The sequence below is a fragment of the Eupeodes corollae genome, chromosome 3 (genome assembly GCF_945859685.1).
Source record: "Eupeodes corollae chromosome 3, idEupCoro1.1, whole genome shotgun sequence".
NCBI classification, from domain to species: Eukaryota; Metazoa; Arthropoda; class Insecta; order Diptera; family Syrphidae; genus Eupeodes; species Eupeodes corollae.
The window spans coordinates 68270624-68558981 of NC_079149.1; the positions used below are offsets into that span (position 1 = coordinate 68270624).

General features: G+C 33.0%; 8 protein-coding genes across 22 annotated transcripts; 3 read left to right on the forward strand and 5 right to left on the reverse strand.

Moving 5' to 3' along the window:
• The first annotated feature begins 1987 nt into the window (after positions 1-1987).
• Positions 1988-10646, forward strand: LOC129952188 (pickpocket protein 28). The gene is made up of 8 exons (XM_056064656.1): positions 1988-2253; positions 2345-2590; positions 2667-2930; positions 5657-5903; positions 6094-6233; positions 6321-6451; positions 6515-6761; positions 10249-10646. The coding sequence occupies exons 1-8, from the start codon at positions 2015-2017 to the stop codon at positions 10466-10468; spliced, it is 1734 nt and encodes a 577-aa protein (XP_055920631.1). The 5' UTR covers positions 1988-2014; the 3' UTR covers positions 10469-10646.
• A 7708-nt stretch (positions 10647-18354) lies between these two features.
• On the reverse strand, positions 18355-57206 carry LOC129952190 (V-type proton ATPase subunit C). Of its 8 annotated transcripts, none has more exons than XM_056064660.1 (11): positions 57021-57206; positions 40420-40562; positions 40189-40342; positions 35594-35870; positions 27598-27767; positions 25772-25958; positions 25604-25702; positions 25290-25545; positions 25128-25225; positions 24934-25072; positions 18355-19768 (listed from the first exon to the last, which is right to left on the reverse strand). In XM_056064660.1, the coding sequence occupies exons 2-11, from the start codon at positions 40549-40551 to the stop codon at positions 19670-19672; spliced, it is 1611 nt and encodes a 536-aa protein (XP_055920635.1). In that variant the 5' UTR covers positions 40552-40562; positions 57021-57206; the 3' UTR covers positions 18355-19669. The 8 variants fall into 8 exon arrangements, with proteins under 8 accessions (XP_055920635.1, XP_055920637.1, XP_055920634.1 ...); XM_056064662.1 differs by lacking the exon at positions 57021-57206 and adding an exon at positions 56658-56675; XM_056064659.1 differs by lacking the exon at positions 57021-57206 and adding an exon at positions 55860-56351 and having other exon boundaries at positions 35594-35867.
• Positions 57207-66524: 9318 nt separating this feature from the next.
• Positions 66525-143097, reverse strand: LOC129952196 (protein N-terminal asparagine amidohydrolase). Its single transcript, XM_056064671.1, has 7 exons — positions 142763-143097; positions 108715-108794; positions 70414-70687; positions 70088-70270; positions 67762-67970; positions 67536-67697; positions 66525-67472 (listed from the first exon to the last, which is right to left on the reverse strand). The coding sequence occupies exons 3-7, from the start codon at positions 70664-70666 to the stop codon at positions 67347-67349; spliced, it is 933 nt and encodes a 310-aa protein (XP_055920646.1). The 5' UTR covers positions 70667-70687; positions 108715-108794; positions 142763-143097; the 3' UTR covers positions 66525-67346.
• On the forward strand, positions 80087-85870 carry LOC129952187 (carboxylic ester hydrolase-like). The gene is made up of 6 exons (XM_056064655.1): positions 80087-80980; positions 84644-84854; positions 84911-85092; positions 85156-85300; positions 85372-85504; positions 85570-85870. Exons 1-6 carry the CDS (start codon positions 80090-80092, stop codon positions 85793-85795), a joined length of 1788 nt encoding a protein of 595 aa, XP_055920630.1. The 5' UTR covers positions 80087-80089; the 3' UTR covers positions 85796-85870.
• A 61288-nt stretch (positions 143098-204385) lies between the features above and the next one.
• Positions 204386-210793, reverse strand: LOC129952205 (uncharacterized). Its single transcript, XM_056064684.1, has 5 exons — positions 210650-210793; positions 210527-210580; positions 210344-210466; positions 204688-204841; positions 204386-204628 (listed from the first exon to the last, which is right to left on the reverse strand). The coding sequence occupies exons 1-5, from the start codon at positions 210722-210724 to the stop codon at positions 204432-204434; spliced, it is 603 nt and encodes a 200-aa protein (XP_055920659.1). The 5' UTR covers positions 210725-210793; the 3' UTR covers positions 204386-204431.
• Positions 210794-211552: 759 nt separating this feature from the next.
• LOC129951417 (cilia- and flagella-associated protein 61-like) lies at positions 211553-223347 on the reverse strand. Its single transcript, XM_056063545.1, has 18 exons — positions 223198-223347; positions 222875-223132; positions 222646-222791; positions 222273-222408; positions 222069-222201; positions 221777-221922; positions 221620-221715; positions 221445-221557; positions 221121-221365; positions 220803-221068; positions 220547-220742; positions 217648-217856; positions 217386-217589; positions 216766-217319; positions 215333-215502; positions 214999-215271; positions 214722-214943; positions 211553-211810 (listed from the first exon to the last, which is right to left on the reverse strand). The coding sequence occupies exons 1-18, from the start codon at positions 223215-223217 to the stop codon at positions 211673-211675; spliced, it is 3525 nt and encodes a 1174-aa protein (XP_055919520.1). The 5' UTR covers positions 223218-223347; the 3' UTR covers positions 211553-211672.
• A 19997-nt stretch (positions 223348-243344) lies between these two features.
• On the forward strand, positions 243345-259849 carry LOC129951017 (juvenile hormone esterase-like). 2 transcript variants are annotated; one of them, XM_056063006.1, is made up of 8 exons: positions 243345-243701; positions 251790-251991; positions 252052-252195; positions 252259-252412; positions 258416-258601; positions 258664-259211; positions 259271-259566; positions 259631-259849. In XM_056063006.1, the coding sequence occupies exons 2-8, from the start codon at positions 251803-251805 to the stop codon at positions 259818-259820; spliced, it is 1707 nt and encodes a 568-aa protein (XP_055918981.1). In that variant the 5' UTR covers positions 243345-243701; positions 251790-251802; the 3' UTR covers positions 259821-259849. The 2 variants fall into 2 exon arrangements, with proteins under 2 accessions (XP_055918981.1, XP_055918982.1); XM_056063007.1 differs by having other exon boundaries at positions 243345-243656.
• A 3356-nt stretch (positions 259850-263205) lies between these two features.
• On the reverse strand, positions 263206-286158 carry LOC129949097 (aspartyl/asparaginyl beta-hydroxylase). Of its 7 annotated transcripts, none has more exons than XM_056060338.1 (13): positions 285938-286151; positions 279755-279814; positions 279408-279599; positions 278769-279343; positions 278549-278708; positions 273222-273299; positions 272645-272740; positions 271757-272452; positions 265788-265882; positions 264734-264974; positions 264564-264669; positions 263760-264479; positions 263206-263689 (listed from the first exon to the last, which is right to left on the reverse strand). In XM_056060338.1, the coding sequence occupies exons 1-13, from the start codon at positions 285987-285989 to the stop codon at positions 263539-263541; spliced, it is 3222 nt and encodes a 1073-aa protein (XP_055916313.1). In that variant the 5' UTR covers positions 285990-286151; the 3' UTR covers positions 263206-263538. The 7 variants fall into 7 exon arrangements, with proteins under 7 accessions (XP_055916313.1, XP_055916314.1, XP_055916315.1 ...); XM_056060340.1 differs by lacking the exon at positions 263206-263689 and having other exon boundaries at positions 263974-264204; positions 264273-264479; positions 285938-286156; XM_056060339.1 differs by lacking the exon at positions 279755-279814.
• Between the last annotated feature and the right edge of the window lie 2200 nt (positions 286159-288358).

Consider the following 288358-nt stretch of genomic DNA (forward strand, 5'->3'; position numbering starts at 1 on the left):
CCAACTCCCATTGTTAGGGTCTACATAAAGCCTTGTTTCTGGACACTAAATAGACCAGGTCCCATATATTCGCAAATGTGTGAAATGCTCTTGATTTTTGCTTAATAAAATAAAATGTTTTGTTTTAGTTTTGGAACATGTTTCAGATTTATTTTTAGCAAGGAATTGTTGCAATAATATACATATATCCTATATTCAAGTATTTTTTTTAAAGAAACAATGATTTTAAAGTTTATTTAATTTATTAATTCATTTTAATTGTTTTCACATTATAATTTAATTTATAAATCCATTTTAATTGTTTTAACAATGAAATTTCATTTTATTGAACAGCTGACTGCCAAAAGCCAAAACAAATTCCATTTCGTTTTACTGTTATGTTTCAATTTTTAACTGTTCCGATCACATCATTAAAAATATTACTGATGAAAGCAACAGTAAAAAAATTGTCTGAGCGTCAGTTATAGCTATCATTGGTTATCATCATTCAATACAAACATTGGAATTTTCTTAACAGGTCGTTTATAGCTATAACTAAAAGTTTCTGTCATAGAAAAAAATTTCCTGATTGAAATCAACCGAAAAACTTTTACTGACAAAAATCTGTCATTGGAATTGTGTGAAATTGGAACACAAGTCAGTGGAACAATTCTTTCCACTTTTGAACATAAAAATATCAGCTGTTTAGGAAAATGAATTTCAGTCCGAAAAATAGGAAAATACATTTTTATTTATAATTATACTTTTTTCTTAACTTCAAACAAATTGTAAATTTAGCATACTAATTTGACTCCTCTTTTAATTTGATAAAATTTAAATCTGAACATAATAAGTATTGAAAATAAGACTATGTTTTAAAATGCTTTATGATAATAAATAAATACAAAATACAAAAATTCTTTGTGTGATATCCAACCGATAAGTATACATATAATTTTTATTTCTAATCAAAGGGAATCAATCAATCAATTTCAATAATAGTTATAACTGGCCCCTAACACAAGAAATAAATAATAAAATATCTTTTCTTTTAATTTCTCATTAAAATTTGTTTTTAAAAATCATTCAATTAACAAAAACCAAGTAAAAAACACCTTTTTTAAAATTTAAGTAATAAATATTGAAATTGGAAATTCCGCTTCTCTTTGACTTCTGGGAAGGTCATCTTAAAAACTCCAGAAGTGGGACAGTTCTGATAATTCCAAAAAAAAAAATGCTTAATATTGTTATAATAATTGATACATTATCGCAAGATGAAAAAATCAATGAATTAAATGAATAAAATAGCAATTCCGTAGATGGTGGAGATTAATTAAATTCCGGAAATAATGAAGAAGATCATTCAACGATTTAGGAAGAATTCCAAAACATTCCCATTTCAAAAAACACTTCTACGAACCTGCTTGCATCTTAAGCAGAAGAAGTAGAAGCTTATATTGATGCAACACTTAGGATTCTGGAAAAAAATCGCCTTGTGCGGCAATTATAAAATAAACTAGAATTCAATCGGAACGTTTTGTCTAGTGCAAAATTCCAAGATATAAAATATAACATTACTTTTTGCTTGTGATAAAGCTTATGATGCCCATAAGTGGATTAAAAATTCTGTGATTCGGTAAATGATTATGATATCAAGAACAAGAATGATTATTTTTAACTAACAAATATTGAAATTGGAAATCCCACTTGGTTTTGATTTCTGCAAAGGTTATCTTAACAACTTATAATGAAATAGTAAAATAAAATTATCAAATTATGACCAAACTTTTGAAATATATAAGCCCACTGTCACATTTTAGTAATTGACTAACTCAAAATACCATCAAAATGAACTTTACCTTACATTAATTAAAACAATTCTCAAAGGGATATCAACTTGAAGCCTACATCATACATCCATATGGAGAATGCAATTCAAAAGCTTATACATAACTTACCTAGGACTAGAAATAAGTCACAAATTCATTGTTCAGATAATATTAGACGCGAAAGCAAGTGTTTGTTAAAATTTGAAATGAAATCCTCGGAAGTCAGTGATATCGCACGGAGTACGGAATCGGTATTTTCTGAATTTGGTTCGAGCATTCCATCCGAAATTTTAAGTGATGTTCCAAGTGATGTGATTATTGAGTCACGAATAAAGTATGGAACAAAATGGCAAATGTTTGAGGGCTTTATGATGGAATACTCAAAGAAGTCCTCACTGCATGGTGTTCGTTATATTTTTCAAGGGAAGAGACCGTTGATTGAAAAGTAAAATCAAAATTATTTATAAATATTATTATTAATAATACAAACTGGAACGTTGAATTTAAAATACACACAAACTGTGTACTTTTTTCAGGCTGCTTTGGGCTATTATGTTTATAGCTTCGGTAGTTTTTAGCTGCGTGGTTATCAGGCAAATACATTCAAAATGGATTTCTTCTCCAGTGATTGTGAGCTTTGATGAAACATTAATTCCAATCAATAGAATACCCTTCCCAACAATCACAATTTGTCCAGAATCGAAAATGGAAACGGAAACATTCAATTTTTCCAATGTTTTTGAAAGGTTCAATATGAAAAACGAAAGTATAACAGAAGAAGAGTAAGTAAATATATTTTACAATAAGAATGTTGTCGATTCAACTAATAAAATATCAAAAAAAATTGAATATGATAAGAATGGAACAACTTTCCGCTGCACTTCACATTTGCGATTTAGAAGTAGTTGAAGCAATCACGGATCTTTTGCCAGCTGAATACAATAAACATATTGGCGAGACGTTAAGCGAAATAGCAGTTTCAAAAAATACAACGGCACCCATCTGTAAATGGGGTAATCGATTTTATTTATGTGAACACATTTTCTCGCTAGTTGCCACGGACGATGGAATATGTTATCAGTTTAATGGGATGCTAGCAGCTGACATATATCGAAATGAGAGGTAAGCTTTTATTAATCTGGTACGCCGCGCCTTGGAGTGTTCCAAAAACGAATACTTTCAAATATGTTTTTTAACAATCACAAAGAAAACAGTTTTCAGTTATACTGGGACTTAAATCTTAATTAATAGATACCTGTGTTAAGATATAACTAATTATGCTAACAAATAGAATATAAATTAGTGGGAGTTAACTTCCTAAAATATAACTCCCACTAGACAAAATTAACTGCCTCCCACCACTTTTTTTGTTAAGACTTATGGTGTTTATATTATTGCCACTCAACTGGGAAGCCAGGAAAATCAAGGTTAGACAGGGAATTTGGGTAGTGTTTAGGGAAAATTTAATGGAATGAGCACTCCTTTTTTTGTGGATAAGGTTGAAGATAAATCTTTTTGAACAAGTGTCTTCTTGGAACATAAGAATCGTTCGACAGTTTATATTATGTTACGGTTCGAAAAAAGCTGTTTTACAGAAGTTGAAATTATGATTGGCCCGACATTTCCTACTTTCAGAAGCAGGAGTTTCGAAATTTCAATAGTTTTGTTTTTAAGAATAAAAAGTACAACCTTCTGTATTTTAAGGAATTTTTAGGATTTTTTTTAAGACCAGTAAATAGATACAACTTTATTAAGTTTATAAACAATCATTTATTTACATAGTTCGACAGTATATGTAAATATAAAATTTGAATTAAAATAATGTAAAGAACACGAGTTACACCGGTTTGAACAACTCCACCTCGAAAAATGGGCTCGCACTTTCTCCACGATTCCGGCTGATTGGCTTTTCTAAAACAAAAAAAGTAAACGGCGTTTTAAACTGTGAGCCTCAATGCATGGAATGAACTATCATCAAATGAATATAAAAAAAATTGGACTTTTGGGAGACGTTTGAAAAAAAAGTCACGAATTTTGTTTTTTTTTTTTGCTATAAAAAAATCAAAATTTTTGGAATTTTTGCTTGTCGATAGTTCATTCCATGCCTTTACATGTGCTGAATCCAACCCATCAAATTTCAAGTCATTTGGTCAAGCCGGTATTCAAGATACGATGGAGGAAAGTTTGAAAAACACAGTTTTTAGAAAACTCGTTTAAGATTTCAAGACCTCTTAACTATGAAAATATCAACTTACCATTTAATCGGCGATGCTGGTCCATAGAGCATTTTTGAAACTCTAACAAATCAGATTGTTCAGCTCTTGAATCAATTCTGACTTGTTTAACAGCATCACTTACGCTCCATTCAGAACGTGAGATCGCCGATGTATGTAAGATACTTTACCCCATATTTTTCCATGGACCTGCTGTATCTGTAAAACGACTTCGAATTTTGCAAAATCCCTTTACTACCGTATTCTAGACATATTAAACTAGCAATTTATAAAAAAATATAGAGTTTTGAACCCATCATGGGATGAGCCCCTTAAATAAATATTAAGAAATAAATACCAAAAGCCCACACCATATATATGGTGTGTCTATGAATTAAACAATCATTACTAGCTGTCATTTTGACATATGTAACAAAAATTGGGCAGGTTTAGGCGACATAAAAGACTTGAAAATAAGGCAAGTTTCTAGTATTTGACTGGCCGGGTGTCAAAAATGTTCCTCCCAATTAAGATAACTTAGTTGTTCAACAAAAATTTCCTTTTCTATAGAGTAAAGTTTACTAACGTCACATTGTCAGCTGATAATATTTTCTTACTCAATCTGTGATTTATTTATTTAGTGCACAATTTAATTTTAAGTTTTGTGTAATAGGAATCCTTTTTAAGTAGAAGGAGTTAAGACTTTTTCCTTACAATACAAAATACAACTTATGATGGACTTCTAGCCTGTGTAGGGAGTTTTTTTTGTAGATAATAATGTTGTTGGGACTTTCTGCAAGTAGAAGATAATCAAGTTATGTATGTTCTAGGTTTGAAATATGTAAATGGCATTTGAAAAACTAACTAGTTGCCTTGGATTTATTTTGCGTTCAAAGAATGCAGTTCAATGCAAACAAAATCCCTTATGTAGTCTGAGCCTGTTCATTGATTTAATAGTTAAAGACGTTCTTCTTGACTATTTTTCCAATCTACTTTTCAATGAAGTTGCCTTAATTGAAAGACAATTTTTTAGCAGTCGGCCAATGGAGTACTAGAAACTTGCTTACTTTAAAGTCCCTTATGCCGTTGAAACTACCACTTAATTTGACAAGTCTTCGAACGCTTAATTTTCGCCACGAAAAGTGCTTCTCAGATTACCCGTACGGACTTGACATCAAAACTAAAGGTCCCCTATATCACTGTCATTACTGGTACATAGGAATGGTTAAAAGTTATGTCACTAAGCCAAGCTCTTTACGTCCTTTAGCTATGATATGTATAATTATATCTTTTTATTTAGGATGCAGAATTCTATTTTCTTCACGTGGGTAAGGTCATTTGGAAAAGATGATCGGGTTCCTTAGCGTTTCATCAGTCAAATTCGGCTACTTAGCTTAATCCATAATTAACTTCTCAAACTATAGATTTATTTACAAACATTTTGGTTTCAAAGCGCATTAAAGGACACTAGAGTTGAAACAATTATGGCTTAAAAGAGGCTCACAACTCAACTGCACTATATTTTGGATCGTATTCAAATTTAAACGATAAAAGAAATTTCTATTTTTGATTTTGCTAGCACTATTTTATGCAACTCATTAAAAATATATTATATTCATAAATTACTTTTTACAGCTATGCTACTAAAATACCAGATGATGTCCAAATAGATTTCAATAAGTACATTGATCGCCAACCCACGGATCCTCCCATAGAATACCAAGGTTCTTGGTCTTTAGAAGAAGGATATATTAATCAAACAGAAGAAGCCTACCCACTTAGGACAATCATTGCTAATGCAAGAACCGCATTTGTTGCTTTGCTTCAAGGCCTCGGACATAATTTAGACTATAAGTGTCGAAGCTTGAGACAAGGCTATAAAGTAAGATGCATATCTGAATAAATTTGTGAGTGCAAAAGATTGTTTTCTTTGTTTTGCAATTTAAAACAAAGTGTGTGATATTTCCCTGGGCAATTTATAAGTAATAAAATAAACAAATACTCGCCACTTTTGGACTCACAGACAAAAAGCCATACTGTCAGCAATAGTCTTATTATAGCATTTATTAAAGGTTTATTTAAACTCGCCTCAAAACGTTGTATGTTCGACCAGCAACTATTTTTTAGTTCGCCATAAACAGGAATTAATTGTTCAAATTTATCCTGTCTATACCACGACTTCGAAAGGTGTCCGAAAACTACATCCTGAATTGTAAGAACAAAATACATATACATATATTATATGTGTGGCAAAATTAAATAAAAAACTTTCGTGTTTTTATACGTACATTTATGAAAGGCGACAGTGTTTTTTCAACAACGAACGGTATTTAAGATTTTTCAAACACTATTCGGAGAGTAATTGCCAATTTGAATGCTTGACCAACTTAACTATAACGAAATGTGGATGCGTCAAATTTTCTATGCCTCGTAAGTAACTTGCTACACTAAAATTTTGAAAATACCTTAAAACAAATAAAATCTTTTCTATAGAAATCGATGGAATCAGAGTTTGTATTCACTCAGACATAGCATGTTATAACGAAGCTGAAGATGATCTCCTCAAGGAACAGCAAATGGAAATTCAAGAATCGTTAAAAGGGTCTTCAAAGCTCAAGAGTAGATGCAATTGTTTGCCGGGCTGTGTATCACTAAGTTATAATTTTGATACATCTCAGGCTCGCATGGAGGGCATGGGTACAATTGAAGCAAAGAACGATTCATATGATGAGCATCCAGAGTAAGTAACTGAGACGTGGTTGAAATACTGTTTTCCACATTCCTGGGTGATCAAATTTCTAAAATATTTTGGCCATAATGCTGAATGCCTTCAACATTTTGTATCTCCTAATTTCGTGTAACAAAATACTATTTCGTTGAGAATATTAATATCGATGATGATTTATATTGTCACGACGTTTCGTTCATGTCTATGAACATCATCAAGTGTGGCAATTAATTTACATTTGCATTAATAAATTGGTTACAATTTGATAACATTGAAAAACTATGAAAACTTCCACTTGTTACATGAATAATACTATATCCTTAAAAAGTGTTTTTTTGATAGTTACATATGTTTACTAACTGCCTGTAGAAATAAATCCAGTATTTTTTATTTAATGTATTATTTTTTCGAAATTCAGAATAAATGTAAATCACTATTTAACAATAATATGCAAAATTAAATGCACGTAACAAAGATCACACAAACTTCCAAAAACTCTATTTAAAAGAAAAGCAAAAAGTTAAAATATAGATATGTCCATGAAAAAAGTCACTTACAACTTAAAAAGTAACATTCTTTTTTGAAACACAAGGAATTCATGTTATTTCAAAGAATGTTATTATTATTATTGTGAACTAGGGCCTCAACCAACAAATTTCTCCATCTAGCTCGGTCCCTAGCTAGATCTCTCCAGTTTCGCGCACCAAGTTGGGTGAGATCACTTTCAACTTGTTTGCACCACCTGATCCGCGGTCTTCCTATGCTGCGCTGTCCTGTGGGTGTGGATTAGAAGACGTTCCGGCCGGAGCATTGGTTTTCATGCGCTCTATACGTGACCTAGCCATCTTAACCGTTTGACTTTTACCCTTCGGGCTAAGTCTACGTCGCGGTACAGCCCGTACAGCTCGTCGTTCCATCTCCTCCTCCACTCCCCTTCTATGCATACGGGACCGTAGATCACACGAAGAACTTTTCTCTCGAAACGACCCTAGGTGCTTTCATCCGCTTTTGTCATAGTCCATGCTTCTGCACCGTATAGCAGGACGGGATGATGAGGGTCTTATATAGCAACACTTTGGTCCCTCGAGAGAGGACTTTACCACTCAATTGCTTTCTTAGTCCAAAGAAACAGCGGGTAGCAGGAGTTATTCTGCGTTTGATCTGGTGTCGTTTTTTGCGTTTACAGCGGAGCCTAGGTAGACGAAGTCCTTGACTACCTCAAAGTTACGTCTGTCGATGGTGACGTTTTGACTAAGACGTTGGTGTTGTATGTCCTTTCTTGACGACAGCATGTACTTTGTTTTGCCCTCATTAACCGTTAAATATATTTTTGCCGCCTCTGCCTCAATACTCACAAAAGCCCCATTTACATCACGCTGAGTTCTTCCGATTATGTCAATGTCATCAGCATATGCCAGTAATTGGACAGACTTTTGAAGGATAGTGTTGACGTATGAGCTCTGCACTATTCTTATTCTTTCAACTAAGATGCTAAAAAAAATCGCATGACAGCGCATCGCCTTGTCTAAAACCTATTTTGACATCGAAAGGTTCTGTTAAGTTGTTTCCAACCTTTATGGAACAGCGTGAATTCTAAATGGTCATCCTGCACAAACGGACGAGTTTGGTAGGCATGCCAAAACTAGACATGGATCTATACAGCTCCTCCCTGTAGATGCTGTCACATGCGGCCTTGAAATCGATGAAAAGATGGTGGGTGTCGATTTGGTGTTTTTGGGGTTTGTCCAGGATTAATGTGAATATTTGACCGACTGTGGACTTTTCTGGTCTAAGACCACACTGATAAGGACCTATTAGGTTGTTGACGATGGGCTTTACATGACGTTTACATATTACGGCAGAGAAGATTTTATAGGCGATGTTAAGTAGACTGCTTCCTCTATAGTTGGTGCAGTTTAGAGAGTCTCCTTTTTTCAAAGAAGGAGGCGTCCCGAAGAAAGCTGGTCTCTTAATAATGTAGCCATTGAAGTTGTAAAAGAATTTAAGTACCTAGGAGTTTTAATTACGTATAACCTAAATTTTTCGAAACACGCAGAACAAAAAAAGTAGTGATGCTAAACTGGCTTTGAGCGTTATGTGGCCCAAGTTCTTCGCTAACCAGGAAATCGATCTGGTGGCAAAATACCGCGTCTCCCAGACAACCGTAAACACATGTATGTGCTTCGGTGTGCAGGTGATTGGATATTTATTCTTCGAGTCATTTGAAAAAATGCAAAGATATGTTTTTAAGTGCTTATTCATATTGCCACACTCAACCCCGAACTACTCCATCTATATAGAATCTGGTATAACTCCTCTATTCATTCAAAATCTTAAGGCCAACTATGAATATCTAATTAGAGTTATGAAAAGAAGTGGAAGAAATCTTCACAAATCTATTTTGATAAGATTATTACAAACCAATGCCTCCCCATTTAAGGATTGGAATAAGATGGCCCTATCAAATGAAGTTAATCTATATATAGAACAATTATAGGCAGTACCTAGGCAGAGCGGCTACAACAACTTCAAGGAATACATACAGGAATCTCGAGCACCAATTGACATCAGAAACAAACTATTTCAGCAACAAATGTTCGGTCGAAGCTATAAGCCATATATTTAAAGCACGTGTTGAGCTCCTTAACTTAAACTCTAGGCCTCATCGAGCTGACCCGATACAAATTTGTAGTTTATGCAATAGAAGAGAAAAGGAAGATGTCTACCGTTTCATCGCAATTTGCCCAATACTGCAGGAAATCCGGCGTTTACATTTCCAACAAAGTTTTCTTTCTTCAAGTCGGTTGTACGAAATTTTAAATGGAATTCTAGGATGGAATACTTTATATAATTATTGCAAACATGTCCTAGCTTTTCGAAACTCTTTTCTAACTTAAATTTTGTTCGTTTAACTAGCTTTTACAGTTTAAAGGGTCATTATTATTTATTTATATATTTTGGGTTTCAAGTAATTTGAAAACTGATATTTATTTATTTATGCTTCAAATCATTTCAAAATTGCTACATTTTTGTGTTTCAAATCATTTTAAAATTGGTATATTTTTGTGTTTCAAATCAATGTAAAATTGACATTCTTTTGATTGTTATGTTAAATCTCAACAAATATTGAAATTGTAGACTTTTGAATTTAATTAATATTTAAAAGTATTTGATTTAATATTGTACAAAACCAGTTACTTTTCTTTGTATTCTTTATTTATTTCAATTAATTACTAAAATGAAATGTTATTTCAGGCAAACGGCAGATAGCCAGGTCCTTATTCTTAAGCTTTTTTGTAAAGCATTTTTTAATAAAATAAAGTATTATAATAATAATAAATAACTCTTAACCTTGGTGCAATGTTATTCCTTGCAGGCTTTGCTCCAATATTCATTTTTTTAGTTTGATTGTAAATACAAATTTATCACTAGCTATTAATTTTTTTTACACGAACAAATATTTGATTTAAGAAATATAATTTTCTAATCTTTTTTTTAGTTTCATGTGGTCAAGACTGACAGTGTATTTTAAAGAGCAACAATTCACTGCTATGAAACGAAGTGAATTGTATGCTGTGACGACCCTTATTGCGAACTACGGAGGAGTCTTAAGCCTTTCTATTGGATTCTCTATATTAAGTATCGTTGAATTATTTTATTTTATTACTATACGTTTAATAAATAGCTTGAAAAAAAGATCTAACAAAAATAAAACATAAAAATTGTAAAATGTTTGTATCTATGGTAGAAGCATAAATTAATATTATTATATAATTTCTATTAATTTGTTAAAAATGTTTTCAATTTGTAAATCAAATTAACAAATAGACAAAGCAAGATTGCCGTCTGCCAGAAAATAAATTGCTCTCAACAAAATGGTCAAATAAATAATTGGTGGGTTTTATTTCGTATTTCATTACTTTCTACAAACAAAAATAAAAATGGTAGGTTAAAATTCTATATAAGAAACCTTAAACCTATATAAGAAACCTTTTTTTTTTTATTTGTTCGTTCTTTCATGAGGACTCTTTGTTGAAAATAAAGCCTTGGAATAGTTAAGAAATCGTAAAAATTTAATTACTTTATTACTTAACTAAATACTATTGGCATCACGGAACGGTTTTGTCTGTGCTGTAAAAATAATAAAGAATATGTAACGCAATTTAATAAAACTCACAATACATTGCAAACATTTTCTTATTAATCCATACAATACATTTCTTTTATCTCGAAAAATTTGAATGATTTTCAAACATTTATCAGATAAGTAAGTTGAAATTTTAATAGACAGTTAATCTTGACTTCAAAACTGACATGAAATGTAAAATCGTGTTTTGGCTGTTTTTGAAAAAAAAAATAATTGGAAATAATGGCGCCGGTTCTAAAAAAAAACTGTGAGGATATTGGCCGTATGAGGAGAATTCAACCGCTGTTGCGTGTCCCCGAGAAACTTCTTTGGGCTAGATGTCACCTTTGTTCAAGAGCAAGACACATAAACCACATTCGCCTGTGACTGTTGCGAAAGATGTTGGGAGCATTCACAAAACTAGTGGCTACGTAGTCAAAATTCAACTAGCTTTGTGAATGCAAAATTGCACTACAAAGCTAGTACATCCGAAACTGTCATATTAATGACAAATACAAATATATGAAATAAAAAAACATTTGTGTTTTCAGAACTTATTTTCTTTTCAAATTCAATACAACCAAATAGAAGATATAATATGATTGATTTATATTTCTTGATGTTCAAATGGTAGACATGTGCAAGAGGACACAAGCGTCCACAGGTTTTTCTTAAAACAAACCTCTGTCTATCAACTCCTACTCTCACCTCCCCGTGGTGAACATCGGGTGCCTAGTACCTCAACTGGAAATTGGGTTCCAACCCCAGTGGAAAATTGTTGGGGGCAGCAAACGAGAGAGGTGGGGGGAGGTGTTTCCACTAAGGCACCTCTCCTTATCCAGACGGCAGCGGAGGAATTCCCGAGGAATTCCCAGTAAGGTTGAACTACTTAGTGAACACCTTATAGGGCTTCTTCGACTTATTCGGAGCCCAGGCTTGTAAGGAGCGGTTTTATCCGGCTCCCCATCCTTGGAGTTATACTTAGGATCTGGCCCTCCAGGTTGGGGGTTGTGCGTCGGGGTGACTTCCTGGCCACGTAAAAGCTTTCATAGTTGCGAAGCACCAACAAGCCTCGGATACGGACGGATTTACTGTTGACAAACAACGCCAACGAATAAAGGACAACGAACTTCGGATATGCACGTGGAATGTTAGGTCTCTTAACAGACCACGTGCAGCCGATGAATTAGCGGAGGCCCTAGAACGATATAAAGCAGATATCACCGCCATACAGGAAATACGATGGGATGTACCGGGCAAAAAGAGGATGAAAAACTGCGATATTTACTATGGCGACTGCTACCACGAAAACCAACAGCGCTTATTTGGATGCGGCTTTGTCATTGGAGCCAGACTTAGGCAAGAAGTCTTGAGCTATAGGTGCATCAATGAGTGCCTCATGACCATACGCATCAAGGCTAAATTCGGCAACATTAGCCTGATATGCGCGCACGCCCCCACAGAAGAGAAAGACGACAACACCAAAGATATGTTCTTCGAGCTCCTAGACAAAACATAAGAGCAATGTCCTAGCTACGATATTAAAATAGTCCTGGGCGATTTTAATGCCAAGCTAGGAAGGGAAGACTTCTTTGGTGGAATAATCGGGAAGAACAGCCTGCACGATAACACTTCCGACAATGGATTCAGGCTCATAGATTTTGCTGCGGGGCGGAACGTCATGGTAGCCAATACGCGTTTTCCACACTTCAACATCCACGAAGGAACTTGGACCTCTCCAGATTAATCTACCGTCAACCAGATTGACCATATTACGATCGACGCCAGACACGCTTTTAGCATTATGGATATACGAACTTTCCGAGGACCTTACATCTACTCGGACCACTACCTCGTTGTAGCCAAGGCAGCACTTCGGATTTCCAGACCCAAGGCAAAACAGGGAGGTGCTGGGAGAAGGTACAACGTCGAACGGCTACAATCGCCAGAGATCGCCAAATCCTTTTCCGACCGAGTTACAAGTAACCTCTCTCGAAGTTCTCTGCCGCCAACACAATGTATCGAAAACCAGCGGCAACATTGCCAAGATGCAATCAGAGAAGCCGCCTCTGATGTGCTGGGTTTCAAACAGCCACCAACAAAGAACCCCTGGTTTGATGAGGAATGTCGGCAGGCAAATGCAGCCAAACAACAGGCACGCAAAGATGCGCTGCATAAAAGGACGAGAGCTGCTCGTGAGCTCTATGAGCAGAAGAGGCGAGAGGAACGCCGACTTCTCAGAAGGAAAAAGAGATTGCATGAGAAGCGTGCGGTCGAAGATGTTGAGAGGTATAAAAGCATGAATGAGGTTCGAAAGTTTTATGAACAGGTGAAACGAAATTCACAGGTACATAAACCTAGAACCGAGGGCTGCAAAGATGAAAGTGGAAACATCATAGTGGAACCGCAGTCAATGCTGAGCATATGGAAGGATCACTTCTGCAGACTGTATAACGGCGACGAAGAACTGAATTCCGCTGTCAGGTAGGATGATCCATTCAATATAGACGACGAAAGCCAACAATCCCGTCCTCCCGACTTAGACGAAGTAAAGATTGCCATATCTAAGCTGAAGTCTAATAAAGTAATATGTGAACGTCTAAAGCCCATCGTCAATAACCTGATAGGTCCTTATCAGTGTGGTTTTAGACCAGAAAAGTCCACAGTCGGTCAAATATTCACATTACGGCAGATCCTGGAAAAAAACCCAAAAACAGCAAATCGACACTCACCATCTTTTCATCGATTTCAAGGCCGCATGTGACAGCATCTGCAAGGACTATCTGTATAGAGCCATGTCTAGTTTTGACATGTTTTCCAAACTCGTCCGTTTGTGCAGGATGACCATGGAGAATTCACGCTGCTCCATAAAGGTTGGAAACAACTCAACAGAACCTTTCGATGTCAAAAAAGGGTTTAGACAAGGTGATGCGCTGTCATGCGATTTTTTTAACATCGTGCTTGAAAGAATAGTGCAGAGGTCACACGTCAACACTAGAGGCACTATCTTTCAAAAGTCTGTCCAATTACTGGCATATGCTGATGACATTGACATAATCGGAAGAACTCAGCGTGATGTCAATGGGGCTTTTGTGAGTATTGAGGCAGAGGCTGCAAAAATGGGTTTAACGGTTAATGAGAGCAAAACAAAGTACATGCTGTCGTCAAGAAAGGACATACAACACCGACGTCTTGGTCAAAACGTCACCATCGACAGACATAACTTTGAGGTAGTCAAGGACTTCGTCTACCTAGGCTCCGCTGTAAACGCAAAAAACGACACCAGCGCTGAGATCAAATGCAAAATAACTCCTGCTACCCGCTGTTTCTTTGGACTAAGAAAGCATTGAGTGGTAAAGTTCTCTCTCGAGGGACTAAAGTGTTGCTATATAAGACCCTTATCATCCCCGTCCTGCTATACGGTGCGGAAGCATGGACCATGACAAAAGCCGATGAAAGCACCTTGGGTCGCTTCGAGAGAAAAGTTCTTGGTGTGATCTACGGTCCCGTATACATCGAAGGAGAGTGGAGGAGAAGATGGAACGGCGAACTGTACGGGCTGTACAGTGACGTAGACTTACCCAGAAGAGTAAAAGTCCAACGACTAAGATGGCTGGGTCACGTAGAGCGCATGGAAACCAATGCTCCGGCCCGGAAAGTCTTCGAATCCGCACCTACAGGACAGCGCAGTAGAGGAAGACCGCGGATCAGGTGGCGCGCACAAGTGGAAGGTGACCTCACCCAACTTGGAGCGCGAAACTGGAGACATCTAGCTAGGGAACGAGCTAGATGGAGAAGTTTGTTGGGTGAGGCCCTAGTTCACACAGGACTGTAGCGCCACCTTAAGGAAGTAAGTAAGATTTATAATTTCATTTAAATTCCGAAAGATTTAGTTCATTTTGAATTCTTGAGTCCTTACCTAGCAACTGGTTGTAAAACTTCAAAACCAGTGTCTGAGGGGAAATTTCAACTACTTTTGTAATTAAATTTAGCCAATCAGAATCCCTTCACTACGTAGCCACTAGCTTTGTGAATGCGACCAATGCAATGGTCCAATTGTTACCATCGCTTCATAATTGTTGCTTTTCATAATCTTCACTCCTTTTTGCAAACTAACTATGTAGTCACATACCAGTGCTACAAAGTACGGTCCTTGACCTTTTATCTGCGTTGAATGATGACTGTTCAGCCGGTCCCGATGGTATTCCCCCGATAGTATTAAAAAAGTGTAGTAATGCCTTAGTTGAACCCCTTACCTTCTTATTTAAACTTTCTCTAAAAACAGGCAAGTTTTCTAACACCAATTTTTAAGAAAGGTAACAAGTCGGATATAAGCAACTACAGGCCCATTGCAAAGCTTTCTTGCAATCCTAAAGTATTTGAACAAGTTATTTCTGTAAGTGTAGTATTTTTTAGTAAGAATCTCATTTCCGAACAGCAACATGGTTTTGTGAAAAAGAGATCAACCGTTACAAATCTTCTTACATTCTCAAACATATGTTCCAACGCTATAGAACAGATTATGAAGTTGACTGTGTATACAATGACTTTTCTAAAGCTTTTGACCAACTAAGCCACGGAATTATTTTATTTAAACTTAAGGCTCATGGTTTTCCACCATTTTTCTTAGCTTGGACTAAATAATATCTTGAAAACAGATCCTATGAGGTAAAAATTAGAAATTGTCATTCTCAACCTTTTGTTGCTCAATATGGTGTTCCCCAAGGAAGCCATCTTGGCCCTTTTCTGTTCATCCCTTCTATTAACGATGTGTCGTCATGTCTACGCTCAATTGAACTACTCATTTTTGTTGACGACATGAAGATTTTCTTTTACAAGACGACATTAATAGTTTCACATTTTGGTGTAGGAAAAATAGCCTTTCACTGAACCCTTCAAAATGCCAGACGATAACTTTTACTAAAAAAACTAATGAGTAGCGTATGTGACTATGTCGCGTCTCTTCATTTAAAGATTAAGGTATTTATTTCGTATCCAACTTAAAATTTACAATTAACATTGTATTGTTAATAAAGCAAGTTCTATGCTTGGTTTTATAATTGCCATGTTCATCCTTATCTTGAATATGCTTCGCAGGTATGGATTCCCTATTACGAAATTCATAGAAAACGTTTTGAATCAATTCAACATAATTTCATTTGCTTTGCCCTAAAGGCTCTTCCTTGGGATGATCCTTATGATCTGCCTCAATATGAACATCGTATTCTGCTTCTTCAAATGCAATCTCTCCATCAAAGGGGTGTTAATATTGACTAAGTATTTTTTCATCAACTTATTAATAGTGAAATTTATGCACCTTATTTGCTATCTTGTGTACATTTGAATTACCGAGGCGGAACTCATCACCTGCGCACATTTGATTTTATACATATTGACTTCCATAGAACTAACTATGGGAAGAATGAAGCTTTAAGTGAGCATTTTATATAACTTAAACTGTTTATCGATTGATTTAAATTCAAATAAGGTGGGATTAAAATCATTGTGTAGAACCAGTGCTCCACTATCGTAGACGTTCTTATTTTATTTTTTGTTCTGTAATAGTTAAATGTTAATTATGTTTTGTATTTTGTGCGTGTGTTATTGTATAATTGTATTATTTTTACTAACAACTAACACATACACTTATGATGAGCCTCTGATCGTAGTTTGATGCTTGCTATAAGTTTCGGAAATTCTGAAGTGTAACAAAAAAAATTGAATTTCAAAAACAAACAAAAGCCTTGTATATATGTATATTTGAATAGTACTATCATGAAACACAAAATTTTGTTACGGAAGGAGGACCATGGGGGCGCTGCCTGTTCGAAAATTAAGTGTGGAATCTAAGAGCGACTGGAAGTATAAAAATATTGAAATTAATAAATAAAATCAATTACTCAAATTTAAACAAAAATCAGTCGTTGCCAACGTTACCTTCGATTTTTTTTTATTCATACCTATCAATGTATAGAAGGTATGCATATACAATACATTTAATTGTATGTGTCTAGATTTGTTAGCAGAAAATTGTATTCATTTGATTTAAGCTTTGTATATTAATTTGAATAGTACTATCATCGAACACAAAATTTTGAAAAGGTATTTGAGTTAAAAGTACATTTTTACCAAGTATTAGTATTTTTTTTTATTTGTCACAAAAACTATCAACTAAATTTTTCTCATAATTTTACCAGATGTCAAAAACGTAAACGATAAAACCATTTTTTGTTCGTATAATTTTCTAGGTGAACAATATTTTGTTTTTCAGTTTTTTTGATTTATTAAAAAACGTTAATTGGAATTTTTCAAACAAAATATATTTGTTATTCTCAAATTACTCAGCCCTATCATGAATTCCATTGTAATCGGAAATGTTTACTTCTTGAGCTATGGACGACGAAGACGCGAACGTACACACGCAAGCACAGAGAACTCTATAAAAATCTTTTATTTCGACTCTAAAGACCTTGAAACGTCGAAAAATGTCAACATTTTCAATTTGACAAATCGGACTCATTACAATAACTTCCTATATTAAGATAAAAATGTTCGCACCATTGACGTACTATACATATAGTATGTATATTATTAGCATGGGTTAAAAATATTTGGCTCATTTGAAAAAGATTCGAAAAAAATAGGAGAAACTTTAATTTTTCTAATTGGCAACCACAAAAAGTTTACATTTTAATTTTTCTTAATTTTTTGTCATGTGTGTTTTTTTAAAATGATTTCATTGCCAATCAACCAATCAAACTATCAAAAAAATAAATCATACAAAATATAAATAATAACAAAAATGTATTTTTATTGACTCTCTCGAACTTTCACTGAATTTGTATACATTCTTCTATATGAACGAATTGTTTATGAAGTCGTAAAAATGTGTCAGATCGAGCGTTCCCTCTTCATGATAGTACTATTCAAATATATGTATATACAAAGACAAAAGTTATGAGTTCTCCAACACGTTCTGGGGTAAATTTGAAAGGTTGGTTAATCCTTCCCTATTTTCCTAAAGGTCGCACTGTGTTTAAACATGTTAAGGGTATTAAAAACCCCTTAAGCCATAACGATGACCATCAGGTTACGCAAAACAAATATTAATACAAGAGCGAAGGAAAAAGAAGAAAGAAAGCATGACAAAAGCTCACGTTATAATATGCTCTCACTAATGATATTTCATATCTGTTAATTGCCTCTGTTGATACATATCTATAAGTTTTTGCAGTTGTATTATTTTTATCATGTATTGACATTTGTTAGAGTAGGAATAAAGAAGTGGATCGTTAGTTCGTTTATTTTATTCAAGTGCATCTTCTAAAAGATGTTCTTCATTCAATGATTGCTCAGGAGTTAATATGACATTCTAGCAACTATTTCGAAAATTTGAATTCAATTTTAAGTATTACTTACCTTAGTTCTTCAAAATTCAAAGGAAAGTTCCAAATTCATCACATAAAAAACAACAAAATGTGGAATGTCTTTTTTCATATAATTATTTACAAGGATGGATTTTTACATAGTATATATTCAATTATCCTTTGCATATTTTTTTTATATTCTCATGTAGAATTTTGTAATAATTATTATTGTTTCAATTTTTGTTCTCACTTTTACAAAATATGTAAGCATGCAAATTTATCTTATTGTTCTCTTTTTTCTTTTATGTTTGATTGATTAAATAATAAAATATCTTCTCTGAATTATTATTGCAGTTAAATCTAAACATTGAAAGTAAAAATTAAATAAAAACAATAATTGGCTAGTACAATTTAGTTAAAATTTGTATTAAACAAATAAATTTGTGCTTCGGGCGAAACAATAAACAAAATGGGAAAATTAAACAAATGAACAAAAACAAATAAAAATAAATTAATTTAAATTAACGATTACAACAGAGAAAATACTTTTTATCATCAAGATAATCTACATTACTTTTTGAGTCATATTTTAATTATTTTTTTCTTTTCAAAAGTTAACTCTCGGTTCATTTCATATACATGTATATAAATATATAATTAATTTCATTGTAACAGCGAACAACATCAATAGAAACGCTATAAACACTTGTTTTTGTAAGTTTGCTCACTGAACTATTTTAATAAGAAACTTTGTTTCGCGTAAATAAGCTAGAGTTTACTAACCAATATTTATATACACTGGTCTTTTAATGATTTTGAAAAAAAAGTGACCAGGGAAATTACTGAATTTACTGTTGCATGCGGCATAAACGATTCATTAATTAATTATTTTTGTATGTATTAATCTTAATTTATTGTAAAGTATGTATATTCTCGAAAAAAGACACAAAGAAAAAAAAACAATATTTGTAAAACGATAAAATACTGTATAACAACTTTATAGAAATATCATTAACAAAGCTTTGGATTGTTAGGATAAATCTTCACTTTTGTTTCGTTTACCTGGTCAACAGGTTGACGAAAACATTTAACAAATAAGAATTTTTTAAACGAAGGAAAATATTGTATTTCTGATGGTTTGGTGGAATTTCAAATTTAAACGGATGTTAGTAGGGGAAGTATGTTGTTTTTGTAATGGAATAAGAAATCAAATGTTAACAGCTTTAACTGGTTTGTAACGGGAGCTATGCAACGCACACACAATATTATTATTATTTTTGAGGAAATTCTTTAGTTGTTTGTTTTTTTCTGCTTCTGTTTGTTGTTATTGAAATTAAAATACCACTACGATAACAATTAAATTGGAGAACGCACACAAATGACTCGCGAATGGTGGGAAGGGAGAGTAGTAAGTGTGCTGTTTCCTTTTAGATCTTTGCTGTTTCCACCATGTCGATGTTCAGTTTATAGAACACATATGGATAGTATTCAGCTTGGCCAAATCCTAATCCGGGAATGTCAACATTCTATAAATAAAAAAAAAGATTATTAAAATATGGCTATTTTATAAAAACTTGCGATTATTTTAAAGCTATCATAAATAAATCAGTTTTAACTTTAATGCTGTATTTCAATTAATACCTGCATATGCAATGTCAACAATGCTGGATTCGTTAACCATTATTAAGGATTAACGAATCCAGCATTGCTATTTCCTTTTTCATAAACCAACCAACCCCATTCAACCGAAAGGTTTAAAAACAACCCCGAGCTCATTCCTCGAAGACGCTCAGAAATTCTTTGGGTGTGACTTTATCACACTTCTCTCGAAAATCAATGATTTCCTGCCTCTATACGAAGCAAACCCCAACGAGACCAGCAAGAAACTCACGTTTCTTGTCTTCTGCATTAAAATATGTACAAAACCATAAAACAGCTCAATGTTATTTCGTATAACTTTAGATCTCTCATCTCACATCCTAAACGGATAGCCTTTGAGAAATTCCTTGAGAAGAACAAACCCGACTACGTTTTGCACTCCGAGACTAGATTCGCCTCAAAACATCGGTCATTCTTCGAAAAATACTCTCTATTTTGAATGCATAGAGATATTTCGACTAAAACAGGCACTGCCAATTTAGTTAACTCGTCCTTCCATTTTCGTAAAGTCATTCTTCCCGGTGTATCCGCCTTTGAAGTGACTTGCGTAGTCCTCACTTTGGACAACAATGAGAATATTTTTTTTGTGCCCCTTTACAATAGATGTAACGCGTCCTAAACGGACATTAAACATGACCTTAATATACTCAACGCTTTCTGCCAAAACCATTCTAAATTTATAATCTGAGGTGATTTCAACGCCCGCCACTAATTATGGCTCGATTTCCTAAACAACAATCAAGGAGCAGCTATTTCAGAGTGGCTCATCTCTAACTCGCACACTCACTCCTTTGAAATAATATCTCAACCAACTCCAACATTCCCTAGTACGCCCTCGATCTTCGATTTCTTTATTTTTTCACCCAACATCATTTGTAGGATTCCCTCTTTTGAGAATTTCGCTTGCACAGCTATTGTTTCAGACTCTGATCATCTAGCTATTATCCGTCCCCTGTCCGAAATTAATATACTAGCTACCACAGCTCCAGATTTTCTTAATCTCAGCAGAATTAACTGGGATATTTTCCAAGGTTCCTTAACGGACAAATTGAAAAATCAAACCCCCAGTTCATCTTCCAATTTAGACAACCTAGAAATCGATTCTGGTATGAATTTCTTAGAAAATTCCATAACAGACACTCTTGCTGAACAAAAACAACGCCGAGTTTCCTACTCAAAATACAAAGACCTTCCCGAGCACATAATATCTAATATGTATAAATATCGGAAAAAACTTCTTCAAAGGATATTTCATCGTAGTACACATGGAAATGAATACCAAAGTGTTCTTTCTCAACTAAAATGCTTAACAAAAGACTCAACTTCATTAAACCAGGTCCCGATACGTTTAAGCAAATAAATAAAATATCCTCTAAATGGTGATCTACAACTCGATGGCAATTCCCTATCGTGTGGCAGAGAAAATGATTACTGCCTTTTCTAATAAATTTGAAAGCAATTTCACTCCTTACCTTCCCGTTCACCTGCCGACTTCCTGGTTAACGTCAATAGTGAGGTTTCGAGACTAACTTTTCAGTCCTCTGAGCCCCTCACAACATTCTCTGAGGACAACTCGTCAGTCTTTACGACTATCGACGATTCCTTTACCAATCCACTTGACCTCTTTGAGACAATCCAATGTGGAAGCGCCAAGAAATCGTCTGGACTTCATAAAATCTCCAATTTTGTTATAAAAAGACTTCGGTCCATTGCTCTTATTTTCCTCACAATAATCCTTAATAACTGTACCAACAGTTATTTCCCCGACAAATGGAAAATAGCAATAATATTACCAAACCCCAAAAATCCAGGAGCAAATAGTGTGAATCACTTTCGCCCTACATCCTTGCTTCCTAATCTCAGCAAATTTCTTGAACTGCTAACCCTCAGAAAACTTCGCTCACTAAGCCAGTCACTGGGTCTAATACAGCATAACCAGTTCGGCTTTAAAGCCAAACATTCCACGTTCAACGCATTGCTGAAGCTTCACGCTTACACAACTTTTGGTCTTAACAAAGACCAAACGACTATAGCTTGCCTGCTTGATATTAACAAAGCATTTGATTCCGTTTGGAAAGAAGGTCTGGTCTTTAAGCTGAAATCTTTTCAATTTTCTGCCCACCTTGTCCGAATTGTACACAGTTTCCTTTCAAACCGTAAGTTTTACGTTAGGAATGTCCTAGCGGTGGTTGCTCAACGATCGGTCATTGGACCTGACTTGTTCAATCTCTACACCTTTGATCGCCCATCAAAATCCCACAAACAACGACACTTCTATTTGCTGACGACTCAGTAACGTACAGTACCTCAAGGAGCTCTCAATTATCAACCTCTCCAAAACAGAACTAACGAGTCTCAGAACAGCCTCAAAGAATGGTTTAGCAAACAAAAGTAATCTATTATCCTTGACCCTCCCTGACAATACTATGGTAAGACCCAAACAAAGCGCGAAATATCTTGGAATCCATTTCTCTGAGAGATTTAAATTCAATCAACACGCTAAATATACCCTTCGAAGGCAAACGGTGCCTTCTCTCTCTTACGGGCAATTTAACGCAACGAGGCGGTCTCCAAACCCGGACGAAGCTCCTGATTTACAAGCAACTCATTCTTCCTATTCTAACCTACTGTTTCCCTACATGGGAAAAGTTTTTGAACGTAAGGTTCTCCGACCTTGCACTTCTCTCTATAGAAAACCAAATTACGTTCGCTTTTATAGCAATACGCGTTTTTATGAAGCAGCTGGCATTGTGCCAATTGATGCATACCTCTACCTCCTTAGCATTAACATGGTAATGAAAGCTTCGGAACCTTTTACGTAACTGCCGGCCCGCGGCACAACATAGGCTGAAGCAATCAGAGAAGCCCGGAATCCCTCCACGGATCCGTTCCCTAACCCTAGCCAACAACAACCGACAAGGATGGTACTGCTCACACCATCCGCTACTGATCATCATTAAACACTAATTAAACTTATAATGTTAGCCTCAGATATAATATTTCAAAAATATATACTTTAAAACTTAACTAAATACCCAAGCAGAGCCCCTTCTGTGCTCGAAAATTCTTATAAATGTCATAGCTCGTTTCTTCAAATTGTACAAAATAAACATAATTATCTTTGAGCTTATAATAAATTCCACGAGACGGATTTCTTTTTTTGTTTTAATTTTTTTGGAGGTATTTTATACCGAGGAATACCGAAATATGCTTTAAGTTTCCATTTGTTCAATTTAATTTAAACTTTTATTTGTAAATTCGGTTTTAAGTAAAACTTTTTACAAACTAAACACCTTTTTGGGCTGAACATTTAAGATTTATATAGAACTTTTTTACAGTTTAATGTATTTAGGGGACTATAAAGGTGACGAATAAGAATGCCCTTAGAAGAATTGAATTTTTTTGAATATTAGTTTCTTGTTTTCTTATGTTAAAGTCGGCAGATATTGGCAATCTAGTAGTAAACTATTTAAAATTGTGAAAGTCGTGGAATTTCATGAAGCAGTTAATCAGAAATACCTTTCTTTACGCCAACAAATTTGAATCTGTCATACAAACAAATATGTGTTGGGATGAGTTGCTCCAAGAGGATCTTCTTAGAAACAATTTAAGCTTTGAAAAACAAATACAAATCAGGGGATTCATAATGATGGTTGTTTCGCAAATTCGAAAGCTTTCTCTTTGACCTCATGGGCAATTTCGCTCTCTCTAATCGTGGGCGAAAGTAAAAGAAAAGGATTGTCTTAGGTTGGTTTCTTCGAATGAAAGGATGATTTATATTTAAATTAATTTAACTAAAGAAAATAATTTACAGCCCTATTATGGCTATCAGCTATCAATTATTTGATAACTAATAACTTCTATCAATTTATTGATTTGGTATTATGAATTGTGAATACTAATCAATATACGATTGTGAATAGTTTTTGTTTGGTTGTTCTTGTGTTTTGGCCTATAAATAATTTCGGGGGAATAATGTAAGTTGCTTTCATTTAGTAATATTTTGTTTATTTAGGAGTAGAATAGTTAGCAACAGAAAACATATAGAAAGGCTTGTGGAACTAATGGAGGAAAATGCTAACCAAAAAATGGGAAGACATCGCTCTGAAACTGAATAGCTTGGGGACTCCAAAACGGGACTCAGCTAAGTGGCAAAGAGTGATTTAATTTATTAATTTATAATTTGTCTAATTTTATTAATAACCTTTTAGGTATGGGCTGATCTAAAATGTAAAATTATTATACCTTATTTAAATATTTTGAGTTACTTTGTATTTATTTACCACGTTCATAAATGTCTGAGCGCTCAGTTGATGGTACATGTCTATTTATCAACAAAGATTTTGTGGCTGATAGAAAATTTGATGGATATCATAATTTTTGACAGCCGTAATACCAAGTTTAATTTGTTTATTTTAATTCATGAATTTATATATTATCCAGTGGGTTTGAAGCATCTCGTAATACTGTTTATTTTAGCTTGCACGATAAACCTTCGTTCCTCAGTACAATTGCCTTCAAACAACAATTGTGGTGAAGGCATTTCGTTCTTCAATTTATATATTCAATAAAAACTACAAAAAAAAAACTTTTATAAATCGTATTTAAATTACAATACTTTGCCATTTACGAATATTTGATACATTTGTCAACGAAGATTTTGTAGCTGATAGAATATTTGATGGGTATCAATATGTTTGATAGCCGTAATACCGAGTTTATCAATAAAGCTATTCACAATAGACCTTTTAATTCACTATTTATCAAAAATATTGATAATTGATCACCATAATACCGATTCAATAATTTTGTTGATAATTATCAACTATTATCAAATATCGTGTTGATAATTGTTAACCATAATAGTTTAGTTAGTTTGGTCACATAATTTGATAACAATATTTTCAATTTAACCTACGATCAACAAACACTACAAGAAATACTAAGACCCTTTTATGCAATGTATCTAACTGAAATTTTATCGACAGAATACCTTGTTGTGTTCATATCTTTATAATGTAATCATACTTACGTCAACACTTCCACCTGCTGGATTTGCAGCAGAGCCATCCAAATGACCGTAAAGTTGATTAAGGCAATCTCTTAGACGTTTAATACTTTTCTTGTTTGGCTGGATAAGAATAGCTTGGAAATTTACTGGTAATCCGTACCTTTAAAAGATAAATTTAAATTATTTCATATGCCAAGTATTAAATAAAACTGTACCTCAAAACGGATTCAACGAAGACACGGAGCGCCTTAACGTGAACTAAAGCGCAGAAAGATTCGCTGAAATTTACTTTCAACCATCTAACTAGGGGGCCCTGTAAAAATATTTACAATCATCACTCTAGGTAAAAAATATACATATATATGCATCAAGCTTACAAATTGCTTTTTCTTATCAGTGACCAGCTTAGTGATTTCATTTTTCCCAGCAGCCAATTCTTCTTCGTTGTATACAAAATCTCTCACCACAAACTTCTTCTCACGAGCGTGCAACTTAAATTCTTCAACAACTTTCTTAAATAAAGTCACATTGTACAAAGCATAGTCTTGATCCTGGGTTATCAATTGTGAGGAACGTGGAACGATCATATCTGTTATCTTTTCATAACCAACAACCCAATCATTAGCAAGGGGTCTAAGGACAAATTTTATGTAGAGTTATTTTATTACTTAAATCATTTTAAAAAACCTACTTTGGCACAATGACCAAAAGCGTAGTCAAATACTCAGAGTCCAGAATAAAGTGTTCCTTCTTCACTAAATCAGCCAAATTACGTGTCAGCAAACTTCCACTATTGGTAAAATTATCAATTAAAGTAGCGAACAAATTTGTTTCTTTATCAAGATTAATTTATTATTACGTTTGCTTCTTCTCCAAGTTTTGTAGACTTCCTTTAAGATTGTTGTAAGCGGTGGATTTCGTTTTTAAATCGGCATCGATTTGACCAACTTGTTTAGAAATAATATCAGCGATATTTCTAAGCGATTGCTTAATTGGATACTTGGCCATATCCCATTGAAATCGGGTAATGTACGATGGAAGATCGGCTGTTAATATAGGAAACATATATTGAGTCAAATAGAAATTATTTATAAAATTAAGGGATTGTGCTCTAAATGTCCTAAGCTGCATCGCATTGTAATCAAGTATGTATTTATATAATTCAAAATGGTGCACATTTTCAAATAAACATCTAATACTAGGAGGACTTTATTGTTACTAGAACTATATCTAAGACTGTTCATTCAACGTTGATATCGATAGGTTTTCATTTCGAATGAAATCATACGACATGGTCAAAATCTCTTTAAGAAGTTTTGCACAGCAAACAGTTAAGTTCGCTGGAAATATTCATGACCCTCGGTAGTCTAAAAAAAAAAGGGCAGAAAGGCTAGGCCGGTCACGTTTTGTGATGCATATCATTATAGTGGGAGAATATTCTAAGAAACTATTTTCCATGAATAGGACTCCATTCAAAATTCATATTACTAAGAACCATTTTAATTATATATTGAATCGAGTCTCAAACTATTATAAGAACTTTCAAACCATAGTAGTTAAAGTACGAATGTTAATTTAAACATATTAGCCCCTAAGCTAATAGTAAGTTGGACATCAAACATTAGATCGATACAAATCGAGAACCCATTATTGGTAAAGTTATTACCAAATGGACACTTATCCTTAACAGGCCCAGAAAAAATATTCTCATAAGATGTTGAAGAAAAGTTAAAAATCGAATGCAAAGTGTTGTGCCTTAATTTGCCGTTTGAAGGTGATATGCTTTATCTAACTTTCATCCTTTTATATTTAACTAACATTTTGAAACCTTTCTCATTACTTAAATGCAGCTTAAGATTTTTAAAACACTTTTCATTTTATATGAACAAAACTCAATTTTTATTAATTTTGTTTTACTTTTTTTTTGTAAATAAAAATCGTAAGCAATTAGGCAGTATTTGATGCAACATGTATGTATCAGTGTGTAAAAGAAGCTATTTAAACATAAATTATGCTAGCTAAGCGTACGCAAGCAGGAACAAATGTAGTGTATTAGAAGTGGTGTTAGACAAATCATCAGAAATATTTTAAACAAAATACCAACGTTAATCTAAATCGATACATACATACAAATAAAAAAATTATCAAATACACATATATTTGTAAAAATAAAATAGAAGATCGTTTTCATTGTTTTTCATGTTGTTGTTGTTGTTTTTTTTTATAAATTTTTGTGAGGAAAGATACACTATTCAGAAAGCATATTTACGCAGACAACAGTACCTGTAAAGTTTTTTAATCGCTCGGGACACATTTATGTTCAATTCTTTTGCACACATTGAGCACCTTTTGTATGGTTAACAATAAAATAAAAAATTGGTGTAAAAAAGGACACTGATACAAATTCTATGTTTTTTTTTGCTTTTTCAGAAATTTTAAAACTCAACTAAAAAATAATAATTATTATTGTAAGGAAAAAATAAAAATCGTGATCAGCAGCTTTTTTCTGATAGCAAGTTTGAAATCTTTATTAAATAAATAAAAAATTAAAAAAATATAAATTAAATAAAAAATTCTTAAAAAACACATCATAGATATATTTATAGAATATTATATAATAATTATGTATAAAAGAAACAGAATAGAAGTCTAGAGTATAGAGTGTTATAACAACCAGGGCCTAACCTGGACTTAGTGGCATTGCTGGCGGTTCTGCCCCCAATCCGTCGCCGTTAATGTCAGTGTCCGGACTTGATCGGCCTTGGCTACTACCACAACAACTACTCACTGGAGACGATCTATGAGTTGATGAATTAAATCCATTTGTTATATTTAATTGACTCGATGAACGACTTCTAGTTTATTTTTGATACAATGTAAAATTTTACGTGTTAAATTAGTCGCTTGTAATTTATTGTGAATTTTTCTTTTGTATTATGTTTTATTAATTTATGTGTTAATGGGATTATAATTCAAATAATAGTGGTGATACGTTCGATATTCATTTAAAAAATTTATTTGTTCATTAATGAAAATGAAATTGGTAAAGTCTTGTGTAAACGATTGTTAAAATGTAAATTCGGTATGTTTCAATGAACAAAATAATAATGATTTCCTTGAATCTCTGAGAGAAATTCGAAAATGTTTTTATGAAAAAATATATATTTTTTTTGATCCAAAACAATATAAAATCTCAAATCATTATTTAAAAGATGGAAAAGTTTAAATATCTATCAACTAATTAAGATACTTCGATGGGTTCGATCTGCAATATAAGTGAAGCTTTTTTATTTAACTAACATAAGTTATGTCAAAAACCAAAATGTTGATCCCATAGATTGCGTTACTTTTTGACGACTTTTTTTCACAGTTCCGACAAATTTTTTCGAATAGCCGTTTTAACAGCTGTGATGCGGTAAATTGAAGTATTTTAGGCATTTTGATAGCTGATATTTTCTAGAACGGAAGGAATACGATTCTGTGCGGGAAATACAAATTATTTTTTTATAGGATATTTTACGTGTATTGAACTTGTTTCTGTTTGTTGCTTGAATTGATATAGCCCCTCGTTTTTATCTTAGCATGTGGGATACTTAATTTTGTTTCACATCATCTATCATATCGAAGATAACATGGACTAAAACACTGAGCCTGACAGAAAATAACAATAAAGTAAAAGTTTTTTTTAAGTAAAATTTCATTAATTCTTAACTGAATTTCCGAGACTATCTATTTTTTCAGTACAAGATCAGTTTAAGAATTTTAAGGTAACTTTTTTGGAAAGTAAGCCATGCAAAATTTACCCTTTTATTTTTTATCAAGACAAGCCTACTTGTTTCAATATATCAGCTCATCACATTTTTTTTACTTAACAGAAATTTTGTACATTATAATGTTTCGGTAAGAGTCATTGAAATAAGTTTTAAAATTTGAAATTAATCACATCTGAAAAACTATCCATCTAATGTCCTAATTTTAATTTGCGTTCAAGGAATTCAGTTAATTGTCATCGAAATCAATATCGATTGATAATGGCATTCAACACTGCACATTTTTTCCCAAAATTGATGATTATTGTGAAATCTGTTGATGGTTTAGAAGATGATAAAATTGACCAAGTTTAAATAATTTTTATTCTTACTCACAAAAATATGTAGGGAAGGAAAAAAACCGTGTATTAACAAGTTTTAAGTTTGACAGTTTTAATAGTTATCAACAATTAGAAACTCAATCATTAAAAAATGTCTACATGATGAACGTCGGAAAGTTATGAGATTCGAATTTTTCAAAACTCCAATAAGCTGGAAATAGAATGGTATCACGTTGTTTTTTTCACAGGAAAAACGGTTAAATTTACGTGGCTCTGATAGATTCAATGTTAACTTTCACAACTATCAGAATATAAAAACGTTTCGAAAACTTCGTCATAGCCGTGAAGATTTGGTTGTAATAAGTATGTAAGTTATTATTGAACAGTTGAGCTTGAGGTAGTTACAAAGAAATTTTCCTGAATATCCTAACATTTTTGTACCCATATACTTAATTTCTGTAATTAAGTTAGAGTAGAGTGATATTTCGTTGAACTACATTAAAAGGCTGTATGAATGGCTATCATGCCACAACTAACTTACTTTATTTCATAACAATTTTTAATTTTTGCCCGTGGGCGAAAGGTTAAGTGGACTTCACTGGACCTAAGGCGCTCTAAAAAATTGTTATCTCAAAGCAGACTTCAAATAAGCTCCCTAATATGTGTCCTTACGGGACACTGTCTTATAGGCATACATGCAATACGACTTGGTGTAGCCTCAAATGGCTTCTGCAGGAGCTGTATGGACGAGGAAGAAGAGGAAACAATCTCTCACCTCCTCTGCACTTGCCCTGCTCTTTCAATAAGACGCAAACTTCATCTGGGAGAATACTCTTTTCATAATCCCAGTGAACTAGCTAAAAGGATATCAAATATCTTCTTCGCTTTATAAAAAGCTCAAAATGGTTCGACTAGTGGGAAGTAACTCTGTAGATTCATGTGGTATCACAATGGGCCTTTTCTTTTGGCCTAAGTGTGTGTATTATGAATTCGCAGCCACTTTAACCTGACATAACCTAATGCCGACATAATTCATGCAATGCAATTATGAACAGAAAAACTTCTGCAAGAATGCGGCAGATATACAATTTCAAAAACCAGTTCATAAATTTCACTCCACCAAAGCCACCACCACTACCAGTTCCACCATCGCCACAAGACTCCAGAATACAACACCAACGTCTTTAATTCCCAACTTTGAACAATTCAATGCATCCAAGGAAAGTTTCAAGATCTACATTCAAAGATTCAAGAACTACATTGAACCTCAAATCCGGATTACTGCAAAAAGCTCCTCTTAAATTCAATTGGGTCGAAACACTTCAATACAGTGACTGCACTTTCCGCACCAAAATCACTAACAGAAGTAAGCTATGATGAATTGCTTTCGCTGTTAGAATATTTTGTCGTTGCAGTTCCACATCCGAAGAAGAGGGATGTGAGTCTGAAAACGTATATGAAAAGCTAAGAGTACTATCGTCACCAAAACAATGTATTGGATTATATGTTGCAGACAGGAGATAATTAATAAAAATGAGAAAGAGTGCTGGAGATAGAACAGAGCCTTGGGGCACACCAGCCTTTATTTTATGGTTTTCAGATTTGAATCCACCCAATACTACTTGCATTGAACGATCCGAAAGGTAATTACTAATCCAATGAAGCAGGGATTCATGCAAACTGAAAGCACGCATTTTCGAAAAGAGAGCCTGATGCCAAAGACTATCAAATGCTTTTGATATATCAAGTGCAATAATCTTACTTTCTCCAAAGCGATGTACAAAATTTGACAGAAATAATTAAGTTTTATCTTTGAGTTACGCGGATTTTGGTGTTTAGTGTGGTGTTTAGCTACAAAATTCTTTCAAGTGTTTTGAATGGAACAAATTCATTAATTTCTATGAAGTATAAATATTATATCTCAACTTATTAATACAAATTTTTTATTTTTGCCAAAAAATTATTAAATATTCAATTACACTGGTCAAAACTGGTTTTGTCACACGAACTTTGATAGCTAATTTTGATTTGTCAATCTAGTCTCATTATTAAATTACAATTGTCAAATGTCAATTAGCCTCAGTTTTGTTGTGCTACGGTATAACTCAAAACTTGTACTGCGCAGCAAATTAACAGAAGCGCTTCAAAGTAAACCGTTTTAAAAATATTTGTGGTTGCATTTAAACACCTTTTTGTTTTATCATTTTTTTGTTATTAACCCTGTGAACATGTCGAGGAAGTGTAACAATGATTCTATCTATTTATGTAATGTTTGCGGAGAACTGACATTCAAAAATCAAAGACGAAACTTTACGAATCTTGTGTTAGAGTGTTATCACCAATGTTTTGGTTTTTCTGTCGCCCATCGAGACAAATCCTGGGCTCCTTATGTTATTTACTCTAACTTATCTTCGTCTATATGACCAGTCTCTAATTGTAAAAAATTGCCAGAACTATTACTAGTTGCAACTACGTCTGGTGAGAATGACCATTCACAACCGTCCACTTCAGGTAAATGTGTTGACGAGAACGATGACTTTCAGTTTAAAGGAATCGCAAACGTGCCACATTTCATAACTCAAGGAGACTTAAATGATTTAGTTCGAAATCTAAATTTGTCCAAAAAAACAATCAGAACTATTAGGATCTCGTCTAAAAACTAAGAGAATTAGAAAAATCTGCATGGAAGGCTTTTAAAAATGTGTATGCAAATTTGTTGGGTAACCACAAGAGTGACAGCTACTGGGAGTTGGTTAGCGAGCTTTTAATGTTATATAAAGCTTTGGATTGCAACATGTCACTTAAGATCCACTTTTAAGACTCCCACCTGGATTTTTTGCTGACAATTTAGTTGCTATCAGCGACGAGCACGGTGAGATGTTCCATCAACACATTTTGAATATGGAAAAGAGGTACTAGGGCAAATGGAACCCAAATATGTTAGCGGATTACTGCTGGGCAATTAAAAGGGACCAACCAGAAGCGAAACATCGAAGAAAACCTAAGATTTATTAAGTCATTTATACAAAAAAAATACAGTTTTGGTTAACAAGATCTGTGTTATTTCGCAATATTTTAAATTACTCAATAAAATAAAATCTTTGGCCAACAAATTTTTTGTAATTATTTATTTTTTCTTATGATCACCAACTAAAGCAAAAAATATCAAAAAAGTCCGTGTGGCAAAAAAAAGTTAAAATTTTGTTAACCAGTGTTATTTTACCTACACATCTTGTTCTGAAATTTTCGTGCGGAGCGGCAACAGAAATAAAATTACTGCAGGTTTTATTGCATTTCAGCTGTCAGACTGGTTTTTTGAACAGAATTACCGACTGCAGTAATGTAGTGTATTTACATTTATGAACGCAAATCTTGCATTACTGCGGCATTTTTACAATAATGAACTTATCCTATTTTCTTAACATTATTTTCTTAAAGAAGTAGTTAATATCAACAGACGGTACATTAACCATCAATATTTGGAATCAAACTTTGCAAAGTATCTTCAAACATGTTTAGCCTATTCAGTTGGTGCGGAGTGTACAAATAATGGTGAACCGGATTCATTCAATGTAAATTAATATAAGAAAAAAGTTAGAAAATATTCGGCTAGTTAAAAGCTTGTCAGCGAAATTTTGTGAAAATGCTTTTTCCACTTGTTAATTTTTAATTATTTATAGACTGTAACTAAACCACCTTTAAACATTTCATATTGTTACGTATAACTTTTAAGTTAAAAAAAAGATATGGACATTTAGCAAAGATATAGTAATGCGAAGATAAATTCATTAAAATATAACATAATTCTAACACAAAAAACAGCTAATAATAACAGCTGAAAGATCTGACCGAAATTCAAAAAGTATTTTCTCTCAAAAAATGAAAATTGCATTGAAATATTTGGTTAATATAACATCAACAACAGATCCAAAGTTTAAGTAAAAATAACTTCACAAGAAAAAAAAATGGCTTACTTAAGGACTTATACAATTATATTTATTTCTGACTCAAATTAAAATTTGTTTCTCTTTAAGTAGTTACCACATTGCAATCCAGTTGAAAGCATTAATTGAGAAACGCTTAAGCAATTTACATTGTTTTTTTTTTAAATAGCTCAAAAAGTAAAGAACAGAATTTTTCGTTCCAAATTTCACAGTAGTGAAACGGCAACTGCATTTTTATAAAGCATAGATCAAGTTCAACGAAATTTCAATTTTATCGAAATGACAAAAAGTTCGATAAAAGAAGTAGATAAGCAAAAAATATTATATTATTTAATATTCTATAGGGTTTTATGTAGTATCGATTGGTAACGTTTGGAGATAGTTACGGTTAGATAATAGCAGTAAAGGCGGTAGTATAAAATGAGTAATTTAATTGAAAATAACTTACCCGCAATTACTTTTGGCGCCGATGCTTTGTTTTCTTTTTTATTCGATTTGCAAGGCAAAACAAGAAGGAAAAATAAATGAGAATTTCAAAAATATTTGTTTTTGTTTTGATTTTTGTTTTAGGGAAAATATTTATGACTTTTTATTTTATATTAAATGAGCAAGGAAAACAAGAAACTGGCTGCAAAGAAGCCAAAAATTCTCGGGGCATAGGCTTATTTTTAGTTAAATCAAGCTTAAAAACGGCCATCAGAGGGCTATAATAAAAAATCGATTAGTTAAAAACAATTCTTACAAAACGTATTGATTATTAGTTGCTAAGATTTCAAAAATATTACTCAAGCACGCTAACTGTTAAAAAACAGTTTTTTCAAGTAAATAAGATACAAAGGTTTTATTAAACTCTACTAGAGGGAATTTTATTTTAATATCATTAGGAAAGTTTAAGTATTTAAATTATCTAGCGCTAAAAACAATTCCTAATTATAGAAAATTTTAAAAATAAAATCCAGTCGAAGAATTATTTAATTTTCAATAGGGAAAGAGGGACGAATTTTGGTAAAGCTACAACATATTTTCTCCGGGTGTGTTTTTAAATCGAGCTCTTGATGCCTACAATGATACGTTTCGTATCTTGGAACACACTATTCCAATCTATCTAAGCAAACTTTTTTTTATAAAAAAAAATGTAAATCGTTTTTTGAGGTATCCATATGCTGATCGTCAAGGTATTAAGTTTGATATACTCGTACATAGGTGATTAAATTTGAGATTTCAAAATATTTAATCTTTAACTTAAATTAAGTACAAAAAAATAGTTAATAGTTAAAAATACAATTAATGAAAAATATATGCGGCTTGGTGATGAAATTGGTTCCCTTTTGGATATAAATATTTTAATACCTAGCATTATAATTAATTAATCATTTCTTTAGATTAAACTTATATTATTTATAAAATGTAATTTATATTTTTAAAACAGTTTTTGAATTATGGAACGAGGGAATGCTTGCAAATGAGTTGTGATCATCAAATGAAAATACATCCCGACAAAAATGTTGTCAAATAACCATATTTTTGTACCATAATATTTGTTCTTTTTTCCAATTACTACACAGAAAAGTTAAAGATTTAATAAAAAATTCAAGTACGATACGAAAAGAACACTTTGAAATATAAAACTATACTTAAATGGCTTTATGTGACGATTTAATTAAGTTCACAAAAGTAATATGTCCAGTCAGAGTCAAAATAGAATAATTTATCTTCACATTGGCATGGGTTAGACTAGGTTAAAGGGGCTGTCCATGATGGAATAGGACACACTTAGGACTTAGGACCCTTACGAATCGTGAGAGGCTGATTATGCTAATATGATTTAGATCGTTTAGATCGTTATACAAGAATTCTCCTAGGTAATTTTTGCGTTTTGAGCTAGAGCAGGGCATATACAGAAAAAGTGAAGAACTGTTTCCTCCCATTTTTCGTCCATACAGCTTCTGCAAAAGTCATTTGAGAATACGCCTAGCCGCGTCGAGTGCTTTTCTATTGTCCGGTTATGCAAACACATTGACCGCTTTCAAACTAGTGTTGGCCAGATGTTTTTTTTTTTGTGAACCGACTCGTGGTGATGTTGTTCGACCTGGTATTTGCCTTCTTCATTGCGCCCTGCATCATTTTTTGGCATACATTTATAAAATTTGAAAAAAAATTTCCATAAGGCATTGTGTTATGATGTTTTATTACATAGCTCCAAAAAGATATTTTACAGACGACAAACTATATTTTTAATATTATATATTAATTTTGGCTGCATTTTTAATATAAAGCTGTTTCCGAGGTTGACGAAAGCAAAACAACAGAACTAACTCCAAATATAAGGAACTTATTAATAAATAAAACATACATTTAAAATTACTCAATTACTTCCTTTTCCAAATGTAGTTTAAAACTAAAATGTCTCTATCATTTTCCAATTTTAAAAAATTTTAAAAGCCAACTTTAACACAAGGACGTTTTAAACAATCAATACAATATACTTTCTAAAACTTTACCAATTTCATCTGATATCAATTTGTATTAAAATAATTTCTTCAAAATTGGTTCTTCCGTTCTTTTGTTTAATTTTTTTTTTAATTATTGTTTACTTAATTAAAAATTGAAAAAAAAAAATAAGAAAATGGTTTTTGCTTTTTAATACCTGCTCTTATTTGAACCTCTATGCCTATGAAACCACCAATCGAATGTATCACTAAAACTAGTGTTATTTTTTAAAGCGCAATTATTCGTTGAACAATCACAATCACAATTGCACGAAGTAGTGTCAGATTCACGTTCGGAGGACTCTGAAGAATTGTTAAGGCTCCCGCCGTGGCATGCTGAACAAGTGGTTGTTGTTGTATCACGACTATTTGATAAATTTGATGATTTACCCGTTAAATCCGAATGAGTATTTTCATCGGGTGGACCAGGACCTTCTGGGGCATATAACACAATTACATTTTCGGGTACATTGTTTTTGAATTTTTGATTTTGATTTCGGTTTTTGGTTTTTGTTAAATTATCAAGTACATTTTGTTTTATTTGATTTTGTTTGTTTTTTTTTAGAGGAGAAAATATTAAAGAAAAAAATAAACATTATTTATGGGTTTCTTGGCATTCAACTTATCCTGTTCTGCATTAATTAAATAATATAATTTGTTACAGAAAACAAAAAATTAAAATAATTTAAAAATTTAAATATAATTTAAAAAAAAAAACAAAAAGATAATAATGATGAGTTTGAAGCGTTATTAAACAAACAAAAAATTATCACTAAGCGGAACATTAACACATAATTTAAACAAAACTGATGCCAGTCTTTAATATTTTATACAAAATTTAAAATTAAGAAAGAAAATACACTAGACAAATGCCACAAAAGCACATACATAAATAAAGAAGAAAAAAAAAACAACAAAAACAAAATTTTATGGATGCAAATTAAATCTGAAGATGTGTTACGTCTGTAGATCGGCAAGCCTAAAAAACATATTAGAAGCGTTATCTAGTCGCGGTTGGAAATTGCAGAATTTGACAAGAAGATTTAAAAACTAATTGGTTTTCTCTCCATCTAAAAGGATTTTGATGTTAATATCATAATTATTTTGATTTTATTGAATATGGTGGATGGATCATGCAATGAAAATATCAAATGAAAAGAGAATCAACTGAAAAATTAATTTAAGTAAATAATTTTATTTATCAATTTGTATGTTTAGTGTTGCGTGTTTTTTTTTTTTAATTAAATTGCAGTTAGCGTTAGTATGTGAATATAGTGAGCAGTAATGCATAAACTAGTTATGTGAAAAAAAGTCTCTCATTTTAATATTTTATTCTTTATATGAATTTTTGTTATTGCTTATTGGTCCAAATTACATCTATTAGAAGAAAAATGCATGTGCACATATAAGTATGAATCCGAATTTGCCGATTTGTATAATATGATCGTTTAAATTGAATGAAATAATGTAACATCTACAAATGGCTTTAATGACTCTTAAAAAGTCTATTAAGATGCGACTGTACTAAAGATTGATTCAAACTTTCAATACATTTTCTTTAACACTGCCAACCACTAGGATGAGCCCGCTTTTTATAGCTGGTGAAAGTGTCATTCCCGGAAACTTTAACTACCTGTATGTACGTATTTCACCATTACATGTTCATAAAATTTAAGGAAAAATAAGTAACGATCGTTGAAACTTTCTAATATCAAATAATAAACTACTAAAAAAGCGTCTAAAAAATGCTCCACTTGGATGAGGCCACTTCGAATATTTAATTTAAAAGTGTGATCTTTTAAAAACTTTAGTATAGAATATCTAAAAGAGGCTGAAAACAACTATTTTAATTTAATTTGATGAGACTTAATAGAAGTAAGAAAGTTGTAGGAAATCATTTTGCTGATTGATGGAAACAATCAAAAAGGGTACCAGGCGAATACAAGAACATTATGAAAAGGGCGGTTAATTCCACGGCTTGTCTTAAATTCCACTCTACCAGCGACTTAAATAAGGGCCAAAAGATGAGTATAAGCCAGAAAAACAACGTTTAAAAGGATAATACAAAAAACTGATACTACACAGAGAAGAAGACTAAATAATAAACCAGTGTACATCATTTTTATTGGTGTGGCAAGCTAAAACCTACCATGACACAATCGACTTTTAGTTTGAACGGATTTTCATAAAATGCAACTCAACCACAGATCGGCGGTTGTTAGAAGCTGAATTCAATCAGAAGACGTTGAACTTTTGGAATGGCTCCCATATTTACCGCTTTTTATCATTGTTTAAAACGTTTGGCCATGGCTTTTTCGTAAAGTGTATGAACGTGACAGACAATTTAAAGACAAGGACTTCCTGGGTCCAAATTTCCTGTGATTATTTAAAAGAAAATTATTATTTTTATTCCACACCGTCTCATAGAGGTTTTATCCGAGAATGGCGAACATAGTCAATACTAATGTAAAAATCTGTTATAAATACATGTTGTTAAACCATAAAATGTAAATATTTCATTAATTTGTTCGTTTTTTTCTGAAATTTTGCATGTGACCTCATCCCTTTTGGACCCACTTTTGTATACCCTTTTTAAGCAGTTTATTTTTTATCTTGGAGAATTCCAACGTTCATTTCCAATTAACTCATTAATTTAATAAATGTGTAATGTTGAAATACGTACCTATTCTTGCCCCATCATAGTGGTTGGCAGTGTATATTGAACCTTTGCAAAATAAGTTTTATTGTTTAAGTCAATTCATACATGTGCCTAAACATTTTGTTGCATAATAAAAAAGGGCACATAAATAGGTTTGAAAAAAAGAACAAGATATCTTTACTTAGGTGCACTGGAAGATTATTTGGCGTAATGCTTTAACAAGGTTAAGAAAGTTCTTAAACCGATTTGTATATGAGTACATGATTCGATGCGTAAATATTTTGGTAATGTCTAATTACAAGAGAGTTTTTTTTATTTTTGTACATACATTTTTCTAAAAAAAATACTACAATTTTATTTTTGATATTCACTAAATTAATAAGCTTATAAAATATCTACCTCTGCAAATGAAGAATTAATATCAAAATAATAGCCAAATAATTATTGGTGTGAAGTTAACTCATTCGTAATTAACACCAACTAACAATATCTAAACATTGAGCACAGCGACAAAAAGCGTATGCTATTCAATGAAGCCGCGTAAAAGTATGAATAAATGAAAAAATTAACTGGCATAGACGTGTAAATATTTTTAACCCTATGACTTGATTATTTTATCGAATAATGTTACAAACAATAAGTTTGCGAAAGACGGTTTGGATGCAAGTGCGAGCACCAAAAAACTTGGAGGATTTTTAGTTGAAGGTTGCAATCAGGAGGAAGGTTCGACAACATGAAAGTATTTGTCTGGAATTTCACAAAATTTACCCTCTTAAGAATGCATTATTTTCCGATGAAATGCAACATACGATCAGCATATCTTAAATGTCATTTGCACTGACCTTTGAACAAATAAATAAATACAAATAGACTCTTATAAATCTTTAGTTTACATTAATTTAACATGGCTCTTATTAACTACGAGATTTTATTGCAGACAAAAATCAAAATAATAGTTAATTTTTTAACAGTAAAGATAAGTTCATTTCCTTATATGTGGCTTGTGTATAAAGTTGAACTAAGAGTTAAAAATGTATGCGAATTAAATAAGGTTAAGAAAGACTCATCAAGGCGTATTCTTGGAAATATTCTAAGCCCATTTTAACACATTTTCAAACTAACTAAAACAAAAATTTTAATTGTAATTTTTTTGTAATTCAAGAAATTTGACCATTTCCCAACAAAGAGATACCGTTAAATTGTGAATCATCATTTATATCATTTTATTTATCAGACCTATAAAACTTTCAAAATGAAGAGCTCAATTATGTTTCTCGAAATTAATACTTCTTTCTCGGAGGCACTTATAAAAATGTACTAGAAAAATTCTGCTTATATATGTATTTTAGTGTGTCAGCTTAAAATGTTTGTATAAATTAAAAACATTAATATAAAAAGCTTTTCTCTAACCAAAGAGACATGAATTCGCTGTGATAAATTAAAAATTTAAATTTTAAATCAAGACAAAAAAATAATAATAATAAATAACAACATAAGAAAAAAAACTAAATTAAAAAACGATAAAAACCAAACGTAAAAATTAATTAACAAATAAAAGGGGATAGAGTATATCAATTTATAATAAAAGATAATACAGAAAATCGATTAGTTTTTAAATCCATTTCTAAAAGTGTAATGAATCATAGAACGATGTCATTGCAATTTTAGATTTCCATTCACATATTTGCAAAATCGAACTTTGAGTTTAATTAATTTAGATCTAAGGATTTATTATGTTAGCATTCCCAAAAAACTACTTTTAAATGTAATGTTTTTATGTTAGGCGCTGTTTGGAAACATCAGTTATGCACAAAAAAATTGCAAAATTTCAAAGCTCACAAAGTACTGCATTAAGAGACTTTGAGTTTGCTAATTTCACTATCACTTCTAATCTTTCCAAACACATCCACTATAATTGATGGGAAGTTAAGAATATATATAAAAATGTAAATATTTATGTATAACATATGAATGTCTTAGTATTCGAAAGCATTTTTTGAATTTATAGGAAAATGGACTGCCTGCTTTATATATTTATGCGGATTCATTTTGGAAACTTTTATAACAACAAATTTCATACAAAAATTAACTCACTATTATTGGCGAGCAGATTCTCGTGCAATTTATCCCTCTGATCCTCGAGCACTTCACCCAAATAAGTTGCAACTTTTCGGGTGATTTGCTCAACATAAACATCCAATTTACCCAAATCATCTGAAAGACCAACCAACTGATCCAGTGTTCCGACCTATACAAAAATAAGACCAAATTTTGATTGATTGAATATGATGATGATGATTTCGAGAAGTCTTGTTTTTAACTCACCTTTAAGTCGGGAATATGGAATTTAAAATTGACACAAAGATTGTTTTGTTTGTGGGTGAGATTGTTCATTGTTTCGTAGGTTTGCTGACAGGTTTTATCCCCAGGAGCGGAAATGAGCCAATATTCGGACATGTTGGTGTTTTCTATAAATAAATAAAACATAATTGCTTAATAATTTTAAAAACTAATGTATAAACGACATATGAATGCAGCTACGAGAGTAATCTAGAAGTTATACACTTAAGGCGCAAAATGAATAAAACCATTTGTTTACAATAGTGTTCTTCACCCTTGAATTTCTTCTTTTTAACGACTTAAAACAGGAAGAAGAATGTTTACATGTTATGAAGTTGTTTGCAGTTCATTGGATTATTTTCTTAATCGACTTTAGTTGGAATGTTTTCAAATTAACTGTTATTTATTTAATACTTATGGGCAAAAATGGAAGCTTAACTACAAAAAAACACAGCATCTAAAAATGCTAGAGACCCCAAAACATTATTAATGTGATTAAGTTAGTAACGCACTTTATATTATACAAAATTATAACTTTTGAGGATTTCACACAAATAAGCTGCATAAAAGTACTCTAGAGGAGATAAGAGAGAAAAGCTGATCTCATCTTGACATTACTGCAAATCAGTACCCAAATGTTTTGTGACTTTTACAAATCTCAACCCTTCCTGTGGCGAGTAATGTCAGTAATGGAGGGGACCGACAGTTTGGATGCCGAATCCAAACGGATAATTTAAGAAAACACTTTTCATGGCAGGAATGTCGACTTTTGAATTCCTTTCAAGAAACGTTACTAGTGGGAAAAAAAACATTTAGGTGGCACAGGCAGGGATCCTAAAGATTCTGGAGTCCGTTCGTAATATTATGAAATGTTATTATTGTCCATAGTATAATTTATTTATTCCATCTATCGAGTAAAATATCTTTAAGACTAACATACTTAATTATAATCTTTATATACAAAGAAAAATATAAATACTTACATATATCATAATCTTAAATAAATAGTAAAATAATTCACAAAATAAAAAGCCTCATAAAAGAATTTCATTTAAAGTACTTTTAAACCTTACTCTACTTCATTGTAAGTGAACTACATCGCATACAGTGTTAAAAAAAGCACAAGAACGAAGATATGGGATCACTTTTTCTATAGTTAGTGTCATGGCGCGGTATAAAAAAAAAGATATTTCTTTCCCTGAGAGGTCTTGAAGGAACATGAACTGGGTAAAGAGCAAGCAGCATAGAACAATCTATATGGTTACACATAAAATCTCTGGCTAAAAGAACAAAACGCTGTTTCCTTCTGATTTGAAGGGTTTTCAAGCCTAAGAGTAAACACCTCTGGTTATAGGAGGGCATAATATTATCTACCTAGTTCAATTTACGTAGAGCATATCTAGTGAATTTACGCTGAACAGCTTCTATTCTATTAATGCTGAGTGCATATACTGAGCACCAAATGCAACGAGCATATTCTAACGATGATTTCACCAATGAGATACGAGTATAAAGCATTTTTATAGTACGCGGATCAATAAATTCCCTTGAATTTCTCATTAGAAAACCCAGCATTTTATTTGACTTCGAAATCATATAGTCGTAGTGATCATTAAAAGTTAACTTCCTATTGAAAACAACATCTAAATCCTTAAAACCCGAAACCTTAACAAGGCTTGTAATATTAAGCTTATATTCAGAGTGAATAGGGTTGCGTGATTTATTATAAGACATTTGCTTACACTTGGAGATATTGAGATGAAGGCAGTTATCTTCACACCATTGAAAAATACAATTGAGGTCATCTTGCAAAAGATTGCAATCAAGTGGACAATTGATACGTTTTCAAATTTTCAAATCGTCAGCAAATAGTAAATTTTCAGAAAATTTGACAGTCAGAAAAGTCGTTTATAAAAAGAACAAACAAAAGTGGTCCGAGGTGGCTTCCTTGTGGAACCCCTGAATAGTTATATATTCGTTTTGATGTTTTATTTAGAATTGTATCTAACCAATTCAATAATTGAGAATGAAAACCAAGGTGTTCTAGTTTTTTTTAAAAACACGTCATGCTGCACCCTATTAAACGCTTTTAAAAAGTCGGTGTACATGACATCAACTTGCTTATCCCGTTCAATACCTTTCGTACAAAAGTGTGAAAAAAGAGACAAGTTAGTTGTAGTTGATCGTTTACTCACAAACCCGTATTGATTCTCTGAAATCCCTTGCTTAATAAACCCCTTTTTGACGATGGCTTCAAAAAATTTTGGAATAGTTTGAAGCTTTGAAATCGGTCTGTAGTTAAGGACATCCTGCTTTGAATTGGCGTAATGACTGAACTCTTCCAAGTATCTAAGAACTAAGAAGGTTTAGAATGACCATATCTGCACAATAATAATTAAAAAAATGATTTGAATGTATTATCTAGAACAATAATAAATGTTTAATTAAATAAGATTGCACTGCTCTAACTCGCCGAGCGCCCTTCTGGTACAGATACGGAAAGCGAACTTAACTCAATACGTCTGACCCACTTGACGAGCTGCATTGTGCGGTCCTACTCTAAACTGTCATACCTTTGAGCAAGAGGGATTTCCCTGCTCAATGTGCTATACTAATGGCTAAGCTACACTATGGCTATATTATGGATGATCTTAGGGGTGGCCTACACTATGTGTAACAAATGTTATGTTATTAATATGTTGAAACGTGTTTCTTTTACGTCTAGCTAAAAAAATTTCAATAACTTATGCTATATATGCTCATTACTCTTTCATCTCCCAAAATCAACAATGTTAGACTAAAGAGGATTAAAAAAGATGTGATTAAAATGACTCGTATTATCAATACCTATAATGAAAGAATACAATTACAAAATTCAAATCATATTTGACAGCAGGAGCTATAATTGACCTATTACGTATATTTACGCAACATATTAACAGCTAATAAAAAAGTAAGCCCAATAAGTGAACAAGTTCATCATAGAGAAATGATATTTACTTCAATTTCAATTTTCTCAATTATGTTTTATTAAAAATGTTTTATTATTCACGACAAGTGGATTTATGTTCAATAACATCTTCAAAAAAGTAGGACAAATACCTAACTTATCATCCCTTTACATATCTTTTCCTTTTAAGAAAAATCAGTAGATGACCTTTCTCTTTAAGAAAACACAAGTTAAGTGCCTCAAACTTTCAAAGTAATTTAATCGATTATTTACAAATAATGTGTGTGTTTTTTAGTGCTACTTTTATTGTGTAACAATGACGTAAGTTATAAAGTCTTACCATAATTTTAAAATCACTAACATAAAAGAGCATAACAGTTTCAGAAATGTAGGTCATGTTTTGTGCTTGCTGATTTATATTTCTTATCCAGAAGGGCAAAGTATTTTGTAAAGAATTTGTATGAAGACTTAAGAGTGTATTTAAAGGCTTGTAGATTTGAAAAACTGAAGATTTTAGTTTGGATTTCAAAAGTTTTTTTTTTGACGAACCGGCCTCATCATCTTATTCGATTCGGTTGAAACTTTCAATTTAGCATTCATTTTTTATTAAATTTGACTCAAGCAATTTATTAATCCTATGTTCACCATTATCACATTTTTATTATTTGAATTCTTAAAAAAATTTATTTTAATTTAAGGGGGATCATTTCTAAAACGTTTATCGCCAATCGATAGCGTTTTGACGATAGTCTCACTTAACGTAAGACTATAAAAATAAAAATGTTTCAGCGTTATTGAGTTACCATCGACGCTTGACTTCTTCCTAGCTTCCTCCAACCTAGTACATATTCTTCCGGAAATCCGGAATTATATCTGTCCAAGAGTACACAGCGATTCGGACCATGAAGCTGTTTAACTGTCTATCAACCTCAAATTTCCCATACTCCTTACGACTTATGAAGTCCCCGAAAACTTCATTAACTTCAGACGGCTGGATATTGCAAAACTTCACAGGGACATCGAAGACAGCATTACTTTTCCACCTTCAAACAGGAATCTGCTGAATACGGAAATCGGTGCAGCCATTGACAACCTTCAACTTGCTATATCTGAAGCCCTTGAGAAGCAAAAGAGGCCTAAGACGTCAAAGGATAGGTGCCAACATCTCCCTGAGTACGTTCAGAATTTGTATGCTAACAGACAGCGGCTAAGAAAACGACTCAAACGGATTCATCAAAGCGAGCTTAATAGAACAAACATCATCTATCAGACAGTTTGGAATGAGCTACAGCAAGTTAACATCATGTTCCGGAACTCCATTCAACATCACAACAATATCCAGTTTGGAAGAAGATTGAAAGCAATTAAGACAGGACCTGATGCCTTCAAAAATATCAATTGAATCATTGGGAAACATCCACAAATACCTGTTTCCATCATCAGCAACACCGTTGAAGCAACCTCAACTCAAAGTGGAAGCGTTCGCCAACTACTTCGAAGGAAATTTCAAGCCGAATTCACCTGCTGAACCAACGTTCCTACAAGAAGTAGATGGAACAATTCAGCATACCCTACAGCCAAACCCGGATATAATCAGTTTCGTTGACACTAATCCAGCAAGTGATCCTCCCGATAGTCCACATCTATGCAATCTAGAGGAGGTAGCAAAGATCATCGGCAGTTCTAAGCCAAAAAAATCTGCTGGACTAAATTTTCACAAGCAGTAATGAGTTTTCTCCCAATCATCCCCAACAACTGCTACTTCCCCCGGACGTGGAAAACAGCGAAGATTGTGGCAGTCCCGAAAAAAGGTGCCTCCAACCTAGTATCCAACTACAGACCAATATCACTCCTTAATAATATCAGCAAATTACTATTAGAAGTAATCCTCCGGAGACTTAAGAAATTCTGCAGTGAAAACTCTATCATCCCTGACATGCAATTCGGCTTTCGAGAAAAGCACTCAACGTTGCATCCGCTGATGAAGTTCCAACATGACATCATTTCCTCCCTCATCAGTCATTGTGTCACCGTCGGATGCTTTATTGATGTTGGGAAAGCATTTTTCGTTTGGATAGAAGGTCTAATACATAAACTTCATCTACTACAGGTACCTCCACCACTAATAAACATTCTTTTTTCGTACTTTACAACTGCAAATCAAACATGAAGGACATCAGAGCTGGAGTCGCCAGGGCTCAAAACTTGTGTCCTTCCTCTACAGCCTGATGACATCCGACCAACCCGTACCGATCGGATGCGAGAACCTGCTATAATGTTGATGACTCGCTCACGTGTGCGTCATCCACTTATCGCTCTCCGAAAAGTAGAGGCCCGCATCAGCAGACTATTCGATTTCTACAAGAAATGAGACATCCGGATCAAAACTTCCAAATCGGAACTTGTCTGCTTTACGAGGCCCTCATCTGGCAAAGGCAGCTGCACCAATGCCAATAGCCAATAGCAATACAGGAACAATTATCTATACTCTAAAGCCAAAATAATCCCGTTTGACAAATACCTAGTCCTATCAGCGAAGAGTTTACGGAACATCATCGACCACCCGAATCAACTAATGAGAAGGATGACCACTGAACAATGACATCCATAGCCAAGGTACCTCAGTGTGATGGAAACTCTTGATGACAGCTTAATCATGGACAACGAGGAAGCAGTCTTGTTCTACACTGCCATTGGGCCAGCCTTTTACCGAGGCTAAACACCACTTCCCCAAAACCTACAACAAAAGTAACATTGACAACCAGGAATGAAAACCCTGAGAATGATAAATCAGCTGACTTTTAAAATTTTGTTTGACATGTAATTTTTATTTCTATAATTTTTTTAAACTTAAGCCACTGTATAACGTTAGGCCCCTTATGTACAAATGTAAATTAATCATAAGTATCGTATTATTTAAAATCCAAATTGTTATTGAGTTTTGTTACAAAGTGAAAACTCAGAAAAAATAAAATGAATATGGTTATGGAGTTTGTAAGTTTGGCAAAAAGCAATTTGTTGCAAATTTTTACAATTTCCTATAGACCAAATTGACAAGGAACCTTTTTACACAAAACATTATCTGAAGCTATGCAGAAAATAAATAAATCATAGCGTAACAAAGTTCAGTTTTTAGTTCAATGAAAAAACATTATCAACTATCATTTTGACAGAAGTAGACTTGACTCGATAGTTAGTGACATTTTTCTCGACTAACATTAAACCATTAATGTTACTTTTGCTAAAAAAGTACAGTTTACTGTAATTCAATACAAATCTGTATCTATTAATCTATTCTTGATTACTTTACAGAAATCATTTATAATATAGTTCAGTTAAAAAAGGTTTTCACCTAAATCCAACAGTTTTAAAACTCCCCAAAATGTTCATGTTGCTCACTAGTAGAAAAAAGAACACCAGTGAATTCTTCTGAAATGTTTCCAAAGGAAGTACTCCAAGTTGTCCAGTTGATTTAGCACAAGGCAGTGCTTTCAGCTTTTGCCTTCGTGCGTCGTTTTCTTTTCCTATGGAAGTAGATGCAACGATGCATCTTATATCTCCAACAACTGAGCTTTATAGCATGAAGAACATAACCCTAAGCTTGATATAAGGTTTACCAACTTCTTAGAACCAATCTTTCTGTATAAAAATAAGGCAAGGCTGTTTAGTATTGAAGACATGCATAATCTGGGACGCCCAACTGATATAATGCTATGCATTATTGCAATGCACTTCTTTTTTCTATTTTCAGTGTTCGTTTAAGAGTTTCCAGAAACGTTTTTAGGGTTTTAGGTACACAATCGTTATCAACGTGTTTTTATATTTGTTGAGCTAAACTTGAGATAAACTGAAACAACCACCATGTTTCTATTAACTGCCGCTAGAGCTCACGTCGGATTCTTGGGGATTTTTTTGTGGGTCATCACCAGACATCCCTTAGTAGGTGTGCGTTTCCAAACTGTTGGATTTGTTTTTCTTTCATTGACTGGACTAATATGTGCAAAACTATGAAATGAGAAACATGTTTAACAAATAAGGGAGTTAAAAAAACTTCCAAGTTGCTCATGAAAACGATTGGGGAAAATTGTTGCTCCAAAAAAAACTATGTCTTTTTTCAACTATGGTTACTTTAAAATGCGTTATTATTGCGAGCTAGAACGCTCTTGTGTAATTAACAATTTCAGAAATTCTGCTGAAAGTTTAAAAGAATACCAGCATTTATCCTGAATCTCTAGAATTAAAGCTCCTCTAAGTTAAGGTATTTTTGTTAGCATATGCAACTCAGTTACTAGCCGTCTCATATGTTAGTTTAAGCTGCTTAGCTCAAAACTTAGGTCTTATTCCCTAAGATTTACATTGTTTTTATTTCCCAACAAAATTTTGAAAATTTTAAATCTACGTTATCCTTGTTATCGCTTAGATGTATATATATTTAAATATTCAGCTTTTAACAAAGTTAATTTACTAATTTTTTAGTTGTATAGCATAATGGTCAACTCATCCGATTGACACACATCCAAAATTAAAATATATGTATACTCATCAATGATTCAATTCCACTTCATACCATTCTTAAATTAATATCGATCGGGATTCGTTGCACTTTATTAAACTTTCTTAAAGACTTTCAAATTGCGATTTTATCAATGTCAGTAAATATTTCCGTGTAGCACAAACAAAAACCATATTTAATAAATTGGCCATTGCTTTACATATTTACACCACATATTAAAAAAAAAACTACAAACATTATTTTCATTTTATTAGAATACAAATCTTTTGAATCGTTATTTCAACGAAGACACGAACTGCTTTTTCGTGAACAAATCCAACCAAACTGAAACTACATCTTACCGGAAACATAGAGTTTACTTACAACACAAAAAAGAAACAACATATTTTATGTCTATTTTTAAACTACAACCGCTCGTTGTTGTTTGCCAACCCTTTTTTTCTCCTAACCTCCACTACCCGGCAAGTAAGAGCATATGGGAGCTAACCCCTGAGCAAGAACTTTATCCTACCTTTGCATCGATATTCGATAGTTGTACTACGAGTTTGATAGTATTGCTGTGGGCTAATTAATTAATAATGTTTGATTTGTGAAGCATTGAAAGCCGAACGGCTGCATAACATTGAAAACAAAGCACAAACAGACAAAACTTTCAAGGACAATTTTCCTCGTCGTCGTCCTTAAATAAGGATTAACATTGGAGTATTAAACGGCAGTCATTGAAACACTCACGATAGTCCCGGCATAATAATGAAATGCGTACATTTATAACGGAAGATGACAACGCTGACAACAATAACAACTCAATACAACCCCCACTTGCAATTGGGAGTTCAGAAAACACTTGCATGTCAGGGAGTAGTTTCTTGCGCAACGTGGGATGTTATATACCAAAAAACCATACACACATCTGATTATCTCATTTTCTAGGATAATAATTTAGGTTTTCGTAAAAATTATATACATATGTACATATATAATATATCATTGGTGTTTGAAAAAAGTTTTGTTTAAATAAATTTTGGCATCCCGCATTAGGGTTATCACGAAAATCTCTACACTTTTGTATCGATTAGTGAACAATCATGACTGAAATGTGAAACAAAATATTTCCCATTGAATATGAAAATTAATTCCAAAAAGAGATATTGGGTCACACAGCCAAGGTAATGACTCTTTTCTTTTTTACTGGTTTTTAGGATTGGCCTAGGCGTGGCTGTACAAAATAGTTTGATAGATAGACTAATGACGTAACGAGCAAAGCTGTTTTTTTTTTTTTGAAGGTCAAAATGAGTCAAAGTCGTCCTAAAGGAGATGAATTATAAAGAAAAAGGTATAAACGGATTTTTAATGGTCGAAACTGTTTAACGCTAAGAACCAGTTGTATTTTTATTTAAGTTTTCAAACTGCGAGATACACTTTGAAAATTAAGTTTAATATGTTAATTTAACTATAATTTCATCCATAGAATTTAGTTATAGTAGTATCTTCTTGTTTTGAGGGTTGAACCACATAAAATAATTATAAAAGTGATTTCAAAGTAAGATACCAAAGTTATGGTAACTGCGGAATATCTTTAAAAACAAAACGGCCTATGGCTCAACTAAGCTTGAATTAGTCATGTTACTTAGTTTAGCATAAACTGATCAGATCATAATATCGGTTTTTGTGTAGTAGAAATCAATTATCTCTTTATCAAAAGTCTTGCTGCCGGCTAAAGGAGAAGATCTGTTTATTTCACTTTTTTTAACCCATTAGCTGCCACTGTACTCAATTGAGTAGGCTTTGATTTAAATTTCTCTCAATGTGAAAGCAAACATGGACATGTCTTTTGACATTATGAATAATTTCTTTGAGGTTGAAAGCTATTTTGAAGTTCTTTGGTCAACTTTTGGGCCTTGTGTTTTTTGTTTCATGCTGTTTAGTGTCCTTGCGAAAGTAAAAGGTTAGTCAAAATTTAAAGTTTTGACAAATTTCTGAATTACCAGTTCTGTTAAATACATTTCTTAGTCAAAATTTAAAGTTTTGGCAAATTTCTAAATTACCAGTTCTGTTAAATACATTTTTCACCAAATATCAACATTGTAAATAAATCATATTACGAAAGTTGTTTTTTGCTCCTGGTAAGTGGTCTACAAAAGTGGTGTACTCAAATTAGTACACTGGCTAAAATCGTGCTAATATTTTTTCTCACGGAATTTGCAGAGAAATGGCTTTTTCATCAATAAACTGCAAAAGCTTTTATAGTAGGCGCTACGCAAAACTCTCTCTGGCTGTTAATGATATTCCAGATGATGGTAAAGAAGTAGATGTAGTGGTTATTCCACCGGATGTTGATATACATACGGACGAGGAAGATTTATGTGAGGATGACTTGCTTGATTACCATATTCCTGTTGACATACCAGGAGCAGTAGAGGTTGAAGTCACCGATGAATTGGCCGTTTGATTAGTTAAGGGTTGAAAGCTCAGCGAGAGGTGAGTTTCAAAATAATGCTCCTATATGGTCAAAGCATGTGGTTTATGCCAATGAACTTTTGACTATTTGGAAAATTTAGCAAAAATAAAAGAAAAAATAGAATAAGAAAAGGAAGTTCAAATCTTTGAACATTTTTTCAATGATGAGGTAATGAACTTGATTTTTGCACTGGACCAAAACTGTCACACGTTCATGTTTACAAAAGAAGATCTGAGAAAATTTGTTGGCATAATGCTTTTCTCATTCATTGCCTCAAAAAAAATTTGTATAGGTGCCTAAACGAAGACACAAGAATTCCTTTGGTTGCTAACGCCATGTCCCGCAATCGCTTCAAGGAAATCAAGCGTTTTATATATTTGGCCAACAATGCATGCCTTGATAAGAGCGATATAATGGCGAAGGTTCGACCATTGATAAAAATCATTTACAATAACTATCAAAAATTGGGTTATTTTCATGACAAACTATCGATTGATGAAGCTATGATCAAATACTTTGTGCACCATTCCGCAAAGCAGTTTATCCGTTGAAAGCCTGTCCGGTTTGGCTATAAGGAGTGGATGTTGTGCAGTAACGAGGGATATTGCTATAACTTTAACATATATGGCGGTGCCAAAAATGTAATTTTAAGCAATAAGTGTTTATCACTTAGATCTCGAGTGGTGCTTGATTTACTGGAAGTAGTAAAAAGGCCAAGTGACCACATCGTTTTTTTTGACAGTTTTTTTTTTAAATGTCCATTTAAATCCTTGAAGACGGTAATGAAGGCCAATCGTGGTTACTTTCATCACAAATTCGACAAAAAAAATAACATTTTGTTCGCGCGGTGGAAATATAATAATGCTGCTGTTACAGTTGCAACAAACTACGACACGTTCGAACCTCTTAGAAGAGTCAAACGATGGTCAGTAGCAGTAAAAGAAAGGGTAATCATTCCACAGCCAAAACCATTAGTGGCATACAACAAGGGTATGGGTGGAGTAGGTCGATCTTCATGACCAATTTGTGAACAATTACAGAATCAAAATAAAGGGCAAGAAATGGTGGTGGCCATTGTTCACACATATGATCAACTCAATGGTGGTAAATGATTGGCGACTCCATTGTTTGCAAACCAAAGAAAACCGCAATCTACTTTCATTTGTCAGAACCATAACGAGGACTTATTTACATTCCGGGCCATTAACAAAAGCACCAAATAAGCCATATTTGCAAAAAAAATTGATTCACAGTGAAGGAGGATATTTCCCCAAAAAAAATTCAAAATCAACTACGATGCCGGATATGCCACAGCAGATGGATGTGTGAGAGGTGCCAAACTACTCTTTGTATCGAAAAATAGTGCTTCAAAAAATGTCATGACTAGGCAAGGAATGTACCCATATCTGGCCATGGTACTCGTTTGAGTACACCCTTCTAAAGACAAAACTAAACAAAATATTTTTTTGAAGTGTATTTTTGGTCAAATAAAGAACTCATTTAACAGGATTTTAAAGGTTTTTCATTTATCATTATTTTAAAGGTGCTTGGTCTTTAATGGGTTAAGGCCATAGACAAAATAAATTTTCGTTAGAGTATCACATAAACACTGAACAAGGTTCTACTACTGTTTTCAACTAAACAGTTCTAACCGTTTAGCCATTCTTTTGTCTACTTTTTTTTTCTCTTATCAAAGGTACAAGAACTTAGGTAAACTAAAAGAAAATGTCAGATACATATCCTCAAACTAATTGCCCTAATCTAAAGATTAACGTCCTGAACGTTGTTATATGCAAAATATGAAACATACATTTAAAGTGGTTGATTTCTATAAAAAAAAATAATTATTATTTTTAGAAAACTACTGTTTTTCTAATCCATCTCCGTAAATTTGAACCTACTTAAATACTATTTATTTAACTACCGATTATATTCCAGCAAAAATTTACTACGCAAACAAATTTAATATTGTGCAATGTGTATGTGTATACGTAATTTCTTTAAATTCGAATTTTTGAATACTTTTATTACCAAAGCAATATGTAGTTTTGAAGACACTAGTGCTTAGCTATTGGATTGTATTTATGACAACCCACATTTCTTGTTAAACACTTTCTTATATTTTCATTGTTTGTACTTTGTTGACATTGAATGTGTTGTGGCAGTGAATCGCACATTCATTGCCAATAACGAGGAAGCATAAATAGTTTTATTTCTGCAATGCATGCATGTTGCAAATTAATTCTTGTGCAATTAATCATTCGATTTTAAATAATGATGTATTTTTCCTAGAATTTTATGAACTTTACGCACACTGTGAAGTGTGATTATGCATTTAAATTTTAACAAACATTTTTGGCTGAATTTATTTCTTTGACTCCATAACTTTAACAAAATACCGGAATATTACTGTTGTATTAAGTTTATACCTTTTTAAGTTTAAGTTATATACCTTAATGTTACACTGGTCTACAAAATTTATATTTTTGTCTGTTGCCGCGAATTTTGTAGTTGATAGTACTTACTTATCACTCGTGTGCTTCAAATTTACCGTTAAAATTTTTTAGCAGCTCGCGTGACTTTGGTTTTGATTTTTATCATTGAAGCCTGTATATTATCGATTAATATACAGGCTTAAGGTGTTTAGATTATTATCTCAAGTTTTTGCGTCATGAGTAGTTCAAAAAGACGTTGTTTGAATAACCCAGATTATTTTTGCTACATATGCGGAGAATATGTGTTACAAAATCGTAAAAAAGTTATATCAGAGTTTGTTAAAAATACCTATTTTGAGTATTTTGGCATCCTCTTGGATAAAAATGAGAAGTGCTCCCAATTGTGTTTGTAAGTTGTAAGATTATGGAAAAGTGGTAACAGTACCCAATTACTGGTTGTGTTCAACGTCCAGGGCAGCGTTCAACTGACTCTTCAGTGCTTAAAAATATATCTGAACCCTTAAAACAAGACATTGAAGGACCAAGCTCATCATAAAATGATACTGATGCTGATTTTCAAGGTATGTATGTCAAATGAGTCAAAAAGCTTTTCCCAAAATGAGTTAAATGATCTTGTAAGAGAGTTAAGTCTGTCTAAACAAGCTTCAGAAGTACTAGCATCAAGATTAAAAGAAAAAAATGTGCTTTCCTCTGATACTAAAATAACTTTTTATCGTGAGAGAGATAAAGAATTACGGTGTTATTTTTTCGAAGAAAAAGATATTACCTTTTGTTCAGATATCAAAAACTTATTGTTAAAAATGAGCTTTAAAAAAAAAAAAGAACCAAAAGACTATCGTTTATTCATTGACAGCTCAAAACAAAGCCTAAAATGCATTCTTATACATAATGGAAACAAATATGCTGGGGCAGCTATTGCCCACAGTACCAAGTTGAAGGAAGAATATTTTAACACTTCGGTAGTCTGGAACAAAATTAAATACATAATTGGCAAATTTTGTGTCGATTTAAAAATGGTGAACATTCTTCTCGGTCAACAAAGTGGTTACACTAAATTTCCCTGTTTTATATGTCTTTGGGACAGTAGAGATAAGCAAGACCATTGAATAACGAGAAACTGGCACTTGAGAGAAAATATGGAGCCTGGAAAGAAAAACATAGTCCAGAATTCATTAGTAGCTTGTGACAAACTGTCCAAAGATACCCAATTTATAAATTCTATCTACCAGGATTTCTGGGATAAGAACATGATGTCTGACTATTGTTGGTCATTAATGCGTCACTTTACAAAGTCTACACATCACCAAAAAGCTTTGAAACGAAGTTTTTTAGAACTCAACGATTAATTATTTCTAAGGAAAGTTTTTTTTTTTTAAATAAATACATGTTTTTTCTGTTTATACCTACAAAGCTGAATATCTGAAACTAGAGCTGATACAAATCTTTTAAGTATATTTTTAAAAATATCATATCATGTGTAGCCAGCAACAACTAAAATTTCTTCGGCAACAGATGTACTGTAAACTGAAGACACAAATTGAAGGAGACAACATCTTTTAATTAAATACACAAATGACTAACAGAACAATTACACAAAATAAAGAGTATTAACAGCGGAACCACTATTACTTTTCATCGCTCAAAACCACAAAGGACGCTATTAAGAAAATAAAGTTAAGCCTTTTTTCCTTAATTCATATGTCATTAGCGTTAATTAAAATTATTTTTTTTTTAAGTTAATTAATTTTTTACTTTTAACAAATCCAAATTTAAACTTAATCTTTAACTTTTTTAACTTTGGGTTTGTTATATTTTCACCAAAGCTGTTTTTAATTAATTTTTAGGCCCACAAAATTGCCATCTTATATAAGCGCCGAAATAATTGCATTTTTTACCCCAACGATAAATTAACACTGGGTAGGTATATTGAGATAGTGGTTTTTAACTTTCTCGGAAGAAAAAAAAACTTTTTTAAAAATTATGTTTATACAAGAAATATTGACAATTAACTTCAAGCGTTTGGTATTAAAAGCGAATATGCAGACATTTGTTGTTACTACAGAATTAATATTTCGTTTCGACTTAAGTCCTTTTAAATATTTTAAGGAAAATACTATTCCATTTCTATAGCACCTGAACACAATTTTAAAAAAATACAAAAGGCAACGGTATATACAAACATGATAATAAGTATCAATACCCGTGTTTATAAATAAAACATAGTCAAAATTAGTTTTTTTCACCTCCCATTTTTAGGAAAACTATACAACAAAATTTAAATATTCCGGACTCAAATAGAACGGTAGGCATCTGCCTTTAGTTTGAGATCAGACAATTCTTATTCCATGGTTTAGTTTTCCTAAAAACAGGAGCTGAAAAAATAATTTTAACTATGTTTTCTTTATAAATACGGGTCTTAATAAACAAGTACCGTGAAGAAGATATTATTGGGGAAATATTTTAACTTATTTATATTTACTTTAAAAAAATGATTCTTTTGTTAATAATAGTTTTTTGCAGATGTTTTTTGTGTAATTTTCAATATGTGTTTCACTTTTATATGAACAGATACAAAAATTATATATGTAGGTAGGTACCTAAATAATTAATCAAATGCGTAATTTGTACAAAAATATATGTTGGACTCAAGAATTAGATAGGATTGCGTAACTCTTATTACTAGCTACCCAAAAAAAGTAAAAAAAATACACTAAAAATTGTTATAGAGTTTAATAATACATCATATAAAAACAAATTAAAGTAGGTAACTAAATTTAGTTGTAGAAAACAAAAGTCACTCATTGATAATAGAACCTATATTAAATATAATGTGTTTTAGTTTGTTACTTGTCATCAAAATACATAATTTTGCAATAACAACATGTTACTGCAGCATTACATACAAAAATAAATAAATACAAATGGGTCAACCATCTGGACACTATCCAAATACTTATTACAAATTGGCTAAAATTAAACCAAGAAACATAAATGCATCTTCCCTTGACACAGAGTTTTTTGAGTTTTGAAAAATGCTTCCATATTTACCAGCTTTATGTAGAAACATATTCAAATTATTGATGATGATGGCGATGATGACGTCCTCCGAAAAAAGGTTTTTATGTACCCAGTCTTTGTGTCGTCGGTTGGCGCCGTTAAAAGTGAAAAAAAAAAAAATAACAACAACTAACGACGATAACACGCTTTATTTTCTTAACAAAAGCTTAAAACGTCCGCCGCCCTTGTATTCGATATTTTCAATAAATCCATCAGAACCTCAATCTATTGACTGTGTCCCATATTATCTGCTGCACTATCTACATTTCGTAGAGGAAAGGAAGTAGGTGGAGGTACACCACAACACTGATCTCACGTCTTTGGAATAAAATTATATTACACATCAATTATAATTGCCTTTTTATTCTAACGAAACAGAACAAAAATCTTCAATGAGCGAACGAGTGAAATACAAAAAATCAACCACTTGGCAGAAAATTGGGGAGCACACAAAATGCGTGTTCGTCGGCTCCGAGCACCAGCAAAACTTTGACAGTAGCTGTAGCACTAACTATCTTTGTCCTATCCCTACATCACCTCCACCGCTACCATCATCTACCAACCCCACGACGACGACTCGACTACGCAAAGGCAGACCATCAAGACTATGCAATACATTTACGAGTAGAGCCAGAGTCAGCTGTTTGATGACAGTCACATGACAGCTTCGATCGATAAAATTTTGCTCACGGGTTCATGAAAATTTTCTTAACAAAAATTTATTTTGGCACCAGGAATCCCAAAATCTTGCAAACTACTCATTATTTCAATCCTTAAGAGATTGTTTACCTTTTGGTTGAATATCCTTAACGAGAAAATAAAGTTTTGGCCAAGTTTAATGCTGCTCCCACTTAATTTAGCTAAACGTAGTTTGGTCGTTTGGCAAGGGAAGCTACACCAATTGCAACGAAACTCTGCGTTTTAGGAATACAATCTAAGAGGAATACATAGTTTCGGGAATAAAATGATCAAAAATTTTTTAAACAAATTATGAGGAAGTCTAAGGGACGACAGCGCGGCGATGGAAGCAAGAACCTTTCCTATATTTTTTTTTGGCAGAGACGATGGTAGAATCAAATAATTTCACTTGGAGGAACGAAGAACGCACGCAATTATTTATTTGCAACTTTGCTACTTTCACAAAACACTTACGGTTTAGTTTTCAATTGCAATTGAATATTTTTCGAGTTATTTTCCGATTTCCAACGTTAAATTGTGCAAATAGAAAACGAAGGAAAATTACGTTGAAGAATTTTAACTTTTTTTCTGCTCAAAATCAATCACCATACAGCCTTCTTCCAACACAAAAATCTTCTTTTTTTGAGAAAATTCACGTGATGATGAGTATGCGCACTCTGCTGCCAAATAGAAAAATTAGTTTTCTTGTTACGTTTTGACAGTATATGATGTAAATTTGAGATTATGTTGGATTTTCGGTTTGTGTATTCGGTAGTTACGTTTTGCTACGTACTTCTCCGAAAATTCATGAACGTACTACTCAAAACAAACAATGGGTCGAATATATTTTACTCTAATTTATTATTAAACCACTATTCACATGAGCACGACCAACGAATGAACAAATATTCGTCATGGCATTTCTTTAACATAAGAGTTTTTAATTCGTCGGAATGAAGTTTGACTTTGACAATTGTTTTTTTTTTTGTTTATCTTTATTGTGTTTTGTTTTGAAAACAAACGATTGAGAAAATGCGGTAGAAGCTATATTTGTTTAAAAAAAGTTATTGGTGTCGTTGTTAATAAAAAAAAGAGAGCGAGATTTCATGGGCATCCATTTAATACAAATCGGAAAATTTAAGAAGAATATGTTTTCAAAGAGCCACAGCCGAACACCATTCACCACCGAAACCAAACCAAGAATGTTATTTTTAGGTTAAGTACGCTCGATTATTTTATTCGTTGCGAGTGTGGATAACTGCTTGAACAGAATAGTGTAGCTGTAGCTGTTGCCTGTAGCACTGTCAAATTTAAAAGATACGAAAATAGTATACATCGACACAATGAGAAGCTGTAGCTGTAGCTGTAGCAGTAGCTTCAGCGCAAGTTGACTCAACTTTAACTTTTGGCGACGCTGTAAGCTACATTTGAGATGACAGATGGGGGAAACCCATTTCATTCTTTGACTTTTCACTTTTTTTTTTGGGAGCGTTCAATGCATTTGAGAATTTTTTCTGGTTTTGTAACTTTTTTATAGTACGCTACCATACAAATTCAGTTCAAATATAAATTTCATATGCGTTGAATATGCCCGAATAAATTTCCAGCGCTACACCATTGTGGGCGACCTTTGCTACATTATTGAGCGTTTTTATTGACAGCTTATACTACAGCGATTTTCTTAGCTACAGCTGCATCTCATTCTGTTCAAGCAGTAATGTGGAATGCGAATAAAGTTTGACAGTTCGTTTCAACTAAAAGTAAAGCATCTTGCACATGAGCTACGAACTGCGAACTGTGGATGTTCGCATATTTTGACTTTCCTTTCACATGAGCTTTATATCTATTCGCAGACAGCGACAAACAAAACAAGAGTGGTATAGTTTTGAGGTTAAGTTGAGCGCGAAAAATTTATTCGTTGCAGTGTGGATGGTATATGGAACGCGAATAGAGTTTGACAGTTCGTAGCAAACACACTGCAATTCGGTACTAACAAATTGTTTTTACAAAATTCTCTTATTATAGAGAACAAAATGCAAATTTTATTATCCTAACATAAGTTTGAATTGATTTCTTAAAATTAATATGTGTTTTTGTTTGAAATTGACTTTTTGAAATGTATAAAATCACGTTTGTTCGTCCATTCGTTCATTCGTTGTTCCCTCTCATGTGCAAGGCTCTTAAAAGAATGCATCATAAATCAAATTGGAACTATATTGCTATCGTTTTGTTAAGAATTTGTGTGGACACAAACCACAACTTTGGTTTCGGTCGGTCCGTAGTAAATAACATTGAGGCTCCACAAGAGTAAAATCCAATCCAGCTTCTCTTCCGCAATCTCATCCGCATTGTTTTTTTTGACTGGGTATATTTTGTCTTGCCATGAGAAACTTCAAATGTCACATTAGAAACGGTTAATATGTTGTTTACTTATTTGGTGATTTATCTTTAGTGTTGGTAGTTACTGTTCTTTTTTACAAAGCTGACTTTCAATTAAATTATATAAACACAAAATGCATTTGAGTAAACAAAAATTAACCCTTTAAAAAAATGTATGCTGTTTAAGAAGCTGGAGGAACTACAACAGCTAACTATTCCAGAGGATAAAAGAAAACACAGGTTTTGAATCAATCTTTTTCTCAAAGTAAGGGAACTTCATGATTTAGAGGCGCACCTACTTAAGTACTTACTATGGGAGGACGGCGCAGACTATAAGAATTTTCGTAGGATGTCGGTCGAAAGCTTTGAAGCTGTTCTGCGCCTAGTAAAGATATTTTGAATTAATGAATTTAGGCATTCGACGACAATTTAAACGAAATGAAATTTTAATTTCAAAAAGACTGTGGAAAATGAACTATCACCACTACATACAATTTGATAACAGAATTTTGATCCGCTCGAAAAATCCAAACTGCGATGACCGGATCGACTAGGTGTTGAATTGTTGGGGTCTATTGGATTATCTGATGACAGGCCGGTAGTCCTGTCATCGGAAAAGTTCCATTGACTAAACCACAAACCAAGCGTTATGTCGGTCGGGCTTTTGAAAAGTTTCTTATTAACTTTACGATATCATGTGTCATAAATAGCGACCTAAGAATTTCCAAAACATATTGCAGCTTCAAACCTCGAGCGTTGAGAAAAAAGTTTGCTTAAGTTTGTTCATATTTTTTGATTTATTTATTTATTTATTTTGTTTATCATTTTTAAATAAAACAAGAGAAGGAAAGACAATGCTGCTTAGTACAGATTCTGAAATAAAATGAACAAAATTGCAATGACAGAATAGTTATCAGCTGCTAAAGCGCGACAAAATTGAAAATAGATTTATTTGGGAGCTGAGCTCTCACTTACGATATTTTTGTATCTAATCACAAAGAGTTAAGTAACATTTCACATTGCAATATGTCAAAGGAGGCAGGACCGAAGGCCTGATTGTAGTTTAGCTACTAGTTTCAAACCTCGAGCGTTGACTGACATCTTTGATAAAAATGTAGGTAAACAGTTCAAACATTTTCAGGCTGAAAGTTTTAGTCATTTTTAGTCTGAAGTCGTTCCACACTTCAAAAGTTGTGCTAATTCTTACAAAAGAGAACGATAAGGAAAGCGTCGACCAGCGCCCCAGGGAAGCTTGCGTTACCCCAATACAATTCTGTGAACATGTTAAGGCATGCCCACACCCCTTGCTGAGGAGCGAGACCTATCTAACGCCTCTTGTACCCAGGATTCTTAGATGTTGGCTGGATACCATTCGTTCCCGCTATTTTGTTTAACCACAGGGGCTTACCTGTCAGACACGCTGGACCCGGACAACCAGTGACAATGCGACACCAAAAACGACCAGGCTCAGAGGCTCCTGTCTCCCGTGGTACCAGAATATAGCTTCCGGTGGAGCTTCCGCAACCGTTAAGGTTACTTCTAGATGAGTCCCTTAAGACTCGAGGCCTAGCAACTTCAGGCATGCACACCCTGTTGGAGGTCAAGGAGGAAACTTACAACCGAGTGTGCACACCTCCCCCACTTGTATCACCCTATTTTGACCCAGACACTCAACGAGTAGGCTCAAAGCAAGCTCGAGCCAAGTCGTTCAATCCAGCAGCAAAGACCCTGATGGGGAGCACGAACAAACATCGCATGCACTGATAAATGCTGCAAGTTCACAATAACGACTACACGCGGCCAACACTACAACAGAACACAACACAAAAACTACTACCACCGGTTACAACTTAATAGTACACCGGTGGTAGTTTTGTGTACTTAAATACATTACAAATTTTATAGAGACAGTGGTCAGGTTCAGACGACATAAGGGAGCTGAAAGTAAAGTAAGTTTCTAATATCTAGTTGGCAAGCTGCCAAAAATTGGAAAATTGACTGGGATATTAGTCAAGAAAAATCTCCCTGACTATCAAGTCAGGTCTTATTATGTCAAAATGACAGTTGATATTGTTTTATTTAATCAAGTGAAAATTGAACTTTACTATACTATTTATTTATTTTCCGCACAATTCCAAATTATGCTTTATGTAAAAGGGTTCCTTGTCAAATTCAAAAAGGAATAAGTAATAATCTAAAATGCCACAATGAACTTGTAGCTTGCCTAAGAAGTGGTTTGTAAACAAAGAAGAGGTTAGTGAAGTAAAGTTCTAAGTTTTATTTGTATGACACTTGAAAACGAACTTGTTGTCTAGGTTAAAATGTACTTTCAAAGAATGCGGTTGACTGCAAATGAAGTCCCTTATGTTGTCTGAACCTGCAAAATAAACTGTCGATCGCCCAGCCAAATAGAAAATAGGTCTACTTTTGCTTTGACTTAACCTTGTTCTGACATTTACAAAATTACGATATAAAACGGTGCCACATAAGAATCCATTATTTTATTCGAAATGTCAAAGTCCGCCAGCCCGAACGTGAAGTTGTGGTTTGGCTATAAAAGAGTTACCAGACAAAATTGTCTTTTGGTGAACTAATTACAAAATAAAATGTATTAAATATTTTCATTAATTGATTATTAGGGCAATAAATACCATAGTTCATAGTTCTTCAGAACATGTCCCCGCTATTGTTCTAAAGAGTTGTTCTTCAACGCTGGCAATACCAGTGCCTGAGCTTTTTCATCTGTCCTACTCCTGAGGTCTCGTTAAGAGAGGATGGAAACCTGCATTTGCCCAGCCCATACCCAAAAAAGAGCGAATCTTTCTCAGTCTCAAATTACCAACCGATTGCACTTACGTCCCTTCTTTCCAAGGTCATGGAAATGCTGATTATTTATCAGCTCAAGAAATATCTTGAATATCGAAAGCTTCTTAATGACCGTCAGTACGTCGGCTTTCGAAAAAATAGGTCCACTGGTGATCTCATGGTTCATCTCACCGAACAGTGGAACAAATCTTTATATCGCTTTGGGAAAGGTAAGATTATTGCACTAGATATTTCAAAAGCATTAGATATGGTTTGGCATTAGGCTCTCTTATCGAAAATGCGTTCTTTCGGTTTTCATGAATCCCCGTCTTCATTGGATTAGTAACTACCTTTCGGATAATGCAATACAAGTAGTATTGGATGGATTGAAGTCTGAAAACCACAAAATAAATGCTGGTTTGCCCCAGGGCTCTGTTCTATCTCCAACACTCTTTCTCATTTCAGTTTCCCTGACGAAAGTACTCTTAGCTTTTCATATTCGTTTTCAGACTCACATCCCTCTTCCTTGGATGTGGAACTGTAACGACAAAATATGATAAGCTCATTAAATTCCGACCTAAGCAGCATTGTTCAATGGGGATTAAGAAACCGCGTGGAATTTAATGATTCGAAAAAGCAACGCTGTCTTGTATCGTTAAAGCGACATATACCCCCATTGGATTTCACTTGCATCAATAAGACTGAACACCTCGATATTCTCGGTATATGTGTCACCAACCACCTCTTGTGGAATGATCACATACGCGATGTCGCCAAAAATGCCGCAAGGTGTTTGGGTTTTCTTAGGCGATGCAAGAAATGTTTCACACCTTCTGATCTGGCTGTTATCTACAAGACTTATATACGTCCGAAGCTTGAGTATAACTCCCATCTCTGGGCTGGTGCTCATGCAACTTACTTAAGCCTCTTGGATAGTATTGAACGTGGAGCATTTAAATTGATAGATGATAATATCATCATAAGTTCATTTACTTGGCTTGAACATTGTCGTAAGGTCTCTTGTCTGACCGTTTTTGACCGTTTTTTTAACCCTTCCTTTCCTTAAACAGTTCAACCGTAATACTCGCGCTTTTAGGAATGCTCAAATGCAGAGATTCGTTCTTTAGCCGTACTACGAAAATGTGGAATGCCTTACCGCACTCTGTTTTTCCTTGTAATTGCAGTATTCAGGAATTCAAAACCAATGTATACCGACAATTCCTTTTAAACCCGCTCTATTCTTTCTAGTGCTAACACTGTGGCTGCATGATAAGAGTAGTAGTATTCACTTTTTTTCAGGTTTAGTCACAATTAATCGTGTCTTGAAGTGGCTGATCGAACTGTGCCGCAAAATAAAATCGTATGATGGCATTTCGTCACGTAAGCCACTAAGCGTTTCGCGGTGTCCGGCTGCCGTATACTGTAGTGGCAGTAGACTGTTGTCTTGGGTTCAATCTATGACACCTAACTTTCACAGGTAGTGTCTTTTGCGAGGAATAAATAAGGCTTTCAAGAGTAAATCTTGTCATGATAAGTGCTTTTCCAAATAAGGATTCGGCATAGAAACTGTAGGTCCCCTCCATCCCTGACATGACTCGAACACAGGAATGGTTGAGAGTTGTAAGTCACTAGGCCCAATTTCTCTACGGACTGTTGGGCCACCTAATTTTATTTTTTAATTAAATACAAATGTAATTATTTTCTATTTTTTGTCAAGGAAGGAAGGTTAACAAAAGTAAGTCTTTAAGAATGAGGGGCAGCAGGTTTCCAAGAAAATCAAGGAAGACAGTTTAAATAAAATCGTAAGAACTTTTTTTTAATCGCTTCCATTATTAAAATATGTATAGAATAATAAGGTCTTGTTAAACATGCAGAATTGAGAATTGATCACACAAACGAAACACAAAACATTCAATTCATACAATTCTGCACTTAATAAATAAATCCCGGAGTTATGAAAGCATTATCAGCTGGCATTCTGACTTTAGTATGCCTAGGAAAAAATGGCGATCTCAAGGCAACCTAGCCTGAGATCCAATTAGCGCTGTAGTGCGCCGTTTAGTATGCCTAACTTGATACTAAAAGAGATGGCGCGGGTCTAGACGACATAAGGAAAGGTTAAGTTTCTAGCATTTGATTTGCCAGCTGCCAAAAAATTGCCTTCCAATTAAGGCAACTTTATTAGAAAGCTAGTCAAGAAAAAATCTCCCTAACTGTCGGCCAATTCCACTTACGTCAAAATGACGGCTTATCATAATTTTGTATTCAACTGAAAGCTGAACTTTATAACTCTGTGATTTATTTATTTTCTACAAAGTTGTATTTGATGTTTTACATATGTAAAAGGGTCAAATTGGAAAAGAAATAAGCAATATTTTTTAAGATACAAAATTTAGGACGTACTTGTAGTTTTGGTAGTTTTCGCACAATCATCTGTTCCTAGTTTAAATTTAATGACACTTAAAAAACTAAGTAGTTGCCTTGCCCAAAATTTACGTTCAAAGAACGCAGTTGACTGCAAATGAAGTCCCTTATGTCGTCTGAACCTGCCATTTTTCTTGACTATTTTTCCAGTCAACTTTCCAATAGAGTTTTAACGTACGGTGTAGCAGTATGGTGGACTGCTTTAGAGAAAGGTATAAACAGGGATAAGTTAAATAAAGTTCAACGTTCAGCCTGCCTATGTATAAGCGGATCGCTTCGCACGATTCCGTCTGCGGCACTGGACACCTTGCTCTACCTTACACCTCTTGACATATTTAGTAAACAAATAGCTGCAAGCTCTGCTATCCGCCTCAATGCTTCGTCGCAGTGGACTAACAACAACATTGGCCACTCCGTAATTCTAAGGTACTTAGAATCAATTCCAAAGCACACAGACTACACCATCCCCCAACTACAATTCGATAGGAATTTCCAGATTTCTATACCTCCCAGATCTTTTTGGGAGGATAGGACATTCTTAGAGGATGAGTCAATCCACTTTTACACAGATGGCTCAAAGACCAAAGAAGGGGTTGGTGGTGGTGTGTACTCTGAACGACTGAAATTAAGTCTCTCATTCCGCCTTCCCAATCATTGTAGCGTGTTCCAGGCGGAACTTTTGGCGATTAAGGAAGTCTTGTCTTGGCTCAAAGAAAACGTGATATAACAGTACAACCCATCCTACCACGTTTGGCAAGTACTGGCATACCAATCGCTACTTGTAAACTGCTACTAATGCAAGACGCTGTGAGGAGGGCAGGCACCAGGTGGACCAACATCACCACGTGTCAAGCCACAAAAAACATCTGGCCAACACTGGATTTAAAACGTTCAAGGTGCTTGCTCTCTCTAAGCAGATCGCATATAAGCTCGATAATAGGTGTCATAACCGGACACTGTCCAATAGGAAAGCACGCCATGAGACTAGGCGTATTCTCAAATGACTTTTGCAGAAGCTGTATGGACGAGGAAGAGGAAGAAACGGTTCTTCATCTTCTCTGCACATGCCCTGCTCTAGCTCGAAAACGCAAGAATTACCTAGGAGAATTCTTCTTTAACGATCTAAACGATCTTAATCATATCGGGATAATCAGCCTCTCACGTTTCGTAAGAGACTCTAACTGGTTCCATTGAGCTTAGGAGAAAGCCTCAAGATTCATGTGGTATCACAATGGGCCATTAAACTGGCCTAAGTGTGTCCGTTCCATCTTGGACAGCCACTATAACCTAACCTAACCCTAACCTTCCAATTGAGTTTTCTAAATTGAAAGGAACATTTTTGGCACCCGAGCAATCAGATACTAGAAAATTGCTTTACTTTCAATTAATCCCTTAAGTTGTCTGAACCTGTCCATTCATTCTATAATCGGCATGAATATTTTCGAATAGAAAAGTCATTTTTTCTCAAGGTTATGTACCTACCTGTAAAATTAAGGCATAAAATTGCATTTCTAATAAGCATTTAGATTAATGAAAAGAGTACTTCATAACAAATAAAATCATTTAAGTAAACAAAAACACATATGGGTAGGTATTATTAAGTCGTTTCTGTTATTTGCAGGCATCTCATGCTGTTTGAACATTGCTGGACTGCATTCCCTTTCCGGTATTATTCCAAAAATTTTAATATTGAAATAAATTGAATAAATCAGAGTCTACAGAGCTTAATTTTTGTAACGATATCAGCAGATTGCATAGATGTAAAAGCAGCTAAGAAGTTATGATAAGGTTCCTAGATTTAAAAAGCGTTGACAGGCTATAAAGGCTATGTTGGCTTTGAGCAGCAGTCGGCGTATTTATTCTTTATGTTCTTCATTATTGACCCAAGGTATTTGAAGGATTGAATAACTTCAAATGCATCCTCCGCTTCCTTGAGTATTTGACCAACTGTTCTTTGTCTAATCTTTATCCTTTACTAATGTGCTGCACAAGGCTCCACTAACAGAGCCCAAACACCAGGTTGAATTAAGTTTCACTTGATTTTCACTATTATTCATATAAAACGTCTATGATCTGTATTTTGACTTTTAATTGCTTGTGCTTTTAATTAATTTTATTATAATAAAGTCTTTAAACTAGAGCAATTTAAATAAGCCTTCAATTTCCTAGAGATGGCAACCGAGATGTGGCGAAATTAAATTCCAATTTTTAAAAAGTATTTACGACATAAATTTAGCTTTGAATGCATTCTTTCCTTTTGAAAAAGTAAGATGGTTAAACATTTTAACTAGATGTTGGTCGATAGCTTCCTTTTGAATCTGAAATCCTGATCGTGAAGTAAGAAAAATCAAACCATTCATAAACCAAAAGTAAAATTATCAATTTCCGCATATTTATACGATTTATTTAATTCAATTTACTTAATTCATAGTAGCCAAGCCATATATTATTTAGTGTATAAGTTATCTTCACATAGTATATAAGGGATTGTTTTATGTTAATAACAGTGTCAAGTAATTTTTAATTTTTTATTCTTTATTTTAATTGCATGTTCCTTTTTTGCAAGTTCAAGTTTGTATTATTTTGTGTTTATACTCGTATATATTAATAATTGATTAAACTTCAAAAGGTGTAAATATATAAAAATTCTGTCCGAATTCTTACATTTCATATGTTTTAATGTTCGTCGCATTGCATTTACATATCACGTTTTATAGAAAATTCACTATAAGCAGTTTTGAGAAAATAAAGTTTAAGTTCATTTATAACGTATCTATTCTTATTTTCAATTCATTTAATAGATCGACTTTAGCATTTTAGCAATAACTTTAATCAGTTAACAAATACTGAGTGCACATTTTAATTAATTTAACAAAGCTTCATTAAAACTTTAGGAAGATACACAAAAAAAGAAAACAACAAGAGCTAATAAATGTGTAATTATTCTTAAGAATCTCATTTGCTAATCTAATAGATTGCATATGCTTAGGTCCAATAACAAAAAGAAATGTATAATTCATTTAAAATTAATTTTTTCAGTGTAATGTTTTATATTTTCTTTTTTTTTTTATAAATAAATATCACCTTGCGCTTTGCAAAACAACAATTTCGCTGGCTTTAGTTTTTTTTTTATATTTTAATTAATTAATAGATGTCACACACCCGCCTCGTTTTCGTCGTAAGCGTCATCTTTCAGTATCTTACTGGAGCCCAGCAACCAGTGGTTTCGTCACGACGATAATAACGTGGACGATTGTCCCGGAACACAGTGATGGCGGGAAACTGATTCTCTTGAATGAATTTAATCGTTGATCTCATCTATAGACGGAATACAAGGATTGATTATTTCGGACAACGGTTTGGACAGATTCTTTAACTCACCTGCATTGCAAAGTGGGCAGGCTCAACATCAGGACTCGATGATAAATGCTGCAAGAGGAATTCATCGGTCTGTGCAAGCCATAGATCGACACCACGCAAGGGGTCATAGTTGAATGGGCCAATACGCAGCATGCCAATTGATGAATCATAAATATCTAAAACCTGTTTGATAGAAAATATATCTATGTATAAATACTGTTTGTTTGTATCATGAAGGAAACGTTACCGTTTGTGCTCCTAAGAATGTTCTTGCCTCCCTCAGTTGTAGATCAGGTCCCCGTTCGGGGAATGTAGCTGGGAAAATTTCACCGGTTTTAATATTAACGCCTATACCATAGATAATTGGAAAATTGATGTCACCGCGAAGAATTGTGTTCAGTTCACCGACGCAGGCTTGTGTAAGATCTATTTCAAGATGATGTTTGTGGAATGATTCTAAAAGAGAGAAATAAAAAGTTAATAATAAAGATATTTTTAAATTACATGAATGCATACAACTTAAAAGTGTTTTTCTTGCATAATAATTTGTGTTACATTGTTAATTTATTTATTAAAAGGATCGAGTTAAATATATTAAATGAATAGTAAATCAATTTATACAAGGTAATCAAAGATTAGGCTACACTCATGTTGAAGTTCTTATCACACTTTTTTTTTATTGATAATCGATTTATTGGTTGTGTATTGACAATTTCCTAGAATCACGTTCTATTGACAAAAAGATGTTTTTAAATTGTATCATTTAAAAAAAAAATGGAAATTAGTTGCGATCTGGACCTCATGTAAAACTAATTTCACTGGAAAACAAAATCGATAAGATACACTTAACAAAACAGAAATACGAGTATATACGATTTTAATTTTTCTTTTTTTAGGATGAATGTGACTTAAGAAATGGGATCACAGAAGTTGCACTGTATTGTCCGTAATAGACTGTTTTGAGTTTAAATACACACCTTACACAAAATTAAAATATTAGAAAGAGAAACTGAATGATTAGTTATGGTTCCAGATTAATATCTTTTATTATTTGACTTAATTCAGAAGTAAAGCTACATATTTTCTCAGCTTATTCTGAGAACTACATTGCAAATTAAAGTATCTGTTATGCTGTTTAATTGAGTATTTCAACTATTGGTCGTTGTTAAAATAATCTAGTGTTGGGGACGTCAACAACCTAATAGGTTGTCAGTGTGGCTACAGACCAGGAAAGTCCAACCTTGACCAAGTATTCACATTACGGCCAGTGTTGGAAAAAACCAGGAACTTCAAATCGATACCCACCATCTTTGTATCGTTTTTAAAGCCGCGTATGACAGCATCTGTAAGGAAAAGCTTTACAGATCAATGTCTAGTCTTAGCACCCCTGTCAAACTTATCAATTTGTGCAGAAGACGATGGAGAATGCACGATGCTCTATAATGGTCTAAGACAAATTTTTGATGAGTTTTACTCACATCTGATTTCCCTTGATCACCTTCGGGATCTCATTTTTGCACGGAGATTTTATGACTTTGAAATAACTAACTTTACTATTCCAAATTACGTTTTCGCTGCTAATTGTAAGAAACGTTTTTGTTTAAATAAAATGTAAACCATTTAAAATGTTTTAAAAACATTTTTTATGTGATTGAAGTACAATCAAAAAATTTATGAATGAATCTCGATTTCGTTCATATATTTACCGCGGGCAAGTTTGCAGCGGAAGATTTTTTGGCTCCAATTTTTCATGACTAGTCCAAACATTTGATCAAAAACGGCTGCTATTTCCCGTCCAATAATGGTTCGTAGCCCTACCAACGTCATCGGCTTTTGGGCATAAATCAATGGCTTAAAGTAGCCCCAAAGAAAAGAATCTAAAGGCTTTAAATCGCACGAACTTCTCTTCAAACTTTTCAATAAATCGATTGTAATTTATAGATTTTCGCCCGACCAATAAAGAATATTTTGTATTTTGATTTTTTGTATTAAGCCATTGAGACAGCGCAAGAATTACGACTGAAATTTGGAGCTAACGCCCTTAACATTGCGGTGACCGACTCTAAGTGGTGGTAGATGTTTTTATAATTTGCACACCTAGCTTCATCGATTAGTTAAAGGCTGCGTTAACAAATTAAGAAAAATAAATTCAAACACGTTTCTATCATCTCAGATTAGACATTCAGATTCGGCATATAGGTCGCCTTCATCCGTCAAATTACTCGCAAACAGGAATGGTGGAGAGTTGTAAACTTGTAAGTCACTATGCTCTGTCTCTCTACGAGCTTATACGCAACCAAAGTTATTAAAGAAAAATCTAAATTTCTATTCAACTGTTTCTAATCTTTAACAGAATATCAATATCCTTAATATCAAATCATTAAAATCCAAACCTATGGACCCAGCAAGACGTTTTGTTTAATTGAGTAAAATGCACACTTTAAACAACCTGGCTGGAAATTTAATATTCACTCCTAACATAAACTTTTAAATTATTTAGTTGTATATGTATGCATCATGCAGAATTCTTAGACGAGCACAAGAGTACTTGAGAAATTTAATTAAATACGTACGCATTATACTAAAGAAAACGTCTTCCCCATATCCTTGTGGATCTCTGTATCCTCCAATTAACTGAAGTTCGATTCGTCCTTCTGGATAGCCCAAAGCCAATTCCTGAACACGAGTAACCATTGCAGTGACCGCTTCATCAACACCCGTTCCATCAAAATGTGCCAAGGCAACTGCACCAGATCCTTAAAATATATTAAACAAAAAATCAAAACTTAAACTCAAGGAAAGGATATGTATATTGTATACTCGAGACACAAAACTTGTATAAGTAAGAAAAACTCTTTGACAAAATTTATATCGGAAAGATTTACAAAGAAAGTCTTACCTGAATGTCTTACAACAACAATTATGCAAGTAGTTGCATCGTCGGCTCCAATTATGTTAACATTCTTGTCATGAGGTGCTACTGCAGCCATTTCTCTTTGCCCAACGTACAAAAGACCACAAGCGCCGATTGGTTTTGTAGGTATCGACAGAAGCTGTGATGCATAATCTCTGTATACTGGATGTTGAAGGAAAAGTGTATTCGTATCCATCGGGCAATCATCTTGAAGAACTCCATTTAGTACTAGAACCATTTTGATTTCGGTTTATTTAATCTGCCGAATAAAAAAACAAAATTGATTAGATTCAAATTTTAGATTATTTTTGATGTACAAAAATAAACAAGCAAAAACTTACAATTTTTAAGCAAACTTGTTGCAAGAGGATTTGACTAATTTAATCTTAGATTATATGCATAAAGAATATAAGCTGGCACAAGCAAGTTGCCTCTTGGAGGCACCTACTAATCCATAACTCCATCATGATAAATGGATACTATAATCCCAGCGTTAGCTACAAAAACCAATGGAGTCTAGTGTTTTTTTTTGTTGACAAAAATGAAGATAATCTTTATGGGTGTCGAATGTCAGATAAGTCTAATACAGTATGTATTACTAAAAGGCTTGAGTATAAAATGTTTGTAATGTTTTTCTATTTAATTTTATACGCGAAGCACTTTCTTTAGAAAAAATACCACTATTTGTTCCATGATTTATTGCATAATTCATTTATAGATCTATTGCATAATTCATTTATACTAACAGTCAATCATTTTTATTTATTCATTCACTAAGTCGGTTCACATATTTAATTATTTTTTATTTCTCATTTTATTCTTAAAAAATAAGCTGGGATGTTCGTTCTTTGTAATTTTTTTTTGTTCTTTGCTATTTTTATAAAAACTCAATTTAAGTTAACAATGAAGTCATACATGTGATAAAATAAGTTGGATCTCAATATCTGTATTTTTTGAAGGTGTGTATCCTTACAAAAATATGCTCAATAGATTTTTCTAAGGACATTACTTTATGTTAACAACAATATTTTGTATATAGAATGGAATCATTTCGTCTTTATTTATTGAATTCGTTAAACAGACTAACGTTAGAACTCAAGACTAATATAACACTTATTCTTAGATTTATAGATTTACAATGCTTAAAGCAATTTGCAAAAAAAAAACGCTAAACTAAAGTATTGAAAACATTTACTTTGAATGTTATACTTTAAAAAGAATCGCTTGAGGGGACTGTTTTTACCATAGTTCGATCTGCTTGATATAGGACGTAAAGGAACTTGTCATCTAATACTTGAACGGCTATACATAAAGTTTAAGTGTTCCAAAATTGATGGTGACTGACCCATTTGTTAATTTTATAATAAAGCACAGCTGAATGTACTCTCTGTGTTAAGAAAGCGATGGAAGATTTATGAGCGTGAGTCTATGATTGTACGGTGAAAGTTCAAGCCTATTGGACCATGGGAAGAAACGGAGGCAAAAGCGCATGAATCTTCTTTGTACTCTTTCTATTCTGTTTTTATGGTCTGAATAAAAGGGAGCCCATATTATGCAACCATATTCCAATGTTGGTCTTACAAATGTTATTTAAAGAAGTTACCTAGGTCAGAGGAAGTAGGGAGTTTAGTCAAATAAAAAGAGTCTAATTGATAATTGAAAGTCAAAACATTTTGTTTGTGTGTAAAACACATTGATTTACATTTGTCTATGTTTAGTAAAAGCTTATTTATAAAAAAAACAATTAGCGAAAACTATTTAGATCTACTTGTAGGAGTAAACAGTCCCCAAGTCAGTCAATACGTTCGAAAATTTTAATGTCATCAGCGTAAATTAAAACAGATGATTGTTTTATAATAGAAGGTAAGTCGTTAACTTACAAAATAAACAGTTAAGGTCCTAAAAAAAAATTGAAGATTTGAGCGATTCATTAAAAAGAATATGAAGAGGATAGGATAAAGAGGATGAGCAAAATATGAGAAGGTACACCATCTGGACCAGGGCTTTAACAAACGTCAAGTTCTGAAGCTTCGCGAACGATTTCCTCTTTAGAGATCCAAAGACTAATTGAATTCAAATGAGGGAAATTTTGTAAGAAGGCCAATGACTCAGGCGTTTGACAGGAGTTAGCTACTTCGAAAGCATCTTTGAAAAAATTTGCAAATATATTTGAATTTTTTTCAGAGTCATGGCTCAGTTCGTTGTTGAAAGACATGCATTTTGGATACCCGTCAGTATTTCTCTTACAATTAACATAACTCTGGGTTGTTTTTTTTTTTATGTCGGTTTCAGTATTTAAAATAAACTCATTATAAAGAATATCTGAATAGTCAATAAACATATTTCTTAGCTCATTCTATATTATTAAGTTATTATCAGCTTTTGTTTTATTATATTTAGTCCAGGCCTGGTTTCTTTTATTTTTTTAAGTTTTTAAGGCAAGAGTCAAACCATGGAGGAGATTTAGAAATATTGCGCGATTTTCGAAATGGTGCGAAAGATTGCAGTTACATTACATAACAGGTTGAAAAGTTCATTAAGTCTGCATTTTTTAAATTTAAATTCAAGATTTTCTTTGTATCTATGTAAATTAAAATTGAAAGATAGGTCAAATGCTGGGTGATGTCGGTCTTCTTCGACAAGTAGGGTATTGGCTGAATTTACAGCAATATGAGCATTGAGTGTGTCCGAGAAGAATATAAGGTCCAATATTTTGTTGAAGTTGTTGGCAATCCCATTAAATTGGCTTAGTCCATATGAAGAAAGACCGCCAATTGTCTGTTTAGTCCAGATCAAGTTTGGAAGATTGAAATCTTCTAAGACTGTTAAGAGAGCTTGGAGGTATATATGTGGCGATAATGTAAAGCAGTCCTGCCTCAGTTTTAACTTTTATGCAAATCATTTCTACATCAGATTGATGAAAGTCGTCAACCAAAGTGCATATCAAGCAATTTTTGACGGCAAGCAAAAGTCCACCTCCTACAGTGCTGATGTCGCTCAAGCAGTGTCTATCACGTCTGTACACTTGATAATTTGAATTGAAAGTTCCGTATCCAAGAATGTATTGTTTAGCTAAGTTTCAATCAAAGTTGAAGTAAAAACATTCAAAAAGTATATATAATATTATTCTTTTATTTTAAATGTCAAACGTTGTCGATCCCATCATTTTAGGTTAAACTCACACATGAATAAATGTGAGTTACAGAAACAAAGAGATGCGGTGAGATTTTAAAATTTTCATAGTTCTAGATTGAATTTTGAAATAGGCACGTTTTTCTTAAACTCACCATGAGACTATTAGAAATAATGTTTTTGAATGCGTTCAGACCCTTTACAAAGAAGATAAGTTCTGATTTTGTCTTTGCTAAATTAAACTTCAGTTTATGTTATTTATAGACAATTTAAACCCATTTTAAAACGATAATCTGGGGTCTAAAAATAAACACGACGCAACCTACATATGTTTAAGCTGTTTCGAAATCTATTAAACGTCAAAAATAAAGAAACTGATTTAGTAAATTAAGTTACGAGACATTTTATTTGAAAATTGAAAAACAAAAATTAAAATAGCAAAAGACTTAAGCATATATGGATGTTGGAATGCTACCAAATAACAAAAACCGAAATCTCTTCTTAACCCGATTGGACCCCTTTGAAATAGATAAAGACGATTTGTATGAAAGGTATCGATTCAAGAAAAAAAAACTGTCAAGTTTATGAAAGACCATCTATATATTATAGATCGAAATTCGAGTATCTCTTCCAAGTCGTTAAACCACCAGCCCGCCTTCATAAAAATTATAAACTAACAGCAAACAAAATAGTTTAAAGGGTTTCAAAGATTTTGGCTATTATTTTGTTACCCTCTAAAAGCCATTTTGTATAAGTTTAAGTGAAAATTTTCAAAATATGCCTTAAACTTGTTTCTAACTAAACAGAGCTGGCAAATTCTTTATGAATAGCAAATGTGTCTAACCTTTATGTTAAATTTAGACTCTAGTTCAAAAAGACTTTGGTTTAAAATAGGACTATGAATATTAACCATATTATTTTGTGTCTTACATTGAGGTATGTTTAAAGGCAGAAACGCATTCAAATGTTTAAAAATATTGAATTTAGGAGACATCACGTAACTTTCATTATTAATTTGATTCTTGGTCTTGAAAAACAGGGAAAAAACGCGACAAAGGCAAAAAGGGTTGCTGTTTTTGTTTTAAAATATTCTTGTCTCACAATTCAAGAAGTGAAAAAAGTTAAGTTAAAAGATTTTTGTTTACAGTTAAAACTAATATAAATTAACCGAACAATTTTTCGGTGTTTCGATATTTAAATGTTATAAATGGCCGATCGGAGATCGTTTTAAAAATGAGTACAACAAGGTCATTTTTTGTTTAAAATTTTTCATTTTTAGCCATAAGAAACATGGCGAAAGAGATCATCTCTGTGTTAATAATACTTAGCTTAATACAAAAACCCCTACCTACGTTCGCCCTTGACGTACTGACGTACGACCATTCGTACACAACGACAAGATATCTTTCTAAAACCTTTGATTAAGATACCCTAAAACGTCAAGAAATATAAAAATCTTGAATTGAATTGATTACAATAAATTTGTATGCAAAGTTAATATATAAATAAGAGGTTTTTCTTTTGTTAGATACTGTATCACTTGGCAAGTTACTTTTATACCTTCACAAGTCACATGTAATTTGTCATATTCGACAAATTCGACCCTTGAAAGGAAATCGGGTGCTGTACTTGCACCCATTGTACACCATGTACACCACACCGTTCCAAGATAATTAATTAGTGTTTTACATTTTGTGGCACTTTTACCATCATATACCCGAATCGAACGCCAAACAGGTCGAGCAGCATTTTAAGGCAAGCCAAGCCAGTGGGTGATGTTGATAGATAAATGTACCTTTGGGTCAAACTTTTATCCAAGTGCCATTTTATTGGGACGCAAAATCCGAATCCGAATCCGAATCCGTGTCTCTGTGCCTGTGCCTGTGTCTGTGCATTATGATTAACGCCCCTTCTGTGTCCCTCAATTTCCTGCTCGAAGTCAGTGTTGGCACAAACTCTTGGCCAACTACCATCATCGGTCGTAGTTTTTTGCGTCATTTGCTGTGTTGGTCGTAAATAATTTCATGCAGATGATTTGTATCTGCATCTGCACCTCGGGACTCGGGAGTGGGTTTTATTAAATGTGAATCTCAAAAGGGACTAACGAAAAGAAGGAGCAAACGAACTTCAAGCTTGCAGGCCACGAACCAATATTGGTAATTTGAAAATTTCAATTTGCTTCTAGAGGTGGGCGCGTGATCGAAGTGGACTTAGTTTAAACATTATGCATAAAGGGAATGGGGTATTCAAAAATGTAAAATGCTGGTTTCTGCGACATGAGTTGTGTTGCAGTGACTCTGTGCCTCTGTTCTTTTGTGGCGAAAAAGAGTTACTTCAGAACGCAACACACATAATAATTGTAAATTCGTAATGTCTTCATATTTAATTTGTCGGATACTATATTTAAGGGTATTCGGGATTCGGTGTGAATTTATGATATAATTTTAACATTACGAATCTCTTGGAATCCTCTTGCAATCGCAGTATAGTGCGAACAAAATAACTTGTTATGTTTATTAAGTTTGATTGTTGGATGATATATTTTATTGGCTGAAAATGATTGCTTTTGTCATTTGCAGAAGCATGCAGCATTAAGAATTGGGAGGTTGCTTTCGATAAGCATTTATTTGAAAAGTTCAATTTTGTGTGTGTTTGGGCATTAATTGGTTTTTAAGCAAGACAATCACGTCATATGTTTTACATATGTATGTAGCTAAGTTAATGCTAACATACATATTTTTTATTATATTTTAGTTGGCACTACGAGTGTAAGTGTAAACTCCCATTGCATAAAAACCATAAAAATAGTATGGTGTGATTTTTAGTTCAATGATGTTTCCTTGCTCTCCTGTTAATTCTTGTTAAGTGGGAAATAAAATGTTAAAGGTAAACATTCGATTCGTATGTTACTTTCCTTTAACAATGGCTGCGTTCAGTCACAGACGGAAAGGTTATCCGGATACCTTTTTGTTAGTGTTTTACTTATAAAAGAACAGCTGGGAAGTCGGAATATAAAGGTATCCAAGAATTTTTGGTATATGTTGGCATCTAACGGAACAGCTGATTTAAAGTACGAATTTATTTTTGAAGGAACCAGAAAATTTATTTAGAATGTTTATTGTTTTTGCTGAATATCTGACGAATTATTGAAATAATGCATTGACAGTTTTTTTTCAATAGTTTTGGGCCACGAAATCTAAATCCTTGTTTGCTCATTGGGAACAAATGACACTTGTTTTTATTTTGTGCAAAATTTAGGTATCCAGCTCGTTTAAAAAGGTATCTCAAAATCCAACTATCCAGAACAACCTATCCAACACTGTTATGTTTTTGAAGTAATTAAAAATGAATTCAAAAAAGTTTTTATTTATCAAAACAAATATAATGTATCAAAATTATTTTATATTTAAGATGGCTGACATTCTGCCCTTCTTCGTTTAAATCATAAAGCCGACTGTTCTTCTTTCTTCCATTTTCTTCGTATAAGTAGGATAGGCACAGTGTTCCCATAACGGCATTATTAATGCTAGATCTAGCATTATAGAGAAGAGAAAAGCATTATGAAATTTTAAAATAATGCTAAATGCTTTTCTGGCATTATTGTTTTTGAGTTTTGCATTCTTGAATGCCAAAATTGATTTCAAAAGATTGGTTTGATTATATCATATTGTTTGAAAAAATCTTCTTTTTTTTGAAATTACAAACCGTTCTGATTTAACCATAATAACGCGAAATCACGAAGATTCACACATACGCTTAAAAAAACTCATGAATTTTTTAAAGTATAAGTTGGAGTCTCAGCACAGCGCGAAAAACCTAAGGGTGAAGAACAGTATTAATATGAAGAACTTTGGGATAACTCGTTATTTATCTAAAATTATAAGATAGATAAGAAATTAATTTTTAAAAACTATAAATAAGAATGTGATAAGTCTGAATGTTTTAAAATTAAATAATTAACTATAAAATGTTCCTATACTTAAAAATATTGTGCTGTAAATAACTATTAACATAGAAAGCTTTAGAATTTGTTATTTTTGAATTATTTTTTTTTGTTATATACCTATGTCTGTTAGATATTTGTATGTAAAAATAAATATTTTTTTTGCATTTTTTAAGATGTTTGTTTTTTAATCATCGATATAGACGTTTTATATGGATTTTAAAATCTAGCATTTTGTTTTTTGAGCTCCCATACGATCTAGCATTATAAAATTTGAAATCTAGCATTATGAAATTTGAGATTATGGCAACACTGGATAGGCATAGGACATACTAAAGTAGTTGGTTTGGCGTTGCCAACAAACACACAATCAAGTGCAGCCATTTATAAAGCAAACAAAAATGACAGCTGAGTTTGACAGGTATGAGTTGCCAGCATTGCCAACTTGAAACTACGAAATAATTGGAACTATATTATGGCTTATTTTTGTTTTTACATAGTTAAGTGACCCTTATTTTATTTTTACTTAACACTGTGTCGATTTAATTGTTTTATTTCTTTGTACATATATTACTTAAAAATAATTAAGTAAAATAAAAAAGAACTGCTATAATTAATAAAATTGAAGTCACGTACGTGGAAGAGTCTATGTAATGTACCTGTTTTGTTTGCTCATGGGAATCAATACACGAGTATTATTCAGTTGACAATTGAGAAAAAATCCCCTTTGTAAGGTTTCTTAAGAAATTATGATTATACGTTGTAAGTAGACCATAGACGTGTATCGTATATTAAGGCATTTAACTGATTGTGAGTTTCATTCTCAGAAAAGCTGGCAACTGACATTAATTTCAAGTTGTTGTGGTGAAACATAAACAAACAAAAACAACTTGGATTTGAATATCTAGAGTTTAAAAAGAAAAACACAAAAAAACAACTTTTATTTGACAGTCGCATTTGATACTCACTAATGCAAATTAACATATAAGTAGATAGTCCTCAAAAGATGAGTAACTTAAACGTATGGATATAACATTTGGGATCGAGGAGTATAATTCTTGTCTTTAAAACCAAGGTAAAAAGGTGTAAGACAGAAATCAGCTTATATAAAAACAAATAAATTAATATCTTAACAAATTTTTTAAATGAAAAACGACTCGATTTTTTCGTAGGGGGTAAATTGATTTGTAATCCTATTAATGTATTAAAAATAGTTTAGGTGAATTGACTGCAAAGAAACTCTTGAACTACTTACTATTGCTTATTCTGCGCGTTCAACATTAAATTTTAATGTCATCTGTTTAAAAAATGTATTAAAAAATGTTTACCTGTCGAGTTTGAAGTTTTTAAGTAAAGTTTCTCACAAAATGATTGGGTCATTTTAAAACAATAGTCCATACAAAATATACATACACCCAGAATTTTACATTTTATTTCGTTGCTTGTTGAAAATTCCAAAGAGCACTGTTGGAAATATCATCCGGAGCTCAAAAAATGAAATTAGGATAGATTTTAAGCCCAATCCTGGACGTTCAAAAATCTTAAATGAACATCACTAAAGGTGGATTCTGCAAAACCTTAAGAGAAACCCATATTAGCCATTGGATTGCTAGAAAACAGTCATATTTGCTGATGAGAGCAAATACAATGTATTCGGATCGGACGGCCGAGGTAAAGAATGGCGCAAGGTAAATACCGAGCTAAAGAAAGAAACATTTTTACGAACCGTAAACAATGGATCGAATGATGTATTTATAAAATACTTATAGTTTGAAAGCTAAAAGGAGATAGAAGATTGAAGATTTTTACTATCGGGATCGGGAAAAAGATTAAAACGATACGAATTCAATTTGAACAGCATCCAAAAGAAATGATTTTTTTTTTTAAGTTAGAACTTTCATTGTCGATAAAATGCAAAAAAGCAATACAAAATAAATTGACTTCAGATAAACAGATTCTAAAAAATGATTTGATAATCTGTATTTGTTTCAATTCTCGAAAATGACGTTTGGAATGAGTGCATTCAGCAGTTAAGAAAATAACTAATAAGTTAGATTAATTTAAGAAAGCAATCTTTATTTGAAAACGTAATTTGGAAAATCCCAAATTGCATTTAGAATAATCAAATAAAGTCGTATTTTTTTTAAGTAAACAAAACATTGATTTTTTTGTCAACTGGTGTACAGTTTGATAACTTATATTTTTAAACTAATGCACAAGCACAAAAATACGTCCAGCACAACAATGTTAAAAAATATCAAAGCAGTGATCTTAATTCAATCTGATATTACCAACGAAAAGCCCAATAATTCTTATCAATCTAGTAAAATTAGTGTCTCACTCAAACTTGCCGCTCTAGGCGGCTGTTAATATATGAGTTTTGCAGCAAAATAGGTTTTGTTTATTTTTATGATCTTTCACCTTTATTATTATGTACTTGTACATATATTATATTGAAAACTGAAAGAGATTACAATTGAGTATTATGTAGATCACTTACTTTTGCCATCATTGAATACTTTAAAAGAATTTTAAGAAGTTTTTTTTTCAGTTGAAATCATTGGGTTTTCCCTCAAAGCAATATTTATGTATAAATGCATGCAGTTTAATCATGGAGAATTCAGTTCTCAGTCGACACTCGACACTCGACAGTCATCGCTGACAATGATTACAAGCTACATCGCCGGATTGATAATTTGTTTGGCTTGGGCTACTGCTTCTGCAGTCGAAGTCACTACGAGTCTCGGTGCTATACGCGGAAGTATATTAAAATCACGTTTGGGAAAAGACTTTTATTCTTTTCGGGGGATTCGATATGCCAATTCGCCAGTGAACGAATTTCGATTTAAACAAGCTCAACCTGTCAGCCCGTGGAAGCCAAAAGTATTCGATGCCACAGAAGATGGACCAATGTGTCCACAAATACCATTCAACTCGACGGATTATTCGGAAGATTGTTTGCGTCTAAATGTGTACTCAAGGAATTTGGACGAAAAAGCGCTCAAACCAGTAATTATCTATCTTCACCCGGGTGGCTTTTATGCCGTTTCTGGGCAGAGCAAATATTTTTCCGGGCCACAACTGATAATGGATCGTGATGATATAGTTTTTGTTACAATTAACTTTCGGTTAGGAACTCTGGGCTTTCTTGCTTTAGGGACTTCGGATGCACCTGGTAATGCTGGACTTAAGGATCAAGTTCTGGCATTTAAATGGGTAAGAGATCACATACGCAAATTCGGAGGTGATCCAAATTCCGTGACACTCGTCGGCTACAGTGCTGGGAGCTTTAGTATAGGCTTGCATATGGCCTCACCAATGTCTAAGGGATTATTCCATAGAGGGATAACAATGAGTGCATCGCCGGTTTCGCAGTACAGATATCCAAACGAACAAGTGGATTTGGCCAAAAGACAAGCAGAATTGGTTAATTGTCCAACAAGTAATATTAATGCTATGGTGCAGTGTTTAAGAAAAGTAAGTAATTTAAAGTTATTTTAAGGCTCGTGAACTTTAGTTTTTGGAAATAATTCCACAAATGTCAATTAGAAACGGAACTGATAAAAAAGGTATTCTTAACAGTTTATACTCTTTTTAAAGAAATTTTTCAAAACACTGGCATGTCCTGAATTTAAATCTTGCCTTTTAATTTGTCTGTCACATCAAGTTTTTTTAAAATACATCCTTATAAAAATGGTAAAAACAACCTAAAACGCGTTTTAAGACTAAGATAAAACAAAACATATAGCTTAACAGAAAATTGTATAACAATTCTCCGTCTTTGTCCTCTAGATACAGTTTAAATCATTTTAGTTATATACATATATGTATGTAAGTCTTTATTTAACTCTATGCATATGAAGCCCAAACCATTTTTTTAAGTGCTTATTTTGAATCTAAACTTTGATGTTAACTATCTACTCAAGTTTTCAAAATACCCGTTCTTAAAAAACGTGTTTAATTGAAAATCGAAAAATACATAGTTATAATAGCAAAGATTTGTCTATCATAGAAGAAAACTTAGAAATAATCGCTAGGTTAGTTTTCGTATGACATCAAGTTTTTTGAACTTCAAATAGTTGTTCATACGACATACGCCATGATTTAAAACCCATATAGTTTTTAGGGGTATATGTTTTTGAATTTTTTAAAGAAGTTTTTTTAAGGGAGTTAATCCAAAAGGAATATATTTCCAGTTGGATTATTCCATTATATTTATTGAAATTTGATTAAGCTCTGATTTGGTAAAAATGATTACAGGAAAACATTTGTGTTTTAAATATTAAAAGTGTTTATACATAGATAGATATACATATAAAATTTTATTTTTAAAAAGATTTTACAAAAAATGAGTATTACTGGTTAAAAATTAGTTTTGACAATAACTTTAAGTTAAAAAGGAAATTTAAACATTTATTAACCTTAGTAAGTAATATAAGTTTGAGTAGCAGTAGCCATTAAGAATGTTGAGAATGAGCAAGCATGCTGCTGCCATGAAATTTTCTTCTGTACGTTTTGAATACTGGGCAGGTTCCAATAAAGTTCATGGTATTTTTCGATTCATCCATATTACATAATGTACATATTCCAACTGTATCTCCTTGGAAGGATCTTAGATTGATATGAAGGAGCCCGCAGCGAGCTTTAAAAATTATGGAAATCATATTTCGTGAATTGGAATCATCAAAGTAGTTCGGTATGCCAGAGGGTGAAATTTTTAGATGCTCCCAATCTTTTTGTTAGATGCTCATTCCAAAACATGTTGTAATTAAACACTACGCCAAGATATTTGTATTGATTAGACACCTTTCTTCCACCATTGCGAAATTTTACTATTTCCGACTTATCAAGATTTATTTCAAGATTCCATTTAATGCAGTTAGTCTTAAAACCCTCAATTAGCTGTTGTAAATTGAAAGGATTATCTGACAACAGTACAGTACCTTCCGCAAATAAGAGGACGTTAATTTGAAGATCGTCTAAAACAATACTGATTGGAAGTTCCAACCATCTTAGTCGTTGGACTTTTACCCTTCTGACTAAGTCTACGTCGCTGTACAGCCCGTACACTCAATTGCTTTATTAGTCTAAAGAAACAGCGGTTAGCAAGGGCTATTCTGCGTTTGATCTCAGCGCTGGTGTTGTAGTTGACTTTGGGCTTTAGACGTTCAAATATTACGGCAAAGAAGATTTTATCGGCGATGTTAAGTAGACTGATTCCTCCATAGGTGCTGCAGTTTAGAGGGTCTCCTTTTTTCAGGATCGGGCAAACAATACTGAGGTTCCATTCATCGGGCATGCTTTCTTCCGACCATATCTTACAGATAAGTTGGTGCATGCTCCTAACCAACTTATCTCCAGCTGCTTTAAAGAGCTCGGCATTCAAGCCATCCACTCCAGCGGCTTTATTAGACTTCAGCTTAGATAGGGCAATCTTTACTTCGTCTAAGTCGGGAGTGAGGGGATTGTTGGGTTTCGTCGTCTATGTTGAATGGATCATCCTGCCTAAGAGCAGGATTCGGTTCGTCGTCGCAGTTATACAGTCCGCAGAAGTCGTCCTTCCATATCCTCAGCGTTGACTGCGGTTCCACTATGTCATTTCCACTTTCGTCTTCTGTGAATTTCGTTTCACCTGTTTATAAAACTTTTAAACTTCATTCCTGCTTTTAAACCTCTCAACATCTTCGACCGCACGCTTCTCATGCCCTCTCTTTTTCCTTCTGAGAAGTCGGTGTTCCTCTCGCCTCTTCTGCTCATAGAGATCATGAGCAGCTCTCGTCCTTTTATGAAGCGCCGCTTTGAGTGCTTGCTATTTGGCTGCATTTGCCTGCCGACATTCCTCATCAAACCAGGGGTTCCTTGTTGGTGGCTGCTTGAAACCCAGCACATCAGAGGTAGTTTCTCTGATTGCATATTGGCAATGTTGCCACTGGTTTTCCATACATTGTATTGGCGGCAGAGAACTTTGAGAGAGGTTACTTGTAACTCGGTCGGAAAAGGATTTGGCGATCTCTGGCGATTGTAGCCGTTCGACGTTGTACCTTCTCTCAGCACCTCCCTATTTTGCCTTGGGTCTGGAAACCCGAAGTGCTACCTTGGTTACAACGAGGTAGTGGTCCGAGTCGATGTTAGCTCCTCGGAAAGTTTGGACATCCATTATCGCAATATGGTCAATCTGGTTGGCGGTAGATTGATCTGGAGAAGTCCAAGTTCTTTTGTGGATGTTGAAGTGTGGAAAACGCGTACTGGCTACCATGACGTTTCGCCCCGCAGCAAAATCTATGAGCCTGAATCCGTTGTCGGAAGTGTTGTCGTGCAGGCTGTTCTTCCCGATTGTTCCACCAAAGATGTCTTCCCTTCCTAGCTTGGTATTAAAGTCGCCCAGGACTATTTTAATATCGGTGCTAGGACATTGCTCATAGAGCTCGAAGAACATATATTTGGTGTTGTCATCTTTCTCTTCTGTGGGGGCGTGCGCGCATATCAGGCTAATGTTGCCGAATTTAGCCTTGATGCGTATGCTCATGAGGCGCTCATTGATGCACCTATAGCTCAAGACTTCTTCCCTAAGTCTGGCTCCAATGACAAAGCCGCATTCAAATAATCGCTGTTGGTTTTCGTGGTAGCAGTCACCATAGTAAACATCGCAGTTTTTCATCCTCTTTTTGCCCGACCCATCCCATCGTATTTCCTGGATGTCGGTGATGTCTGCTTTATAGCAGTCAAGGGCCTCCAAAAGGATTAGTAGTATTGGAGAAAAGTATCCAATGGTTTTTCTAGATGTCAATGCCATAAACCAAAGAGTAGTACAAATCAGAACTGCGATATTATTCACTCGTTCCTCTATTTTCGTTCTTGATTGAACCAACTTTACTTTCACTTCCTGAAGCACTACGTTCTGTAGCAAAAGTTAAAGAAATTCAAGAAACCGACATTATTGGTGCACCATATCATATTTTTAATTCTCAAATATTCATCCTAAGACTGCCTTAAGCTTGCGTCTTGTTTTGACATTTCAAAAACAACTCTCTTATGAATACACATTTCATTTGACATTTGACGAACAGCTGATTCAATCAATTACACTCAATTTATTATTTCATATGTTTAAAAAATCACTATATTATGTTAAAATTTCAGACACCAGCTGAAGAATTTGTTCGAACCCATTACGATATGTTTGACTTTGGTTGGAGTCCAGTTTTGAATTGGATGCCAGTTATTGAAAAGGAATTCGGACAAGATAGATTTATAATTGAAGAACCACTAGATTCTTTTCAGCACGGAAGAATTCAGAGAATCCCCTTGATCGTCGGAATGACCAAAGACGAATTTGTTGGGATTGGACACGGTGAATTTAAAATCAACAAATATTTCTGATATTTATAATTTACGTTATTTTTGCAGATGTTATGAAGAATGAGTCTATGCTTCAGCAAATGAACAATGAGTGGGATAGATTAGCACCGATATGTTTCCTTTATGAACGGAATACCCCAAGATCAAGAGAAATTAGTGCTGTTTTGAAAAAGGAATACTTGGACAATAAGCCGCTTAAGAGTGGAGAATCGTTCGAACCATTGGGAAAGGTTTGAAACATAAAACGATTTAATGAATACACTTACAAACCTATTTTTTTGTTTTTTTTTAAGCTTTTTAGCGATGGTCTCATCGCGTTCGCGGTTCATAGATTTGCCCATCTGGCAGCTCGATACGTTCCAGTGCATTATTATAAATTTGCGTATAAAGGTCGCTATAGTCATTTCAATTATCCTGCAGATGAGCAAAAACCATATGGTGAGTGAGCTGCGAGGTTTATATTATCAACTGAAATTCATAACTTTCACATTTTGTTTTTTAAATTTTAGGAACTGCTCACCATGACGATTTGATTTACTTACTGCATATTCCAGTTTTGGCACCTTTATTTAAAAAGACTGATCCCGAAGATACTACAATCGAACGTTTAACTCGAATGTGGACACAGTTTGCTAAAACTGGGTATGCTGACGCCCTTAAAGAAATTCTGAGGGAATCGAATGTTAATAATTCATTTTTATTTTCAGCGATCCAAACAACCCAAATGATGAATATCTTAAAAATCTGAATTGGACACAGTTTAGTTTGAAAAAAGAAAATTATTTAGAGATTGGAAACGAGCTGGTTATGAAAGAAGGCCTCTTCTTAGAACGTTTTAGAATTTGGAAAAAATTATTTCCTCTTAAGTGGGATGATAAACCATGCAAGCGTGGTCGTAATCAAAGCCCGGACTATCCAGAGCCGATAGAATAATAAAAATGTATAAAAGTATCAATTTAAAACATTAAACAAAAATGTACTCTTAAATAAAGATAAATCTTAATTCAATTCACATTTTCCACCCCAATCAACTCGACCTTCGATCAAATTAATGTCCATTTTTATTTAATGAGACCATTTATTGCCACCCAAATATCTGAATGCCACAAAAAAAAATATCGATAAACAGATCTATAAGACAACGCAACATCATCATCGTCATCAGATACTGATTTATTGACAATTCCAACTCACGAACACCCATAACGAAATGCTCTTCCATCCGCTAGTCTACTTGCTGATGTCTTCAACTAAAATAACAATCAAATTTGATTCGTTTTAAATTAAATTACAATCAAATCCAATAAATAAAATCGAAGCCATTCAGATGACAAGTGCAATTGAATTATTTACTTCGTTGATTTAAATCGCAGTAAGGGTTCATAAATATTCAACTTTTTGGATTGCAACGACCGTGGCCGCCCGCCCTGCTCTTAGCATATGCCTTTTCTAGGTTTGTAACTCCGTTTGGGGTATATGATGCTCTGCTCGTGCTGACTTAAAACAAAGTAAACTAAGACAGCAACAAGGCATTAGCATCATCTTCGGCACTAGAAAACAATGCGAATTGCTCCTTTTGAACATGATATAACTCAACGCTATGTCCATTATAATGGAGAGAACGTTGCTACCCATAAGAAGACCAAGACCAAGGCATCAAAAAAGCTGCACCACAGCACTAACAAGAAGACTTTGATGGTCGCAGCGGCTATGGCGTTGAAGCAGTGATCATACGGAGTAGGGAAGGGAATGAAATTCTTTTGAAAATCAACTGAAAAAACGGTCTACTAGACCAAAAAGAAAGAGCGAACTCTTTTCGAGCACGTAATGCACACGGATGATCCCCAATTCTGATCATGCATGGATCGCGATTAGATATTCAACCAGAAATAATTTGAAAATGATGACAGTCAAAGATACCAAGACGTTGTCGACGAACGACGACGACGCGACGTCGCTCTTCGTAGTCTCATATGGTAGGTAAAACTATAGCTTCGACAACTAGCTACGACGACATACTAAACCCAAATCTAAAGCTAAACCCATACCCAAACCCAACAACGAGGAAACCATATAAGTGGAAAGGTGGTATCGCGCATCACAAGATTGTTTCTATCTTCGATGTGCCGGTAGGCTATATAGACAAGCTGGCCAGCTTGTAATGCATTTTCCTGGCTTGGCCAGGCCTTAACTGTGGTGGCTTTAGCATCGTCAGCTGGAGTGGGACACATTTATTAAACGTGAACAATACCGAAACTATGGTAGACACAACATTGTTTTAGTCATCCAAGCTCTTGGTCGTTGTCGTCGGCGTCATCGTCGTCGTCACCGTCATCTCGTCGGTCGTAGGTTTTCGTTCGTTCACATTTCGTTCTTCCTTCCTAGTCACAAAGTCATAGTTTTGGTTTGCAGCTCGTTCTCCTAACTGCTGTGTTGTTCCAAGTTTCATCGCCATCGCCAGTGATTGTTGTCGTAAATAAAGAGCATCACGTCTTGAATAAAACTCGAACTAGATAGATATTTCTTACTTTACTTACAGCAGCCCTTGTTTTTACTTTTTTCGCGCATATAACGGTCGATTGTGGGCCAGAACCAGCAGGAAAGTAGTAGTTAAGTGGATAACAACTACGGTAGTTAGTGAAGAGTTGAATTTTGATTTAGGTTCGGTGTATAAAAAGATAAGTCGCTCTCTGTGATTCGACTTGAAATTGATTTTGGAAACGATTGATCAACTTAGTTTGCATTGGGAAGATCCCTATTAGATTTGGCACTAATGAGAAAAGAGATGAGTATAGCATTTTCTTGCAATATTGTTTTTGAAAAAACAACAATTTATAATAAAACTAAGACATGAATCAATTTTCTTAACTTCATAATTTATTGCTATTCAAAATTAGAATGGAAGCATGAAATTTGTTAGCTGTGCAAAAATAGCGTGTTAAGTATGATAGAGAAATTTATAAAACCATTACGATACCAAGTTCAAGCTACTGCTTTAACCAGAAAGGAGTTGTACAACATTTTGAAAAATTGTAATTTTTAACAACAAAATGTACAAAAGATTTCTAACACATTTCAGAGCCATAAAAGAAATCTTAAAAAATCTGGAATCTTTAGAAAAGAACATGAAAGCAGTCAAAGAGCTGACCGAAAAAATATAGTATTTCTATTACTCAAAAGTAAAATGGTGAAAATGGAAAACAAAAAATTGAAACGAACTTCTTTTTATTAATTTAAATCTTATGTTTGGTTTATATTTTTGAACAATTTAAACATTAACAAATTAAAAACAAAATTATAGTTGCATATTTTTAAAATATGGTAAGTCAAACTGTAAATTCAAAGCAACTCTTTTGTAGTGTAGCTTAATACTTTTATAATTGTTTACAATGTCTTAAAAATTTGCAGAAATATGTTTTTTTTATTTTATCAAAATCTTAAAGCTAGACAAAAATTCTTAAAAAACTATCGTACATTTTTTTATTTTTTTTGGTGTCAATCCTTAAACCTATGTTAACCGTCTAAGACCAAACGCCTTAAACAACTTTAAATGAAATTCTCAATTTGAAGCCACCAAAACTGGTTCTTCGCTTCACCCTATCTGTTTGGTCCCTATCGGAAACAGTATTACTGAACTGAAGGGACTTGGGTCCATCCAGTGCGAGGACGTCTCCACTGTAAAGGAGTCGCCTATCTACAGTTTTACGGCTGACGTGGTAGATGAGCGGAACCGCCTCCTTATATTGTATCAGCCCTCGATTGTCTAAATAGAGAAAAGCTGCGGACGGAATGTTGCCACTTAAACGTGCACTTTCATAGTACTTATTGTTGGGTTAGTAGCCCCAAAAATTAAGCTCCCGCAATTTAACCCCTACCAAGCTTCAGCAAGAAATTATCTATTCCGTTTATGTTGGCTTTGTTGTATAGAACCTGGTTGGAATAGTAATGTTTGTACTCCGACTCTGGTGTTCTGTTTGGTCCAAGGCAACGTCGCAAACATTGTCTCTCAAACACCCGAATCATCACCCATAGGCAATCATCGCCCGGATCTGTCTGTAGAAATACAAGTACTGATCCAACCAGATGCCAAGGTACTTTAATTCGCCAGTGGCTGTCGATTTGGTCCAACAATTACTAGATTTTCCAGTTCTTTCTCGTATCCCTTGAGGCTCCATACAGCAAAGTCCTGAACAGAATAGTTTCGAATTTCTGAAAGTTGATTTTCAACTTTCAGTCATTGCAATATTGCTGAATCTGTAAAAGTCACCCTGCAAAAGTGTCTTAATAACCTTCATTTTTGGAGCTGTTCTGTACGCAATTAGGTCGTCGGCGTATGCTATTGCCTCGGTCAGACTTGCTATTAGATCATTGGTGTAAATGCTGCAAAAGAGCGGCGAGTTAACCGCTCCCTGTTGAAGACTTTTTTTAATATTAAAGATTTTGGTAGATGTTACATTGTCAATTTTGACAATAAACCGTCTACCATTAAGCATGTCATAAAGCATATACAACAGTGGTTTACTTATGCCAAGTCTGTTTAACTTTAGATACAAACCCTCTTACCATTCTGTGTCGAAGGCCTTCTCCAAGTCAACCAGACTATAGCACCCGTAGTTTTTTAGATTTCTTCCACTGGATATCAGAAACAAGCTTGGACGCAGCATGAATAGTGTCATGTCCCGCCTTACAGCCAAACTGATTATCCGCAATTATTTTGTTGTTCTTAGCCCACTAGGACAGAGCTCTATTTATAACCTTCTTGAATACCTTACTGATACTCGGCAAAAGACTTATAGACTGGAGATTCGCCAGTACACTTGCTGTATAGCCACCCCTACCGCCTCTGCTTTCTCATGCGGATCTTCGACAACAAAGAAGTCATCGTCCAAAACGGTGCCTCCTGGATCTATTCCTGCTGTCAGAAGAACGTCTCTGTTTTCTGTCGTCCTCTGAAGCTTAAGACAAGGAAGGTCGTTCTGATCATTCCTCCTAAAGATCTTGTTAATTTGCGCGAAACATACTCGGGTCACTAGCAACGGTACAAACGTTTAGGCATTGTCAGAAGAAAACTTTTGTGTCTGTGCAGTGCATTTGTAGTCACGTTACGGTACAAGTTCGTATTGTCTCGTTCCTTGTATTTCGGTATAGTTCTTTCCATGGTTCGTTGGATTGTCTCGTCCATTTGTTGTTAATATTTGTCAATCTCGGTATTTGTTAAATTCCTGTCGATTGGTGGGGATATGTTTCTAGATCGCAGTAAGTCTTACTATAATTGTCGTAAGCAATAAGACACATAGCTATATTTTTTTTTTTTTTCATAAAAATGGATTTCAGAACGAAAACAATAACATGCAATTAAACATTCTTTTAGCACAGAGAAAAACCTATCAATGTTGTTAATAGTCATTAAATCATGAAGCCAAGCTTATGGCCAAAAGAACGTGATAATCGTGACAATGGTATCAATTAAAAGTTATAGAAAATATTATTTACTCCCAGTATTCATTTTGCCTGTTTTATGTTAAAAAAAATCGACTTCTTACTGCCTCCGCCCATAAGCATCAATATATTTTTTAATAAGTCAAAATACATGACCATACGTTTAAAAAAAAGGCATAAAAAGTCGGTTTAACTTTGGCCAATATGGAAGTAAGCTCATACATGTATGAACGTAAGGGTATTTATTGTTAAAAGGACAGGCGATACGTTCTCTAATATCAGATGTGTGTATCTACAAGGAAACCTATGAAAATAACCAACCATTTAATCCTCAATCTTCAGTGTGCCCCCTTTATAAATTTGACATTAATAACTCGACCTATTCTTCATCGCGTTTCTTTGGCTAAATAAGGTGCAGTCAGCTTCTCCCGCTTCAATTTTATAGATACGTATGTAGGTATGGTATTGAAAAGGGTATAATAAAAATATAGAAGTTACACAATAAAGAAGAATGTGTATAGAAGAATAGATGCAGCTAAGAGAGGAAATAAAAAAAACGTGTGCAATTGTGCATCTATTTAATAAAAAAAATAACATGTCGAAAAGAATCTTTTCATCATTTGCTAAATATGCTTACAATACTCGTTGTCAACAATCTTAAGCGGATAAAAGCATAGGATATGAATACCAAACTTCTTGAAAATAAAAACCAAGGAAATAATAAAACACGTAAATCGAATATATCTACTGTCATGCTTAATAGCTTTTAAAAGGACAGCGATCGATAAAACGATTATGATCAAAATCCATCGATTTTTGAAATATCAGAGCTCTTGGGTTTGTAAATGAATTCATAGTGTTTTGTATGTTGAACATTGCTCAACGATCAAAGCCATTACCCGTGTTTTGTTGGAAAATCTATAAATAGTATTGTAGTATTTTACACGAATAACAAAAACAATATCCGTAGATTTATACTACCGATAAAAGTTAAAGTAGAATCTTACTTCGGATTAGTTTTTGACATTTATACGAGTCTCAAATGGATCTTATATGTATTCTATCTAAAATGTTGGTACGATTGATATTGCATTTGTATCTCGATGGCTGTGTTCGTTGATTAGTTGTGCATTTGGAATCATGTGTTTTCCATTGGGGAACAAATCAATCTGTTACTATTGATATTATTTAGTTTTGTTAATGAAAATGGATTAACTAGGCTTATTTTGCAAGACAGAGCAATAAAAAAGATAATTAAGTTTTGCTATGTTTCCACCAAAGGTTTATCTCAGTTTAGATTAAATAAATAAATAAAATTAAAACTCCAATCCCGACCGGAATCGAGTCGAATCAAGATCATTTCAACTCGATTCAGGTATATAAAGAATTGAGGCGATCTTCAAGCTCGATTCAACACCACATGTTAATGTAGTAGTCTATGAACAAACCCCCTCCTTGAAGAATCTCAACTTCCAGATGTTTTTTCTTGAAAATTGTCCATTTATTAGTTTTAGTTAGTTTTTTGCTGAGTTAATTTTAACATTTGATTTTCACAAAATTTTCTTCTATTTGTTTGTGTTTTTTTAATTATTATTCTGAAAGATCTTCTTCCAGTTGTACCATTTTTTAAATACAAAAATCTGGCTACTGCCGATGCGTTTTTTTGGGAATTTTCTACTATACTATTTATAGAATGCCAAAAAACACGGGTATTGAGATTCAAGAATATGCCAAACGTGAAAACATAGAAAACTGATATCGACAGTTGAATAAAAGTCAAATCTCTATCCATAGCAGATATGGAAATCTGGCTACTCCCGATGCATTCTAAGGAACTTTTTCAATCCTAAGGATACTTGATTCAGTAAAGGGATTCCATATAATACAACAATACTTCAGAAAAGGTCTGGAAAGGAATAAATAAAGTGGTTTTAGAGTATATGGATCTTCAAAAGACGTAGAACTTCTAGATATAAACATCGCGTTAGTTCTAGAAATAACGTAGTCAATATGAAGCGGAAAACGCATTTTATAGTCAAAGATAACTCCAAGATCTTTTTGTCTTGTTAACCTTTGTATTGCATGATTATCAATTTTGTAATTGAGTTTTAATGGATCTAGTATCTTAAAAATTGTAGCAACACTCCATTTTTTAACATTGAAATATAAACCATTCATAGTACACCAGTTAACAATGCAGTCAATATTAGTTTGAATTTTACTGACATCTAATGGAAATCTTACACAGCTAAGAGACACTTCGCATAAGAAATATAATTTGGCAAATCATTAATAAAAAGGAGTGGACCAAGGTGGCTGCCTTGAGGAACACCTGAAAATAACGTAAATAACATGGAAGCCATTTTGTAAACAACCAAGACAACAATTCGTAAGTATTGGTAAATTTGTTACTGTCGATCTACCGCATAACTAAATTATACAGTTTATTTTTAACAATCGCTTCAATGGAATTAAGTGAAGTTCAGCAATAGGTCTATAATTGTCCACAGATTCCTTAGATCCAGATTTATGCAGAGGAGTAATCAGAGAATGTTTGAATGTATCTAAAAATATACCTTGTCGCAAAGACATGTTGAAAATATAACACAGCGGGGCTGCTATATTGTATTTACAAAATTTTAAAAGAAGTGGAAGATATTATCTGGTGCAGCGGAGAAACTATTGTCCAGAGATGATAAAGGTGACAACACATCATCTAAAGATAAACAAAGGCTACCATTATTTATATTAGAATTAAAATTATTAAAATCTTGATCATAAATTATTCCCAAATCAACAAAATATTATTGGAAAAATAATGTAAAATTATTACAAATATCACTTAAGTTCTCAGAAAATAACCAATTGTAAGATACACTAGATGGAATCCCAATTGATTTTCTTTTAGTATTCAATTATATTTTTTATAAGTAAATCTTTTTAAAAATCCAGAATATAAGGCCAGGTGCCAATCACTTGGAACACAATCCCTGGAATTCCGGCGAAAAGTTTAGTGAAATGCTGATTAGAGATTAACTCTGTTACAACATAAAGTGTTAATCATTTCACTTGTTACTATTTTTTTAGATAGAACACTGAAAGGAGGATATTATTTATATTTTAAAGAGAACATAATACTAGATATGGCTGTTATAAGCCTTTATCCAGGTCCATTGTTTATTTTAATGAATTGTGGTTAAGTATTGATTTCTTATGTCTTATTCGTGAAAAATTTAAATCAGAAATCTGATATTTATTTAAATGTTAACTTTTTATTGGAGTATCACATTTCTGTTAGCTGTAAAAATGCTTGAAGATGAAACAAAATAAATAAATAAATTTATATTATAAGAACTTTAGCAGGAAATAACTTACTCGATCAATTAATGGAATACATCGGCGCAAAACTTTAAACGACCTATTGCAAAGGGTTTAACAAATAATTAGTTAACAATTTGCTATATATTTAAAAATGTGACATTTCGAGAAAATAAACAAAGCAAATGCGCTTAAACAGACCTATTTATTGGAATTCAGAAATGTAGACTGGACCATTTTATCCATTGCACATTTAAGAATATGTAAGTTTACAGATGTCATATTCTGTGGTTTTAACTTTACCAACAGTTGTGAGATGTTAAAATCGTTTTAAATTAGGTAAAGAAGCTTTTAAGATAAATAAATTGTTCAAAATTTTACGAAATCGTTTTAAATTTCTCGCCAGTATTTACATTTGTTGGAAAGAGGTCATTGGTAAAAAATATACCAAAAATATATCAATCTGGCAATACTTTTTTCGGTATTGATCATTTTGACAGCTGTCATTTCTTTTATGCTCAGTTTGGTTTACGGTTTCATAATGAATGCACTTACTTCTGGATAGCGTTTTCATATCGTGCAAATGTATTACCGAAATAATGACTTTGTTCGCTCGACACGCATCGAAACAATGAATTTATTGAAAGAAAATTTTCGTGAGCGTATTATCTCTTGTCGTGGGCCTGTGATGTGGCCTCCAAGATCGTGCTTACATCGCTGGACTATTTTTTTGTTGAAATTTTTTTTTTGAAACATAATGGCAAACCGATCCTTATAAGCAAAAATCGGCAAAATATGTTATCCGTTTGTCCACAAGTATCATTTAAGACCAATACATGTTTATTATTAGGAATTCTAATTTAAAATACGTGTTAGTTTTGAGTTTGAGTTATTCTGCGTTTATTAAAAGAGTGTTAATGTATAGTTTGAAATCAGACTGTTAAAAATGTGTTTTGAATACAAATAATGTTTGGCGAAATACCATTGACGAAATATGGTGTTTCCTACCACTTTTTTCAATTATCTTAAAACTATATCTTCAGCCCGTAAAATTTTTCCCGCTGGTGGCCGCATTTAAAAGAAATCCCCATCAGCTCAATAAATATTTTACAGTATTTGTTGTTTGGCAGATCATAGCACAATGATAAACGGCTTAGCCTTCAATTTAAGTCGACAAAAAAGTCCTTTTAATAGCCCGTTTTGATTGTGTGATTATTAAATCATGGGCGCACCATCCGGCGACGACGACGACGCGAACGTGGTTGATTTATAACTTCGATGCTAAGGAGCTCTTTCTCCATAACCATTTGGTCACAATTCCTAAAAGGTATCTAGTATCGCAGCGCAGTCATCAAAATGCATACACTACAAGTACCTATCAGCTCTGACATAATTTCATTGAATGGTGAAGTTGATTAAATCGTTAGTAAGGTTTTTTGTAAGTACGTAATCCAGGTAAAGGTAATGCTCGTCTCGTACTCGTATTGTAGTGGTTCGATGGTTTTTTTGTTTGTGCGGTCTTTCGAGAGGTGAGAATGAATCGTGAGATTGGTTCTGAAATCACTGCACAAAGAGTTAATAAATCATCAAGATTCAGCTGTATGGCTATATGGCTGTATGGGATGTGTCTAAATGGAACTTTATATTAAATTGCCTCATGATAAACCAGTTACACTATGATGTATGTTGTCGTTGCTTTATGCACCCTTCCTTGGTTGTTCTTCTTACACTCCGACCATGCCACTGGTTAATTAATTGTGTTAAAACAATTTCTTTAGCCATTTATATTCCTGAAAACGACAGGCGACTTGTGCAACAAGTAAATTTACATGACTTTGGTAACTCCCTATAATATGAGAGACGCAGGGGTGTGGACGTGGAGTTGAGTTGAGCGGAACCGTAGCACTCGCCACAAAATCAATCACGATCACGTTAAAAGATCGTTCGTTGGAAGATCTTTTCAGTTTATTTATGTACATAGGATCGACGTTACAAGAGAATATTTCTAGATAAAAGTTAGATTGTTACCTTAGGTCTCAAAAGGAGGACAGAGAAGGAAGACCTTTTTTTTGAAGGAGTATATAGGGAGGTAGATATAATGCCTTGAGACAGTTATTATGTTGTTAAGCTGAATGGATCTATTTGAAGGTGATATAGATAACAACGCTTACAAGTTAATAAGCATAAACTGGTTTCAGAGGTTTGTGTGTGTGAATGTTCGCTTTTAAAGCTTTAATCCATTTTTGAGTAAATATTTGTCAAATTTGTTAAGAATTAAAGTTATTTATTATTTTGTATTATTTAAAAGCTAATAGCTGTAAGCTTAAGTGAAGCTTGCTAATTAAAATTTGGACACGGATTTCGGAAAGAAATTAAAGTTTTAGGTTAGGTTAAAGGTGCTGTCCGTGATTGACACTGGACACACTTAGTCCCGTTTAATGGCCCATAAGCTTTCTTCTAAGCTTAATGAAACCAGTTTAAGTCCCTTACGTAAGAGATTGATTATGTTAATATGATTAAGATCGTTTAGATCGTTATAGAAATATTCTCCTAGGTAATTCTTGCGTTTTTAAGCTAGAGCAGGGTAGCACAGGAGAGGAGAAGAACTATTTCCTCTTCTTGCTCATTTATACAGCTTCTGCAAAAGCTATTTGAGAATACGCCTAGCCGCGTAGCGTGCTTTCTAATTAGACAGTTCCCGGTTATGACTCCGATTATCGAGCTTATCTGGCTAAGAGATAGCAAGCACCTTGAGTGCTTTAATATAGTTTAGACGAGATGTTTTTTGTAATCTGACACGTGGTGATGTTATTCCACCTGATGATTGCCTTATTCATTTTGCGAGCATTTTTCTGTTTTGGGCTTTCCAAAGAAAACATAAAGAACCTCTCAGTAACTGTTGAGTCTGACCTAACAACAGATGTGGAAATATTCCTATGAATTCGCAATAGACAAGCAAATAAAAAGGATTAAGGTAAATAAATCTTAGGTGCGTTTGGTAACTATAATCGATGTTAAAGCGCATGCCGAAAAACATGTCTCTGGCATACCTATTATTTTAAAGTATGCTTTATGTTGTAAACAGTGCTGTCGTTTTAAATATTTCAAGAGTAGTATTTTTCTGTCATTTTGGGGAGTGTTTTCTTAAATTAAGGAGTAAAACAAATAACAACACATGCTTGGCTCATGAACAAAATTAAAAACTGAAAATAATAATGTCCAAATTCGAAGTTAATTGACCTATTGCAAAGGTTGATGTTCCGAAAATAGTCAAATAGAATAATCTAATGTCATGGCAAATTTTTGCTTTCACATAAAAGCCCAATATTTTAAAATAATATTGTTAAAATAAATAAAAAAAAATTTAAATTCATCATTTTTTGTTTATTAAATAAGAAAATGGCTAATATATTCAATATTACCATAAAACAAATTAATTTCATTATTTTAATTCTTAGGTTTTTGTTTGAATATTCATAAATAAATATAATACATTTAGAAAAGAACATCCCTACCATATGACTTATCGAACAAAACAACAAAAATAAAATGAATTCATAAATACATAAAATACAAAAATAAGTTCACCCTAACATAAGGATTGAATGAACAAAACAACAAAAATAAAGCCCTAAACCTATAAGTAAATACATTATCAATTCATTATTGTAAATTCGATATTTTATATTTTATGTTACAAACATTAAGGGGCCAGTTATAGCTATCATTGAAAACGATCGGTAAAATGTTTTCAATCGATATTTGACGGTGTTTCCCTTTGATTAGAAATGAAAATCAGATACTGATCGATCAGAAATCCCACAAAGAATGTTGTTTGAGAAAAAAGTCTAATTGCGCATTTATTTTTTGCTAAAAATGCATTTTTCTATTTTCCGGACGCAAATTTTTTCCGGAACAGCTGATACTTGTCAGTAAAAATGTGTCTGTGGTTTTCAATCAGAAAATTTTGTTCAATAACTGACATTTTTAAGCTATAAACGACCTGTAAAAAAAAAATCCAATTTACGCCACCCATCATATTGCATAAGTTTCTTATATCTTCTAATGTGCGGCCCACTGCTTCTACATGAGCTCTATGGCTAATGGTGCACTCCCAAATAATCAGCGACGGATTAAACATACAGACTGTTGATCTAAAGAAACAGGCAACGGTAATTTAAACATAGAGTCAGCTGTTTTCCCATCATTTAATAGGGTTGCAGCAATTCCTGACGATGCCACTGCCAGTGCTTTTCTTCCGGATAATCGTACTTTTAACAGTACAAAATTGGAAAGTTTTACCCGTGCCACCGGGCGCGTTCAAAAAAATAGTTTATAAAATAAATAAATAAATTGGGTGGCGCAACAGTCCGTTTAAGAACTAGGACCTAGTGACTGACAACTCTCAACCATTCCTGTGTGCGGGGACTGTTGTCAGGGGTGGAAGGGACCAACAGTTTTAAGCCGAATCCGAACGGCAAATTTGAGAAAGCACTTTTCATTACAAGAATTACTCTTGGAGAATTTGTCAATTCCTCGCAAGAGATAGTACCCGTGAAAAAACTTTAGATGGCATAGACAGGGATTGAACCCAAGACCTTTGCATGAAAGTCCAACGCACTAACTATCATGCTTGGGTACATTTTAATTGACAAATTCTGAAAACTCGTATTCTATAATATTGTCGAACATTTGTTTGTCCTACCAATAATACTCTTCGCAGCGTATGCGATGAAAGACATTTTATGTCTATTTTTTTTAAATCTTCGGTTGGTTTTAATATGAACTTCTAAAGATGTTTACAGTAATCTAGTACTAAATATAGCCTCAGTGATAATGTAGCTTTCTGATGAAAAAAGAATTATTAAAATCGGTCCAGTACTTTTTGAGTTTATTCGTTACATACAAAAATACAAATCTTTCATCTCTATAATATTAGTGTAGAAGTGTAGATAGCAATTTCTTTAAAGTTCACCCCAGACGTTTCCATTATATTAAAATTTAAATAATTTTGATGCATATTGTGGAGATTATACTATTTCTATAACTTCTATGAGTGCTTCTGTTCATTATCTTGCGAGAATCCTCATTTATTGACATACCCTCTTCGGCTAAAGGCACCATAGAGTACGAATTTAATCCTAAGTACCTACATGCTTTTTATTTAATTAAAAAAATTAGCCTAGCTTATGATGGTAAAAAAACCATCAAAAACTCATAGTGCTTCCACTAAAGTCATATCCGTGTATTTAAGATCGAACTTAAAGATCATTGATCGTCTGACACAATTTTTCCATCTTATCTGAACAATATTGTCTTTGCTTTGAAACTCTAAATTCGATCCCAAATACAGGGAGATGATAGTTAAGAATTTTGGCTAGTTTTTTCATCGTTTCTATTATTTTTCCATCACTGTACATACATATTACCTGTGTTTGAATTTTTAACTTAAATTCGAAAAATAAGTAACTTAAAACACATAACCATAAATATTCTTGAAAACATCTCAAATTTGTCTCAAAGACCACACTAATTAACCTCTAAATGTAATCGAATTGAAAATTCATTGCTTGCTAAAGAACGTGTAAGTAGATATCAGTCGAGTATGTTAAAAAAAGGCCAACATTCCTCACAGTAAGTGAGTGCAAGTTTGCTTACAACTATAATATCACGATATTGTTGTTGGTTTACAAAGAAACTCTCATCTTCAAACAGTCGCTTGTCTACGATTGAAGATATTGTAAAACAAACATGGTTGCCACATACAAATTTGTATTTAAAAATGTTAGTTTTATAAATTACTTTTAACTTCAGTTTACTTAAAAAGGAAGAATTACTAAAAATATCATTAATAAAAGGTAGGAAATTAAAGCGCTCAGGGAAAAACAATTTAGATTCACTAAAAATTATTATGAGAAAAATTAAAGAAAATGTATGAAAGTTCCCTTTTTTATACAGGTTAAAAATTTAGTCTAAATTTAATGAATCATAAATTCAAAAACATCCATATTCATGCAACCTATTAATATTTTAATTAAATTTGAACTTCATGCATTAAATACCTAAATACATTAACTACACTTATTAAATTAAAAAATATGTGATTTGTGTCATTGGTTTAATTTTGAAATAAAATTTACGTTAACGATTTTCCCTGATCCCAATAATTACATAACCAAAAGTGTGAACACAATCTTAAAAATAAGTCAAGGTGCTGAACGCTTTCATTTTCAAATAAATTATTAACTTGTTCGAAACTTATTAGATTAACAATATGAATAATTGTTTATCTAAGGATAAAGTCTGAAAAAAGTGAGCTATTGTGGATTGTAGAGTAAATTTAAATTACGTGCAGTTTTAGTTGAAAAATACACTTTCTAATTACCTATAATTGAACATTGTAATGGGTTTATGTTCAAGTTCTTAAGAGAAAGAATTTTTAAGTTATTTGATTTCTCTATTTATTCGTCAAACTTTGAAATTATAGTGATAATATAAAGAGGACCGCAAAAACTATCGCAGTTATATCTTTTGAAGACACTTTAAACCAAAATATCTTTTATGACCTATTATACTTTACCCTAAAATTATCTTTAAAAGTTATATGAGCAGTCTTTCGATTTTTTGGCCGAGTGCAATCTAAGTGATCTAATTAAAGGGTGTTGATCTCATTAGTATTTTATAAATGCCACTACCAAAACTTAGCACGCAAAATAATTTTGAAATTCATTTTACTTTCATTATTTAGGTTTATAAGAAACAGAATCGAAAGTGGTAACTGTGCTAGGAAAACGACGATGTTGGAAGAAGTTTTCTTTTCAAACGACAATTTCAGTTGGTTGAGAAGCCAATTAAATTGTCCGCCTGTCACAGTTGATAGTTGCTAGTTGCATGCTTCTGTCGTGTATGCAATAAAGTACGGTTGCTCTACGTTTCTGTTCCACTGCCCAAGAAAACAAGCAACCCAACAAGACGGTCAGGAAGTAGAATGCTTTTTGGGGGATATCCCCTTCGGTGATGAGACCATAAGTACCTACACCACATCAGCAACAATTACTGTGAACTATCCCAACTAAGATCGCGTCTTCGTCTCAGTCACAGTCACAGTCGCGTCGTCCTAGACAAACTAACTTTAAAAACGAGAGAAAAGAGAAAATCACGATCCCGGAAGAATCACATGGTCCTACCTAAGCTGCATAAGACTACACCACACCGAACCGAACCCGATTTGATGATTTGATTTCTCCTGAAACAAGTAGACGCGACCCAAAAACAACCAAAAGTCTCCCAAACACATAGTCGCGTCGTCGTCGTCGTCGTCCGCCTCAGCCGCCACTGGGACTGGGCTGCTGTCTTAACAGCCAAAGAAATACGCGCGCGCAGCTAGATGTTAGGGAAAAGTCCATAATTTTTCCAGGGAAAAACCATGTGACTTAGCCGCATTAATTCATGTTTACGAGACTTTCGTTTGCCTGGTGTACTTTGAGGTCCGTATCTAGATCTTGGTTTGACGTTAGAGGCAAATGCGGATGCATCTTTTGAAGAGTTTTCTATGATTTTTGCCTTTTTTTAAAGCCGGAGCATAGGCATAATGCACCGAACACAACCCGAGTACGAGTTAGCAAGAGAGATGATGGGCTATGGTATATTATGGATTTTTTAAAATGAATCTACAGCAGCAACGACCGCAATAACGGTGAGTGACGACAGATATCAACTTTGGTAAAATGTCGTGCAAAGTGTTTTAGCTCGCGCTTTTGCAGCAGCGCGATTTTACGTGAAAACGAGTGACATTATCGACTTTTGTGTTGAGGAAAATGTAAGTTACAATGGTTTGATGTTTTTGAATTTAGGCATTTGGATGTGAGGTTTTCTAACTTAAAGTAATCACAAAAAATCGTTTCGTTGACAGTTTTTTTTAATAATTTATTATTATTTTTTGTTTCTAATGTTTTTGACTACTTATATGCTTTTTTTAGACAATATTTTATTATGGTTTGAAGGGTTACTGTCTAATTCGACAGAACACTGTAAAAACAACCGGTAGAACAACTAAATTTTTTGTATGGAAAAACCACTATATCCGGCAATTGTTTGGTTTAAATAGCTTTGAAACGGCAAGTGGATGATTCATTATTGACCAAAAGTTAGAAAAGGTTCTGCTAACTTTTCAAAACGTAAGAACTTAACTTAACTTTGGTTGCAGGGGTTTCCGTACGGGTCCGATAGTTACAAATATGTAAAAATTTAAAACAAGAACTAAAATTTTCTAATTTGAATTGATATGAAGATAAGTTTTACGGAAAGATTATTATTATTATTGAATATTATAGCGGTTTAGAACTGGAAAACTTTTACCGACCTCTTAGGGTTCGGCTCAAGGTCATGGGGGGGGGGGGGGGATTCACCCCAGCTCATAATTCGTCGCGATTTCGCAAATGCCTTTATTATGTAACTGTACGTGTGAATTAGGTTGACTGTTGTAGGAATTTTCTAACTATATTACATGTCTCTAGCACGACTGCCTTTTGAATTTCTTCAATCAGATCTTCCAACGATCAGATCAGACAACGGCTGTTGCCGATATTACGATGGGTGTTATCGTTACTTCATGATAAAGCTCCTTTATTTCGTGTGCCAGCTAAGTGTATTTGTTGATCTTGTTTGCGTAAGCTGTTCTTAGATTTTGAGTTAGAGGGACGTTATGTCGAATATGTCGATTGTTTTGTTTTTGTATGTCAAATAGAACTATGTCTGGTTTGTTGGCGAGCACGGTGCAGTCTTTCCTGATGGATCTGTCTCAGTACAATACAACATTTTTGTTTTCTAGTACTGGTCGTGGTTCATACTTGTAATATGGTAAGTGTTGGTTTATCAATCCGTGCCTTAAAGCAAGTTTCAAGTATATGAGCTAGTCCACCTTGTCGTCCTGCTAAGGTAGTCTGTTCCGTGTTTCGTGTGCGATGTTGCATCTTGGGCAGTTAATCCTTCAGGCTTCAATAAGTTTCGCGTACGTTTTGACGTTGTCGGACTTTCCAAGTTCGGTTTAAGATAGGTTGAGTGGCGTGTAGCTTTTATCTGCCTCAACTATGGTCTTTATGATTGCGCAGTCCTGTTGGTCTCGAAAGTACAATCTTAGATTACAGATTTGCCTATGATGAATGTCAGCTATAGATCCGTGATTCCTCGTCCTCCTTCTCCGCGAGGGAGAACGATTCTCTCTATCGCGCTTCTTGGGTGAACGTTGTTGTTAGTTAGTTAGTTGTAGGAATCCTAAATACTTGTAATTGTCTCCGTCGCTCAGGTTTTCAATGAGCTCATGTTCACTTAGCGGACACCCTTCATCGACATTGCTTATTTTTCCGCGAACAAAGTGAGCTATCTTACATTTGTCGGAACCAAATGTCATACTGAAGCTGGCGCTAAACTCATGGAACATCTTGAGCATACGATGCAGTTTGTCCGTGTTCGATGCGTATAGTTTAATATCGTCGATGTACATAAGGTGATTCAGGTATTTGCTTCCTTGCTCCAATTTGATCTCGTACCCAAGGTTGCTTGCTAGTTTTCCCAGCTGCTTGCTCAGAACGTTCAAACCTGGGCAGAACCAAAGAGGGCTGAAGGCGTGCGTCGTCGCCTTAAATATTCCGTTCTTGATGAATATTTGGTGGCTTTAAACTATACATAAATCATTGGCCTTAGGATAAAACGTGTTAAATAAAACAATGGTATTTTTGATTTGGTGTAAGGGTCTTTGTTGTCTCTTTCGGTTAATACTAACAACTTGAGCCTAGAACAACTGCTATCGTATAAATATAGTCTTTAGACAAAAAGTGTGATCAGTTTCCGACTTCGGTCCTTTTTACGGCTTCTAGCTATAAACGAAAGATTTTGAACGCTCTTACATGTATAAATAAATTTTCTGTTCTTCAGTTCATAGAGTGGATCTTTTTTGAAATTAAAAGTAAATCTAGGTTTAATCTTTACAGTTTTATCTACATTAAGAAAGCATTTAAAAGTAAGAAACGTAATACCCATCTCTTATGAGACAATTGAGGACTGTTAAGGGGTATTGATTCCCTTTGGTTCCTACAAGAAATTAAATGACCCTAAGGAGATCTTTTTTTGCTTATGTATTTTTAAAGTACTTATCTTTATACTAAAATTTAATGCAAACAATCCGATATCATATCATATTGATTAATGATCATTGTGCAATTATGACACACACGTTCATATACAATACATAAACCAATACGTACATAAGTACTTAAATACATCAAATGTAATAAACTCAACTGTTGGAATGTGTCCATAAATTGAGAAAGAAAATATCCAACTTCACAAGAGAACATGCGGACGGAAGCGGCAATAGCAACGGCAACGGCAACGGCAACGGCAACAGCAACAGCAACGTCATGCAGTCCGACTATAACAACGTTTTACATTCGGCATTTGTAATTAACCACAATTCACATAAGCCACTCCAATGGAATTATGAACTTGGTTGGAGTCGAGATAGGAGAGAGCACGATAGCAACTTATGATCTGTGCATCTGTGGATCACTGCATTAGAAATGCTCAATGCCTATGAAGTCTATTATCTCGCGCAATTGGAATTCACAAAAAGGAGCTGCTCCATCAGCTATGCATACAACTGTTGCGCCAGTAAAACAACATCTAATTTGCATTTTAGTATTTTAGTCAAGAGAATAGGAGAAAGGGAGGAATTGTGGGGCAAGGGTAGTGATCGAGCTTTAGCGCATGGATAGGATAGTTATGCGATGCTTATAAACGTAGACAATCACCAGAGGGATCTTCTTGGAACCTATACCACCACACGAGAGTGCCAAAGGTATAAACGTGGCTAGACTGGTTAAGATCACGCCAAGAAAAGGATGTCATCAACCACCAATTATAAATTGTTGTATGATTGTTCTATACAATATGAAACCAACCAATGTTGAAGACTGCGACGACTGCTCTGCGACGTTCCGGACGAACCAAGTTCATCAACTAGAGTTATAAACTCGAAGAAGGCGCTGTGCTGGCGTTGGTTGGGTGCTGTTATAGCGCAATTTTAAACGTATTTTATGGATGACTTCAGGCAAATAATGATAAACATTTCTGCATATAGATACTTTTGGAGACTGTGAGGAAAAGAGTTGGCTTTAAAGATGATGTTATCATTAAAAATAAAATAGGTTGAATTTTAAGAACTATTGCCTTTCAACGACGAAGTGGGGCCTTATTCATGGAAATCTAAAGCAATAAATTTATTTTAAATCTTAATCTTTTAAGTTTTGGTAGAAAGTGATTATTTAAATTAATTCTAAATTATAAGTAGACTTCGTCCCAATCTATATAGTCTTCGTATAAATCTATAAAGTCTTGCTATAAATTCTCTTAAAACGTTTGAACACCTTGTTGCTCAAGACATTTACATTAGTAAGCAATGAATAAATGAAAATTTGGTTTCAGTTTCGCTTCTGTTACCATGGAGTGATGCGCAAAATAGAATCGTAATAATTGCCTAACTAAGTTAAGGGATTAGTTCTGGCTAAATTTTCTTGTTTCAAAAACCCACTATTAACCATATAATGTTGGGGAACCAGATTCCTGTCCCTTTGATATGTCTTTAAAAATAGATGACAGCCTTAAAAGAAGCCATGGACCGGTGCGCTGCTCACATTTGTATACTTATGAAAGCGGTACGAGAGCTAGTTAGGGAGCATTTGAAAATTAAGGGCTATACAGATCATTTGTAAATACCTTGACTGTAAAAAGTTATTGTGGAAAGAGTCAAAGGGTTTTTACGATATCATTATATCAAAATAAAACTTTTGTTCTAAGGGTCAAAAAATGTAACCATCATCACGCTTCCGTAATGATTTGATTGGTCTTACATCAAAGTGTCCCTTTCTGAAAGTTTTTGGGAATAAATATGAAGATGATGGTTAAGTTGTACCACAGAGATGTGGTAGAGTGATTGGTAAAGAGTTTACTAAATGCACTTTTTATTGGAAATAGATGGATTCTTCTACAGGATTCTTTTTAAACCAGAGTGCCTTAGGTTCAATATCGAAGGTTTAAGAGAAGCTTAAAATAGCTTCTCGGTAATTCCATATTTTAATGCTTAAGATTGTTTTTTGTGGTCAGAATCGGAGAGCGTACCTGTTAGCATATTAACCTAAACTATCAATACTCTATCGAAACCGAAGAATTGAAAAATTTTAAAATGTTAGCAATAAAAATCACTATTTTTATTTGAATACTGTCAAAATCATACATTTTCTGAAATTTGTTTAAAAATGATAAAGAAGATAATTAATAAAAGATTGGTAAAAATAATTGCAAATACAAACAGCAACAATTCAAATAAAAATATACCTAAATCGGATTTGAAACGCCGCCGTTCAGTGGCGTTAATTGTATGTCGGATTAATAATGCAGTTAGTAAGTTTTTTTTTGAAAAATTAATCTAAACGTTTGCGTGCATCGCTTAACGTTCTGAAGATAAGTCACAGAGTGAAGACAAATTTTACAACAAAATAAAATTCGAATTAATTGTTTAATCCAAAAAGCTTTGGTTTAAAGCAATAAAACCTACAAAATGCGTCTTTTAAGTTTTTATATATTTGTTTCAATATTCTTTCCTTTAGATGTTTATTTGTAACTAAGTAATTTGTTCCTTCAAACCGATTATGACAAGTTGTCAAGTAAAAATATGGGACGATGTTGTAAAATGTTAAGACAGAGAACAAAAATTAGAAAAAAACTGTTGTAATTTTCTTCACACCAATTGTATATGAATGATATAAATTTAATACAAAATCATATCCGGCAACACCTTGAAATGCAGCACACCTCTATAATTTTCCAATTCAATTTTCTAAAAAAAAAGAAAAAACATCTTTAGCTGGTAAAACACAAATAATCCTTCTAAATTAAATTTGCGAAATCGTTTATGTTGAAGATGAAAAATATTGAAGGTATTTTATTATTGTTTGAAATGGGGAGGCTATAATAATACAACACAACTGCAATATATCATTTCAATGGAGAACCGCCCATATATATCGGACAAAGATCTAGTTTTTCTTGAGTTGAATAGTGTAAGGATCATGCACATGCATACATAGGCACATGAAAATAGAAGGTGAATTTCAATCGAGTGCCAGATAACTCAATGTTTAAAGTGATAGGTTTGCTGTACAGTTATGACTTATGAATGTTTGAAAAAAAAAAACGTTTTAAAAGTAAAAAAAACGTGTCTTCGTTCACAGTCAGGTTTTTTTCTTACATAAATTGTATTGTAAGCGACAAATCAAGAGCTGTTTCATGAAACTACTTAAGACTCTTGTATAGAAATTATGATCTAAGACATGACTATAACCGTTACGATAAAATAATGAAAAGGCCTATAAATGGTTGTTAGCATTTAGACTTGCATATTTTCATACATTGAAATGCCTTCACCTATAGGTCATTTTTAGCACACTTCTTGCTGTCTGTAAAGCAAACAGCAAGAGTATTTCAGAGACTATTTCATTAATCTCTTTCCAATATAATTTTCTGAAGAAGCTAATACTGGAGAGATCAATTAATATCGTAAGCATAGATCGTAAAGTATTGTACGTAAATTAGTTCTTAAGATTATTTAAGTTAGTCGTCTTTGTGTGTCTTTTATGTTAAGTATTATAACTCACTTTACATTTTTTATAAAGTTAAAAAAAAATTAATAAAAGTTTAGAAATAATCAAATGTGAGTTTCATTTAAATAACATAAATTGAAACCACGTAATTATATAGAAAAGTATCCTCTACGGTTCCAAATCTATTTTCATCCAATTATTCACGCAACGTAGTGAAGTAAGGCAGAATATTGCGTAAACACCCTTTTGTGTTCACTTGGTTAAATGCTCCATCATTAAATCAGCTGTTCGTTTAACATCAAAAATTGTTTAGTTTTCATAAACTCACACAAAATTTTCTAGTTAACATTCAAAGATAATAAAAATACTCGTTTTAGAACTATGCCTGTTTTTTTAAACTTTAACAAAAAAAATAAACCGAACGTAATAACTCCATTTTCGCGCTGAAAACTTGGAGGAAACAAGGAATGTGATTAAATTGTAGTAGGTTCCTTCTACCTACCAATAACATTCCTTCAATATTATCATAAACATGTCTTTATCTATCAATCTGCATAAAGCTGAGCACGCCAATTAACTATTCTTTATCCGTCTTAGACACCTACCCAACCTACATGTTCTGCCTCTTTCTTATCTTCAGATAATTTATATTCTATCCTAGTTCTTCCAATATGAAATGAAAATAAAGCTATCGAAAGGAAGCTTCGAACGAACTAATTGAATACACAAACAATTGTTTTCGTTCTTTTTTAAACAGACTCTCTGCAAGTTCGTGCGATCCAGTCGGGCATTTTATTTGTATATGCCTAAAGCTCCTTTGGAAAGCCCTTTCAATCAGCGATGTTCTTAACATGTCATGTAATAGGGTTCCAAAGTTTGGATGGCATTTAGTAAGAACTGACGTTCTATGGTCGCAATATATGCAAATTGTAACGTTTATATCAAGTGCATTTAAAACAAATATTTTATAGGTAATCTTAAATACCAAATACTCTAAAATAATGTTTGTATACTATTATTATTATTACTTAAAGTTTATGGTTATAAAAACTCAGTAATCAGCGACGAAAAGAATGACATTTTTTGTGAATATCTTTGGAAACAGCAATGAAATGATTGCATCAAGTTTTATTAAGGTGAACAGAAAGGACTAAATTTATTGCAATAATTTCAATTTCAAATGAATAGTCATTTTTGATGATTAAGCAATCAAACAAATTGATGACTAAGCAATCAAACAAATTAATAATTAAAAAATATACATTGTTACAAGATAGTTTATTATTTTACCAAAAAAAATTGTTCCAAGTAGGTATGACTTTTTCTTATTGAATACATTTTGTCTACAATTTAGATGAACTTAGATGTGTCAAAAAAAAACTAGCATAAGTTCTTGAGTGATTTACCTTAACATAGTACATGTAAATACGTATAGCTTACCTTTACTCAAAAATAATATTTATTTCCTTTTTTTGTTTTAATTTATTGAGGTTTCCTTGTGGGCATAATTTCTTCTATATCTAAAAAGAAAACAAAAAAATGGATATTTTGTTAGAATTTGAAAACTTTTATATTTCAATGTGTACCTACATATCTATAGTTATGATGTTTAATTAAAATATCCGGAAATTAAAATCACAAAAATTTAATTTAAAAAATGTTCATCGAACACACAACCTTTAATCTCATATATGTTAGGTGTTAGGTTTCGACTTCCGCTACAAGTAATACCTTTCCAAATCGATTATATGTGCCTTTGAAAATCTATTATGTTCTTTAGTCTACTCTTAAAAGAAGCAAATTAAATCCACCCTTATTATTGTTTAAGTTAACTTAGATTTAGTCACAATAATTTAATTAAAACCTTTAAAGTATATGAGAATGTGTTTTTATTTAACTACTAACGAAATGTGTCATATTTATCTCAAGAGTTTTTTAACCTTTTTATATTTCCACAAACTCACAAATGAAACAAAAAGTAATTTTAAAACATATGGGTGACGGAAATCACGACCAAATTTATTAATGAAATCCATAACTCTATTTCCTTCATCAAATGTTTGTTTAGAATCTAAGACAACATCCAAGTCAGAAAATACATAAAATCTATTTAAAGGACAAGAATCAAACATGTAACTAAAAACGATTGGAACTTTTTTGCGTGGAAAACTCATGGTTTTATATTTGTCAACATTTAAAACAGGACGATTGTTATTGCAACATTCCCTGAATAATATTAAGTTTTCTTGCAAGAGAAGACAGTCGTAGAGTTATTTTTTTAAATCGTTTGAATCGTCTGAGTTATTACGATCACGTCTAAAGACTTGATAATAGGAGTCAAAACGCTCCGAGTCCGAGAAAGAGTTGTTGAGCCATGTTTCCGTCAATATTATGATATGAAGATTGTTAATGTTTTTGTAAACCATGTTGGTCTTTGTCCAAAGTCCATTTACGTTTTGGTAGTAGATTAATACCTTTTTAAGCTGCTCTGCCAGAATCTCTTTTCATTTCAGTTCTGGAGAGATTCAAAGCTTTCATAGTAAATAAATATAAGAAGATCTTTAGATGAATTTCAAACTAATGTTTGTATGAATTGGTCAAAAATTGATGCATTTGCACTGAGCGATTGGAATAAGGCTGGATTTCCGATTCATATTATGTCCTTCGTCCAGTCTTTTATTAAAAGTAGTATTTTTGGCAGCAAAGTTTAAAGCAGTAAAATACAACTTTTATTTTCATATATAAAAAATTAATAATTAAAATATAAGGGTAGTCATCTCCATTAAAGCAATACGATAATTTTTGAACCCTTGGTAATTACTATAAAAATATAGTTTCATAGGGGTCATAAGCTGCCCTGGATCCGCCATTGATCAAAAACTCATACATCGATGAGGAACCGAGAACACATCCTCTATTCTATACTATTATCGAAATTTCAAACCTTTTCTTAAACTGCAAAGGCATCTCTATACAGTTAATATTGTCAACCTCACACAATGTTTTAAACTAGGATTTAATTTAATCTCACCTTAAAAACTGAACTTATATTTAGAAGACTTACTTTCATAAATATGTATACCATTTTATGCAAGGTAATATTTTCGTCACATAAAAACACCACATTAGAAACTCAAAACACACTTAACTATATTTACCAAAATAAAAGACTTCACCAAAGTGTTTTGCATACATTAAAACTTTGACTTGTGCTGTGCGCAGTGAATTTTAGCTGCAATTTAAGTTATTCCAGAGGTTAAAAAATTAAATAAATTGAACCAAAAAAAAACACAATGTGAAAATGTGAAATACCAAACACGACAATGATCGAGTGTATTCATTCATGTTTCACTAAAAAACATATGTTAAGTGACTCGAAAGTGGAACCCACGGCCACAATCACAGCGGGCTCTCGCTATATGCAGACGAACGTCAACTTGGCTTAAATTATGGAAATTTTATTGCAACGAGCGAGTGAAAGGGGAGCCAAGCTAGCAGCAGCAGCAGCACTTACATCGACATAGACATCGAAATGGCTCGGCGATAGCGTTAGCGTGCTATAGCCTGGCACCAAGTCGTCGTTTAATAATATCTTCGTCTATATCGTATACTTTTGGGTCGTATAATAATTTAATTTGCAATTTAAGTGGCTGCTATTGGTTGGAGCTGCCATCCAATCCTATCGGTTTAAGTTAGAAAATAAACTTTATAGACACACTGTTCTTTATGGAGTATTTATTTACTCGTAATTGGGGTTTTGGTATGCAAGTTTTTTTTTCTTTTTATGTCCGATTTGCTTGGAGTTTGGTTGGGCATTAATTGAGGCCGAGTATATATTTGTTTAAAATAAATTAGTGTTTTAGTGAGCTATTTGGGGTATCGTTAAATGGTTCTGTTTATCGTTAAATGGCTCTTAGTTAAAACTTTTAATTGTAGCCATAGAACATAAGTTCAGCAAAGATGATGAGTAATGCAATTAATGAATTGTTTTAAGTATTTACATCTTTATAAGAAAAAGAATTTGTAAATTTAGTTTGAAACTTTGAAACGATGAAATTTCTTGTTGCAGGTTTAATGTTAATAAGAACCTCTTATTACATTGTTTAACTGTTCGGCTCTGTATCTTGTTATTTCAATGCAATTTTGCATACCTTTCGTTAGGATTTAAGAATTGAATTAAGGGTACTTTACTTATTTGGGATCTTATTTTAAGGAATAACATTATACGATACGATTATTCTAAACCAGATAGCATCATTGCCATTTCAAGTTTAGATTTGGAAACTATCTTGAAAGGCACGGTCTATGGAGAAGAATTGCTGGAGAAAGGTAGAAAAAAAGTAATGTTTTCTAGTAGTGACCAATCTTTAATTTCAAGAAGCATTGTCGACTATTTCATTCTAAAAAATATGAATATGTATCCAAAAGCAAGAGATCAAAAGTATTTCCCTATTGACGGCGTACCTATTATGTACCAAGATGTTAAACGAAACAACCATCACGCAAACTTTTCGATCGGTATTACAATGTAAACCTAAAAAATCCCTTTGCGAAGCCGGCACAAGTAAGAGGATGATTGCCACGGCCTTTAAAGTTGTTGTGACTGAAGATCTTACAAACTTGAAAATATATTTAGCCAACTGTTTCCCGGACAACATACTTGAATTGTGGGAAAATGCATCATTTTTAGGAAAGCAGGAAGAAAAAAGTCTTTAACAGCATTTTTAACATCCTGGCCTCGATATAAGGATGCAAATGGGGGCGATTTAATTAAAATTGATTTCAAATTTCTTCATCCAGGAAAAGATAATAAACTTTTCAAAAAAATAAAAGATTTAAAAAAAAAGTAAATACGATTTTTTTTTAAATTTCATCAAGGACAACATTTTCTTGGAAGAATATAAAATTGGAATCGGTAAACTACAGATAACATTAATTTTTGGGACAACAATGTTTATTCTTCGTGTATTGAAAATAATGTTCTTGTTTTAAATATAAAAGTTACTAAATTTTGAGAACTTTATTTTTGGTTAAAAAAAAAATTCAAGACTTCAATAACACTTAACTTTCTTAAGTTAACATAAAAAGTTGTTGGGCAGATTTTAACCTACATATTTTCTTGAGACAAAATATAAAACTTTTTGCATAACTATTTTTTTTTCTAAGTGAAGGACTGTCATGCTATATGTTTCGCATGCTACCATGTCACTTTTTTGTACGGGTACTGCCTATTCTGAGGAATTGACAAAACCTCCTAGAGCAATTCTAGCCATGAAAAATTCTTTCTCAAATTAGCTATTTGGATTCGGCCATTCCTGAAATGACTCGTACACAGAAATGGTTAAAAGTTGTACGAGCTTACCGGGAACGAGGAAAATCTACCCGGTTCATAGCCAGCAACATTCAAAGAGTTGACACTAATGAGATTTTGAATGTTCACAACTTGATTTGACAACTTTAAATTTAATTTGTGAACGCACTATATCATAGAACTCAAGGCTTATTTTGGATCAATGGTTGTGTCAATAAGCAAAATATGTATTTATTCATCAATCAAAATTCATCCACAAAATCTGTTTGGTGTTTGGTCTTTGAACCATTCTTTTGAGCTATTTTAATTCATAGGTTTATACCAGCAAGCCGACGACGAGATGTTTAATAGCCAATATTGAACGGAAAATACGGGCTTCTTCGGCCAAAATATGTGACCGAGTCATCGAAAATTAGATCCGTCGGACTTACCATTGAAAACGTTTCCGCAGTGGCCAAATAAACGAAATCGAGTTCTATCCATAAATGTTTTGATTGTAGTTTAAGCTTATGATAAAAAAGTTTTTAAGTCCTTATTGGAAAACTTGATATCAAGCTGGTTAAGGAGAAAGTCATCCAAATGTGTATCTTTGCTTGTGTTGATAATAAAAATAATTTGTTTAACACGTCTCGACAAAAACTATACAGTCTGTCAAGTAAGAGCGTGGTCGACTTTACCGACAGTTAATGAAAGATTTCGCTCTAATTCCTTCGCGAGCCGATAGAGGGAAGCTTTGTCCTTGATTCATTGCCAACAAAGGTTCAGCTGTCGTTGATCTTTTGAAAGAGAATCACGTTAAACGACATGAGTGCTAAGTACGCGTCGCGCTACGAGGCTGTGTTCCTTTGCATCCACGCGAAAGGTCCCAAAATGTTGCAATCAGCGGCTGCTAAATATATGAGAAAGTCGAAGGCATTTGTACAGAAGTGGATACAGCGATATAAATTGGCTAAAAATGTCGATGATTTACCAGAACGTGGTAAAGTGAACAATAAAGACGAACAAAAATTAGTGAATCTGTTTTCACGGAATCCTGCTTTAACACTGCGTCAAGGACAAGCAAAATTAATGGCAAAAGGTTTAGATATATCCTACGAAACTATCTGAACCCTTCTTCATATTTATGATCTGAAATGGCGCAACACAATGAAGAAGCCTCTGTTGACTGAAAAACATGTGACAAAGACACTCGCTTGGGCGCATGAGAATATTGATGGAGATTTTGAAAATGTCATTTTTACTAATGAATGTTCTATATGGCCACGTTCTAGCCTCGCGCGAGCCTAGTCAACTTCCACCAATAGGCTTGTTCAGCGGACCGTAAAACATGGAATAAAGGTGTCTCTTTACTGACAACCTAAATGCCGAGAAAATGATTAAAATCTTCAAAAAGGCTTTACTTTCATCTGCCAAAAATGGTTCATCACAAAAAATGAAGATTGGATTCTGCAGGAGGACAACGATCCTAAAGACCCCAGCAAGCTCTGTACTCAGTAGAAGACACAATCCGGCATCGTTACATTGGATTGGCCGTCGTAGTCGCCCGATGCAAACCCTATCGAAAATGTGTGGGCATATATTAAACAGAAGCAGAACAGAAGAAGTTGTGGAAGACGCACGAAATTTGTCGGATCTGGCGTTCCTTGATACTAGAATACGCCGTTAAATTAGTATAAAGCATGCCTCGGAGATGCCAGGCAATTATCGTGGTGACTGGACACCTTATTGACAAAATTGCATCATTGTTTGTAATGTGTACAATGTATATAAAAATATGAAAGTTTCATGAAATATTTTTTTTTTATAAATTAACACGACCACGATCTTACTTGACAGACTGTAAACTGTAAATGTACTCGTAGTTTTTGAGAAAGTTTTCAACTCGTGCAAAGATAACTTCTTGCTTTTTCTTTTAAAAATACGCTATTAATTCTACAATTTTTCATTGCAACGAATTATGATGTAATTATAAATAAAGTATGGAATTCCCATTAAATATCATGGACATCATAAGACTACACAAACGAGCAATACACCTTCAGAATATTGCCATTTCTAAGTGACATTTTTCTCAGCACTGAAACCAACATTGCATGGGCTTGAGACTCAGACCAATTGATTACGTTATGATGGAAATACAAACAGAAAAAATATGTTTTTAACTCAACAAAAAAACTGGTGCGCAGAGATGATCCAGGCTATAACCTTCGATAAGTCTGGCCACTGTCTTCAGCTCTGGATTGACGCGAAGCGACGACGCGAAGGTGAGGTGCTTCGACTGGACGTGGAATATGTACAACAAATGTCCGACAAGCACATATTGTGATGTAAACTTTGACTTGGACACGAACACTCATCTTGCGTCTGCGAGTGAGAGGTGCTTGACTGAGGGCCGTTCTGCACGCGGTAAGATTCAATCATTTGTGTCGATCGTTGCAAGGATTATATTCGACGGACACACGAGGGCGACTTCTATATGTGCCATTCCATCTATACCCTCAGATTGGTCTCTCATTCGACGATGGTGCACTACGTGTACGTGCATCGAACCTCAAAACATTAAATCCTTTGAACGTGGGCCTGTGCACCGACGTGATTCGCTTAATGAATCCGATCGATCCATCGCCATCGATCGGATCGGATCACATCGATCGTTGATCGTCCGACCGATGATCTGCAATGCGCGCGTGTTTGAGTTGTGTAGAGACAATGACGCTGGGCGGCTCGAATCATTAATTATATTAATAACATGTACACATGGCATAAGACATGCTGTTGCTTTTGCTTTTGCTGTGACGACGACTCACGGTGAATCGGTGAGCCGGTGATGTAGTCTTTCGATCGATCGGTGTGGTGAACGTATGTATAAAGGAATTTGTTGTTTTCCTTCTCTTAACAAATTAAAACATCAATTTAAATGGCAGACATTTTAGCGGACATTCGATGACAAAGTAAAAGCGAATTGGATGCGGCTGCGCTGTGAGAAGGGCATTAATTGAGTTTTGAGGTATTAAAATGCCTTTGAGTATTGCGACGAATTAAGGAGAAAGTTAAGTTAGGCACAACTTAAATTTAATTGGAGATATCAGTTGTTTTAGTTAGTATAGAAACCAAGATTATAATTGAGATCTTCAGGTCACATTCTGATTCTGATATTAAAAAAAAAATAAGAAAAAATCATAGGAACTGCATTTATAATGTAATTTTAACTAAAACAATTATCATAATTAATTCTTGTTCCTGTTGCTAACTTTATAACCAAAATGAGCTTATTTATGAGTGCAGATTCAAAGGCCCACAAGGAAAAAATTCATAATAGACTTTTGACTCACTTGGCTGGGTTAAAATGCATTATAAACTTGTAACCTACATCAGTGGGCCAAAGCTCTAGAAAAATCCTCATGAACTAGAAACAGTGTAGGTGTAAGAATTTTAAAATAAAATGCTTTAAAAAAAAAACTTTCCATACACCATCAAATCAGCTTGGGTCGGTTAAAACAAAATGAGCTAAATGCCCAAAATGGACTTTTTGTTTGTGTACTTTGGACCTGTAAAGAATGGTTTTTCTAAAAGTTTTTCGATGTTACAGCCTCCGCTTTTTGACATTTTACAGCCAGGAATTAAAGAAACAAAGCTATTAAATTGCGAGTTAATACTGAGTTTCAAAATGATATCCTTAATAGTTCTTATGTTTTCTCACACAGGTAGGAGAAGAAGATGGCGAGAAGAAACTCTAGTGAAGAAGAGAGAAAGAAAAATTTAAGGTTTATTTCCTTTAAGTGAAACTACTACTGTTTTTAAGCAATTTCCCCTTTCCGAATTCAAATCATATCAACTTAATCCGATAAAATTCAAATCACTTGAATATTTCAAAAATCGAAATCTAGAACTTTGCTTTAAGTTCGAAAAAAAAATTAAATCGATATCGTTATATATAAGAGAATTTCAGAATTTAAATTTATGTTATGGATCGATTTCAATTTCATGTTGAATGAAAGCAAAATAAAGAACCTTGCTGATTATTTTAAAGCCAAACATCTAATTTTAACAATAAAATTGCTCGAATTCGAAAAATTGGTACTATGTAAACGAGGAACTACGTAACTCGAAAGTAGAATTAAAAACAAGGAAAAATCGAAAATAATCACTCTACAACAAATGTGTTTGCGAGCGAATTTTATTTGTCAAGGTGTAAGCAAAATGTTCAATATGTGTAAGCAAAATATGAGTTCCATCTACCACCCTAATTACACCTGGAATTCGTGATTTTAGCCAAAAATAGCGTTTGGACTTTCGTTTCTCTTCCTCATTCATTTCAAAATTCATCATCAGCGGGTACAAGACTCTTTTGATTGAAGTCAAAACTTCGGAAAGTTTTTTTGCCATGGTTTGCTGTACAATTTCAGCGTTCTTGTCACCACCGATTTGGTTCTGATAACCTCATGTTGCCAACGAATTCAATGCTGCTGGTAACTTAATGATAATCGGAACAGCATTTTGTCTTCTGCGAGTGAGTGGTCATGTCGGATGATATGGTGTTAAGCAAGAACATAAATCCGTCTTTAGATAAACGATAGTTCGTAATAAAACCAACACAAAAGTATATATTTTTTATTAAGAATGCTTCCAAATATTCTACTATATATGTACAAACCTTTCCTCATTCACCTCCATTATGTTGGAATTATCTCTTATTCTTCTACGTTCAATTTGCCCGTACCGTTTTTCATTCCCTTGCAAATTAAACCAAATTCAAAAAGTCAAAAATTTGTTCTGTTTTTAAAATTGTCAAACAACTCGATACTCGTTCGAAAGTACACAATTTTTTGAAAACAAGTTGGTATAACCGGCGTACGATTCTACTTTCACGATTTAAAGAATCGGAAATGAGTTTCGAAAAGAATCAAAAGTACAATCGAGACACATGGTGGGGCCCCCGATTATTTAAGAAATTAGTTTCAGTAAAAAATTGTTTTCAAACTCAAAAAATAACAAGACATTAATGGCTTTTCGTAAAACGGTTTTATTAATTTCTACATAATTTACTACTTTTTTTGTTCATATCAATTCCCAATTAAATTCAAGAAACAAAATTTAAAAATACCTTTTATTTCTACAGAGAATTGAAAAACAAGGAATCTAAAATACTATTTTATAGTCAAGTATAGCTATGTTTTCGTTTTTTTCCACTTCTTCATTTTGTCTGTCAACTCAAAAGTAAGAATTTCTTTTAAGAACCTAAATTTAAATAACTTCTAAGATAAGAAAGGAAAAAATAGTCATACAAACCTATAAAAGTGTCAGAAACTGATAAGAAATAATTTTTCATAAACAAAGTGTTCAGCCAACAGCATAAGAAACAAAAACACAAATTTATGTATGTTAAACTAAATTAAATCAGAAAATTCCCACCCCTAAGTAAAACGAACACACAAAGAAAGATCTTTTTTTTATCTCGTTCATTGTCCCTTGATCGTCCAATCACACATCACCCGCATAACGATTTATTATCTCTCAAACTGTCGATTGTCGATAAGTCTTACTCTTATACATACATATACTCGTATGTATATGTAAAAGAGAAACGCGCAAAGGATGCATACATAAATTCTTACTGCATCAATCCAATGATGGGTTGCATTGTCCATCGATCATCATTCATTTTGTTAGAGGCAGTCATTTATATTTATATATACTCGTAAGTACATATCGAATGGACATCTTATAAGGAAACAGGGTTTCCAGGAAAGATAATTTTTTGGCTACTCGAAATTGTAATTCATTTCAAATTGATTATAATCTATAGTTAAGGAATTGAAGTCTTCATGGCCCACCTGATCATTTTAAGGGCTTATTTGCATAACATGATAAGACACATTTTTAATATCCCTAGGAAATAGCATTTTAAGTTAAGAAACAAGAAAGTTAATTTTTTTTAATAACAGCATGATAAGCAATAAAACAATAAAAACGCACATATTTTTATCATTTAATTATCATTTACATTTATATTATTATATTATAAATTTTCTCCTTTATTTAAAGTTTTATAAAAAATGTTGTTTTTTATTGAAATACGTCTGATTTGTTTCTTATTTTAATCTTTACAGCTAGTTTCTAAGATGGGGTGATTTTACCCAAAATAGACCATATTTTGAAATCTAAATTTGAATTGAATTGTTCCCATCCCTTAAACAAACGACACGGCGGCGATAAATATGAATGTTTATACTTTTTAAAATGTTTTTTAACTTTTATTTACAAAAAAGGGAAAAAAAGGAAGTTTTCTTTTTTTTTAATTCGTAAAAATAGCAATAACTAAGAAATAAGACTTAAAAATATTCAAAAATAGGGGCTGGGATGTGACCCACATGGTAACTTCCCATCCTGTCTATGGAATTGTCTTGCTTAAAAGTTTGTAGGGTTGGGTTAAAAAAGTTGTTAGTTGAATTATTCTTACAAATTTTAAAATTACCAACAATATTTTTCATATAAGGAAATAGTTTGAAAATCTAGTTTTATTAAGTAGGTTTTTAGTCGAAAACAATTTTTTACCAATTTTAGTAGCATTTCTTAAATTGTTACAAATTGGATGAATGAAAATAATTTAAGAGATGTCAAGAACCATAAGATCAATTTTTATCAACTTTGCGTATTATTTTTTGTAGATTTTATTTTTTTATGCAAAAAACGGACTGTTGAATTTGTATAAAAAAACTACAAACAATACTTTTAATTTTTGAAAAGCTTTTTGAGTCGAAAGTAAATTTTTACTAAGTTTTAGTATTGTTTTTATGTTAGGTTTTTATTTTTGGTAAAAAAAATGTCAATTAGATTTTTCTCAAAATATTACTGAATGTTGAAAACAATATTTTTTAAAAGATAAATGTAGTTTAAAAAAAGTTTAAAAATATTTATAAAAAGTTGGTAACACTGTTAATTGGATTGGATAAGCTGTATACCTTGGACAAGTGACAAGTCATTTATTTTAAATATCTTCAGCGTCATAAGCAAACCTCGTAAATCACTAATCGAAAATTTCACCAAAAACGAGAGTTCCGGATTGAGATATTTTTGTATTAATTTTAATTGTTTAACTTATAAACTTAGTTAAGTAGTTTGTTTATTGAATGATAAACTTTATAAAAAAATATAATTAGAAAGATAATATGAGAGCATTTTTCATGATCTGTTTCGGAGTTTAGGGTACAAGATCATGGTATCTTTGGAACTCTGAAACAAGCATTTGCTCTAGTTTAAAAAGGATTTGCTTAGATTAACCATGAATTTTTGAAAGAACACCCAGCAACCTGGCCGATAAATTATGATTTCGAAGAAGGTTTTAGGATTAAGACCATATTGTGGCAGAAACTGATAAGCAACTTCATTCTTAATGTATATGACGATACAATGGTGGGAAAAGAATAATGGCATCAAGTTATACCCTTGAATAAAGAAAAAAAGGATCGGAATCCTCACCTACTTGGGTTTCACTTAGTGCCAATACAGTCGGCCTTTTTAAAGCAGTATGGGGACAGAAATAAAAATTCGCTCAAAGCCCACGAATATTACAATAATCTACCCTGAAATTTCCAGCAATTGCAAATAAAAGAATAGCAAAAACCAAAACACCAAAGACTATAAACAAAAATATTACTGAGTTGAACCACAGAATGCTATCCGATACACGCCACTACTAGCCTTAGGAAGTGAGTTAAGCTAAGAACTGATTTTAATAAAATTAAGCCAAAATAAAAACAAAACCAAACCAATTCGTTTTACAGGTGGTATATAAACGGAAGCATCAAAGTTACCTTTACATAACCCTATGGAATAACTAATCCCCCTAAATATACAAAAATAACCATTATCTTTATTTGTGTAAATGTCTTTAATGACAATATACAATCAAACAAGCTAAAAAATTACAATTTATATTTTCTTATTTCATGGTAATTCTCAATATTTAAAATTATATTTTTTGTTTGTTTGTTCCTGTAATACGAACTTAATTGATTGAAAAAAAAAGTAACATGCCTATTATGGCATATTTGACATAAGTCGATCATTGTTATTCTTGAAACTTTGTCCTGGAATTTATCTTAATTAATTGATTGTAGGTATACAGTATAAAAACTATACATCACTATGCCTTGAAGTGACCAACTTTAAGTGCCATCAGTGTCGTACACAAAATACCATGAATGTTTACAAATGGACCTCATTCAACAAATTCGAAATTGGAGAGCTTATCGGATAGAAGCAAAAGAAGAAATGAATGGTGGTCAATGAGCGTCCATTCACCCAAATCAAATCAATCTGGATTCAGGTGTATACCTATACCTAGATATAAGATGGTAAAGATATAAAACATGGCATTTGATTATATTACAGTTAAACCCTTCTGCAATTCTGTGTGAATGGAACTTGAGCGCTCGAATGTAGATATAAAGCTTTAAGTTATTGTCCAGTTGTTACAAGAGTCCTCATGATATGTCCTTTTTCCCCTGTGGCTCTTCATGTCAGCTGATTTGGAAGGACATTGTGTTTGAGTGACATATTACATAAAGGTATCTGCCTCCTTACAAGCAGTCTTATAATATCGATAGAAATGTATAGATACTAACACGCACCATGAAAGGACCACCGCTTTTAATTAGTCGAAAAAGGGGTAGAGAAAGATAAATATTTGATGACTTGACATTGTTCTACGTAAACTTGTACTTGTATTTCTACTCGTATGGGAACGTAAGCTAAGTTTGTGAATTATTTTAAGGTATATCTTCCTATATACAAGACATATTTGAATGTAAATGCTTACTGCAGAAAGAAACCCTAGCAATGAGGCTACCATCAGCATTTTACTTCAATTTGGTCAGCATAAAAACTTTGAAATTGCATTTTAGAAAATTGTTATCAGAGAGGCCAGAGGACGAAATAAACTTTCCAAATGGAAATATGTGTTTTAACTGATGTTGTAATAAAGAATTAGTAAATTTGGTCTAATTCGATGTCCAAAAAGTTCAAGTTTTAGTGTACAAAGTTGTGTGTGTACTGTGCTATGAGAAAATTTGATTTCAAAATTGGATTTCCACATAATTAAGGGATACTTTCATCAAGAAAAATACAATAAAACCTCAGGTTTGTCTACAAAACTCAGGGATAAGCACTGTTTACAATTGAATGATAAACAGTTTCAGAAAAATAAGTTACTATTGAAAGGTAGGAAAAGATAGACAATACTTCTAGTGGATGGTTGATTCTAAAAATGTTACAAAACATTAATGCCAAGAAAACTTTTTTGTTTATTGATTAATTTTTTTTTAAACAAAAGCCCAACAAGGTGACACCAGTGGCTTTGGACGTTCAATTGCTCAAAATGTATCTAATTACTTTTAAGGCAGTAAATAATAAGAATGTATGATGGATTCTGCATTATGTTTTTAAAACACAACAGTGTGTCGTTAGGAGTTAAAATTAAAAAAAACATCAACTCATTTTTGATTTAACCACTGTATAAGTTTTCTGTTCAAAATGCAACCTAAACGGTTGAAAAGGCAGACTTTTGATTTAAAATTAAGATATTTGATTTAATTTATTTGTTTTCCGCTAACAGAATCTCTTATAGTTGTTTTAAAATATTTTGTAACTATTTCAATGTCGATTAAAAGCTTGATTGGAAATAACCATATTTGCAACTTTAGTTTGCGGATCTAAAACGTACTTTTCGCAAATTAAGTTTGGGTGTTGCAAATCTGCTAATTTGACACATGAAATGTCAAGCTGAGCAAAATACTAAAAAGTAAAAAAAGAGGCTGGGATACGTCCCACACTGAAAAAACTTCCGTTTCCATCTGTCGAGGTTTGGGTTAAAAAAAAGTTGTCAGTTGAATTATTCTTAAAAATTTTAAAATTACCAACAATGTTTCTCATATCAAGGAATAGTTTAGTTTGAAAATCTAGTTTTGTTAAATAGATTTTTAGTCGAAAATAAATTTCTACCGACAAATCAGACCCATTGCAATAACTTAATATGGGAAGTTAAAAATATGTTAAACATTTTATATTCAGTTACGAGTATACATATAATGATTTTTAAGTCTGGAACTACAAACAAAATTCAAATTATTTTCAGAAACTTGTAGAATGCGGTTAGCGAGAAAAGTTTGTGGTGTTCTAAATTTAACATATTTAAACTAAATTCGCTGTAAATAGTTTAAATAATTTGAATTAATAATTTATTCTCGATTATTTGCAAAAAAATGTTTTTTTTTATACAAAAGTATATTTTTAAATAAAGAAGGATAAACTATGTAACTCATAACAATTATGATAAATTACACGTTCAACCATCACTGTGAGGTTAACATATTTATAATAAATATGACTACACATTTAAAAAGCAACAAGTAACAAAATTTCCTGTATTAGTTATATATTATAATGTTTTTCTTAAAAAAAGAAGCAAAAAGAAAAAAATTAAAAACAAAAAATGTAAACTTACACCATCATCATTATCATTATTGCAATTTGAATATAAGCATCAGCTAGTAGTCTAAAAAGTTGTGCTGTTTTTGTGGCCCCAATCAGCAACACTTAAATAGAATAATTGAATAACGTGTCAAATTTGTTAAGGATATTATATCGTGACGTTGAAAATCTAAGTCATATTAAAAACGTTTTGTGCTGCAACAAACAAATTGGTCTCAGTTGTTTTATTTGATTTTCGAGCTAAGAAGTTAAATATTTGTATGCCCATATAGGTAATGATTTTTTTTTTTAAATAATACTTAATTTTTTTTTTAAATCATTTTTTTTTGTAATATTATGCTATTTTAAATCCAATCTTAATTTCATACAAAAAAGCGTGAATGTATTGAAATTCTATTACATTTGGCACTTTGCAAATATTTGAAATTAAAATTTTAGTTACTTGTAATTTTAACTGAAAAAGTGCACTTGCTAATTAGATGTAATTGAATATTTGTTATGGTTTTGTTTGATTTCTTGAGGAAAGCCCTTTTTAAATTGCAGTTAACTTAACTGATTTTTCAATTTATTTATTAATTCAAAGTAACACTTCACCTTTTATGAAATTATATAACCGACGAACACAATATTCAATTGCATTTTTGTGGATCATTTCATTTGTTTTTAATTAAATTATCTATAATTTTTCTTGTATGGTCATTAAGTATTGTAATTGATATTTTGTATAACTATTTTTGTTCCAACTGTGCATTGTTAAATTCAATATGTAGACAAGAAAATGGCATTAACAAACAAATGTTATACAAATTAAATTTTATAAAAATACGTATACGCCTAAGTGTACCACATTGTTGTATACCATATTGTTAAAGGAATCTAGATCATCAAGTTTCAGCTTCAATAGGATCAATTGTGACTGACTTAAGGTACATACAGAAATGATATGAAATGAGTTTCAAAACCTTACTCATGCATAATCCGAGCTTAACTGGAAACTCTGAAAATTCTTCATTCACTTTCCTTTACAAGTTTTCATGTAGTAAAATATCTTATTATTTTCTTCTGTTTGAAAAATAAAATGTGAATGTGTTTGATATATTTAATTCCAGTTATATTTGAAGACTTACAAGACTTGCATGACAAATAAATCCACAGCTTTCAACTAGACCTCTCAGACTACAGCGATAACTGCATCATCATTGAAGCTGTTGGGTAGCCGCGACCAAAGGTTGTATTACAAAACAACATAAAACATATCTATCTATCTATACCTCCTAGAGTAGAGTCCGAGTGGTGTTCATTATACCTTAATGAAGGTGTTATGTTAATTTATAGCAAAAACTAAAAATGTGCAACAGGAATATTATCTTGCATACATTTTGTACAACCCCTCCAACAAAAAAAAAAAATATCAAACTCAGAGATTATTTCTGTCTTGTGTGTTATTGTTGTGTAATCTTATGTATGAAGTTTACTTATTCAAATAGAATTATTATCAGAAATATCATGTACTCAAGTTTGCATTGAAGTGTCATTAAATGCAACGAATGCCATGATTTGGCGCCATTGGAAGTGATTGACGTTTTGTCAAAATGATGCATTTAAGTATATAAGATAAGATATTCGGAAATCGCTTTTTTATTTTTGTAAATTTTCTTACGAGATAAGCGATGGATTGTTTACAAATACATTTTACTTTTTTGATGTGTTTTTAGCAAATATTTTTTTTAAACATTTGCCTTTTAAAATGAGAAAAAAAGGAGGAGCTACTACTTCAAAATAAAAAAGCTATAAATCGATATCATGTTTCGAAAGATAGTTTAATACAACGCGGATATTTGAATACTAATTAAAGTATTTTTAATTTAATTCAGTTTGAATAACATAGATCCAGAACTTAAATAAGAGTTTTTAAAAAATTGGACGAATATTTTACACCATCGCAAATGCAAATATGTACTATTATTGTTGGCATTTTATTATTAGTCTTTTTATTGTTATCTAAATAGAAATTTCTCAAACGGATATGAATTAATAATACAAAATATTTACTAATGCCAGTGCTTTCTTCTTTAATAAAAGTTCTTTCACATCAGATGGTTATTTGCTTGTGTTCAATTGTCACTACTTTATGGAACGAGATTGAGTTAGTTTTCTGATCAGTCAGCAATGCACTGTGGATCAAAATTTTGTGTGTTGGATCTTGATCTAAATTTTTTTGTATAGTAAGCGCACACTCAAGGGGATATTACTACCCTTATTATGCAGAGCCAGAACACTAGGAAAATGAGAGAGAAAGGTTTGAAAGAGATGTCGATGCACATTGGTTTTGAATTCCTTTATACTGCAATGACTGGGAAAGACAGATTGTGGTAAGACATTTTACATTCGCGTTGTACGGCTTAAGAACGAATCTCTATACTTGACAGTACGAACGAAGTTGGGCTCGATGGTGCACTGATGATAATTCCTAGAATCGCGAGTATTACGGTTGAACTGTTAAAGGGAAGCAATGCAACTGGCTCTTTCTCTAGATTATAAACCGTTAAAAAAGGCTTAGGGAAACCTTACGACGATGTTCAAGAGAAGTAAATTAACGAATGATGATATTATCATCAAACAATTTTGATGTTCTACGTTCAATACTGTCTTTATACTGGCGTAAGTAAGTTGCAAAAGCACCAGCCAGAGATGGGAGTTATACCCAAGCTCTGAACGTATATAAGTCTTGTAGATAATAGCCAAATCAGTAGGTGTGAAGAATGTCTTGCATCGCCTAAGGAAACCCAAAGATATTTGTATGTGATCGTTCCACAAGAGGTTGTTGGTGACACACATACCGAGAATATCGAGATGGTCAGTTTCATTGATGGAAGTGTAATCCACGGATAAAAACAAGGGGGGTATTTTTCGCTTTAGCGATGCAAGAGAGCGTTGGGTTTTCTAAGCATTGAGAACCAGTAATAAAATCTTTTCAAATGCTTTGAAATATGAATTGCAAATTCTTACTTTCTCCAAAACGATGATTTGCTCTACTTTTTGGTAAAATGATCCATGAGATCACCAGTAGACCTATTGATCTAAAAGCCGTACTATCAGTCATTAAGAGGCCTTTAGAAGAAGGGACGTGAGTACAATCAGTCGTTTAGTAAAAGATTCGCCTGTTTAGGGGATGTGCTAGACAAATGCTGTATTCCATCTGCTCGGAACGAGAGCTAGAAGTAGGGCAGATGAAAAAGCTTATGCTGTGGTTTTACCAGCGGGGATACCATCCTGACCAGCGGATTAATCTGAAATCTTAAAAAAAAAACGATTTCCCGAAAATGAAAAAAAGAAGAAATAAGTGGCTCGTAGTTCCTCCTAAATGAGAGTAAAGGATAAAACGGTATGAACCCCTTGCTGAACCATTTAATTTTGAAAAATAAAAACATTTCACTGAGTAAAATGTTATTATGAAATGCGTACTAGTTGAGCATTTAGTGGTAGAATCAGTTCGATACGCACATCAAAATGCACGGGAATTCACCATCGAAAGTGATGATTAATGCATTTCTTGGCATGAATTTGGTTATGCGGTATCATATCTTGTCATCATTGAGGCATGACGGGTATACAGAACCTGACATGGGAATACCTTTTATAGCCAATGTAATGCCAAGAGCTCGATTTGAAGACATACGGAGGAAATTGCATTTTTGCAACAATGAAGAAGAAAGAGACCCAAATACCCAAAATTATGACAGAGCGTACAAAATTCGGCCCGTGTTACAACACTTCAATAAGTCATTTTAAAATTCCCTCAACAACACCCGACAGCAGTCAATTGACGAACATATGATAAAATTCAAGGGACATCATTTTTTTGAAACCATACATAAAAAACCTGTGAAATGGGGCTTCAAGTTATGGTGTAGATGTGATTCAGCAACAGGTTACCTATTTGAGTAAGATCTATATACAGGTAAACGAAGTTCTGAAATTGAATATGGCTTTGGTGAATCAGTTGTACTTCAGCTTACAGAAAAGCTGGAAGGCCTCGGATGCCAAACATTCATCGACAACTTTTTCAATTCAATATATCAGCTTATTGGCAGGAATACGAAGTCGTGCGGGACGGTCCGAACAAACCGAAAACATTTTTAAAGGCTCAACCAGTTGATACAAAAATTAAGAGGCATCACATATGTCAAATGGATGGATAACAAAGGCGTTCATTTGTTGACCAACTTTTTGTCACCTGTGTAAAAAGATCTGGTGAAGCGCCGCAAAGCTGGTTCAGCAGAAGAAATTGATGTTGTTTGCCCCAAAATTGTTTCGTTTTATAACTAACATATGGATGGAGTAGATCTCATGGATCAACGTAAAGTACTACCTTCGACTATTTTTTGATCTTTATGACATTTCTGTAAATAGCGCACACACCGTCTACATTAAACTTCTGTTAAGTCTGTTGACTAGACTGCAGTTCAGAAAAGTTGTAGCTCGGAGTTTGGTAAGTGATTTTACCGTCAGACAACGAGGTATTCCGACTTCAAAAACAAGTTTGGTACGAAAATCTGTATAACGCATCCGATTAAAAAATCAAGTGTGAGAAAACGGTGCAAAGAACAAAACAGAAAATCGTACAAACAATATTTGTGTCGTATGTAAAGTTCATCTTTGCTTCAATAATGCAAGAAATCAGATTATTACAAATAAAAAAAAGAAACTATTTTCAAGTCTAATAAATATATAAAAACGAAATAAAAAAGCAAACGCGCATTTTCATTCACCGGCCATAGGACATATTTGTCCCGAAAAAAATTTAAAAAAAAACGTTACAATTTGTCATATTTTAATTTTGAAATCTGATTTTTAGAAGCTTATTTTGTCCCATAATGCTATGATCGTGAGATTGTTAAATATGGAGAACATTTAAAACTTCTAAGATTATTATGTGTTATTTTACTACGCATCTTTAACATAAAAATGTAAACTTTGTAAAAAAAAAATATGCATTTTAATTTATCGAAGAGAATCACGAAATCAAATGTATCGATGTCATCGTGGACAAATGATCATATCACCCGAGGTAAGCAATAATTAATTTAATTTTTTTTTATTTTCATTAAAATAAGTACTAGTCGAAGTATTATGATCGTTACTAGAAAAGTGATTCTTTTTAAAAGTTAAAGTTATGTACAATGTACATGTTTATTTGTTCTTCTAACTTGCTTCTATGTTATATGTTATTTACAGTGCTGTTATGTACTGAGCTGTGGATTGAAACAAGCCCTGAATCTATGGGCACACGGAGCGCAACACATCTCTTTCATCAGCACAGCCTCCAGACTACTAGCATAGCGTTCTTGCGCAGATTGTTTGTAAGGCAATAACGTGATGGTAGGTCATGTTAAATTTGGCTTTTTTCTGCAGAAGAAGTTCTGCATTGCTGTTGTCCTTGTTTATATATACCAGCAGACCGATCGCGACGACGAACGACGGACGCGACGAGCAAAATAAAATGTTTTGCTAGTGGTGTGGTATATTTTACTCTTGCTTATTGACTCTTTTACTTCTTGGGTTTGGGCCTCGTTTCCAGCGCCAAACTTTGAGTCATTCCTTCAATGATAAAATCTGCGAATTTTGTGGTGTATAAAGGTAGATATAAGAATATATAGTGTGGTGTGTGAGAAAGCGAGGACTTCGAGAAGCAACAAAAGACTGGCGAAAGAGAAACCCTACTTATAAAGCGGAATTTAATGGAACTTTGGCTATAGTACCAAAGAAAAACAAATAAAACAACATCAATGACGAATACGACAACAACATTACCATTTTGGTGAAACATTGGTAGTTGGGACATTTTATCGTGTAAGACGGAGTGAAGTTGGTTCATCTTGTTTGAGGAAGAGCGCGCTCGAGGAAAATATCTTAAGAAACACAAATAACAGAAACAACAACGACAACGCGGGCTTGGACGACAACGATGACAACAGCGGCGGCGACGACGATGGAGAGAACCAACAACAAGTCGACATCTGCTAGGGCTATCACGAAAAATCCAAAACAACGATCAGCGCAGATTTTACTATACAACTTCTGAAGCAGCTGAGGTAGGCGTAAAGATATGCCAGAAATGCCAGGAAAAAGAGAAAATTGTAAATAACTCACAGGATTTAACAATGTACCCGATTCCCTATAGCTGAGATGGACAGCCAGAAGATGATGTAGTCAACGGTAGGTTGGTTAGAAGCTCTGTGATGTCGATTCGCATCGGCTGAATTCTTTTTGGCATTTTTGTTTGATCCTTTCATTACCGCCGGCCGAAGCAAACAAGAATGTATGTGTAGGTATTTAAGATTTCATCTAACACCAAATGACACAAATCTCTACAACTGAAAAAGTTCCTTCATATTTTGTTTAAAAAATTTGTGCGCTTTTATGCTTCATGCCATTGATCTCTTCTTTAATTCCTGCGGCAAATATTCATGAGGTCGCGAGGTTAGATGGGATTCAAATCGCTCAAAATCTAAAAAAGTTGTAAAAAGTTACTTAGAGTTATAGCCGAGTTTTAAGTAAACCTTGAATAAAAAATCTATTCTGTATACCATTTAACTGTTTTTAAATATATTTGCTCTAAACATAAAGAGTTTTTAGCATCTCATAATATAATATAGTTGAAAAACATTGAAATATATAGCTACATTAATTAATGATCTCTATTGAAAAGACCGACCAATCCCATAAAATCTGAAATAACCCTATGTTCACTTTTTGCTACAACTTGAAAATTGAATAGTTACAGCCATAAAAGCTAAGAAAAACAACAACGTGGCGCAGTGTAACCATAAAAGATGATTTACATTGCATGTCAACCCTAACTACCTACCAACCATACCTAGTCTATTCTTTATAGTGTTTGAGGAAAAGACAAGGATTATCATCATCAGCGACCATGTCCTCGTCGAAGGTTTCAACAACTTCCAGTCATGTTAGACAACAACTCTTCGGCGAAGCATTGACAGTTTTATGTTGGCGATGATTGTGGCGTTGCGACCGACAGCGACGACGACGCGACGCGATGGGATGGACCTCGTCTCTTCATCGCGGGAATGCACGTTCCGGTCATCCAAAGATATACACCATCCAAACCGACACGTTATGTCTTGTGTCCTTTTCTTATGTCGTTTCTGTAGTCTTTTTAAATTCAGTCAGCGGTGGCGGCCGGCGGCGTCAACAATTATTGTGATAATCATTTATTTTTTTGTTTATCAAAAAGATTGTTTTAACTTCTTTTATAGTACAAACAGGCGGTATAAGATATACCCGACCCAACTCCCGATATTGATCATGTCACATTAATATAAAGGAAGACAAAAAACATTATTTACTTCAAGATAAGGTTAGTGGTATAATGTTTTCCAGGAATCAAGAAAAAACATTTGGGCTGGAGAAATGAAATGATCATATGTGTTTCAATTATTATTTCTTTTAAGATCGTAGGTTTGGCTGAAACGCATAGTTGATATGAGATTATTATCATAAATTTAGTTTGACAAATTTGTAGGTTGCGACGTTTTAATACGATCTAAAATTATAGTTTTTAGTGAGCAGAGTTGGGAAAAGTAATCATTACTGCTTTTTTGACCATTACTTTTATTTTAAATTACATTGATGTGGTGAAATTGGAAGTAGTTGAAACTTTTTAATAACATGTAATTAGCATCAGTACATTTTAAAGTACATAATTGAAATTCTTCAATTACATTTGAAAGTAACTGAAATTCTTCAATTACATTTTAAAGTAATTGAAACTCTTCAGTTAAATTTTAAAGTAATTGAAAGAGTGTATATAGATTTCAATTACGAGTTTTTGCAATTGATGGTTTCTTGTAATTTAATCATTTTGTCCACTCTGCTTTCTAAAAACTATAAATTTAGATCTTATAAAAACGCCCAAGTCTCAAAATATATCAAAATAAGTTTATGATAATAATCTTAAATCAACAATACAGTATATTTTTGCTATTACAAATAAATAAAATGTATATTTTTTCAATTACAATGACATGTAATTGTTCATTTTTCTTTTTTTACTTGCGACATATAGGAACTATATGGCAACTTTTGCATTCGTGCCAAATTTGGAACTCGAGATTTTAATCAAACATGATATTACGATGGTAGAGAAGTCTAAAAGAGTGGGTCCCGCGTTACCGTCCGTCTGTCCTGTCTGTCTCTCCACCATCGTGCAGCCTAAGCCATTGAGTCGATTGAGTTCAAACTTGGAAGTTAAGCTTTTGAGTAGATTCGCGTTAGGTGTTTTTTTTATTTTTTTAAGATCAAAACTAACAGTGGGCCCCATACAATTTTGTTGGTGAAAAAATATAATTCGAATTTTTTCAAAAACAAACCGATACATTTTTTTATTTAATTTTCTCTACAATTTTATGTTTTAACTTGAATTCTTTTAGTAAGAAAAACATATTTTGTTTTGCTCTGGAAAGGTACCGGTCACAGAACTGTTGTTTGTTTTTTAATTTCTCAGCAACTTATGAACCGATTTCAATAATTTTTTTTGAACGAGCTCTTATGTTACCTTAACAATATTTGATTACCAAAAGTGTAATTTGTTTTTGTTTGGACTTAAACAAAAAATATTGAATTTTTTTCTTTCAAAATTCTCTATCTCAAAAACGGTTCAATATTTTTTTAAGAAATTAAAATTTAGAGCGTATATTTACAATCACTAAACAACTGCATACCAAAAATATTTTTAGAACAAAATTGAAAAAATTGATATACTATAAAATTGGACAAAATTTTAATTACATTCCTATATTTTATCCAAATTAATGCATTTGGTGCACATTTATCTATTTTTATAACTATAACTATTGTAAATACCAACGATGGCGTTTAGCACCACTGCAACGGATTAACGAATATGATATGTTTAATCAACAATCTATTTTAATAAGTCTATCAAGTATTATCTTAGTTCTTAGTACCTTTGTGCCTATATATGATTTTAAAATATTATTCTTTAAAGCTGAGCACGCTAATGAACTATTCTTTATCAGTTTTAGACACCTATCTAACTACACAACAAATAGGCGATCGTTTACAATTTAAACATGTTCTGCCTCTTTCTTATCTTCAGATAATTTATTTTCCATCCTAGTTCTTCTAATATGAAATTAAAATAAAGCTATCCAAAAAAAGCTTGGAACGAACTAGTTGAATACACAATCAATTGTTTTCGTTCAGTATTCTTAAAGTATTTTTTATTTCCAGGAGGAGTTGTCCTAGGATGAGTTGTATCTTGGGATGAAACTAGCTTACCGACAAAAAATGGTGTGTATTCGATAAGTTAATTTAAATACACAAACCATTTTCTGAGTATTTCATATTTTTATTATAATACAAAGACTCTTTGCATAAAGGAGCAAGTTCGTGCGATCCAGTCGTGCATTTCATTATATTTGAACTCGTGAAATGGTTTTTTAGAGTTTTAAATCTTTTAAAAATATTTTGTTTTAAAAAGGGAGTCATTCCGTAATTTTCAAAACGATAATTGTTTTTATTAACGATATCGTCAATAATTTGCTTCACGTAGCATTGTCACTATCGTCTCGTCTATCGTTTTCATAAGATAACTGAAATGTCAAAATGAACTCAACGAAAGATAACGCTTGTTCGAGAACTTGAAAATGTTATTAAAACTTGGTTTTTGTCTATGGGACGTAGTGGAAAATCTCATACAATTTTGCCCTACGAACGGATTTCATGATACAGTTTTTTGGGGTTCGTAAAAATTTCCGATTACGATGGAATTCATGATAGGGCTAGATTATTTTGCAAGTGAGAAAGAAAAAACAAAAATGCTTACATATAGTTTGGAAGAGATAGAGGGTCAGATTTATCTCTTGTTTGTTTCTATAACCGTATTAATTTTATTTTTTTCTGAGTTTTCATTTTCACTTGGTAACAAAACTCAATTACACCGAAAAATACACATATAAATGATTATCGTCTCACGTGAATTGATACTATCGTTTGACGATAATCGTTTTACAGAATGACCCCCAGAGCTCTTTAGTTTCATGTTCGAAATCCAGTTCTCTTAGTTACAAAACCTGGTACCAATTTTCGAATAAACAAAATATAAAGACAGCAAAAGAATAATCAAACAAAGTTTTGTGAGCTGATGTTTTAAAGTTTGTGGTATTTTACACAAAACCAAGGGATGTCGTTTAAAACAGTTCCAAACTAGGGATGCTACCCGACTTTATGGTTTTTGCTGTGAAGTACGGATGTGGTTTTTAAATGTTGGAGGTCTGATTCGCTTGTCTGGGTCTGGTTAGGCGACCTTGTTCACTCATTATTAGACAACATTGGAAAAAAACGCTTCGATAGCTGAAATTTGGCTGTCATAGGATTTGCATTTTAACAGAACAACTAAGTTTTTTGCGTAATAAGAATTTTCCACTGTTTTCAAACAAAAATTTCAGAGTATTTTCCGCAGAAATCTGTAGTTCTTTTGGAGTAACCTAGAATAAACTATTGAACTCGAAGTTGAAACGAAAGTCAGTTCAAGTAATGCTTTCCCTGTTTAAGTAAAATAATATGTGTTATTTATAATATCAGGTGGACTTTTACTAATTTGGATGCATAAACATCCTCTGTAAAAACGATTATTGGTCATTCTCGGCACCGAGTTACGAAGATTTGTTTCACACTATGTACATTTGCTTCAATTTTATGTAGGGGTATGTTATCAACAAGAACTCATTGTCATTTATACTGCTGCTAAAATTCATTTTGCTATGTGATTGAAATAGCCACGTCTAGACAATTTAACGCCTCATTAGAAAAGTTATTTTAAAAAATGCGTAATACTGAATAATGTTCACACGCTTAAGTCATTGAAGTAAAAAAAAATATTTTATACTAAATTTAAAATAAAACTTAAGTTTATTATTGATAACGAAGAAACGATTATGAATTTCTCTACGTTCATAAAAGTGACAGGAACTCCCTATAAGTGATTACTTCTAAAATTGAGATTTTCATATTTATCAGTATAGCTATGCGTGTATGTACATAGCATCATAAGCCAAACTCTTGCTGTTTTTAAAGTTGATATATTCAATGAAAACTATATTTTTGTATAAGTACATAAACTTCATATTGAAGAAAACAAAACAGCATCTCACATAACGAGATAAGAATATCTCTTAATTAAAGTAATAAAATACAATATACTGATAACAAATTAGCTATGAAAAAATGTTAAAACATGCCTTAAGATCCAATAAATTATATTGATTTTTTTTTTTTGAAATAATGTCTGGGTTTTTTGTATATTGCTTTATTTTAATATTTGTTATATTATTTTTTTTATTAATTTGTTTATAAAATACGAATTAATATGTGAGTGTATTTTAAATAGGGTTCCCGCATAGGTTTGATCAAGTTTTATAGGGCTTCAATCAAAATGAGCAATACGTTAATAGATAGAAATGTAAACTTGTGTGCTTGTCATTTTAGTCCTTGGTGTGTGTGTACGAAAAGCTATGTTGCAACCAACACCTAATCGGATGAACCAGTTTTATGAAACTTTGCAAAATATTTTTTGCGTTCACCTAAAAAGAAAATTTTAATATTTTTTTTAAGTATTTGTTTCTTAAATACATTTAAAAACTCCATTAATGCAACCCATGTTTTTTTCGATTTTCAAAATATTTCATATTTTCCAGTTTGGGTACTGAGACACTTGGCCAACAAAACGACACCCAAAAAATTCTCTTAACTAGAGAAAGGATTTTGTTGACTTAATATTAATAAAAAGAAATAAATACAAAATTGGAAACTAGTATTAGTTTTTAAAATGTTGAACAGATTTCTACAGAATTCACTTCAACGTTTTCGCAAATTTTGAAATTGAGTCACCGTATTCGTTGCAGCATTTCTTTTAGTACCAGCACATTTATCTTACGAAACTAAATGTTTTGAATTAATAAAAAAAGTTGTTAAGACATTTTTCTTGAATATTTTTTTAATGAAAAGTTTTACATTTGGCTAAATTCTCAAAACATTTATGTTTGTAAGATTTTCATACATACTTTTTTCCACAGACAAATTTTTAAATGATTTCTAATCTCGACTCAGGAATTCACATCAGGTTTTTTAAATATATTTTTCAAAAATGAAAAAAAGTTTTTTAAGGCTAAGTTCAAATAGAACATATCACTTTACAACAAATGTTTAATCATTTTGCAAAGTATAATTATTTAGTTTAAATATATATCTTAGTTTTTACGAGATGAATTATAGGTCTTCATTTGACTCTATCATAAGTTTTTAAAAACTTTGAATAAATAAATTTATTATATTGAATAATCTGTTTAAGAGTTAATATTTAGTGCTACCGTTTTGCACATAAGATGTCATGACCTTAAGACTAAAAATTCATAACAAGAACAAAAATTGGTTCTATAGGATTCTGCGTCTTTTTACTAAGAACTGTTTAAGCATAAATACTTCAAAAGTGAGAGAAGACTGACGACAGAAATGATTCTGTGAAGTATAGTCTTGGAATCCGCTCATACAAGGAGGAAGAAGAGCTGGACGACCGTTAAGCACATGGTGCTTAGGATCTATAGATAGTTATAATTTTGCATGTCAACTTCCACATAGTCAAATAGCTAGTTATTTGAAATGTATTCTAAAACTTATACTGAAAAAATAATAAAACATTCAAAAACAACTTTCATTTTTGATTTTCGCTTCAGGCAACACTTCTTCTCTTGGCAGTTGTTTTTATTGTTTTCAGAGCTGTTTTTTTTAAAAAATAAGAAATTAGTTAAAACTGATTATATTTCAATCAATGGCAAAGAGTATATAACAAATAAAAAGGCATTGTGTGTATGTATTAGTTTCAGAAAATATCAGCACCGTTTTAGATTATCATTTGTTTATTTTAAGATGATACGGTTTTTCTTTTTTTAATAATGTTTTGTTTTCAATTTTAAATTTCCCATAAATATTAAATAATGAATTCTAAGAGATAAGAAAATAAAAGACAAAACGAGCCAATTTCTCAATCATCTTGAGTGAGTCGATAAGCTGCATGAGGAATAATATTGAGGGTTAATGCTAACATTTCATTAAAAAAACTTATTTTATGTGTGTGGAGAAAAGGGAATATTCCTTTTATTTTATAATTTCACAACTTTACAACAATATCAGGTCATTCACAGTCGCACAAATTTGTATATTTTCCACATGCTCCATTCAAAACAGGCATCTCCCATCGGAATGATTCGCATATCGATGAAAATTGGTAGACACTAACGACATCGTATTAACAAGTGACAAAAGTCCCAAACAAAATCCCGCGAGCAGTGAAAAATCTCCTTTTTAATCTATTACTTTTGAAGATCATGAGTGAGGTGTACTTCAAAAAAGGTTGAGAAACTTTTTTTCTACAAGGAAGCGCTTAGAAGTTACTACACTTCCAAAATATACAAAATATCGAAATACTTGCTAAGAAACTGAGCTCAAGGGTGAACTGATAAGCATTGCCAGAAGTTCGAGTATTACGGTTGAATTTTTTCAGGGGGTGGTAATGCAACTGGCTAATTCGACGGAAAACTGTTTATAAAAATATCGGTAGAACAACGAAATACATAAAACATTGCGACGGTATTCGAGTGACGTAATTGTTTCGGTTATAGTTCGATCCCCCATCATTTTTAAAGCTCTTTTCGGAGAAATCCAAAACATCTAGCAGCATTTTTGGGATGTAAAGATTTGTTCCACCATGAGATCCCCAGTGGACCTATTGCTACAAAAGCCATACCGCCGTTCATTAAGAAGCTTCCGTTCTTCGAGATATTTCTTAAGCTGATAATTAATCAGCGTTTCCATGACCGTGGAAAGAATGGACGTGAGTGCTATTAGACGATAGTTAGAGGGTGAGAAGGATTCGCCTTTTTTAGGGGCAGGCTGCACAAATGCCGTTTCCCATCCCCTCGGAAAGAGACCTGTAGAGTAGGAAAGATGGAAAACTTACGCAGTGGTTTTGCAAGTGTTGAAGAACACCTCTTCAGAACAATAGGGCGAATACTATCCGGGCCAGGATTTGTGTATGTCAAGGTCTTTCAGTACTCTTGCAACTGTACGAGTGCGAAAGAAGACTTGTCCCATGAAACAGTTTACGCTTTCAAGTACAAGAAGACTCATGACACTCTCAAAGTAACAGCAAATTGTGCTGCAAGCAAATTGGCTTTATCAATCGAGTTTACATAAGGAGTGTCATTGTGGACGAGCGTTGGAACCGAGGATAACGTGGTGTTTCGTACGTTTTTACAAATGACCAGAAATTTGGTTCGTCGAATAAGACGCTCTTTCTAGCTTGTTTGAACTTATTCCGGTTCTTTATAACCTCTTTACAGGGCGAATCAAACCATGAGTTCTCTTTAGGTTTGATAAATTTTCGGGAAAAAATGTTTCATTCCACAAAGACTTAAGTTATGTAAGTTCCTGAAAAATTCATCGAGGCCGTCCCAGTTGGCTTTCTCATATTGCCAAACGGTTCTCACAGGAGTTTTTTCTTTAACTGGATTGTTTAGACATGAGGATTTTGTAGATATGATACAATTGTCTGATGTGTCTAGAGGCGGTAATACATTGATTGTATATTTATTAGGATATTTATAAATTTTGTAAATTTTCCAAAGTAAAATTTCTAAGCAAAATTGTGTTGTTTCGTGATACAAAAAAAAATAAAGTTCAACAAAACGGAAGTTTTTTATTTGAACTTAAGTCAATAATAAACATTGAAGTTATTTAATTAGTTTAAGAACGCGACACAATTAAGATATCGGATATAAACAAAACTTTGTACGTACTCAAACAGAGCAGATCTAATTTAAAAAAAAACATACCAATAATTTTTAGGGATGTGTCTTAACATCTAATCTATACAAAGAAAATAATTATAAGGATGGTATACTGATTTTTTTATTATTTTATATAAATTATAAATAAAATAATGTAGAAATTAAATATTTTCAAAAATTTAAACTTAGTTTTGCATCTATATTTGTTGAACAATAAAATATACGACTTATATTTAAATTGAGTATTACTAATTTAAAATAGTATTAATGGTTTCAGAATAATGTCAATATTGACGCTCGTTTTGATTTAGCTATTAAGTGTGGAGAACAATACCATTTAAATGGGAAAGTTAGCACCAATATGTTTTGGTGTAATTTCTAACTACTTTTTCTCACATTTCAAGCGGTTATAACTTTCCATAACTTGAGTAATGTTGATTTGTCATGCGATACGGTCTTTTGTGTAGCTCGAAAGAAAAAACAGTGTCAAATCAAGTGACCTTAGTGACTAAAATATTATGATGATTTAGATGACAGCTAAGTGTCACAAAAGTCAAAAGCGCTAGTAGTTTGAACCTACAAAAGGAACTACCCTTAACCAATATACTTTGACAAGGTTTACTTCTATATTTAGCTCTTGTGTTTTTCATGTCATTAGAAAAACAATTAAGAAATACATAAAAAATCATCCGTCATTTTGTAAACATTGCAGATTTAAAGTAAACATTTAAGATCAATGTGAAATGAAATTTATTCTTACTTTTTGAGGGTGTTTAGGACTGCAACACAATGAAAAATTATATGTTAAATTTTATTTGGCTTGAATAATATCATACAAAATTAAAATGTATTTATGTTGAGGTACATTTCGAGACAATGATTGAAAGGATGACAAACTACATATCTTACAGGAATAACACACACAATATCCGCAGTATGAATACTACCGATAAAAGTTAAAGTAAAATCATACTACGAATAGGTTTTTGACATTTATACGAGTCTCAAATGGATCTTATGTGAATTCGTTCTCAAATTTTGGCACGATTGAAATTGCATTGTATCTCGATGGCTGTGTTCGTTAAGTAGTTGTGCATTTAGAATCATAAGTTTTCCATTGGCGAAAAATATCATTCTGTTACTGTTAATATTATTTAGTTTTGTTAATTAAAATGGATTAACTTCTTGGCTTATTTTGCAACAGAAAACAATAGAAAAGATAATTAAGTATTGCTATATTTTCACCATAGGTTTATCTCAGTTTTCATTAAATAAATCTTTTTGGTGTTTCCACCGCACAAGATGATCAAAAAATGATTAAGTTTGACAGAACTTTCTAAAATGCAAATTGTGTTTCGATGTTTCTTATGAAGTGCAAGTGAGATAGTTTGATTCGTGTTTAACAATGAAAAACTGAATAGTTCAGTTTGTTGAATTTGATTAAAACAAAACTATATTTTTTGTACACAAGCATCAAAAAAACGGACCATAACGCATTATCTTTAAAACCAACTCCTCCACACAGGTTTTTGTTCACAAATTTTGACTCTCTGTAGTCTACGAGAAAACCCCCTTCTTGAAATCTTTATTTTATGACAAACTGTTTGGTTAAAACATTGAAGCCGACTATCACATTACACAGACGTATTTTCTTGATTTTGATAGTCAACTATCAAAAATCAGCTTACACGATTTCACCCCTGGTCTGAATTTCGCTATTTCCGTTTGGAATTTTATGATAAATTATTTTGACCAAAATTCAATTGTATCAACTTTCAAATATTTTAAATACCGGATTGCTGCGGATCGTTTTTTTTTTGGCAATTTCTCACTGTACTATATGTATGGAATACCAAAAAAACACGGCTGATATGGTATGCTTGTCAATCAATATTGTATTTTAAAAATAATTTATCTTTAAAATTGTCTTCTTTTACGTTCTCGATTAACGCTACTCTAGAATCATGTTTTTGCAGTTTGTCCAGTGATAAATCGCTTGTTAAAAAGATGAGAATGAAAGAAGAGTTAAAGTCTGGAATGACCTCTCTAAAATAATGCAATGTCACTTGGGAATTATAACCAAAAACAATTCAAAAGGTTAACAAGAAGATTGTATCTTAACTGATTTCAGCAAGGCCTTTGACAAATTGTGTCATAAAACATTACTTTTAAAACTATCACAGCAAGGTTTTAACGACTGTTTCATAAACTGGATCTCCTCATATTTGCAAAGTAGACGTTATAGTGTTAAATTTCGTAATGAGTGTTCAAGTTCATTTGTTGTGAATTCTGGTGTCCCCCAGAGAAGTCATCTTAGTCCTTGTTTTATTTATAAATTACTTGGTTTCGATCATTAAAAATTTAATGTCTTGTTTTAAATGTTGCCAAATGTAAAACCATGAGTTTTACACAAAAAAATTCCAATCGTTTTTAGTTACATGTTTGATTCTTGTCCTTTAAGTAGAGTATATGTATTTCTGACTTGGGTGTTGTCTTAGATCCTAAACCAACATTTAATAAACATATTAACTTCATAGTTAAAAAAGCAAATAGAGTTCTGGGTGTTATTAAGAGATTTGGTCGTGATTTCCGTTACCCATATGTTTTAAAATTACTATATGTTTCATTTGTGAGACCAGTCCTGGAATATGCGTGTACAGTATGGTCATCTTACTACACTGTACATGTCACAAGACTTGAAGTCATTCAAAAAAAATGTTTGCGGTTTTGTCTATGATCCCTTCCGTGGTTTCATGATATTCAAACACTACCGCCTTATTGACAAAGACTTTCTATCATAAATCTTCCTTCTTTGGCAAATCATAGAATGTACTTGCAGTTTTTTTTTATTGTTGGAACAAATTTCATCACCATCAGTTCTTGGGAGTTTAAACTTTAGTTTTAGTCGTTCAAGCATAAGACTCCAGAAACCATTGAATACTAATTTTAGCAGATCAAACTATGGTGTGTCCTTTAAACCAATTAATTGAAATCCATAATAAATTTCACTCTTACACAAATTCACCAAATGATAATACAAAAAGTATAAATTACAAATTAATATTTTTCAACAGTCTAAGTTTTAGATTTTAAGTATATATTAAGAATTTTTAACGTTAGTATTTAACGAATTATAAAAAAGAAGTATTAATGCATGAGCTTGAGTAGGGACAACTTAAGAATAATAAAAAGCCTGCTCCCTGGCCACTTTAATCATTGCGGGTTTGACACGCAGGATGAAACGCCTGATTTTGTGAAAATGTGAAGTAATTGAAATATTTGGGACACTAAAAAACACAAGTCAATTGTGTTTTTCAAAATGCAGCAACTCAATCTGTTGAACAGAATGCAGCCCCAGTTCAGCAAATGTTGTGTCTTCAAAAATGGCGATTTTATGAAATCTAACAAACCAGTAATTCTAAACAAAAATATCCAATTTTAAAAGAAAGTAATTATCTTTTGTAAATGTTGGTATTCTGATTTTTGGCTTTCATCTAATTTTAAGAAAAATTATGAAACTTAACTTAATCCACGTACTCAAACGCGTACTCAAAAATTTCGTAGTTTTGCGTAAGAAGCAGCGCTCGCGAAAGAGTAAAATATTTCCACAACCTACGAATTTTAGCCCAATAAATTTCTTTGGGCTGATTTGTGAAAAGTGTCAAATTTGATAGAACTTCAAATAAATTAAATAATTTGCTCGCTTTTGCTGTCACTTATAAAATTAAAAATTCTATTCCCAAAGGACACCAACAAAATTGCAATTTTCAAGTTTTAATTTAATCAAGTTTTTTCATTGAAAAAAAAAAACAACAAAGTTCATGTTGTCTTAGTTCATAAATTAATTCTAAACACCAAACGAAGCGACGATGTTTCAAAATTTATATTTTTTTTGACAGTCAAAATTTGTTCCCGTTTGCTAACTTTTTTGTAGATTTTTCTTTTTGTGAGAGAATTTTACCACCACTCTTTGAAATATCTTTTGTTACGAATTTTATTGCAGAAAGTAAGCGAACGGACCTAATATGTATAGCTTCGGGCTCTTCTATTTTAAAATTCTAACGGCAAATTCCTTGACAAAGTTCTAGTGTCTAAAACTCATATACTGAGTTCTAAGGAAATTATAGAAAGTAAAGAAATGCTCGAGTTTTAAATATTTTTTAAACCAAATTTTTAAAATAAACCGAGAGTTATTAGATCGAATTTTGAATTGATTTAGAACTTTATTAAGGAATTGGCTGTATATTCTTTATTCAATTTAAAAGTCTTAAAGCAAAAAATTATTAGGGACAAAAAAAAACAACCAATGATCAAAAAAGATCCTTCTCAAATAATTCGGGAAGAATTGTCCAAATCCTTTATAAGTTATATTATTCTCATAAAAGGACAATTTCAACAACAACTTTACTACATACGATATGCTTAGGTTCATATAAACCAGAAGGAATACATTGTTACTTGTTGTCTTTAACTTTTTGGGCCGACGCATAAATTAAATAATTATTAAATGTTACTTATTCAATAAACTACACTTAATCGAAATTATTTTGACTGTATACGGTTTCGTCTGAGGACAAATTTATAAAAGTGGCACTACCTCGGAAATTTATCAGTTCCACACGTAAAATTTGGTGTAAAATATGTGTACACTTAAAGCGGGTCTTTATAACTTTTGGGTTAACAAATAACAAGAAATTATTAAATACACCAATTGTTTTCTAGACATGACAACATTAATGGATAAAAAACAACTCAAATATCTTATTTTTTTTATGAAATTGAAGGATTAACTTACACAACAAATTATTTTGGATTTCAGCATAAAAGCGGATGTGAAATGCAAGGACTTGAAACTTTCTTGAGTTAAGTTAGAGAAAAACATTCACTTTTGAAAAAAAATATCAAATTTATTTTGATTCTAAAAAAATGTATCACTTTTGTTTATTTTCTTTTTTAAAAATCTCACTTAACGTAGTACAAAAACCAAAACAAAAAAATATCTTCCGACGGCTTAGATTTTTGAAAGAAATGAGTTCGATGATAAAGAAATGTTTTGCGACTTGTTACACTTCAAATACAAACGTGTTCGCAACGAAACTCTCAAAACCGGACTGAGTGGCGCACGTCGGTCGGTCGGTACTCGGTTGCCTCAAACTGGGAACATTTCTTTAGATTAACTTAAAGTACCGGCTCCGTCACTCTTCAACACACAGATACTCTACGAATACAAATGAAATTCAAATAGATACAATTACCACCATCATAAAATGCTTTTGTATTGTATGTCTTTTTAAAATAACCACCACCTCAAGTCGAACGCACCAGAACACAAATACAAAAAAGGTTGGGTAACAATACACACAAACACTTAATCACAGACACAAACACAATTTAGTGCTCAGGCTCACCAATAATAATGGGGAAGTGCAACATGAGATACAAAGGCTCCCCCGGACAGAGAGGGTGATATAAAACATCTGAACATCTGATATTCCACTGCAAAGGTTGCCTTTTGCCTTTTTTCGATCTTAGTGGACTTGTGCAGCGAGCGAGGGTTTGTGGAATTCTTCACTTCTCAACTGGAACTCATTGGCATTGAGTGAAAATAATTTGATCCCACTCGATTTGAGTGGTCAACTCTTTAACTATACTTGGTCAGCCAGAAAAGAGGTTTGTTTTCCCTCCCTGCGATATGGGCTGTGCTGTGTTATGCTTGCTGATGATGGCTGTGGATGTGGAGTGTTATTGAGGAGATGTGTGGTTTGGTCCATCGTCCATAGGTGAGGTGCCTTCGGCGGGCGACTAGTTACGTTGTCAGTGGATGATGTCGGAGGCAATGTAAATGGTCTCATAACGCCACAAGAAATTGTGGTAATACATTTTACCGGGTCTACACATTGCTTATGGTTGGTTACCTACGACCGACCGGGACGAAGTAAAAAGAGTAGTCTCGTAGTGGGATTCCAGATATTCATGATATCGACGAGATGTTTTGGTAAGTTTTTATGCTCACCCTCGTCTGTCTACCATACGGCATACGGTAACGACCGACCGACCGACGACGCACGTGACGACGACGACGGACGGGACGCACAACAACTACGACTATGACTACGAAGACGACGACGACGACGCGCCTCCTCTCGTGGGTTCTTTGTTACCTCAAAATATATACGGATGCAGTCGAATGTGCCGAATGGTCTTTGAAGGAGAGCAGGCAGATTATAAATTTGAACCAAGCCAACGAAGATGAAGTGAGGCACTTCTCAATGAATAGATGGACAGGGAGACTTGATAAGGAGGCGAAAGATGCTGTTTTGGGTTACCTGGAAGAGTAGGTACCAGTTGCCTCTTGGCAGCCTCTGCGGCTTACAACACAGATTGCTAGTTTATCTATACACTATACATTTATATTTATATTGTTGCGCTGCGGTGCGGTACGGTGCGAATATCGAAGAATGGATTCGTGATGACATTGTGTAATAATAATATGGACAACGACCAACAGACTCTTGTTATTTGGATTTATATTTTCTTAATTTTATTTTTGCCCAGTCAGCCAGCACAAGTGCACAACTTCTGTGGTTGCTTTTGCATGCGCATTTTATACGAGACTTTATTTTTTGATTTTATTTCTAATTCGGACAGGGATTGTGTGGAGACAATTCGTACTAAGGTAAATAGCTAACTAACTTGTAGCGGCGGCGCGGCGGCACGGCGATTTACTGACGAATTTAAATGTCAATATAATTTTTAGCGGTATTGCTTAATCATTCGGTTTTTTATCAATTATGATTTCATATTGCATATAGGAACATAATAAATGTATGTATGGAATATGCAAAGTAATTTGGATCGCAGGCCTTGAAGCATTAATTCATCCATTGTTTCAAGAAAAAGATATAGAGGAGCCAAGTGTGCACTAGTAAAAAGTAGTAGTAAAAATGTGATTTTATTTATCAGATTAATTATTCATTATTTTTGTTTTAATTTCACAGTTATAGCATTGGCTTTTGCTGTCAGCCAGAAGAAAGAGTATTATGTAAACAAGTGCAATAGAAATAGAATTGTTAAGATTTTCAAGTTGTACCTATTAAATTAATTTACTAAACAAATTCGTATAAAGATTCATAATGTTCGTTTTCTTCTTCGTTCAGGATTTGGTATCGGTATTTTAGCGCTGTTTTGACGTTACTCAACTCAATACGTTCCACTCCTGTCCATTTAGGATTCTTTTGGCTTCATCTAAAGTTAAGACGCTTTTTCCCCAGTGTCCTGTTCTGTTTGCAGAAAGAATAGGGCATATTGCTAGGAAGTGCAGTACGTCTTCTCTAACCTTGTGGTTGCATAGGGTACACTCTGTGTTTTCATCTGCACTATATGGTCGGTAATTCAGATGTAGTAACTCTATTCTCGTTTTAAAGATAATAGAGATTGTCTCCAACGTGTAGCGGTCATCAAAATAGTGGCTGGCGTGGAGGTTGTGCTGCAGACCCTTGTACATACTTCGCGTGTTACTTCGTTCTACCATCTCGGTGAACTAACAGACATTGTCTTCTTCAATCCTTGCGAGCAGTGTATCGAAGCTACAGTTCCAAGTATCGGTCCCACTTTCTAGCACTTCAATATTATATGACTGCTATAGGAGCATCTTTTCCCTAAAAAACTGCGATTTTCGGTTAAGAAGATGCCGTGTAATGATCCTGGGTAGACGATGACTTGGCAGAGCCATTACTTTTAAAATGTAGTTAAAATTCATTTTTAGAGTAAAGATGTACAGCGGAGAAAGTCAAGTTTCTAGATGTAGCATGTAGTTAGGGGTGTTTTCTGGAAGCCAGAATATTTTTTTGATGAAGTATCTTAAAAGTTTTTCTACTTGGTCATATTGAAGAAGACCCACATCTAGGCAGCGTAGCACATTATCAATTTATCACCGCTTCAAAGAGCTTATATTTGGCACTCGGGGCTACATATTTTTTGCTGAGGACCCCCTTCCAATTGCAATTGATAGCTTTTTTCGATTCTGTTAGTTTTGCATTGAGATGTTGGTTTAATGAAAGCTTTGGTATTAAGTATCTTCAAGATACTTATACTCCTTACCCACCTCTAAGTTCACATTTTCCCATCCAATCTGCTTGTACCATTTCTAAAAATCATGATTTTTGATTTGTTTGAATTAACGGTGAGGCTCCAGAGACGACAATATGCTGTAGTTTATTTATCATTATTTGCATCAGTTTCTGGGTTTCAGAAAAAATGACGATATCGTCTTCATTCATCAACGCTTTGATGTCGGCAACCATTTAAATTAATTCCACCTGGCAGAGCTGATGTCAAATCATCTAGGAAGATAGAAAACAGAAGCGGGCTTAAAAGGCAGCCTTGCTCAGCCCCCGATGTCGTTTGAAACCACGGCGATACTTCGTTTCCATTCCATATTGCCCTTTTATTGTTTTCGTACAGGCATTTTATTATTTTCAAAATTTGTGTGGATAATTCCAGGCAACTGAGCTTGTAGAATCATAGTTGATTGAATCGAAAGCTGCTTTGAAATCAATAAAGAAAGCATATAATTTCGTTCCCTTATCCAGATAAGATCTACCTATGCACTTTAGTGAAAAGATGTTGTATGCACTTTAGTGAAAAGATGTTGTCAACTGTCGAATAATCTTTCCTGAAGCCGGCTTCAAACTCACTCAAAAGGTTATTACTTTTTACCAGGCTGTGAGCCTGTCTAGAACGACGCAAGTGAATATTTTCATTATGGTGTTCAGAAATGATATGCCCCGATAATTGTTTGAATCGTTATTATCACCTTTTTTAAATATGGGAAATATGATATTTTTGGTAAGACTTTCTGGTACTTCTCCTACATCAAATAAGTAATTATATGCATCTGTATGTTTTTCAATAAAGTTTAACGACGCGTTTTTGAGAAACTTTGCATCTGTGTATCACATCCAGGACTTCTTGTACGGTGAAGACATGGTCCAAGCTTTCATTTTCCAAATGTGGCGAAGCGTGAAGCATCAACTGGATGGGGATTATTGGTTTGCTCAACAAGTTTTCAAAATGTTGTGCTAGGATGTTTATATCAATTTTTATGTTTAGGATGAAGGGTATACCATTGAGAGAACGAGCTATTTTCCAGAACGAGGTGCTGTCATTTACTTTTCATAATTTGCGCATTAGCTCCAGAGAGTAATTTCTTTGTTTCTATTTGCACGTGATTTTGAAGGCTTTATTAGCTTCTTGGTATATGCTTTTTGCAACTCTTACTTTTGTTACTCTTAGAAGTTTTAGATATCCAAAAGATTTTTTTCTTGCCGCTTCGCATTCTCTATCAAACCATTAATCTTTCCATTTCTGTTTTGAGCAAATTGGAATGGCATGAGCTGCCTGGTTTATGCACGAAACCAAGATGTCTGTGTCCCGGATTGAGTTAATCTCGTTGTTAGAGACGGAGGCTACCAAACTGTCTAGCTTATTTTTGTATCGATCTAAATGCGAATTTTTCCACTTAAGTTTTGGCAACAATTTCATGTCTCCGTTATTGCTGGATGATTCGTCTGAACGCCATATACAAGTAACGAGAAGCAGTAAGTGTTCTGAATAGACTAGCTCATCGATTTTTAAATCTTTTTAAAGTCTGTACTATTTGGAAGAAAATTTGAAAACGTACATTTTTATAAGACAAACCTGCTTGTTCTTTCTGAATTTAGACAAAGTTTAGACGAAAAAATAAAGAAAGTTGATAAAAAACATTTAAAAACGTAGAACCACGAAAATATGACTAGATTGGCGCAATTAATCTATGTCTTTGGTGTGCATCAAAATAGATAAGGTAAACATAAGGAAGCCGTGAAGAAATCAAATAGAGAACACAAAATCGATTAAAATGAACTTAATTTAGATTAGGTTATGTGCTGGCGATTGATGTCATCGTCACACTTAGATCAATGAAGACCCATTGTGATACGCTGAAGTAATGAACTTTCTATGGATTGTCCTGTTCTGGCGTTTAAGAGGATTTGACTTAAACCATAATAGGATGTTTTAAAAGGTACAAATTTGTATATTTTTACTTTGGTATATTGAAAAGTTAAATGTTCTGACTGTTAAGTACTAATTTATTTCTGTTCAAATATTAAGTTTGCAATGTTTATAAACATAATAAATAGAATATATCCTTCGTCAACTTATTTTTAACATGTTTAAATTTACAAACAAACATTTCTTTAAAAAAGCTTTAATAAAAATAACATAATTTTCTATTTTAAATTAAAACATATTATACAAAAGTGATTTTAAATTACATATGCTATGATATTAGATTTATATAAGTTACATTTATTTGTTAATTAAAATTTTCATAAACTGCTCAAACAAAAATGGATATTTATTAAATATATGCAATACATTAAGGAAAAAAAAAGTTTTATAAAAGTTGTCGATCGTCAACAAAATCTTTTTATGCTTTATGGTTTAAACGCAATATTGGGCAAAGATTTTCCAGTTTCCTCCATTAAGGGCACATATCGTCTCTGGTTCATTGAATATTGTTTTTTTGAAAGTATACAAATCTCAATTCTTTTAAATGGGACACACTGATAAAAAGTGATAGGACGTTTCTTGCTCTTGCAGGTTAATCAAGGAGCAAAACGTTATTCGGTCGTTAAAGTAAGGTCTATAATTCAAATTGAGTAGCACTCTTCTAACACGGAACATATTTAAAATTTCAAACAAGCTCAAATCATCGGTGAAATAATTAAATTCGTTCAAATAATACTCAAGTTTTGGGTATAAAGATCGACGCGATGACCCCTTGGCTTCCTTTATTAGAACTGATCGTATCCGAGCATCTATGAAGATCTAGAATGTTTTTTAATTTTTCTTTAGGAGCTGTATTAAAAATATCTAAAGATTCCATAGATATCCCACGCAACAAAAATATATATCCTTCAATTTTTTTAAACCAGCTGATATTTGTTTGAATGCTGTTTTTTGCAAGATTCTTTGGTAGACGGTTGTCATTAAATGAAAGAACTTTCATAACATACTCGAAGTGCATTCTTAAAGTAAAGAGATATACTGGTGGCAGTCCGGTTTCAAGAAGAATTATATAATTGGGAGTTGTCTGTGGTAAGTAAAAAGTTTTTTTTTTTAAGGAAAAACCGTTAAATTTTTCCACCAGATCATACTGTTGATCATAAGTCATTATTAAGGTCAATAATGACTTATCTTCGAATACTTTGAACATATCGCTGTGTGCAACTTCTCTGTTTTTAAATAGGGATTTTAAAGTTGAATTTATAGCAGCCATTGATATTGTAAATTTTAAATGGAAGTGCTTATTTAGGTTTCGGTTGGGTGTGATTATCATGCCAAGGTAGTTATATTCATCAACTTCTAATTTTTCTCCATTTAAAACCCATTTTTCATTCCTACTATTCCTACCTCTACTTGGTTTGAAAATCGTTAGTTTAGACTTTACAATATTAACCACCAAACTCCACCTTTTACAATATAAATTTAGTTTGTTTATCATAAGCTGTAGGCTTTCCGGTGTTTCAGCTAATAATAATATCAACATATAAAAAACATTTTATTGTTAGTCCTGCAACCCGAATCCTGTTTGGCAAGGCATCCACTATATCATTTATGTATAATGCAAATAGCAAAGGAGACTATAAGCATAATTGTCGGCCCCACTTAAAGTTTGAAGCCAACCTGACAATTTTTTTGTCATACATTTTCTTCAAAACATTTAGAACTTTCGGTGAAATTCCTAGCTAACTTAATTTATAAAAAAGTGATCTCCGATCATACTATCAAAAGCTGCTTTGAATTAAATAAATATAGCAGACAATTTGTGTCTGTTTTCAAGATAAGAATCAACTATGTTTTGAACTTCTCTCGTAGGTAATATTTGAGAATATGAATTCTAATTTCTCTAAAAAATTATGAGGACATTTTTTTTTAAGAATTCCTTGTTTTCCATTGCTTTGTTTAAGACAATGCGCATCTCTTCTGAGCTTATATCTTCCTCTAACACGTTTACATCTACGAGATTTTCAGCGTACCGCACAAGATTTGAAGTGAAAGAAGGGTTATGTAGAGCCATATAATAAATTTAAAATTTTACCAATCTTAAACTTTGTTCCATAAGTTCCTTAACAATTTTCCAGAAATGGGTGCAATCTCTTACAGTATTTAAATTCGTTGCAATTTTCGAAAAGTATTCTTGTTTTTTACTTTTACAAAGTTCTTTGTATTAACTGTTGGCTCGAACATAAGATTTACGAAATTAATCTCCGTTTTGAGTTCTTGCAAGCTTTAGCAATTTGAAAGACTTAACTTTAGTTTTCTCGCAACCGAAATCCATTTTTGTTTTTCTCTGACATTACACATTTTATCAGTTGACGTAACCGAATATTTAATAACATTGGTGAAATGATCAATTTGCTCAATAAGACTATTTGAGCTAAAATCGATTTTTTGAATAATTTCATCCAGTCTCACATGATAATTGAGCTTATCCCGTTCTTTCCAAAAAACCTTAGGCAAAAGAATGATATCGCTTACTGGTGTTACCGTTTTTTAGTAATGGTTACTGTTAAAGGCATATGGTCCGAAAAACTTAATGTACCTTCATTAAAATCAAATATTTTTTGAAACCAATCCAAGATAACATGAATAATGTTATAAATTCGAATTTTATTTTTTTATAATAATTTCTTTCTGATTTAAGTTTTTTAACTTTAATTGTAATGGGTACGACTTGTCAAATTGAAAATTTTAACATTTCTCGAAGTTTAAGGTAGCTAGAGACGAAATAAAAGATTTTTATAGAGATGCCTGTGCGTGCGTATGTACGTCCGTACGTTTGCGACGTTTTTTCGCTGTCCATAGCTCAATAACCATCGACTTCAAATAAATTTTGTTATACAGATAAAAAGGCAGAAAGATATAGAAAGGGCTCTCAAGAAAATTGCTTGGGTGGATTTTTTTACCATAGCTGTTTTAAAAACAAGGTGAACATTTTGGTTAATCTTAAATATCTTACGAACCAAAAACGCTAGAGACTTGAATTAAATTTTATATAATATATTGTAGCGTGGTACCAAACAAGTATGTTTTTTGAAAAATATAAAATTAACGGTTTTTTGATATATTAAAAAAAAAAACTGAACAAAAAATTTGTCACCTCGAAAATTTTACGAATACAAAATGATTTTATCTCCAAAAAAATGTTGTGCTACGTAAAATAAAGTTTTTAACATCTGGTAAATTTTTGAGAAAAATCGAATTGACAGTTTTTTTTTACAAAAAATAAAAACCCTAAACAAAAAACTAAGTACAAGTTTTTAAACATTGATTTCGGACTCAAATATTCTTTCAAAACTTTGAGATATTGGCTTTAAACTACTTTTATCTTATAGAAAATATTGTTTTCAATATTCAGTTGTTTTCTTTATTAAAGTCCAATAGTCCGCTTTTACGTAAATACGCAAATTTGGTAAAAATTTATGTTCGGTTCTTGATATCTTTCAAATAAATTTCATTCATCCAATTTGTAAAAATGTAAAAAAATTTTACTAAAATTTGTTTTCAACTAAAAATCTATATCTATTTTTTTTCAACAAAACTAGATTTTCAAACTATATAATTTCTTTATAAGAAAAATATTGTTAGTCATTTTAAAATTTTTAAGAATAATTCAACTAACAACTTTTTTAACCCAACACGAAAAATGAATAGGAAGTTATCAGTGTGGGTCGCATTCCAGCCTCTTTTTTTGTAACCATTTGGTAGCAGAATCAAGTTGATTTTATAGTATTAAAATCTTATAAATGACTATGTTTTTGAAAGTGGAATATGATGAATGGGTAAATCGTTTTTTACTTTTGAATTAAGCTTTTAAGATGCTTATATTCGTACGATTTAAAAAAATATTTGTTTGAATTTAAAACTTTTCTGCTATTATAGAGCATGTTCCACCGATGCACTTATTTTATCAAGAAAACAAGTTAAAATAATACATTTAGCATATATTAACTGGTATTTTATAGCATACATGTTAAATATTATTCGTTGCTTCTCTTTTGATGCGAATTGAAATAATTAAATGTCATAAATATTTACAAAATAACGCATTTCTTTGACAACCTCGTTTACCAAAACAAATAACATTTTGAAATAAAACATTAGTCAAACAAATTGATATTTATTTTTAGACTGTAGTCAAAATCAATTAAGCAGACGAACTGCAAAATATTAAAAATATTGCTTAAAAATGTCTATATGCAAATTGAATGATTATTAAAAATAATGTAATTTATCTAATGATCAGTACTTTACGTTAAGATGTGCATAACACAACCAGTTGCAATTAAAACTGAATGTGCATATGGATCTCAATCCCATGCTAGCATAGGATTTTATACACAAACAAAATAACCAGCACTATGTATAGGCTTGAAGATTAAATCAAAAAATATTTTAATTAGCTTTACGCCAGCAACTCGAAATCATAGGTGAACAATATTTAGCTAAGAAAGATATCAATAAAGTTTATTCATTTATGCACGCACCATAGTTTCTGGATTAAGTAATCACTCGTTATGAAGGTGAAATCACATACTGTGCACCCAAACACTAGATGCAGCTGTCATTCCAGCACCAGCGGGGTTCCAAACACTTCTTAAACGCATATAAAACAAGAAAACGTATATATCCATACTACTAAGTGAATCCTCTTTCGTCGTCACCTTCTGTCGGAACAAAAACAACCGCACACATGCTGAAAGATTCATAAGTCTGATCATGCTTGGCCAAAACATTGCCAAAGAAAATCCGACCCGAAGACGGAGACCATGACGATGTGGCGCGCACTTAGCCCATTTTGCATTTAATCAAACACTTAATTGCAATGATAATTGCCATTATATGGTTGAACTATAAAATCAAAACATCTCCTCCAATAAAAGTTTAGTCTTGGCTGCGCAGCATCAAAAAGACTATATCTTCGGTCTTCTTGTCGTATTTCGACTTTGGTTCAATGTTCAAATCGATTTACTACGAGTATAACCATCACAGCGCGGAATATCCCCAACAATCGTAAATTCTTTGGATCCCTTTTACGGGATCTACCATCTACCATTTACCATCTCCATCTCGGAACGTTCCATAAGTGGCTTTTGCGCACTGTTAGTGTGATCTTTAAAAGTCGATTTGGACTCTATAACTACCGTGGAATAGATTCGATGGACTTAGACGTCTGCGTCTCTTAGCGGTGAACCATGTGCCCACCAAGTGTGTTTGGCCACATAATACGCTTTAATTGATTTTATTACCAAACGCAAACTTATATTCCCTTTGATGGTTGCCTGGGACGCTGGGTTGCTTATGGTCGGCGGCGGCGCGGCACGGAGCAGCAGGTTTAGCGGAGATGGCGGAAAACTATTACTTAGTGCGAATGCAAAAGCTAAATGTCCTTTGTTCCGTTTGGTCTTTGGTTGGCTTGTTGTATGTGTTCGAATTTGAGGCTATAGAAAATGGCTGGATCAGAGATCGAGTATCGTTCTCTGTGGCATTGGGAAACAAATCGAAGGATCAGAGAACAATTCACCTCAGCCTGAAATGCGGTGGTGTGTAACAGGAGGTAACTCCTCCATAATGTTTTTCGAAATGGGAAATAAGGTGCAAAATGAATCTCACAAGTCTTGGATAAGAGAAGGTATAGGAATAGGAACCTACATAACTTTTTTAAGTTAAATACCTATATATCGACGTTTGCCCATATAAAGAATGAACTTGTAGTTTATTGACATTGTGGTGGATCTTTGTTATAAGAGTATTTCCGGCTTTTACATGGTTTTTGGTAGAGAAAGCAAGAGGCGTAGATCGTAGATGTTAGTTAAAAGGTGGAATTTTCAAATACTCGTAATTAATTTTAAAAACAATTATATATGTAGGTATGAATTTGTGTTGCAAAAATGAAAAGCATCAAAATTCTATTGTGTACGATTTGAGTAAGTCAAATGATTGTGTCTATGGGCCTATATAAATTTTTTAAAACATCATCATAGCTAAATTAAAAAAAAAAAACTATTTTTAAAGGTTTACCAATTTACTAGTTAGCAATTGCTAAATATTAAGAAATTGTCTAAGGGACTCCAAAATTGTAAACCTTCCTTTGCGTTTTGCTTCCTAGTCCAGTCAATGATAGAAAAAATTGACTTCACCTCAAAAAAAAATCCAACAGCGTTGAAACTTGGCACACTTACTAAGGGATGTCTGGTCATGACCCAAAAAAAGGCAACAGTCCGACGCGACGTGAGCTCTAGCGGCAGTTAAGAGCAACATGGTGTTTGTTTCAGTTTTTCACGATTATCTCGAAAGCTATTTGTCGTATCAAAACATGTTGTTCTACAAAATTAAAGCTCATTAAGTTTTATAAAAAAAGCTGATTTTGTTCGTATCTATTATAGTTAATAAAATAACTCTAGTGGCAGTAAAGAGAAACATACAGTTTATTCGGTTTTTCGGGGATATCTTGAAAACTACTTGCCGTATTAAAGAATAATCTGCTAAAAAATTCAAGCTTATTAAATTTTCTAAAGAAATATGATATTCATTTGTTTGTATACTTGTTTTAGTTTGTAAAATAAAGGCAGGTAAGGAAAACATGTGATGATATTTGTCAGACATGTTGATGACGATTGTGTACCTAAAACACTAAAAACGTGTCTGAAAATTGTTATACTAATGAAAACGAACATTGAAAATAGAAAAAGGAAGTGTTGCGTCCCACATCATTCATGTCTCCAATACTAAACAGCCTTGCCTTATTAATTTACAGAAAGCTTGGTTCTAAGAAGTTGGTAAACCTTATATCAAGTTTAGTGCTCATAATATGAAGCTCAGTTGTTGAAGATATCTAGAACACGCGACCAGATTCCAGCGGTTCATTTAACCAACTAGTAAATAAATCGTTGCCGCAACTTCATCTGAGACACGTCTATCAAAATGCGTAGAAAGATTGGGTGGATTTCACCTGTTAATGTCCTTTATTTTTCCAACATGTTTTCTGATGAGTGAAAGTGGCCTGCAAGAGTTAATGAGTACTATATACAAGGAAAAGCTTTCTTTAGAGCAGTTCGTGTTTTAATACTAATACAAACACCTTTAGCTAATGTAATAATGGAACAAGTCGACATGAGCCAACATGAATTAGAGGAAATCCAAAATGTCATGCAAAATTTTCTTGATGAGTCTCCTTCGTTATGTGCACTAAAACAAAAATATCATTTGATCCAATAGTGAGAAACTACAAACAAATCTTAACAAACTCAAATCTAATGGACCAACAGCAGCAGAAGAATTAATTCCATATTTGTATGCCGCCGCCGGACACTTCTCTAACGCCAAATCATGTCACCTGTGTTTGCAGGACATGATAAAAATGCCTTCTATGATGACCCCAGATAAATTTGAATGCTTTGTGCATGTGCAAGAGGGTTACTTTACTATGAGAAGAACTGACCGATTTTGGACAGTAGTGTGGTCGGACCAGAAGATTGAACAATGCCTGGAATGAAGAGTATGTGTGGCTTGACAACAGGGCATGGAATCACTGATTATGTACTTAGCAAATGGGTTCTAGGGCTGACATGCTACTCATGAAATTAGTGAGCAGCATTAAGATTTTGGGGAGGCACGTTAAATTAGAGATAATACAGACATTGCAAAGCCGTCAAATTGATTCCAAAGTCATCTCTAGTTCTCATCGTTGAAGATGATAAAGTAACTTGCTACAATGCTTATTCTCTATAGGCATGCAAGCAATGAGCCATATAGTGGACCAACGAGTATCAGAAGTAAGAAGGGATATAAAAATTGAATACTACAGTTTTTTTGTCGACCATTACAGACACGAAAAAATGAATAGCATATTTTTTTAGAAAATTTAATAAGCTTCCTTTTCGTGTAAAAAAACACAGGTTTTCCTTAAATGCCTATAGAGTTATTTTACAAACTAAAACAAGTACAAACAAATAAATATCATATTTCTTTAGAAAATTTAATGAGTTTTAATTTTATAGATTAACTTTTGATACGACAAATAGTTTTTAAGATAAACCTAAAAACCGAAAAACCCTAATGTTTCTCTTCACTGCCACTAGTGTTACTTTATAAACTGTAATAGATACGTACAAAATCATGAAAGCTTTTTTTTATAAAATTTAATGAGCTTTAATTTTGTAGAACAACATTTTTTGATACAGTAAATAGTTTTCGAGATAAACGTTAAATAATCTCCATGTTTCTTTTAACTGCCGCTAGAGCTCACACCTGATTCTTGGGGACTTTTTTTGAGTCATCGCCAGACATCCCTTAGTGTGTTAAGTGTGTTAAGTTTCTAATCGGTTGGATTTTTTTAGGGGAAACCCTGGACTATACTAGTAAATTGTTAATTGCTCTTTTTTTAAAGCAACCAAACATGTCTAAAAAGTGACAGTTCGTGAAAATAAACAAAGAAAATACGCTTAAACGGACTGGATCTGGAACAACTGTTGACTAGAACATTCAATCCACTGCTCTTATAAAATAATTGTACAGATGTCATATGATTTAGCAAATTCCTAAAAGTTAAAGCAACCATTCCGTGATTTTAACTTTAGCAAATTGCAACACGTTAAAATGAGATGCCAATCAAAACCAAAGTAATATACCTTAAGGAGCAGCCTGGTCAGTCTCTCGACCTAAATTTAACAGAGTATTAGCTTATAGCTTCGGTCGATAATTCATTATTGAAATAGTTAGCTTTTCATGGCAATTGGTGATTGAGGTTCCTATAGGTGTTCCTGGAGGATGTTGACGATGCTTTAGAGAGATGCTGATTGTAATTTCTTTCATCAATTTTAGCAGTAACATTTGCAAACATAGAGCTCAATTCATCTACATTTAACTCCAATAAAGTTAAATTAATATCATTAGATTGCAGTAGTCTTATCAAGATGGTTTTATAAAGACTTCTTTCATTCCTCTTCATCACTCTTACTAAATAAGAGTAGTTACGGCAGACTCCACGTAAATGCATAGCATAATTTGGTGCTTAATTTGGTAATCTTAACAAGCGTTTGGAAAAAAGGTCTTTGAATTGCTTCAAACTCCTCGAGAGCCAAGTATGTAAAAACTTGAGCACCGTAGCACATACAAGTGTTGACAGTTGCTTGAAAGACCCGATATTTTGACACAAGATCGAATTTTAGATTGGCAAAAAACTTTGGCCATAATAAACTCAAAGCAATTTTAGCCTCTTTGCTTTTTTGTTTGACATGCTAAGAAAAGTTTAAATTATGCGTAAGCAAAACTCCAAGATATTTAAACTTCAATACATTCATTAGTGAGTGACCAATTCTCTGTCGGCAGCCTTCTTTTTTGACGCGCTTCAAAAATCATTATCTTCGTATTGTTTGTGTTAAGATGCGTTATTGTTTTAAACTTTTTTTTCTGTAAAACCAATGTAAGCTACAATTTGTTTGCGCCCTTAATAAAGATATTATTTTACCTTTTTTCATTATTTCTATATTAATATTAAAGTATAAGTCATAAATGTTACGGAATTTAATTTCTTTAAAAGAATGTACATAAAATGAAATTAAAATCAATTAAACGCAACACATTTTATTTAAAATCGAATATACTTAAAAACTCACTACTATGTACTTTATTGCACATAGCTATACATACATTACCCGTGTTTTGTTGGAAAATCTATCAATAGTATAGTACGAATACTAAAAACAATATCCAAAGTATGAATACTACCGATAAAAGTTAAAGTTGACACTTACTACGGATGGGTTTTTTACATTTATACGAGTCTCGAATGGATCGTTCTCAAATTTTGGTACGATTGGTATTGCATTTGTATCTCGATGGCTGTGTCCGTTGAGTAGTTGTACATTTGGAATTACGTATGTGTTTTCCATTGGGGAAAAAAATCAGTCTGTTATTGTGTATATTATTTAGTTTTGTTAATGAAATTGGACTTATTTCGCAAAATAAAATAATAGAAAACATAATTAAGTTTTAATATGTTTCCACTAAAGGTTTATCTCAGTTTAGATTAAATAAATCTTTTTGGTGAAACACGTACAAGAAGGTTTAAAAATGATTAAGTTTGACAGCACTTTCTAAAATGCAAATGGTGTTTTGATGTTTCTTAAGAAGTGCAAGTGATATACAAAAAGAAAATGAATAGTTCAGCAACATATAAGAATACGCTACTGACTCCATGTGCAATTTTTTTTTAATTTGTTTAAAACAAAACTATATTTTTTGTATACAAACATGCAAATAAACGCACCATAATGCATTATCTGTAAAACCAACTCCTCCACACAGGTTTTTCTTCGCAAATTTCGAATTGACTCCGATCCCCGACCGGCATCGAGTCAAATCAAGCTCATTTCAACTTGATCAAGTTATTTAAAGAATTGAGACGAGCTTCAAGCTCGTTTCAATACCACAAGTTAGTGTAGTAGTCTACGAACAAACCCCCTCCTTGGAGCAATTGGTTGATTAACTTTTTTTTTTATAGAATCTCGATTTTCAGATATTTTCCTACCATTTCTTCTTGAAAAATGTCAATTTTATTAGTTTTCGTTAGTTTTTTTTGCTGAGGTTAATTTTATTTTTTGATTTTCACAAAACTTTCTTCTATTTGTGTGTTTTTCATTATTATTCTGACAGATCTTCTTTCAGTTGTACCAATTTTTAAAAACAGAAATCTTGCTACTGTCGATGGGTTTTCTTGGGAATTTTCTACTATACTATTTATAGAATGCCAAAAAAAACACTGGTATTTTAAATATATGACAAAACAATTAAGGTGTTTAGGAACATTTTAAATAAGAAATTCCTTGAACTCTATACTAAACCCTTAAAAACATGCACAATTTATAATTTTGCAGAACATAAATTGAAAGCAACGAATTTAAATGTTTTAAAGCCCAGGTGTGCATTTCCATACAACTCTGAAACTGAAATTGAAAATTAAGTGAATAATTAAAGAGCATTTACATATGTATAAACTTAAAAACTTACTCTATTAACATTATTATAAGATTCGTATCAAAATTATTCCGTCTTAGCCTCGACAAAGTAAATTAATAAAGCAAAACCAATAAAAAGGAAGCCATAAATTCATGAGCGCAATAATCGTCTCTTAAAACCAATAAACTCTACTTGCGATTGTTATCGTTTCGTCATAAAAAGGGATAAGAGAATGATGAAGTAAAACGAAGTGATGATGGCTTTTGAAATGTGAAAATAGGGTTCGAGATGATTATCAATTTTGCTGCTGTTTTTTTTTTTTTCTTTTAACAAACGTCTACGACGACGAAGACCAACGACGACGCGATGCGGACGGATGCAATCAACTTAAATTTTCAATTGTTTTTGGTGGTCTGGCAATGGTTACCAAAAAACGGTCACACAGAGACACCGCAGAGTGCACTATTGCGGTCTAAGTGTGCTCATTAAATCACCTTACCTCGCATCAACTAGGACATACTCGAAATCGAAACAAAGGGAATCAAGAGGGTTCCTTTTCTTGATCGTTGGTTGCTATCGTTCATTTCTCGTCGCCCGACAGCCGCGCCGCCGCTGAGTTAATCCAGCGAATTGGATTTATTTTATTTCACAACTGATCACACCAATCCAAGATCATGTATTTTTCGAAAATACCTTGTGCTTATACTGGATATGCAATTGCAGCCAGCGCAAATCGCTACCACAGAATCAAATGGAAATGTTGCGGTTTCGGTGTTTTGATTGTTGCACTGGAATCGTCGCTGTCGCCGTCGCTCGTTCGGCTTTCGTTCGTCAGTATTTCGAATGCAAATCGATCTCTCGTGCAATCATTTGGCAGACACTTTGGCCCTAGAATTTGTTGCTTCTATACTGAAGACCTCTGCGGTGAACCCTTTGGGTACGCGTCGGGTGAAAGCGCAAGCAACCCATTCCGTTCTAAGTTCGATTTTCGTATAAGGCCTAACTGGTGTGCGGAACAATGGTGTATGATTTTCTGATTTACACCTATTTGTGTTGATTGAATCGTGCATCGTCGTAAAAAAGGTTTGCTCATTGGCGCATATAATAATCAAATGGAAATAATGATTGGTTTGGCGTTTGAAATTGTATTTCGGTCCGGATTTCGTAGTATTTGATTGGATTTTTGAAGACGTTGATGTGTTAATATAGGACCTAAGCAATTTGTAGCACATTTTAAAAAATTCCTGTGTTCGAAAAAAGTCGGCATAATTTTTTGATATGGCACACATAATGGCTGTGACAACATTCAATATGTGTCAATCAAAGCGGTTTATATGAAAATGTGTTTTGTCACTGAACGAATTATTACTTGAAAATATTTTGCGCGTATATAATAACAGCTTTTTTCGAAGCATTGTTCTGGTATCTAAAAAAAGAGACAAAAAGGTAGAGCATTTACACACGAAGTATACATATCATACAATTTTATAACGACGAATAACTAGGATTTGTATAGAAAAAAACATGTAGGTTTTTCATAAAAGAAACGTGATATTAAAATTTCATAAATTCTTGTCATGGAGAATTTGCTTATTAAAATTCTAAATTAATGGATCTTGGTTTATGTGTGAATGCCAACAAAGATAATGTCATTTAATTTGGTTATTCGAAAAAAACGAAAGTGTCAAAATAGCATTTATCGGTGAAATTTGTTTTCTAATAGTTATTAACACTTTCAGCATGGGCCGCATTGCTCAAAAGAAGAACGAGAGTTGATGAACAATCTTAAAAATGAAGGCAAATCAATGGCGGAAATTGTAGGCCTAGTGAATACTTCAAAAAAGAAAGTATTTACCGCCATTCATTTTGAACCACAACAGGGGCAGCGCGGCTGAAAGCGGGCAACCTCCAAAAGGTTCGATGCCTAATTGGTACGAGAATGGAAGAGTTAAATGCTTTAGTCACAAGCCAGACGATTAGAAATAGGCTAATAGAAATAAATATTAAAAATCGAATCACTTTTGCGAAGGTGAATTCAATGCGGCCAAATTGAGACAAAGATAATTTTCTTTTTTATTTGACGGCCACAGTTTACGTTGATATCCTTAAAAATATAATGTTACCATTTGCCGAAGAAAACATGCCGTTAGTATGGGAGTATATGCAGGACAATGACCCCAAACACTCATCCCGACTCGCAAGACAGTGGTTCAAGGACAACAAAGTTCATCTAATGGAATCGCCGTCACAATCCCCGGACTTAAATCCCATAGAGCATCTATGGGGAATAAATGCAGGAAGAATGTGACTCTATTGAGCCCTTCGCTTGTGCCAAGTTAGTCGCAGGTGCATCGAAATACTAACAAATCTTGGTTACACAACAAAATATTTAAAATAATATATATATTTTATTGTTTTAGTTTAAGAAAAATTGAGTTAATTAGTTTTAAATCTTTTGTTTCTATTTTTTTCTTTTCTATGGAAATAAATTAAGTTAATTTTTTGTTACTTCCATTTTAAACCAAGTTTTTTCTTTTCTCTATTATTGAAAGCGTACTTAAATATTCTTTAAATAAAAATGTAACATTACAAAAATAATGCATTTTAACGAAGGAAATTTAAACATTAAGAGCAAACGAAGTCGTTTCTATTATTTTAGCCATGACTGTATTTTAAGGCCAGACATGTGTTTTTGGCAGTAAAAACATTGCCTGCTGCTCAAACTGACAGATGTTGTCTAGTAATTGACCTTCAGTTAGAAACAAGGAGTAAATCAAAAATTTGGTCATCACTAGGTTACTTTTCTGTTATTTTCTCAGAGCACATTGATAGATCTTTTTTCTTAACGAAAAAAAGAATTGTGTCTGCATCTTCAATGCTATCAGTTTTAAAGTCCTTGTATTTGTATTTTAAAACGATGTTACTTGGGCAGGTACAATTTTTTATGTCGTGACTAAGAGGTAAATAGCTTAAACAATTTATATTTTTTTTTCTTTAGTTAATCCCTTTGTATTTTGATAGCATTATGAAAACAAGTGCATGTTTTCCATTCGCAATACATACCTAAGCCTAACCTTTAAGTCGGGACTTTAATCATTGCATTTCATTGTATACTTCCTAAACGTTACGATCTTAACCAATTTATGATCGAAAATCGGTATTGAATGTATGCTCCTCTTCATATTCTTTTTGATGAATCGCTCAAATCTTCAATTTTTCCTGAAATTTGGAAGAGTTCTTACATAACACCGATACATAAAAAGGGTAGTAAAAATGAAATTAACAATTCAACTTTATTCCCATTACAAAACTGTCCGTCATCCCTAAGTTATTTGAGTCCATTATTTGTAAAGTCATATCGTTCAATTGTAAGTCTATAATTTGTGACAGTCAACATGGTTTTGTTCAAAATAAGTCAACAGTTACTAACGTTTTTCATTTCAGTTCTTTCTGTTTAGGTTCATTTGAAAACCGGAAACAAGTTGACTGTGCCTTCACAGACGTCAGTAAGGCCTTTGATAAAACATTAACTTCCAAACTTTAATCCCAAGGCGTTAACGATAAATTTGTTATAGTTGGGTTTCGTCGTACTTATATAATAGAGCATACAGCGTAGTTTTTAAGAATGAGCGGTCATCATATTTTTATACCTACTCTGGCGTACCACAAGGTAGCCACTTAGGAGCTTTACTGTTTATTTTGTACGTTAACGACTTACCTTCTATTCTAAAGCTCTCATCTGTTTTAATTTAAGCTGATGACATTAAAATTTTCAAACGTATTGACTCACTCGACGACTGTTTACTCCTACAAGATGATCCAAATTGTTTTCGAGATTGGTGTTTTATAAATAAGCTTTTACTTAACTTAAACAAATGTAAATCCAAGTGTTTTACACGCAAAAAAAATGTTTTGACTTTCAATTACCAATAAGACTCCTCTTATTTGACTAAGCTCTCTAATTTCTCTGACCTAGGTATTATTCTTGACTGAAAATTAACTTTTACAAATCACTATGGCTATATTATTAAAAAAGCAAATAAGACACTCGGATTGATAAAACGATTTTTACATGATTTTTGCCGCCCTTATATTCTTACACTTCTTTATATATCATTTGTAAGACCAATATCGGAATATGGCTGCATAATATGGACTCCCTTTCATTCAGTCCATAAGAACAGAAAAGGAGGAGTACAAAGAAAATTCATGCGCTTCTGCCTCCGTTTTTCCCATGGTCCAATAGGCTCGAACTTCCATCGTAGGCTCACGCTCATAAATTTTCCATCGCTTTCTAAACACAGAGGGTACATTCAGCTGTGCTTTATTAAAAAATTAATCAATGGGTCAATCATATCACCATTAATTTTGGAACAATAAAACATTATTTATAACCGTTTACGTATTAAAAGTCAAGTTCCTTTACGTCCTATATCAATCAGATCGAACTATGTTAAAAACAGTCCCCTCAATTAATTGATTTCAGTTTACAACAAGTATAACTTTATGGTATATTCCGTAAGCGATGTTCTTAAAAATAAAGCATTTAAAGTTAATTTTTTTTAATACTTCAGTTTAGCTTTTTTTTGCAAATTGCTTAAAGCATTGTAAATCTTTAAACCTTAGAATAAATGTAATATTGGTCTTAGGTTATAACGTTAGTTTTTTTTACGAATTCAATAAATCAAATCAACTTTAATTAGTTCAAACTTACTTATTTCGCAAATATGCCTGTGGTTTCAAGCCCAGTAGCTATTTTTGCTTGAATTTTGTTGGGCTGTACCCGCTACCAGGGTAATCGGTTAGTCGGTTACCCAGGGACTACCCAAATTACTCGGGTACCCGATTATTACCTGTCTACACAGGTACACGGTTATCATTAGGCATGATTTACAGCTCTGCACCAATACGTTAAATTTAAAAAAAATGTTTGGCTGGGAATTTGACACCTCTACTGGACTCGTTAACTAATACAATGACAAAAAAAAAACAATTACAATCGTGTTCTATGCGATTTTAAAAATATGTAAATAAATCAAAAGGTCAGACAACAAAATATTTAAACAAAGTTTAAGTGTTGAAATGTGCTATTTATTTCGAACGAAATCCACATCCAATATACAATAAGTAACTTCATCGGTTTTTTTTGGCCAACACACCCAATGAATTCCATATTGTTGCAATGGACCCGAGAATATTCAAACTGCAGCAAAACAGGTCGAGCAATTTAACTGATCAGGACCTATCGGTTACCTTCTTGCCATCTCACCTTCAAGGTGATGGTGTGTTTTTGTGTAATTTTGTATCGTTCGTGTCAGTTTATCTTTCAAAAATTGATTATTTGCTCTTGCACACTATGATTACGCCATTGTTATCGATAAGTTGTACCGTGATGGTTGCGAATTGGCTCCTTTATTGGTTTTTATAAGAATTCCCGATGCCTTATGGTCTTCTTTTGACAATGGAATAAAATGGAATAGGGTACATATACTTATATTTATATAACTAATCAAATTTCAATCAGCTACAAATCGCACTCATGGTTGTTGCCACAATTAAATAGGAACTTCCGATTTAAAAACAACAATATTGTTGAAACATCATCAGTCGTCATCAGATTGCGACACATAGACGATACGGGAATTTACGAAACGCTATTTTTCATTGATGATGATGATGATGATGATGATGATGATGATGATGATGATCCAAGATACTGATTACTCGTCTTTAAGTTCTCGCTGTCGCACCCATAATTCTCTTGGCAGTTCTTATTAAAATACTTTAAAACAAAACTCACGCCGGAAGCATTTGATTTCATCTAATTTAGGAACAGATCAAAGTGTTAATTACTACAACCGGTATATGTCCGTTCGCCTCGGAACTTCGAGCCAAGTGGAGACATCAGCGAGTCGGGCAATTGCCATCAGGCGTAGATACTCTCATCCATTCAATTAGTTAAATTAGTCATTGATTTCAATGAGATGCTCACATTCGAGATGCAATCTTTGATATGGTTTCCCGCCTTCAGTTCCTCCCAAGTACGACAATTACTCTTATATTGAATACGGTGGTGTTGACTGCGACCAAGAGTAAATGGGTGATGAGGCGCACAGCACATGCAAGCATACATACATTGGTACCCTTTTTCCCACCCTCTCCTTTGATTGCAATGTGCAGATTGATATGTCAGTGCAAATGTGCAATTTAAATTGAACATCACATATATACTCAATGGCATAGGCCTAGATGAGACGCCAAGATTGCATCTTTGAAGAGTTGTATAGGGCGAATGTAATTAGTGCCCGGAGCACATTCAGAATTTAACACAAGCTTGACCGCGGCATCGTCAATGTTGGCAGTGCTTAGGTTAGTTGGCACTAGTCTGCTGTCAACCAGAAGCTGGAAAGATGTTCATAATAATAATTATTATCGAACATATGCTTTTTTTCTTTACTTTGCGATAAAAATGACACGAGGCAATTATGACATCCGTTGTTAATATTGTTTACTTTTGTAACAATGATCTTAATTAAGTACATTTTAATCAAAAATAAACTATAGAACCTATTTAATTGTAAGCAGTAACTAAAAACAGGGCTAAGAAGATTTACAATTTTTTCGGAGTATATTCTTAGCAGTTTAAAAAAAAACTATTCGCATATATTTAGCATTTAATTACTCATAAATAACTAGAAAATTCGAATCATCTTCCACTCTATTATAGTAACGCTAGTTGTGTCTCTGAAATGATAAGAAAATTAACGTAGATCAACCCTATACTCCAGTTTTATTACTTTTTGATTGTAAATACAATACCGAACAATGGGTTTAATCTTTTTGATTTTTTCCCTAGAAAACATCTGTAGTAAATCACTTCAATAATTGATAGAAAATAAACTGTACATTAAACCAAAAATTATTTTAACAAACAATTTATATAATGTTTAGCATTCAACTAAATTAATGGAAACAAAATTAATGAAAAAAAAATATAAATTCGAAAATATAATGCCAACAAAATTTAACAATTATGTTGCAATTTTTATTTTGTAATGCTTTTTTTTAACGTTAGACAATTTTATATTAATATAAAAAAATGTATTATGCATTTATAAAAGCCCACCTTGAATTGTAAGATACTTCAGTTTTTAATACGATTTTTATTTTGAATCAAGTTTGTATGCAATTGAATTTTGACTTTGCATTGATTTTTTTGAACGAAAAAAGTTTAAACTTTGCATTATTTTTTTCAATGCAAATAATTTTATTTTACATTGAATTTGTTTTGTTTTTTTTTTTTTTTTGCAAATTATTTGTATCTTGTATTCGTTTTTCAATTTAAATCTTCCGGCAAGAGTACGATTACTCGGCGACTAGATATTATAATAAATAATATTTTTTTTAAATTGGCCCTACCGCCTAAACGGAGGGAGATAGAACCCCCTCCCATAGTAAAAAAATGCTTGTTTTTAACTGTTCTATACAAATCCGTCATTAAACTTTGTCGCCTATTTTTTTAAAAGTTATTTGTTTTTTAGTATTATTTTGTTGGTAAGTTTTTTATATTTTTTTTTAAGAAAACCAGTCAATTAGATTTTACTGAATGTCTACAGCAATATTTTTTAAAAGATAAAAGTAGTTTAAAGCAATATCTCAAAGTTTTGAAAATATATTTGAGTTTTTGTTGTTTGGGTTTTTATTTATTGTAACAATATTTGTTATAAGTTAAAATTAGTTGAAAGATATTTAAATCAATTTTTACCAACTTTTGTTAAATTTTCTTTTAAGTTTTTATTTTTTGTATAAAAAACTGTCAATTCGATTTTTCTCAAAACTTTACTGAATGTTGACAAAAAAATTTTTTGAGAGATAAAAGTAGTTTTAAGTTAATTTCTCAAGGTTTCGAAAAGATATTTGAGTCGAAATTAAATTTTTACCAACATTTATTGATTTTTTTTTTAAATTTTGTTGAGAGGCCTTTCTGCAACTTTCTGCCTTATTATCTGTATACATCTTTCTTAAAGTGTTTTGGATTAGATTAGATTAAATTCTTTATTTCTATAATAAAATTACATTAATTAAAGGCTAAGAATATAAAGACATGGCGTTCTGGCCGTCTGGCTGATAGACATTTCAGTTGAAAATAGTTTAACATTATGAAAGTTTTTTTTTGTTTTGTTTTTAGTATAAGAAAATAAAAACTGTTTTTTAGTGATTTTTTTTAACAATTTTCAAATATAACAGATGAATAATTTATTAATTAATTCAATACAGAAGAAGATAAATAATACACTTTTGAATGATTGTATAATCTTTAAAGATATGTATACATATTTAACCTGATTTGAAACACAACAAATATGAAATTAAATAACTCTATTTTTTTTTCATTTTACATTCTCATTGATTCGAGACTTAAAACATCAATCTTTAAAATAAACTTCCCCGTTTTAAAAACAATTTTAGTAGATGAAAACAAGTTCAATTTTGCCGTGATTTGAAATACAAGAAATATTAAATTCTCAACCGCCATAACTAGATACATGACCGCTCAAAAGCTATTATCTATAAGCTAAAGCATGTTTGCAAAATAAACAGATTCGTCCAACCACTCAGCCCGTTAAGAATGTCGATAAGTTAGTCCATATACAAAAAACTCACTTGAAAAAATAGCCGTCATATTTCTTGTAATATTGGACAAACTGCTATGAACTCCTCCACATCTATTTTATTGTAGAGTGCAAATTTGTGAGAGATTCGATCTATGGGGGACAAGGTTGAAATTAAGGATCCCGACTCTAGCTTTAAAAATGGTGCCGATAGCTTCCGGAGTCATTTCTTTACAAAAATAGTTTGAAGTTGATGACAATTGATGGTTTAAGCGCTTGTATATGTTTCTGCTTACCGATTAGAATGTACTTTGCAGGTGTTCTTAATAAAGTTTTTCATCAATTTTAGCTATCAAAATCGCGTACATATTTTGCCATTCCTCTACATTATTTTCCCTTAAGGAGAGTACCATCTATATCAACTCCTGCAGCAAGCGCATTCCATTCTCTGAAGGGAGAAGCTTTTATACGGAGCAGTCTTATCAAGATCGTTTTATGAAGCCCATTTTCTCATTTTATAATCTTAGCTTAATAGTCGGAGTGCCGTTTCAGATTCTGAATATATATCGGTGCTATTCCCGATTCGTATGGCGTACGTAGGTGTAGCGTTAGGCAGCTTAAAAAGTCTTTTAAAAAAGTATCTTTGTAAAGTCTCAAATTCCTCTATTTGAGCGTGTCCAAAGGCTTGGACACCGTAACATAAGCAAGTATTTATTGTTACATTGAAGACTCTGTACTTTGATGAGAGGTCGATAAGTTGGTTGCTAAAAAAATTGGGCCACATCAGGGTTAAAACCAGTTTGGTCTCCCTGGTTTTCTCTTTCGCATGATTGCTCCAGTTTAGGTTATAGGTCAGCAATACACCTAGATATTTAAACTCACTCACAATTTCAATACGCTCGTTGTTGGTGTTCCATGATTCTTCAGCACGTCGTGCATGCCGCCTAGTTTCAAATATCATAACCTTGGTTTTTCTAGTATTGATCTGTAAGCCCCAAGTTTCGCAATATTCTTTAAGTCTATTGATTTGCAGTTTTAAAGAAAATGGGCTATTCGCCAAAAGTACCAGATTATCTGCAAACAGTAAAACTTTAATCAAGGATTCGCCAAATATTACACCTCCCGGTAGGATTTAACAAACTAAATCAATATAAAGTACGAACAAAATAAGTCTTTTTTTTCGTCTCTAGAAATTCCAAAGTTTTTTTTGTATAAATAAAAAAAATAATTTTCATCTCGAATATTTAAGGAACAGAAAATGATTTTATCTTCAAAATAATTGTAAGCAACGACGAATAATATGTTTGATATCTGGTAATGTGTTGAGAAAAATCGAATTGGCAGTATTTTTACAATACATACAAATCCAAAAAAAAATTGATTTTCGATTTAACTAATTAAAACAAAAATATTTGCGTCAAACTTATTTTGTCTTATAAAATTACAGTTTTTAACATTCAATAAAATTTTGAGAAATTTCGTATTGGCAAAAACACACACAAAACATTACTAAAACTTGGTAAAAATTGATTTTCGACTCAAATATTGTTTCCAAAATTTAAGATATTGGCTTTAAACTAGTTTGATCTTATAGAAAATATAGTTTTGGATATTCAGTAAAATTTGTATGAGTACACAAAAGTCAGTTTTTTTTACAAAAGTTAAAATCTACAAAAGAAAATTGGTAAAAATTGATATTCGATTATCGATATGAATAATGATTAGTAAAAATAGGTTTTTGAGTAAAAATCAAAATCAAAAAGTTATCAAAACTAGATTTTGAATCAAAGTGTTTTATCATATGGAAAACATTGTAGGTAAGTTTAAGTCTACTTTTAAAAAAATTACTTACACCATTAAACAAAAAAAACTCTAAAACTTACAAAAAGGATAAGAAATGGTTTTCGAGTCAAGTATTAGGAAAAGAAAGATATTGACTTTAAATTATTTACCTTACACAAAATATTGTTATGAATATTTTGTTAAAGATTTAAGATATAATTTCTTGAATAAGTACCAATGGCGCTTAAAATAAATTGGCGGGAAGGGCTCGATATATATTTTTATAATTAAAATGTTTGCATTAAACTTAAATGGGTTTTATGATTTAAACAAAAATACTGGAATACACGTTTAAATAAGTTTCGGCTGTAATTATTCACTTAACAACAAGAATTCAATGCAATAATTCGTGAGTTCTAAAAAAAAGTATTCCGATTTACAAAACTTTTCTACTACTGCATAAACTTGCGTACATTTCTCAATCATTTACAAAAATATTTTCTGTCCTTCATCTTTATACTAAATGTATACGAAATCCTAAATCCTAAAAACATTTTCTATGCAATATTAAGATGATAAATCTATTGCACATTATCAAAACACAGAAAAACCGCATGCTTAAAGGTTATCCTATGCGTCGAAACATGTGTTCCTTATCAGAGTTTAATTAAATGCATGGATCACCTGCTTCTGCAATTTCTAACATTAATGCACCCGCACATTTGTGCAGACACATCCGCATAATTTTTGTTTCTTGATATTTATAGTCTGAGGGAAAATGTTGTATTATTATTATTAATATATTACTACTTCACTCAATTCAAAATGTATTATTTCTTTCGATAGTGCGTTTATGTTAGATGGTTTTTACGAGAAGGGAACTAATTCCACTAAGAGACCTTTGTTTCTATAGCTCTTGGACATATGGACATGTAAAACCTAATTGAATTTGTTTTTATTTTCAAAAATTGAGAAGTACAAATCCCTAACCATCTCTGATATAGAAAAAGGTTGACAAACTTTAAATAAAAAAATACTGCAGCTTTTTAAGAATGATTTCAGAATGGTATAGTTTCTACAATATCTCTAAAGGAAATAAAAGTGTTGTTAAATGTAAAGAGAGAAAGTTTAGTTAGAAAGTTTACTTCGCTTCACATTGTTTTATGTTTATGAAAATAGAAAAAACCCTGTTTTTATGAAACCCAAATAGCCAAAACTATTAGCAATTTCTTTAACTTAGCCTTCCAAAGTAAACACTTACAGAGCAACGCCAATCCTATTGGCTTCAAAACTATGGTGACGAGTATCTTAATGATTTTCAATTCTACAGTTTTTGCCAACTTTTAACTTTCCATAGGAAGTTATTGTAATCGGTCCGATTTGTCGAATTAAAAATTTTGACATTTCTCAACGTTTTAAAGTCTCTACAATCTACATTTAAAGTTTTAAGAGATGACTGTAAGTGCATTTATCAAGAACTGGTAGTACCCGTGTAGTGATGATTATTCCGTAGGACTGTCATGCTAGAGGTCTTGGTTTTTTGGCATGTGCTACCTTAAGTTTTTTACACGGGTACTATATATATATACCTCTTGCGAGGTAGGCACCAGTAAAGATATGACCGTAAAATAAATTTTGTTTTACAAATAGGTACATAAATAAAGATAATGAAACGACATTTAAAAATTGATTGATCCAAAATATCTCACGAACCAATAACTCTGCTGATCTCAGTTAAATTTTGTATTATATATTGTAACGTGATAATAAAATAATATAGTTTAAAAGAAATTAAGTAAACAAAGAAAAATATGTTTACCTCGAATATTTTATGAACAAAAATGATTTTTGAGAAAAATCGAACTGAAAGTTTTTTTTATACAAAATTAATACAAAACAAACACATTACTGAAAATTGGTAATTGATTTTCGACTAAAATATATTGTCAAAAATGAATGATATTGGCTTTAAGTTAATTTGAACTTTAAAAAAATGTTGTTTGCAACATTCGGTAACATTTTTATAAAAAGCCAATTTGTCAGTTACTTCATAAACATACAAATCTAAAAAAAAATACAACACAAAATGTTTACAAAATGTTGTTTGATATCACTTGAATAATAATTTTACTCTGTTCTAAATTGGGTTGTTAACGGAAGATAATGGTATTAGTAAAATTAAATCAATCCTGGTTTGACAAAGAATGTCTAAAAGCTCGTAAAACATCATTTGTTTGGTTGAGGATTTTCCGTAACTCCAACCAAGGATTATTTAAGGGTTTTTATATAGAGGCCAATAAAAAGTTTTAAGAGCTTTGTAGGACTAAAAAAAAGTTATAAGCTGAAAAGTAAGCAGTTCGATTAGCATCTTGTAAAAACTACGCTAATTTTTGGAAACTGGCTAGGGAGCTGAATGGAAAACCGTTTTACTATCCACACAAACTGTTTTCAAATGTAATGCTTTCCGATCTCAAGGATCTTTTAAATCTTGTAATAACGCACACAAGATGGCAATTCGCAGCATCTGGATTCGTGTCGACTCTCTGGACTGTGCATTTACATTTAGCGAGTTGGAAGAAACGCTGGAGACGCTTAAAGATGGAAAAGCAGCCGGTTCGAATGGTATTCCAGTGGAATGGACTGCCATGCTCAAAGAGCATTTTTTTAAACTTTTTAATACAGCATTGGAGGGAGAATTGTCGACAGATGAATTTCGAGATGCTATTATATTTAAAATCCACAAATAAAGGATCGCTATTTGGTACAGCTAACTACAGAGGGATTTCCTTTTCAAATGCATCTTACTTGGGATACCATTTAAGTTTGGTCGCGTTTTTAAGCACCTATATAGAGGAAAAAGGACGACTGTATGGACAGGTGAAGAACTTTCAGACTGGTTTGAAAGCTCATCGGGAGTGAGATAAGGTTGTACATTAAGCCCTACTTTGTTCGCATTATTCATAGATGACCTTTTAGACTACCTGGAGTGGATTTCACAGGTCATGTTTGCGCATTCACCGGAAACTCTGCAGCTCATGATTAACAGGGTTTACCAGTATTGTCCATTAAATCGAAAGTTATGATTATGAAAAGTGGTGGTAGGCGTAATGCATCAAATGAAAAATGGAGCTTTAATCCCGAAAATATTGAATGTCCAAATACCTTGGCACTACTTTTACAAATAATTTAATAATGGATAAACACTTGAAGGAGAAATTGGTTAGGGCGAAAACTGCTATTAATATAACATTGACATAATGCTTCATGAATAAGTGTTTAGCACATAGTAGCAAGTTTAAAGTATTTAAAGCAGTAGCTGAGCGCATACTTTTATATGGATCGCAGGTATTGGTATGTAAAAAGTACAATTCGATTGAAATACTACAAACGCACTTTATAAAAAGAATATTTCGTTGCCAAAAAATACGCCAAACTACGTCATAATGCTGGAAACGGGTCTCTCTCCTTTGTTTATAGAAAAAATTGAAGCTGTAAGCGGATTTCTTGGTTAACGTTTTTAAAATGAATGATTCACGGGTCGTGAAAAAAGAGGCCACTCAAGATCAAAACAGTTGGTATCGGAGTAGCAAGATCTTGCTGAGGAATGTCAAATTAATTTTAATTTACCCATCGAGGATTTAACAACCGCTAAAAGCATCAGCAATATATTCTGCTTTAAATTTCGAATCTACCTTTAAAATGACTCCATACAAGATGTTTTTGCCAATCTCGAGAGCAAAGAAAGCTGTTGTCTAAAAATTGTATGCCTCACATTCACACAAAATATAGATAGAAAGTTATTACAGTGGGTCGCATCTCAGCCTTTTTTTAAAATTTTCGTCACCACGTTTCTATATGATTTAATTTAACCAAAGATTGTTGAACTTTTTAAAATTTGACTTTTTAGCTACTTTTTAGTTTTCCAATTTTTTAAAAAAAAAAAACAAAATAATATAATTTTGTAATTAAGAAAGTCTAAGAGCTTTTAAATTTGTTTAAAACAATAATGTTTTGGCATCATTACACTAAAAGAAATCGATGGAATCAAACCATTTAAGTACCTAAGTACAAAAATGTGTTTATTTTTTAAATTATTATTATAAAGAAAAACACTAAACGTGTTTCTTTGAAAGTCCTTCCTGTACATCTTGATATTGTTAATTGTAAAATAAAATAGATTTAAAATCGTATACAAAAATATAACAGTAATTAGTTTAATATTAGTGAACAAAAAAAATTCCAACACGCTACAACAATTTTTCGCGAACTATTTAAATAGAAATGGCCACAAAACTGCAAGGTATCACAAGAAACCATACAATCTTTCAAATCTTCGCCATCATTATCGCAATGGCACATAACAAATTACCCCTTGCAATGCCTCTGTCGCACTTCGATGGAAGACACACTGCTGCACACACTCTTCTGCTCCAACGCTAGAAGTCTATAGAAGTGAAAATCTTCAAAACAATTTAATCCACGTAACGAATAGCTCTGCCTCTGAGCATTTGAGATAAATTCATTTGCCTATCGACTATGAAATCTGTATATAAATTTCAGTACTCTTTTTATTATTCAAGTTGGCTCTGGCTGGGTTGAAGTAAATGTCCATTAATGACCAACATACCAACCAATATATGGTTCTTTTTGTAGATATCTAAGACCCCTACATATATTGAGGGAAATTCTGTCTAAACGATGCGCCAGGAAGAGCCTGTTTGAAAAATAGTATTACAAATTGAGGGGATTTGTCAAAATATTTCCAGGGATTACAAGAGATCTTGGTCAAGTGGTCATATTGGTCAGTTAAGTAGTTGGGTTTTGGGATGACATATCTGTGAACATATTTCCCTAGCACGGTTAGACTTAAAGAAATGTCAGGCTCTATTAATAATGTTTCCATTTCCATAGGTAAGTGGAATACTTTATTATTTTTATATTTATAGACATCAAATTATTTCCTACTGTTACACATTGTAGATTTCATTAAAACTTGAATTAATAAAAAAAAGAATTGAAACGAGTTTGAATTGGAGTATTATAATAACACACATGGAAACATATATTTCACGCCCAATTGCACACGTTGCATTTGTAAAATGGATTAATTAAACACTACTTCAATATCAATTGACATTTAATTCTCTATTGCTATAAAGCAAATTACTTTTTTTAGGCCATAAAACAAAATTGTTGTCTTTGATTAATTTTAATTAATTGACGTTGATAGTTAATGATCATGTTTCCAGATTAAATTACCTGAGCTTTAAACTGCGAATGCAATAACGTGTTTTAAATGGAAATAAAATGCAAATTCATTTGTGGTTGACAAAAGGGCGTGCTATTTTTGTAATTGTGTATTTGATAAAGATTACTTTGACTTCTTATGTAGACACAGTGTGGTAAATAATCGAAAACACTTGTAAACTAAAATGAAAACTAAATATAGGCTGGGATGCGACCCACATTTTTTTTAAAAATAAACACGCACTCAAGGAGATATTACTACCTTATTATGCAGAGGCACATTGTGAGCACTAGGAAGAGGAGAGAGGGTTTAAAAGGAGATGTCATGTCGGTACACATTGGTTTTGAATTCCTTAATATTGCAATGACTAGGAAAGACAGAGTGTGGCAAGACATTCCACATTCGCATAGTACGGCTAAAGATCGAATCTCTGTACTTGACAGTGCGACCGAAACTGTGCTCGATGGTATATTGATGAGCATTCCTAAAAGCGCGAGTATTACGGTTGAACTGCCCAATGGGAGGAATGCAGCTGGTTATTTCTCTAGAGCATAAACCATTAAAATAACGGTAAAAGAGGGTGAGACGAGAAACATTTCGACGATGTTCAAGTGACGTAAACGACCTTATGATGGTAATATCACCAATCAATCTAAATGCTCTACGTTCAATACTATCCATCTTAAGTATCTATCTTAAGTAAGTTGCAGGAGCACCAGCTCATATATGTGAGTTATACTCAAGCTTTGGATGTATATTAGTCAGCCACATCAGAGGGGGAGAAAAACTTCTTGAATCGCCTTAGAAAATCGACATCGTTTATGTGATCGTTCCACAAAAGGTGGTTGGTGACACACATACCGAGAATATCGAGATGTTCAATTTTCTCGATGCAAGTGCCATTTATGGATAATGGCAAGGGAGGTATATTTCGCTTTAACGATACAATACAGCATTACGTTTTCGAAGCATTAAATTCCACGCGGTTTCTTATTACCCATTGTACAATGCTGTTTAGGTCGGAATTGAACGATGTTATCATATTTTGTCGTTGCAGTTCCACTTCCGAAGAAGAGTGGTGTGAATATGAAAACGAATATGAAAAGCAAGAGCACTATCGTCAGCGAAATAATAAATTGGATTAGAATTTGCAGACAGGAGATCATTAATAAAAATGAGGAAGAGTGTTGGAGATAAAACAGAGCCCTGGGGCACACCAGCATTTAATTTGTGGTTTTCAGACTTGAATCCATCTAAAACAACTTGTATTGAACGATTCGAAAGGTAATTACTAATCCAATGAAGGAGGGATTCATGAAAACCGAAAGCACGCATTTTCGATAAGAGAGCCTGATGCCAAAACCTATCAAATGCTTTTGAAATACCAAGTGCAGAACGATAGCGGGGAGACCATCCGACAAATCGACCGATTACAATAACTTCCTATGGGAAGTAATAAACGATCAAAAAATCGACTTTCAATCATAGAAAAATGATGATCAACCCGTAACCCACAAAATTGCCCTTAAGGTCTAAGAGTTGAAGGGTATATGTGGGAATATATAGAGAGTTTTCCAATAGCAACTTGGCAATTTCTATTTTAATTTATGAACGCATCCTTCCACTAATCATCAAACTGTCATCTTCATTGTATTTAGTATACTTAACATTTTTATCATAGTAATGTACACGATCGAAGAATGTCTGCATATTATACAAATGCTTTACTTAGAACCTAGGTATTTGACTGACGAAGCTCATTTTTGGCTCAATGGGTTCGTCAATAAGCAACATATACATTATTAGTAGTGTGCAAATTCACATTTAAAATTTGGTTGACAGCTGCAGCCATGTCCGCGGTGGCCATATGAAACAAGTCGAGTTTCATCCAAAAATGTTTTGATTGCACTTAAAGTCAACAATAGTTTTAGTTTTATTTTAAAAAAATGTCAAATCTTTATTGCAAAACTCGATATACACTCCACTTCAACTGAATACGCACAGCATTTTTTGAAAATAGTTTCTACATTCCAAATATTGATGGTAATAATGAAATTTGTTGGTGTCAACTACTTGCTTAAGATGTTAAGAAAAGAATTTTAAAAAAATTATCCAAAAGCAACCACTAATTTTTCTTTCGCCTACTTGCAAAGTTTTCTACCAGGAAAAAAATAATATTTTTTTTGAGTCAATAGGCACAAAAATTAAAATTATAATTGAATTGGATGAAAAAAAGTTTTTTTTTAAAGTTTGGTAGTTGTTACTTCCACCTTTTCTTTTAATCATTACGTAAATTAGTTACGGTATGAACGCTACCGTAGTACCCGTGGCATGATGGACTGTCATACCATAGGCCTTGGGTTTGATCCCTATGCCATCTAAAGTTTTTTTCAGCCTCTTGCGAGGTATTGACAAATTCTCCAAGAGTAATTCTTGTCATGAAAAAGTGCTTTCTCAAATTTGCGGATTCGGATTCGGCTTAAAAATTAAGGTCTCTCCATCCCTGACAACAGTACCCGCACGGACTGTTGCGCCACCCAATTTATTTATATTTATGAACGCTACAACCTTTTAATGTAGTTCGACGATATTTCGGTCAATTGCAAAAATTAAGGATTCTTTGTCTCCAAGACCACCATCATTAAATGTGGGTACTATCCCCAAGTTTTTTTTAATAATGTTTAGTTAAGATGAGTATGGCAGTTTTTGAAGGAAGTGCAATTTTGCTCCTCTGTCCAAGCTTTTATTATGCGCACCGATTGAATAGGCGAGTTATCATGTTGGTATGCCAAGTTTATGGATACAAAAATGTTAGATTTTTTTAGGACAATTTCTTTCCAAGATTTCCTTTTACTCAGCTGAAGTAATTTTTGATGTAACGACATCAACTTTAACTGTTTCATAATAACTGATAATTTTTAATATAACAACACCTTTTTCACAGCTGTAATGAAGCTCCTAACACCTTTTTATTTTCTCAAATCGTGAATCAGGGTCACTGAAATTAAATAGTTGTATCGTCTGAAAAAAACACGTGATACCATTCTTTTTCAGAATAATTTGAGTTTTGAAAAACTCTAATATCATAACTATTTGTTGTTTATCAAGTAGAGGTTTTTTCTTAAGTTTAATTCGTTTAAGATGGCTCGAATTCTAACTCTTAAAACTGTTGAAAGACGAATCACAAGAACTAGATGCACACTTTGAAATTTCTCGCCTTCAGGTTGCTGTTCTTTTTACCTCCCTTTACGTTTTATCTGCGCAAAACTTTATTTTTCAGGTAAGAATAAAAGCTTTTAAGATTTCGTCCAATTTTATCAGCTGCTGCACGTAAGGTTAGGTCTTGGTGCCCAATCAAGTCGATCTGAGCTTTTGAAACACTGTAATGCTAATATATGTAGATCTACCAATTGGCCTTAAAATTTTAGATCAGAAAAACGAACAAATTGTTCATAAAGAACGGTTAGATTGTCGTGGTATTTATTTCTTCAGTTGACTCAAAAAAGAACTTCTTGCGTTTGAAATACTTTACCAGTGAGCGAACACAGTATTACTCGTATTTAGATGTTTTCTTAAAATTTTTGTATGAATATCTTAATCTTAAGGGAGTAGTTTGCATCGAAGATGTCACCAAAAACCTCAATATTTGGAAAAAAAATTAATTTTCGAAAATGTTGGTGCGTATTCAATTGAAGCGGAGTGTATGCATGTTTATGGAACAAAAATTCGGAATTTAGACAATAATGGGCGCACTGCCGGAGACGCGCCTAAAAGTCCTAGCTGTGAATGTAAATTCACTGATTAGGATTGAACGAAGAGCCAATATGTTCCAATTGTTGACAGACTACAGTCCCGATGTGTTTATGGCTAGCGAAACTAAGCTAAACCACAAACACAAATTGACTCATAAAAATTACAATATCGTAAGAAGAGACCGGCCTGACTCCACTCGAGGGGGCGGTGTCGCTCTCTTTATACGAAAAGGCATTAATTATAAAGTCATATACAACAATGAATTGCGAAAGCTCAAGACGCTAGAAGTTTGCGTTGAAGCGGATGTATATGATTGCGGCTTATGCGGCTGGAGCTCCGCAGGTCACTTACTTTGCTTCAGAACTCGAGATTGTTTTTAGGGAACTTAAACTGAGCTTGGAAGAAAACTATTTCATCTTGGCCGGTGATTTGAACGCAAAACATGAAGATTGGGGAAATCAACATAGTAATCCCAGAGGTAATCATCTTTTTAATTTGATGAATCTTTACAGCGTTGAATATGGCGTCGACCTGCTGGCTACTGAAAGGCCATCGTATCCAAGAAGCGGCTCCTTTCTGGACCTTTTGCTGTACGACACCAGACTGACAGTTACAGACAAAGTGGGTAATCACCCGCGAAACTGCTTACAGACAGTAGAGTACGACAGTGATCACTGCGGACAGGCTGCTGTAATGCGGATGCCGAACGAACGTGTGGAGTTGGAGGAATACGTTCCAACGCATTCTTACAATTTCAGTAAGATGCGGTGGCCTCGTTTCACCAATGCCCTAGCGAGAGAACTTCGTTCGAGTGACATAGCCCCACCAAACAACAGAAACCTGACTAATACAGAAATTGACCAACACTTACAACAGATGGACGAAACAATAAAACGAACGATGGAACGGAAAATCCCAAAGTACAAAGAACGGGACCAAATGGACGCTTACAGAAACGCGACAATTGACGCACTACGCAGGCACAAGAGTGGCTTACTGACAAGACTCAAAAACTTGCACAGACGACTTACAGACCCACGCGACTTGGAGGTTAGGACACTGAAGTCGTCAATAAAAAATATCAATCTGTTGATTAAGGAGAACTAAAGGTTATCAATTAACAAGTACTGGGACCGCAAGATCCGGTCAGTTAATTCGAATGACCCTAGTAAGTTCCCCAAAATCAACAAGATATTCAGGAAAAAAAACGATAATGACCTTCCGTGTCTTAAACTCTAAAGAACTGAGGAGAACAGAGACGTACTCATGACAGCGCAAATTGATGCAGAGGAAGCCATCTTTGACGATGACTTTTACATAATTGAAGATCCGAAGGAAAAAGTGGAGGCGGTGGGAGCTGCTTTCCAGCAAGTGTATAAGGTAAATGTTAGCATTCGCCCCAACCGCGACCTGGAAAACAGAGCCCTACTTAATCACTTTTACCTCCGTAATGATATCACACATTGGCGATCTGAGAACCGCGGTTTCATGCGGTTCAATGACGATTCCTTGGCAAATGCCATAATCGCCGAGCAAACGGGACCAAGTCCCTTGTTAGTGACGAAGGTTGAGCTTCAACTCATCTTCAAGTCAATAAAAAACAAAAAGTCAGCAGGTGTCGATGGTATATCCAACGTTGTACTAAACATTTACCGACGGAAGCAATTGACATTTACACCACACTCTTCAACAATGCACTGAATAATGCATATTATCCAGTGCATTGGAAGACCGCTGTGGTTCATCCTCTCCCGAAAAAGGGAAAGGACAACTCCAACCCGTCAAATCTTCGGTCGATAAGTCTTCTTCCGAGCATCAGCAAAGTTTTCGAAAAAATCATTAATGGGGCTCTGACTAAGTGGGTTGCGATCAACAAAATAATTCCGGATAAACAGTTCGGGTTCAAGGCGGGTCATGACACAATTCATGCTGCGTCTAAACTCGTTTCTGATATCCAATGGAATAAATCAAAACAACAATGCACAGGTGCTGTTCTGGTTGATTTGGAAAAGGCCTTTGAAACCGTATGGTTAGAGGGTCTTTACCTTAAACTGAGCAGGCTTGGCATAAGCAAGCCATTGTTGTATATATTTTATGATATGCTTAACGGTAGAAGGTTTGTTGTCAAAAGTGGCAATGTAACTTCTACCACAACATTCTCAATTAAAAATGGTCTTCAACAGGGAGCGGTGAATTTGCCGATTCTCTTCAACATTTACACCAGCGATCTGATAGGTAGTCTTACAAAGGCAATTGCGTACGCCGACGATCTAATTGCGTACAGAACGGCCCCAAAGGTTGAGGTTATTAGAATTCTCTTGCAGCGTGATTTCGACAAGATTCAGCGATATTGCGACGACTGGAAACTGAAAATAAATGTCCAGAAGTCAGAGACAATTCTGTTCCGGACTCCGTTGGCTAGGGCCACGAGGGATACGTGTAAGAATTGGCGCAAGATGGTCATCGTTGATCTTCACGGGCAGCCATTGGCGAGCAAAAGTGTAGTGAAGTACCTCGGTATCTGGTTAGATCAGTATTTATATTTTGACAGACATATAAATGCTGCTCTGACCAGGGCCAGAGGAGCCTTCGCTCTGACGAAACGGCTGTTTTTTAGCAGTCGGCTTGACCCCAGAGTGAAGGTAATTTGCTACATGGCCCTCATACGGCCGATGATCGTGTATGGTTGTCCTGTGTGGTTCAACGTTGCCCCTTCCCAGATGGAGAAGTTTCGGGTGTTCGAGCGGCAGTGCTTACGACGCTGTACCGGCTTATATCGAACAGCCGAATCTTCTTATGTGCATTACTATTCCAACGAGGTCCTATACAACGGGGCTCGAATCAACAGAATTGACAATTTCGTGATAAAACTCGTTCGAGGTCACATTGCAAGAGCTATGTCTTCGACCAACAATTTAATTTTCGGGGCGTTCTATCCGAACGACGAGTATTTTGAGAGTGCACGCTTGAGCGGCTTCATTCCCCCAGAGACATTCCTCTTTTTAGATAGATGCGGTCTGATACAGGATAGATTGGCAGTTCCGTTAATCTACCACGTCAGACGAAGAACCGTGGATAGGCGACTCCTGTACAATCGGGACGTCATGGCACAAGGCGGAGCAGAGCTCCTTCGGTTCAGTAGGGCTGTGTCCGAACGGGACCGAACTGATAGGGTGAAGCAGGAGAACCAGTTTTGGTGGCTTCAATCGGCACTTGATATTGGGTAGTCGGGATGGGGTTTTAAGCCTTGGCCGGCTTACATACTTGTTTTATGTTTAGGGTTTAGTTTTAAGTAGAATAGGCATGGTGGCACGAAAAAAAAAAAATTAAAAAAAAAAGAACAAAAAACAAAAAATAAAAAATAAAATCATTAAAAAACATTAAAAAAAATAAATAAAAATAAAAAAAAAAAAAAGACAACGAAATATGAAAAACAAAAATGTTAGATAGTTAGATTTGCTGCTGTGGTTGTTCTAGTTTTAAGTAGTTTATAGGTAGAATAGGTAGTTTAAGTTAGTTTTAAGTTTTATTTAAGGACCTTATTTTAAGTAGTTTGTAAGTAAAAATAAATTAAAAAGGTTATTGATATTAGTTTTTTTCAAAATTTTCTAATAAAAGCAAAACAAATAAAATTTAAATTGAAGTAAAATAGATCTTAAGGCCGAAAGGCATTAGTAATTAGTGTTATAGTTTAGCTTAGAGTGTCCGTATGGGACCATTAAGTTAGTTGTAAGTTATGGATAATTAGGCTAGTTTTATGAATTTTTGTCTAGCTTTAAGATAGGTTTAAGAATGAATCAAACAAAATTAATTAAAAAAAAAAAAAAAAAATGGAACAAAAATTGGTGAACCTTTATAGTGTTCTAGGGATAACCTCCTTGATATAGAATAACAACATTTTTTTTCAGCGTTCGGTGGGCTTGGGTGTTGAGTATAGTTCTTTTACCAAATTATTTCTAGAATACTACACTTTTTTTACAAAGTACTAACTGTGCAAACTCTTCAGAAGTTTTCATATTTTTTTTATTTTTTCACTTAAAGCAACACGCTTCTGATGTTGTGGTTTCCAAGAAACTGAAAATAATAGTTGTTTTTAATAATAAAGAAAAACGTGTAACCAAGAAAGTCTGAAAAAAAATTGCAATAAACAAACATACTCTACAATGAATTTCATATTCTTTATTTTAGTTTAATATTCAATAACATTTATACAAAATATGTTTAAACAATAACTCAAGGACGAGTGCAAAGTAACCATTCTTTTATGAATGCATTATGAGTTAATTAAAATAAAATTATTCAAATCTCAACTTTAACACAATTGTTTATCAATTCGAATTCGAATTGCGAGTAGTGACTTTAATTGCTTCTTCTTTTGTCTATTCGGAGTAGAATTTGAAAGTTTTGACCAAATTGCGATAGTTTACGTGAACCAATTAAGAGAAAGTATTTATGAGGTAAAAGTGTGTGTTTCTACGGAGATTTTAAAACAATAATTTTTGTAACTTAAAATATGAAATAAAATTTTCTATTCTTTTGAGATCAGATTTTGACTACTAAAATAAAATGGTTCAACCCTCAAATTTAGTTAGTAAATTTTGTTTTAAAGATCAGGAGCCCTACTATGTATCTCGATTCTACTTTTGATTCTATTCGAAACTTGTTTCCGATTCTACTTTCAATTCGTACTACATATGAAAGTAGAAACGGATGCCGGTTATACCAACTTGTTTTCAAAAAAAATTGTACATTCGAATGAGTATCGAGTTGTTTGACAGTTAAAAAAACAAATATCAAATTTTTGGACCAGAAAAATGATTACAAAAATTGACACCGTTGAAATTTGGTTTGATTTGTAAGGAAATGAAGAACGGTACGCAGAAGATGCCATGATTCACACATATGGGCTCTTAGTGCAGAAAGAGCATATTGGAGAAATGACTTCATGGATCTTAGGTTAGTAACATAAATGTTTTGGAAGAAAATATTTAACATTAGGTACTCAAATCTTTGCCCTTGAAGCCTTGGATTATCACACTATATAGAACTGCAGCTGAAGGTTTAATTGAATCCAAATTTAATAAAAGCATTCGATATCAAGGTCACTAATCGAACAAGTTTTTGGTCTTCTGAATGCAAGGTTCTGATGTCTTTTGTCGGTAAGAGAATTGCATTATTCGCCCGAGAGGGTAGCACAAATTTGGAGCGTTTGGTGTGCACTTCACAACATCTGCTTAAAGTTCAGAGTCCCATTACCTGAACCTATTCAAGTCATATTTTTGGAAGAAGATGGTGATGTAAAGTGATTATTTTCGATTTTGCCTTATTTTGATTTCAACTTTTTTTTTTGAATTCGAGCAATTTCATTGTAGAATCGAGTTACATAGTAGGGCCCTATAGTACTTGATAACATATACTCTACAGAAAGTACTTATTGTAATCCCCATTCTACTCGAAAAGATTCTAAACTTTTCAAAAAAAAAAAACTATACTTTACGGTAAAATTATTACCGATTCTAAAGGACTACTATAAAAGTTAGGATAAAAATACATTGCTTTGTAGGTACATATTTGAAATTAATTATAAGCTATGTAAAAAACAAAAAACAATTACATTATGTCAATCAAAGTCAGTTGTCAACAGCATTGAGAATTTATTTGTTTAGGAACACTAAATAATGATTTAGTTGTCAATCAACATACAGGGTTATTTTTCTAAATGAATGTCATCAACATGTAACACTCATTGAAGTTTATGCTAATTTTGTTGTTAAAATTAATTTATAGAGGTTAGGTACGTATGTAGAGTATGAAAGATTCTTGGGGTTGACATCTCTTGAATATTTCCTGTCAAGTTTGACATTGAACTCGGATGAGTAATTTACTGACATACATATATACATATGTAGGTAAAGTGTACATAGCATATTTAAACTACGGACAAATATTTACATATATACAGTGACCCCCACGACTAATCAGACACAAAAAAGAAACATTTTAACGTTGCAAATTATCTATTTAAATATTTGGAGGGTGAAGAAATGTACCTCTGATTAATTAAATAAAACCCTAAAGTTTATTTTTTATTAATAAAATCTTATTTAGAATTAATAAAATAAATAATAAAAACTAAAACAACTCTAATATTCCGTCTCTCCCACATAAAGTTACTGAGGCTTTAGGAAATGTTCTATTGCGATTTATATTTAGCTTGTTTTTTTTTTATGTTTTTCGCTAAACCTTAAAATGTTGAAATACGAAAATTGGTTATAACGCATAGTCAGGATAAACAATCAGTTCGAGAAATAGCCAAAATTGTTCAACGGAGTCAATCAACAGTTCAGGACATAATTTCACATTTCAAAAATGAAGGTAGGACAAAGAAAAGCTACTTGTTCGACAAGTTAAGGAAAATCCTCTCTTATCCTAGGAATCTCTAAAGGTGTTTTTGAAGGAGACCAGGATTAAGGAAGTAAGCAACGAAACGATCCGAAGAATACGGCGAAAACAAGATATGAATGGCCGCGTAGCTCGAAAAAAGCCATAAGTGAAAAAAATAGAAAAGAATGGCTTAAATTTTCTAGGGAAAATTTAACTAAGGATACTTCATTCTGGATTAAGGTAACATTTCTTGAATTTGTATTGTTTGTGTACGGATGCACATTAAATAAATAAATTGAGTGGCGTAACAGTCCGTTGAGAGCTAGGGCCTAGTGACTTACAACTCTCAACCACTCCTGTGTGCAAGTTTTGTTATCAGGGATGCACATTATAAGATCATAAAATAGGTTTTGTTCACGGATTAAATGTTTGTATGGATAAAAGCAAATGGAGTATTCTCTCATAAACATGCACGGGCAACTGTAAAACATGGCGGTGGGTCAGTCATGGTATGGGGATGTGTGTCGAGCTCTGGTGTTGGAAACTTACACTTTATGGAAGGTAAAAGGGATCAAAAGGGCTACATCAACATTTTACAGCAAGAGATAATTTCATCTTCTACCAGGAAAACGACCACAAGCATACATTTTACACAGCAAGGTCGTGGTTGTAGTATAATTGTCCCAAAAAGCTTAAAACACCTGCACAGTCCCCTGACCTTAATGCAATTGAGCATATTTGGGATGAATTGAGTCGCTTAAAAGAATTTTAGAAATATTCAGGAGCTTAAGACCATTCTTCAAAAAGAATGGACAATAACACCCCCTAAAGTTTGTTCAAAACTGGTTTCTTTTGCCTCCACGACTTGAGGCGGTAATTAAATCAAAAGATTACGCCACAAAATAGTAAATTCATATGTGTCCGATTATTTGTGAGACATGAAATTATGGAGTTGTTTTAGTTTTAAGTTTCCTTGTTTTGAATATTAATTTAAAATGTTGTTTTTGTTTATTTAAAATAAATATGAGTTCCCCTATGAAAAAATATGATGCTAAATTTTAACACCCCCATACATTTTCTTAGAGAAATTGCCTTGCGAAAATTTTTCTTTTCTATGTCCGATTAGTCGTGGGGTCCCTGTATGTGTGAACTTAGGCATTCATTTGATTAAAAATTGAAATTATGTTTTTTAAATACTTTTAATTTTCGAAATTTCTTCAGCTATATTACTTTTAAGTTCTGATCCAGTATTGCATTCGATTTAATGCCCGATGCTTCAAATTGTAGCTTTAAATAAAAAGTAAATATTTTTATATAGCCGTGTTTTTTTTTTTTGGTATTCCATATTTAGTGCAGTAAGATATTGCCAAAAAAACGATCCGCAGAAGTCCGCTTTTTATATTTGAAAGTTGATACAATTGAATATTTGAAAATTAATTTGACATAAAATAAAAACTTTAAGAAGGAGTTTTGTTCGTAGACTACTACAATAATCTTTTGTTGACCAAGCCAAATAATTGACCAAAATAATTGTAAAAAAATGTGTTTTTTTTTAATATATGCAATTCCTCGGTGTTTTAAGAGGGATTAAAAATTTTTGAATATTTTCCTTCTGGTAACAGAAGGAAGTTTTATAAAAACTGATCTATTCTTTCAAAGATCGATCATCGAAGTCTCCTATTTTCATTTTTGTATCTTCTTTTAAATTTTTCGGGTTGCCTTCAAGCTGCTCGTCCTTTCCTTGGTAAATTGAAAATTTCTTTATGTAGCCATGTTGGTCAGCTAAGCACCATAACCTGTTACCTCTCTTTATTGGCTTCATGGGATTGTACTGCTTCATTGAGTTCCTACCCTTGTAAAGAATCATCGACTCGTCAACAGAAAGCTGTCTTGTCCCATGGTAGGAAGTGCTGAATTTTTCATGCAAGGAATCTATCATTGGACGAAGCTTGAAAAGTCGATCTAAGTTATTTCTTGGAATAAGGCTGTTGTGGTTTATGTGCAAGCTACTTAGAATCGTATCGAATCTATTCCGACTCATAGTTTTACTCACTAAAAACACTTCCAAATCCTCACTTTCACCCCAAAAGTGCCTGCAGCTGGGTAGTTTATGATATCCCATAAGGAAGGTTATTCCTATAAAAGCTAGTAGCTCACCTTTTTTCAAATCTAACACCTTACTTTTTAGCTGCAGCTCTTTTTCTAAAACGAACTATAAGTAGATTCTAATTTTCTCCGGATTCTAGATCAGTATCTTCATTATTATCCAAAGCATAGCCAAAATCTCATCATCCTTCAACCAAAAAATTCGCACAGCCGACATAATGCACTTTATAAATAAATAAAAGTAATATGAAGAAATAAAATCAATATTAGGACACAAATTAAAAAGAACATACAGCCATCACACAGCCCGACGGTATTTACCAGTCCACTTTAGTTTTTTGGTAAAAATATGTATATGAAAAATCACTAAAACTTAGAGTTTTTCTGAAATATGAATATGCAAATCAGCTAAAAACTTAAAAAAATTTACATAACCACGCAAAGGGTACTAAGATTAATAATAACCAAAACCAACAAAAATTACTCCTTTAATAGTCTAGTATGCTGTCATAAAAAAACCGTTATAACCGTGGATAAAACTATGTACAAAAAAAAACACATGGAGAATTATTGGTACTTAAAAGTCTCGTTGGGCGTCAGTATCATATATTATTCATAGAGATTATATTTGAAGTTGAACATTCTGGTGCATACAAGTACCGTCGGTCAACAAAGAGTGTTACGGCGAGCTTGAAGCGGTGGAAACACCAAAAAGGTTTATTTAATCTGAACTGAGATTAACCTGGTGAAAACATAGCAAAACTTAATTATCTTTTCTCTTGTTTTCTCTTACTAAAAAATATCAACAGTAATAGATTGATTTTATTCCCCGATGGAAAACACATACATAATTCCAAATGCACAACTACTTAACGAACACAGCCATCGAGATAAAAATGCAATATCAATCGTGCCAACATTTAAGAACGAAATCACATAAGATCCATTCGAGACTCGTATAAATGCCAAAAACCCATCCGTAGTAAGATTGTACTTGAACTTTTATCGGTAGTATTCATAATACGGATATTGTTTTTGTTATTCATGTAAAATCCTACTATACTATTGATAGATTTGCCAACAAAACACAGGTAATGTTTTGTATGTTTATTGGCCTTTACTGGTTAACTAACTGTTACTTATTCTTACATATATCACTAAAAATAACCTAACATGTAATATTTACAGTTTTCTTTTTCATTTCGAACTCAAATTTTAAAACAGCTTAAAAACAAGTTTAAATGCATATCTTTATGCCAAATTGAAATAGGTTTAAGATTCTAAAACGTAACCATAAATTTAGCTTATTAATTAAATAAATAAGGTGACACAACAGCTCCTCAAGAACCAGGGACTAGTGACTTACAACTCTTAACCATTCCTGGGTGCCACTAAGTTCAGGGATAGAGGGGACCTACAATTTATATTTTATTGTATAATTTATATTTGTATATGCCTGTGATGACAAAATTCTTTCAATTGAATTAAATATCGATTACATTAATATTTTTCGAAAATAAATTCAACAAGACAGGCATAGAGTTTTAATTTAAGCACATATATATTTTATATTAAATAAAAACCTATCTCATTTAAGACCCTCATTGTATTAACCCCTTATTGAAGTGACCATACCAAAGGGTAACCACAATTATTATTACATAACATCTACAAACTAGAAACATTTTAACACCAAGATGTACGCAAGACAGCCCAAGTCTTTAAATAATAACTCTACAAATGTTTATCATCACCCCTATGTCTATTTTTTTGTCTAATTCAATGTGCCCTTCCAAACAATGCACTCTATGATCTTATCACAATGTAATTTCATTGTAAGTTTTAATAATCAAATCACCATTCGCGTCCACGGTGACCATTTATTTTTTGCTTCAAGCGGGAAAACTACCAACACCTCTACCCTTGTCTCTGGTCTGGGGTAAACTATTGCTAGACTTGTTAAATAGAATTTTCAGAATTTTATTTAATTAAATCATTTGTCGAAATAGTGTCGCTGGGCCGGCCGTGCGTGGTTTGTGGTAGCCTCTTTATAGTGTTTTATAGCTCTAGCATTGGGTTTCATTAAATGGCCGGATGATGAATGACCCGTACGTCCAACGGCCACCACCGGTTCAACCATCATTCAGCTTGTTGTTTGTTTCTCAATTAGGGGACTTTCTATAAAGTCGCCCGTCATTTTACAAGCAAATAAAAACAAAAACACATACAAATAATAACTTTATGACTCTTGAAGATGATGCTGGCTTTTAGTGAAAGATGATTTGTCTACGATCGGTGTTGTGTTGACCCATTATTATCATGCAATTTGTCTTCGTAAACGGCTTATGCGATTTTAATTACACTTTTCTAAGTACCTAGGGTCAATTTTTAAACAGGAAGAGAAAAAGATTGCTCTATCGCACGTACTCGATGAAGTTTATTTTATAAACACCATTATACAAATTTTATTTTAATTATTAACGATATAATAGAAAAGTTATTTGTTACTTTGAAAATGAATATCATTTAGTTGTAAACTGATTACTAAAACATCGGAACAAAACAAATGAAAGCTTTAAGGCCTAAATGCCTTAAATCCAGCCTTGACTTATTAGCTTTAACTAAAACCAGGAAATTAAACTCCTCACGTTATATCTCAGTTCTCCTCGTATCTCACGCACATAGGCTTGGCTTTATAATTCAACATTCTGCAGAGTAATTCCGGTCATTTTTTTCTCCAAATCCACACACAAAATCTCTTTTTAATCTAATACAGCCCATTAGAATCTTTGGTTGAATTGAAACACACCTGGAATTTAGAATCCACTCTTTGCAACACACACAATACACAACCGAACAGCATCCTATCCTATGCGAAAGAGGTAAAGACGCTCATCTACAATGTGGTGTACTCCTATCGTTGAAGAAACCATTATCGTAGATAATAAAAACTCATTACATGAAAATCTATCTCTTTGTCTCATTCTTACTTATTGGAAGGATGATTTCCAGATGATCTTGGAGAAAATAGGAAATGATAGGTTTCTGTTGAGGTTCGATCGCAAAATGAAAATAAAAAGAACAAAAATACTTAAAAGTTAAACAAAACAAATAAGCGATCAATTTCTTGGGGGGGGGAATCTAAAATTCCATTGAAACGATCGCGGTTCGGTTTCGGTCGGTGTCCTGTTGAAATCAACAGGCATCTGCCTAAGAAATATTGGAGTTCAACTCAATGTTCAATGATGGGATTCGAATTCAGCCTATGGGCCTTACTATTCTCATTCACTAGTATTGACCAGAGAATCTATTCGCGCAGATATAGGTACTCAATTAATGTGCGGGAAGACATAATGGTGATAATGATGGTTGGCTATTCGATATCGGATCACCGTTAGGTATTTAATTAAATTGCCAAAGGCAGGATTGCTTGAAAATATTTACGATCAGATTTTATGTTTGCAAGTTGTAGTTTCATTTTAATAGAAAGCTATCTAACATTTATGGCATGTTAGTAATATTGACTCAAAGTTGTTTATTCTTCTTAACCATCGAGATTAGGTTGGTTATTTCTGTGTAACAATATTATTTAAACTTTGTTCAAAGGGTTTATTGCAACAATACAATTTAAAAAAAAAATTTTAATGTTTGTATTTGATTTTTGTTTTATTACACAAATTCATAACGAAAACATCTTATTGATATTCACTAACTTAAAATATAAATAAATTAGATGGCGCAACAGTCCATGAAGAACCAGGGCCTAGTGACTTACAACTCTCAACCATTCCTGTGTGCGGATTCACTAACTTATTCACCAAAAAATTAGGGAGAGGGAGCAACTGCACCTGTTTGTGCACCGCACGCGCTTGATTGTCGTAGAAATGCTAAACACTTTGCAGCTTATTTGTCAACATCAAATGTCAGATTATTCCATAATAGACGATCTGTAATTCACATACAAGGTCATAGAGAACTTTTCTAGTTAATTTTAAGATTTATTGTAAGGACCTTATGTGTGTGGTAGTATTTAAGTAAATCAAAATAAGCCGTTCTATAAATTTCTAACGGCCATTTCCTTGAAAAAGGTCTAGTCTTTGGGTGTCGACGGACAGGAAAACGTCTTCCAAATAAATTGACCACTTCGCGATTAGTCGACGCTTTAGGAGTAGTCTCTTGGATGTACGAAACAGAAGAGGCGCCGATATGGGACTTGCCCGTGACCACCACTTAATGATAGCTACCCTAAGATTGCGTACAGTTACAGTTCGAAGATCCAACGGAATAACACGAGCCCCCAAATTCAACCTCGCCAGACTAAAGGAACTCACGACCCGTCAATAATTTAGGGACACCTGTCACACGAGATGAGAACTATCAGGAGCACAGTACATGACGAAATCAAACACCATTGAAATGATGTGAAAAATGTTTTCATTTCACGTGCTGACAGAATAGTCGGTCGGAAAAATGGAAGCAACAACACTCGGCTTTCAGAAGAATATTGGGCAATGATCAACGAACGCAAACAGTTAGGGCTCGAATAACTGCCGCACAAGGGGAAGAAAAAAATGAGCTGGAGTCCTCGTATCGCATTGGTGCAAAAAGTAGAAGATGCTGTAAACAGGCGCGAAAGCAGGACCGTTTACAGAATAACCAAAGAGCAAACAGCAAACAAAAGAAGTAGACGGTATTGTAATTAGTTCGGTGTATGAGCAAGTCAGAAGGTAAAAAGAACACTTTTCCTCGGTTTTAACAAAACTGTTTGCAAACAACGTGCAGCCGATACATTCTGAAGCGACTGAACAAACTAATCCCCAAATCCACATCGCACCTCCCAGTAAAGATGAGATCGTTGTAGCAATTAAAGAACTTAAGAACAACAAAGCGGTAGGACGCAGAGCTTTTACAAGCAGCGCCAACGTCATCAAGCGAACTGCTTCATCCGCTCATAAAAGAAGCCTTGGCCACCGAAATCTTCGCCCATGAATGGAAGAAACGAATTATCGTCAAGCTGCCAAAAAGCAAAAGTCATACTGGAGAACAACTTGATGCCACACTCGATGGCGAACAAGCATGATTCCGCGCTGGATCCTCCTATATTGATCATATCAACACCCTGCGGATCATTATTGAACAGGGCGTTGAATACCGATCACCACTGCACCTGCTTTTCATAGACTTCGAGAAGCCTTTGATAGCGTTAACAGGGAGTATATCTGGTTAGCTTTGTGGAGGAGAGGCATCCCAGGAAAACTAATTGCTATTATTAAAGCAGCATATGATGGATCCAAGTGTCACGTTCTGCACGATGGTAGGTTTTCAGATAATTTTGAAATCCGAAGCGGAGTCAGACAGGGCTGTATTCTTTCGCCGATATTATTTTTGTTCGTCATAAGCGATGTACTGCGCTCAGCTCTGTCAGGAAGCGGAGGGATCCAATGGACTTTGACATCCTATTTAAAGCACTTGGATTACGCGGACGATGTTTGCTTACTCTCTCATAGGATCATGGATCTCCATCAAATGACAACAAGTGTGGAGAGAGAAGCAGAAGTTGTGGGGCTGAAAATTAATCCCGACAAAACGAAAATGATCAGCCTCGGAACCCGACCATCAAACAAATATTTTCTCGCAACCGGTGGAAAAAGTGGATAACTTACAATACCTTTGAAGTATCGTTTCCATCGAAGGCGGAACCGAACAAGACGTCATCTGCAGCATCGGCAAAGCAAAAGCCGCGTTTGGTATGCTGTCAAAAATTTGGAGGAATAACTCTATCAGCTTAAAAACAAAGCTACCACTGTTTCGCACAAATATCGAATCTGTGCTTCTTTATGGGTGCAGCACTTGAAAGGTTACTTCAGCAATAACAAGAAAGCTTCAAACTTTCTTGAATAGATTTCTTCGTAACATCTTAAGGATTTTCTGGCCAAACCGTATATCAAATGAGGTCCTTCAAAGAAGGACAGGTCAGGAACCTATAGAATCTATAATACGAAGACGTTAGTAGCAATGGATTGGACATACGCTTCGAAAAGGTAACGACTGCATTGCAGGCCAAGCAATGCAGTGGAATCCACTCACACAAGAAGGAAGAAGAGCTGGACGACCGTGAAACACGAGGCGCAGGACAGTCAAGGCGGAATCAGCGTCACTAAGCAAGAGTTGGAAGGAGCTGAAACACATCTCCGGAAACCATACACGATGGCCTGTAGGCGTAGTAGAGGTCATATGCCCCTTAAGGGGTTCCCAACGGACTTAACAGGTCTTAGAACCTAAGTAAGTCAGTAATTACTAAATTGTTTATCACTAAATCATAAATGAAAAACATTCAATATTATTACTTGTTAGAATGTAAATATTTTTAAAACAAAATTTTTAAGATTCACCGAGAGTAATCAGATCGAGTTTTAAATTAATTAGGAACTTTTTCAAGGAATTGGATGTAATAAAATCAAAAACTAAATAAAAATAAAATTATGTTAAATAAATCGTAGGGTCGAACGTGGGTAGTATCAAGAGTTAAAACTTAACTTACGAGTGTTTGTATGATGCCAGTTGTGGGTTATGTTTGATTCGGCAAATTTTATGAATTTGGCTCGTAAAACGTTACGATGCGTTACAGGGGCGAAGGGGTCTTACTTACAACACGTTACGTAACATTGTTTTTTTAAACACAAAATTAGGGAATTAATATTCCAAAATTGGGAACCCTTTTTATTTACTTTTTACGGGGAATCCCTTGATTGTATTAGTCTGGTCGTCATTTTTTATTTGTTCTCGCAAGTAGGACAACCTTTTTGTTTATATTTCACGTGGAATCCATAGATTGTATACGTCATTTATTGTTTTTCTCGTTGTCAGTATTCGTTAGTGTTTATGCAGAAGCACATTGCTATAGTCGGTGTTATTAAAATGAGTTCATAGTGTTCGTATTGTAATGTCCTTAAAAGAGGTAGATTTGTATCATCAGCTGTTCTTGGCCTATAAAGGCTCTCATGCTGACTTGCCAGCGCAACTGGACAAAAACCCGCGTTATAGTTAATTCAACAACTTTGCGATTGAACACATTAAAAAATACAACTTGGACACTGTTTATAGTGACTAATGCTCCTGGGCGAAGCGCATATAACCGAGTTGAGCCCAATATTTCAAACTCCAAGCAAGCTCGTAGTACCCAGTTTACTAGACAAAGGAACATCCAAGTTTTCGCCACTTTTTGTGAGTTTGTCCGTTGATTTGCCACCTCCTTAAAAAGGGTTTAAGCAGATGCCTTACGATTTTTTTTGTCCATCTCTACAATCCGACATGAATAAAAAAAATATGGCCAACCTGTGGAATCTATTATGTGCATGGCAAGACTGTCCCAGTTAATGCAAGTGGCTTAACAATTCCAAAACCGTCTTTGTCTGCACTTCAGATGCCAGTGATGAAAGAATCTGAGTGGCTAGCAAACCCATGGACAGAGGAGCAGTAATTTCAATCGAATTGTTTTTATAGACCTACTTAGATACTTGGTTAATAGTTGATTATTTTTTAATTTTGTTAAAAATACGATTTTTTTCAGTTAGGTTTCCATTCATTCCATAATTGCATTGTCAAAGATTAAAATAAAAATGTTATTTTATTTTAAGAGTTTATTAATAGAAAAAGCTAAAATAGGAGGATGAAGGATGAAAACAATTGTGTGTTAAGCAAAAATTTATAAAAAATAAACAAAATACGCAGGTGTTGCGAATTAAAAATCTCTTGGTTTTATTTAGTATTATTTAACGTAAAGGCAATTAAAACTATACCAAGGATAAAATATGTAACATACTTTTTTGCGTCTTTAGGGTAAAAATGGTCACTTGAGTGTTACGTAACGTTTAGAGAGTGCGAGGGGGAGGGGGAGTACAGAAAAAAGTTACGGTGCGTTACAAGGGGAGGAGGGGGAATCAAAAATCTTCAAAAATTGTGTTACGTAATACTTGATCGCTTCCTTATAACAAATCCCTATTTAATAATTTTTAAATTCGAATTTAATGGACATATCGTACGCTACCGTTGAAGCTCCACTTCTTAAGACCAAATAGGAAAAGCTGAACATTTCAATAAATTAATAGTTTCAGATAACAGATTGGTGTGTATCTGGCCAAACTTGTATTGAGCTGTCATAAAGGTAGTTTTTAGTGAAAATGAGAAGAACCTCATTGACACCATTTTTAATTAAAGAGCTTGATGCCAAACTCTATTATAAACATTTTTATTAAATCGAGCGCTTCCCGCAAAGCTATCGTAAGTGCAAAAAATAAACAGTATCGTAAACGCAAAAGCTTACTACTGGCTCATGAAACTACTTGCACTTTAAGTCAGTATTAAAAAATTGTTTATTATATTTGAGCTAAGAAATGTCAATAGCCATCAAGGCTTCATGTGTTTTTAGCTAATTTCAATAATTAATTCTTCCTTTTTATTGAAAATGTCGCTTACGGAAAGGGCTCGTTTTTATCTTACTTTCTCAAAAAAGATTGCAAAAATTGTGCCATAGTTCGGTTATGTTATCACTGGTGACTCTATCGCTTCGATAGTTCAAGATATTTATCAAGCTAATGATTAATCAGCGTTATTGGAAGGAAGTGCATGTTTGGATTCGAGCATAAAGCAATATAAAGATCACTTCTATAATATTCTTTGCCCTTGGAACACAAATGTCTTGCTTAAATTTTGATCAGAGAGTCCTCAAGATTTTGAACTATGGAACAGTTGAAAGGCTTCAGGACTTGCCTCTTTGATCTTTATTATTACATTTGATTAGATTTATAGATTTATAGTATTATAAATACATTTATTTCTTCAGAAGGTGAAATATATACAAAAGTTCATATTATCATAATGTATAAATATAAGAAATAAAGTAGTGGCAGTTTGTATTTTAAAAATAAAATAGTGCTAAAAACCACTTCAAGATAAACAAATAAATAAAATTATAATAATTTAGGTGGGGTGACCCTTAATTGAGAAAATATGTACATTTCAAAATGAAAAAAAAGAAATATTTAAAATTCAAATCAATTATACAAACCAAGATAAATTAAACTAAATTGATTGCAAAAGTTATACGGAATAGAGAACAAAACTCGGAATAGAGAACAAAACTCTCTTTGATAATCATCACAAATATTGAGTCTTTTATATCACTGGAGATAACATTCTTTCTAAATCATAAAAGTGAAAAGTAGACAACCAGCTCTTTACAAGTTTCTCGAAACGATAAACGAGAAATTACGGAAGGCAGAAGTGCGGAATTTAGGAACAGGTAATATACATTGCATATTACCACGGAGGTTATGGCTGTCCAAAACTGTGAAATTTAAACTTCCTGAGCGCTTGAAAAAATAGCAACTTAATGTCTTTATGGAAGAATTTTCAACCCCCTGAATAATGGAAAACTATTATGCAGTCTATGTTTTCTGCTTAATTTTCTGATAACATATTTTTGAAGTATCAAAATCGTTTTAATTTTGTTTAAATGTATTCCACCCACAGAAAGATTCCATAATACATTTCTTTAAGCAGATCAAGTGAGCATACTTTTTGGAGGTAGAAAAAATGCCGAAGTGTGGAACGGAAATACTTTTTTAAATGCTCAGATTGATTACTAAAAGACATTTTAGAGTCAATTAGTAGACCTAAATATTGAAATGCATCAACTTTCTCTATTTTGAGACAATGATCACTGCAGTTGAAGTTGTGAGAGTATGTAATCGAGGTTAGATAATATATACAATGGCAACTTTGCAATTAAAATTTAAGGCATTCAGGCTCATGGAAGAAAATATCCGGTTCCAAGGAGTTCTGTTGAATAAGACATAATTTTCGTTTTTCAATTATGACTAGCTTATGTTCAGCGAAACATGACCTAAGCCTATGTAGATCCCAATTAATTTCACAGAAGAGGTCGAGGAGGCTTTCAGCACCAAATGCACAACCAACGTCATCAGCAAAAGCAGTAACATTTGATTTTAATTTTAAGCTGAATAAAGAATTAATATATATTAGGAACAAATTAGGTCCCAGCACTGAACGTTGCGGAACCCCTATGTTAGTTAAATTGAACCTACTTTGAAAATTACAAATTTTAACTCTCAGTGGTCTACTATGAAGATAGGATCTAAACCAGTCCCTCATAAAGCTTCTTAAACCCAAATTTTCTAGTTTAGTAACCATTATATCAGGGTTCACCATATCAAACGCTTTAGTGATATCGACATAGAGCCCAGCTGTGAACTTGTTTTTATCTAGGTTATTGAAGACATCAGAGCAAAATTTCAGAAGGTCATCTTCCGTCGATTTTTTTTCTGAAACCCGAATGGCAGAGGATTTAAAAATAGTTTTTTACCTAAAGAATCAATAAGTCTCTTTTTAATACTTTTTTCAAACATTTTACTTATTGAAGAGAAAATTGAAATGGGCCTGTAATTACAAACTTCTTTCTCTGAAGCTTTTTTTAAGATTGGAACAATACCAGCACATTTAAATGCTTCAGGAAAAGAAACACGCAATATTTTTAAGAACCTTAGCTGAAATTGTTGAAGAAACATTCTATATTAACTTGCATGTTTTTAAACGTTGTTTTTTATAATTAAGTTTTCTGAAATTGTTCTGTTTTAGAAATAAGTTTTTAGAATTTTCATTCAATTCAAAGCTTACTGCTTACAATAAAGAACTTTATAAATTGTTTATAAAAACTACGGACTTATTACTGATAACCATAAAAAATTTCATTAGGTTATGGGCCCAGACACCCAAACCATTGGAAAATACCGCAAATTTAAAGAAATAATTCAAGATACAGGAAATTTAAAGATCGAGTTGAAGAATAATTCAAGACAAATTTAAAGATCAAGGCAAAGAATAATTCAAGACATGGCTGCCTCTAAATTTTAAATCGCAAAACTAAATAATGCAAATTATTTTATATGCAAATATAAAATTGAAATGCTACTGATGAGGGAAGGACTATGGACAACAATTTCTGAAGAAAGACCGGAGAACGAACAAGATGCCTGGAAGACTAAAGATAGCATTGCAAGAGCAACAATATGCTTATCTTTGGAAGATGATCAATTACATCATGTCCGAAGATGTACAACAGCTAAGGAAGTTTGGACAACATTACAAACTTATCACGAAAAATGCACACTAAGCAATAAAGTGAGCATAATGCGTGATATTTGTAATCTTCATCTGGAAGAAAGTGGGAATGTGAAAAGTTACATTGGTACGATGCGGGACCTGTTCACAAAATTGCAAAATGTATTAGAATCATCGTCCACCGAAAACTGAAATGTTGCTATGCTTCTGAGCAGTTTACCTCGCAGTTTTGATACATTGATAACTGCATTGGAATCAAGACCGAAAGCGGATCTAACGATTAGTTTTGTGGAATCAAAATTAATTGAAGAATACAGGAGGCGTCATCCAATTGAAGAAAAAGAATCCCAAAATGCCTTATTATCCATGAAGAAGAGAACACATTTCAAGAAAAACAATTTTGAGGTAGAGTGCTATTTCTGTCATTCCAAAGGACATCTGAAACGAGATTGTGTAAGGTATATTGAATGGAAGAAAAAGCAGCCAAAACAAAAAGTCAATATAGTCCTAACAGAACAGGTGAGTAAAGATTTTTGTTTAGTTGTTTCTGACAGTACTTCTGGGAAGTGGTTTATGGATTCCGGAGCTTCATGCCACATTTTTAAAGATAAAGATATGTTTTGCAAATTTGATCCAAACATCAAAAGCAATGTTATACTAGCTAATGGAACACAAATTCAGTCTGAAGGACAGGGAGAAATTCGTCTCAAGCTTTTAAATGAATTTCGTAAAGAAACCACTGTATTTTTTCAACAAGTACTTTATGTTCCATCAGTTAAAATGAATTTAATCTCAGTAAAGAATTTAACGGCTAAAGGATGTGAAGTTATTTTAAAGATGACACTTGCTATATTTATAAGAATGGACAGTCAGTTGCCGTTGCAAAAATTCAAGAAAATCTATATTCCTTGTCATAGCATGAAAATATTTTTGTAACGAAAGTAGAATGTGCAGGAAAATGTATACATTATTGGCACAAACTGAAACAAATGAAATCGAAGGGACTTGCTAGAGGTATGAATATTGAAAGTTGCGAAAATCAAAGTTCTTGTTGTATTTGTCCAATTGGAAAATCGACTCGTGCTCCATTTCCAAAGAAGATTGATTTTAGTTCAAGGGGGGTACTTGACATAATTCATACGGATGTTTGTGGTCCTATGGATGTGCCAACTCCGTCCGGTAACAGATATATGTATGTTAACTTTCATTGATGACTTCAGTCGTTATTGTCATTTATATCTACTTAAACATAAATCTGAAGTATTTGAAAAGTTAAAAGAATACATTGCAGTGATTAAGAACACAATGAATAAGAAACCAAAGATTATAAGATCAGATAGAGGAGGGGAGTACACCGGAAGCAACATGGTTGACTATCTTAAACAAGAAGGTATAATTATACAATATGCGACAGCTTACTCACCGGAACAAAATGGAGTAGCTGAGCGGAAGAATCGTTCACTTGTTTAGATGTCAAAATGTATGCTTTCTGATGGAAAACTTCCGAAAATTCTATGGGGTGAAGCCATATCTACAGCAAACTACATACAGAACAGGCTTATCACTACAGGAAAAACAATATATGAAAGATGGTTTGAGAAAATACCAGATTTGACACATTTTAGAATTTTTGGACAGGAAGCTTTTGTTCATATTCCAAAGATTAAGCGAAAAAAGTTTGACGATAAATCAGTAAAGATGATTTTTGTAGGTTATGACTCGAATTCAAAAGTCTATAGTATGCTTCAAAAGAATAATCGCATACTTATGTATGTATATCAACAGACGTTACTTTCATCAAATAAGGATGTATTGAAAGTAGATCAGATACAGAAGAGAATTATACAGACAAGGAATCTAAAGAAAAATCAAGAGAATTGTTACAGAAAGATCAAGAAAAATATATGTTTATGAGAATTCTCTCACAGCCAAAAATAAAACAACAAGATACTGACGATTTAAATTCATCTTTTCACAGCCTCCTATTGAAAATGTTTATGATGAAGAAACAAACCAGCAACGACAAGAACCAGAAACTAACCAGCAAGTACAAGAACCAGAAACAGACCAGCCAGGACAAGAGCTCAGAAGAACTGAAAGGATAACAAAAGGCATACCACCGGTCAGGTACATCAATCAAATTCAAGATGCAGGTCCAGTCACATATGAAGAAGCTATTTGTGGACCAGATCGAGAATCCTGGTAGAAAGCTATGGAAACTGAAATGAAACCACTGGAAGATAACAATACCTGGAGCTTGGTAGATATGTCAATGTATCGAAAACCGTAGGTATTTGGTAGTATACATGGAAGAACCTAAAGGTTTCAAATCAAGATAAGAAAGTTTGTTTGCTCAATAAAGCGATATATGGATTAAAACAATCAGCTCGTTCATGGAACAAGAACATTCACAATGCATTTGTCGAAATAGGTTTTACACAAAGTCAAGCAGACCCATGCTTTTATGTTCAAGAAAAGAAGAATGCATTTGTTCTCATTTAAGTTGATGATGTTCTTATAGCAGCAAATGATGAAGAAGATATAATTACATTTAAAGAAGATCTTAAGAAACATTTTGGTATAAGAGATTTGGGATCAATTCAAAATTATTTAGGACTGGAAGTTGAAAGAGAAGGAAAAGGTGTAATTTCAATTTCGCAGTCGAGTTACATTGATAAAATTGTAGTAGAAACCGAACTTTTAGAAGCAAAACCATCAACTATACCAATTGAACCATCCTATGGAAAATCAAACAAAACACAGAACTGACTTAAAAACAATAAAGAATGTTAAAAATTGATGTGCAGCTTATTATATATTGCAATTAATACAAGACCTGAGATATCCCCAGCAATTTGCATTCTAAGTTAAAAAAAAAAATGTGAACCAACAGAAGAAGATTGGATTGAATTAAAAAGAGTAATTCGTTAAAGGTACATCAAAATTTCAACATACAGTGAAGTCAACAATCAACAATTTGTCGGTTTCTCAGACGCAAATTGGGGAGAAGAAAGAGACAATTGAAAGTGGAATAGTGGATATCTGTTCAAAGTTTTCGGTGGACTTGTGTTTTGGAGTTGTAGAAAGCAGACTTGTGTAGCTTTGTCATCTACCGAAGCTGAATTCATTGCACTTGCTGAAGCCGCAAAAGAAGCTTTATGGTTAAAACAATTACTATCGGAATTTTAAGAGTCATTAAATCAACCAATTCTCATTTACGAAGACAATCAAAGTTGTATTAAGATGGTCGAAGGTTATAAATTCAAGAACGGATCTAAGAACATTGACATTAAATTTCATTTTATAAAAGACTACGTTGAAAAGAAAATTATCAAGTGTGAATATTGTCCAACAGATAATATGCTTGCAGATTTATTAACGAAACCTTTGCCCACAAACAAATTTACAAAATTTCGAATGAACATTGGGCTTGTCAACAATATAGAATGAGAAGGGGTGTTGAAGAAACATTCTATATTAACTTGAAACTTTTATACTTTGTTTTTTATAATTAAGTTTTCTGAAAATGTTCTGTTTTAGAAATAAGTTTTTAGAATTTTCATTCAATCCAAAGCAGTAAAACAATAAAGAACTTTATAAATTGTTTATAAAGACTACAGACTTATTACTGAGATCCATAAAGATTGTCAATAGAAATTAAATCAGGTCCACAAGAATCTGAATTTTTAAGACTGCCAATACATTTAAGGAGCTCTAAACCAGTTATGGGTTCAAAGAAAAACGAGTTTTGGGTTAAAGGATCACCACAAATAATTGCAGATCAGTACAGTTAGAAGAAAAAGAAGGCTGTAAGGAGTTTGTTGCATTGACAAAGTAATCAATAAATGTACTAGCAATAATATTTTTATCAGATACCACATTTTCGCCAACTTTAATACTAATATCCTCATTGGAGGATGTAGGTTTGTTGAGAATACTGTTAACCAATTTCCATTAATTTTTATGTCACCTTTAGGGAGATCAAATTGGTTGCTAAAATAGCGATCTTTACAAATATTATATTACTAGGGCAACTCACTAAAATACCTGTCATGGCATGGTCAGTAATGCCTAGATTAAAAATACATTTTTCAACTGTGCTTTACGAGCAGTTGGAAAAACGGCCATAAATATGATCTAGACATTTCCCGGACGCAGGTCTTGTTTCAAATCAAATGGGGTGGCGCAACAGTCCGTTGTGAACCAGGGCCTAGTGACTTACAACTCTCAACCATTCCTGTGTGCGAGTACTGTTGTCAGGAATGGAAGGGACCTACAATTTAAGGCCGAATCCGAACGGCTAATTTGAGAAAGCACTTTTTCATGACAAGAATTACTCTTGAAGGATTTGTCAATTCCTCGCAAGAGGCAGTACCCGTGAAAATTATTTTTTTAAATTAAGGTGGCACGGGCAGGGATTGAACCCAAGACCCCTTGCATGACAGTCCAACGCACTAACCATCATGCCACGGGTACTACAGGTCTTGTTTGTTCGTTAATAAAAAAAGCCAAGCCATGAGAAGCAAGAACCGACAAATAAGCAGAAACGGCATCTGAATTTTCCAAAGTAAAGATATTTATGTCTCCTAAAATAATTAAGTTTTTCGAATTTTCTCTATCCAAAAGATTAAAAAATTCATCCATAATCACCGACGCACTATATTTATGTAATCTATAAATGCAATGAATAACAATGTCTTCTCGGTCTAGTTTAAGACAGTTTTAAAATATCGGCGCTCAAAAAATCTATTTCCGTTGAAACACATTCATAATCATCTTTAACAAAACAACCCACACCGCCAGCACAATAATCATCATTCGTTTTAGCTAAAAATTTGAAACCCAGCAAAGTATAATCACTTATCTCAAACTTATATATCCAAATCTCAGAGACAAAAAAAAAGTCGGGGATAAGTTAGCAAACAATTTCATATTCCCTTTGAATTGTGTATATTTTCTTACAAATAATTATGTTTTTAAAAATGTATTTGGAAACTACAACTTTTAATTTCTAAGTTTTTTTTTTTTGATACTGTCATCTGGAGTCAATCTATACAATGCTCAGTGTGATTAAGAGCCTCAAAAGTCACAAATAGCTCTTTGATACTCATGCATTTAAACGCATGGATGAAACCAACAGTTTCCCAATGTAAGGTAATAATGGACGTGCTGTATTCTCAACTGTCACCCAGCTTCAACAAACCTTAAGCAATTCTTGTATTACACTACCTATAACCTACTTGAGTTGGACAAGCATTAATTTACAAGATATAATTATTTCACAGACTATACTATAATCTAACAGTGCTCAGTAAAGGAATCCTATGCCGAAGTCGACGAACAACTTCTTAATCCAAGTTGTAATTCGTTTACTTTTCTCATTTGATTGACGTTAATAACTCAAAGAACTGCCATTAGATGAATTTTGAGACTTTGCCTTTAGCTCCGAGGTGACTAAGAATTGGATGCAAGTGCAAGAATCAAGAACATAAGAGGTGGTAGGTATTCTAGAAGTTTTATTTGTTGCAAACATGTTTTGCAAAAATCAATTCACGAACGTAAAACCTACTTCTAGTGTAAAAGATCATAAATCTCAGCAACAATGTGTTCTTTTTTGTGTTTTAAATGGAAATATAAAGAATTTGGAATGTATATTTTATTGATTTCCAACTAAAGTTTATAAATTTCATGGCGAATCCCGTACAATGAAAACATTTCACTTACCTGAGAGACTGCTGTAAAAGATGCCCTTTACAAAATAGGCACACTTGAATAGATCACACAAATCGGTACATACACCAAAAATTAAAGTTTTCTCCAATTAAAATTTTAAAATATTTATTGCAAATACAAAATAAGAACACATAAAATTATAGATTTACACAAACTTCTTAAGAAAAAAACAAAACAAATCTCCAGAACCAGAACCAACGAGCGACCGCGACGTGAACTTGTTGATTAATCAAAAGTGACAGTTAGTTTTGCAAAAAGCTAAAACTGACAGCTGTAAATTTGACGTTTCATTCATGGAGAGTTTGCCGATTCAAATTTATGTAGAGTAGGTTTTGGGGTTGCGGAATATGGTGAAATAAATTAAATGGTTCTAATCTAGGAGTAAACTAATCGAGACTCGAAACGCAAACAAACGTTCGGAGTAGAGTTAGCTACTCCAGACAAAAGATGGTACTGTTTTCACACTTAAAAATATAATATTCTGTAATGTTTTGTCGTTATAAATTTGAATTGTTGTATTTCAATGATTAAAACTAACAATGTGAAGGAAATTCATAACAAATTTTCAATCCAGCAGTGAAAAGAAACGCTGATATGAACTTTTAAAGCGGTTCCTTTACTGATATTTTAAATAATAAATGTTAAAAAACGGAGCACTTTTGCAAGAATTGTTTAGCAATCTCACACTGTTCGCTGGGATTCCAATGTCTGGCAGGACAATTATGAAAATATTGCGTATAAGTACAGCCAAGAATTATTCCTGAAAGTGGACTACATTTTCGTTGGAATGCAATTCCGCCCAATGGGGATTTTCGAAGTTCTTCAAGTTTTTGTTGAGCTAGAATTGATTTATAAATAACTTTATGCATCAATAAGTTTGAATAAAATTTGTCTTACCAATTGGAGTACATTTTTGATATGATTTTATCATTGCTTCAACATATCCGGGATCCTCTGGGAATTTGTCTATCATGTCGGCTTTAATGGCTGCAATATTTAAATTTTGTCCTACTAAATATTTTGATTCAGTAAGAACACACTCTGCAACACACTTTAATACAATTTTTATTATTTTTACAATTTCATCAAAATGTACATAAGTTTTTCTTTGTAAAAATAAAAATAAAAATCCTGTTGAATTCAACATTGGACAGACAGACAGTTCAGACGACATAAGTGACTTGAAGTAAGACAAGTTTCAAATATCTGATTGACCGAGCTGCCAAAAATACGCCTTCCAATTGAGGCAACTTTGTTGGAAATTTAACTGGAAAGTGGAAAGTGAGTCAAGAAAAATCTCCCTAACTATTTTAGTTATGTCAAAATGACAGTTGATATTGTTTTTTCATTCGACTGATCTATATTATTCTGTAGTTAACTTATTCACTTTTGAATAAGTAGTAGTAATAATGACAATTGTTTTGTAATGACAGTAATGTTCTTGGTTGTTTTTGTACGATGAACTGGAGGTAGAGTTTAGTGGTGAGTTTGACACTTAAAAACTAACTAGTTGTCTTGGTAAAAATTGCTCAAATGCAAATGAAGTCCCTTATGTTGTATAAAACTACCCATTTGTAACAAGCACCCATTATCGTTTTAGATTTTTGTTACATTTAACGGAGTACAAACATTTTATTTCCAATAGTTCAAGGGCGGTGCATACGTGAGATAATGGGCAGATTCAGACGACATAAAGGACTTGAACGATAAGCAAGTTTCGAGTGTTTGATTGGCCAGCTGCCGAAAAATTTCCTTCCAATTAAGGTAACTTTAAAGAAAAGTTGACTGGAAAGTAAGTCAAGAAAAGTCTCCTTAACTATCAAGTCAAGTCCACTTCTGTCAAATTGACAGTTGATCATGTTTTTCCATTCAACTGAAAGCTGGGGTCCTACTATGTAGATCGATTATAATTTTGATTCTATTCGAAACTCATTTCCGATTCTGGTTTCAAATCGTACTACGTATGAAAGCAGAATCGGATGCCATTTATACCAACTTGTTTTCAAAAAATTTTTTACTTTCGAACGAGTATCGAGTTGTTTGACAGTTTTAAAAACAAAACAAAAAAAAACATCAAATTTTTGAACATGTATAATTATTACAAAAAATAGACTCAGTTGGAATTTGGTTTAATTCACAAGGAAATGAAGAATGGTACGGGCAAATTGAACGTAGAAGAATAAGAGATAATTCCAAAATAATGGAGAAAAGGTTTGTACATATAAAGGGAGAAGCTAGAAGCATTTAAGAGCTACCAATGCATCTAGAAAAAGTCACAGTTTGGTGCGGCTGGTGTCATCATTGCCACATGATACGAATCGTAACGTAACTGTGAATGTTAATATCCAACTGTTTTTGCCCATAATTTATTTATTTAATATTATTTCATCTACGAGCTTTAAAGCTTAACAGATTACATTTCAGTAAAAAATAAATATTATAAATGTACTTAACAATAAATAACAAATACTTAATATCTTAATATCTTAAGAATAAATAGTATAATATATTCTTAAATTTTTCCCTGGAGAGATATAAGTCAACATAATCATACATTTTATTGAACTCTCTAATTGACCTTGAAATTGGTTCGTTACTTCCGTAGTTCGTTCTATGTCTGGACTCAAAAAGAAGAGATCTTTCCCTCAATGGCCTCGTTGGAGCATATATACATATAAAGGAGAGTAACTCTGGACATCTTATGTGGCATCAAAGAATATCCCGCACAAAAACAATATCGTGAGTTGTTCTTCTGGCCCTTAGAGATTGCAATCCTAAAAAGCTTTGCCTGGCTTGGGAACAAGGATATAAATTCCAGTGCATTTTGTAAAATTCATATCTTGTAAAGCGATTCTGAACTCTCTGTATTCTACCTGATAAATTTTGTTGACAAGGATTCCAGATATCATCCGCGTATTCAAGATTTGGCCTGACCAGAGAAGTATATAATGATACAAGGGTGTATGGTTCTGAAAAATCAACGGAATTCCTTTTGATGAGCCCTACCATTGAGTTAGCTTTAGCAACAATCGCATCAATATGCAGAGAGAATAAAAATTTAGAGTCAAAAAGAACCCCCAAATCTTTCACTATTAATGTTCTCTGAAGAGGCTTGGAATCAAGAGAATAGATAAACTCACAAGTATAAGAAGTTTTCGAGAAAGGGAAATTATGAATCACTTTTTTATATTTAGATTTAAACCGTTTAAGTTACACCAGTGAGATAAATTTTCCAGATCCATTTGCAGCTTAAGACCGTCATCTGCACAAGTTGCTTTTGAAAATAATTTGAGATCATCAGCATATATAAGACATTTGCTAAAGTTGACATAGTTGATAATACCATCAATGAATATTATAAATAACAATGGGCCAAGGTGACTACCCTGAAGAACACCAGACGTACACTTGATTGATCTTGAAGTATATTCCTGAATCTTTTGAACCCTGCTACTTAGAAATGAAGAAATCCATTTGAGTAAGACTGAATAAATTCCAAATTTTCTAGTTTAAGAAGCAAAATGCTGTGGTTTACCGAATCAAAAGCTTTGTTGAAATCAGTATATATATCATCAACTTGACCTCTAATTTCGAAAGCATCAACAACAAACGATGAGAAACATGTCAAGTTTCTTATAGTTGACCTACTCGAAAGAAACCCACGTTGAGCACTATTTATATGTTCTTTCACAAAAAAAATCAAGTTTGTTTTTGACTAAACTTTCAAAAAGCTTCGGAATTGCGGACAACTTGCAAACCCCCTATAATTTTCAATATTATTGTTAGAACCAGATTTAAAAATGGGGATTAGGAATTAAGATTTCCAGTCATCTAAAAATATCCCAGATGACAAAGAGAGTTCAAAAATTGTAAGCAACGGTGCACAAAGAGACTTAGAACATCTTTTTAATATTATGGCAGGGATGCCATCAACACCTGGATTCGAATTTGGCTTAAGAGAGTTAAGTGCGCTTAAAACATCAGAGTATTCCAAATGTATAGATACAATATCAACCTTAGGGCCGTTCCGAGGAAGTTTAGGAAAGTTTGGATTGAAATCCGATTCAAAAAAATGAGCAAAAAGCTCAGTTTTACATCAACATCAGTGAATTCGTTGCTATTGAAATTCATAGAATTTGGGATTCCAAGAGATTTTCGCTTAGAGTTTATGAACGACCAGAAACGTCACATTGTTAAGCAGGTGAACGGATCTGGCGAGTGCAAAGTCGAGACTGGACTTTAAAATGCAGAAGCTTGACTTGCATGACACGTGGTTTCAAAAAGATGGTGCCACATGCCACACAGCACGAGCAACAATGAACTCATTGAGGGGCCAGTTCTTAAAACATTTTATTTCACGTTCGGGACCGGTCAATTTGCCGCCTATATCGTTCGATTTAACGCCTTTAGACTATTTTTTGTGGAGCTATTCTAAAGCTCATTTTTATAGAGACAAGCCCACTTCAATTGATGCATTGGGAGACAACATTGAAGCAATCATTCGTGAGATACCGGCCAAAATATTGGAAAAAGTATGCCAAAATTGAACATAGCGGATGGACCATTCAAATTCAAATAAAGATTTTATGCATTTTTTTTAATTTAATGTTTTTTTTATAGCTTTTAAAAAATCACCCTTTATATACGGTACAATATTTGAACGCATTCTTAACGAACTTTTGTTTCAGTTTTGTTAAGAGCTATCGCCTTTCTAAAGACGGATTTATGTTCTTACTTTACACCATATCATCTGACATGACTACTCGCAGAAGACAAAATGCTGTTTCGATTATCATTAAGTTATCAGCAGCATTGAAGTTTTTGGCAACAGGAGGTTCCCAAAACCAAATCGGTGGTAATAAGAACGCTGAAATTGCATAGCAAGCCATGGCAAAAATACTTTCCGAAGTTTTGACTTCAATCGAAAGAGTCATGTGCCCGCTGCTGATGAATTTTGAAATGAATGAGGAGGAAAAACGAAAAGTCCAAACGCAATCTTTGGCAAAAGTAACGAGTTCCCGGTGTAATTGGGTGTAAGATGGAACTCATATTCAACATTTTATTTACACTTTGACAAAAAAAAACTTCGCTCGCAAACTCATTTGATGTAGAGTGATTACTTTCGATTTTGCCTTGTTTTGAATTCGTCTTTCGAGTTACGTAGTTCCTCGTTTATTCGAAAGTACATAAGAAAATAGTTGGCACTACTAGAACTATTCGATTCTCGTTGGTTTGGAAGTAGTCAAATAGATACATAGTACCAATTTTCCGAATTCGAGCAATTTCATTGTAGAATCGAGTTACAAAGTAAGGCCCCTGAACTTTATTTCTGTATGATTTATTTATTTTCGGCACAACTTTATTCAATGTTTTTTATAAAAGGGTTCCTTGTCAGTTTATAAAATAAATAAGTAATATTTCTTTACAATATGGACTTGTTGCTTGCCTGAGAAGTGTTTTATAGACAATAATGTTGTTAGTTTTTATACTATGAACTTGAAGTAGAGATTTGCGAACTAAAGTTCTGAATTTGAAATTCATGACATTTGGAAAACTAACTAGTTACCTTAGTCGTGGTGTTTTTCTTTTTTAGTTCTGAACATTTTCAGAGCGCGCTCTGTGAGCTCAGAATAACATAACAGAGTAAACGGAGTAAAATGCTGAACACAAACAATTTGATATTTGAAAGACGGTAAATTAAAAAAAATCATCGTTTAAACAATACAAATGGCGAAAAAGCGTGGTCGCTTTAGTGCAGAAGGAAAGATAATTTAATTGCATATAGCATTTTTCTTAATCAAATTTATTTCAGGCTTCAAATGGACCAACTCTACGACTGTTTTTTTTTTTTAATTAATTTGATTAAAGACAATTTTGAACGCCTTCAAACAGACGACATTTCGAATCATGACAGTTTAGTGCTCAAGTTGTTTCATAATTAAATCAGAGAGCTCTGAACATACTCTGCTCAGAACTCTACTCTGAATTAAAAAAGAAAAACGCCATCAAAATTTACGTTCAAAGAATGAAGTTGACTGCAAATGAAGTCCCTTATGTTGCTTGTACCTGCCCAATATTAACAAACGCATTTAAATATGCACAATCTTATGAGGAACATATTAAAATTACTAGACATTTCTGTTTAATTTCAATTGTGGTTTTAAAAGAAAGTATTGAATATTTTTCGACAGTTAACTGGAGTTGACCGGTTTGGAGATAGCCACCAACTGAAAGCTGGTCTATGAATTTTTGCTTTATAATAAGCGCACACTCAAGGGAATATATTTCTACCCTGCATAGACACAGTGTAAGCACTATAAATAGGAGAAACAGTTTGATATTGTAATGGCTGCGTGGTAAGGCATTCCACATTCGTGTAGCACGGCTAAAGAACGAAACTCTAAATTTTCATTAGGAACGAATTTGGGCTTAAGGGTATACTGATGAGCATTCCTAGAAGCGTCAGTATTACGGTTGCAAATAAACAATTCTTAGAAAAACGAAGTCGCTTTAAATAGATAAATTTAAAAACAATTTGGTTTGTTTTACTTACCGTAGCAGTTTCGATATTCATTCGAGCTTGCGCTAATTTGTCCGATAAAGATATGCCAAATTTTTGAGCACATTTTTCAGAAACCTCATCCCGTCCGCCATCGGTGCAGCACGTTTGGGGATCCTAAAATAGAAAAATATTAATTTCTTAAACAATGTTAATTCAAGTTCACTTTAAACTTACGACCAGCGGTGGTGGACGATTGCAATCGATATCCATATCCATGGCAAAGGTATTCTATTGAATTGATATAATCTTCTATTAAAAATGTATAAGTTTACCTAAAAGTAAAGCGTTTTGACTTACATTTAAGATGACCGAAAAAAGAAAGGTCAACAATGTTTTATTCCAATTCCACGAACTTCTGTTGAGGTTTGCCATTTTCCTGTTCGTTTGAATGGCAAAGTGATAGTGGTTTAGGTATGATTTTACTCTACGGTTTTATATTTGACTGGGGCTATTATTTAACTCTGGTCACTCATTATCATTACTCATAGCGACATGAATAATAGAATTCGATATTAATTCTATGTACCTATCAATTGAGTTCGTGTTTTAGAGTTTAAATCTATCAACAGATCCACCGACGCATGACAATATTTACAGTCATAAGTACAAATTATTTATTTGATTTCGGCAGTATGTTGTTCTTGACCCGCATTTCAAAAACACTGCTGCCCTTAAATGGTCAACAATCAGGGTTTTAGAAATGTTCAGCAAATACAAATTTAATGAGTAAATTATATACCTACTTTGAATTTTAAACTGTATGGCCGTTTTATAAACTTCCACTGTAACGCTGTCTTATTGAAGGAACTAATATAAAAGGGAAACAAATTGGCTTATTGTTGGACTAAATTATAAATTAAGCTTTTTTTATTTTAATTTTGATAAAAACAGAATCATATAAAATAAAATAAAGAATATTCATTGAAATCTCTTCTACAATTGAAATACAATTAAGTTTAGTAAAAAAAGGAAATACACAATGTGAACAAAGTTATGACATTAATAGATTTTTAAAATAGCCTTTTATTTAATTTAATAACAAAACAATTTGAAACAAAATAGGTAACACATTCCACGGTTCAAAAAATCATAATTAGCAGAGAAAACTTAATTGTTTAATTGTGCTTTAATTTGATAAATCGAAAGAAACTTCAACAAAAAAGTTTTAAATTTATATCAATTCATAATAAAACAGAAGAAGACACCAAGTTTTTTTATTTAGAAGTAATTGTTTACAAGCAGTTTATTAAAATTGAAATAAAAGAAGTTACAAATGAAAAAAAAACATGTATTAAATTACATTATACAAGCACAATTATTTTACGGAAAGTCATTTGGAAGTGCGTAGTTTTGATGTAGGAGCTTAGAATGTTTCTTTATAAATTCGATCAAATCATTCTGGATTACTTCATCCATATTCTTTGCTTTTAAAAACTCAATCACATCCACTTTATTAACCTAAATTATGTTAGAAAGAAAAAGTTATACAATTATTTGAAATGTATTAAGAATTCTACAAGACTCTAACGGCTCACAAAGTTTAAAATGATATCAGTTAAGCACGTACAATTTAAAGGCTAAATCATACTGTTCAACGTGATAAGCGAGTCAGGTTATAGAACCTGACTATTGTTTTTTTATTACTTAAAAAGTACCTCAAGCACCTCCATTACCTAAATCGAAATAAGTGATGATACTGTTGATAAAAAATTAAGTCAAGAAGTTTGCTACCTCTCTATGTCCATATATCTCTTTCAGTACTGTTTCGTCTTTCCATTTCTCTACAGAGTGGTTGCATAAGCCGATGATGTTGCTATCGCCGTCACAGGGGAAGGTCCTAATACAATGAGAGACTCCAAAACGCACTCAACATGCTCACTTGATGGGCTGATCACTGCGGATTTAGTATTAATCCTCAAAAAACTGACTTCGTCCTTTTCACAAGGAAATACATGATCCCAGTAATTGTGCTTCCTTCAACAAAAGGTGTACCACTAATTTTTACTAATGAAGCGAAATATCTTGGTCTGATATTTTACATAAAATTAAGTTGGAAATCTAATATTCAGGAAAGAGTTAAAAAGCTACAGCAGCTCTTTTCCTTTGCAGGAAAGCCATATGAAGCAAATGGGGGTTTCAACCTCGCATAACCTACTGGCTATACACATCGGTCATCTGACCAATACTTATGTACGTGGTAGCAGTATGGTGGACTGCACTGGAGAAAGTCACATACTACGACAAACTCAGCAGAGCCGAACGCACTGCATGTCTGTGCGTTGGGCTCATAACATTCACCTGTAAGCGATCATATCTTTTTTACCGAACTTATATTCTAAACGATGTTATCATTGGGCATGTTCAGGCAAAACAAGGGAATTCATTTGCAGTCAACTTTATTCTTTAAACCTACATTTCGACCGAAACATCTCGTTAGTTTTTTAGGTGTCATGGATTTCAAATTCAGAACTTTACTTCGCAAACTGCTACTTTAAGTTCATAGTACAAAAAGTACCACCTAAATTATTGTCTACGAAACCTACCTCAGGCTGTCTACAACAACTCAATCACGATTTATATATTTTGTATCGTAAAGAAATATTATTTCAAAATTGAAAAGAAAGCATTTAATGAAGTTGCGCAGAAAATAAATAAATCATAGAGTAATAAAGTTCAGCTCTCAGTTGAATAAAAAAACATGATCATCTGTCATTTTGACATGAGTTAGCTAGATTTTTCTTGATTAACTTTCCAACAAAGTTGCCTTAATTGGAAGGCAATTTTTTGGCAGCTGGCCAATCAGATACTAGAATTTTTTAAGTCCCTTATGTCGCCTGAACCTGCCCATTCTGTTCTATTCGGGACCTAGCAGTTATTTGCGACACCAGTTAAATTTTCGAGTCCATATTGATTATATTATTAACAGGGTCAACTCATCTCTTGGCTTCAGTAAATGTTGCCGTTGGTCTTAAGAATTCTCGAAACTACATACATGTCTCTTCTACTTGAATACGATAGTCAAGTCTGATCTCTCGATCAGATCTCTTTCTCAGAGATGGCAGAGTAGATTACGTCAGGTAATCTACTCGGTAAATTACGTGTAGTTAATTGTATAAACTACACGTTTGATTTGTTTCATTTACTACTCTACTAATTTAACAAAAAACGTTAAATTTTAAAAATCAAATAAATAAGTAACGACTAACGAGTGAAAAACACTTAACTATACATAAGAACCAAATATATTGCGTAAATGAACTAAATCAAGGAATTCGAAGTTTTATAAAAAAAAAAAATGCAAATTTAATAATCATCTGTTTTATTTTTGTCGTCCATTTTAAAAGTATAGTGTCTATGATATCTGATATCTATAAATTTTTTGTAATGTTCTTGTTTAAGCCTATTCCGAATTTTCGAGAATTATTTTTTCATACTTTCACAGTTATCTTTTCGATGCGATTTGTCAATTTGGTGGTTGAATGGATATTTCAAACTACGTTTTGACGTCTACCGCTACGTCTGCTACATTTAACTCTATCTTAAGGCATTGAATCTGTATAATGCAGATTTCTTCGATTTGCACTCTTCTTGTCGTAACAATCTATTCTTACCACCTTATGGCATTAATAGATTGTTAAAATATCCATTTATTTTATTTAATAACAAAACAATAGGAAACAAACTATGTAACACATTCCACGGTACAAAAAATCATAATTACCAGAGAAAATTTAATTGTTTAATTGTGGTTTAACTTGATAAATTGGAAGAAACTTGGGGTGACAATTTATTCTTACCACCTAATGAAGATCGCTCAAAACTTTTTAACCTGCAAACCCTCCAAAAACGCAGAGAAGTCGCTGATATTATCTTCCTACACCAGCTTTTAGCAGGTATCATAGACTCACCACTTCTTGTAGAAGCTTCATATTTTTACTAATCCATGGAAGATCAGACAGGCAAAATCTTTCCACTTCCTCATTACCATACAAATTATAGTCTTTTGAAGGTATTACAAGAATGCTGCGCTTATCATAAAGTGCACAACACTTTTGACTTCCATATCAGTCCTTCCTCTTTTAGAAACCGTTTCTACAACTCGTTTTAGGTTTTTTGTTCATTAAAAACTAATATGTAGGCCAACCCTAAGCAAAATATAAATAAAAAAAATGATTTAAGTCTAGCTTCAAGTCCTTGTCACAAAAAACCTGATAGCCTTTGTTTTCACCGAACTAAAAATGTTTAGCCGCTACCTGATTTGGTGACGCTTCGTATAAAATACTTAAGATACACATAAATAAAGCTCTCTACTGAGGTCCGAATTTATAACATGTTATTTGGATAAAGTATAATTTTCATAAGTTCCTACCTTTTCAACATCACGTTGGAATTTGTTCAAACATTCGAGATTTTTAGTTCGCATTGTTTGCCTAAACAATTTAAACTGGTTGTGTAATATTGCTGAAAATGTGTTCTGATAAAAGTAATCCAGTAAATCTTCGATTTCTCCGCATTCGCACTTTAATCTCAAATTGTTGAAGTATGTTTCATGTAAGCCAAAAAGTCTTTTAAGAAACTCGAGGTTCTTGTGCTGTAAATAAAATAAGAATTTAAATAATTGCGTACCTAAAGAACAATATATGTACCTTTCTGGTAATGCAACTTATTTCAGAAACAAAACCATTGTGATCAAGATATAGCCGACAATACTCTTCTCTACTTGCAGTAATTAAATCTTTACCGATGTCAGGAAGATTTTTTCTGGTTTCTCTTGAAAAATATCGACCAGGTTTCCTTAAACCTCCGTAAATAAAGCCTCCTATGAGTTGATATTGCCGAAAAATTGGTTTGACAAACTTAGCTTTTATAATATTTGATTCCAAGCCAGTAAGTATTTTTTCGATAAAACTCATTGCTAGCTTTAATTTCAAAAAAATATGTTTAACTATTGTAGGTGTTTTCAGTTTTTGTGGACATTACTTTATTTCCAACTTCAATTTGATTTAAGTATTTTTGTTGATATTGACTATCAGGTGATACGTCACGGTATTGGGTTGCTGGACCACAAGCGTAAACAAACGGGATATTTGTCTTTGAGTTTTCATTTATAAGCATTGTGTTATTGAAGAATTCGAATTTTTTATTTAAGGCTGCAAAAGATCAAATTAATAAAAAAACATTGAAATGTTGTCCAAAAAATGTCTTTATTTTTTTTTTGTTTAATAATCCAATCTTTTCGGAAGACGTTATTAAAGCCTTATTTTACGACAAAAGAATTTGTTTGCACAAAAAATGTGTTTATCTGACTCAACACTTAGTGCTGCAGTCACAGTAGTTAGTAAGAAATTAATCAAACTTATAAATAAATCATAATTAAATACAAATAAAAATGAAATAACAGACAAATCATCAAGACATTTAAGTGTGGGGTACAATTCTAAAATTGCCTTTACTAAAATTGAGATTAGAATTTAAAAAAAAACTCCAAGATCATTAAAACTCTGAATGTGATGTATAGAGTGCTGCGGTATTTTATAATCCATCAACCTAATAAACTCAACATCGAATATCGTTGTAAAGTTTTATTTCTTACCCCTTTTGCGATTGTTTAAGACAATTGCATTACTTCTTTAAAAAAGTTTCACGGACTTACTAATGCTCTACATGACTACCCTGGGGAATTATGACAATGAAAAATTTACTGAAAGAACTCCTGAATTTAACTTTACAAGGCATGCTTTAAAGATAAAAATATATCCATGAGCATTTAGGACAAACAAATTAATTTTAGCTTAAATGTCGCGATATTAGAAAGTTGGTCAAAGGCTTTAGAATAATCAGTGTAAATACAGCGAAGATCTTGTTATAAATGTTCAGAAAATTAGTTTTCCGAAAAATAAAATAATATTAATTTTTTAGCAGATAGTCGTCTAAAGTCAAGTGGAGAATGGTATTTATATAATTAAATATAGCACAGTTTGATTACTATAGCTACTTAAGATGTTAGATGAGAAAACTAAATCGGGTCGTCGGTTTAAAGAATTTCGTACTAACGTAGAGGTCTCCGTGTAAAATTATAGCGAATTTGTATCGCATGGAAAATGGATTTGAATTATTAAGTTTTTTTATTACCTTCAAGTACAAATTTGGCTCATAGTTGATCCGATAACCGGGTAGCCACACATGTGAATACCCTTAAAAATGTTAAACACAGGGAGGAAGAACGTCTTAATAGTGCAATATCGTTTTTGATTAACAACAGAATGTTTAAAATTAGATGAAAGAGCAAACTTATGATGATGGTTAAGTCACAGCACAGCAATGCATTGGAGTTACAATTAAGTGCTTAAATAAGAAACTTGATCCTGGAAAGTGTTATAGCCTAACAAAGCCACAATACAACTATTACTCACACTGATATGGGTTTTCAGCAAACATTTTTGTACAGAAGCTTATAAAGGCTAAGCATTCTAAGGAAAATTTCCCATCCGAATCAGACTCAAACAGAACACTTTTAATTGCTTCTTCATTTCGATGTAAGCTCCAGTCGACGAAATTAAAGTTTTGATAAATTCGTACTCCAATTTCTTTCTCTTTCATACTTATCCACTTAGTCACATACTCATCGTCCAATGCTTCGGGAAAATCAATGTCTTCATTGGCTGGTATAACTATACTAATTAGCGTTGGTTTTATTCCCAGGTCAATCAAAGAACTAACACACGAATGAGTTATTGCGGCGGAGCCGTAAATTAAAATGGGAAGGTCTGTTGAGTCCATTGCTAACAAGACTTGCATCTTATCATAGAATATTATCATATCCAAACGGTTATTGATTTCTATATAGTTTAAAGGTCGTGGCATAAATTGGAGTGTCTTTGGTGAATTATATCTTGAAGAAGACGTGAGCAAGAGCCTATCATATCTTAACACAGTTCCATTTTCCAAAGTTACTCTTTTTCCATCACTGAAAATAAAAATTGTTGGTATGAACTAATACTTTGGTATATGTACTATCAATGCAAACCCATACATTTTCCTTAGCTCTCCAGCCAAAAACTTCACCCAAGTCCTGAATTCTAATTTTCTTAAGAAATTCGCGGAGAATTGGTCATTAGCTTCAAAGAATAAAGACTGTTGCTCCTTAAAAAAGTTTGTATCATGTTCCGCTTCAATAAATCCATTGCATTCAGTTATAACCGTTACATTGGGACATTTTATTTGTTTCGAGCTTGTACTAAGAATTAAAGATTTTTTATTATCAGACAAAAAAGTAAAGAGTATGGAAAACCAACGAGAAGAGTAGAGTTCTTAGGAATCCTTTGGAAACTTCATTGAATCCCACGATGACAATTTTGTTTTCACTTTGTATCCTAACTTTGTGACACAATTTAGTATTTATGTAATAGAGAGCATATGGATCTACAGGGGATTTGTTAAGCTGTTTTCTAGGAAATACTGGAAACATGTTCAAAAGAAAGCTATTTAATATTGTGTGGTTGGGCTAGAAAGACACAAACAAAAAAATAAAAGTAGTAAAAGTCTTTATTTGTATTGCTTGGTGACAATTTTGGTTAAGCCCAAATGTCTCACAAACCAAAAACGCCAGAGACTTGATTTTAATTTTATATAATATATTGTAACGTGATACCAAACAAGTATATTCTTTGAAAAAAAAATCAAACTAACGGTTTTTTAATAAATCAAAAAAACTGAAAAAAAATTTATCACCTCCAAAATTTTACTAATACAAAATTATTTTATCTCCAAATTAATTTTGTACAACGAAAAATAAAGGTTTAAGCATCTGGTAAAATTTTGAGAAAAATCGAATTGACAGCTTTTTTATAAAAAAAATAATAACATAAAAAAACATTACTTAAAGTTGGTACAAATTAAATTTCGACTCAAATATCTTTTCAAAAATTTATAAGAAATAATGTTTTCAACATTCGGAAAAATGTTGAGAAAAATTGAACAAAAAAATTAATTAAATTCGGTAAAAATTGATTTTCGACTTAAATATCCTTCTAAAACTTTGAGATATTGGCTTTAAACTATTTTTATCTTTTAAAAAATATTGTTGTCAACACTCAGTAAAATTTTGACAAAAATCGAATTAATAGTTTTTTACAGAAAATAAAAACTTAACAAAAAAACAATACTAAAACTTGTTAAAAGTTTAATTATGACTCAAAAAGCTTTTAAAAATTAAAAATATTGTCTTCAAACTCTTTTTATTTCACAGAAAATATTGTTTTCGATATTCAGTAGTTTTGTTTTCTAAAAATCCAACAGTCCGTTTTTTTGTAAAAAATAAAATCTACAAAAAATAGTAGTTCTTGATAGCACTCAAATTAATTTCATTCATCAAATTTGTAAACATTTCAGAAATGCTACTTAAATAGGTATACATTTGTTTTCGACTAAAAATCTATTTAACAAAATAAGATTTTCAAACTTAACTATTTCTTCATATGAAAAATATTGTTGGTAATTTTAAAATTTGTAACAATAATTCAATTGAAATTTTTTTTAACCAAACACGAAAACTTAACACGAATCAAACTATCTTCCTTGCACTTGATAAGAAACATCGAAATCCATTTGCATTTTAGAAAGTGCTGTCAAACTTAATAATTTTTAAATCTTCTTGTGCGTTGAAAATACCAAAAAGATTTATTTAATCTAAACTGAGATAAGCCTTTGGTGGAAGCATAGCAAAACTTATCTTTCCTATTGTTTTCTCTTGCAAAATAAGCCCAGTTAGTCCGTTTTCACTTACAAAACTAAATAGTATCAACAGTAATAAATTGATTTTTTCCCCAAAACACACGATTCCAAATGCACAACTATTCAACGAACACAACTATCGAGATACAAGTGCAATATAAATCGTACCATTGTTAGAGAACGCAATCATATAAGATCTATTCAAGACTCGTATAAATGCCAAAAACCCATCCGTAGTACGATTTTACAACTTTTATCGGTAGTATCCATACTGCGGATATTGTTTTTGATATTCGTTTAAAATCCTACTACACTATTGATAGATTTTTCAACAAAACAGGGGTACTATTGGTTTTTGGGTATTATTCAATAGGTATTACCATCAAATAAGAAAAACATTTTAAGAGAAAACAATATTGTTTACAGCTAAATCAAAACTCGATAGAATGTCATAAATATGTATATGTTTATGTTTATTATTCGTTAGAACTTTGTTTTATCTAACCAAGATCTATCTTCTTAATAACACACACTGAGTTCTTAGAAAATTATAAAAAGTGAAGAAATGCTCGAGTTCTAAATATTTTTAAATTTTAAAGATAAACAGAGAGTTACGAGATCGAGTTTAAAATTGATTTTAGAACTTTGTCAAGGTGTTGGCTTACATCTACAAATTCAATCAAAGACTCAAATTGACTTTAATTAAGCACCCTAAGTGTTTTGGAAATAACTTCATTCACACAATTTTTTGTTAAGCACCCTTAGGGTTTTGGAAATAACTTCATTCACAGAATTTTCTGTTGGTATTAAATATTAAAATCAACTATATACCAAAAAAACTAAAATTTCGACATTTTTAAGATTTTTTCCTTTTGGACAACTTATTTGTGTAGTGTGCTTATTTAGACCCTCATGAGTATCAATGCAAGCTTAAAAACTTGCGAATTCCATAACTTTGTTGCATGAGTACCGATTCGCTTGAATTAATTATTATTCACATGAGTACGACGAACGAATGAACGAATATTTGTCGATTTTGACATTTTTTTCACATGAGAGTTTTTAATTTGTCGCGAATAAAGTTTGACTTTGACCACCGAAACGAAAACAAGAATGATTTTTTTAGGTTAAGTACGCGCGATTATTTTATTCGTTGGCAGTGTGGATAATGTGGAACGCGAATAAAGTTTGACAGTTCGTATCAACTTAAATTTTTTTCGCGACGAATAAATTTGTTTTCTTCAATGTATTAATATATGATATTGAAAAGTAAAAGTAAAAGTAACGCTCGCTAAGGATAATATTAACAAATTAGTAAAAAACTAAAAGTTTTTTGTTTACTTTCCCGTAATTTAGAAATTACAAATTTTCTCAATCAAATCATATTAATGTTTGTTATTTCGAAATTTGAGGGAAATTACAGAAAAACACACAAAAATCAAATATTTTGTTATTTCATACCTCTTTTCTAAGTTTATAAAACATTGAAATGTATCCTGTCAGTCGGAATATTTCGCGAGTTACATGTATCCATTCCCAAATAAAAGCAGGATGCAAGTACAAATATTTCAATTCTCCTGAATGCCATTCTGGGAAAAGTTCTTCATTATCAATTAATTCATAATTTGTTTCAAATTCACATAAACTGCAGTTTTGTCTGTTAAAGAAGTTTCATTAACTCGTTTAATTATAACAATCGAACCAAATTAGCAAAAACCTTAAAACAATGAAACCAATAGCGCATCCACTACAGCGTATTATAAGCATTTCATACGTGGACCACCTATTGGCCAAGTATTCCTCAATTGATTGCAAAATATTCACCATATCGTTTCTTTCAAATGTTGGGTGGTATAACATAGCCTCCACATCGGAAATATCTTTATTGGTCAAGACCGATAATTCGATTTCAGAATGAAATGATTTTCTATGTGAAACGTAGAGGCAATCGGAGATTTTGGACCCCACTCGTGGAATTACACGCTGCAAATATTTTGCTTTATGTTTTTTTTTAATGAAAATATTTTGAACGTACTGAAAAATATTTTAAAAGTGGTCCATATGTGGAATTTGAAGACGCGTCAGTTGATGAAAGTGATAATATGCAATACTCGTGGTCTGGGTAAGAAGAAAAGGAGGATGCTACAAGGTCAAAAACTCTGCGAGGATCTATTCCAGTACAAAATCCAAATAACTGAATGGCAAATGCATTGATAGATTCTGATGATTTTGGTATAATAATACTTTTTTTGGATTCTTCAGTAAGATGAGGTTCAAACTCTGCTTGTTTAGATGAAAAACTTTGTATGAGAAAATTGAAGTCTTATTTATAGATGATTATCCAATCACTTCTACCTACTTCTACTTATGTGGCTCCATTTTCTAAATATATTTTGTGGAAATTTGTCTTCAGATTGATATGGTTCAGGTTCGGAATCGCTTGAGCTCGTATCAATAAATAGGTTGTTCAGGCTTAAAATTATTGTTTAAGTTAATATTTTCGAATCTTGAACAATATAATGCGTGTGTAATACCTCGTTGGATACTTTGCTGAAATTCTACTTTCATTTGTAATTTCATTATCTTCAAATTTACCAATAAATTCATCTGATCGCTTCTGAACAAGATCTCTGGGGAAAATTGCATAGTGAAAAAAGGTTACATATGAAAATACCTATATATTAGACAGACATTGCACTTCCTGATCCCATTTCATTGATATTTGGATCATTGGACTTAAGAAAGTTACCAAAAGCAGCAATTTCAAAATTATCTACTAATATCTTTTGGTTAATATGTGAATTCAACCAAATCATTCCAACTGGATGTTTCGAAATCTGTGTAAAATAAATGAAAAAATACAGTATATTGAGAAATATAAGATGGACACAAACAGGGTTAATGTTCGTAGACTTTCTTGATTTGCGAAAGAAACTTATAGCCATTGTATTTAGGTATTAAAACGTTAGAAAATTAACCATACCAGTGACATAATGATGATTTCACTTGGATCGTCACGCAAAACTTGTTCAGCAACATAATAATCCCCTAAATCTTCTCGAACAAATTTGAATGTTTGATCAATTATTTGCACTAACTTATCATTATCTTCAATCCTAGAAAATGTACACAGGTGTAATTTTAAAAATAAAAACGATTTCAAGAAAATTTTAAGTTAAAATCTTACAAAGCAAGGCGGAAATTCATTTTGGGGATAACGTCGTATTTTTTACAAACAAAAATCGATTGATTTAGTCTATTTATTGATCTATCCAACGAAAATATTCGTTCATTGTAGGTGGAAAAAATCTCTTCGTAAATAGCTGGAAAATAAAATTATAATTTAGTTTAATTTTTTTTATATCATATAATAGAAAAGATTTTTGATTATAACAAATATCAAACAATAATTAATCAAATTAATGATATTTCGTTTGAACGGAAGCGAAAAAACCAGTTCACATTCTTCCAAATTTATTGGCCTAATACCTAAGGTTTTAGTCGTCTTTTGCGTCTAATAAGCATCCAGTTAAATAATTTTACTAAGTGCAGATACTTACAATCAATTGGTGGTGCAACAGTGCATATGTATTTAATTTTTGGTTCTCGAAGAAACACCTCTTCATATATTTGAAAAAGTAAACTCGCATCATCAATGACTAAGAATGTCATAAAAAGTGTATTTCCATAAGTTATGTATTTTAATCTAAATTTAATAAAAACAAAAGAAATTATGTACTTACTGTAAATGTTCAAACAAATCTATGTATGTAGATAATAATATTTTACCCAAAATAAAAGTGTATCCATTCCAACCAACTTTCTTTCGGAAGTGCACTTAAATTCGGCGAGCTTCCAATATTCGCATAAGCAAGCAATTTCCTGGATTCCTGTTCAACGACCAAAGAATAATTTGAACTTCTAAATTCAAGCTTCATATCTTGATTTCCGAAGAACTCTAATGTGCAGATTCGAAGCTTTTTTCTTATAAATTTCATGTCCTCATAACTTGCATCGCGGACTGTCATTTTGGTATCTTCAAATTGCCTTAAATAAGAAATTGTTAACAAATTAACTATAGGAATATTTCAATAAAAGTGATGGTTACTAACGTGGTGGAAGATTTTGACATTATTCCTTTTTTTTTTAACTTGTGTTGTTGACTTTTGAATGATTAACTTTGCATTTGTATTTTTGATTGAAAATGATTTGTTTTGAAAAGTATAGTTGATTTTTTATTACATCCCTAAGTGGAGTTCAGAATCCTATTACCATTAAACTGCCAACGAAAAAAAGTCTTTTTAATAGGGGCTATTCAAAATTCCATATTGTTACTCGTATGTCTCGTTTCTCATAAATGCTTCCTCAAAAGGCACAAAAAACATTTATTTTTGAAAATGCAATTAAAGTAACAGTTTAAAAGAATTAAAACAATCAGAAATTAAGAGAACAATACGAAACTCATCAATGATGTGTCCTTTCAAACAAATACATTTGTACATATATGGACATAAGGTAAAACAACAATGAAAGGCCTGAAGTAAGTAATCTGAACCCTGGATTTCAGGTGGCAGAATTAGAGGACTACATGCATCAGACTTTATACTACACAAAGCCACACAAGTAGCAAATAGTAACATCAGATCCTGTATTTTAGCCAGGAAGAAGTTTAATCTCTTTCTTTTAGCAAATTACAGTGATCCAGACCAGTGTGCTGTGAAACTAGTAAGGAAGGGACTCCCACCACTGATCCTGACATCGTGCTATATGCCACATGGCGGACTAGCTTGTAGAGAAAGCTGCCTCTAAGTGATGGGACGTGGTACTAGGTTGTGATACAAACTCACATCATACCCAATGGGGAAGTAAAAGCGATTTCTGCAATTGAGGTAAAATTAAGGCTTGTTTCATGCTGCAGCGAAGAGCTTAAGGTTCTTGGCACACAGCACAAATTTAGACTCTGCTGGGTATCAGGCCACAGCGATATACTAGGCAACGAGAAAGCCGATGAATTAGCAAGATTAGGGTCAATGCTTGACGTAAGCCAAGCTCAGCTAGTTAGAATCCCTACCTGTTATTTAAAACAGGAAATCTTAAAAAGAATAACTATCAAGGCCGATGAAAGGTGGAACCTTCTTGACACCTGCGGCACTACAAGAAAGATCTGGCCCTGTTTTAACAAACAAAGAACGAAAAGAATTATGCAGTTACAAAAAGGATCACTTCGATCTCTTTTAAGCATAATCACCGGACATAATCTGTTAGGTTATCATATTAAAAAGATGAGAATCAGTTCAGATGATCTATGCAGAGGATGCGGTGACGAGGAGGTGCATGAAGACACTCCGTACTTTCTGTTTCACTGTCCCGCACTCTCACATCAAAGGAAGAAACTGCTTGGCAACTATTTCTTGGGGGATTTAGAAGAATTCTCTAGTACGCCAGGTAAAAACATTCTGAACTTCGTCAAAGCCTCTAAATGGCTTGACTAACTGAACACATATGTAGGTTTTTCTTATTAGCTTGAGCAGCAATACTCACAGGTATCACAATGGATCTGTATTGATCTAAGTGTGACGGTAAAGACATGAACTATTTCCGAAATTTTTAGTACAGAACTAATTTTTGTGATTAGTGGAAATTAATATTATTAGTATAATTACACAAATTGGTCAATAAATCAACTCAACGAAAACAAATTTTTATCAATTTTTGAAGCGTTTTTTGGATGTGTGTGTGGTATTTCTTATATGTAGTACCCATGGCATGATGCTCTTGCATTATGCATAATGTCCAGTGAACTGGAAGACCGCTGTGGTTTTTCCTTTCCCGAAAATGGGAAAGAACAACTCCAACCCGTCAAATCTTCGGTCGATAATTTTCTTCCTAGCATCAGCAAATTTTTTGAAAAGATCATCAATAGAGATGTGAATAAGTGGACTGCGGACAACAAAATAATTCCGGATAAGAAGTTCGGGTTCAAGGCGGATCATGACACAATTCATGGTGCGTCTTAACTCGTTTCTGATATCCAATGGAATAAATCAAAATAACAATGCACAGGTGCTGTTCTGGTTGATTTGGAAAAGGCCTTTGACACCCTATGGTTAGAGGGTCTTTACCTAAAAATGAGCAGGCTTGGCATAAGCAAGCCATTGTTGTATATACTTTATGATATGCTTAACGGTAGAGAATTTGTTGTCAAAAGTGGCAATGTAACTTCTACCACAACATTCTCAATAAAAAATGGTCTTCAACAGGGAGCGGTGAATTCACCGATTCTCTTCACCATTTACACCAGCAATCTGATAGGTAGTCTTACAAAGGCAATTGCAGGTTGAAGTTATTAGAATTGTCTTGCAACGTGATTTCGACAAGATTCAGTGATATTGCGACGACAATTCTGTTCCAGAGTCCGTTGGCTAGGGCGACGAGAGATACGAGCGAGAATTCGCGCAAGATGGGCATCATTGATCTTCACGGGCAGCGATTAGCGAGCAGAAGTGTAGTGAAGTATCTCGGTATCTGGTTAGATCAGAATTTATATTTCGATAGATATAGAAATGCTGCTCTGACCACGGTCAGAGGAGCCTTCGCTCTGACGAAACGGCTGTTTTACAGCAGTCGGCTTGACCCCAGAGTGAAGGTAATTTGCTACATGACCCTCATATGGCCTATGATCGTTTATGGTTGTCCTGTGTGGTTTAACATTGCCCCTTCCCTGATGGAGAAGTTTCGGGTGTTCGAGAGACAGTGTTACGCTGTACTTATATCGAACAGCCGAATCTTCTTACGTGCATTAATATTCAAACGATGTCCTATACAACGGGGCTCGGGGCTTGTTCTTCGACCAACAATTTCATTTTATTTTGAGGGTGCACGCTTGAGCGGCTTCATTCCACCAGAGGCATTCCTCTTTTTAGATAGATGCGGTCTGATACAGGATAGATTGGCAGTTCCGCTAATCTACCACGTCAGACGACGAACCGTAGATAGGCGACTCCTGTATAATCGGGACGTCATGGCACAAGGCGGAGCAGAGCTTCTTCGGTTCAGTAGGGCTGTGTCCGAAGGGGGCCGAACTGATGGGGTGAAACAAGGCTTCAATTTAAATAGATCTTAAGGCCGAAAGGCATTAGAATTAAGTATTATTGTCTAACTTAGAGTGTCCTTATGGGACCAGTAAGTTAGTTGTAAGTTATGGATAATTAGGCTAGTTTTATCAAAATCAGCCGTTCGTAGGCTTAATACTGTAGGTCCTCGCCATCCTTGAAAACAATACTCGCACACAGTAATGGTTGAGAGTTTTAAGTCACTTGGCCCTAGTTCTCAACGGACGGTTTCGCCCCCCAATTTATTTATTTGTATTTCTTATATAAAAATATACGGATTGAATTCAATCAATTTTCATTATTTTTTTGTATTGTTGTTTGTAGATTTTAATTTGTATGAAAAAACTTACTGTGGTATTCTTAAACAAATTTTACCAAAAGTAAAATAAAATTAGTTTGAAGATAAAATAATTTATTTTTGAAAAGATATTCGAGTCGAAAATTAAACATTTAGTAAGTTCTTTTTAAGGTTTTTATTTTTTGTAAAAAAGAAACCGCCAATTCAATTTTCTCAAAATCTTACCAGGTGTCAAAAACGATATTCTTTGTTGCATAAAATTAATTTGTGGTGACAAACATATCAACTTTAAATGATTTTTTTTAAATAACACTCCTTTTTTATCACATCACATTATATAATATAAAAGAGGCTGCGATGCAACACTCACTGAAAACTTCTCATCCCGTCTATCGATTAGTATTGCTTAAAATTTTAACAAAGTATTCATAACAATATTTAGTGTTAGATAAATAACTTGAAGTTCTCCAAATGCTTGAATCGAAAACAATTTCTTACCAGTTTTTTGTTGGTTTTGTAGGTTTCCGTGTTTTGTTAATTCACGAGATATCGAGAATCGAAAATTAATTTTTACCAAGTTTTAGTAATGTTTCAATTTTTTTGTAAAAAAAAACTGTCACTTTGATCATTCCTAAAGTTTTACTGAGCGTTAAAAACAATATTTTGTAAGATGAAATTAGTTTGAAGCCAATATCTTAAATTAAAAAAAAAAGATACATAAGCTAAAAATTAATTTTTACCAACTTTTACTACTGCTTTTATTTTTTGTAAAAAATTATGTCAATTCAATTTTTCTCAAAATCTTACCAGATGTCAAAAACGTTATTCTTCATTGCATACAATGATTTTGGAGATAACATATTCGAGGTGACAATTTTTTTTTTCAGTTTTTATAAAGAAACCGTTAATTGATTTTTTTAAAGTTATACATAAAATTTAGTTGAAGTCGCAGCGTTTTTAGCTCGTGAGATATTTTGGGTCAACCACTCAATTGTTTTGAGAGTCCTCCCTGCATTTTTCTGTGTTATTACCATATATTGTAAAGACCTATTTTTTTAATTTCAAACCATAAATATATTATTATTAAGAGTCGAGTTTAATATTAAGCGGTCATAGTGGTATTGGTTTCTTAATTACAGTCAATAGCCTATGTGGGTCAAATTCACACAAATTTTAACCTCAATACTTAATTTGATTATTTTTATTAAGGCAATATCAATAGTTTTTGAAACAATACCCAAAGTGATTTTTTTACGTCCGTTCGTACGTCCGTATATCGCGACTTTTTTTCGTCGTCCATAGCTCAAGAATCAGAAGAGATATCGACTTCAAATAAATTTTGTTATACAGATAATAAGACAAAAAAATGTAGAAAGGGGTCTCAAGAAAATTGCGTGGGTGGTTTTTTTACCATAGCAGTTTAAAAAAAGATGAAAAATTTGGTCAACCCTAAATGTCCTACGAACCAAAAACGGTAGTGACTTGAATTAAATTTTATATAATATATTGTATAAGTATATTTAAAAAAAATCAAATTAACGGTTTCTTTTATAAATCAAAAAAACTGAAAAAAAAGTTGTCACCTCGAAAATGATTCCACCTCCAAATCAATTTTGTTCAACGAAAAATAACGTTTTTAAAATCTAGTAAAATTTTAAGAAAAATCCAATCGACACTTTCTTTTATAAAAAATAAAAACCTAAAAAAAAACATTAAGCACTCAAAATTGGTAAAAATTGAATTTCGACTCAAATATCTTTTTAAAAACTTAAGATTATGGCTTCAAACTTATTTCATCTTATAAAAAATATTGTTTTAAATATTCGGTAAAATTTTGAGAAAAATTGAATTGACAGTTTTTTTACAAAAAATAAAAACTTAAAAGAAAATTTAACAAAAGTTGGTAAAAATTGAATTTCGACTCAAATATCTTTACAAAATTTTGAGATTATGGCTTTCAACTAATTTTAACTTATAAGAAATATTGTTTTTAATATTTTTAAAAAATTTGAGAAAAATCGAATTGACCTAACAAAAAAACAACACTAAAACTTGGTAAAAATTTACTTTCGACTCAAATAGCTTTTCAAAAATTTAAAATATTGTCTTCAAACTTTTTTTATTTCACAGATAATCATAAAATTAATTCAACTAACAAGTTGTTTAATCCAACTTGAAAACATACCAACTTTTAAGCAAGACAAATAGACAGACGCGATTGGATGTTATCAGTGCTGGCAGCATCCTAGCCTCTTTTTTTTATAAAATTAGCCCTCCCGCATAGGCGAGGTGTGATAGAAATCGTTTCCATTGTTCAAAATGCTTGTATTAAGCTCCTCTACCAAAAACCGATACTGTATCTTGGCGCTATAAGTCATCAGTCTGTCCCCAAATCTATTTTTCCGACATTTGTACTTCTTTTCTTTAACTTTCATGTTGACTTTGGAAAACTCTTACCTTAATTAATTGAAATCAATTTAACTTTTATAAATAATGAGATATCTCTTAAATGGCACCATATGGGTGCATTTTGTTATCATTCTACATATGTTTTATTGGCATTTTAATCATCATCGATGAGAATGTAAACAAAATAATATTTCTGAAATATCCAGACCATTTCTTATGCACAAATACGCATTTACACGTGCCAACTGTAATGACCTATTTTTTCCGCAATGAGTCTCTAATTTACTTCAGCAATTTCTGCTTCATTGTCCACAATTCCATCTTAAATTCATTCTTTAACTGATAACACTCTCCTCTTGTATGACACAATTAAACTTGAAGTTGAAGCCAAGGCAGATCAGATGCACAAAACACAATAAATTTTTGGTACAATCAAAACAGGGCTGTGGTCATCTTATTTCTTTTGTAGTTAAGTTTCATGCACACACAGAATCGAATGCACCAACAAGTAGGTACCTACTTACTTACGAGTATTTCTTTTTCTTGAAATATAATCACGAAAAAGAGGTCACATGCGCGTCCGAATTTGGCGCTCCCTTTACACTTTTCAATTTCAAAACATAAATAAAATAATACCTTTAATTTAAGATTTCAAAATAAACATCAAAAATCAATTTGTCCTCAAATGCCTCGGCAGAGGTTTTTTGTTAAATTAATGTTTTATATATAAACTTTTTTAATTTTTTTCAAAATATTTTGGGTATACAGTTAATCAGAATATATTAATACACATTTCACATTTGATGAAAATGACAAATGCTGACTATTTTTCGAGATATCGAATTTAAAAAAAAAAATGTATATTTTATTTAAAAATCCAAATAAAAAATGTTGACATTTTTGATCATGAAATAAATTTTACTAAACAAATATGAGAGCTTTTGTGTATAAAAAAGTATTGAGATCGGTTCATAAGTTCTTGAGAACATTTAAAAAAAAATAACTACAATAAAAAAATATGTTTTTATTTTAATTGAAAGACCAAGTTAAGAAAAAAGAATAAGAGAAAATTAAATAACAATCTATCGGTTCGGTTTTGAGAAAATTGTATTTTTCGATATTGTACCAACAAATTTGTATGGTGTAAACTGTTATTATTGATCTTAAGAAAATAGAAAAAAATGGTTTAGGGTGTAGGGACGAGAACAGACTTCGACTTTTCTACAATCGTAAATAATTTGTTTACGAATGCAAAACTTTCCATAAGTTCCTATTAGTCGCAAGTAAAAATTAATGTTATAATAATAAAGGCGTAGGAAGTTAAGTTAGTCATTTTAATGTGGTATCTTATTTGAAGCATTTAAAAGGTTCAAAATGTCATTATATTATTTGATTTTAAATGTTTAAAGACCAGACAGGCAGCTTATAACATTTATATTATAAAGTCAAGTTCACATATGAAAGTACAAATGATTAAGTATGGATGTCTGCTGATGTTATTATTTCTTGGCCTATATTCGAGATTACCTTAAATATGCATGTGAGTTATTTATACAAAATCAATTTCGTTCTTGGTCCAAATATTATTCTTTCCCTCGCAGATTTAAGTCTCTTGGGTGTGACCTAAATTTAAATAAGCACTTGCGTTCATATTTTGAAATTCATGAAATTGATTGATATTTATTAAAAACTTCACCCAAAAGTATATGACCTAATCACCGTTAATAAAGATTGATTATTGGCGTAGTTATTACAGTAAATGTTTTTTTTTTCAGACTAAACAAAGAAACTATTGAGACCGACCAAACCCGCGTGCTTCAGAAATATTTGGGTGAGGCCTATAGTAAGAAAAGTTGGAGTGCCAAACTATATTCATTGTATTTCTCCAGATCAATCTAGCATCAGGGGTTCCTAACTTTCCGAGGAGCTAACATCAGCTCGGACCACTACCTCGTTGTATCAAAGGTAGTACTTCGGGATTTCAGAAACAAAGCAAAACAGGGATATGATGGGAAGATACAATGTCAAACGGTCTCCAACCAGGTCACTATAGTAAATGTCGAAGAACTGTGCCGCCAAGACAATGTATAAAAAAATAATGGCAACATTGCCAAGATGCAATCATTGAGGCCGGTTCTGTCGTGTTGTGTCAGAGCAGAGCAAGAAGGAACCCCTGGTTTGATGAGTAATATCCACAGGCAAATGCAGCCAAGAAAAAAGAGAGAGCACAAAAAGCGTGCGAGTACAAGAACCTCGAACCGAGGACTGCAAAGACGAAAGTGGACACATCATGAAAGAACCGCAATCAATGCTGAGCATATAAAAAGACCACTTCTGCAGACTTAAGGACTTTGTAGACCTAGGCTCCTTTATATAGACGCAGAAAACAACACCAGCGTTGAGATCAAACCACTCAGAAAAAAAAATTATAATATCAAGAATTTTATGTTTTTGCCCAACAATTTTCGTACTTTAAAATGAACCCAAGTACTATAAATTCTTAACTTAAGAATGCAAGTGTTGAACGTGCAACAAAAACTTTTATTCTTGATTTGAAGATACAAAATGTAAAACCTTTAAAAACTTACACTGTTGTCTCAAGAGAGAATTGTTAAGAAAGCTCAAAAATTAAAATTGTATGGCCAAATATTAAAAAAATTAAAATTTCAAGAGCGAAAATTAATAAAAATTGACAATTTAATGGTTTGCTTAAGAACAAAACATGTCAGACTATAGATTGTTGACCTAAGAACAAATTGTCAATAAAAAATGAAAATGAAATTGTTGGGTCAAATACTAAAAATATGAGATTTTGTGTTGAAAATTGCTCATCAAATTACTTTAAGAATAAAGTTGATTTGTATATAAAAATGTGTAGGTTTAAATTTAAACTTACCTTTAAAACACCTTGGTTTCAGTAAACGGAGATTTTATTTTTTTTTCAATAAAATAGAACATAGACTATGAAGCAGAAAATACAATAAAAATTTTCGTATGTAACGAATTTCATATTTTATTTTTTATATTAGCCATACTTAAAAATAATGTACATAAATTAAATTTAATGCAAAACATAGTATTAATAAGAACGGACAACTTCTTCCGAAATATATAAAGTGACGCTTTTTACACACGTCGAGAAATCAACAATATGTTTCACATAAAAGCAATTTACTTTTTGCTCTATTTTATATGCCTAAAATTGTTCTAGATACAAACATTTGTATAATTGACTTATTAAAAAAATAATTTTTTTCTGAATCCAATGTTTAATATTTTTAATACTGAACATTCAAATTTCACAAAAGCAATTGATTTTAAAAAGGTTTCCTTAAAAAAATCAAACTTTCAACTTTGCTACCGGAAGAAAAGTGTTTTATCTTAAATATATATTGCACAATTTACAGAGATTGGTATATTATCTACCTTAGTAGTAAGCTACTGCCAAGTTTAAATGAGTTTTTAACAAAAAATTCTAAAATAAAGTATTGGTTGAAGGAAAAGCTACTTAAAAACCTTCATTTAAGAGCATACAAAAGAGTATAAATCAATACATACATTAATAAATATAAAAGAGTGGAAAGGGGTGGAGTGCAGACAAAGGCTAACAGTGCGAAATTTCAATTATAACTTTAACAAAACTGTATCAATATACAAATTAAAGATAAATAACAAATAAAGTGTCAATGAGCACAATTCGATACCATTGAGAAATGTTTACATATATAATAATAAATAAATAAATAAATATATAAATAAATAAATAAATAAATAAATAAATAAATAATAAATAAATAAATAAAAAATTAAATAAATAAATAAATAAGTAAATAAATAAATGAATAAATAAATACTTACATAACTAAATAAATAAATTAATAATTAAATCAATAATAAAAACACATAAACACAAAAATAATAAATAATATAATAAATAAGTGAGTAAATAAATAAATGTATAAAAAGAATCAAATACAATAAATTCAAAATTAATAAGTATGTTAAAAAATAAGTAAGTAAGTCCACAAATTAATACAAATTAAAAAATAAATAACAAATAAATACATTGATTAACAAAAATAAATAAATTAACAACAGTAAAGAAAAAATAAATAGATAACAAAAATCAGTCCTTTGAATATTATAACTATGAAGCTAAATTTGAAATTATTATTTCGCAAGTAACTTTATACCGTTCCTTTAATTTTATAATTCTATCAGAAATATATTCAACATTAGCTAACATGTGTAATTCGTTGGTTGAAAAATGCCAAGGAAGGTCTAACATCATTTTTAACAACTTATTTTGAGAAGTTTGCAACCTTCGGATATGGCTTTTTGCGCAGCTACCCCAAGCAGGTGATCCGAATAGAATAACTTTGAGTATAATTAGTTTATTTTCATGACTTAACTTTTATTTATGATTAATAAAAGGATAGAGAATTTTATGATTTCTTGGACATGAATTCCAAAATTTAGTTTACTGTCCAAGTGGACACCAAGATATTTAACATTTGATTTCCAGTTTGCTTCTACGCCGCCGGCCGTTGATAAAGAGGGAGTTACTTGGCAAAAAACAGGCTTTTCTTTTTCGAGTAAAAAAGATAGCCTGAGTTTTCAAAGCATTTATCTTAATCTTCCAATCATTAAAATATTGTTGAAGTGCATTCAAAGCAGATTGCAAATTGGTTTCAATAACGAAACCAAGTGAATCAGAAGAAAATACCCAGGTGTCATCTGCAATTATAGCTTTATTGCAATTTTGCAAAACAGGGAAATTAGCAGTAAAAACTGTATAGAGTATTGGGCCAAGAACGGATCCTTGAGGCACGCCTGCAGTACATTCAAAGATTTCCGAAAGATTTTTGTTGACAGAAACAACTAAACTTCTTGATGACAGAAAGGACTTGACAATTTTTATCATACACATGGGAAAGTTGAACATTACAAGCTTGTGTAAGAGCCCATTATGCCAAACAAAATCAAATGCTTTCTCAACGTCAAGCAAGACCATACCGGTACTTTTACCACTGATAAAGTTGGTTTTAATGGTTCTGGTTATTCGATCAATTTGGTGGACTGTACTATGGTACGGTCGAAATCCAAACCGTTCAGGAGGCAGAATATTATAATTGTTAATGTGTGACATTAGTTTGTTTTTTATTACTTTTTCAAAACACTTACTTACAGAACTTAGTAAACTTATGGGACGATAACTTACAGGATTGCTTGCGTTTTTTCCAGGTTTCAAAATTGGAATAATTTTAGCGTTTTTCCAATCTATTGGAAAGTAGCTTATCTTAAAACACGAATTGAAAAAATTTAAAAGAAATTTTATACCTGACCTTGGAAGATTTTTTATGTTGTCAAAGCCAGCTGACTTTCGCGTTTTCAATCCAAGGATTACATCAATAACTTCCGTAATTGTAATATACTCCTCCTGATCATTTAAGATGCTGGAGTTGATCGAATGCAATGATTGCAGAGCTAAAGATTGTACATTGCTATTTGTTGTGGTTATTGGCTTCTTAATAACCTTACCAATATTCCAGAGAGGTTTGCCACCTTTCTCTATCCCTCTTAATTTTTGGTTCCATTCCTTGTTTCTGAATCTCGAAATACCTTCTTTGATAAAATTTTTAAGAATTTTTGTTTCAGTTAAGTAACAATAATCTCTCGTCCGTATCCATCTTCTTCTAAAGCTGTTTCTCACTTTAATGAGTTCAACTAAGTTAGGAGGAAGGACCGTCTTGCTATTTAACCTTATTTGTTTTAAAGGAACAGATTGTTCAACACATTTTATAACACTTTTAGTAAACAAGGAAACATTTTGATCAATTTCTGAAGTGGATATATCGGAATGAAGATAAGGAACATTTCTTAGTTTTGAACTCAAGTGGGTTTTAAACATGTTCCAGTTGGCGTTTTTGAAGTCTAAAACTTCGTTACTTCTGTTAGAAGGCAGTAAATACGTACTAATGCATATTGGAAGATGATCGGAACTTAATTTACATAGCACTTCAGTTTGATTAAACAGTCCCGGGCTATTTGTTAAAAAAAGGTCTAAGGTAGAAGGGCTTGCGCGGTTGTTTGGTGGATAATAAGTTGGATGGGGAGGAAATAATATATCGAAAGTATGAGCAGAATGTATATTTTCAAGGATATACCCCAGGTATTAGCTCTTAGACATCCCCAATTTCTGTGTTTGCAATTAAAATCGCCTCCAAATGTATGGAACATTATGTTTAAAGTTATTTAAGCTTACCAAGTAAACATACATATCTTGTTGTGCACCAGAAATTGATGGTTTGCAAGTTTTGCTAATCCTTGGCGGAATTAAGATGGTGTGCAACAAATTAAAAAAGGAAAAGTTTTTCGAGTCTGAAAAAGAAATTTCATTAGTCAAATTATACAAATTTATTTATGACTATAATTACCGTCACAAAGCTCGGGGCAAACCATTTTCTTATACATTTCAAGAAAAAGTTTCTCCTTGATTGATGATGGTAAAAAGACCTTATTTGCCCTTTCTTTTAACTCGTAGAACTTTTCGAAGAGTTTATTAGATTTTCCCTGGTGTAATGTGTTGAAGTCAACATTAATTAGCTGTTCGGCTTTTATGTCCTTACACGATGGCCATGCAGTTAAAAATGAAATGAATGAATTTGCATATTTTTCTTCCTTCATTCTCATTTTAGATATTTATTCCCACAAAGATTTTGCGTTTTCAGGAGAGTTATAAAACTGAAAATCTTTTTTCTTTAAAAAGTCTACGACTTCCATGTTTTCATTTTTTTCGGGAATAGTACTCGTATCGTTATCAATATCAGTTGTTGCTTTTGGCTATCTTTCCTGCTACTGACGAGTCAGCTTTTCTCTTCCGATTTTATCCGACGTTAAAGCACCTGTCACAATTTTTTCCTGATGGTTGCTTTCCATTTTTCAGCAGAACGTAATACGTACGTTTTTCTTCATTTGGAAATAATTTTACTATTTCCTTAGCTACACTTTTCATGGTTTTTGGACACATTTTTAGATAATTATGATGAAAATAGTCGACAACGCATCTAGATATGGTGGTTTGATCAGTGCTAGATAAGTTTCGCATTTTTTAGTATGCTGTCTGCATATTAAATTCGATATTTGTATTTTTTTTTCTCTAAATTCGAAAATATTTTGAGAAGACGTTGAAGAGCTGGCATGTATCCGATGAAGCTATTGTGATACCATGGAAAGTGTTTTGTCTCTCTGGCAGCATGGTATTACGTCGACCTAAAGTATTGCATAGTTACCTTTATTATTTTAAAATATGAGTTCGTTCTTACATTATAAGTTAATTTTAAATTTAATTGTTTTCCACTTATAACACTCTTGCACGCCCGATTGCACTTATATTTGTTTATTTTTTTTCCTTTAATTAATTTAATGTTGTTTCGATCGCATTTCTTCTTCGAGACAATTTTACAGTAAGTTTTGCAAGAGTTAAAGAATAAATTGTTGTTCCAAGAACAAATTGTTGTTCCAAGAACAAATTCTTGCGCCAAGAACTAGTTGTTGGAAAATTAACAATTTATACTTAAAACTCAAGAATTGATTATTAAAGAAACAGTTGCAATAATAATACACAAAAAACGATTGAAGTATGCAGTTCTTGTGCCAATAACTTTTATTGTTGAGTACCTATACCAATGCAATTTGTACAAAGTAGGTATACCATTTAGGATAATACAAATGCAATATATCTCCAGAGAAAATAAAAGATATTTTACTGTGTGAGACGTATGAAATTGGACAGCGTAGATAACGCAGTAGATTTTTACTTAATGGAAACAGACTGTTGAAATTAGAACAATGATTTTATCTTCAATTTTAAAACAATATTTGTCATGGTTGTCTCCAAAATAGCTTAATGTTAATTAAAACAAATATTTTTGTTTAGGTAAGGAACTCATTTTTGAAATTAGATAATAATACCAAAACAAAAAGGCATTTTCCATTGTTATTCCAACTTTTTTCATTCTTGATAATATTTGTTAGCTGAAGAACTAATTGTTGGCTCAAAAATTTGATTCTTAATAGCATATTTTTCATGAAAAAATATTTAAAACAAACATTTTATTCTTGTACTAACAATTTTCCATTTTTAAAATGATTAAAATGTTTTAATTGTTTTCTCAAGAATTTTATTTTTAAATTGACTTTTTGATTTTTGAAAAATCAAAATTCAATTCTTGCTTTAACAACTATTTGTTGAGCCAACAATTTTTAAATTACAATGTTAAAAGAACGGAAAATTTTAGAGACACCAATGTTTTTTTTTTTTAATGTGGAATTATTCTTACTAACCACTATTTCTTTCGTCTAAGAAAGCAACCGAGTGGTAAAGCTCTCTGTCGAGCCCTTGTCGCTATATAAGATCCTCGTCACCCTCGTCCTTCTATAAGGTATAGAAGCATGGAATATGACAAAAGCGGATGAGAGTACCTTGTATCATTTTGAGAAAAAAGTTCTTGGCGTGCTCTACGGTCCCATTTTAACAGAAGATTAGAGGAGGAGAAGATGAAACGACGAGCTGTACGGGAAGTTAATATGCATATAAAATTTAATATACATATTTATATAGATACTGCATAAACAGGGCTATATATATACACATATAGGTACACAAAGTCATACGTGCTATTTATTTCATGTAGATAAATAATTATGAAAATCTGCTAAATATATGTGAATCATGTTTATACGCCTGTTATTTGTTTATTTGTTTTTAAATCGTAATAAACCATTCTGTTTGCTGGTTATTAGAAACATTGTATATATTTGTTATGAATGGGTGTTTAGGTAGGTGTCTGTAGCCTGGCAGATACTTAATTTTTTAATTGCGTTTAATCATATGACACACAAATATTGTTTGAGTATTTAAACATAATGTTTTTTAACTTTTGGAGTAGTAGATACTTTTCCTTATAATCTCATTGAAACGTGCACCCTCTAGTGCAAATATTAGTACCTACATATATGTATGCGTGAATGTGTGTGCATACTTATTTAAATATTTTATTTTTGGATTTTAATGCTTGTCAGAGAATAAATTTTATCAACAACGTTATTTTGTTTGAAGGTAAATGAAAACATTTTTGTTTGATATTTCTATTTGTATTTTTAACTTATTGCAATTTTATAAACAAAGTACCTTTTATATAGTAATTACAAAGGGTTCCTGGAAGTTAACGCAACATTAGATTTGCCGCCAATTTGCATTATACAAATAAAACTTAAATTCACAACTCACAATTTAAAAAGTTTAAAAAGCCTTAAACTGCCAAATACTATTGTTTAATGTTTCCCACATAAATGGCAGGTCATTCAATTTTAGTTCATTATAGGACGATCAGATTTCCGCTGTAAGGGAGATAGAACCACTCAACCTAGGCGACGCAGATCAACAATTCCACCTACCCGACCATGACGAAGTGAAGATAGCTATATCTAAACTTAATTCAAACAAAGCTGCTGGAGTAAAGCAGCAGGCGATGACTTGGTAGGGAGTATGAACCAACTCATCTTTAAAATATAGTCGGAAGAAAGCATGCCCGATAAGTGGAATCTCAGCATAGTTTGCCCGATACATACAAAAGGAGACCCTCTAAATTGCGCTAACTACAGAGGCATCAGTCTCCTTAACATTGCATTTAAGATCATATCTGCCGTATTATGTGAACGTCTGAAGCCGTTTGTCAAAAACCTGATACGTCCTTATCCTTATCAGTGTGGCTTCAGACCAGGAAAGTCACTATCGACCAAATATTTACACTACGGCAGAAAAAAACCCCAGTAACTTCAAATCGATACCCACCATCTCTTTATCGATTCTTAAGCCACGTATGACAGAATCCATAGGGAAGAGCTTTACAGACCAATGTCTAGTTTTGTCATCCCTCTCAAACTTATCCGTTTGTGGAAAAGATCTCAACGATGCATTTGATCTCAAAAAAGATTTTAGACTGTCATGTGACTTCTTTAATATCGTTCTGGAAAAAATTGTGCAAAACTCAACCGTCAACACTAGATGCACAATCTTCCAAACGTCCATTCAATTACTCAGATACGAAGGTGATATTGAAATAATTGGAAGATCAAAGCGTGATGTCAGTGGAGCATTGTGACGGAAGCGAAAAAGATGTGTTAAGTGGTGAATGAGGGCAAGACCAAGTATATGCTCACGTCTTGGACAAAATGTCACCATGGGCAGCTATAACTTCGAGATAGTTAAGGACTTTGTGTACCTAGGCATCGCTATTGACACAGACAATGACACCAGCGCTGAAAACAAACGAAGAATAACTCTTTTAAATCGCTGCTTCTTTGGACTTAGAAGGCAATTGAGAAGTAAAGTCCTCTCTCGAGCATCTAAAATCACCATCTATAAGACACTCATCAGTTATCATCCCAGTTCTCCTTTATGGAAAGATGAGAGCGTCTTAGGATGCTTTGAACGAAAAACTCTTCGGGCCATGTTTGGTCCCGTATGCATAGATGGAGAATTGAGGAGAAGATATAATGACGAACTGTACAGGCTGTACAGCGACACTGACCTTGTTAACAGAATAAAGTCCAACGGCTTAGATGGCTAGGTCATGTAGATCGAATGGACATTAACGCTCCAGCCCGGAAGGTCTTCGTATCCAATCCCAAGGAACGGCACAGTAGAGAAAGACCGCGACTCAGGTGGCGCACTCAGGTGGAAGAGGACCTCAACCAACTTGGTGTGCGAAACTGGAGATAGCTAGCTAGGGATCGAGCTGGCTGGAGACGCATTTTGGTTGAGGCGCAGGTCCACCCGCACTATAGCGCCACCTTAAGTAAGTAAGTATCGGACAACTTTTAGAAAAGTTTAATTAGTTGTGATAAGTATTCTTTAAAAATGAGGTCTAGTTAAATGAATTTTCAGTGTACCTCGCTTTAACTCTTGTTCGTTTTGAATACTAAAGTACACCGGTTCATTTTTTAACATTGCAACTACTAAGCAAAGGTCACAAAGCCTAAATATTAAGATTAAGGTGACTCTTATCAAGATTCCGTATCATACAAAATAACTTGATAGATTAACAAACTACCAATGGTTAATTCGAGTAAATTAGAACATTGAAAAGAGTACAAGTATTTTTCTACTTTCAATTCTTTATTTATTTATTTTTATATTGTTACTATGACTACCTTATATGGTAATAAAAATATGTAAATGATTGAAAATTAAAATACCATTTTTCGAAAAATGAAGATTGTTTGTGATTTGCGTAGTTTTAAGCTGGACATGAAATTATCCCATTCTGCAATCAAAGAGTGTATTTTTAATTTTTGTGTTTTTTAAAAAGAACATAATAGTTTTAAATATTCTTTTAATGATCTATATTAAGAAAATAAAAAAAATGAATAATTTATGGCAAATGGAAAATGGCTCTCAAAGGAAAAAAGAAGTGTGATCTTAAAAATAAAGTCAAAAGGGCGGACGGTAACAGACATTTATAAGTTGTTAGAATGCTCTGCGAAGCTGATTTAAAATGCCCTTCGTCATTTCAAAAAGTTTGGCGTGATTGAAAACGTTAAACAAAACCCCCGCCGGGCCAGAAAGACAACTACAAATGAAGATAAAATTATTTATAGGTTATCGACCAAGGATCCGTTTAAGACCTTCAGTGCCATTCGAAGCGAACTTTCAACGAGCTATGGAGTAAATGTTTTCTCCAAGACCATAAGACGCCGATTATTTGGTTCCAATATTATTTGTAAGTATTGGATGAAGTTGTTGCGATAGAAATCCTATGGCTATTTTTTATGTAAGAGGGACCAAGATGAAATACAAAGTTTGTGATGATACCAAAAAGTTATGTCTATGCTCAGATTTATGTAGATGGGTATAAATTTATATAAAGATAATGAAACATAGAGAGGTATTAACTCAATTTATTGATTTAAAATACTTTTTAGGTAGATGGTATTAAGTAGACTCTATTTAGTTCATAGTGGAAAAAATAGCTCGTAGGACACCAATAGAGTGGGAGTTCTTCGGTTTTTTGACCAAAATTAAAAACAGTTCTAATTACTTTATAAAAGGTAAGAAAAGGTGAGATTAACTACAGAAAGCTGGAGACACAATTCATTTTGTACGCTACTGTGTAAATATTTCGTTTTTAAAATTGATTGTATCTTCTTTTTTATCGGGCCCTTTAAGTAAAAACCCCATAAAAAACCGATGTGGGGTTGGGGTCATACCTCCTCAAAAGTTTTATCGGATTTCTCAGGCCATTTGGGAAAAGATCTGCTAATACCTAAGAAGTATGAAAAAACATGTGTTTACGATGCACTTTCGACCAAACCATATTTTCATAGCTTAATTATTTTTGTTTTAAGTGAAATGAAACTAAAGTTTCTTTTTTTTTGGTAGGTAAGAATATATTGGGATAGATCAGGACTATGTGGGTACCTTTATTTATTTGAATTAGAATAAATTTATTAATTCTCGCACCAATAATTTGTAAGCCCGTCAACATTCACAAATTAATTATTCTAAAACAACTGATGTTGTAGTAATGTTGTTTCAATTTACACAATAATTATTGGTTATATTGTTATTAATTTACGATTATCACATAACTTGTGATTGTTTATCATTTATCGTTGTTTGTTTAGTTCCTCATAGATTTATGTTAATTTTATGCCAACAAATAAATGTTTTGATTAACATATTTCGCTCAATTCAGGACTGGTTTAAAAAAGCCGCACATAGAATACTTTTAGTAGGCAATGTTCCATCTGTAAATAAATATATGGACAGTCATTTAGAATAATATTTGTTTGTATGCCTAAGCTTTTAGGTACTTGGGACCTATGAATGTGAGCATTATAAGTTGTTGCTAGAAGATTAAATAGAAATTTGGTGACATTACACTGAACTAACTTAAAGCACACTCAAGACACGATGTTGTCTTAATATTTTCTTATGTTCGTTGTCAGACATAACTTACTATTTGTCATTAAAAATATTGGGTTTTCCAATAAGAGGTTTCTTTTATTAGTTGTCATCTTTTTATATCTGCCAATACACCTAAATAAATTTAAATTGTAAAAATACACTAAAAAATTAGGAAAATGTTGCAATCACTGTTCGTAAAATTAACTTTTGGTTTGTCGTTGTGTAGCACCTTCTCGACCGAAACAAGTAAATGATGTAAAGATTCAAAACCATGTGTGTCGGGCACTACAGCCCCAAATGTTCGAATTGGCCGTGGTAGGTATGGCTGACTGAAATCGTTATCCATTACAAATGGTATACCACCCTCAATACAGTGAAGTAATAAAGTAATACTTGATAATCAAGCCTGTAAAACTACTGCCTTTAAGGGCGCTTTGCCATGAATTTAACTCTGAGCGCTTTTAACTCTTAGGCCAGCACTGATTCATTTTATAATTTAATTAAAAGAAATACATATATAATGTTGATCGCAGTAAATTCAACTAGATCCAACACAAATGTTAACCAAAAGTAGGTGTAGGTACAAGGGTACACACTTGTATGTGAAGAGGTCTGATAATAGGTACGAGTATAATAAATATGAATTAGAAATTATCATTTGATTTAGTAAATTGTAGCTCTTAATGAACTGCGTCTTGGTATTCTGATAAGTCCCATAGAAACTCCGACGATGTCGATAAATTAACACTTTTAAAATTGATTACTGTTTGAAATAATTTGCGGTAAAAACAAGTGTTTCCCTTTTGATAAACTCAAACAGGGTGGTGTGGCATTATTTAGCAGTCAAAAAGTTTTAAAATTGTGAAAATTAAAAAATAAATAAATAAATAAATAAATAAAATATCTGTTTAAAGTCAATAAAAATAAAATTTTGTTGGTATATATGCAATTACAATGTGAAAATTATGTTTCCCATACATTTAAAAAATAACTCGTTTTTAATTTCTTTTTCGTCTTAAAGGTGGAACGTAAAAATACAAAAATACATTCTTTTTCTTATTTAAGATCGTTCAAGCTATTGCATCATTAACTTTGTTCATGAAAATTTTCTGTTTTTTTTTTTAAAGAAATTATTAAGTAATTCGCTTCAGCAGGTAAAACTGTGGTGCAGGAAACGAGAAAACTTCAAATAAAGACCACCCTGTGCTATTAACAAATTTTGAGTAAAAGCTGCCCTAATGTAATGAAGAAGAGTAACAATCACATTTACTGGTCAAAGTCATGAGATAAAGGTCTACAAGACAAGGGCCTCAAAAATAACCACCCGTATAGTCAATTCAAATAAACAGCTTCAAGTCTAGGCCCAACCCTCCCCTCCCAGTCCAAACATCATTTCGCACAAGTAATGCCTATAGATATTGTTGTGCGAAAACAAAATACTTCAATATAATACCCGGCACAAAATTCAGAAGAAGTCAGTTGCGTGTTTGCTTTCGAACCATTAAAACGTCTTGGCTTCTTCTCTTTTATCATCTTGTAACTGTCAACGTTTTAAAAGCGTCACACGCCTCTTCACGTGTACCCCCTTTTTCATTGTCAAAATAATTAGATTCAAAAACTTTTATCAAAATTTCTTTTGTGTGATAACCAAGTGATCCCAAAGTGCCGCAACTTAATTTTAAAAACAAAATAAATTGAAGACCGGCGCGGCGCGGAGATTAAGGCTGTCCTTTGAAGCAAACACATCATATTTATACATACATATATTAATGTTCATAAGTACGTATGTTAATAAGTTATAACATTTATTAAAAGTTGAAACAGGTGAGTTCATTTGAATATTAAACGCCTGTGTTTACTTTGTGGTAGAGCATCTTAATATACAATGTATTTGAAGACCTTTGGCAAATACGAGGAAATATAACGTTTAGTTTTCTATAGGTCAGTTTGAGGAGATAAAAATGTTTCAAGTACCTAACTATAAATATTAATCGTAAATAATTATTGTCTGATGATTTACTAATAGATTTAATGTCTATGAAATTGTATTTATAGTGGTGATAAGATTAAATAGTTTAATGTGGAATCACAAAGATGTTAATCTTCTTATCAAACTTTGATTAAGAAGATGGGTTTTAATTAAACATTAATTATGTTATTATTACTCATTATTGTTATCAAATTATAACATGGACAAGAAATGTATTTAAAGAAATATAAATGGAGTCTTTTATAAAGAAGATTATAAGAACAACTTTATTAATATGATTTTTTTGACACTGCCATCCATAGTTTTGATAAAAGTAAAACACTAGGCGCATTCACAAATCTAATGACTTCGGAGTCAAAATTCAACTAGTTTTGTGAATGCAAAATTGCACTAATCAGTCTGAAACTGCATATTAATCACAAATACAAATATATAAAATAAAAAATGTGTGTTTTCGGAACTTTAAAATGTTTTTTGTTTCTAATATAATTGATTAAAATTTGTATTTAAATACTGAAAGATTCATTTCATTTTGAATTCTTGGGTCCTTACCGAGCAGCTGATTGTGAAACGTCAAAACCAGTGTGTAACTTTGTAGCCGAAATTTTTACTTTTGCAATTAAATTTATCCAATCAGAATCCCTAGGAAACCACTAGCTTTGTGAATGCGACCACTGTTTTACAAATGAACTGCAAAATTTAATTTTATTAAAGAATTATATTATTAGTTAAATTATAGTGTACAAAAATCCGTTGTTCAGTTTTTTGTTGATCACATATGTATGTACGTATTAGTTTCGCAGATCTGGATTTTTGTACAGTTTTTTTTTGTTTAAATAATAAGAATGACTTTGGCAGAGAAATGATATTTCACCACCATTTGTTGGAATGATGAAACAAAAATTAACCTCTTGAATCTGCCTGCGGAAGAAATGTTAAACGTCAAGGAAAAGAGCTGTGGTACAAAAAAAATTGAAACGCGCATAAGGCACTACCATAATTGTGTGGTGTTGTTTTTCTTGGTTTAGTGTTGGACCGATCTTCCAAATTCATGAAAATCATGACCAAGGAAAAACAATCTGGCACAATTGTTGCTATAGTCTTATACTTGTTCTATTAAAACCTTAATTTAACTGAGTTAGGTTACGTAAGGTTGAGGGGCTGACAGTTAATGTCTTTACCGTCACACTTAGATCAATACAGATCCATTGTGATACCCGTGAGTATTGCTACTGAAGCTTATAAGAAAAACCTATGTGTTCAGTTAGTCAAGCTATTTAGAGGCTTTGACGAAGTTCAGAATGTTTTTACCTGGCGTACTAGAGAATTCTTCTAAATCCCCCAAGAAATAGTTGCCAAGCAGTTTCTTCCTTTGATGTGAGAGTGCGGGACAGTGACACAGAAAGTGCGGAGTGTCTTCATGCACCTCCTCATCACCGCATCCTCTGCATAGATCATCTGAACTGATTCTCATCTTTTTCATATGATAACCTAACAGATTATGTCCGGTGATTATGCTTACAAGAGATCGAAGTGATCCTTTGTGCAACTGCATAATTCATTTTGTTCTTTGTTCGTCAAAACAGGGCTAGATCTTTCTTGCAGTGCCGTAGGTGTCAAGAAGGTTCCTGTTTTAATTAACAGGTAGGGATGCTAACTAGCTGAGCTTGGCTTACGTCAAGCATTGACCCTAATCTTGCTAATTCATCGGCTTTCTCGTTGCCTAGTATATCGCTGTGGCCTGATACCCAGCAGAGTCTAAATTTGTGCTGTGCGCCAAGAACCTTAAGCTCTTCGCGGCAGCATGAAACAAGCTTTGAATTTACCTCAATTGCAGTAATCGCTTTTATTGCCGCTTGGCAATCAATGTAAAAGGTGATATCACCTCGTGGTATCGCCATCATTGATACCTTTTTAGCAGCTGTTGTCACTGCCAGGACCTTCGCTTGGAAAACGCTACTGTAGTTTGGAAGCCTAAGCGAGGCGGTTAGCTTAAGAGATTAAGAATAGAAGCCTGCCCCTACACCAGTGTCCATTTTAGAGCCATCAGTATGACGACTCACTGGAGTATGGTATATTATCTATTCATTCCTCTCTGCTTGGGATGGCAGCCTAGAATGGTTTATGAAAATCAAGTTCGGGTATTTTATAGTCTGTTGTAGTACTATGACCCATAACTTTATAAAGGATCTGAGCATGTCCTAAAGAACTGTTTATCCAGACTTTAGTTTGACTAAGTCTCAATGCACTTTTGGCAGCAGATTCTTGAACAAGGAGTTCTAGGGGAATTAGATTGAGTATAACTTCCAGTCCCGCAGTTGGAGTGGATCTCATTGCTCCCGTAGTGCCAGTGCATGCAAGTCTTTGAACTTTTGTCAAAGTTTTCAGGTTCGTGCTTTTTTTAAAAGCTTTCCACCATACCAAATTACAATAGGTTAGTACTGGTCTAATTATTTCCGAATACATCCATCTGATAATTTTAGGGTTTGGTCCCATATTTTTTTCCGAAAAATCTATTGCAGGAGTAATAGCCAATCGATGCCTTTTTGAGTCTATCTTTGGTGTTCAGGCTCCAGTTTAGTTTTTATATCTAAGACCACACCGAGATACTTTGCGTGATCAGAGATTTTAGGAGGGCGGCCTCAATTGAAGGTATTTTAAAATCAGGTATTTTGCGCTTGTTAGTAAATAGCACTAGTTCTGTTTTAGCTGGATTGACTGACAGACCACATTTCCTAGTCCATTTGCTTACCAACGAGAGGGCGTATTCGGTTTGTTCACTGATAGTGGGTAGGGACTTGCCAGTCGCTAGTAATGCAAGATCATCAGCGTAGGCTTTTATACTTACTCCACTTGATTTCAATTTAGACAGTATGCCGTTCATGACAAGAACCCAAAGTAGCGGTGAGAGAACTCCACCCTAAGGGGTGACCCTGGATGTGGTTACTCTCACCCTTTCTTCCGCTAGCTCAGAGTTAATTTGTCTCTTTCTGAGCATACACATTATCCACTGTGTTATTGCCTTTTCGACTTTGTGGTCGTCCAAGGCTTGCTTTACTGTTTCGTTCTTCACGTTATTTAAGGCTCCCCCAATATCTAAGAACGTTGCAAGGGTGTATTCCTTGTCATTCAGTGATTTTTGTATGACGCTGACAACACTGTGCAAAAAAAAATCTCAGCTGATCAGCTGAGAACTTAAGGAATAAAAATCTACAGCTGATCAGCTTAAAATTTAAGCGTAAGCCTCCCCTACAACAAGGTGGAAACCCCAGTGGAGGAGAGAATTGATGGACCCATTAATAATTCCAATTATAAAACAAAATTGCAAATACTTTCTATGACTGGTGCGTGTTGGAAAGTTAATTAAAACGAGCCTTTGAGACTAAGGTGGCAGTGTATATTCATGTGAACATAGAAGGAAATGATGGCAAAAACGCATATATAATTTCTGAATTGCTTTAAGTCTTGTTATATGAACGGAGTAGTAAGGTGAATATACTACAACTATATTTAAGTATAGGTCTTACAATTGAAACAAAGCATAAGAACGTAAGGGTCTTGGAAATCGCGACCGAATCTCTTTATGAATCTAAGGATCCTATTCTTAACTATGTAGTCAAAATAATAATATAATAAAAAAGAATAACACCTTATTCAGAAAATACAGAGACTGTACTTTAATGACATTTATCAAACGAATATGTGAATTTTTTTGGGTTGCATTGAATCTCGTGTTAGATAGCTTATCTTTGATACATAGATGGATTTTAAGCACGAGTTGGATAACTGTATTGACATAGCTATCAACAAATAAAAACAACTTTCAGCTGTTCACAAAAAGCAAAGAAACATTTAAGGTTCGAAGTCAAAATTGTTGTAAGATAAAACATTTTATGGATAATTTAACTGATTCGTCAGACGACGATGAATTGATAGATGCGTAACAATTTAATAAATAAGAGATAACATTAATCTGTAATCCATGTTAAATTTCCTCTTAGCTCAATTGGAATTCTATACGTTAATAATTTACTTGCGAAATCTCCCAGTTTTAAACGGTTTACGTTTAACAGAAAAGGAGGTATGATCTAGCAAATTGGTCATCTACAAAACGAGAACGAAATAAGTCAATTTTGAAGTTTAAAAAAATAGATCATAATTACCTTCTAAATTCGGAGGCAAATATCTTCTTCATCGTCTATTATGTACAGGACATCCTCAAACACAACTTCACCTAACATTTTGTATCTTCTTGTTTACCAACAAACACAAAAAGATGGAATCAATTTTGAGTTTCTTAAAATTCAACCATATGTTGAATCAGCTGTTCTGTCTAAAACCTACACCCCCCAGAAATTCTTAAATACCTTTGGATTCCTTTTTTGACATCTCAGCTGTTTTTGATCAGGTGTTATTTTACACGTAAATACTAACAAAAAGGTATCCGGATACCCTATCTTTAAAATTAATGTGACACAACTTGTCAAAGGCTTTACAAAAATCAGTAAATACACAACCGACTTGTCCACGTTTTTCAAAACTTCTAAACAAAAGGACGTAAAGTAGCTGTAGATCACTTTTTCACGAAACCATGCAGATTATAACATATATGTAATTGAATTTAACTTAATTAATTTTGGTCTCGTCCGAGAACAAAACATCGTTCCATAAACTTTGGGATTTGTTGAGGTGCTTTTTAGAGAATTCAAAACGTTTTCGCTTATTAATTTTCGAAAAAAGAGTTTTTTTTCGAGCAACTCAAATCATTCTTCAGAAGAAAGCGAATAGTTTCGGTTGAAACTGGTTTTTCAATAAATGTCGCCATTTCGGCCGCCAAGTTTGGTATACTCGTTTTGGGGTTTACTTTGAATTTTCTTAAAATTACTCTTTTGTCTTGTTGAGAAAAGATGTTTTTCGTCCTTTCCAGGTTTCTTTAGGGTCGTACCTTCATACCGATATTTGTTAAGTATTTTTTGGACCATTGAATGTGTTCGGCGATGAAATAATGAAGCTTTTTTTAAATAATACCGTTTGTTTATTGTTTTAGTAATGTTTTTATATGTATTCGTAAGAAAAAAATAATAAGAAATAGAAATTAAAAAGAATTTTCCAAAAACATTGCATCTTAAATATGAAAAGTAACAAATAACTATCTCTTAATTGAGTGCACGCTCAATTTTGGTAGCAGCATATTAAACAAATTTGAATACTCTATATAAATCGTTTTAGAATTAAAAAAGTTTCAAATCACACCATGGCGGTACATTAGAGTTACTACAAACCCTTTTAAGAGGAATCGTTTTGTAAAAATAGCTAAAGAGGGTATTATAAAAAACGTTACACATATTAAGATCGCAATTAAAAAATAATTGATTCCTGTCAATGGTACATACGAAATTAAAAAGTTCTATAAAATTACACTTACTTAAATTAAATTCAAGTTTGTTTATAGCGTTATGATATGGAGAAAATATGACTTGAAATACAAAATAAATGGAAAACCTTTCCAGGAAGTAGATGCCATAAGCCTATTGAGTACATACCACGTCATATAGAGGCGGTCAAAAAACATGAAAACTACAAAACATAGTTATTTGGTCGTATTATTTTTTTTTAAATCTTTAAAAGTTAGTTGGTTTTTTGCTTTACCTACATATATTACTTTGAAAGCTATGTTTCTCTTTTATCAACTTCCCACAGGAAGTTTTTGTAATCGGTAAAAATTATTGAATTAAAAATATTGACATTTCTCGACGTTTCAAGAGCCCTTGAATCTTATTAAAAGATTTTAAGAGAGGTGTCTGTTTGTGCGTATGCACGGAAGCTTTTTTCGTCGTCCTTATCTCAAGAATTTATAAAATATCGCCTTCAATTAAACTTTGTTATGCAGAATAATAATGCAGGAAATGCACAAAGGATAACCCAAAATTTCACACCAATGACGCTAGTGAATTTTATATTATGTACATATTTTGATATTTTATACAATTATGAAAAAAATCAACTAACTGTTTTTTTTTTATTAAAAAAACTGAAACAAAATAATTGTCACCTTGAACTCGAATATTTTACTAACAAAAAATGATTTTATTTCCAAAGCAATTTTATGCAACGAAAAATAACGTTTTTTACAGTCGGTAAAATTTTGATTAAAATGGAATTAATAGTGTTTGTACAAAAATTAAATACCTACAAAAAAAAAATAAAACTAACATTTTGTAAAAAATTATTTTCGACTTAATAAATGTTCTAAAAATTAAAGATACCAACTTCAAACTAGTTTCATCTTATAAAAAATGTTATTTTCAACATTCAGTACATTTTTTATAAAAAGCCAACTGTCACTTTTTTTATACATCGATTTTCGATATTTTGTTAAAAAATGAAGGTATTGACTTGATTTCATTCTGTTCTTAATTTTCTTACAAAAATCTTATATGTATATTCATTTACATACAAAATAAAAATGTTAACAAATGCTACCAGTACTAAAATTGGTAAAAATAGTTTTTTGACTTAAGATCTCTTTTAAAAAAAATAGATTTTGAAATCAAACATTTCATCATATATGTAAAATATTGTTGGTAATTTTAGTACAATTTTTAGGGAAACCCAATTAACATTTTTAACTAAACGCAAATTATTATCAAATTTTGTATGCCACACAAAATATTGTAAGGAATATTTTGTTAAAGTTTTAAATAAGACAAATCGACAGACCGGACGGGATGGAAAGTTTTCAGTCTAGGTCGCATCCCAATCATTTTATACAAAACTTACATACATACTTGTATGCATATATTATAAAAAAAAAATTAATAAATTTAAAAGTAGTGAAGTATAGTTGAAAACAAAAATATGATCAGATGATTTTTTTACAGAATAATACTTGAATTTATATTGAAAAAGGTTTCGAATCTCTTATTTCGTCTGAGGCTACCCTTCACACTCAAACTGACTGTTATTCCGCTGATATGTGGTTTGACATACAAAAACCGTTTTTGAATTTAAATGTTAACAGATACTTTACCTTATCATCGGCTCAAAAACAGAACTATGACCTGGTTACTTTATATTTGTCCTCATCGTACTTCAATGCTATCTTTTAGGCTTTCGAATACCATAAAATGTACTAAATGGAACTAAAAAGACATGCATAGTAGTTTTAGATGTAGGTTTTTACACGATAGGATTGCCTATTTAAAACACTGATTGTTTGACCAACTGTGTTCTGCTAAGTTGACGCCATATATGCCACCAGGAGTTTATTTTCACAAGCGAATGTGCAATCCGGTCCCTGTGGCGTGATGCTTAGTGCGTAATACTGTCATTTCAGAGGCCTTGGGCTCAGTTCCCGTCTGTGCCACAAAAAGTATTTTTTACGGGTACTACCTCTTGCGGAGAAATGACAAATCCTCTAAGAGTAATTGTCATGAAAAGAGTTTTCCCAAATTAGACGTTAATATTCGGCATAAAAACTGTTAGTCCCCTCTTTCCCTGACATTACTCGTACACTGGAATGCCTGAGAGGCCTAGTGACTTGGCCCTGGTTCTCTATGAGCTGTTGCGACACCTTATTTATTTATTTATTTAATGTGCAGCCCACGATTTTGAGTCGATTTGGATAATGGAGGTTTTTCCAATGATTTCGTTTTCGAAAACTAGTATCTAGCTGGACCTGGTGTCGTTTATTTCTGATGACTCCAGTAAGAACGACATGACACAGATAAGGTGTTTATTTTCATAAAATCGGGTTTAAAATTGATTTAAAAGAAAACTAAATTTAGTAATTGGCATAGCTATCTACCTATGAACTTTTCAGTGCCTATACTTTAAAACCCAAGCAAATACTAAACAATATTAATGAAAATAAAAACTTTAAATTCAAATTATAAAAATATAATGTCTATTTTTTTTTGCAGGCTACATCTTAAAATGACATCTTCGGCTGTATTCGTAATTTTATTGTTCACATTAGAAAGTTTTCATGCCACGCCGAATGTGTGTGTTGAAAATTTAGGGTGCTTACAAGGTACTTTTATGCCTGGCTTCCAAAGTGATAAATTCGAAGCTTTTATGGGAGTTCCTTTCGCACAGCCTCCTGTTGGTGAATTGAGATTTAGTGTAAGTTTGTGGTCTCAATTATAATTTAACTCCTTTAATTTAATTTAAATATTCATTTAGAATCCTAAACCAATTAAACCGTGGGAAGGCATTCTTGATGCAACTAAAGCCAGGCCCGATTGCATTCAAAAAAATTATTTATTACCTCAACCATTTGTCAGTGGGGACGAAGATTGTTTATATCTGAACATATACCGACCTACAGTATGACGGAGAACCTTTAAATTTTACTGTGCATAAATGAATTACACCAATGTATTATTTTAGAAAAATGATAACAAACCAGTTCCAGTCATGGTTTATATATTTGGCGGAGGTTTTTTTTCCGGAACTGCAAGTCCCCTGATTCATGGACCCGAATATTTTATGGACACTAAGGAGGTGATTCTTGTGACATTAGCTTACCGCTTGGGTGCTTTGGGTAAGTTATAAATTTTAATTAATTATTTATTTTATGATAAAAGCTAGCAACTTTTACTATTTCCATACATTTTTTTTGTATAATAAACGGGCACTCAAGGGTTTATCAATACCCTTAACATGTTTAAAGTTTAAACACAGTGCGAGCTTTAGGAAAATAGGGATTGATTAAAGAGAAGATACCGATGCACATTGGTCTTAAAGTTTTGAATAGCAAAATGATAGGGAAAAACAGAGCTGGGTAAAGCATTCCCCATTCTCGATGTGCGGTTAAAAAAAGAATCTCTATACTTGACAGTACGTCCGAAATTGAGTTCAAAGTTAAACTGATGTGCATTCCTAGAAATACAAGCATTGCGGCTGAATTGTTTAAAGGGGGGACAGCAACTGGTTAATTCGACAGAACACTGTTTATAAAAATATCGGTAGAACTGTATACATAAAACTGCATTTGATATAGCCGGTACTGAAAATATGTTTTTAGCTTGAAAACTTTACTCGATAATTAAGCTATATTTTATTTTTTAAGAAAATTGAAAACATCGAGATCTACTGTACTTGTGTGTATTGAAATCCTCGGAAATAGTCTTATATAAAATTTAAGTTTTTGACCTCAAGCTATCAACGTAATATTTTCAAAATTCTCCAAAATAAAATGAATCACGTCTGCACTAACATCTCTGAACGTAGAGAGTTCACTTGGGAAGTTAATTAATGTAATGCAGAATAGCAGAACAATTAACTCAAAACTGGGCAACTCTTCTGCTTGCAGATTTGCTAGTTGAGGGACACCGCACGGTGGTCTTCTTGGCCCTCTCCTCTGGAACTGGGTAGTAAATGATGCGAAGGGTTTCAGAGTACGAATGACATTGCTAAAGCCGTTTCAGAAAAGCATCTTAACACCACAAAAGAACTATTACAAAATGCCTTAGAAAAAGTAATACTTTGGGCTGGTCTTTATGGACTGGGTTTCAACCTACTCAAAACCGAATTAGTCCTTTTTTAGAGGAATTACAAAATTCCATATATACATATGCCCTCTCTATATCAAAGGAATCCAATTAAAGTTTCCAGACGAGGCAAAGATCTGTGTCTTATTTTAGACAAAAAACTATGTTGGAAACGCAACATACATACAAGAAAGAGTCAAAAAGTTACTGTATCTCAACTTTCTTGTAACAAAGCTATCGGTAAAAAATGGGACTTACAACTCCAAATAACGCATTGGTTATTCACATCGGTAAGCAGACCGATTTTAATGTACTGTGTAGGTAGATTGCTTTAGAAAAGGCTATAAACCGCGACAAATTAAATAAAGACCAACGTTCAGCTTGCCTACGTATGGGCAAATCGCTTGGCACGACCCTATCTGCAGCACTGGATACCCTACTTTTTACATTTTACATTTATCTTTATTGAACTTTTTGTATATTGCAATTTACAAATGTCTTAAATTAAACTTATAATTAAATATTAAATGACAAAATATTTTGTTGGAACTTAGGGGACTAACTCTATAAATTGTGTGTTTTTATAAATTAAAGAATAAACTAAAATATATGTAACTGCTGTAAAATAAAAAAAATAGTGAAGAATTAATAAATCCTTGGGGTGTTCAGGCCCAGTTGTCTGTATGATGGGCTTTTAGCCTCGGTGGTAAGCTGACTCTGTGTCAGCTTGAAATTGAAGATCTCCTTCTTCGATGGTAGGTTCATTTAGTATATCCATAGCACACAGATATCTGGGTTCACATTGACGTTGCTGGGAGTTCACCCATCTGATAAGGTCGTTTTGGTGGTTGTTCAATCCTCCCGTTATCTTCCTGGCTGTTTGGAACAGATACTTGTCCAAGGGAATTATTTTGGCTTCATCATAGTCTCTTGTTGCTGAAGTGTCTCTGCTTCTGGTAGTTGAAGCAAAGTCAAGTGCATCTCCGTAGGATTTTTCAGGACGTAACAATTGCTTGTAAATTAGTAATTTGGATGGCTGGCTGAGTCCCGTTCTTATTTTGAGTAGCGGGTTAAGGCGGTGCAGTGCCAAATTAGCCTTACTTAAGACAGCTCTCGAGTGGGGGTTGAATTTTGCTGTCTTGCTAGTATCACCGATCCATCTGGGAGTGAGATTGCAATGCTTCTGCACCTTGTCGCCGATCGTCCTCTACCGTTGCTGGATCTTTGGAAACAGACTAGTTCCGATTTCGTGGTGTTGATTCTTATTCCCCATTTCTTATAGAAAAGTCTGCTAGGATGAGACTCTATTTTCCTGGCTGCAATAAAGGAGGACTTCGATGAAGTCTGGATACTATTATTATTCTTTATTTTCATTTTATCTTTAAAATAATATAAAATTTGTAGTAAGTTTACGGACTTGGAATATTTGCCGTCTGCCAGAAATGACTTTATATAAATAAATGTAAATTATTTCAAACATATGTATGTACATATATGAATCAATATGATATATTAATTAAGTTATAAATTCGTTACATAATAAATTAGTTTTTAAATTACAATTTTGTATAAATTCAATTTTGAATTTTAATTTCAATTTCAATTTGCAATTTGCAATTTTATTTTTATTTTTTCCACTTGAATTTAAGTTTAATAATTATTTTCATAAATTCCATAAATATACAATTTTTGAGTGATTTGAAACAAAAAGTGTGAATGATGTCAAAAACTATTTCTATATGAAAGGGCAAGCTTACAGAATTTGTACACTTTCGACCAACCCTCAGCACCATTTAATAACCCATACAATTATCCACAGATATTATGCTTTCTTCAAAAAACAATTTTCTTATTTCCTGCAAAATAGGACATACAGCAATGAAATAATTTACATGTTCCAGTTCTCTTCTATTGCATATATGGCATATTTCCTGCCGATCCATTCTACGTGGGATAAAGTTTAAATTCAATAGTTCAACTCTTGCTTTGAAGATAAGACTTATTTTTTCGGCAGCGAAATTTATGTTGAAATATCCTACATTTGTCTGCAATCGATGGTTGAGGTTTCCATAAATTGTTCTGGCTATGGTCGTTGAAGCTTTGCTAAGATGCTGGTTAAAAATATTTTCATCTATTTTCGAAATGAGAAGTAAAAATTGATCAAGCTACTACGAAATGTTGTTTTCTGAAATGGAGAATGTGCAGTCGTATGTATTATCCAGTTCTTTCCACTCTTTAAAAGGTGATGTATTCGTAGTAGTGCTTTAGCCATTATTTGTTTATTTAGATTGATTAAAATCTACCCATGATTTTAATACAGTAATCTGCATTTTGTTTTAGACTTTTTATAATAATTGGTGGGGATAGTCCTGACTCTACATAGATAGCATACGTTGGAGTTGGCATAGTTAACTAGAAGATTCGCTTGAAAAAGTTTCTAAGAATTATCTCAAACTCTTCAAATTGAGTAAAACCAGATGCTTGACTACCATATAGCATACATGAATTGATGGTTGCATTGAATACTTTGAATTTCGTGGCATTCAAATCAAATGGGGTGGCGCAACAGTCCGTTGTGAACCAGGGCCTAGTGACTTACAACTCTCAACCATTCCTGTGTGCGGGTTCTGTTGTCAGGAATGGAAGGGACCTACAATTTAAGGCCAAATCCGAACGGCTAGTTTGAAAAAGCACTTTTTCATGACAAGAATTACTCTTGAAGGATTTGTCAATTACTCGCAAGAGTACCCGCGAAAATTATTTTTTTTAAATTAAGGTGGCACAGGCAGGGATTGAACCCAAGACCCCTTGCATGACAGTCCAACGCACTAACCATCATGCTACGGGTACTATTTTGTAGCATTGCAAACGTTTATATTTCCAATGAACTTCGGCCATATTAAGTTTAGTGCTAGTTTAGCTTCTCTGCTTTTTTCTTTTGCATGTTTTGAGAAGTATGTTAATAAAACACCTAGATATTTAAATTCATTTACTATTTCGAGGCGCTCGTTGCCAATCTTCCAAACTTAATCTGGTCTTCTACTGCTCATTCGTTTCTCAAAAATCATAAACTTTGTTTTTCGTATGTTGATAAAAAGATTCCACGTGTTGCAGTACGCCACTAGTTTGTTTATTTGATGCTGTAGGGTGTAGGGATTTTCAGCTATAAGTACTAGCATACATAAGTACTTTGATTAGATTCCCCGCATACACAACACCACCAGGTAGAATGGAGGAAACATCATCAATAAACAAGGCAAATAAAAGAGGGCTCAAGATGCATCCTTGAGGAACACCTGAAGGAGTATCAAACCACTCAGATATCTTTAATTCATCCCATACAGCAGCTGAAGATGTCGCGAAAAAATTGAAATATAACAGTAGGAATTTTCTTGGCATTCCCATGTTCGAGAGTTTGTAAAATAAAGCGTGTCTATCAATAGTGTCAAAAGCTGTTTCAAAGTCGACAAAGCATACGTTAAGTTTTCTGTTTTTTTCGAGATAATTTCTGGTGATACTTTCCAAATTTGATCAACAGTAGAAAAACCTTTACTAAAGCCTTGGAAGGCGCTTAATTTGTGTGTGTTTTCGATCCATCCAACTAACCTATTATAAAGTATTGCGGTGAAAAATTTTCTAAGGGAATTTAAAATGGAGATTCCTCTATAATGTTCGGCAAGATTTGGGTCGCCCTTTTTGTAAATAACATTTGTAACAGCATATAGTGAGATGTAAAGGTCGAGGATATATTCTTTTAATTCTCTACTACTGTATTTGAAAAATTCAACAAGAACTCTATCAATACCAGACGTTTTATTGTTTTTTAATTGTTGCAAAGCAAAATCAAGTTCCATTGGTGTTATATGAGCATCGATTTCGTCAACTTCAGTATTTTGAAGAACGAAGCTGAAAGTGTGAAGATTTCCTTCAGCTGACAATAGAGTTTTAAAATGAGCAGCTAGAGTTTCAGCGTCAAGAGTTTTCTTCGTGCTTATTTTCCAATAGTGCTGCAAGCTCTGATATACGCCTCATTGATTCGTCACAGTGGGTTAACAACAGCATTGACCACTCCGTAGTTCTTAAGTTCTTAGAATCAATTCCAAAGCACTCACACTACACCATCCCCCGACTGCAATTCGAAAGAAACTTCCAGATTTGTATACCTTTAAGATCTTTCTGGGAGGATATGGCATTCCTGGAAGGCGACTCAGTCCACTTTTATACAGATAGATCAAAAACAAATAAGATGTTGGTGGAGTTGTGTACTCTGAACGACAGATGAACTCGCTAGAAATGGCACAGTACAAACCATTCCACCACGTTTGGCTATAATGCTGGCATACCAATCGGTACATGTACATCGGTACATATTGCTAATCGAAGACGCTATGAAGAAGTTAAAAATCAGGTTGAATAACATCACCACGTGTCAGTTCACAAAAAACATCTGGCCTACACTAGATTTAAAGCGCTCAAGGTGCTTGCTATCTTCTAGCAGATCGCATATAAGCTCATAATAATCGGTGTCATAATTAGGCACTGTCTAATAGGAAAGCACGCAACTCGGCTAGGTGTATTCTTAAATGATGCAGAAGGTGTATGGATAAGGAAGAGGAAAGATACTTAATATGTACAGTGAATATGTCCTGCTTTAGCTCATAAACGCAAAAATTACCTAGGAGAATTCTTCGATTACGGTCTTAACGATCTCAGTCATATTATAAGAAACAGTCTTTCACGTTTTGTTAAAGACTCAAACTGGTTTAGTTGAGCTTTGAAGAATGCGTCAAGATTCATGTGGTATCACAATGCGTCATAAAACTGGCCTAAATATGTCCTACTCTTTCAAGGACAGCTTTAACCTAACCTAAACTTAACAACGAACGATGCATGATAAATTATTATTTTAGTTTTTTAGGGGGAAGAACTAAATTATAAACGAACCAATAATGTGAGTCCAACAATCTTATAGAATACATGTTTCATAAGTTCTGTTATAATATATGTAGGTATACATCAAGTAAATGACTAATAGCATTGTTTATTCTATCTAGGTTTTCTTTCAACTGGAGATATTAATATGCCTGGAAATTTTGGACTTAAAGATCAAAACCTAGCGTTGAAATGGGTCCAGAATTATATTTCATACTTTGGTGGCGATGCTGGAAATGTCACAATATTTGGACAGAGTGCAGGTGCTGTATCCGTTCACATGCACATATTAAGTGATTTATCATCAGGTAAGAACTAGCTTCACTGTTTTGTATGCATTTCTTATAAATTATCAAAAATTTATTGACAGGACTCTTCAAAAGAGCAATAGTAATGAGTGGTAACGCTGGTGCACCTTATGCTACTCCAATTTCCAATCCACTTGCACAAGCTCGTAAGCAAGCTGAACTTGTTGGAATCCCAGATGCAAATAGCATGAGTTCAGAAGAACTCACAAAAGCTCTGCGAGAAATTGACGCCACAAAAATAATCGAATCTGGTGATGGATTCAAATATTGGCATGTAGATCCTCTGACAACATTCCGACCAGTAATCGAAGAACCTTCACCTGATGCATTTTTGACTGTTGACCCTTCTGAATTAATCGCTTCTGGACGCTACACCCAAGTGCCTTGGATGACAGGTATGGTCCCCAATGAGGGGGCTGTTAGAGCCCTATCTATCATCTCTAATGAAACATTGCGCAGTGACTTCAATAATAATTTCGACGATTTCATCGGAAAGCTTATGGAGTTTCCATTTACAGAAGGCGTCGATTCGAAAATTAATGATCTTATTAATCATTACTTTTATGGAATCCACGAACTAAACGAGAAAACTACTCAAAATTTCGTTGATGTACATAAATATACAACGTGCTGCTTAAATTGAGTAAAATAATCAAAACTTCCTTTCAGATGATCACTGATCGAGCTTTTGTGCAGCCGTTTTATAAAAATATAAAACAGTATGTTGAAACAGCTGACCTTAAAAATAATCCAGTATTCCTCTACCGATTCAACTACCGTGGTCCATTTTCTTATTCAACATTATACACCGGAAACTTCAATAACTATGGCGTAGTGCATTGTGATGATCTTATATACCTCTTCCGTTCCCCTTTGTTGTTCAGTGTTGATTTTGACAAGAACTCAGTTGAAGCCAAGGTACTTAAGGAGATGGTAGACACTTTCGTGTCATTTGCTAAAACAGGGTATACCCATTGAAAATAAATCCTCGAACATACTCCCTGTAACGAGTATTTTATTTCTTCACAGTCGACCCAAGGGAACAAGTGATAGCAGTTTAGCAGAATGTAATAGTCAAGTAATGAGCAAAACAGATGATAACAAAATTTGTTCGTACAAGGAGATTAAAAACTCGATAAACGGATTTTCGGTTAAAATAGACAATTATTTTGACATTGCCAAAGTAAAGCTTTGGGACAGAATACTTAATAATAATTGATTTATTAATATATTTTTTATGTGACTCAATTTAATGCTTTCATGTTTGTAATTTTCCATGGCTCTTTATTTATTTTCATTTGTATCATTTTATTTAAGTATTATGTTTAAGTGTGCATTCTATTATCAATTGACCCCTATTTATAGAATTAATAAGTAAATATGTATATTAAGAAATTCAGAAACATATCTTTTAAAATAATTGCTTCATTTTAATCATACAAAACAATGGTTAATATGGTTAATTTTCATAACCCCTAAAATAACGAAATCTGTAAAGCCTTAATTCCAATTAAAAAAAATATGTTTAAAAGAAAACTCAATTTTTTTATTTTTATGTATGTATGTTTGTATTTTTTAAATGGACGCATTAAAAAGTATTTTAAAAGTGATAAGTTGACGTGTTAAAATTGAATTTGGGTTTCATCAACAAACAAAGCTAATGGTTTTTTTTCTTTTTTTGAAAAGCAGATATGTTTTTCAAAATTCTTTTAAAAATTCAATGATCATGAAAGTAAATAAACTTAATTAAAAATTACTTCATCATTAGAATACATAACGTTTATTATAGAAACCCGGAAATTTATATTTAAAGAAAAAATATTTGTATCAATTGAATTACAGCTGAGCGAATATAGAACCGACGCAATGTTTCATGTATGTAATTATTTCAAAGCAATTTAAAAAAGTGGGTTATTGCTTCCTTCCCTCGAACAATTCAACTCTATGGGAAGTGCTAACTCATTTACTTTCATTATTTTAAACTCTCTGTGATATGCAGACATTCAAGTACACCTCTTGTGGAACGATCACATACGCGATGTCGTCAAAAATGCCGCAAGAAGTTTGAGTTTCCTTAGGCGATGCAAGAAATATTTCACCTCTTCTCATCTGGCTGTTATCTACAAGACCTATATACGTCCAAGGCTTGAGTATAACTCCCATCTCTGGACTGGTGCTCCTGCAACTTACTTAAGCCTCTTGGATAATATTGAACATACATAGATCATTTAAATTGATAGATGATAATATCATCATAAGTTCATTTACTTCGCTTGAACATTGTCGTAAGGTCTCTTTTCTGACCCTTTTTACCGTTATTTTAACTGCTTATGCTCTCCTTAAACAGTTCAACCGTAATACTCGCGCTTCTAGGAATGCTCATTAGCATACCCTCCCTCGAGTCCAACTTCGGCCGTACTGTCAAATACAGAGATTCGTTCTTTAGCCGTACTACGCGAATGTGGAATGCCTTACCACGCTCTTCCTAGTCATTGCAATATTCAGGAATTCAAAACCAATGTGCACCGACACCTCTTTTTAAACTCTCTCTCCTCTTCCTTCCCTCTAATAAGGGTAGTAATAAAAAAATGTGCATCGATAATTGCTTTTAATTCGTATCCCATTTTCTCATATCGTCTCAATGATACATGATGAATTACATCGTATAAATATTCGTATCTCTTTGACTGAATGCATATTATGTGGTGCTTTCTTCAAGGCCAGCCCGAGCCAAACCTGCGCCCTGTGCAAGATTTGTATAAAGCGCCCCTTTTTTATATTTTCACACATAAACTGATACACACGCATAGGCCTGTCCTACATAACCCAGGAGGTAGACTTTCAATGCGTTTTTTTATTGAGTTATCCCCAGTAGGTCTAAACTATAAACTAAAACGCAGCGAAGAAATGAGCAGAGGGGAAATGTTTAAACTTGGAAACTTACTTTTCTGGCCTTACATTTGCAAATTCAGAAATGAGATCATCAAAGTCTAAAGAATTTAATAATTCCTTTTCAATTGACATAATAGATAAGCCTACCAAACTCTCTTGAGTCATGGTTTTCCTTAGATTATTTTTAATAATTTTAAGTTTAGAAAAACTACGTTCTCCTGAAGCTACCGTGACCGGGATTGTAATATGGATTTGGAGAGCAATTCCTAATTTCAGAGCAAAATCTTCAAGGTTTGAACTAAAAATAAAATTTTACACTTCTAAACTTGATCTTTGTGGTGTAACAAGCGGCGATATTATGGTTAACTCTTGACACCTTTTTTCTCCACCTAAATCTTTAAAACTACCTAATGTTATCACATTCTGCAAATTAATGACAAATTATTGTTATATGTATCAAGCTGTACAAACCTTTCTGTAAATGATTTAATGGCTTTATTCTAAAAAAATGTACTTTAAATCTTTGTTTTAGGTTTAATAAAGTTTCAGAACATTCATCAGCATACAGTTTTTTCTCCGTTCTAAGACATTAAACCAAATTTGCAGGCATTAAAATCAAAAATTTTATATCCTAACGATTCTGCAATATTTTTTGCCTCTTGATTTTCTATTTCTATAGGGGCTTCATGTGTTTCTTCTTAATTTGTTTTTAAAGGCCTCAATACTTCTAACCTGCTCTCCCTTCTAGTCTCAGAAAGGCGATTTAAAGTAAGACTTGGATTTTTTTTTCTTATAAATACCCCACCACGTTACGGAACTTGAAAAAAAAAGTTATACAAACATTTAATTGTATCGAAAAATTTGACTGCATATAATGAGCACCGAGCAGCATCATTAACCACTAATTTTAAGGAATGCTCGCAACATGGAATGAAAAATGCTCTTAGTTCCAGGGTTCGAATTCGATTCTGAACACCCGCTTCTTTTGCTTTCATATTCGAACCGTTATCATAATTTTGGTTTCGACTACTTCGACAACTGAGTCATTCACATTTCGGTCTTGTCTTGTCACAAAATACGTCACTTCTGTTAACAACTGATAGCTATTTATTTAATCTTACTTAACCAACAAAGTGAAAAAAACAATTGAAACAATCTGTATTCTGCATCAGACTGGATATACATCAAAAGTATCCTGCGCATGAATGTTACGACACCACATAGAATGATCCCTCTTTAATTTTAACACTCTCTGATCCAGTGAGCAATAAAAAAAATATTTGGAAATTAGGTAGGTGGGATTTTTAGTTCTGCGATATCTTGAGTTAAATTTTCATTGAATGCAACAATGAATGTGATGTTAGTTAGTGCGCAAGAGATAACTTAGGACAGTTGAGATGAAAGTTTTTTTTTAAGATTATTTTACGAATGTTTGTGGTTAAAAAAATGGCAAATAGTAGTAGTACATATTTGTTTGCGCAAGATCAGATTACATTTTCTTTCTCCTGGTAATGCGCCCCCAGAATTGTGCGCCCTGTGCATTTGCACATATGCTTTGTCCGGCCCTGGTTGTGTTATAAATATATTTGTTATAACCTTTAACTACGATATTAAGATTTGAATATTCAACTGTTAAAGAACTAACTTTACTTACGATATAAGTTCTAATTCAACCTCATTAAACAAAAAAGAATGAAAAATACCAAAAATAATTAGATTTATAGAAAAAATATAATGAATTTTATTTTTATTGTAAATTCATACGACAATATAAGTAACATTCGTAAATATTTTTAACTTAAGTCACAGTTGATCGATATTTTATTTTTTTTCCTTTTTGTGAGATAAAAAACATCAATTTTTATAATTTGTTTCAAAGAACATAAAGATAATAAAACAATGAATAGCTTCTAACAAAAATAGCAAACAGATATACATTATATTGAATACAAATCTAGGAACTCTTAAGGATTTTTGTAAAAGGGGATGCGTGGAAAAAATACTTTCTTTATGCTTTTAAAGAATCATTGTTATCTTTGGGATCCCTAGATAGGTGATAAACTTTGGCGTTGTTGCTCTGTTAAATCTGGATGCCAGATATCGACGATTAAAACAAGGCGTGGACTGGTGCCATTATGCCAGACTTCATGTTCAAAGCTGTCATCAAATATAAGAAATTTACCTTCTTTCCACGTTCTGCAAATATTTTATATACATATTTAGGTTTTTATATTTTATTATGAAAAATTTTAATGAAAAAACTAACCTTTTTTCTTTAGCGACTCTTAGCAGGGTCCCTGGTGGCACTTTAAGTCCTAAATGTGCTCTAAGCCGACAGTTTGTTGGCCCGCAGTGAGGCCATATGTGTGTTCCAGGATGCATAACACTAAACTTAACTTGACCTCGTTTACAAAACCGAGCTGCTGGAAACATTTCAATAATGCCACAAGTTACAGGTGCTTCCAAACAGTTTTTTGAACGTCTTTGTCCTCTGGCAAAGAGTTCGAGTTGTAGCCAGTCCCCTGAATCTCGAAGGTTTTCAGATTCCTTTTCAAAAGCTCCTTTCGCATTTAATGCCCTTAGTCCTTCATCTCGAATCAACAGCCAGTTCTTTTCAAGTTGGTTAAGAAAGTTTTCATAACCAGTTTCTTTTTTAGACCAAAATGGCTGAGCTCTTAGCAAATCCACATTGTACAGCGATCTTTGATATTCTGAAAGGAAAAGTTTTGAAGCTGCTCCTCGCCTATAAACTTTACGTGCTTCTTCTACTCGACCCAACCTTTGTAGGCTATCTCCCAGATTAAAGTAAAATCTTCCGTCTTGGGTACCTTCTTTTTGGGAATCTATACCTCGCTGCAAGTATTCAACAGCAAGATGAAGATTTTCGTTGAGATTTTTAAGAACAAATCCATAGTGAACCATTGCAAATCCATCATCTGGCCATCGCGCTAAATTTTCTTCTAGTGCTATCTTGGCATCTGAAAGACTTTGTAATTACGCTGGCTGGATACTATTATCAATACTGTGAGGTAGATCGGTGGACATGGTACACTGTTACAGCTTAACTCACCGATTCAGCATTAGATATGTCACTGCCAATTGATTTCGATGCGAGACTTCATTGGGAAATCGGTCAATAAGCATTTCATGGATCGGTAAAGCTTGTAAATGAAGACCTGCAACGATAGGGGATAAGGTTTTGTAAGATGTGAAAAAAATCCTAAAGAGGACTGGTCTTACCTATAAACCGCATTCGATCCACACATCGTTTAGCGATTTCTGTAAACTCTTTATCATCGGTAATATCTTCCTCAAAGGCTAAATATCTTTTATATGCCTCCAGCGCTTCGATCAATTTTGAATTACTGCGATGAATTTCTGATTGTCTATCGAGGATTTTGGCTTTTCCAAGAAATGCTTCAGGTTTGTCGGGGTATATTCGTGACAAGGATTCAAATAGGGTTAGCGCTGAATTAAGATTCTACATCATGAGCACAGCATATAAAACACAAACAAAAGACACACATGTATCAAGCGGGAGCACGATATTATTTTGATTTTTTTTGGGGAAAGCGATATGTTATGAGCATTGTTTAAGTAAATAAAAATAGAAAAAATATAGATAATTAAATTGTCACGTAAGGTGTTATTTTCATTATTCTAAAAATGTGTAATACTTAATACTAGAATACATGCAAATTTAAGTCTTCGATAGGATTCATTGAGACATTTTGTGGGTGGGTTTTCTCAACTTAGGAATCTTATCGGAAAATTAAATTAAGCAAAATCAAATACATTATAAGTGTTGTTGATTTTGTAGGTTTTAATATAAAACAAAATGCAATTCTTTTTCTTAATTTAGTTAAAGAAATTAGGTTAATTAAAAGAAATAAAAAACTTATATTATGCACAAAAAATAAGAGCAAATAAGCTACTATGACAGAGATGATAACTATCTATTGGTATCCGAACTAAAAAAATTTAACAAATAGATAAAAAATAGATAAATAACGAATTATAATAAAAATGGAACCAGTTCAAACTTTCCTTGAAGGTCATCATTGAAATTATTATAACATCAAAATCATCGTTCTAATTAAATGATTTAGATGAAAAACTAACTGAAAAGTTTTGAAACGTATGTTTATTAAGGAAAATATTAAAAAATAATGATTGTGTTCAATTTTTAACTGCTTAAATTATGTAACAAATAAATTCATTGATGAACTTCAATAAAAGCTATCACTGGCTCCTTATTCTCTATTACATTAAAACATAATTCAAATATGCATACCTCTCGAAGCATTTCTTCGTTTGCTTTTTTTAGTTCCTCTTCGAATTCATCATCATCATCCATTACTTGCGGACCTCCACTACGTGGTTTGATTTCTAAAAACAAATTTGTTCATATAAAATTTATAAACAATTTTAACAAAAATATTTAAAAAGAATGTATTTTCAGCTTCGCTAAGATGACTATAATTTGAATTTTGCAGAAATGTACTTTGAAACTTTTTTGTATTAAATTTTAAACGTGAAAAGTAAGAATCTCTAGTTTTTACCCTCAAGTTGTTGGACCGTGATAGACTAGTTTCTCAATATGAATCCATACATATACTCTCCCCTGATAATTTTTTTTGGCACACTAATATTATACACACTAATATTATAAAGAGGAAATATTTGTATTTTTGTATGTAACGAATAAACTCAAAAAGTACTGGACCGATTTTAATAATTCTTTTTTAGAGAAAGCTGGAATAGCACTGAGTAACATAGGCTATATTAAGGACTAGATTACTATACAAATCTTCAGAAATTCCTATTAAAACCAACCGAAGGTGTAAAATGAGCCCTAAAATGTCTTTCATAGCATACGATGTGAAGAGTATTGATGATAGGACAAATAAATATTTTCTAATTTAGTGATTCATGGTCGTTTTAATTAGCATGGTTATAACTTAAAGATCTGTACCTATTTATGTCTACCCGTGCGAAGCCGGGACGGGCCGCTAGTATTTTATATTTGCATTAGTAAATTAAAAATATGCTAAATGAGATAATATTTATATACATATATAACCCCCTTAAAACGCAGCTAGAACGCTTTAAAAATATGAGAATCCCCATTTAAATAATCCCTAGTACAGGCGGAAACCCACTCAGATCAAGCTAATTAAAAAAAAATGTAAAAATTAGGTGGCGCAACAGTCCGTTGAGAACAAGTTCCTAGTGACTCCAACTTTCAACCATTCCTAGACAGCATTCTACTTATGCAATAGGAACTTCCGCGGAAACTGAGGATCGAGTCCTATAATCATAATGTGGATGTACACTAAAATTTTGAGACCAGAGCTCACTTATGGTAACATGGTATGGTGGAATGCGTTGGAAAACAATTTAAAAACCCTCACAATTGTACAGAGAATGGTATTACGGGAGCAATGAGGACCACTCCTAATGAATGGAAGCCATACTTCTTCTTTTACGTATGGACCTATTATGTACAGGCAACTCCGACAAACAAGGCGCTACTGTTGAGCCAGACCAGTTAATGGAAAATCAGCCACATTGTACACACGGAGATTCTACAGAAGTACAAAAGAGACAATGTACACAGACACAGCACAGACTACATGACATCTTTATATACTATCTTTCCCGTTAGGAAAGAATTTGTGGACAATGTTCACATATAAATGAGTCGATAATATCCAAATACGCTGACGATGGGAAACCAGATGATGTGGAAGAAGGTTTTTTTTCTGAGGCACTCAATTTTACTAACTTCTTTAACTTCGTGATCGAAGCAGCTTTTAAGCTCTACATTAGCTGCGAAAAAGATCTTAATGATGGCGCTATCTCTGCTTATAATATTATTGTCGCCAATAACTTATAGTTCTTAGCTCACAGCATATTATTACACTCTGTACATGGAACCGAGAGTTGATGATTTAGCGAGGAGAGGTACAACACTGAACTAATCCAGTATAGGCTCAACTCTCTAAATATAAACACATCTGTTGAAGCATAAAATATTACTGCTAATCATCATTAACTTTTATTTTTAAATGTTGTAAATAATTCTTAAATATCTTGGATTTAAATTCAAATTCTGTAACTGTCAAAATTTACTTTTTAAATTCAAATCTGGCACTCAAATTATACCAATCGCCATCTTTTTTATATTTATAAATTTGCCTTAAAACTTTAAATGAAAATGTAACGTAATCTCTCTTTCGAAATTACATGAATTTTTGTATAAATACCTGTTAGCGAAATAAAATCTTTTGGACACTTATTGTATAACCCTTAAGGGAAATCGCTGTCTTTTTACTTTTAACAAATCTCGTCGTTGTATTTCGCTCGCTTTGTAGGTCTTTATTCGAAAGCCATTCAAGTAAGGTCAAATTAAAGAAAGTTGTTTTTTCGCTACCGTTGATAATCGATAAACGCATCTACCAGGATCTACCTATCCTTTCGATAAAGGGTTTAAAAGAGATCTCCGGGTTGACGGTCAAGTCTTTTGAACGTTCAACATCATTGGTAACAAAATACTCTAAGAAATCAATTGAAAGATGGAAATTTCTTGAGACCAGTGCCACGGCCAGAAAATAATGGACAAACAACTCCAAGAAACCAATTGAAAAATGGAAATTCCTTGAGACCAGTGCCACGGCCAGAAAATAATGGACAAACAATCTTAACGACTGCTTTTTAGCATAACATATCATAAGAAGAAAATGCGGCTTACCATCGATGACAGTTGTAAAGGACGCAGTGATGAGGAAGAACAGGAAAATATTTTTCACTTCCCACTTGAATGCCACTGCTCAGCACTATGCCACACTAAAAAGTAATTCTTAGGCAAACACTTCTTAAATAATCTGGAAGAACTCGAAGATATTCCAGAAAGCAGTCTATATGAAAAAAAAATGGATGGAACAAGACTCAATACACCCTCAAGAAATGGTGTTTAGCAACGAAAAGTTGAGAGAAGACGAAATCAACATTGTTACAATATGATTACAAATTATTTTATTCCCAAATTGAAGTTTAAAAAATCCTAGATTTAAGCTTTCTTTTAAAAAAAACTTGTTCCGAGAGTTTACTCATTACTAATTGTGCAGTGTTCTTAATTTCTATATGGCGTTCGGTGCTCGGCATCATAAACGAATCACCAAACAATCAGAACTATAGGATTAAATATAAAATTATAGCTAGATTAAAAAAATGGATTTTATAATTATTTTGAAATCGCTAAAATAAAATTGAAAACAGTTTAGAACTCTTCGAAACGCAAAATTTTTTGTTTGTATAGTTTTTCGATAAAAATGTTCTATGAAATATTTTTATGAGTGCTTTATTAATTTATTTTACCAAACCATACTTTAAAAAAAAATTTGAGAGAACTAAAAAATTAAAATAAAAACCCAAGATATGTTAATAGTAGTTATTGATATTCCTGAAAATGAACATACTTAAAACAGAATTTTGAAACTAGAAAGAATAAATCTTCAACTCTTTCTAGTTTCAAAATCAAAAGCCAATCAAATAAGAAATACAAAATTGTGCAATAGAGCCCTTCCATAGTCCAATAAATATTTTTAAAACTTGAAAACGAAAATATAATTGAACCGTTTGGATGAAGAAGGGGTAAGTGACATTTTTTCGATTTTTGTTTTTTTTTTTTCGAAACATGAGGATGCCTTGCGAAAACTTAAATTTCTGTCCAATCTACGCTAGTATATGTAATCCTTTTAGTAAGCTGTGGCAAAAAAAATTTAAAAAACTTGTGCAGAAGTGACAATTCGTCGTTATTCTTGTTCCGAAAAAATAAATTTTGAGCAAAGATTGGTACTTTTATCAAGCTAATGTTTAAAAGCATAACAAGAAAATCAACAAGTCGAGTTAAAAAGAATACCCTTAAGCAAAGAAACTTTGCATATGAATACCATGTTACAGTCGGCACAAATTCTGTACGAGTTTGCAAAAGTGCTATGTGTTTCTTATTTCAAATTGGAAAGAAAAAAATTGACGTTCTTCAAATCAAAATGAACATCTGTGAGTTCGCTCCACCTGCGGATAAAATAGGTCAGCATTTCAACCGACCAAACAAAATATTCGATCATGTAGTCGACTATATTTTGGAACATATTAACGAATTTCCAGCCGAAGAATCGCATTATTCAAGGAACAAAAACCCAAATAAACTTTATGTCTCACCTTTGTTCAATATATCTAAATTACATATATAGCCTTTACATTGAAAAATGCACCGAACAAGATGTCCAATATTTTTTTAGCCAACATTTTTACTGACAAATTTTCAACACGAAATTCAATCTGTCTTTCCGCCTATCAAGAAGTGACACTTGTTGCATTTGTGATTCTGGCAAAAACTCAGCTAAACACCAAAACAGCTATAAGTCCCGATTCCAAAGTCAAAAAATTGACCGCGAAAAAGCTCGGTCCGATCCTAACGTCTTATATATTACATTTGGCCTCCAGCAAACAATGCCCTTGCCAAAATTAACCACCTCTAAGGCATTTTACTTGAGGCAGATGTGGTTTTATAATCTAGGAATCCATGTCATTACTTCCGATGTGGAGATGTCGTATATGTTAACCTGGACCGAAGATGTTGTAGACAGAGGAAGCACTGAGGTAATGAGTGCACTCTATACATCCTTCCAAGAATGTGAAATTGCCAAAAAGAGGAAACATTTGATTGTATGGACCGGTTCTTGCCCTGGACAAAACAAAAACTTCTTTTTATTGTGTCTATACCAAGTCTTTTTTTTGACGGAATATTTTGATCTGAAATTTGCTGAAGTTGGAGATACTTATCTTGATAGTGACAGGGATTTTGGAAGAATCGAAAGTGAGTTACGAAAAAACGAAACCATTTACACTGCTGATCAATACCGACATATAATAAAAAAAGCCAGTAAAAAAAATACCGTTATAATTGACATGGAGAACCACTTTCGATTATTAGAAAATCTTCCAGCTAAATTAAACCTTAAAAATGTTACAAAAAACATATGGAATGATAAAATCAATTTCCGTGATAGCGTCAAATAATATTATAAACAAATATTGATCCTATTTTTATAAGGAATGCTACGAGGAAGATGCTTTATTCAATGAAGCTGTTATAGCAAAAAAACATCCGATTAATTCAAGACAAAAAACCAAGACTTTTTCGTTCGGGAAAAATAGATAAAGCAGCTTTCTGTTGAGAAAATAAAAAAAATAAAGGAACAAATGATGTTCATACCAAGGGATCACCACTGGTTTTATGAAAAATCTTTATCGGAACCATGCGAACAGAAAACAATTTTTCAAAATAAAAAGAACAAAAAATGAATTTTGTTACTCAACCCCTTTGTATTCTTAAAAATTCAAAATACTAATAAGCTTTTTGGACAAGAAGGTGCAAGAAATGCTCTTATTCTGGACAATTTTTTTTTTTTTTTTTTAAATATACCAAGCTACTGTAATGAAATAAAAGTAACATTGTTAAAAAGCTATCATTTTTCTTGTTTTATTAGTTTATTCAATTTTATATAGATTGGAATACGAAAATGGTTCTCAACAAAGAACTTTAAGTTCTTATATCTCGAAAATTTTGCAAATGTCATTTACACCCTTTTTCATCCAAACGCTTCAATTCATAATGATAGCAGATAACTAAGAGGAAAGAAGCTGGAGACGTACGGTGAGAATCATTTTTTTAATTATCTAATCACCCAAAATCCTTTTGTTATCTTCGGAACCTTTAACGATTTTCTTGAAACAGGCCATAAATAAAGAACTCAGCAACGAAACTATTGGAAGAAGAAGCACTAAGACTTTAAGACCATCGAGCATATGAACTAGGACGTCGAGTTGCTCAAAAGAACTTAAGATAAATTAAGGACCTTAAGACGGGCCTTTGAGGAGAATGCCTAATAACGTGTCCATTCTAACAAATTGTTTCTTCAATACTTTTACGCCTCGAAGAAGCCATTAAATCGAAAGGATATGCAACTTAGCACTAAATATTAAGTGTCCGATTATTGTGAGGTGTCAAATTATAGAGTTGTTTTTGTTTTGAATATTAATATTCTGATAAATGGCTTAAATTATAATTGTATCTTTTTAAAAAGAGAAATGTGTTTAAATGTCATATAAAATAATCATAAAGTTTTACACTCCCCATACATTTCCTTGAAGAAAAAAATTATAGGAAAATAATTTTAATTTTAAGAAATTTACTTGTCCACGATTGATCTTCAACATCCTCGTCACTCTCGAATTCTTTCGCTGGCAATCGTCCATACTTAGCTTCCAGTCTATTCATCAACTCGGAATCATCAACATCGGATAGGTCCTCCTCATCTTCTTCGTCATCTCCAATATCATCCTCTTCTTCTTCTTCCTCCAACATTTCATCGTCGTATAACTCTTCCTCGTCATATTCTGCATCTTCTTCATGTTCAGCAGAATAAGCGTGACTATCTTCTTCACGTTCGATTTTATCGGAAGAAGTTAAATTCGATGTTAATTGTGGTAAATTAATTGGAATCTCGGACGGAGGGGTTTTTTCTCTGCGATATTGCGCAAAACGAGACTGTGAAGGTCTGTTTGCTGCCACTGGAAGGTGTTCTTCGCGTTGACTGTAGTCTTGAATTGTAGGTGCTTTAGGTTCGTTTAACAATGTTTTTGGTGGACTAGCTTTCTTTGTAGTGTCACTGGGAATTTCAGTTGATTGGAGCAAGTCGTTTTGCCTTCGATACATGGAATTTAATTGTTCAAATGTTTGAGGTTTGTATTTTGGTTGTTCCTCAATTTTTTCTTCTTCATACTCTTCATCTGTGACTTCAATTTCCTCTTCTTCTTCGATTTCTTCTTCGATATATTCCTCTTCGCCACTCAGTTCCAGGTTATTTACTCCATCTTCTTCGGTTACATCTGTTTACCATAGCAAATATACAATATATGTTTGAGGAAAAAGAACTAAGTGCTTATAAAACAACAGTTATTTACGAAGTAACATTTAACATTGAAAAAGTTTAGCAAGATATTATGATCTTAAAAATGAATCATTGAAGATATTATGATTACTTCGTAAATAGTTTGAATTTGAATTGATTTGTTTTTAACCATATTCTAGTAGTTCATCATGGTCCTCGGTAAATGTATCTTCAGGGGCAGCAATTGTCAAACGACGTTTCATTAATACTTCTGCTGGTGGTTCATCTTTTTATGAATTCCAAATTGCAACACGAAAATAAACATTTAACATATAACATATATTTCAACCATAAAACAAATAAATTGTTGCTTTTCGTTTAAATTTTGTTAAATAAAACTGCAAAAATAATATTATTTAACATGTTCTATACCTAAGAAAGTGCAAATTAGAAAGATAAATTATATTATACATCTAAACAAACATGCTCTGGCGTGCTACACAAAAACAACAATAATATTATATTGATATTATGTCTGTACGTTAAAACAAAAATTTTAGTTAAATTAAAGGTTTGCATTTTGAATAAGCATCGTTATTGTTGTTTTGTATTCAATAAAATAAAAAGCAGACTAAATATGTAGTCGTAAGATATTTAATTAAAAAATTAAAATAATAAAACAACGATAAAGCTTACTAGCAACAGAAGTTGAATTAAACAAAAATTGGCGTGTAGTTAATACAAAAATAAACACTTGGAAAACTCACTTGTATTTGGATTTTTCCTAATCAATACAAGGCGTGCAACTAACGCAAGTGCCACACCCACACCAATTTTAACCGCAACTGCAAAATTCATGTGGAAAAAAAGGACGCAAATTAATTGATTGTATTATGTTTATAGTTTCTCAATTTGCACTTTCTTTTACAAAATAAATTATTATAAGTTAATTATTATAAATATTATGGGACTCAGCACTTTCCCAATGCATGATTCTACATTTATCTAAAAAATCTAAGATTTCATTACATCTAGCTTTTCTTAATTATTAAGTAAAATATATACCCATACGAAAGGGGACTGGTTTTATGACCAGGTCGAGGCCGGATGTTTTTTTATTTAATTCTTACTCTTACGGAAAAAATTGTTTTTAATATCAAAAGAAAAAGATAAAAAAACGATGAAAGTAAACAAATAATAACATATGTATAATGAGGACTAGATATGTATCTGTGTTCTTAAGTCTATTTTTTCATAAAGTGGATTTTTAACTTGCAATCTTTGGTTAAAGGAAATTAAGAAAGATATGAACATACGGTTTTCAATAATTTTTTCTATATGATATACAATCTATATATATAAAACTGAAATCAAGCAAAGGAGGAAATCTTTGTTACGGTTTGATAGGATATCACGGAGCAGGTTTTAGGCATAAATAAAGTCCGATAATGTAAGTCAATAATTTGTTATCTATCACTCACTCACTGATCTCACGTTTCGATGGGAAATATGAATACCAAGTGCAATTTCTGTCCTGCATTCAAATAAAGAACCACTAGTTCTCTGCTGTTCAGGAGGAAAAGTTTTATTGGCAGGAATTGCTGATCGACCGAACCCAAAAAAAAAGTCTTTAATCATTCTCATCGAGAATCTAAACATTATCTTAATATGATTTGTGTTTACAATTCTGCTTTCCGAATGGAGTCATTCGGTGCCAATGAAGATTGTATGCCTCCATTTAATGTTCAGGGTCAAGTCATCATTTAGCTGGATTTTTTTTACCAAACAACCCTAACGAACCGAAATTTTTGCATTATGAACGTTTTTTGGCAGTTTTTTAACTACCTGTACACTTACAAAATAGTCAGCGTGTTTATTACCGCTCACACAAGCAACGCGGAATGTTATTACTACCGTAATAAAAATTGTTAATAGCGTTGAGTATCCTACTTTCAATGAGCCTGCCAGGCACTCAGCCTTCTCGAAGATGAGAAACATTGAGACGATACCTTAAAAGAAGCAGCTCTTCTCCACTCTGCATCACATTTACGCGAACTTTTTGTAACCATGATAATCTATTGTCATATGTTTATCAAATTTGAATGAATTATGGAATAAACACAAAGAAAATATGGCATCTGGCATATTGCAACAACGCAGGCATAATTTTAACAACCGGTAATTAGAAATCACGTCACAAATTTTGAATGAGGCATTAATATTGGTTGAAAATCAAGTTCTAAAAATATCAGGAAAAATTTTGTCCGACTTTGATAAGGTATCTCCTACACGGATTGAAGAACGTGACAGACAATTTCTTCAGGACAGGGATTATCTTTCAGAAACAACGGGAACGTGCCAACCAAGTTTCAATTATTTTCGTTCAAGATTAACCGACAACATGCGACTTGCATACAACACTATAATCGAAAACGTGATGCAGAACAGTAGTAAAATGTTCTTTCTTGATGAACCTGGCGGGACTGGAAAAACGTTCTTGATCAATCCTTTCTTGCTAAATTTTGAATGCAAGCAAAATTTGCATTAGCATCATCTGGGATTGCTGCAACATTACTATAGAATGGAAGAACCGCTCACGCAACTTTTAAATTGCCTTTAAATTTGCAAAGCCAAGAACGTCCATTTTTTAGTATCTGGAAACAAAGCTCACTAGATAAAGTGCTTAAAGTAACGACGTTTATTGTGTGGGTCCATTCGACTATCGTAAATAAAGGTGGGCCTGAAGCTCCGAATCGTACACTTAAAGATTTTAGAGCTGATGAACATCCGATGGGAGATGTTGCGATACTGTTCGCTGGTGATTTTCAGCAAACATTGCCGGTTGTGCCAAGAGGTACAAAAAGTGATGAAATAAATGCTTGCCTAAAATCGTCGTTTCTGTGGGCTTCTGTCAAACTTTAAAGATTGGCCACAAATATGCGCGTACATTTGGGTGGTGATAATAATGCAGCACAATTTTCAAGAACTCTTTTGGATATAGGAAATGAAAATATTTTAAATAACGATGGTGAAGTACTAATAGAACCAACATTTGCAACTAGCGTCACTGGACAAGACGAATTAATATCTAATGTTTACCTGCAAGTCGCCCAAATTTCAGAAAAAACGGATGATTCTTTCAATGTTTTAGGCCCATCAACAAACTTATCTTTCTATTGATAATCTGACTGATCCAGATAATGCTATTGATATTCCAATTAAATTTTTGAATTCTTTTAATACATCAGGACTTCTTCCGCATAAACAGAACTTGAAAATTGTTACTCCAATAATACTTATGAGTAATTTAAATGCACCGAAATAATGCAATGGTACTAGATTACGGACAGTAACTATGCAGAGGAACGTGATTGAAGCTAAAATTATTTCCGGCTCAGCCCAAGGTCAAGTCGTTTTCATTCTCAGGATACCGATGATTACTAACGAATACCCGTTCGAATTTAAACGAGCACAATTTCCTATTAAGCTTTGTTTTGCTATGTCTATCAATAAGGCACAGGGACAGACACTGAAGGTTGCAGGCCTTGACATCACAAATCCTGTTTTACCCACGGACAATTTTATTTTGCATGAAGAACAAAAAAATATTGTTTACAAAGAAGAATTATAACTGTAAAAGAAATATGTACAGATTTAATATATAAATTAACATATAAAAAAGGTACAATATAAGAAAATAGTAGTTTTTTCATCGTCATTTTTTTACATAAAATAGTTGAATACCTCCCGGGTGAAGCCGGGTAAACTAGCTAGTTTTATAATATATAAAGATAATATAGTAACATTTAATTTTGATAAGTGAAGTATTTACATTTATTGATGTTTTTTTTTATTCAAGTGCTTTAAATAAAAAACAACTTTTAAAGTTTTCCATTTACTAAGTATTACTAAAAATGTTCTTAGGTTGCTTAAAACGTTTTTGTGTTTTTTTTTATTTTTTGTTTGATATAAGAAATTTAAATGTGAGACAAGTTTTATGGTAAAATATCTTAAGTTTTTTTAAACAACTTAAGACATTTTAACAAAATCATTTATGCCTATTATCTGATAAATAAAAGACATTGATAAACAAGACGAATCATCCCCTGCTTAAGTGTATTAAACTTCTTCAAAAACTCACGAATTAAACTTAATGACAAAGGGTCATATCATAACTATCTTGTTTTTAAAGATTTATCAAAAGGAATAAACAGCTAAAAACACTTAAGTGGAGCTTAGATCATTTGCCTGTTTTAATTTAAAAAACTTATAAATATTATCATGTTTAAAATTAAAAGTTCGTTGGCTTTACCCTCTTTAGGAAATACATATATTGCGAACAGTGAGCAAATCTTAGTTGAGAAGTTAAGCTTAGTTAAAAGAAAAAATTTCACTAGCTGATATTTCGACACAAGTATACATGACTTGAAAGATATTTCTTAACACCTTTTAAGTCAACTTTGTAATAAATTTGCCTTCATTGAAAGGTTAAAATTTGAAATTAAATTTCACTTACTTTTACTTTCATTTTTTGACAGCTGGCAAATCAGATACTAGAAAATTGCCTTATATAAGTTAAAAATAAATGAATTAGGTGGAGCAACAGTCCATGAAGAACCAGGGCATAGTGACTTACAACTCTCAACCATTCCTGTGTGCGAGTAATGTTGTCAGGAATGGAGGGGACCTTCAGTTTATATGTCGAATCCGAAAGGCTAATTTGAGAAAGCGCTTTTTAATGACAAGAATTACTCTTGGAGAATGTGTCAATTCCTCGCAAGAGGCAGTACCCATGAAAAAGTTAGGTAGCACAGGCATGGATTGAATCCAAGAACCTTTGCTTGACAGTCCAACGTACTAACCATTTCGCTACGGGTACTACCTTATATAAGTTACAAATCCATAAAGTTGTGTTTGGCATTGTAAAAAAAAGTTGTTCCTTTCCCAGTATGACAAGGAACTTTTAAACACAAAGCTTTAAATCCAATAGTGCAGTATATAAACTACCGAGTAACAAAGTTCAGCTTTCACTTGAAAGAAAAAATATGATCAATTGTTATTTTGACATAAATGGACTTGACTTGATAGTTGGGGAGATTTTTCTTTAATAACTTTCCAGTCAACTTTCCAATGAAGTTGCTATAATGGGAAGGCTATTTTTTGACATTCAAGTCCCTTATGTCGCCTCAGCTTGCCCAATTCTTTGGCGGCGGGCCATTTAGATACTAGAAATTTGCCTTACGTCACATTATGTGGTCTGAGCCTACGTAGTATTTCTTGTAGTTTGTTTTTTTTTTTTTAAATTGTACTTAATTTCAAAAACATTTTTCACTGATCAATACAATTATTTGGATGCAATCTAATTTTTTGTCGAGGTGAAATTTTTGTAATTAAAAAAAAAAAAACAACTGTCTGCTAATTTTTTCTCTTCTATATGACGTCATAATGTGTAACACAAAAATTGTATTCTAGAGTTATTGGTTATTTGAGGTAAAAAAATAGTTTCACTTTTATTACATTGCTATATTAAAAAAAGCACCCACTGATTTTTTTAAATTTATTTGAAGTCAATACATCTTCTAGTTCTTAAGCTATGGCCGATAAAATGAGGTATCTAGAAAGTACGTACGGGTGTAAGTACAAATGCACATACATACATCTATCTAAAGATCATGGATATATATTTTAAGGACTCCGAAATGTTGTGGGATGTTAACATTTTTGATTGAAAGATCCAAAGAGAAGTAAGAAATATGGGAAGTTGGAAGGTTCACTTAATGTCAATAGATATGTATATGATTGAAGATGGTTGTATAAGAAAGACCAATGAGTTGTAGACGAATCGAAATTATCTTTTTTTGTCAAACCCCCAAACAAAAATTAAAATATATTGCACTTTTTTGAATAACGAATCTGACAAAAATATGTGTACAGCAAATAAGTTTTTTTGCATTTCACAACGGCTCTAATCCGTTCGTTTGTTAGAAACTATCTAAACTCAAAATAAATTATAATCACAACTGAACTACAAAGATTTACTCTTTTATGATAAGTTTTTACTTTAAGCAGAAAATGTTTAATATAATTTACTCACGTGATGAAGAATAAGATGGTGTTTCCTCTTCATTTTCAGGCTCTGCTTTTTTTTGAGAAGCTTGTTGTTGTCGTGCCTTTTCCTGCAGAATCAAAAGTTCCTCTGCGTCGTTATCAACTACAACTGATTCTAATGATTCAAAAGTACCATCATCTTCCTCCTGAAAAGAATACAAATTGGTCTTTACATTTTATTGAATTTATGACTTTTGAAATTGTACCTCTTCGAAAGGTTCGTCATTATCATCATCTTCTTCAGTGGTTTTACTTTGTGCGCTTGAAGCTGTTTGAGTACGAATTTGTGGTGATTCTATATCTTCAGTAGTTTCTTCGTCGTCTTCATCTTCGTCATCTTTATTGTCATCATTTTCGTTGGTTTCTTCATCAGCTTCTTCGTCCTCGTCTTCTCTTGTCTCTTCTACTTCTTCGTCTTCTTGATTTTCTTCGTCATTGTCTTCATCTTCCCGGGTTTCATCGGGCTCTTCGGCTGTTTCAGCTTCTACTTCTTCAGTTTCTTCATTCTCATTTTCATCTTCATTTTCTTCAGTATCTACGTCTTCTTCTTCGTTTTCTTCACCGTCATCTTCATCTTCATCATCATGACCTTTTTCATCTTCATCATCTTCTGCTTCGTCTATTTCCGAATGATCCTCTTCTTCTTCAAAAGGTTCATCTCCATGCTCATGCTCTTCAATTGAGGCAGTTACAGCGTCATGCTCATCGTGAGCTTCCCGATGTTCATCAACCCATCCATCAAAGTAGTTTGAGAACCTTGATTCTGACAACGGAGTATCCACTTCAAAGTTCATACATTTAATAAGAGAACTATTTTAAAACAATGTGTGCGCGCATATACTTACAATCAGCAAGTCCTCGGTTTTCAAGTATAATCAATCCAATCAAACCCAAAAGTATTGCCAAAAGGGAAAAGAAAAATAGTTTAGCACACCAATGACCTCCGGTTTCATGCTCTCCCTGTACATGCAAATGCACATCTTCATTTCCCATTTTGGAGCCATGAACTCCTTGATGTTGTTCTCGGGGTTCATCATCTGAGGAAGTATTAGTTTTATTTAAAAAAAGAACTAAACAATTTGGAAAAGGCAATTTGATACATTTGTTAGTACGACACATTTGCATTTAGTTAACAATCAGAAAAACATAAATTTTCAATATTATTTGTGATTGGGTTTGAGGAACTAACTACCTTGTAAGCTATGTTTACGGGCAAATACGAAATCACCGTCGGACCTGCGATCCAATGAATCTATTTAAATTAAATAAAAAATTACACACAATCAACAATGTATTATTTTTATTATTATTTTTATTTATACATTTGCTTCTTTTTTATGTTTTACATTAACTAGTTTGGTTATTAAGATGGTAATGCACGAATGAGTCATCATTTCCAGTTCATTGGCTAACTAGAATTGAGTCCCTAGCGAAGAAAAATAATGAAAGCGAACAAATCGATGGGAATTTTAGTGAGAAACTAGTCACGCGAGTTTTAGGTTTTCAGAATCACGAAATCGGATAAACAAAAACACTTTACGTGAGCTCCACTGTCATACACAGACCCGCGGACGACAAGGATCTTCCGCACAAATATAAAAAAAAGTTTAAAAAACATTTGGTTGCAAATAATGAAAAAAAAAAATAAATAATCCTGGACATCATCTAGCAAAAATGTTAGCTCCTCTTAACCGCGTTACTGATCGGGAAAATGGACGGACTTTTGATTAAAAGCAAAATATTTTAAAAACACACATACTTTGCATCTTTTCTTTTATATACATATAACTCAAAAAACGTATACACAAAATGAGAGATGATTTCGCAAAGGATATTCGCCATAATGGTATGAAATTTCTATACATCGTTATCCCAACAAAAACGCATTTACAGAAACATGTTATGCCAAAAATGATAATTATTATTTTTAAAAGTATGAACAAAATGCAGTCAAAAAATATATAAATATAAAAGTGCCGAGCACTTCAAAGCAGCTGGAGATGATTTAGAGCCCGATAAATGGAACCTCAGTATGTTTGCCCAATACTGAAAAAACAAGACCCTTTAAACTGCACGAACTATTGAGAAATCAGTCTACTTAATAGCGCTTAAAAAATCTTCTCTGCCGTAATATGTGAACGTCTAAAGCCTACCGTCAACAACATGATAGTTATTTTTCAGTGCCGTTTTAGCCCAGGAAGGCGATCGATCAAATGTTCAAATTTGAAATCCCAAGAACATCAAATCGAAACCCACTATCTCTTTATCGATTTCAAGGCCGCATATGACAGAATCTAAAGAAACGAGCTGTATTGGGCAAAGTCTAGTTTTTTCATCCCTGCCAAACTCGTCTGTTTGTGCAAGATGACCATGGAGACTTCACGCTGCTCCATAAAGGTTGGAAACAACTTAACAGAACCTTTAGATGTCAAAAAAGGCTTTAAACAAGAAAGGCTCTTAAAAAAATAGTGCAGAACTCCCAAGTCCATACTCTTTTAAAATGATGTCCTATTACTGGCATATGCTGATGACGTTGACATAATCGGAAGAAACCAGCCTGATGCCAATGGGGCTTAGCGAGTATTAAGGCAGATGTTTAGCGGTGTTAACGATGCAAAACAGAGTTTCTGCTGTCATCAAGGAAGGACCTACAAAACCGACGTTTCGATCAAAACGTCACCAATGACAGACGTAACTTTGAGCTAGTTAAGGACTTTTACTACCTAGGCTCCGCGGTGAACACAGAAAACAACACCAGCGCTGAGATCAAACGAAGAATTACTCTTGCAAATCGCTGTTTTCTTGGGCTAAGAAAACAATTGAATAGTAAAGCTCTCTTTCGAGCGACCCGTCCTGCGTCGTAGTTTAGAAGCATTGACTATGACAAAAGCGGATAAAAGCACCATTGGTCGTTTTGAGAGAAAAGTTCTTCGCGTAATCTGCTCTCCTGTATGTATAGAAGGTGAGTCGAGGAGAAGATGGAATTACGACCTGTACGTGCTGTACAGCGACGTCGATTTAGCCAAAAGGATAAAAGTCCTATTACTGAGAGGACGGTGCATGGAAACCAAAAGACAGCACAGTAAAAGACCGCTGGCGCGCACAGTTTAGGATAATTACTCGCAACAACAACACCTGGCTATAAGCCCTTATTTGTTGGCAAGCTTTTAAGCTTGGTGGCCCTTTGCATTGCTTTGTCGCTTAGTTTTTGAAATTTTTTAAAATATTTCACAAGATTTACCCTCTCTTCTTTGGCGAAATGTTTCGAGTGAGTTGCTCTTTCTAAGCTACCAAGACTTAACAAATGTACCAATTTGTTAACCTTTGGTCTTGGGTTTGTCCATCTAAATATTGATTTTTCTAGGGTTGAAGAAACCAATACCCTATGCATATAGGATAAACCACAGCCACCAAGATACTCTCACAAGGAGGCCATCCCATATATGTTCATGGGGCTGAAACATATCCCGTGGTACCATATCTTCAATGGTGTGTTAATTTAGGTCTTTGATGTGGTACCATCTAGGGAAGATAGATTGTATATTTACTGATTTTCATGGATTTTTTATAATTTTTATCAGTAAGTCTACCTCGAACCCATGAGACAGGACGACGGTCCCTCGTTACCATCGATCTTAAGATTTTTAATTTTAGGAAGGAAGATAACTATTAGCTTCTTGCGTTTGCTAACAAGTTGAGAATTTCCTGAGTGCAGTTCTACGCCATGCCTTTTTCAATTATTATTAATTGCACAAACTACAATGATTTCTCTAACTTGTTCCCAGGAGCCACCACGGGAAGGTGCAAGTAAGCGCTTCTTCCTTCCAGACTATAGACAAGCATTATAGCTTTCCCTATGTCTACATGGAAGTCAGTTTGACCTCCCGCGGGCGCGCACAAGAGAAAAGTGACCTCACCTAACTGGGGACCGAGCTAGAAGTAGAAGTTTGTTTGGTGAGGCCCAAGTCCACGCAGGTCTTTAGCACCACTTTCAAATCAAATGGGGTGGCGCAACAGTCCGTTGTGAACTAGGGCCTAGTGACTAACAACTCTCAACCATTCCTTTGTGCGAGTACTGTTGTCAGGAATAGAAGGGACCTACAATTTTAGGCCGAATCCGAACGGCTAGTTTTGAGAAAGCACTTTTTCATGGCAAGAATTACTCTTGAAGGATTTGTTAATTCCTCGCAAGAGGCAGTACCCGCGAAAATTAATTTTTTTAAATTTAGGTGGCACAAGACCTCTTGCATGACAGTCCAACGCACTAACCATCATCCCACGGGTACTACTAGCACCACTTTAAGGAAGTTAATAAATAAAAGAATATTTTAGGCTTAACATTGATTTCTACGATTTCAAATATTTCAAAATATTCCGCACAAAATGTACACTGCACCCCCGTCTTTCTACTAACCGCGTTAACTGATGCTTCATTTCGGTGATCAATAAGAAACGATGCTTTATCAGTGATTAGGCCTTTGCACTAAGTTAAATACATTAAATTCAAACTAATTAATTAACTCTTTATCAAAGTAGTTTCTTTTTTAATAAATTATTCGAAAGACCAAAACTACATACGTAAGCATAAATAATATAAGCAGCGCCCGGCATTTCCAAATCTACAATGAACTTTTCGGCATTAAAGCAACTGGCATTGTGCCAGATTATTAATTTTAGACTTTTGATCTCTAGACAACGACTAACGGATTTAAATCGAAACAATGTAGAAAGTGGACATCGTAGAAAACATGTCATACAAAAGTACTTAGTTGCGTTTTTTGAATGCTTATGACAAAGAAGTTTTTTGTGTGTGTACACAATGCAAACGAAAAAGAATAATCTTATGGTAAGACTTAAGTGAACTCTCTCTCTTTTGTTTTTAAATATTGTTCAATGCCACGTGCAGTTGATTATTCATCCTTCTCCAAAAGAAGGAAAGTAAAATCAAAATTATCTGAAATTTTGATTTGAAAAAACTTTTGATCATCTGGAAATTTATTTAAAAGTCACCTAAGTTTGATTTTTTCAGTTCCTTATATAGCTAATGTTCTTGCCTATTGGTCACATCTGGATACATCTGGATATGCAAAGGAAAATAGTTTATTTGGTTTGTGTTTAATTTGTTTTACATAATGGTATGGACACATTAATATCTCCGATTTTCAGTAGGATTGTGGAAGTATCTTGTTCGAGGGGTGAAGATATTTTATATAATTTGAAAAGCCCACCTACATAGGATTTATTTAATGTCGACCCTGAGCTCGTTTCGAAGTGTTTGAATCACTGGAACTGTGTATTTTAATTGCATGAGTTGACAATTACTAATCTCTGATTTTTAAAATTTGTCTTATGGTTTTGTTGGTATTGCCAAGTTTTGATACTACGCAAGATAAATTAGAAAGATCTGTTTCTATTTGAATTTTATAATGAATAGATTCGTGTGTATGAAAGGTTTGCACTTAGTAATGGGCGCATTCATAAAGCCAGTGGCTACGTAGTCAAAATTCAATCCGGAACTGTCATATTTTGTTTATATTGATCGCGCACTCAAGGGGATATGAACTGATGGGCATTTCTAAAAGTACGGGTATACGGTTGAAGGGATTTTTGGAATATTAATCCGGTCATTTTTATAAAATTAAACGCAAACTTAATATTTAATTTATTCATAAGATAAGTATACACGATTGGAAGATGTTTCACTATCGGCCAAACTGTCGAAAATCTTCCAATTCCATTGGGCAAGTTCAGAAAACAAAGAGGAATTCATTTTGACTAAGGTAACTTGTTAGTTTTTTAAACTCACCGTACGAAAACTGCCAGAAACATTATTGTCTACAAAGCTTATTTACTTATTTCGTTTCCCATTTGACAAGGAACCCTTTTACTTATAGTAATAAGTAAAAGTAATAGAGTAATAAACTTCTGCTTTCAGTTGAATGAAAAATAATGATCAACTGTCTTATTAGCATAAGTAGAGTTGACTTGGTAGTTAGGAAGATTTTTTTTTCAAATAAATTTGTCTTAATTAGAAGATAATTTCTTGCCAATCAAAAACTAGAAACTTGCCACAAGACCAGTTAAAATTTTACGTTTATAAGGTTGGTTGATTTTATGTAAATATTAGACAGTTTTTTTTTTTGAAAAAATCGGCTGAAAATTGCAGACAATTTCGTATCTTCCAACTAATAATTGTCAGTTTATACGGTTGGAAGGCTTTAGAAAATAATAAAATTGGAACTAATTGAAAAATAGTCTTCTGGACAAATGACAGAGAATATGAGCATTTATTTTAGAAGTGAAAACAACAGGTCGTGAAAAAACATTTTTTTAAAAATATAAAATATAAAAAAGTAATAAAAAGAAATTGTCCATGCGTCCATCCTTTTCAACCTTAATTTTGTATAACTGCTTTTTTCGTTATTTTTCTAAACGTTGACTTTTCATTTCTTTCGATCATCGTAGTTTTCAAATTCTTTTAAAATCCTGTAAACGTTTTTTGTTGTTTCCTGCTTAAGAGCTTTCTACAAATTAAAAATTAGATGATATTGTTTGAAAAGAACATTTTCCAATATCCAATTGGACAGTTCTCCGATTATTTGAAAAAAGAAACGATTGCAAGAAGCCAGACAGTTTTTTCATAGAATATTTGCCTACATCGGACGTTTACTTGGTTGATAGAAAATTAGCTAAAAATGTTTTGGGAAAAATCTGCCAATATTGGAAGATCTTCCAATCGTACATACATCTTTTATTCAGACCATACAAAACGTTTGTTTTTAAAACTTGATAAACCGCATATACCAACAAAGAAACACGTTTTCAATCATAGATTAAGTTATTACTACAAATTTTTTGAAATATCATTCTGTAGGCCAAAAATAGTCAAATCATCAAAACCCAACAGAATCGCAATTTCAATGTACAAAGTAAAGGGAGCAACGGCCAAGGCGTACACGCGATGACAACAAAGTATACGAGAAATTCTCTGCTCACAGGAAAGAGCCATTGGTCGTGTGGTTGAGAAGAAAAAAGTTCTTTAAATAAATTTGAGCCGAAAACGTTTCCTTTCTATAAATAATAATAATAAAAAAAAGAATAATTTCTTAGACTAGAATATAAAGATGTTGTTCCGTCTTTTGTTCTTCCCCCTATTCAGTCTTCTGCTCTGCTCTGCTCATATTTTATATAATATTTAATTTTTTAGTTTGCTTCTATATATGTATGAATATTTTGTAAGTTACCAAAAGCATGGAACGCGCTCTACGTTATTAACTTTCTTAAACTATAAAATCTAGTATTTAATTTGATTATTTCAATACAAAACAAAAATACAATAATTAAAATATTAAGTTGAGTTTTATGAATGTTTTACCTCGTTTCCTTTTTTTATCCTTTCGCTTACGCGGTTGTACGTCGCCCGACATTTTCACTAGATTAACAATTTATGAAGAAAGAAATTGATTTTTTTTGTTTGGTTTCAAATTTTTCTCATTTCAATTGGAAAAATTAAAAATAAACTTATTTCCGGGCCGGGGTGCAGAAAACCCGCCAGCCAAAACCGAACGACACTTTCTTTCTGAAATTCCGATGTTTTGAATGGTGCACTTTTGACAATTGTTGTTGCTGTAAGTATTTTTTGACGTTTTTAACGTCAATCCGTTTGAGTAAAAATATTCGAATAGAGCCGGCGAAGTACTAGACTTTGCTACTACAGTTACACAGTCAGATTTGTCAATAGATTTTTACAGAAATCGCATTGCATTAACATTAATATCTGGTTTTTAACTGAAAACGAGATTTGTTGCATTTTTGAAATAACTATAAATTTAGCTCAATTTTCCTTTGCAGATTTTTCATTTAAGAGATATGTGCCAATTAATAATAATTATCTCAATTTTACATCGCTTTAATATTATTTCTTCTTTAAATTTAATTTTCAAAGTTCACTTTTTGTCATAAAACACAATTTAATATGGTTAATTTTGACGTTTCTTCATTATTTTTATTTTCAGTATTGCCATACTTGATTTTTGGGATTTTATTTACTGTTTTTAGATCTTATTTTCAAATTATTCATACATTTCATTCAATCATACATTGAAATTTTATTGAATTCAACATAGGCACTTTTTAAATAGAACAAAAAAATCAAATCCAAAAGGAAATTGCAAATAAATACCCTTCCGGTAGAACGCTGTAATATCCATTAAAAAAATAATTAGTTTAGGTGTGTACAGTGACTCAAAAAACAAAATGAGAGAGGGTCGAAATGCTGTATTTTAAAATACTGTATGGTCAAAATTCTGTATTATACTGTGCGATACTGTATGGTCATAACACTGTATGGTTAATATTCTTTTTTTCAAAATACTGTGTCTCAAATGCTGTATTGTCAAAGTACTGTATCTCTTAATACTGTATAATACTGGAAGTTTTGACAGATAAATTAGTTTCGTGATATTGTTTAAGCAATTGTTGATTATGATATGAACAATTCATGTACAAATGTGAGAGAGATACAAAAACTAAGAAGAAGAAAATGAGAAAGAAAAATAAAAGAAGATACCATTTACAATACATATATTCTTTTTGTTTTTATTATTTCAGAGGCTTATGAATTATCATAGGTACATATGTACATATGTAATTGTTCAAGGGATTATATTACATTATCAAAACGATATTTTTATTTATTAGCCTTATTTACAGTATTTTGAATTACAGAATTTTGAATTATAGAATTTTGAAATCCAGAATTTTGAGATACAGCATTTTGATCATGCAGTATTTTGTACATACAGAATTTTGAAATACAATATTTAAGTCCATACAGTATTTTGAAACCAACCTAATCAAATACAAACAAATAAGGTAAAATCCTAAAAAAAAAAATTTTTATTTCGCCTTAATAGTTTAACCTTTTCTATTGAACTACCTAACTGTAAAAAAAATCAGAAGAGGATTCGTTCTGAAGTAATGAGAAGTCACCCCATTAATTGATCGATTTATTTATTCATGCAGACCTATAAAATAATCTGTAATTGCTAGGTTAGTACTACTACTGTGTGTTGAGAGATGTAAACCTGCAACGGCTTCGGGCTCGCTCAAGAATTAAGTATTTTTTGAAATATTAGAGGCACAAGTAATTTGTTTCCTTATATCTCGTTTGACTGGGGGCATTGGAATTATAAAATGCTCCACATAATGGCTGAATCACAAACACGCTTCAGTTTCTGCTTTGCGTGTAATGTAACGTAATGTGAATCCAAACAGAAGCTCTAGTTCAAATTTGATAAACATTCGCTTCGTCTGACAGCTCAACAGCTGTAAAAAAAGTCAACAAACAATCAACATTTGCTTTTGAGCGGATTCCCATTGGTTATTAGAAAGAGTAAAAAGGTAAGTTATTGAAATATATGTACATAGAATAACTACAATTTTTTCATGAGAACGTTTTATTTTTGTAGAACAGAAAATGAGTTTCGAAGAACTCCTCATAGATTGAAGAACTCCGTAGATTGAGCTCCCGGACCCACCGACGTCCAACCCACGATAGACTATCTAGCTACTTCCGCGATAATTTTTTTTGATCTTTTTACTGCACGAAAAATCAAAACAAACTTTTGAGAAAAATAATAGCTGCTAATGATAAATAAATTAGGTGGCGCAACAGTCCATGAAGAACCATGACTTACAACTCTCAACCATTTCTGTGTGCAAGTAATGTTGTCAGAGATGGAAGGGACCAACAGTTTATATGCCGAATCCAAACGGCTGATTTGAGAAAGCACTT

What these genes read in the sequence shown, in the direction of transcription:
- LOC129952205 (XM_056064684.1), bottom strand. Translation starts at nt 210,724, where the DNA reads ATGGCAAACCTCAACAGAAGTTCGTGGAATTGGAATAAAACATTGTTG. An exon ending in TTTTTTCGGTCATCTTAAAT is followed by an intron (nt 210,581 to 210,649) that starts GTAAGTCAAAAC and finishes TCAATTCAATAG; the next exon opens with AATACCTTTGCCATGGATAT. An exon ending in ATCGTCCACCACCGCTGGTC is followed by an intron (nt 210,467 to 210,526) that starts GTAAGTTTAAAG and finishes TTTCTATTTTAG; the next exon opens with GATCCCCAAACGTGCTGCAC.
- LOC129952190 (XM_056064658.1), bottom strand. An exon ending in TCCATATTCCCGACTTAAAG is followed by an intron (nt 40,343 to 40,419) that starts GTGAGTTAAAAA and finishes ATTTTTGTATAG; the next exon opens with GTCGGAACACTGGATCAGTT. An exon ending in GAATCTGCTCGCCAATAATA is followed by an intron (nt 35,871 to 40,188) that starts GTGAGTTAATTT and finishes TATATGCCCCAG; the next exon opens with AAGGTCCTGGTCCACCCGAT.
- LOC129952187 (XM_056064655.1), top strand. Translation starts at nt 80,090, where the DNA reads ATGTATAAATGCATGCAGTTTAATCATGGAGAATTCAGTTCTCAGTCG. An exon ending in ATTTGTTGGGATTGGACACG is followed by an intron (nt 84,855 to 84,910) that starts GTGAATTTAAAA and finishes TTATTTTTGCAG; the next exon opens with ATGTTATGAAGAATGAGTCT. An exon ending in CGTTCGAACCATTGGGAAAG is followed by an intron (nt 85,093 to 85,155) that starts GTTTGAAACATA and finishes TTTTTTTTTAAG; the next exon opens with CTTTTTAGCGATGGTCTCAT.
- LOC129949097 (XM_056060338.1), bottom strand. Translation starts at nt 285,989, where the DNA reads ATGTCGGGCGACGTACAACCGCGTAAGCGAAAGGATAAAAAAAGGAAA. An exon ending in GGATAAAAAAAGGAAACGAG is followed by an intron (nt 279,815 to 285,937) that starts GTAAAACATTCA and finishes TAATTTAAATAG; the next exon opens with ATTCATTGGATCGCAGGTCC. An exon ending in TAGGAAAAATCCAAATACAA is followed by an intron (nt 272,741 to 273,221) that starts GTGAGTTTTCCA and finishes ATTCATAAAAAG; the next exon opens with ATGAACCACCAGCAGAAGTA.
- LOC129951417 (XM_056063545.1), bottom strand. Translation starts at nt 223,217, where the DNA reads ATGTCAAAATCTTCCACCAC. An exon ending in ATGTCAAAATCTTCCACCAC is followed by an intron (nt 223,133 to 223,197) that starts GTTAGTAACCAT and finishes TTCTTATTTAAG; the next exon opens with GCAATTTGAAGATACCAAAA. An exon ending in TGGATACACTTTTATTTTGG is followed by an intron (nt 222,792 to 222,874) that starts GTAAAATATTAT and finishes TATTAAATTTAG; the next exon opens with ATTAAAATACATAACTTATG.
- LOC129951017 (XM_056063006.1), top strand. Translation starts at nt 251,803, where the DNA reads ATGACATCTTCGGCTGTATTCGTAATTTTATTGTTCACATTAGAAAGT. An exon ending in TGAACATATACCGACCTACA is followed by an intron (nt 252,196 to 252,258) that starts GTATGACGGAGA and finishes GTATTATTTTAG; the next exon opens with AAAAATGATAACAAACCAGT. An exon ending in GTGTCATTTGCTAAAACAGG is followed by an intron (nt 259,567 to 259,630) that starts GTATACCCATTG and finishes ATTTCTTCACAG; the next exon opens with TCGACCCAAGGGAACAAGTG.
- LOC129952196 (XM_056064671.1), bottom strand. Translation starts at nt 70,666, where the DNA reads ATGGTTCTAGTACTAAATGGAGTTCTTCAAGATGATTGCCCGATGGAT. An exon ending in CGTTTTCTTTAGTATAATGC is followed by an intron (nt 67,971 to 70,087) that starts GTACGTATTTAA and finishes TCTCTCTTTTAG; the next exon opens with AATCATTCCACAAACATCAT. An exon ending in CTGCCCACTTTGCAATGCAG is followed by an intron (nt 67,473 to 67,535) that starts GTGAGTTAAAGA and finishes TTCCGTCTATAG; the next exon opens with ATGAGATCAACGATTAAATT.
- LOC129952188 (XM_056064656.1), top strand. Translation starts at nt 2,015, where the DNA reads ATGAAATCCTCGGAAGTCAGTGATATCGCACGGAGTACGGAATCGGTA. An exon ending in GAAAGTATAACAGAAGAAGA is followed by an intron (nt 2,591 to 2,666) that starts GTAAGTAAATAT and finishes GAATATGATAAG; the next exon opens with AATGGAACAACTTTCCGCTG. An exon ending in GACATATATCGAAATGAGAG is followed by an intron (nt 2,931 to 5,656) that starts GTAAGCTTTTAT and finishes TACTTTTTACAG; the next exon opens with CTATGCTACTAAAATACCAG.